This window comes from Neodiprion virginianus, chromosome 7 (genome assembly GCF_021901495.1).
Source record: "Neodiprion virginianus isolate iyNeoVirg1 chromosome 7, iyNeoVirg1.1, whole genome shotgun sequence".
Lineage (NCBI taxonomy): Eukaryota > Metazoa > Arthropoda > Insecta > Hymenoptera > Diprionidae > Neodiprion > Neodiprion virginianus.
The window spans coordinates 23,609,414-23,839,464 of record NC_060883.1 but is presented as its reverse complement, the minus strand read 5'-3'; the positions used below and the strand labels follow the sequence as shown (position 1 = coordinate 23,839,464).

Here is a 230,051-nt window from a genome sequence, read left to right as displayed (position 1 = left end):
TTTAAATAAAATTCACTAGTAAGTTTAAACTGAACGCACGACTTTACCACTTAGCAGTACAATTTAGACTGACGAAACACTTTTTTTAGGTTATAATATAACTGCACGTGACCTTCAAGTCTTTAGTATATCTGACTATTATACTCGTATTCTACAAGAAAACAATAGAATAAAGGGTCTCAGGTAGCGCGCCTCATGCATGCAGCTGCTCGTCCAGTTCTTACTGACCCTACTTTCTAACGCTCTGACGTGGCCTTACAAATTCAGGTAAATCTCCGAAAATATTTATCGGATTGACTTCAAATTTTCAGAGAATATACTCAAATATATGTACATTCCGAAAATGCAAAAAAAAAAAAAACGATTTTTTGAAAATTCTAACTGCGTATAACCCCTTAACGTAGGCGTTAAATTTCGACTCATGCTCCACCTTTCTTCCGTCGCTTGGAATCGCGGATCGTCGGATCTGCAAGCGAAACACGCGGTAGAAGCCGGCTGGCGTAATGCTGCCCGGTAATACCACGTTATTTTCCTTATAATACCACGCAATGGGGTAAAACGGGTTAATAGAATCGTGTCCGGCCGGAGCACAGCCTGAGGCGGCTCTGCGGCACTGGAAGGATCGCACCTGTCGCACATATCGTAACAGGGTCCATCTGTGATCGTCGGCCATAGTGTATTTCGTCGATGAGAATACGAACGCCTGGAATTAACGACGCTTCGGCTGTTGTTACGGCGACGGTACTTCTCAGTTCACACCGTTTTCAAGTTTTCACCTGCCTGGATTACCCACCCGTGTAATTATTGCGCACGGAGGCGTATTGCGAGAGAGGAGAGAACGCGAAACAATAAACAAGGAATTCGCGCATTTCACCCGCATACCTATTTACCCATCGTTAACGCCGGGGGTCCTCGAGCGACGCGGGAATTCTCTTCGCTGGTAAAAATGAAAGAAAGCACTCATCCCCCTCCCGGTTCTTCTCCTCCCCCTCATCATACGATCCTATGCCTCAATTAGACACGCCAGAGCGCGGCCACCGCTAGGGCACTACGCTAGTGAAAACTGATTAGGTTATACCTGCCTGCCTGCCTGCCTGCCTGCCTGCCAGTCTACCGTACCTTTCCAATTCCTGTGCGTACACGCTACGCGGAATTATTAATGATCCTGGATCGCGTGGCAAGGAGAGTTCCATCGGTGCAAAGGAGCCAACGCGGCGAAACGCACCTGGAACCATGGTGTGTATTTTCCACGAAAGGGATGGATTTCATCACTGAACAGCCTTGTCCGGCAGATTGCCAAGACTGGATTGTTCTTACGGCGTAACCCTGTAATTTCGTATAACGAGATTGGAGGTTGGAGGTGCTTTTTCAGGCCCGCAATGCAAAGAGAGCGGCAGAAAACTGGCGTTAGAACCCACGAGGTGAAGCATGAAGACGTTTTCAACGACTGGCCGAGCATTGACGATTAAAGCAAGTTCCCACAACTGGATCCGAGTCACACAAGACGATCTTGCCGCCTCGTTGCACCGGCGATACTTCCACCTCCTCTCGCGGCGTTCGTTGCTCATGACGTAGACCTGGGTACAAAATTACGCAAGTTGACTTGACTTCGTCATTAGAAGCTATTAGCCACTCTTCCACAGCGTCTCTGCACGCTTCGCGGAGTAGAAAATGAGCATGCAGCTGAAGGGTAAGCCTGGGGCAGAAGCAAACCTGTGAGTGACGATACTATTACGAAGAAAACTAAAACAAACCCGAGTCGAAATTTAACGCCTACATTTGACCCTACCAAGGTTCGTATAAATCTATGTTGAAGGAAACTGAATCTAGAAAATTCAAGTCCCGAGCCCTACTTTTTAATTCGATTTCATACGTTTCGATCGTATTTATTGTATTTCTATCGTAATCAACCGTAATCGATGGACCTTTATCAGCTGGTTAGGATTTCGAGCGTCAAAGGTGGTTCCGAACCAAAATTTCGACCCGGGAAGAATGGAAAAACGGTGAGTTTGCTGACAAAAACAATCAAGGAGCATACACAAGAGAACAAGGAAATGGTATCCAGGGATGTGAATTCCGCGGATACCTTCGATCGAATCAATCACCACCGAGCGCATGATGCATCGGGGGTGGGAGAAGATCGTCCGGCAATGATCCCGCCTGGGGGGGTCGAGTAAACACGCGGTTTTGGGTTCATGTCGGTCGTGTCACGGCCTAGGGGCGGCAGAGTGGGGTTGCTCGGGTGGGGGAAACCACGACACATCACGGTCTCTCTACGTTCCCCGTTGCGGACAGTCTGCGCTGGTCTGCGCACGGCATTGATCGAGGTCGCACGGGTTCCCTGCCGCTCGTTTTCTCCTTCACACACTCGCCTTTTCCTCCCGCTTCTACCTAAACTAATCGCGACATATACCCGCGTGCGCGAGCCTCAGTTTGTTGTGTGCCTTTAATCCCGTTAACGAGGAGACCAACCCCCGAGGGGTCAAAGTTCGCGCCGCGTGTGACGAGAACTACGTACGTCCCGCCGATCGAGCGCGGACAACTTTGTTTGCACCAAACGACCGGTTGGACGATTAGTCGTTGTACCGCGAGTGTAACAACAGAGGAAAACAAAGCCACCCGTCGTCATTGGTGATGGTGACGAACTAGGCAAGTATCGGTAAGTTGTAATCCCGCGTTCTCGCGTTCTTCGCATTGTTGTCGTCGTCGCTGCGTGTGTTGTCGGACGATCGAATGCCGGAACGTTGACTCGATTCGAATTCGAATGCGATTCTACTCTCTGCCGCGGTGTACGTCGGTGGTTACAGGGTACCGCGCGTGTGGAAGAGTTGCGAGGAGATGCGAAAAAGTTGCGGGAGGGGGGAAGAAAAACGGGAAAACAAAATAGTAGAGAGTAAAAAAAAAAGAAAAAAACGTAACGCGGAGAGAAATGAAAGAATTTAAAAAATAAACAGGTCCCGGCCGTAAATCATTCGCAAAGTACAATAATATGGAGAGGGCGAAGAGCGGGTGGGGGGGGGGGGGGGGAGGGGGAGGGAGAGGAGGTGTTCCTGGGTCATAAACCAAATCGCATTGGGTGACCCCGACTGACCCTGGCTTTTGTGCGATACTTTAACGTTCATTTCTCGCACACGTCCATCGGCACGGACTCTCGATGGCGAACCCCTACGGTGAATTTTTCGTATATTTTTTATGTTTTTTTTTTATTTATTTATTTAATTTTTTTTTGTCGAGCACAAGTACTAGACGCGAGTCCGTCGCGTATTTACCCTCGGCCTGCGAGGAGATCTCGAGGCGAGCGAGGAGAGCCCGAGGTTTGAAGAAGCATACCTAGAGGATGGCCTTGCATCGTACAAAATAATCAAGCGGCGTGTCTGACTGCATAGCTGCATATGATAATGCCATCTCTCGCCTCCGCGCGACGCACGGTGTACCAGCAGAAGCACCAGCGGCAGTTCTCCTCCTTCTTTCATTCGGAAATTAATAGGCAGGTAGCCGGATCGGACGGCTAATGGGTCGAGCATTCGTCGCTACAATTATTATGCCCGCTATACCTACCTTGGCTTATCTCTCTCTCTCTCTCTCTCTCTCTTTGAAGTCGAGGCTCCGTAGCAGGCGGAGAACCGTCCCGAGTCGAAATTTAGCGCCTACCGAGACTCGTGTAAACCTATTTTGAAGGAACGTGAACCCAGAAATCCTACGTCGAACCAAAGATTTTTAAAAATTAAAGTAACAAATCGTAATTTGACGCTCTCGGTAGACGATTCAACCCATTTTCACGCTATTCGATCTACGGCTCCTCCGTTGGACCTGTAACTCCTCATATACATATAGGTATATTATTACGGCGACATTCGAGTGTTCACGATTAATAATCCGAGGGCTATTTCGACATAATTTTGACGAGTTTCGATAACATTTGAAAATTAAGTATCGCGTTTCAACTGTATTCATTCAACGTTCTCGCGAATACAAAAACCCTTTCAACTGATCGAATATACAGAAAATACGATGAAACGCGTCTGTAATCCTAATTCTTATTTATTGGGATTTTAATTTGATCCCTCACGTTTTAATCGTATTTTTGGTGTTTCCACCATAATCAATCGGAATCGATGAACATTTAATCAGCTGGTTAGGATTTTGAGCGTTTGAAGGGGGGTTTCAAGCGAGCCTAAGCTTGGCATTTCGGTAAATTTCGAACATTTTTATCGTCAAATCAGGGTCTGATATCGCACTGAAGTCCAACGCAAAGATCGCTTCTTCCGAATCTCCGGAGGCTTGACAACTCCACCGATACTTCGCAGACGTATCTCGCTCTGCTATTCTCGCGACGAGTCTCAAACCCTGGCCGATGAAGCGAAGCGAAGGGATAAAAATCACGAGGGGCAGAAACGGGCTCGTCGCATCGCCGCGAATTCCTGCAGCTACAACGAAATAATTCGAGCAACCGTCGTTCAGAGCGTTTCTAATTAAAATTAATCGAAATCGCGACGGATGTGAAGGAGGCAGGTGCAACGCACAGGCCTCGCTTTAATCAAAATTACCGTCGCAGGTAGGCGTAAAATCCGTAAAACGCGGATGAGCCACCTTGAGTTCTTTTTCACTCTCCGAAAAACGTCGCCTCCGACTCTTTTTCCGTGGTATTAATTCCCCGCCGCCGCCTCTGCTTGCAGATCCTCTCTCGGAATTGTCATCGAGGCAAATTCCACGTCGTCGAAAGTATTTCGCGACGATTCCGTCGGACACGGGAGACCGAAATGGCACCTTATATCCTCCTCGCGGAGGCTGCAAGTATATTGTCGCAATTAAAATTCACTCGGACCGTGACCCGACGGGCGCCTCTCAGCGCTTCTCGAGCCTCCCAAGGTAGACGGCGAGCAGTCGTTACCCTGGAGGTAGGTACCGATAGTACCCCGCAGTTTTACACCGATACCGTCTAGTACTACAGGCGATCCGGTCCACCGAAGATTCAGCGTTCCATGGAGCGTGTCTTCAACCTATTAGGCTCGTCTATCCGGCCGCTCCGCAATCCTAAAACAATACGTTGTTTCGTGCCCGGCTCTGTAACGCCTCTCGCAGCAGGTGTAACGTGGCTCATTTTTTAACGGTGTTTTTTTATTTATTTCTTTTTTCAACGCACCAGTCGAAACATTTGTCACGAATACTGAAAAAAATTGTCGTCAAACCTGAAGAAGATAGGAAAATATCTAGAACCAATTACTGAAGTATTTTTATTTATTTTTATGTGTATACCTTACGGGCTTGTAATGTATTAGCTTATTTTTATTTTTTTTTTGAATCGTGGTTCAATTAATCGTTGACCAATCAACAGCAAAACTGCGCCCAACAATTCCGCAGTTGGCTGTCCTCGTCTTTTACCCGAAAGATTAATCATCTCGGAGCAATTTGGTTAACAGTTTTTATTGCCGAAATAGCAGTATCACAAAAGTAGAAACAAATAAACTAATACATATATATATAAGTCCGTAAGGTTTTTTTTTCAGTCTTTGTCACAAATTTTTCGAGTGGCACCTTAAAAAAAAAATAAAGTTAAAAAATCACCAACTCTAATCAGGTGTGTCAATCGCCTGCCTTTGTCCCGTTCCAATCCGATTCTTATTTCCGTTAAAAAATCGAAATTCTTTCTACGAGGAATCCAAGATCCGAAAAGCATTAGAGAAGAGCGTAAATTCGTTACTCAACGATCGTCTAGGATATTGAATTTTCTCGTGATTTCGTCCTGCGATCCGATGGTGCGACACATCGTCGGCTAAACAAGGCTCGGGCAGGAGGAAAAGGATGTCTGCCGAGCCGTGGCGAGGCGGGTATCCGAGAAGGAGGTGTAGGTATCGGATGTTGAGCGACAGAAGGGTACCGAGACTGGTCAACCGGGTCGAAGGACGCTGCAGGACTATGCTCAACGTGGGCTGACAGTCGTCGTGGTTCGAAAACTTGACCATCCTGACACGCAGACGGGGGTATTGCACACGGGCCGCGTGAACCGCAAGAGTCGGGCCCCGGACCCCGCGACCCCCCCGCCCCTCCGCTGGACTCGTAAAAGTTTATCATGCGACCGAGTCACGCGCGATCTCGAAACGAGTTTTTTTCAACGCTTCAGGATATCGAGGATCGACGTTTCCCCCTTTATTATCGCGGGGACCTAGCGGGGTCCGAACAGTACCGAGTCGTCCAGAAAAGGACGCGAAAGTTGGAAAAGGATCGGCAGTTCCGAAAAATGTTGACGACGGAACGAATTACCTTCGAAACGACGGGAATCGGTTCGGACATTTGTGATCTCCCTTTTCATCGGCTACAGGGTGAACAGACATTCGCCTCTCATCGTCGCCACGACATCGCGTAATAAAGAAAATAAGATCGCGTCGTGTCGAGGGAACGGGATGGGCGGCAACAGGGGGGAGGACGAGGATCCTGCGGTCGCCGTAGATGGTTCGATCCGAGCGTTTCTGTATTGCCCCGGTGGATTGACGGGAGTAAGTAGAAGCGGTAGCTGCAGCAGAGCTCGAGGGCTACCTGAGACTAGTCCGTCGAAGAAGCCAGCCAACGGCTAGACAAAAACTAGGATATGCCTAGATGGTAGCGAGCCACCTCTCCGGAGAACGGGAAAGGGGGGTAAGGTGGAGGAGGAGGTGCGGAGGGACTCGGAGTAACGCGGAGTCAGAAGCTGCGGAGGTCGTCGCATGTACGTGTGTGCGGGGACCTGAACACCGTGTCGATGCCGGAGTGCACTGAACTTGGCAAGAAACCCAAGGTTGCGTGGCTTAATGATCTAGTTTCTTCTTCTTCTCTTCTACTCCTCTCAAAAGATATGATTCACCATTATGCATTCACGGGATCCGCGGCCGGCTGACTGATCGCCTCTCTCGCTAACCGCGTCCCTTTCTTCGTCAACGAACCCGAGTCGAAATTTAGCTCCTACTTTAGAGGAGCTCCTACGTAGGGCTTCAAGATAGTAAACTCGGTTCTACTTCGATGCAACGTCAGGCCTTAATTTGACGGTAAAATTGTCAAAAATTTATCGATTTACCGAGTTAAGCCTACCGGCTTGAAACCCTCCGTCAACGCTCAAGATCCTAACCCGCTGATAAAGATTGAACGATTCCGATTGATCACACGCGTTTAATCATATTTTCTGTATATTCGATTAGTCAAAAGGTCATTGAAACTCGTCAAAATTATGTCGAAACAGCCCTCGGATTATTAATCGTGAACACTCGAATGTCGCTGTAATAATATACCTATATGTATATGAGGAGTCACAGGTCCAATGGAGGAGCCGTAGATCGAACAGCGATGAAAATAGGGTGAACGGTTTACCGAGAGCGTCAAAGTAGGGCTCGGTACTTTAATTTTCTAGGTTCGGTTTTCTTCATAGTAGATATATACGAACCTTGGTAGGGTGAAATGTAGGCTTTAAATTTCGACTCGTGAACCAGCCAGGGTCGTCGATTTCGGGAGGAGCACAAAGGGAGGAAAACAGGCACCGTCTCCCCTCATCCCGGCTTGTGGCACGACCATGTCCCAGTAATACCCGTAATACCTGCCCACCTCCTTGTATACCTCTGTAATACAACCACAACAGGCTTTCATCGCCACTATTGCCGTTGCATTCTCCTCGTCCTGAGGTGCGACCGAGTGCGTCGTACGCTCTGCGACATGACAACGGAATACTAATTCCGTCATGCGGTACTACGCTGCTAGTAACACGCGCTGACCGCGAGGCCACTGTGCTGTTCGATTTTCGACGTTGGAACAACGCAGGTCTAAGCGGAAAAGGTCTCGTTTTCGCTGGTCATCGAGCGCGTCTCTCCGTTTCGTGTGAAAATCTCGTCGAGCTTCGACCGACATCCAAACAACGTTTGAACCAGGACTCGGCAGTACTTACGGAGCACCGTTACAGGGTTCGAACGGCGTTTGGCCAGCACCGAAGGCTCTTTCGGTTCGAGACAGACGATTTCGTGAGTTCGAGTCCCAGAACGATAATACGACCGAGTACTGGGACGACACGTGCGTTTTCCTCCGAGTCTGAGACACTCAGTTTTCGAGGTATAAGTATAATAGTAGAGACGACGTCCGTCCGAAGGGTACTTGAACCTCGAATGACTCGGCGGCGCGACGACGGACGGTGATAATATTCATTCAACGAATGTCCCGCATCGTACAAATGGTAATTAAAATTTCCGATAGTCGGTTCTCGATGCAGGAGCGGGAGTCAGCGGGGGACAAGGCTGCCTGGAGGACGCGTGCAGGAAGCGGCGAACCCTTCGGAATGCAGTCGAGTAGTGCTAAGGTCTTTGGGTGTAGTTGATCGTGGGAGTCGGTGTGAGGGCAAAAGAACGAATTCTAAGGCAAGAGGCGTACAAAGGCCGCCCTGCGCCTCGTCTTCTTCGTCTCCTCTCGAAGGCTCCCTCGCCTTATCCTCTCCGAACGTGAGAGGCTTTCCGATGCAAATTCAGCCCAGCCGTGGCTCCTCGGCGTCCTCACTCCCGAATCGACGCCTAGCCTTCTCCTTTTTTCTCTTTCTCTCTCTCTCTCTCTCTATCTCTCTCTATCTCTCCATCTCTCCTTCTCCTTTCCTCTTCCTCCTTCATATTCCGCTCGAATTCGACCCGCCATCGCGGAGCGTCGCGACGCGTGCCGCCTGCCCTCTGACCCCGACTCGACTTATCCACACGTCGACTCCGCGACGCGACGTGCAACAGGTAGTCTCCACTTCGACGAGGACTAGGGCTTGTGAAAAGCGGAAATTCTCCTTCGTGTGAGTGCCCGAGGCCTCCACTCCGGCCTCTGTGTCGTATACCTAGCGAGCTATTCGTGAGCTCGGGGAGTGCAGGCTTGGCAGACACACGTGGGTATTATTAACTCTGAAACGGGTGTTGACAGAGGAACGTTAACCCCGTGACCTTCCCCGGTTAAACACGCCATCGTCCTCGCCGTCAATTATATTGTTATAAGGATCAACGATCGATTGACCGACGCTAATGGAGAGCTTCGCTAAGGTTCTCGACAATGGCTCTTCACTTACGTTCACTTTGCTAATTTCACCGAAACCCTGCCACTAATTATCGTTCGAGCGATCCTCCGAATCACGCTTGCATATTCACTCGAGGGTTCGAATTAGTTAAGCAGTTGCCTCGTTGGCGAATTAGCTCGAAAAATCACTAAAAGTTAGTCACCGCGTTTAGTACGTCGATTGGCGACGCAAGAGAGAAACAAAACGTCGACCTCGTCCGAGGTGACTCGCGATTGGTTACAATTACACCGTATTATCTGCATACGCTTCTCATTCTCGAGACGTGCAAGTACAAGCCGCGGTTACGATTCCAAGACGCATCATGGAACAAGGTCCGCTCTGTTTGTACGACGAGGTCCGCACTCCGCCTCTAATTCTCCTCCTCCTCCTCCTCCTCCTCCTCTTCTTCCCCTCCTTCTCCAGTTAGCAAAAAGTTAATCGACTACTTCCGTTAGCACACACTAGGATCGAGTCGATTCGAAACTGCAGGCAACGCTGTAAGTTATCATCTCCTGGTATCTCGAACACAGTAGTGTATCCCAGAAGCCGGTTGGTTGTCTCGTTTCTTGTTTCTCAATTTATTTGGGTTAAGGCGAGCCGCGTCGGCCGCCGGTCATCATCGTCGCTCTTCGCGGTTCTACAGGCGCGGTTGGTTAGAGAGACGCGTCTGGTTGCAGAGGGGGGGTGGGTGTCTTGGGGGCCCGTTTCGCATTCTGCAGAGCGCTAGTCAGCATCGGCCCGCAGAACTCGGCCATACAAGAGAGCGCGAGCTATCTATAACCAGGAGTCTTTACCCCCGGATCGCTATTTGCGGCTAGTCGAGAGTTCCTCCGGCGCGTTACCAAAAGGCACGCGACTTGTCGCCGTGCCAAGTCCCCCGAGTATACGAGAGAGCGATTCTCTCCGATATCTTCCTCGCCGAGCGTCATCGATCCTCCCCGATAATGACGCCCTTAGCCCGCCTTTAGGACCGACGCCCCGAAGGTCCCCCGCCGATCACCCGGTGAAAGTACGGAATTCTTTGCCGCCGGTCCGACTCCGGAGCGTTGCGCAATCGATTGGCAACAGGTGTATCGCCGCCGCATAATTGCACCGTGTATTATGCCGCTCAACAACGAGAGATCGAGTCTTGTTTCGTCCTTGCGGCGCACGCGTTCGTCGCGCTTTTCAAGCCTCTCCTTTGCCAGTCGCCCAGCTGGCCTTTACTCTTTGCAATTTACCTCCAATTTGTCACAACTTGGTGGAATCGCGTAAAGGTCACGCAGCTGCGCAGGGTGAAATTCACCCCAATTTCAAAAAAAAAAAAATGACGTCCTTCTGCAACGATGATTTTTAAAAATCTTTAAGAAAAATAAGATCCAGGTACTGTTTAAGGATCGCAGAAAAAGGTCTCTCAGTTTTCCCAACCAAAATTGACTGTCTAATTATTGTAAAACATCGGCAATTGAAGTTGAGGTAACAAAAAAATTCACTCAGAATGACCAATTGGGGGTTGACTCTACGGAGTATTAAATCGTGTAAAAAACTCGTTTTCCGCAGCCGCAGGAGAGAGAGATCGATTTCGCTCGAAGATGTCCATTTGCAACCGCGCCGCGCGAGAGTTACTCGAATTTCCGGACGTCATCGACCGTTAAAAAAACAAACCAACGAACAAACAAACGTTTTTCGATTCCAGGGTGCTGCGATGTTCAAGCGACTGGCCAAGTCTAAGCGGCACAGCGTCGAGGGGGTCGGTGGCGAACCCAGGCCGCCGAAGGAGTCCTCGTCCTTCTGTACGCCACCCCCGTCGCCGTCGGTCGGATCCCCGCCGTTCCCGGAGGAGACCCAGAGCGTCGGAGGTGGCGCGAGGGCGCCGAGAGCGAAACAGGCGAGAAGAAGCTGCGGCGACCAGCCTCTGAACCTCAACGTCCAACCGCTGGACAACTACCAGGATGGACAGGACGAGCCCGACCACCAATCGGGCCGCATCACCCGGGTCAGTACCGAGACCGACTATCAGATGGTCACCGCGGTCCCGGCCTACATCGTGGAACACGAGCCGGAAAAACAAAAAGGTACCGCAGATCGAGTATCTCTCGCATCAGCCGTGTGTAATATACCTGGTACCCGATCGTTGCGTGTGTGTTTTCCGTAAGGTTTTTTTTTTTTTTTTTTCTTTTTCATCAGCTACAACCGGTGTTTAATCGCCGTTTGACAGTCTCTTGATTACGGTGATCGTGACGACGACCAAGAACTTGCGGACTGTTATTTCACGTCCGTGTCTTCTTTCTCTTCCTGCTTCGTGTGTATCACTTTCGGAAAATATCCTGCTGGTATAGCTTGAGTACGAGGGGTTGATCACTCCTGGAATATGCCGCACACTTTTCCGGAAATGTTGTCAAATACCTTGAAACGTTTGAAATTTTCTGTAATCTCTTGTCATTTTTCAAATCTCATGAAATCTTCTGAAATTTCTCGAAGTTTTTCAAAGTCTTCTGAAAGAATTTAAATTCTCTTGATAAATCCTTTGGAATCTCTTGAAATCCCTGAAATCTTTGTAATATTGAAATCAGATGTGCATGAAATCGACGAGAAATGAACCCCTCGCTCGGGTATAGCCTGTTTCGTACGTGCTACAATTACCGCCTCGACTCTGTAACCTGCACACGTCACCCTAATTCTCGTCGTTTCGAAGCTAGGCGAGAGGTTGTGAAACCGGCGAAGCTGTTGTCAGGGAAGAAAGAATTATACCTGGTATAAGATAAAGCGACTCGTTGTAGTCCTATTTTTTTGAATCTTTTTATCAGGATTGAAATACCAGTTCACGTGTGACGGGCTGCAGGGATTTGGTACCGCGGACGTGTGTATATTCGGTGCAGTAAAAAAGAGCCAAGGTGACAAAATGATTTATACGCCACGAAGAGTCCCGAGTTCTATGTACATATAAAATACAGATAAGTCGCGAGGCGTGTGAGACCTCGAGGCGAGATTAGCTGTCGCTGCAGGTTGATTTTATAACCGAGTTTCGCCGCGTTTGATGGTTCCTGCAACTGGTTCCAGGGCTCGACGAGGCTCCGGAGCCGACGAGACCGAGTTGTTACGGATCGGATTGCGCAACGATCTCGAGTGATCTAGGAATAATCGAACGATCGAGGAATGCGCGGCCACGCGATGCGCGACGCACCTGTGGGAAATATTTAATTAAAATACTAAATAAGTTTTCTCGGCCGCGTATCCCTGTTTTCCTTTTTAATTGAGAAAGGCTAGCCGTAAATATTGGAATCGCGCCATTAGCGTCTAGCCGGCTCGGCAGCACTAAATTGACCGAGTGCTCGGACATCCCATTAGCCGACTGGGGACGGTCTATGGAAACTTCGAGGAGATTGGGGGGGGGGGGGGGGGGGGGCGCGCGAGTAAGACGAAAATAAAAGGGGCGACGAAACGGAAGAAAAAGACCCAATTACAGGTACCTATCTACCTTTCTACAATCCGGTCCATAACACCTGCCGTTAGGAGCTGTACACAAGAACGGAAGCTATTAACTTTCAAACGTTAGCTCAAGAAGGCCGTTCCAACAACGCGCGTGTCGCTTCCCCCTCCTAAGTCGCTGCAAGAAAAGATATCCTCGCGGTATAGAACGTGCCCCTTTAAACTGTACGGTCCGAGTACCGTGCGGAAAGGTGTTTGATTTTTACGGCTGATATTTATTTATTTATTTTTTTTGTCGCGCAAATGCAACCGAAGATAACATTTTCTTTTTCACGCCACACTACGCACGAAACGGTAAATAAATTGATACTTTCTTCGAAAAGAAGTTCAGTACCACAATTGGAAAGATTTCATTTTTATTGTAGAATCCGGTCTCCGCGGTAATATATATATAATACAAACAGGGAAACGGAAAATGGAAAGCGGAAACGTGATCGAAGAAGTACGAAAGAGAAGAAGAAAAGGTTTCATAGGCAAAAAGAACAAACGCGGAATGTCGAGTGCATTTCACGAAGAAATTGTTTTTTTAATTTTATAAGAAATATTGTTCAGTTCGTCATGATGAAATGGTAGTTTTTTCATCGTTGTCATGCCTTTTTTATACAAGTATCTTGTATTTTGCAAAAATACTGTCCGTCACGGATGAAAATGTAAGTAATTTTTGGATTCAGCAAACTCGAAAACCTAACATTCGCCAAAAACATCCCGTTCGGCTGAACGGTAAGCTGGTGTCAAAAAACCCCACCAAAAAATGAAGAAACCTTGTCGTACAATTTTTTCAACGACGCTCCGGTCCTCTCGAATACGCGGAATCCAGGCTCCGTTCAGAATGTAGTTGGAATACGAAATTCGCCTGCGATCGTGAAGCGCGTCGATTCCGCAGACTCCGCGCTGCTGCCGAGCACGATCCGTGATGTAGTTAGCCTCTCGCAATCCGAGGTAAGAATTGATAATGTCGCGTGGCGAGTCTAAGTGGACACGGTTGCGCGCTCTGACGACTTCCGTGTCCTCGGTACGGGGTCGAGGCAGCGGTGTTTTGCGCCGTTGTGCAGAATTGCATTCTTCGTCGTCCGTTTTAAAAATATCCCGCCCGGATCGCGGCTCGTTCGAACACCGGCGCTAATTCCGAAAGATCGCACCTTTTCCGTGGCTGGTTAGCGTCGGCGGGACCTCGAGGCTCGACGAGATCCTCTTCGTTCGGTCCGTTCCTGGGTCCTTTCTCGAAACCGAGGCGTTTCGGTCCCGGCTCATCCCCCTCCTTTCCGCGCTTCCGCCTTCCGCCCCTCGCCGCACGCACCGGGTGCCGTTAACTGGGCGTAGGTATGCCGGTCGGGTTGACATCTCTAAAAACTAGTCCCAAAATACGCGGAACCAGGTGCCGTCCGCTCGTCCGCTTCTTATTCGTCGACTCGGCGTCTTTCCTGGCTACCATATGTCGTCGCGTTCCGCAACCTTTTTAGCCTTTTTCGCCTCCGTGGTTTTCTGATCGACGAGGCCCGCTAATCGCGGTTCGTTTCGTTTCAGGACTCGGCGTCTGGGGCCGGAGGATGAGCAAGAAGATAGACTCCTTCCGGAGGGTCAGCTGCCGCGAGTCCCCCGTTGGGGTGCCGGAAGTCCCGGGTGAAAAAACGCGGCTCTTCAGCCCCCCGCAGCGGTCCGCATCGCCGTTCAAGTCGTTCTTCATCAGGATGGGGTCTACGGGGATGCTCAACTCCGCCAAGAGCAACCGCAGGTCGCTGCAAAGCGTCGCCGACGAGCAGACCCAGAGCAACCGGAAGTCGAACGGGATTCAGGCCCTGCGCTCGACTCGGTCCCCGGAGAAGGACCCCCAGGCACCGCTCTTCAGAAGCTGCAGTACCAGCCAGCTGAACACGACCCTGACCTACGTCAAGGGCGACGACCCCTCGGAGGGAATCGACCTCAGGATCGGCGGGAAGGAGGGCGGAAAGACCGTGTCCTGCGACAATCTGGCCGGTCAGCTGCTCGACGATGTTTTCGAACCGGGAGAACGCGTCCAGGAGAGTCCGAACCCCGGGACGACGTTCTACTCGTGCGACTATTACGCGGATGGAAACGCCGACGTTAATCTCGCGAGGAAATCGGTAAGCTGCGATTTCCGCGAGCCGAACTGCGGCAAGGAATCGAAGGAGCTGGGAAAGAAGAGCAGCTTTCCGTACGCCTTCCTCAGGTCCAAGCTCTCCGTTCTACCCGAGGAACGTCACGCCGTTCCTTCCGCCGTCTCTCATCGACCGGAATCGGATCGACTGTTCAAAACCGTGTCCGAGGAGCATTTTCCATCGCTTATCAGAACCGACGACGCCGTCGAGACGACGACGCTGGGTCGACGCCGATCACGCCCGGGAGGAACGGCGGCTTCCTACCTCAGAACGGGGGGGCGCAATTCCTACTCCGAGTACCGGAGCCCCGGCTACGATCAGCAGACGGAACACGTCGACCTCGCCGACCCGGAAACGGCGCCGACGCTCCGGTCTCAGCGTCGAAATTCGGCGCCCAGCGCCGAGCAGCGCCTCTCCTCGCACTACGTCAGCTCCAACGAGTCCGGATACGACAGCGACGGGCCCCGAGGTGAATCGGCCGCGGCATCGGAGGCCGAGGCGCTGAGCCTCAACCGCGCCGACAGCTCGGACACGAGCAGCGTCGTCGACTCGGAGATGGAGAAGCCGACGCGGAGTTCGACGCCGAGCGAGTACCCGGACCGCCCGGAGAGCGGACTCGACGGACTGCGCTGGCACCAAACGACCTCCGGCCGCATCCTACCCAGCATAAATCAGATCCCGGTTTCCGAGACGGAGGGCCTTGTCGTCGCGTCGCCGCACAGGGCGAGACTCCAGCGGGAGAAGACCAGGTTCCTCGCCGACATTGTTCAGGGTGGCAACGTCGTCGAGCGAGTCCGGCGTCAGCGTCGATGTCGGATGGTCGACCTGGTCAAGAACGATCCCAACAAGACTCTCGGCATCAGACTCGCTCGGCAGAGGTCCGACCGACTTCGTTACGTCGTCGTCGAACTCGAGGACAAAGGAATTGCCCACAGGTATATGGTTGCAACGTCTCAAGGGGAACGAGGGGGGTTACAGCTTGGACGGTCTAAAATTATACCTATTTTTATAAGCTTTTTTTTCAAGGAAACGAAAGCACTTGAAGCAATTTGAGTTTGACGGCTTTGTTATTTACAGTTTCAAGGACATTTTAGAATTCTTTCGTTCAAATTAGCCGCAAAATGGCGAAATGGCGCGTATAAGCAGCGAACGACTTCAAGCTCGAGGGCTCTTGCGGTAGCACATCGCTTTGACATTACTGTCCAACTTGTGAAAGGTGGAAAAAAATGTTCGAATTGAAAACATTTTTTCGAATTCGAGCTCGTAGCCAAAATGTTGAAAAAAAAATCTCTAATATATACAATTACGAGCAAAATATTTTATCATGAGACAAAAAATTGTTGAAAAAATTTGTACAAAATAATTTTAGAATTGAAATTCAACGAACCGATAAACAAGTTTTAATGATTTTGTCAAAATTTCGTGCCGATCGGATAAAAATTGGCCGAGGAATCTGCGCCACCGGATTGAAAACGTAGTCGTTAGCTACTTATATGCTCCATGCCGCCATTTTGCTATCAATTTCGATGAAAAAATCCTAAAATGTTGTTGAAACTATAAATAATAAAGCCCTGAAACTCAAATTATTCTACGTGCATAGGATTTCTTTAAAAAAAAAAAAAAATCCTAAAAATCGGTACGATAACAGACCGTCCAAGCTGTATCCCCCCTCCCTTAAATCACGGATCGTGGAGAGAGAAAGTGGGATGCAGCCGTCAACCCCCTGATTTGCTTACCGGCTCTCCGCATCGATCAGTGACTCTTCAGCCTCCCGTCAGCGTCACTTTCGTAGCTTTTTCAATTCCCTTCGTTCCTCCGTACCGTTTGTAAAGAGTCCCTGAAACTTCTCGGGGTCGTGTCAAGGTCGAGAACTGGATCTTCTCGTACCCTGTGAAACTGTGTTCCTCGTTAGAGACCGAACGACTGGATTAGATATTCAAGTTTACTCAAACGACAGTCGTCCCAGGTACCGAAGCCGCGAAGCTACGCGGTTTCCATTCGGAATTATACGTACGTACCTACACGCGGAGCGTTCAGCTTTCAGATCGCGTACGACACGTATTGAAGAGCGTGATAAAACCGGGGCTTGAACGGTGTAAAAGCTTTTCTTGGGAAAAGAACGGAGAGAAAGAAAGAGAGAGATAGATAGAGAGAGAGAGAGAAGAAGGAATGTGCTCGACGATCGGTCAGGTTGTGTGCTCTCTTCGCGGTAAACGCCTTCATTACTGCAACAGCTTCTGTTAAGTCGGTTAGCGGTTTTCGACGTATCGCTATATTAGGTGAAACTTCCATCTCGACACATCGTCCGAGCTTGACGACTGCTGTGCAATTTCGAGAAATGAAAAATTCTCCGAACTCTTGGCACTGTTCATGTACACTTAAGCACTCGCCTTCTTGAATCCTCGCAACGATAAGTGCCGCTTTCGCTCGTTAACATCGCGTACGGTTCTCGGAGAATAGACAATCGCTTAAAATCGCCAATTACACCGTGTTCAGGATTTCACCTGCACCGCTCGTCCAATCCAATTGTCACTTGTCAGGGTTTACTCGGATACAAAGTAGGATTTGGTACTTAGGTTTGCAGGAGTTTGGGGTTCGATGTAGGTTTTGTCCTTAAATTTTTATGACTTGAAAGGTTCAAATTTCTAGGTTCAGTTTCTTTCAAAGTAGGCTTACACGAACCTTGGCATGGTCAAATACAGGCTCCAAATTTCGCCTCAACAAATTCTCGACCATGAGCAATCCGTTTCTTCACAGAGACGGAAGACTGAGACTGGGAGACGAGATCGTCGAGGTGGAAGGTCGTGACCTGGGAACGATGGAGTCGCTGCAGGCGGTTCAAGACTTTTTGGCGTCGTTCACGGGCAGTAAGATACAGCTGCTGACGGCGTACGACGAGAACGTTCCTCAGGTCTGTTCCGTCCCGACGCTGCTTCCTGGGGAGACGGAGTACTTCGAGAACGCGAAGACGCTGTCGAACATCTCGCTCTGCGACGATCGGGATCGACGGGTGCCAGTGTCGGGTTCCGGAGTGGTAGACCATCGTCGACGGCCGGACTTCCTTCCCCTGGATTCCTCGGCCCCCGAGACGATCCTGGAAGCGCATCGGTACCCGACCAGACACGCGGCCCGTTTCGAGAAGGGCTTCGGCCGTCCGAGTCTCGGCTTCAGCGTCGTCGGGGGACGAGACAGCCCCCGAGGTGAAATGGGCATCTTCGTCAGGCGCGTGTTTCCCGGGGGCCAGGCCGACGCCTCCAAGTCTCTTCTTCAAGGTGAGGGGCCGCCATTCCGTATTCAGCCGGCGAGCTCGGCGAGGCCTGGAATTCTTAATCAGTTCTCCCGGTTCGGTTCGCCTCCTTTCACACGGACTCATTCTTGCCTTGCCTCTCGTTTCAGGCGACGAGATTCTCACCCTGAACGGCAAGGTTCTTCGCGGCTTCACCCATCGCGAGGTCATCGAACTCTTCAAGGCCGTCAGGGAAGGGCCCGTGGAATTGGAAATCGCGAGGAGACACAGGTCAGCATTTTTTCCAAATTCCTCGTCCAACTCCAAAACCACCGCATGCCTGCGATGACGTGAACTTTCGTTTTCCAGGTACCCCAAATCACTCCCGGATTCGTCGACTTACTGAGAATTATTGGTCGGTTATAATAACTTGACGTAGCAGCTTGTGTTAATTGTTATATAAAAATTCTTCGCGAACTAGATTCTAACTTTATCTATATACAATGTACATGCGATCTCTAGTCTCGTCTAACAACGGATCTTACAATTAGATTTACCAACTCGGCTCGCGTTTCTTATTTTATTCTCATAGATACGTTTGTGTATATTTAATTTATTGATTATTATTCCTATGATATATTATATATTTGTATAGATGAATTTTACGTCGGTCTACACGGAGTCTGAAATAATTAGGAGATTTCAACTTTCACCTGATTCACGTTTCTAATTTTATCCAGATGTTTTAATTTTAAATGTATTTTATAACGGATATATTATGTGTATATATATATATATATTGAGAAAAAAATGTTTTATATTCTGGTATTTACGAAACACTGCACTAAACACACACGCACGCACACCGGCAGGCACACAAACGCATAAACGCGATATTTACTGTTAATAAAAGAACATGCATTGTCATATTGACGCGTTACGTGTCGTTCGACGAATTGATAACGAGCGGATATTTCAATGACCACGGTATGTATATAAGTAGGAAACATTCGAGGAAAATATTATATTTATAGAAAAGTATCGAGCGGCTACTTTTATTTCTTGTCAACTTTTTACAAATATACAGTATTTCATTATGCACAACGTTGCGTCCAGCGGTACGAATTGCAGTTTTTACAATATTCGAAGTTTCCTTAAATTCCGAGCTACGCATCGGCGAGTAAAAGGTCTGCGCACGACTTGGCCTTCTGGGTTCTGAAACAGGAGAAGTACAAAATTTAAGCAAAATTCGTGCTGTACCGACTGAAAATAACAAAACGCACAAATTCCAGAGAGAAAAATGATTCGACGTGTTGGAAAGTTATTTAAAAAACCGAAACTCACTGCGGTTCCCGATGCTTCGCGCGTCTGCAGAGATGAAGAGCAACCGATCCGCGCTTGATGTTGCGAAATAACTGAACCGCCTCCCTGTGCGCCAAATGGTGACAGACCTGACCGTTGACTGCCAAAATTTCGTCCCCGGCTCGCAGTCGGCCATCTTCGGCAGCCTGGCCTCCAGGCAGTACTGACTTGACGAAAATACCTGCAGGAGAAAAAACGAGTTCTGACAAAAGGACCCTCCGAAATTACCGAAAGCCAAGGTAGGTAGGTAGGTACACCAGCACAGCGGTTTAGGGCACTGGCAAGGACATTACATTCTTTGACAAATCCAATTGGGCAAGATTTCTCATAACGAGAAATGAAAAACTCAATTTCTTCAATCCCTTTGACAGCAAGAAAAGTGCCCTATTTCGGAGGGTGGTTTCACCCCTTTAATTTGTCAAATGGCAGATACGGAAGAATACGTCTCGCTTAGTTTTTAGTCTACCGTAACATGTTGCAAAAGCAATCGAATCGGTGATATCGACCTGGGATACCTTCCTTGTCATCCTCGTCTTCCTATGAAAAAGCAACTCAGGTAGCGGCAAACTTACCGATGCTTCCTTTGGGGCTGTCCCTTCCACCGACGATGGTGAACCCGAGGGATTTCTTCCCGGAGCCTTTCTCAAAGACGACGGTGTGAAAGGTGGAAACTGTGCTTCGGGGTCGCCTGGGCAACGTGCAGAACGTCGATACGCTGTGCGACGATTGGGACGAGTGGGATGAAGAAGGGCTCGACTTCTCCGAGGAAATTGACACGCTGGAGTCGCTTCGAGGATCGCGATGAGCCCTGGAGTGATGCTTGCGAAAGTGCGACCTGGGCGAGGAGACGACGACCTCGGGGACGAGGCCCTGCCCGTTCTCTACGAGGACGTTCTCGTAGTCGACGCTGCTCTCTCTCAGCTTCCTGGGCCTACCGCGGTCCCTCGCTTCGTCCTGCTCCTCGTCGGAGACTCGGCGCATCCTAGAGACTACGATGTCGACTACCTCGAGCTGCGTTCCAGCCCCGGCCAGCAGCCGGCGAGCCTCGACCATCGTGCAGCCCCTCAACCGACGTCCGTTAACCACCAGGATCTCGTCCCCTATCGTCAGCGTTCCCTCCCTGTCGGCCAGTCCGTTCGGCACGACATGGGCCACCAGGTATCCCGGCCTGGCCTCGGACGTCTTGGCGATGAAGATCCCCAGCGACTGGTCCACCTCCTCTCGCGTCAGCCGGACGACCATCGTCTCCGGGGTGTAGGACCTGTCCCTGACAACGGACAACGGCTGCCCCCGTGGTGCCGAGGTTTCGTCGGCCTCCCGCCTCGTCAGAAGCTCGGAGTTCGTCGCTTGGTAGACGTTCGCATTGCTCAGAGGATCGCGTTCTATGCCAAGAGTAACGTTGCTGCAGGACAGTCCCATCACCGAGCATCCCCTCTTCCCGGGTAAGAGCGTCGGGACGGATGTCCTCCGGGGCGGAAGTCTCGGCGGAGGATCCGCGCCGTCGCAGCGATCGTCTAGTAAGGAACTGGTGGCGGAGTCGTTGTCGAGGATGCCCGAGTCGTTGTCGTCCTCGAGTTCGTTGTCGACGTAAAGGGGGTTGGTGCGGAGTTCGTCGAGTCCGGGAAGCGTGCCGTAGGAGAAGCTGCGGAGTCGACGTCGTTCCGAGGCCTCGGCGTCGGGCCGCGTCTCTCGTTTGTAGAACTTGGCGATCAGTCGGCTGGTCGAGCTTTTCAGGTACCGGTCCTGCATCGCCCTGAACTTTGCCGCGAGGCAGCTCGATGGTGTAACGCTGTCGAATCCCGCCTCCCCGCCGTTGTACCACCTCGACCTAGACGCCCGAGAGTTTTCCGCCCCGCAGACGTCGTCCGAGGACATCGTCGGGCCCAATATCGAGCCGGCAAAGGGCGTCGCGACGCCCTCTTCGCCCGGCGACGCGCTCGGCAGTCGGCTCTGCGACTTGGAGCGGCGTTTCCGCCCCCGCAGCGACCGCTCCTGGTGATCGATCCTCGACGAAAGCTCGATCTCGCTGCAGCAGAGGGAGCGCCGATCGTCGTTGATGCTCAGAGGCCGCCCTCTGAGTCGCACCATCTCGTTTAGCCGCGCGTCCGCGTTCAAACTCAGCTCTCGGTGTTCCTGATCGACCGGGGCTTCCTGCTCCCGGAAGAAGCTCAGCCGCGCGTTTCGCACCCGGTCCAAAAGCGGGTTCCGCTTCTCTCGAGCCCCGCGGCGACGATCCTCGTGCGAACGCTTCTGCTTCTCCTTCTTCGACGACCCGACTCGCTCCGTAGTCACCTCGGATGTCTGCACGTTGTAACAGTTACGCTCCGATTCCGAGCTCGACGACTTTCGTCTGACCCATCGCAGCGGTGACATGTCTGAAACATCGCGGTTCCTGGTTAACACTGGTCGATAAAATCTTGCAACAAGGAAGGTGTTTCATAATTTTTAATTACCTGTAATCTACCCTCGTTGGAAAACTATATTTATTTCGATTCGATCGGGTCTTATAGATTTTGCGTTGCAGCCACTGTGCCGGTGAGATTGAATGTTTATCGTTTTGGCTTAACTTTTTTGATTCAGAGCGCTTATTTATTTACTATAAATATCAGTTAATTAGTTAAAACAAATAACAAAATCAGCTGGAATAAAAAACGACAAGTCAAAGCGATAAACATTCAATTTTACCGGTACAGTAGCTGTAAAACAAAAACCAGACCTGATCGAATCGAAAGAAATATGGTTTTATAACGAGGGTAGATTATATCAATGTACTTTGGCAATATATATACATATAATATATATATAAAACCTAATTTTTGCTCACGAAAACGGTATTTTTCGGAAAAACCAAGTAATTCATATCACAATAAAGCAATTCGTATCCAAAATATTGTAGTAACAAGTCTATTTTACGAATAAGCCTTGTTCCTAACATAATCGGTTAAAAGTTTTCACGTTACAGGCAAAGAGTGAATTGTTGTCGACCGGTGTAATCGACCGCGAGAAACGAAATGCGGCTAGACAGGACGAAATTCGTTTTTGAACGGCGTTGGATTTCGGTCATAGTTATTTCGAAAATTGACCCCGGAGGGGAAAAGAGTCTTACGTGTCCTTGGAATTCTGTTTATAATCGATTACGAAATACATCGTGATATATTCGCGTTAACTAATCTTCTCTACCTTTCTCGGTGTGTTTTTATTTTATTTATTTATTTTTTTTACATCACTGTTCTGATCGCGTCGCGGCTCTTTTGCTCAATCTGGAACGAAAAATAAATCACGTTTTCGTATAGAATTCTTCTAGGATGTTGTAGGTATGTAATCGTGATTAAATCTGACCTCTCGTCACACGTGCCGTCCCCTTTAGCCACAGGCGGTCAAAGTAAAAGTGGTTATTTTCGCAACGCACGTACGCACCTCGAACCACGACTCGATTCAAGAACGAGTGTTAAAATTTCGTTTCAATATTTCTACCGCAAATAGTTCCGAAACACAATTTCTCGACAACCGTTTCCAAATCGTAATTAAAATTCCTATATCACGGGATCGATATAATCGATCTTCGATTCGATTCACCGGACTGACAAGAATAACTATACACGATCACGAAAATCAGTCGGCTCAATGAGTTCGGTTTACGCAATAAAAAAATAAAAAAAACACCAAAAAAGGTGTAAACTAAATTGCATAAGGCGTGAAAACCCGTCTTGATAATATAAATTCCATCGCAGATATCGTACTGCACGTATTATTAGGTGAAGCCATGTCCCTGACTAAAAGACCCGTCGGTGATCGACTCGAGTCGTAAAAACAAGCGGCTCACGCGTCACTGCCTCACACACACACACATACACACACACACACACAGAAACACGTCACGGATAAACAAGCGTTAAAAACCGGTAAATATTTACATCGAAATATCGTCGACGGTCTGCAGACGGAAGATTGGGGGGCGGTGAATTCGGCACATTTCGACCGTGGATCCCCGACTGGATCGGTGGCCGCGTCGTTGTAGAGAACAGCGACGATCGACATGCTGTCGTATAGAACGAGAGAAAGAAACTGAATGAGCTCGGGGATATCGCGCCGGGTTTTAATCGGAGAGACAGGATGGGCGGCAGCCGCAGGCATCCTGACTACGGATGAAAAGTCGCGTAACTCGGTCGAGAATCGTGAGCTGAGCTTACACCCGTATGTCGGCATTGTTCGATACGATTGTGTCACGGGTTCGCGGAAGATCCGATTCGCGAAAAACTTGCGCTTCTAGAAAGCTGACCCGACAATTTCAAAGTCGCAGGGCGAGGAGGTGACTCGGTTCGCTCGGTTTGTAACTTTTTTCAAAAAATTTTCTCAAGATTCGTAAGGTGAACGGAAGGTAGGAAAATATTCAGCGGTTGCTACCGATTATTGCAATTTTTTTGTCAAGTATTTGTCAGAAATTCGTCGAGTGACAACTGGAAAAAAAAAAGTTTTCACCCCAAAGGTTCAGCGAAGGTCGTACCTCTCAGTCGCGTCGAGCCCGTCACGTGCAGCCTGAGCATCGCGGCTTCCGGGTCTTCTTCAGGGCGAAGGGGACTCAGCCTCAGAAGTCTCGGCGCAGCCTCGGGTTGCGAACCGAACCACCGCATAATTCTGGAACAGACAAGGGATCGAGTTGATGTAAGGTTGCCTACGTACGGCGCATACTTGGGGATCGAATCCGACCGTCGGTTATTACAACCTCTTACGCAACCTCGCTAATGGGCCCGATATCCACGGGCCCACGGGCCCGGCTGCTTTCTCCCATGCAAATATGTGTGCCATGCGGCCTGCTCTCGCTCTCTGATCGTACGTGGAACCCGTAACGCGATTTTTTAGCGCCCTAAGAACCCGGTCAACGTCGTTCAACTTCCGTTACCGCATTTGCGGAAATTTTTTCGAACGTTCGGCAAATTCATGAATCTATGGAGTAAACCTTTTCCTTGAAAAAATTCCTTGAAATCGAGGAAAAATGGGATTTCCATAATGTGGTCAGATCTTCGAAAATTTACACTCGGAGATTTTTTTTCTCACCAAATGCGACCCCGAAAACCCGAGTAACAAACTTCAAGCGAATAGGATGAATTTTTATATTTTCAGTACGCCATATTGGATTAGCCATTTTGAATTATTGAAATTCTGACGTCAAATTCGTTTTAAGCGATCTCAAAAACCCAAGATTACCGAGTTCCACTTTGTCGGTCCCCAGAACCTTTCCACAATTACATTGATTCTGTAAAAACAGGCTTTGTCAACACTTTGTTTATTTATAACGCTCGCTATATTCGCGGAATTATTATAATCCCTCTTAAAACATCAACATCGACATCCTAGAAGTTCAATTACGCAATAAAACTGACACCGGTATCTCAAAAATTGAATGCAAAAACGGTGTCTCATACATCAGACGCTGTTCCGCAAAGGGTTCAGTGTTTGATGGAAACGATATGATATTTCTTTCCATAATAAGAATGAAAGATTCTACAATAATAATTTATTTAATTCACCAAGCAATTTACGACGAGAATAAAACTGGAAGATATTTATATAATATATCATGATCGGTGTTTCCTCATACTTGGAACTTTGACGTGTTCAGCGGTGAATGAAACAGTTCTAACGAGGAAGAGAGTGATCCCGTACATCCATTTCCTTTTTCTGAGTCACATAGGAAACGTGACTACTTCTGCCCTGAGGGAAATCTACGACAGGTACAAGTTCAGCTTTGAAATAACGAATTCAACCCAAGCTGCTAGCCGGAAGATCTGACGCGACGAAAAGATCGTTCGACTTTTACTCTCGGTGTGGAAAAAACGAGTCTCAACGTACATCGCCTAATATATGTATACCTGCTTGAAATTTTTATGGTCTGCATAAATCAGATCCCGTTGAATCAGGCTGCATACGTGTCTATATTCAGGGCGAACCTCGATTCTGGCTCGAAGAAATCACTTTCTACAAGCCGTGGTATATAAGGTACGTGAAAAAGAAACCGTAATATCAGCGGGGAAATTTTTATCGATTAAAAAAAAATAAATCTTCATCAGGTTTCTCCTTGCACGGATTCACCAAATGATTACGGAAACGGATGATGGTTAATCTTAATCCCCCCCCCCCCCCCCCCGAAATCAATACCGGTGAATAAAATTTAGTGGAACAAGTGAAAGAAATCACGCGAAACTGCTTCGTCGGGGTTCGGAGCTGTTCAATCGCGTCGTTGAATCTTGACATCATGAGATTTTTACTCACTAGCCGTAATGTCGAATGAGGCATGCCTGGAATAAATCTCGGCGCGTCTTGTGTCCCCGCTATTTTAATCGTCTCTCGGATAATGGTTCGGTCTTTCCATGGGAAGGTGGTCTTAACACCTGCAAGGGATCTCGCGAAATCGCGTCCGTGCATAACTACGCGATGGATAAAACAGGAAGAGGAGAGGAGTTAAGGATGAGAATGAGGGGAGAATCGGGGGAACGAGGCTGCATAGCTCGTTAATAATTGACGCTTACTAAATCAAGCGACGTTAGTCTAGCCGCGTTAAGACCTGAGTTACGATCTTGCGGATTGCTGCCCAGAGTTCACGAGACTCGTGGTTAATGAGAAGGAGAAGAATTAGAAGAGCAATATACGCCGGGAGTAAAATTATCACCCGCACAGCGGCGGGGGAAAAGTTATTGGAAACAATTTCATCGCAATTACGGATGAAAGTGCAGCGAGCGTCGAATTTGTCTTCGGGATCGGATCGTCGATCGGCGACTTTGATACGGAATTTTCACTTTTCACGAACGAAAAGACGAGAGAAGGAAAAAAGGAAACGCGATGTCGAACCGTTCGAGATCGTTCAACGCGTTTATTCCACTCCGCAAGAAATTATTCCTGCGGAGAAAAAAGCCTCGTCATTCTTACGTAAACGCCTCACTGGTTCGCGGTCAGAGAATTTGGAATTTAAAGACGCAGGGCGGAATTTTTTCGTCTCTTTATGCGGGTACGGACGGCGATCCGAGGATGGTTATCAGACCATGCGAAAAACGCCGCCGAGAAAAGGATCGAGATCACGACGCGACTTGTAAACTTTCCATCGGTAACTTCCACGGCCAATTGGACGCCGAGTAGAGCAGATTAGGTTCAATAATTCGTTGTAATATAAATATCGGTTAGCCGCAGCCTCCGGATCATCGATCAATTTTCACTCGGATAGACGTTCCGCGATGATGATCGATCCTCGCGATCGATCATTTTCCCCTCCTCCTCGCTCCGCAGTCGCGGCTCTCGATCGGCTGGCAAAAATACGATCACGCGTCAAAATCTGTGCACATTAACGCGTTTCGCTTCGGGGTAGGGTTGAAATTCCGAATTTGAAAAGCTCCAAGAGCGCCGAATTCCGACTTTTTTTGCCGGCGAAATTTGAAGTGAAGAAATCGAACGTTGACGAAATATCAAAGTTTCATGTGCTCCGAAAACCAACGCTCAAAGTACCAAAAGTCCGAAAGTTTTTAATTTTAATTTGTTAGAATTCCACTCCATCAGATTTTACATTTTTAGAACTTTGCTTTATCGTAACTTGGACTTCGGAACGTTGAGCCGTCGGCTTTCCGACCATTCTCGAAACTTTGTCGTTTCTTCAAAGCTCGATTTCTTTACTTCAAGTTTCGCCGCCGAATAATTCGGCATTCGGCGCTTTCGCAGCTTTTCAAATCCGAGCTTCGACAAGCGCGACGAGGTCTGCGGACTACTTAGAGTCGTAACTCGGTGGCTTCCGAAGGGCCGGGTTACGCGCCTTCTCTCCGGCTATCTCGGGCCTCACGGGAGCTGCTGGGACCGCCGCGCCGCAACCGCAGGCCGCACAGCGAACTGTATCGTAACCTCGAAGATCGGTAGTGCATGGTGCCTTACACGAAGCCTGCACTGTCTATGTACGTTGTACATACCTCGAGATACTCGGCAGCTGCCCTGCGGCGCAAGCTGCGGAACCCTCCGGAAAAAGATTATAGACACACGATCGAGGAACAGGTACCGAGCATTGATCCGATCGAGGACAAAGAGGCCCTTTAGACGTGTTGAATTTAATGCCGATGATTGTTCGCGTATTCCTGTACCTGTAGAATCTAGTAAAATATCACACTCTGGTGGTCGTTGTTTTCTCTCGAGTATTGAGAACGTATGAACGATTTTTAAGACTATGTAGATTCGAGAGAATTGACCCTAGAACGGTATCGTTATTTTTTTTTCACCTATTCCAGTGACGGAGGGGTGAAAAACCGTCTCAATCTTGTAAATTTCATCTCTCGGGTACAATAAAAATCGTTGAGAGTCTCATTTTCTTAGTTTTTTAATCAAGAATCACGTGGTTTAAAAAACTTTATGCGCGTTCACTAAATTTAGCGGTGGTGTGTTTTTCACCCCACCCCTCGTTGCCGTTCTAGGATTAATTATCGTCGACAATACCGAGCGATCTTCAGGATTTCCGATAATCCTCCTTGTTCAGCGTATTTATCAGGGAACCGACGTTGATCGTGATGCCCTGAATTGGCAGATCTATTAAAATCGAATTACAATTCGTGAGTTAAAAAAGTGAAACGCGCGATATTGCGGGATAGACGTACAAACGTCGGTGGTTCAGGGGGGTCAGACTATCGGTGGGGATCCCGGGTACGATGGCGTAGAAGCACGTCAAGGCCGTCGAGGTCCTTTTATTTGGTCCGAGGAGGGGTTGAGAGGAATGGAAACGGCGGGGGGGGGGGGGGGATGGGATGCCAGGAATTCCTCGGAGAGGAATAGCCGAGTGTCGGGCCCGGGGCCCGGGGCCCAACGCCGCGGCGGCCGCTTGCCGAGCGATCCGATCGTCATCGTATGCGGGCACGAGTACAAACGCAAACACAAACACGCTCCTGTCTACTCAGCGTCGCCCTCCGGGGCCCGGGGACACTCGCGAGGGTGAAGGGGGCCGGGGCCCAAGGTCCCAAGGTCGCCCCCGCTCGCCATGCCCGACCTCCGTGGTAACCCAGCCTAGATAACGCGCGAAAATCGCCTTCTCCGATCGTTCGTGAAAAGAGGGGGGGATTCGGACGCCCCCCGCCCTTTGGCCGCGGTGCAAGGTTTGAAAAAACGTGTATATGGGGCATTCCATGTCAATCGCAACCCGGATTGACTCTTTACATCTCCAATTTGTCCAACGACGTTTTTTATATGATTTTTTTGATTCTCGAAGGTAGTGAGTAATTTTTTCCTCTATTAAATGTATCTTAATTGGCCACGTTTCGTCACGATTGAAAATGTTCGAAATCGTGTAACAAATTTTCAACCTCAATACATTTAATCCAATTAGGTGAAATGTTATTTTCGAAATATCGGTCTTTTTCTAAAAAATTTATTTTTCACTTCCATTCCCTTCTCGTTCTTAGAAACCGAAGAGGGAAATTTCAGGGTAAAAATCTGTGCATGCGTGTAATAAAAATGTCGAAAACTGAGAAAATGAAATAAAAAAAGAAAAAAAAATGGGCCTTGCGCGAAACCGCTGGAACGAGCCTTATTGCGTAAGTCAAGAACGGGTCCCAAACTCTTCGCTCACGTCTGTTTTTCCGAGCTACACGCGTCTGGATATCTCGCGCAACGTCGGCTCGCTGGGTCAGCCGATATCCGGTGGTCTGTGGTCAAGCTGCACAGCGCTGGACGGGGTCCGGAGAGGCATCTAGGGCCTCATAGGCGCGAAGTTCAGTGCACCCCGGAGCTTGCGGGAGGCGTTGCATCACCCCGTGCTAGCCGCAAGTTCAGGCACCTCGGTGCATCGCCCTCGCTCTCTCTCTCTCTATTTTCTTTTACGCTTCGCTTTGTCTACCAAGTTTACATCATATTTTTTATTGATTTTGTTTCGCAGATACTCTCTGTTTTCCTGTTACTTATTTGTTTTATTTATTTTCAAGGATTCATTCTTTTTTCTTCTGTGCGTATTCCTTCCGTGTACTCGTCGCTTAGTCCTTAGGGGATCGTATTATAGTTATCCCAGGACTTATAACAAATCCGCATCTCGATCCGGGTTCCGTTTCTTCGCCCGTTTCCTTCCCACCTTACTCTCTTTCATCGCGATTCGCCTCTGTCGTTCCGCACTTTCGCCATACTTCGCTCGATATCCGTCAATCGGGGCTTCCCGTTTCTTTGCATTCTTTGCACGTATTATCGCATACCCATGCATAGGTGTACAAGTTGCACAGGCCTTGCCCGTTTCTTGCGGCCTGTGTCGTTGTATCCCAAAGGCATGTACGCATGCCTACCCGTGTTACTCGACTACTCGTCCACCATAGGCGTAGTTGACCACGCGACTCTGCGTGCGACTTTCCAATTTATTCGCGCTTGCGCGGCACGCGTTTCACGCACGTGCGCCACGGGTAATGGAATTTAGAAATAAACGGAGGGTCAATCCGGGCGCTACTTTCATAGTCCCGGTTTCCCTCGAAAACAGCTGTATAATAATTATACGCCCTCGATACGTGACGACGCCGCGACGCGCATTGTTATTCGCGAATTGACGAATTACTCCTCGGCGCTGCTTCACCGCGGTACCCAAAGATCTAAGTATTATCTCTTCTTTATTTTTCTCCCCGCGGGCTGCTTCTGGAGTCGTTTGGCAAACATTCTTAGAACAAATAATTTCCCCTCGGCTGTTAAGCGGAATATACGGTAAAGCGTAATTCAGGTGACGTGCTCGGCGTTCTTGGCCGACCCTTTTTCTTCAATTTTTTATTTCACTTATTTTTCCTCCGTTTACAACCGAGTCGAGATATTCCGTTTCATCCTTCTCCGCGTATCATTATACAGGTATTCCAATAAATCAGTGTATTACAACCATTCTCTCTGTGCAGCTCGGACTGACGTTCGTTCGTATATTATGTAGGTAGGTACCTGCAGTGACGCGTGTGTTCAACTGGTCAAAATTGCTTGGAAATAACGGAAATACTCGGATGTATGTAACGCATATACATGCACATACACACACACACACACACACAAATTATTTTTATACCCATATAACCGTTTCTGCAGTTATATACGTACCTACGTACGCTTGTCTAAAACCTACAACCTACATCCGCACACGCATACAATTGTTAAAGGAAAATGGCAAACAGCCTCGGGTTAGGCAATTCCGCAACATCTTCACCGCGATGTTATTATAATAACTTAGACAAGGCCCGTAAACGTACGTCTGTCGGATATCGTCTAGGATGTGAGGAAACAGAAAAGCGGCTGATGAACCCTACGGCTGTTGTATAGTTATACACTCCGTGAAACTCGATGTGATGTCACAAGCATACCGCACGAGTAAAAATTTCTGTATCGCACTTCCTACACTCTCTTCGAAGTTTTATTCGGATACGGAACAGTGAATTCAAATGCAATAAATCTGCTGCACAATTTAGTAAATTCAAATTCCTCTTTTTTTGGGGCTTTGTGCTACAAATTTTAATGAAATCGTATGAAAATCTATTTGCACCGTCGGACAGTTTTATTTTAAAATCGATTGGTTTAAAAAAAAAAAAAAAAAAAATCCATAACTTTTCCTCTACTTTTGCGCAGCCAGCTGCTCTGTGAATTTTATCAAACAGAAACTGTCGAATCTTCGAAAGCTGTTATTTAATTATATTACACTGTATTTGTAGGAATGTTTGTCAGCGAGTAAGATTTTGGGATCTTGATTGGGTGAAATTTGGTGTATCAGCGTTTCGGAAATATTTATTTCTAAGAAAACGGCATTATAATTCGCAGGGATCAAGAGAGAAGGATCTAGATCGATCGCTCAGCCGCACGGATCGCGTTATCTCGACTATTATCACTGCGACGAAGTGCAGTGCGTGCAGCAAGTCGGTATATTGCGATCTTAGAAATGTCGAAAGGTTGATTCTGAAAATCTGACAATGAGTAACGCTGCCGGTACGATGCGTGCATTGTCCGAAAATACTCGGCTATTCAGGAAAATCGTACGAATAAACACTTGAAAATGCTTGACGGTCCTACGGATTACTCACCGAGAGTATTTATGCCGCATAACTCGCGAGTAGTCGCGGTTTCTCGAATCGCTACGTTTGACTCTGCGATCGCGGGAATTAGTCAGGCCGGTGACGTCACACGTCGAGAGAGTAGCCTCGCTAACTCGGATCAGCTTCATCGGCGTGGACCACAAATCTGTCTGCCTACGCAGAAGCTGATAGTTTTTTTCTTTATTTTCACGGCATTCGCTTATTTTTAATGCAAGAAATGTGTTATGAATTTATTCCGACGTTTAAGGTGGTTCCTGGGCTTGAATCGGTACTCTTCTGATCAATTCCATACGAGATAATCGCACATTCGATATCAATAACATTTGACCAAACGTGAGGTGAGAGAACTTCCTTTGAATCTCTTGTGAAAAATATTCAAATTATAAGCAACAAATTTGAAATGAATATTTCATTTCAATGCGTTTTAAAGTTAAGGAAAATCAGATTCGATCGATTCCACTCTTCTGAGAATTTAATATTGAACAACAAAACTTTGCGAAAAAAGAAAACTCCGTCCCATTGAAGTTGTGGAAAATAGTTGACTAATCAAAAATGAGCCAAGGTCGAATGAAATCGATCGAATCCGATGAATATTTGTTAATTTTAAAACACTGAAATTAAAAAATTCATATCTCAACTGTTGCTTATAATTCTAAGATTATTTTTCTTTCAGGATATTCAACAGAAATGTTCTTAGCTCAATATATCCAATATGCGATGATCGCGTGTGAAGTTAATCAGAAAAGTACCGATTCGAATGTACGAACTGCTTGAAACTTATCGCAGAGACCTCAAAAATGTCTCGACCAGCTTGTTAAACATAAACTTGCGCATCCTTGCAATGGCGTTGTGTAAAAAGCAGATATAAAACGTGGCAAGGCTGAAGGTAATTACAGGTACGCAGGCAAAAAAAAACGAAGGCGTTGTCATTGCTACCGTTTCAGTTACAATTCTTATCGCGACCCAGACCAAGAGCGGATTTAAATGCGAGGACTCGGCAAAGCGGCGCGGCTTGTTCAAACACGATAGGAAGTCTATACGCGTATATTGTTACGTAGAGATAAGGATCGTATTGGTTATTGGACTAAACCGAGGCCTTTGAGCTCCGGGGCAAAAGTTCTTCTCCGGAAAGCCCGTGCCAGGAATGATTCCGAGAGGATAATCACGACGGCTCGCATCGTTAGCACGTCGGAAGGCTGCTAACTCTGTACCCGACTAACACACACGGGCGTATCTCGGGATGCGGTTGTGTGCGTGTGTGTGTGTGCGGTTGGTATAGGCGAGGTAAATAAGAACGATAATAAGGCGACGGGTGTAGTAATGAGACTCGTCTGGCGTAAAACTAAAAGTGAGTATAATCTCATAATTCGTGAAACATTATTGTGTACCTTCATTGTTGTTACACACTGTATTCGGAATCTGTGGCGGCAGGTATAATTAAACACACTGCGCACACATGCCAATGAGAATGTATGTTATGCTTTGCATTATTGTAATATGCAATGATAATAATGTGATTAACGAATATGATATAATTGTATTTTAGATCGCATAATATGAATATCGTACACGTTGTACGTGCAATGTTACGTTTAAATGCGAGCAGACACGGTGGAGGTAATTATTATAACCAACGATGGTTCCCATGTGCAAAATTTTCCCGCATTCACTCGCCGTATGCATTCGTATATGTATATTCATACACACGTTTATTGAATCGCAATATTCATCGAGTCGCACATTAATTATGAGGCAATCATCCGCAACTTCGTTGTTCGTGCGTTTTAATATAAATAATAATAACGCCGTCATCACACACGCGCACACAGGAACGAGATATTTCGTATCACACGTCCGTCCGATTCAAATTACACTCGCTGATTCACACGCGCTGTAGCGAGTAGAAACAGGAAAAAAAAAAAAAAATTTTAAACCGAAATAATACAAAAATCCGCGCGATCGTTGAACAGGCAAGAAAATTTTTTCACACCGCCAGCGAGCAGCGGCTGCAGGTACACGAGGCCTACCTTATACCTCCGCAGATCCCGATTAACCCTCAGCCGTTGGATCCTCGACGGTGTGATGACTTCCGTACATCGCGATTCCTCCGCGGCAGCCTCTCGTCACTCCCGGATGATGTCGTCGACGAAACAATTACGCACAGGGTAGAACCGGCAGCTCAACATGAGAGTGCACCGCGCATAACTGGACCTCGGCACTAGAATCGGAGGATCCGTGTTTTTTTTTTTTTTTTTTTATTTATATATTTTTTTTTTCTTCCCTCGTCTATCGTGCCCAATCGGCGATTAAATCGGCAGAGAAACGGTGGTCCAGACGGTCGAACGCGGGGACGGACGTTTGTCGACTGAATAAACGCGGCTCTCCGCAACCTCTCGAATGCGACTGTATGCTCGCGGAGAGTCCGCGGGGGCAACGCAGCTTTCGCTCCCACCACCTCGTGCACCTTCTACATAGGTGTATTCCTACCTGCCTGCCTGCCTGCCTGCCTGCGGAGCCGGTGCCCGGTTGTATTAAAATGGTTTTGTGGTGAAATACACGATGATCGTGTGTGTAAGGCTGCAGCCTGACCGTCCTCGTCGAAGGTAGATGTAGGAGCGCGTCTGTGTATCGACGAGTAACGCGTACGAACGCCGTTGACATTGAGGCGTACAGTTGTTACTTTTACCCGGGTCTGCAGGTGTTGGTGTCGCTGCACCGAGAGAGGAGTCTCGGTGATGCCACCGACCGCGACATGTCGAGTAGGTTGCCGTGGTACAAGGTATGCGGTTCCACCTCGATTAGCCCTCCGCTTTGACAACGGGAAACAGACCCGGTCGTTAAACTCCGCCGATTCTAACGCCGTTTGTTCAGCCGTTCTTCCCGATCTTGGGAGAGAACCCTTTCAATTATTCATTACTATACGCGTTACTCCTCACCTCGCCACGAGTCGACGTTTCGCGCCTACTTTGAAGGAGATCGTACCTGCATAGGGCTTCGTGATAGTTAAGTCGGTTCTACTGCGGTGCAATATCGGACCCTAATTTGACGGTGAAAATGTACGAAATTTAAAAAAAAATACGATGAATACGTGCGACATCAAATTGAAATCCCAATAAATAGGAATTGGTTTACTCAAGCGTTTAATCGTATTTTCTTTATATTCAATCAGTTGATAGGGTTTTTCTATTCGCGAGAACGATGAATGAGTACATTTGAAAAGCGATCCTTAAGTTGGGTTTCTTCTTAAATCTTCACGACCTGGAGGGTCAACGTAGGATTTCTGGGTTCAGTTTCCCTCAATCGGGTCAAATGTAGACTCTAAATTTCTACTCGAGCAACAGCGCGAATTTATCGTCATCGTTGTCGTCTAAGTGTAGGTACACTTTTCTACAGGTAGGCCGATTTTATCCAGGTACACGTACCTGTAATACGTACGGCGATAGTTGTTAGAGAACCCAGTGACGCGCGACTAAGCACAGTTAAGCCGTACTGCCAGGGCTATTACCGCATACCTGCACCATCTGCATGTGTCGATGCTGGACTCCGTTCGCTGCACCACCCGGCGAAAAATCGAAATCGCAAATTGTCCTAACTGTACGTAACGCTCTGCTCCGATTTTATACTCTCTGTCATTATTTCCTGGCACCAGGAGGAATTGTCTTCAGCCGTTGTTGCGCCTGCGGACCGTTCCGTGGACCGGCTGCCGTAGCTTTTCTCGTACAACGAGACCTCGTTGTTATCCACCACCGTACCTATTCTGTAATGCCCCCGTTACAATTTTCCTCCACCGCTCTTCGCGGAGCCCAGAGCCGCGGCGCATAAGGAAACGACTTGAGGATTTATGCTTCTCCGTGGAAACTATCGCGGCATGCAGGCTGTACTGGACCCGGTTAAACAGATCGCTAAATGAACGGTTATAATTGAGACCGTATAGTATTATAATATCTCCGCCTGCAGGCTCTGCGGATATCCTGCAGGCAGCCGCTTTATGGTCTCATTACTAATGTGCGCGTACCTATAAGACCTGACTATTCGCTACGGGGCACTTCCTTCTTGCAACGCGATAATAACGCCGAGGAACTTGGAATACCGGCAATTATCACCGCAAAGACTGGACGACTCGTCATTTTCCTATCCGCCCGAGTATGGACCGTATGAAACGCGAACTGATGTACACACGGTTTTAAAATAACCCATTCGTAAGAAATCCTGTCGCGTCGAGGATGGAAAAAAAAATATATATATATATATCACGGGAGATCGCATAGTTTGAGAATTGAAATCCATTCTATAGACTCGTTTTCAAAGAACGAACCAATCTTCAATTTACATACAAAAGTCTGACGGTCAATAAACGAAAACGAGTTTCGAACAGCCGTGAAAACTTCGACGCATTTTAATTTATAGCGACTATCAAAAAGCGTCAGCGGATGTGGCGAAAATAAAAGCACCGATGGTATTAAACCGCGCGATTACGCACGAGTAGAAATAAGACGTAATTCGATTGCATGAAGCGATATATTGATACACGCGGTATATTGATTATCGGTTGCGTGTCTAATCGTCGTCTCGTGCGGCGCGAAGCGTGGTGTAAAAGCGCTGGTGTCGTTCGATGGATAATCGCTCGTTACACGTGCGATACGGGACTAAACGGCGCGAGAACGCTTTTCTTGTTGTTTGAACAAAAGAATTTGTCACCGGTGAATAAGCGTGAACGTTGAATATTGCCATTTCATCATTTTCTAAAAATAAATTCTCGGTGTCGATCGACAAGGTGGTTTCAAACTGAAAACAGTCGAACAACGCGATCGTTATTCGAGATTCAAGGGTCGAGATCAGCGCTGCCAACCCCTCGAGAAAATTCTTTGGATCTAAAGAAATTAGAGTCCGTTCAAGGAAAACCGAAAAGTTGTTTTTTTATCAATAAATGTTGTCGCTTGGACCAAAATCTGAAGATAAACTCAAGACTTCAAACGAAATCTCAAGACTGACAGCGTAATCTCTAATATTGGACTGTGAAATCGAAACAAGAGACTAAAAGTAAACCACTCGTAAAGTTTCTGTCAAAATATAAAAATATACCGATTACCTTGATAGTGTCTGCAATTTGCAAGCGCATTTATTTGACAAGTTGTTGGTACTAAATATTAAAAATAATAACACATTATATAAATAAAAGTTCCTAATATCTTTATACTCACAATTCAGACTGTAGGATATAAATCTGTCTGTGTTACCTCGTTCGTTAATTATCATTACAGGTATATTTCTAGGGAAACTGTCCGTGTTATAAGGCGAAAAAATTAAATACATTATGTATTCCTGTTTATTATATATTGAGTTTCAATTGCGTTAAAAATCATTTGTGAAAATAAGAACTACGAAGAATTATTGTGGCACCATTAAGGCATCTAAAGCATTATTGTAGTGCCATCTGAAGAGAAATCGAAAGAACCGTCTTAGCGTTATTTAAAAAAATATTCGTCTCAGTAGGCTGGCAACGCTGTTCGAGATTCGAAGTTCCATATTCGATATTTGAAGTTTCAATAACGGCCGGCAGATGGCGCCACCGCTCGGTGAATTTCTTGACGGCTCGAGAATGCCGAAGGGGGGATGAAAGTGATTGCTGGGAGCGACTGGCACCGTGTAGGCCATCTTGGAAAGATATGTCGTGTCTATGTAAACGTCAACAGGAGATTGTTTATCCGACAACAGACGGTCCGGCCTTTTGCCCTTACTAAAATCGCGCATCGTTGCGAATCGTCGTCGCCGAGGAGGGTCGCGTCACCAGCGTCATTTCTGGAATAATCCGCCCGCTCGTATCTCAACAACACACGCATGATGAATCGGGGTGACGGTCTGGTGCAACGTCGCAGAATTGTAAACAGCGGCAGCGGGGGCAGCGGGGGAAACGGGCAGGATGGCTCCAACGAGCTAACCGGGAACTCGGACAAGTCCTCGGGGCACGGCGCCGACTCCGAGAGTTCATCCCAGAAGGACCTGAACTGCAATCCAGCCGTTGACTCTGACTCCGACAAGGAGACGAGGCTCACCCTCATGGAGGAGGTCCTGCTACTAGGACTCAAGGACAAGGAGGTAGGTCTGCGCTGTTCTTCTCCTAGAGCGACCTAGGGCTCAACTTCGAGGTTCCTTCTTTCAGGGATACACGTCCTTCTGGAATGACTGTATCAGCTCCGGCCTGCGCGGCTGCATCCTAGCCGAGCTCGGTCTCAGGGGACGAGTCGAACTTGAAAAGGCTGGTATGCGGAGGCGCGGTTTACTCGCCAGGAAACTCCTCCTCAAGAGCGACTCGCCTACGGGTGACGTCCTCCTCGACGAGGCTCTTAAACATCTCAAGGAAACCGATCCTCCTGAGACTGTTCAGAGCTGGATCGAGTATCTCAGCGGTAAGCCGTTTACGCATCTGTTCTCTCTGATTTTAGCATTCGAAGACAAAAGTCGAGGGATTGATTGTCGCGTTGTTTCAGGCGAGACTTGGAATCCGCTGAAGCTACGATATCAGCTCAAAAATGTGAGGGAACGATTGGCCAAAAATCTTGTCGAGAAGGGTGTTCTCACCACTGAGAAACAGAACTTTCTTCTGTTCGATATGACCACTCACCCGCTCACAGACAACCTCGCCAAAACTCGGCTGGTCAAAAAGGTTCGCTAGACGTAGAGGGAGTTCGGCATAAAATAGTTAACGCACTAAATTGTGGGTAGTGGTGATAGCGCTTATCTACCACATCGGAAACTGATTAGATAGAGAAAAATCATTGTTTGACACTCCAGAAGCTGTTCGCTTACGTCCGGTCATTAAAACAATCAAATATGTCTTAATCTTTAGAGGGCCAGCATTTTTCTCTTGAAATTCGACATTTTGTAGAGACATGATTTATCCATATAAATAGTAATCACGTCCCATGGAGTTTCGGAGTTATTTGCTGACTCCTAAATGAGCCAGGCCGGCTCTCTAAAGATTGAAACAACTCTTTGTCTGGTACAAATTTTGTTTTAGCACCAAAGTTTCCACAAGTACAATCAAGTCGAGTGTCCGTTTTAATTTTCCCTGCCTTGCCCACAGATTCAAGAAGCCGTATTGGGTCGTTGGGTAAACGATGCAGGCCGAATGGACCGCAGAACGCTGGCATTGGTGATTTTGGCACATGCAGCCGATGTCTTGGAAAATGCGTTTGCCCCGCTGTGCGACGATGACTATGAGGTTGCGATGAGGCGAGTACGAACTTTGCTAGACCTCGACTTTGAGGCAGAGGCCGCGAAACCAAACGCGAATCCCGTCCTTTGGGCTGTATTTGCAGCGTTTACGAAGTAGCGAAATTTCCCCAACTGCCTCAAAGTATAGGGATCAATGAATTAATTTGATATATATGTGTAAATAGAAGGATCGAGTGTACGCGCGTCGTTCAGAGTCGCGCGTCGGTGTACATATGCACACCCAGGGAAATTATACCACCCTTACTTTCGTTGATAAATATTTATAGTCTTAAGGGCGTCCGACATTCATTTTCGTTCCGAATATCTCAATGCTTGATAGATGAAATGTTCGTATTTTATCGTTCATGTAAACGTATCAAAATGAATGACAGGTTCCGGCCCGTATTTGTCCGTGATATACGTCGCCCCAACTTGGTTTCGACCCCTCAAATTGTCCAGCGAACCATTTTGGTGCGAGAGGTGATGTTTCCAAAAAAAATTCTAGACTTTTTTGAGCGAGAGACATTCGTTTTTATTTCCTGTATTTTTGAGCGTATTTATATTGGTATTCTTTTTTTTCTTCTTGTTTTGGTCACATTCAATAGCTGCTGCTTGAATTCACTTTTGCGCCAAGCGCAAGACCAACACTCATCTAATTCTTGATCATTGTAACAATGCCATTTATTAGGTATATAATTTCTAGGTTTTTTCCTCGTTTGGTTATTTCCTTTTGTTTTAGTAATTTTTAGAACGTGTGTCAATAGAGCTTATTTGAATTATTGGCGGGGTAGGTAAAACAATTTAGGACGGTCGTGTGAGTTATGATAACAGTACCTACATATTTCTTTTTAGAAGCGAACGTAAGTATTATTTGATATACGTTGCAACAAATTTGAAGAGTGGTACATTTTATAAAATTCCTCACGGTAAATGATCTTAGTGGTTTATTTAATCTATAAACCGGAAGTTTCTTTGTGTTTTATTCGCGATTACGAAGTATTCATGTCCCGGTGTAAATGAATTGTTTCTATTACATTTCTCATCGATTATTCCAAATAATAAATGTCGCTCTAATTGTGACTTTCAAGCAAGCTTATGCAGCTAATCACCTGCAAAAAGTAAAACGGATGAATGAAATAAACATAAATCAAGTTAATCGATTTTTTGTAAAAAGGCATGCAGAGAGAAGCGGTCATTTGACGAAAAGATAATTGTATACTAGAAATATTATAACGAATCGCGTAACTGATGCAATCACTTAAATTGCTACGTCGATTTATATCTTATCAGCTGGAAGGGAAGAAGGAGGATAAAATTTATTTAAGAAATTTTAACGTTATTTCCCAACATTTGATATCTAAGTTATAATATAATGATTGTACAAACGTTTATAGGACAGAAAGGATATTATGTATTTACGAATAATGGTTACTTATTACTCTTTATTATTATAAAATATTGTATTACTACTAAGTGTAATAAAATAAATATTCCAGGTAGTACAAGATAGTCGTCAGCAATATCACGTGAGGTGTAAATTGGTGAGGCAGAAAAGGCTGTGTTATGTGCACAGGTGCGAAGTTTCGTTGGCAGGTTTCATTGAAATCACTCGCTAAAATTTGTTTACTCCACTCACGATTAGGCGCACCTAATAAACTAAGCCACTTGCTCCTTTTATTTGGAACTGAATTTCTCAGCTGCAAGTACTAGTCTTCATAGCTGCTGTTATAAGTCCGTACTTTCCAGCTCTCATCCACTCAGAATCCGTTTTGCCGAGAGACTGCTTCGTTAGGCTTCAACCCTACACGGTCTTCCGACTTGACTGTCCTCAGACTGACAAAATTCAAATAATCAGGAGCTGACAATTCATGAGCTCATAGAAATGTGTGAGGAAGAGCAAGGCATTGAAGAACCTTATTCTTTGGACCCAGTTCAATTGGAAGATCGTGTAAAGGTTGGAAATTTCACAGAAGGCCTCAGTTCAATTGAAAAAAGGTTACAAATTTTGGATAAACCGTCGTAATGGTTGAGGTACGAACGGTTAGCAAGAACCGCACAGAATTTGAAAACTCTGAAGTTGATACCGCATTCGACGAATTTTTTGTTTTCTAACTTTACGAGATTTTCCAAATAATCGATAACTATTTTCCTATTTTTGATTTTATCTAAAAATTATTCCTCAAGTGTTGGTAACAGAACCCGTGCCAACAGCAACGTTGTCATTGTTGCGAGTAATGCCAAATTCTGCTTAGGGTATAATTCTCAATTACGTACGTATACTTCGGTACATAGCCAGCCAACTGATATGATTTTTAATTTCGAATAAATATATATTTCATAATGGGTGATTAAATTAAGGTCATTAGAAGTACGTGTAATACGTATTGATTACTATGGATGCGTTAGTACAGAATTCTATTATACTACATCGAATAAATTTCTCTTTTATTCGGACAAAAATGAAAATTCTGAGTTTTTTTGTCTACTTTGAGTGACGGCAGATTATCCTGCTCTGCTGCAAGTCTGATTATTTACAGCCGCTGTTATGACACCGTATTCTGCTGTTCCAAGCCATTTCGGATCTACTTTTGCGATAGACTCAGCTTGGTTGGGCTTCAACCCCACACAAACGTCCGACTTGAGTGTCCTTAGACTGACGAAATTCGTTGGCAAAAATCCTCGGATTGCTTGAAGAATGCTCGTGGTGTGTTCCCAGTTAATATCTCCGAATAATTTTCTGTAATTCAAGTCGCCCTTGAATATGACCAGACTTGCTTCTGAAAGTTTAGCGTACAAGGCGGGATCCTTTTGGGGCATTTCTGAGAAAACAAACGGGCTGGTCCAGAAAGGCTCATCCTGTAAATGAAGGCGAAAAAAAATGATGAATCTCGTCAACCGTTTCAAAGTTCGCGCAACTCTCGCCGATTCCTACCAAAATAGAAAATACACCGGTCTCTACGTGACCCTTCAGCAGCTCTCCAAACCGCGATAAGTCAGGATTCGAAGAATTCTTCATGTGTTGGATGATCCATTGAAAATCTCGCGTGGTAACGTCACTGACGAACCAGGGAATACGTTTCACGTAGAATCGTATCCTATCTGCAAGATTGCGAGCGATCAAAAAGGCGGAGAGACTGAGATCGGTGAATAATTCGTAGCCTGCATTGTCCAGCACTATATCGACCGTTATCGTGCCGTTGGGCTTCTTCGCTCTGCAATTAACCAAGGCATTCCAGGCCAAATCGGTGCCGTCTATGAGAATGTTTTTATCCAGGCCACTTAGTAGTTCGAGCGGATTTCCAGTTTGACCTACCGCAGCACCATGACTAAATGACAGATCGACCCTGCGCGATAAAATACGTAAATAATCATGAAACACAATCGATCCGTAAAAACTTTACACCCCGAGTTTACCTGTTGCCCCATAAGCCCAGTTTCAGGTGCTTAATAAATTGTTGTTTCTCATTCGCCGATGATACTTCCGGTATTCTGTCGATTTCTTGCAGAGTATGAGCAGCCACTGCAATGGCGCTTGCTGTTGAATCCTCGAAAGCCCGTCTTTTTTGTTTAGCGAACGGATCGTAAAATTTCAACGTTTCCCTGAATCACAACGAGTTCTTGTTAGCTTCATGAAAATTTTTCTCTCGAAAATTTGCCTATTGCAATTCCTTACGTGAAATGAAACGCCTCAGCGATCCTTCGATACACGTAGCATTCCAAGTAAACGTAGATAGTGCTATAAAACCTTGGAATAACTCCCTCTATTTTAGTACGTTCTACTAGATAATTGTTCCACACCCTGACCTCGTTAGACCAGGTGTCATTTTCATTAGGTGAAAAACGCAGAGGTTTCAACTCTGCGTTTGTTAGTATCTCATTCTTCAAATTGCGAATGGAGCTCAACGCTTGATCCAAATCTTTCCCAGTGGACTGTGAAATTAAAAGGAGAAATTAACAACGAGATCAAATATTATCGCCCAGGGTATTGTTTACGAAGTTTCGAACGAAGTTCACCTGACCGTAATTCTGAACAATTTCTTCCCTATCATTGACGAGGGAATCGATGAGTCGAGTTAGGATCCGAGGTAGTCCATATTTGACTCCATGATAGGCGAGACTTCTGCAGATTTATTAAAAACACGTGATAAACCTTGAACGTATGACACACTTACGTAGGTGTAACGTAATATATGATCTATATCACGTCGGTGTAACATTTTACAGTAAAAATGTATGTATCGTATCAACAATTGTTTTACTGTCAGTAAAATCACGGAACTTATGTAATACATTCCATGAAAAGAATTACCCAATTTCAAGAAATACAGAGCACGTCATATACTAGATAATCCGTGAATTTCGTAAAATCACGCGGGTCGTAAAACATCAGTTTCAAAAACTGGGAAAAGAAGTTGAGTGAGATTATGTATGAACACAGACACACACACATATATATATATATATGTATAAATATATATACATATATGAGTCGACGTATTACGCAATGCGTGTAATAGGGGTCATCTGCGGATCATTGATTATAAGTCGCTATCAGACATTTGGATGACGGACTCTAATGAAAGGTTCAGAGCTATTTTGTCGCCCAAAATATTAAGCACCTGACGTGTAGTACCACTCAGTATTGAAATTCTCTTTAAGCAAATTAAAAAAAAAAAATTCCTTCGCCGGACTTTCTATAATTATTCAAACATTCAAATAATCTAATTAAGTTTTCACGGTGAATGCCCTTTGTATTTTTCCTTTTCTTTTAATCATCTAAAAATAGTTTATTCGAACCCTGAAATTTCGAGTCATGGTTCGTCATGGTATAACCGTTTATTACATTTTGTATCATTGATTTCTCGAAATTTTTGTTATTCGTGTCATCATGACTTTATGATTACGTGAAAAATGAATTAAAAGTGCCTGCTGCAATATTAAATACTCTAAATCACTGCCCGATAAGGTATAGATTGTCGTTATTCTCTCAGTTAAAACAAAAACGATGTTTAATTTAGTAACTCTGTTTTATTACGGTTTACTGAATTTCAAACAATTCGAAAATCTAGAAGCAACACTTTTTCCTCGATATGAATCGTTACGATAACGTTGCTAACTTCAATACGATAAACAAAAACCGGTAGCAACGTGAAGTGAGAGTAAAAAAATTGACGATCACCTTTTGTACTTTGGAGACGACTGAACGCCGAACGGAATGACGGTGTCCAGCAACTCCGGTTCGTGTTCGAGTTTCAAATTTGGCGACGACAGAAAAACTTCCCCAGTTTCGTTCGACACATTTGCGATCAAACTCGGCGCCGCGACGCAGTTATTATCAATCAACAAGCCGTCGAAACACAGCAACAACAGGAACGTCAGGCCGCCGAGAATTGTCGGTGTGAGGCGTGAAGTCATCTTCGAACCGGCCTCAGTAGCGATTGAACCACGAATGTGAGTTGGCGGCGTGCTGTGGCTTTGCATAAATCTCTTCGTTCCCCCCTCACTAAACAGTTATCTCGAACGTTTTCAGTGTATCGTGTTGTGATTTTAAGCGCCCTTCCAAACTTTTTAGATGTCGGAGCAGTGCGTGAGGATAATTCGTCTTTACCCGGATGAAGAAGGTAAATCTGACTTGATATAATCATGTTGAAGTTAGTAACGTTACCGGAATGATTCGTGCTGATTAAAAATTGTTATTTTACGATTTTGTAAACTGTTTGAAATTCAGTAAACTGTGATAAAAAAAAAAAAGAAACTCATATTTTTCAGGCTTAGTTCCTTCAAAGTCATTGCAAAAATAACGTTACTAACTTACAACGTCGTTTGGTATGATAGAATTGGGTATTTGCATGATTTTTATATTTCTTGACTTTTGATGTTTTTCGATTCTATAAATTTTTTTAGAATTTTTGAAAAAAAAATATTTTGTTTTTGTTTATAAATATTTAAATAATTTAATAAATAAAAGTGGTCCTAAATCACATAAAAGTCACGTGACATAAAACGGAATGTGATTGGTTTGACGTCATTGTGCTGCTACTGGCGCGTTTATTTGAATCCACAAAGAGTAATGTACAATATTTTCTAGCGCTAAAAAAATTTTACATAAATTTTTTAAACTTTAAGTTTGATACATTGTATAATTAATGTCAGACTTCGGTGAAAATAATTGAAATAGAAATCAATTTTTGTGTGGTATTTTTTTTTTTGAACTCACACGGATAATTGTGTGGAGGTTATGATCACGTCAATGTATTATACTAAGAATGTTAAGCAAGCATTAGTTTGAGTATTTTTACAAGTTGGTACTATACACCAACAAAAATCGTTTTTTAATGACATATTAAATAATTTAATAACTTTAGTTTATAATAAACAGCACTATCAGACGTTCTTTTCATCAATCACAACACAGAGCAACAGCTGATTACACGCACGGCGTGCTTACAGGAGAACTTGGCGCTAAAAATTTCAAAAAAATTCAGCATTGTGACGTCACATACGCGAGATGGAGCTACTTATTCATTTAAATATTGCCTTTTTTTTATTTATTAAATTATTTAAATACTTATAAACAAAAACAAAATATTTTTTTTTCAAAAATTCTAAAAAAATTTATAGAATCGAAAAACATCAAAAGTTAAGAAATATAAAAATCATGCAAATACCCAATTGTTCGTTGCTCAGAGCAAAACAGAGGAGACACGAAACAGTGAGTTGTGAAATTTTTACTTTAATGCCGAATGTTTGTTGTGAATCAAGATAACGGGTAATTGTATAATAGCTTTATATGATTATCTTTTTACTTAACATCAAATGTTCCACTGATATCAAGTTTTACAATAAAATAAATATATTAAAATTGGGACGTGTAAGGTGCAATTTAGAAATTTGTGCTATTCGAGATGTGAAAAGTTTACACACACGCCAATGTACAACAATTGCCATAAATTTATACAGAGATGATTATTGTTTACAATCAGGGGTAGTCAACCTTTTTATACATACTTTTGTATCTCTGTTAGTAGTAAAGTTTTCTAACCACATACAGATTCCACGGCAATGGTGACTTATAAGGTAGGGAAATAGCTTTACTTTAAAAAATTTCCAATAACAATGTTTTTGAAAATTCAAGTTAATTGAAAAAGAAAAGGAAAGTGTTTCAGTGTCGGACAAAACCCTTACCGCGCACCATGAGAACTGGAACGTCCACTAGTGGGCGGTAGGGACCAGGTTGACTATCGCTGAATTTTACAATTTCAGTAATTGAATGTATAATTTGTAAAACAACCGTAAGTAGAGTGAGTTTTACGAGTAAATTATATGCGACAGCAAAATGTTTTATCCATAAACATCGATGGAAGTTTGATCGTATTTTGTGGAGCTGAGAAACCTTGACAACGCCGATGATGAGCTACAATTAAATTATTTTATTATTGAACTAAGGGTGGAGGGGATCAAGAACTTATTTTACTGCAAATGCAGGCGTCGATCGTTCCTTGAATGAGACCGTATTGCCCGCCGAGCATCCAGGAGGGGTCTATTCTGTCGAGATACTGGCCTTGTTCAGATTTCAATCCTGAACACGTGTTCGACTTGATGGAACGCAGGCTGACGAAATTTGTCGGTAAAAATTCGGTCGCTTCGAGGAAGCTTGTGCTGTATTCCCAGTTAACGTCCCCGACCAATTTTCTGTAGTTCAAATCGCCCTTGACAATGAGTAGATTTGCTTCCGATAGTTTGGCGTACAACGTCGGATCCCTTTGGGACATTTCCATAAAAGGAAATGGGGTTGTCCAGAACGCGTCCTCCTGTAGAGATAAAACAGACTTTAGGTTCTCGCACCTGAAATTCGGACATTTGATTTGTACTCCTAGTTTCTTACCTCAATAGACCATGCTCCGCTCTCGAGATAACCCTTGATCAATTTTGCAAGCTGGTTTAGATCCGGATTCGATAGCCCGTTCATGCGCTCGATCATCCAGTGAAAATCGTTGGTAGTTACGTCGCTGATGAACCAAGGCGAGTCTTTCACATATATACGTATTCTGTTTGCGATATTGTGAGCGGTTAAGAAGGTGGCTAAACACAAGTCTGTGAATAGTTCGTAGCCTGCGTTGTCCAGCACTATATCGACCAATACCTGGCCACCTTTTAGTGTTGGTAACAGAACCCGTGCCAACAGCAACGTTGTCATTGTTGCGAGTAATGCCAAATTCTGCTTAGGGTATAATTCTCAATTACGTACGTATACTTCGGTACATAGCCAGCCAACTGATACGATTTTTAATTTCGCATAAATATATATTTCATAATGGGTGATTAAATTAAGGTCATTAGAAGTACGTGTAATACGTATTGATTACTGTGGATGCGTTAGTACAGAATTCTATTATACTACATCGAATAAATTTCTCTTTTATTCGGACAAAAATGAAAATTCTGAGTTTTTTTTTGTCTACTTTGAGTGACGGCAGATTATCCTGCTCTGCTGCAAGTCTGATTATTTGCAGCCGCTGTTATGACACCGTATTTTGCTGTTCCAAGCCATTTCGGATCTACTCTTGCGATAGACTCAGCTTGGTTGGGCTTCAACCCCACACAAACGTCCGACTTGAGTGTCCTTAGACTGACGAAATTCGTTGGCAAAAATCCTCGGATTGCTTGAAGAATGCTCGTGGTGTGTTCCCAGTTAATATCTCCGAATAATTTCATGTAATTCAAGTCGCCCTTGAATATGACCAGACTTGCTTCTGAAAGTTTAGCGTACAAGGCGGGATCCTTTTGGGGCATTTCTGAGAAAACAAACGGGCTGGTCCAGAAAGGCTCATCCTGTAAATAAAGGCGGAAAAAAATGATGAATCTCGTCAACCGTTTCAAAGTTCGCGCAACTCTCGCCGATTCCTACCAAAATAGAAAATACACCGGTCTCTACGTGACCCTTCAGCAGCTCTCCAAACCGCGATAAGTCAGGATTGGAAGAATTCTTCATGTGTTGGATGATCCATTGAAAATCTCGCGTGGTAACGTCACTGACGAACCAGGGAATACGTTTCACGTAGAATCGTATCCTATCTGCAAGATTGCGAGCGATCAAAAAGGCGGAGAGACTGAGATCGGTGAATAATTCGTAGCCTGCATTGTCCAGCACTATATCGACCGTTATCGTGCCGTTGGGCTTCTTCGCTCTGCAATTAACCAAGGCATTCCAGGCCAAATCGGTGCCGTCTATGAGAATGTTTTTATCCAGGCCACTTAGTAGTTCGAGCGGATTTCCAGTTTGACCTACCGCAGCACCATGGCTGAATGACATGGCTTGATCGACCCTGCGCGATAAAATACGTAAATAATCATGAAACACAATCGATCCGTAAAAACTTTACACCCCGAGTTTACCTGTTGCCCCATAAGCCCAGTTTCAGGTGCTTAATAAATTGTTGTTTCTCATTCGCCGATGATACTTCCGGTATTCTGTCGATTTCTTGCAGAGTATGAGCAGCCACTGCAATGGCGCTTGCTGTTGAATCCTCGAAAGCCCGTCTTTTTTGTTTAGCGAACGGATCGTAAAATTTCAACCTTTCCCTGAATCACAACGAGTTCTTGTTAGCTTCATGAAAATTTTTCTCTCGAAAATTTGCCTATTGCAATTCCTTACGTGAAATGAAACGCCTCAGCGATCCTTCGAAACACGTAGCATTTCAAGTAAACGTAAATAGTGCTGTAAAACCTTGGAATAACTCCCTCTATTTTAGTACGTTCTACTAGATAATTGTTCCACACCCTGACCTCGTTAGACCAGGTGTCATTTTCATTAGGTGAAAAACGCAGAGGTTTCAACTCTGCGTTTGTTAGTATCTCATTCTTCAAATTGCGAATGGAGCTCAACGCTTGATCCAAATCTTTCCCAGCGGACTGTGAAATTAAAAGGAGAAATTAACAACGAGATCAAATATTATCGCCCAGGGTATTGTTTAAGAAGTTTCGAACGAAGTTCACCTGACCGTAATTCTGAACAATTTCTTCCCTATCATTGACGAGGGAATCGATGAGTCGAGTTAGGATCCGAGGTAGTCCATATCTGACTTCATGATAGGCGAGACTTCTGCAGATTTATTAAAAACATGTGATAAACCTTGAACGTATAACATAGTTACGTAGGTGTAACGTAATATATCTATATCACGTCGGTGTAACATTTTACAGTAAAGATGTATGTATCGTATCAACAATTGTTTTACTGTCAGTCAAATCACGGAACTTATGTAATACATTCCATGAAAAGAATTACCCAATTTCAAGAAATACAGAGCACGTCATATACTAGATAATCCGCGAATTTCGTAAAATCACGCGGGTCGTAAAACATCAGTTTTAAAGACTGGGAAAAGAGTTTGAGTGAGATTATGTATGAACATATGTATGAACTGATGTTTTACGACGACGATGTTTTATATATATATATATATATATATATATATATTAGGGTGCTTTTTTTTTGGACTATATTTTTTTTTTTCGGTCCCATCGTGAAATTTTGTTGAAAATACAACAAAAAAAATTCCCTGAAAGATTGAGCCCTTAATATTAATATTAAGTGCTCGCCCAAGGCATGTAAAGATTTCCCGCTTAAAATACACGTAAACTTCAATTTTTTTCTTTAAAACATCTACAGTTCAGAGGCATTCTATGGTGTAGTCTAGGACGTCAGTAGGTTTTCTTCGGAATGAAATGCTCTACAAAAGTGCTCATTGCGGTGAAGTCGTAACTCACACCGGCGAAGTCGTACGGGCCACCCAAACCCAATTTTTTCATGAAATTCTTGTCTTTTTGCCCGTATCTCGTAAATAACAAGAGCTACAAAAAAAAAATATTTAACAAATTTGTAGGAAATTTAATTTCCTACAAAAAAGTTCCAGAAAACCAAATTGCTAACATCGATATTTATTGAGATATTGGGCTTTTAAGGTGAGGAAGTATGGAATTTTCATGAATTATTGAGTTAAATTGTCGAATTATTGATTGTCGAATATTTTTTTGTTTTGTAGCTCTTGTTATTTACGAGATACGGGCAAAAAGACAAGAATTTCATGAAAAAATTGGGTTTGGGTGGCCCGTACGACTTCACCGCAATGAGCACTTTTGTAGAGCATTTCATTCCGAAGAAAACCTACTGACGTCCTAGACTACACCATAGAATGCCTCTGAACTGTGGATGTTTTAAAGAAAAAAATTGAAGTTTACGTGTATTTTAAGCGGGAAATCTTTACATGCCTTGGGCGAGCACTTAATATTAATATTAAGGGCTCAATCTTTCAGGGAATTTTTTTTGTTGTATTTCCAACAAAATTTCACGATGGGACCGAAAAAAAAAACATATAGTCCAAAAAAAAAGCACCCTAATATATATATCGAATGTCTGATAGCGACTTATAATCAATGATCCGTAGATGACCCCTATTACACGCATTGCGTAATACGTCGTAATAAAATATATATATATATATATTTAGAGCTATTTTGTCGCCCAAAATATTGACCACCTGACGTGTAGTACCACTCATTATTGAAATTCTCTTTAAGCAAATTAAAAAAAAAAAATTCCTTCGCCGGACTTTCTATAATTATTCAAACATTCAAATAATCTAATTAAGTTTTCACGGTGAATGCCCTTTGTATTTTTCCTTTTCTTTTAATCATCTAAAAATAGTTTATTCGAACCCTGAAATTTCGAGTCATGGTTCGTCATGGTATAACCGTTTATTACATTTTGTATCATTGATTTCTCGAAATTTTTGTTATTCGTGTCATCATGACTTTATGATTACGTGAAAAATGAATTAAAAGTGCCTGCTGCAATATTAAATACTCTAAGTCACTGCCCGATAAGGTATAGATTGTCGTTATTCTCTCAGTTAAAACAAAAACGATGTTTAATTTAGTAACTCTGTTTTATTACGGTTTACTGAATTTCAAACAATTCGAAAATCTAGAAGCAACACTTTTTCCTCGATATGAATCGTTACGATAACGTTGCTAACTTCAATACGATAAACAAAAACCGGTAGCAACGTGAAGTGAGAGTAAAAAAATTGACGATCACCTTTTGTACTTTGGAGACGACTGAACGCCGAACGGAATGACGGTGTCCAGCAACTCCGGTTCGTGTTCGAGTTTCAAATTTGGCGACGACAGAAAAACTTCCCCAGTTTCGTTCGACACATTTGCGATCAAACTCGGCGCCGCGACGCAGTTATTATCAATCAACAAGCCGTCGAAACACAGCAACAACAGGAACGTCAGGCCGCCGAGAATTGTCGGTGTGAGGCGTGAAGTCATCTTCGAACCGGCCTCAGTAGCGATTGAACCACGAATGTGAGTTGGCGGCGTGCTGTGGCTTTGCATAAATCTCTTCGTTCCCCCCTCACTAAACAGTTATCTCGAACGTTTTCAGTGTATCGTGTTGTGATTTTAAGCGCCCTTCCAAACTTTTTAGATGTCGGAGCAGTGCGTGAGGATAATTCGTCTTTACCCGGATGAAGAAGGTAAATCTGACTTGATATAATCATGTTGAAGTTAGTAACGTTACCGGAATGATTCGTGCTGATTAAAAATTGTTATTTTACGATTTTGTAAACTGTTTGAAATTCAGTAAACTGTGATAAAAAAAAAAAAGAAACTCATATTTTTCAGGCTTAGTTCCTTCAAAGTCATTGCAAAAATAACGTTACTAACTTACAACGTCGTTTGGTATGATAGAATTGTTCGTTGCTCAGAGCAAAACAGAGGAGACACGAAACAGTGAGTTGTGAAATTTTTACTTTAATGCCGAATGTTTGTTGTGAATCAAGATAACGGGTAATTGTATAATAGCTTTATATGATTATCTTTTTACTTAACATCAAATGTTCCACTGATATCAAGTTTTACAATAAAATAAATATATTAAAATTGGGACGTGTAAGGTGCAATTTAGAAATTTGTGCTATTCGAGATGTGAAAAGTTTACACACACGCCAATGTACAACAATTGCCATAAATTTATACAGAGATGATTATTGTTTACAATCAGGGGTAGTCAACCTTTTTATACATACTTTTGTATCTCTGTTAGTAGTAAAGTTTTCTAACCACATACAGATTCAACGGCAATGGTGACTTATAAGGTAGGGAAATAGCTTTACTTAAAAAATTCCCAATAACAATGTTTTTAAAAATTCAAGTAAATTGAAAAGGAAAAGGAAAGTGCTTCAGTGTCGGACAAAACCCTTACCGCGCACCATGAAAACTGGAACGTCCAGTAGTGGGCGGTAGGGACCAGGTTGACTACCGCTGAATTTTACAATTTCAGTAATTGAATGTATAATTTGTAAAACAACCGTAAGTAGAGTGAGTTTTACGAGTAAATTATATGCGACAGCAAAATGTTTTATCCATAAACATCGATGGAAGTTTGATCGTATTTTGTGGAGCTGAGAAACCTTGACAACGCCGATGATGAGCTACAATTAAATTATTTTATTATTGAACTAAGGGTGGAGGGGATCAAGAACTTGTTTTACTGCAAATGCAGGCGTCGATCGTTCCTTGAATGAGACCGTATTGCCCGCTGAGCATCCAGGAGGGGTCTATTTTGTCGAGATACTGGCCTTGTTCAGATTTCAATCCTGAACACGTGTTCGACTTGATGGAACGCAGGCTGACGAAATTTGTCGGTAAAAATCCTTCGGTCGCTTCGAGGAAGCTTGTGCTGTATTCCCAGTTAACGTCCCCGACCAATTTTCTGTAGTTCAAATCGCCCTTGACAATGAGTAGATTTGCTTCCGATAGTTTGGCGTACAACGTCGGACCCCTTTGGGACATTTCCATAAAAGGAAATGGGGTTGTCCAGAACGCGTCCTCCTGTAGAGATAAAACAGACTTTAGGTTCTCGCACCTGAAATTCGGACATTTGATTTGTACTCCTAGTTTCTTACCTCAATAGACCAGGCTCCGCTCTCGAGATAACCCTTGATCAATTTTGCAAGCTGGTTTAGATCCGGATTCGATAGCCCGTTCATGCGCTCGATCATCCAGTGAAAATCGTTGGTAGTTACGTCGCTGATGAACCAAGGCGAGTCTTTCACATATATACGTATTCTGTTTGCGATATTGTGAGCGGTTAAGAAGGTGGCTAAACACAAGTCTGTGAATAGTTCGTAGCCTGCGTTGTCCAGCACTATATCGACCAATACCTGGCCACCTTTCTTTTGAGCCTTGGTCAGCACGTCCCAGACGAAGTTCGAGTCGTCTACTAGCAAGTCTTTCTCAAGAGCATTTAAGAGCTCGAGAGGGTTTCCGATCTGGCCATTCTCAGCTCCACCGCTGAGCGACAGGTCACATCTGAAAAGTGATAAGATGGACGGAGCTTAGAAGTTTCATATTAACACTGTGTGGGTGGCCACAAATTTCTGGAATAAAAATTGGATGACTTTTCCAGATTTTCTGGGACCAATAAGCTAGCTTTCCCTGACAATTTCCCAGCTCTCGTAAGTTACTAAAACCTAAATCGTTAGCTTATTAATTCTATATTCGATTCAAATTCAATTCAAATTGAAGAAAAATATAATTTACAAAAAGAGTTAGTTTAAGCCAATTTATTTTCTCCACGACAAAAAGGTAGACTTGCTACCTCAAAAAATAATTTCTACTTCCCATGATAGAAAACTGATATTTTTAGTTTTTTTTGTAGCCAAATTGAAAATCCCCTGAGAATTCCAGGTGTGTGGCCACCCTGCTCTGTCGTCAACGAATAAAGAATCACTCCAGCTGTACCTGTTGCCCCATAGTGATAATCTCAGGAACTTAGCCAGCTCGTGTTTTAGCTCGGCCGAAGAGGCCTGCTGCGCTCTCTCGACCTGACCCAGAGTGTAATTTGCTACAGCAATGGCGCTAGCTGTAGAACCGTCAAAGGAGTCTTCTTTCAGTTTAGCGAAAGGATCGTAGGAGCGCAAGGTTTTCCTTAAAGAAAACTGGAGTTAGCGAAAAATGAACAACATTAAAAGTTCTGTGCAAAGAGGAGAAAAATTGATTCTTACGTAAGCTTGAAACCCTCTATGACTCTTCGGTACGAGTAGCATTCGGCGTAGAGCACCACCGTGTTATACCAAGTGGGTACTTTTCCCTCAATTCTTGTCCGCTCCTCTAGATAGTCGTTCCACATTTTTATGTTTTCCTTATCCTCAGGGCTTTCGTCGGGTACGCAAATCAATGGTATCAACGGCTTGTTGGTGACAATCTCGTTTTTCAGTTTACTGATGTACCCTATCACCTGCTTGACGTCTTCCGCCGACGACTGTGAATATTGAACAAGACATTAGAGGCCGTTCATCGCGCCGTTCAGTGGCCAGTTTCTCTGTACAAATAATCAGAAGTTCACCTTTCCGTACTTCTTAACGATTTCATCCTTGTCACGACTCAGCGAGTCTATCACACGTGTCAGAATCACTGGTACTCTATCATTGAACGTTGAGTAGGCGCCAGTCCTGCGAATCGGATCCAAAGGTCAATAATCAATCGACGTCGGTATTCCAGTGGGAGCAGGGTCGCGACCCGGACGTAGTCCAAGGTCGGTCGACGAAGGCAAAATGACTCGAATGATAAATTTTTGGTATTCATTTTATTCCCCAAGGGAAAGCCGGACGACTCGAGGCTGCACATTCACAGTGACTAATTCATAATATCAAAGAAAGTGAAAAAGGATCGCAGGTTAGATAAAAACGCCTCCTCACCTCTTGTATTTCGCTCTCAGCTGCACTCCAAACGGAGTGACAGTGTCCTGCAGATCCGTTATGCCCTCTAGCGAATTTTGCCTCTCCGTCATGACGGCACTGCTACTCCTTTATCACCGGGCAGCGGAACACTGACCGAATGAAATCCTTGAATCGAAATACAGCAGACAGCTAAAGCCACTTGCCACGTGATGCGCGACGATCAGCGCAGTGTGATCAGGAGTGTGGTAACGGTAGTAATAGTAGTAGTAGTAGTTTAGTGGTGGTCGTTGTTGGTAGATGAGGACGGACGTCAATGAATCGCGCGAGAGTTCTGATTAATAGGAGAATAAAGAGCCCGGATTCTCGAAACTGTGACGTTACGTCGTCGCGACCTGGTCGTAAATTTATTCTGACCCCAGAGTCGTCGTTTCTGATTAGAAATTATTATGGCACACGTTTCAACGTGTTCATTTATTTATTTTTTTTTTTTTTGCTTCCCTCTACGACTCACCTACGCGTTGCGAGATACCTAATATTATTTAACGACACTGTAATCAGACACTTTTATTATGCGCACTGTCATAGATCAGAAAAGCAAAGTGTTGATAAAAGAATTAAAAGCGGTATTTGAACGAAGTTCATAAAATCTTAAAGTCGTAGGAAAGATACAGTTTTATTACCAAACGCAATTTATTAATTTAGATCGTTGGCTTGGATTTTTTTAATTTTTTTTTACTCCCATTTTATCACACAACTCGTCATATTATTATCCCGTTGTAAAGATTATAAATGCAAACAACTGATCTGACTCGAATGGTTCAAAAATATTTATCACAATTATATTCTTATCTGCTTATCTCCAGTTTTCGACGATTTATTCGTATTCATTTGAAAAAATGTGTCACGTTGAAGAAAAAACATTTCTATCGATAAGTTAGATCAAAGATTCGTCACTCGTCGGTAAAAAAGCTTGGACAAAAGTTATCTTCAGTATGCCGAGAAATGGTCAAAAACGGTTAAAAGGTGGATTCCTGTCATTGTTTAATTTTAGTTCCTTAAACAATGTAAAGATGGCGACACGTCCCGATCCAGCAGATGCTGCCAACAGCGGTGATGCCAATGATACGAAAATGAGGCGGGATATTTGGTGCCTGCATAATTAAAAATTTTTTGAATAAATCGCTATCACGTTCCAATTTTATCAATAATCGAAAATTGTCTTGACGAATTTGAGACTACAGGAAAAATTGTATCAGTTCGTCCTGCATGAAATTTCTCGGACTTGATGGCGTAATAATCATTTATCGTCAATAAAGATTTTAATTCCATGTGCTTCAGGTGGTGTTACAAGTGAGTGAAACCAGTGAAATCCGTATATTATTTTTTACGGAAATCCACGTCAAGAGGACTTATTGATTTTTCCACGCGGACTTCCAACGCATGGATTGGACCACATTTGTAACGGCTCGACTACATCAAACGGTGAGTTAGTAAAATTTATTTATCCCGCCTCGCTCTGGTACGAAGACCCGAGTGGGCGAGTAATATTACTTTCACATGCACGCCACGGTTACTGTAACGATCTCGCCTCCCGAATTATATATGCGCATACATTCGGTAGATTTCGAAAGAGCCGTTTACTCGCCTCTCCTTCGCTTTACGGCCCAAGAGATACCCGTGTTGAAAAAAGGGTTAATGTTAAATAAGGGAAAGGATGAAAAATTTGTGGGAGAGATTCCGGATTATGAAACACGCGTGATATCGTATATATCCAAGTAATAATTTTTCTCGCTTGACGCGAATGTCAATCTTCGAAAAGTCAGCGAGATATTTTAAAGGTACTAGATCGGAGAAAGAAGATCCTGGAGAATTTAAGGGAGCGTGTGATAGCGCTGTTTGTATGTAACCGGATCTTACTCGTACCGCGGTGTTACAGCGAGGGTAATAAATAACTTTTTGCGGCTAAGAAGGGCGGAGGATGGCATAAGGAAAATAAGCCAAGTTGAGTGATAATTCAGGTACAGATGTCCGGAGACTTTAATAAACTTTGGCGAGAAGGCCGAAGTTTATCCACCCTCGCGTGTGTTTTGCTCCCTCCGCATCCCCCCTTATTTTCCTCCGCTGAATATTTGCAACAATTAACAATTTGATGCATGTACCCATTAGGATGGACCTTATTTGGGTGTTGACGAATCTTTTCCGCCCCGCACCCCTAATCGATTTCAAATAATTCAAAAACAATTGCCTAATTTTTTCAGATTTTTACTTCAACTCTGAGATAGTCCGCATAGCGATCGAAGTTTCTTATGGAAATAATATTAACCAATTGTTTTCGAATTGTTTGAAGTTGATCAAGGGTGTGGGGCGAAAAAAATTCTTTAACACCCCGAACAAGGACCGCCCCTAATATCCATGTATAACCGCGTGGTTTCATCTCATTCGCTTCATTCATTTCTTGCCTCCGAAGTCCGCAGTGATCCGCAGCTTTCAAGCTCTACTTCGCCGCTCCCTGTCTCGGTGAATTACGTTACGGGTACGTTGCAAGGGTTGCGGGGGTCGGCGCTCCTCCTCCTGTCCACGCGCTGCGAGCAATGTTGCTAATTACTACATACCACCGAATGCGGCATAACTCGCGACCCTCGCATTCCAAATCCCGGCTTACCCGTCCGGGTGGTGCAACAGACGACGACGACGACGATGATGGCAATGGCCCACCACCCCGAATGCTTCCATCCCCCTCCGCATCTATTACGGTACCCTTACAGAGGCACGGTGTGTCTCTAATTGTAGATCCTACGTGATACTGATCGTTGCAGCTGCCTAAGAATGACCAAAAGTAATTTCGATTATTTTTCCTCTAAATCGCTTTTTGCTTTTCACTCCCATGAACTACGCAATACGATATAAATTTATGTAATCAGAGTATGAATAATAATCGTTGTCTTACTTGCTAAGATACCTATTTGATATATAATAAGCGGCAGATAACTGAATATTTTCACCTGAAATTGAAAAATATTTTATCAATGAAACTATAAATTATCAAACAGACTAGAAACTGAAATTGAACTGAAAATGTGGTTTCATAAGCACCGTTTAAAAAAAAAATACGAAATAACGGATTGATCGATTCATTTTTACCGATTCCATCGAGTCGCGTTTGTTTGTTTTTTTGGACTTTATTAATCGATGCACAGATTATTCTAAGCTCTGGGAGCATCGCCGGCAAAGAGTTGCGACATTCCTGTCGAGTGTAGTTTTTTTCAGCATCGTAATAAAAGGAAAACCGACGACGAATCTCCGAGGGGATGTTTTTATTTTCTCTTTGTTTCTAGAACGAATGATAGAATAAACTTTTCTTTCTTTCTATTCAATTACCGTCAGACCGACGAAGCGAGAATATAATACGCCGCTGTGCATGGAGGCTAGTTTTTATACGGTACGTCTCAAACTCCTGTGCAGGGCTAATTGGTTAATGCAAATGACAAGAGAGGCTGTGCTCCTCTTGCTGGTTCTGCTCTCTTCTCTTCCTCTGCCTTCACCGCCACCGCCGCGAGCAATTCGTTACGGAAAAGTAGCGCGAACTCCGCGGGCAAGTTCCCGCTTGGGGCGGAGGGATGAAGAAGGTAGAAGCGGGTGGATAACTTTTCGAATAGTAGCTAATGGTAATTAATTTCATATTGTTAGAGAAATTTATCTCGACTTGCGGACTGCGGTTTTACCCGTGTATAGATATATCAGCGGCATTGTAGCTGAATCCGCTCCGAGCAGCATAAGCGGCTTCGAAGACAAGTTTTATCCTATATACATGTGATTCTAGTTAGTTAGTGCCGCTGATTTTTACTCGACTGTAGAAAGTATAAAATTTTATATCTTTTATAGACACGAGAAGAAGCAGCGAATCAGGAGCGTGCAGTTCTGTAACAAAACTAATATTTAACCCCGTGAGTCAGACATTATTGCGCCGAGTCAACTTTTATAACAAGATAGTATTGTATGGTTCTCGGGGTCTTTGATTACGAATTTCAAATCATGTTTCAAATATTCAAGATGGCGGATCTAATAAGGCGGACGAAAATTTCAAATTCGGTCGAATCCGGTCAGAAAATTTCGCCATACTGAATTTTCGACATCTGATTTCACATTCGTAATCAGTGACCCTGAAAACCCCTGGACAGCGGTTTTTTTCAGGATTCGTACGAATTTGAAATTTTCGTCCGCGATACTGGATCCGCCACCTTGAATTTTTGAAATTTGATTTCAGAAAGGTAATCAAGCGATCCTAAAAACTTATAATTAGGGGTAACTTTCTCGGAAATGTATTATTCTTTAAATTTTTATGTTTTTTCCAAATCATCCTGTTTCTGTCAATAATAATTTACATTATATCGCAAGAATTACTCTCGAGTATTGAAACCCTATCAGTAAAATATCAGAAATAGGAAAAACCGCAAAGAATACTTACCACTATGATTCAAACGTTTAATCCCGAAACTGTAATATGGATAAAAATTCTCGTCTCATCGCGTTTTCCTTCGAAATTTATTCGAAGATCGTATCTTTTGTCGAGTATGAAAATTGAATCTCACGCCAGTGAGTTAGAATTTATTAAAACCATGAACTTTTGATGTCAGATATCGTATCGAGCACACCTGCAACAACCGACAAGTTACGAAGCTTATACGTGATGAAAAGCAACAAAAACAACGTTCACTTTGAGGGTGAATTATTTACTCGGTACCTCAGCCGGTGTCTAATCGTCAAAATTATAATCATTACATCCCTACGAACAAGTTTAAAACTCCCGCAACTACCCGTCAAGCTCGTCCTCGAGGAATTACCGAGCTAGTTAGTTCGCGACGAGTAAGTAAGTCAGTCAGTCAACCGGCCGGTCGGTTCGTTCGGTGCTCGAGCAGGATGAGGAGGCCGGGGTTGAGGTCGCGGGGGTTGGACGAGGAGCGAGGTGATGTGTGCGGCCGGTGATAATGGGGTAATTGTTATGCCAGGACACGGTAGGCGCAGGTCGACCGGGGATCGGCACGATAAGACACGCCGCGAACGCACGCCTCTCTATATACCTCTGCCTACTTAACGGACTCGACTTACACCGGCGTGCAGATCGGGATTCCACCACCCCCGAAACAGTTTTCGCGGAAAGGCTCGTTTCGCACCCCTTCCGGTGGCCCGCGCATACACGCATACATATTCATATCCATGTGCAATATTCATACAGCCGACCATCTTTCTCCACACTCTGCTCGTTAAACATTTGGGATTCGTCTAATGGTCTTTAATGCTCCACGGTTTTATTCCCCCAGAGGACCGATGTGCGCCGCTCTTGAGGCACTCTTGATTTTCATACGGTTAAACCGTTACGAGTGTAAAGAAATAACCCTTTCCGTAAAATATGTATATTATTACAAAAGGGTGAAATCAACCCTTTCTGATCTAGTAGTCATTATAGATAAAACCGAATGGGTTCGAATCCCACTTCTGACACCAAATTCAACGCAATTGGAAGCTACGGAATAAATTAAACAGGTTCGCGAGCTTACCATGCGAATTAACAGATGAGAAAAATACTTTCATTGGAAAATGTATATGCTATCCATTTAAAGTCTGAAACGAGACTGTTTTTACAATGGTATCGGTCGACGCAGCAAACTTAGTCTTCTTTCAACACACGCAAGCTTTTATACGTGTTTTATCTATGATGACCACTGGATCAGAAACGGGGGAAAAAACGAACGATTTCACCCTTTGTAACATTATGTGTATTTTTTTAAATTCAATTTCAGAAGACTAGCTAATTATTTCGTAGTTTGACTCTTCTTGTACTATCCCACTACATTGATTCCTCATTTTATCTCCGTTTTTTGTAGGTATCTGATGGAGGTCTTGATATGTATATGCATAATAGTGGCACATATGACGTAGGTATATGTATACTAAAAACGACTCAAAAGGGCAGGAATTTTTCATTTACCGCAGGGAAACTGCGTGCACGCGAAATTTCCAATCTTGGTTACGTATCAACGTGTATATTTCCGATTCGTTTCGTCTTGCACACACGTACGCTGTACGTACTGATGGATATTAAATTTCCGTTTCACGAGAAGCACGGGCTTGTATATACATATGCGATGTATAACTGTATACATTCGCTATGCACGCGCTTATACGCGGCCTCCGGGCTTTTTAACGAAATAAATGAAAACTCTCCTACCCACACCGCTTGTGCCGCAAAATTTCTATATCTATACCTATTATATGTAGAGTATAAATATACGTATACGAGTAGAACGAATGAACGAATTGTTCACACCATGGTGAAGCTTTTCACCTGGATGTATTTTTTTTTCCAACTCGTTCTCTTTTCCCACTGCAATCAATGTGGGAAAACTACTGCGCTACGTATCTGTAAAATTTTAACTCTTGAAGTATTCTTGAATTATCGAAAAGTCGGAACAGGATGTGTTTCAGTTTATCCAGTGTTTCAGGATAATTGGTCACTCTGCAAAACTTTATAACGAGATAAATTTTTGTTCATCTATGTTTGTGAAAGAAAAAACATTTATCATCATCAGCTTGAAAATTTTTCCCACTATTTATACTCCGGTGGCTAATTGACCCTCTGCACAAAATTTCTTCAAACCTCACTATACATTTCGAGTATAATGCCTGGCCGGCCTCCGATTGTACTCGGGGTCCCTGCACGTTTAATAGTCCATGTTACAGCCTAAGGCGAAGTGAAATCGGGGGTTCCGGCGTGCAGGGAGTTCTGAAAGCCGAAAGGGTCTCGGGGGACGAAACCCCCGACCAGCCCCCAAGGGCCGGAGGACCGAGTTCCGCGAGACTTTATTATACGTACCAGGAGAGAGAGAGCGAGAGAGAGAAAGGAGAGGGGGTAGGAGGCTGCTTGCAGGATTTAATTCACAGCGGACAATGGCACGTGGTGACCTCTGCAGTCTCCCCGGATCCACTCGTCAAAAACGTAGGCCGTAACTTGCGACTGACGTATACCGGACTTCCGGTTTCTCCTGCGGTGTCTGCAGCTTCTTCGCGGAGCCCGCAGACCGTCAGAGACCCCCGGGAACTCTCGTTGGACGGAAAACTTCCTGGCGCCTCACGGCTGCGCTGCTCGCCGCTGTTGCAGGGGGATGTTTTCTTCCTGACCTCAAAAACGCGCTGACACGTCATCTCCGCCCTGTCTTCTCCGGAAACCACGAATCGCACAAGAATTTTGTACAATTGAATTGCCTAACGGCCATTGCGATCGCCTCGATGAACTCGAAACTTTTTCAATTCCAACCTGCACTGCGCGGGTATAAAATATAAGCTCGTAGACGTACGTTTATTTTGCTCCTGAAGATTCATTCGAGACCCTGGAGAGGGAGGGAAACGAGGGACAGGAAACACTGGTTCTGGTGATAAAGATGTTTTTCTCGCCTGGATAAAATCGATCTCTTCGGCATTTATTTATCGTCTTCTAAATTCACAACCTGCAGTTGGATAGAAATAATTGTACCTATATAAGTTGCGTAGGGAACACCGAAAGCTGCGGGGAATTAGCTGTCCGCTATCTAGGTATGTAGCCGCGGTAATCGAAGCCAGCCCGACCATCATCCGTGCACGGGTGAGTTTTAATCCCGGATCCGATCGCAGCCGACGAACGGCTCGCCGCACCCGGACAATGGCGGTGCAAAGTCGATGGACGCTACGATTTCTGGTGAAAAGTATTACCCGGATATTATGTAGACAGCCTCCGCCGACCGAAAACGACGGCTAAGCGGGCGGGGATCGCGAATTTATGTGTAGGTATACCGGACTAGGTGTGGAGTGGCGATGGAGAGGCAAACGGTGCCCAGGGTTTACACTTACCCAGATTTCAATCTCTTTCTCTCTCTCTCTCTCTCTCACCCTAAAAATAACAGCGGTATCGGGTCCGCATCGCCGCTCACGTTGCACAGTAACCTGCATCGCGTACAGTAGGTAGGAAACGAAATTTCTCGATACAGATTCCCTTATCGATCCTTTACCTATAATTACTCAAGACCCAAACCCTCTTCTAGAAAATTATCGATAAACATTGGACAACGAAATGATTCGATCATCGATAAAGTCAGTCAAAGTAGGGATATACTCCCACCCTCGTACATTTTGTAAAAGGGCTTGTGTCTTGACTAACAAGACGTGAAGTGTCGGTAACGGAATCTGTATCCAAAACTCTCCTTGCATATCAACTGCGCGCTTCATGGTAGACTTCTGGTTTCTCCTTCAACGAGATCTCTCTTCGTCCGTGACAATCGACGCGTTCCAGGATCGGCAACTGTCGATGAAATTTATCCTTGAGAGAAGGGAGGAACTATTATGTTTCCGTTATCTAATATCCGGCTAATAGATGCGGATACGCGGTAGCGGCACGACAGAGAGAGAGAGAGAGAGAGAGAGAGAGAGAGAGAGAGAGAGAGAGAGAGAGAGAGAGAGAGAGAGAGAGAGAGAGAGAGAGAGAGAGAGAGAGAGAGAGAGAGAGAGAGAGAGAGAGAGAGAGAGAGAGAGAGAGAGAGAGAGAGAGAGAGAGAGAGAGAGAGAGAGAGAGAGAGAGAGAGAGAGAGAGAGAGAGAGAGAGAGAGAGAGAGAGAGAGAGAGAGAGAGAGAGAGCGAGTTGAGTCGAGTTGGCTTGGCTTGGTTCGGTCTGGTTTGGTTTAGTTTGGGCGACTCGATTTGCTTGGGTTGGGTTAATCCCTGGTTAGTATGCGGCCGACGGCTCGCCTATTACAACATTAGTGGCAATGCGTCCTGCAAATATGCCATACAGTTGTCTGTTGGTATACAGCTTGTGGAGAACGCAAAGCGGAGACGTGCCGCAGACCGAGATTATCGCCTTAACGATTTTATTAGGTTATATACATGTTGTCCGTTGTCGTGGATTTTCACTGAGACTTCGAGTCTTGATTGTAGTTTCATTGGTAATACACTGCAGACGAAAGCGACGTGCAAGAGCATTGTTCTTTTTCGATTTTTTTTTAGGTACACATGGTACAACATACATACTTTGGATCTTTTCTTCTTCAAACAAATTTTTTTCATTGAATCAAAAAACTAAGGATTCGTGGTTTTTAAAAAAACAAGTATATGCCAATTGTTTATTATTATGACATTGTACCTATCTGTGCGGTGGTGTATAAATCGCATCGTGCGTACGCGGTATTATATATACTTAAAACACTGTGACGATTAATGCACGATACATAAATTAAAACATGTGCGGAATTCTCCTCTCATCATCATTTTATTATACATAGTTGAATGAGTGTTCAATTTTTTTTTCTTTTTTATTCATAAGAGTCTGTTTCCGGCTCTTGCAGTATAGTCAATTAACAACATTCAACTCAACGACGCAAAGCAATATATTTTTTTTTGTGTTTTTTTTATGGTTTTTTTTTTTTGTTTTTTTGTTTTTTTTTTTTTTCGTTTGTTTGTTTGTAATTTTTATATAACATACAATATAGTGATATCGTTATTCAATATTTGTTTTTGTTTTGTGGCTTTTTTTTCAATAGTTCATTCTTTTTTTTATTAATTTCCACTGCGCTTCGTTTTATATTACTTTTATTCTTCGCGATAGCTGCAATTTCCATTATGTACTCCTTGTTGATCTTCCAAACAACGTAGTATAATAATAACCAGGTTAATTATCAATACCATTAATATCATATAAATATTATTATTCGTTTAATCTAACAGCTTTTTACCCTCGTGTGTTTCTCTTCGTTTTTTTTTTCTCAATAATTCTTTATTACTTTTATACATATTTTTCGATGCAAAATGTTCGGTCAGATTATACCTATATGTATGCATATGCAGATGATGTATAACGTATGCATTTGTGTACAGCTTAGTTATTATGTACATACATCGGGATCCTCGTCGGTAAACTGCATACGAATATGCTTTTTAATTTTTTCGTGGTGTAATTTTTGGGGTGGGGTTGAAGTTCCGAATTTGAAAAGTTTCGAAAGCGCCTGATTCCTAATTATTTGGTGGCGAAACTTGAAGTGAAGAATTCAAACTTCGAAGAAACGACAAAGTTTCGAAAGGTCGGAAACCCAACGGCTCAAAGTTCCGAAATCCAAGATTCCGAAAATTCAAATTACGACAGAGCAAAGTTCCAAAAAAGTAAAATCTGATAGAGCAAAATTGCGAAAAATAAAGTTTTGATTGAGTAAAATTCCGAAAAGCAAAATATACTCGCACAGCGTAGTTTACTCGACGAGTGGGTGTAAAAAATAAGAAAAACCGAAAATCAGAATGACCAGGATGAAATTTCACTGAGCCAGAAATTCACAGAACTAAAAATCTTGGATCGTTCGGAATTTTGATGTTTCAGATTTTTTAATTTTCTCACTTTCTTTACGCCCTTTCAAAATTTTGGCCATTCAGAATTTTGTACTTTGGAACTGTGAGCGTCGGGTTCTGAATCGTTCGAAACTTTAATCTTCCGTTAAGGTTTCGTTTCATTACTCTAAGTTTCCCCGGCAAAAAATTTTGATTTTGGCACTTTCGGTACTCTTCAAATTCGAAATTTCAACCCCACCCCTAATTCTTCAAGGTTCTACAATCCTGGTGAAGTTACAACGCTAATGCAATGCGATTCGATACTTGAGTAGAAATACACCGTGTTAAATCAGACCCGAAACCTCATCGACGAGTGTACAACGTCGAACTGAAGACAACCTATTACTACCGCTACTACTACTACTACTACTACTACTAGTCCTCCTGATGGGTTTAATGGCTCAATGCTTTCGGTAGGATGACTATTATCACGAACCGTTGAAATCCTCTCGAGTACTCGGCTCTTCGACAGGTCTGATTTCACGCGGAGTGTTTCTACTGGCGTCGCAATTCCTAACATTTGCCCGGCATACCGAACTGAACGTTTGGTCTCGGAATGAAAATCGAGCCGCTAAATATATTTTTCTCAAGAAGGTTATCCAATAATAGAAAGAGATTTGGGAGCGGGTTTTCTTTTTTTTTTATTATTATTGCTGTTATTCTTTTCAGATGGTATAATTCTTACGGAATTAGTTAAACGTGTGAGTGGGTAGATTTTTTTCGGTATAACCAAGAGACAGAAGTTGGTAACGTCACGCAACGAAACGTCAGGAGTAAAATTATCACTGTGCAATTTCCGAATGACTTTGAAAGAGTTGGCTTTTCAAAATACATGCGAGTGTCTTTCGTACATCGTGGTTTACCAAATTTCATACGATTCTAAAGGTGCGAAGTAATAATCGTTGCATCGGTACATTAACGTTGCTAACTTTATTTTCATGCATAGCCGCACCTCCGAACTTGAGAGAGAGAGGGAGAGAGAGAATTTCCCGTCCCTGGTCACTTTTCGAACTTCTGCGCGGTCTTCAGATTCATTCTGCGCATATTTATGCCCTTGTACACGAAGGGACCACTGCAGCCATTTCGCGGTTGGCAAACAGTGGACGGTCCTTGCTTGCCTCTTCGCTGAGTCGAGGGACAACGTGGAATATTCATAAATCAAGTGTGTTCTGCATATGGACTTTGCAGTGAAATATATGTTGTGTGCTGCTGCTACAGCTGTCGACCCTCAGAATTTCTACACCTTCTTGGCATTGTTATTATTCAAAACGAAATATCTTATCAACTTTGCCTATAGCTGATTTTTTTTCAGATCTTCATCTCATCGCGACGTGTTTTATATTCTCAACGAGACTCGCTTTTGGTTGGGAATATACGTCTCATAATACCTAAAAATCATAAGGATAGGTATACCTGCGATTCATATCGCTTTTGATTTTCTCACTACGAGGTGGTAGGAAATATTAAAAAAATGTTTTTACGGTCGTTTTTTCGTTCTCGGAACGTAGAACCTTGATGAAATGATTCAGTTTCTTTTTCTTTTTTTTTTTGTTTGCTCACTCCTTTGTTGCATCAGTAATTTGCATTATATGTATGTATAATATAATTATATACCTGCAGCGCGTGATAATGGAAAGAAAAATAATTTATCCGCCGTATTATGTATATAATAATACCTATTATGTATAGTACAACGCATCGGAAAATATACAATATTATTCAGCGGAAGTGTGGTATTAAAGGTTAGGTACCTATTGTTTATACTTATGTATATATAATGTATGTATACTATATATGTATACGAAGAGATGCGGCTTAAATTTTTATATTTATACGCAATCTTTTTTTTTCTTCCTTTTTTTTTGCACACTGAAAGCGTTGGCCGTTGTTGCACTGCAGTTGCACAAATTTTGCATCTCGTTTTTCTTTATTTTTTTTTTTTTATGCATATTATTTTATTTATCTACTCGTTGTCCGCGAGTTATATTTTTTTTTCTCCCGTACAATCAGATTTTGTCCATTGCACGGGTGATTATTTGTTGTTTTTCTGTCCCACTTTTTCCCGTTCATTCATTCAGGTGGATAATTTTTTTTTTACCGTTATTACATATAATTTTGTTCATCAGATCTTCTTTTTCATCTCGCGGTTTTCAAATTTTTGTTTCGTCAAAGTACGGTTTTTGCGCGATTTTGGGTTCTTTTCTCTTTTTGGATTTATCTTGTATCTCGTTTTTAGTTTATTTGAATATTTTTTTTTTCTTTCCTTTTTTTTTCTTTTATCTAGTTTTGTCTTATAACTTTAAACGGCACTAGCTACTCAGTCAGTCTTCACAATTTTCTTTTTTTTTTTTTTGTTATATTTATATTATAATAATTTCGCGTTCTCTTTTATTATTCATTTTGTAATGTTTCAAATTGAGTTCGTGTAATATTACAATATTGGGCAGTAAACATGTTTTATTTTTAATATGTATTTTGTTATCTGTCAATATATATAATATTGCGTATGTGATTACGGATAATTCGTTAATTACGGCCGCGTTTATCGGACCGCTAGCAATCCTGCCGCACCCAAATACAGCAGAGCCAGACTGGACGCGAGCTCCGCTCCACTGCCACCTGAAAAATTAAACGAAAAATTAAGCATCTTGTCACGTTATTAGCAACTTTGGAAGAATTTATAATATATGTGTTTTCCCCCGAAATATAACGTCTGGTACAAATTGTTGATTGAGGTAATACAAGCTTCTCGTTATTCGTTGGGGAATAAATGCGATAAATACTGGACTGCATTCACTCGCGGTTAAATCGGATAGGCAAACATGGAAACAAAAAAGAGCAGAACTACGGCTGTATTATTTCGACTTGCCCCCTTTCTTCTCAACGAACCCTTTGACATCTATCATCTATTCCGAGAGAATCGAGCTTATTTTTCGCACCCTTATTCTTACTCATCTATAATTTTAAAAATCAGACACTGTACGCCGAGAGAGAAGACAGTCGTCGAATAAACTAAATGTGCGGTCACGGGTGGTGAAATGAATATTTATTTGTGTCGATTCAAGATCTGTTGGTGCAACCAAATGTTTAGTTGGACTATTTGTATGAAGCGTTTTGACTTTTAGAAAATTTGAAGTGCTTAATATTTTCTAAGTTGTTCATTTCTTGATCTCGTCAGGTGGGAAAAAAAGTCGGAGATATTTTTTTATGAGTTACGGATTCTTTTAGAGACGAAGCAAAATGGTGGTGGACTGGTTATACATTCCATCAATTCTCTACGCGAGCTGTTGCATAGATAGCAGGAATTATTGTCTGAATGAATTACCGTTGTCATCCGATGGCCACTTTGAGTTTCTCTTTCTGTCCGAGTCGCTTGATTTTTGCTCGGACTTGTCGATCTCGTTCAGATTTGATTGGAACTTGCTTCCTGAAATCATGCGAAACGTGCACGTTATAGGATATTCTACCGCTGAAGAACAAAAACGAATAAAAAAGTTGAACACATTTAAAGAAGTGAAAATACACGACTACAACTGGATCATTGGAATCGGGTCTGCCCGTTGGTAGTCGAACGTGTGTTACTCGCGTTACCGATGAACAAACAACGGGCGTCGAAACGTTGCTCTCGTGGGTGGGGTACGAGAATGGGAAAGACCAAAAAGTCGACGGGACGAAATCCCGAGAGTCGAATTACCGTTAGTTGACAACGTAGAAAAACCGTAAATACGAAAAGTTGTCTTGTAGAAGAATAAAAATTGAGAACATAAGAATGTATAAATAAATTTATGCCGACATTTTTTTTTTTTTTTTGAGATTAGGTAAGACATTAAATTGCGAAAATACCGAACAGTCAATAAGTTAACTTTTCAAATCTCAGACTCGTGCCCTTTTCGAAAATTTACGAAACCGAATTTATTAATAACGACTGACCAAAGACTCGAAAAAACGAAATCCCAAAACTTATTTAGACAGAATGGACCAAATACAGAAAGATTTCAAGACATCGGAAACACATTTATTCTTTCCAACGTAAGCAGCTGCAGCTAACAGATGGCGTTACGCTTTTGAAGTGACACGTGAATGTGGAACGCGATTTAATGTAACAATGTCTTGAATAAATTAAACGTACGGGAGAAAAGATGCTCCGTTTAAATGTTATTAAAAATATGTCGCCTATTCCTTTGCATTTTTTTTCTTCGATGACACGGACGATCGTCCGATACAATGAGATAATCTTGATAAAACTAACGTCGAATTGACGAATTCCATAAATTCGGAATTTCACTCTCAATTTTCAACTTCGTAACTTTCATTTTTCCGTATCTTCACATTCTCTGCTTTGTTCATTCGAAGTACCGACTGTGCTGAAAATAGTTTGTCGACTAATAGAACTTTCGCTTGAATGAACATTCGTGAAAACAATTATTCTCTGTGTGATTGATCGAGAATTCTTATTCCGGTGCACTGATCATTCGTTACTTTAAAATTCGTATATAAAAAATGTCGAGTCTCCGACCAGTCGACTTTTCGGTCTTTCGTGATTTTAGCCTCCATCCGCTGCCACTGGTGCATCTGCGCCGTTGTCTAGCGGGCAGGATAAGTATTAAATTAACGCAATAGTCGAGTAGGTACTACAAAGCTACACCTGCATTTAATTACGTAAAAAGGTTCCCGAGTCTAGAGGGTAAACCAACTCCCGTTGAAGTCGCGGGGAGGGGCGCGCCTTGTTCGACGGTTGGTCGATGGCGGCAGCGGTCGCCTCTGCGTAACTCAACGCCTTTGTTCCTCCGGCGCAATTTCCCCATAGCAGACGACGCCAGGGTCCAGCCTCCGCGTCATCCTGGCCACACAGTCTTGGCACAATGGGCTATTTTGGTAAGGTAATTGGCGATCAAGTTACTACATGCTGGCGCAAGGCACCGGTACAACACGCCGCGAGAAGATCCGCGCACGCCCCGCTGACCATCCGCTGGACAGACGTATGCAAATCTTGAGCAAACATTAGCACCACCACCGCCGCCGACCGGACCGTACCTTGGGTTTGGACCCTGGTACTGGTTGCGGGTCGCCGCCTCTCAACGACACGGATCAGAGGGGTGGGATGGACGAGGATGGGGTTTTGGACCTCGGGGAAGCTGCCTCGACGCACGTAGTTGCTTCCTGCTGCGTTGCACCAAGCCTTGTTTGATAATCCACCGATTACGGAGACGCTATGTGCGTTAGAGCGGTGCTCATATAGAGCAGATGGTGTGGGACGAGGACCAACCCTGCAACACCCCTTTCCACAGTGTGGATTCAAGCAGGAACCGGTATACTAAATCAAGAATTTAACCTACTAAACGCGATCGTCGATTAGTTGATGTCTGTTATGCCTGTCCTTTTACGTTTCTCAAAGTGTGTATCAAGTGTCAGCATCTCAAAAACAAACTCCAATTCTTGTAGCATCCCGAAAGGTTTATTCTACAGTTCTATACAGGTTTGAATGACAGTTCCGTTGAATTTGCCCAGAAAAAAATGTTTTCGAAAAATGAGATGCTGACTTCGCTCGCTGGACCTGCAAATTATTGATATCGTGAAGTTCTATGGTTTCAATCAAGATCTACAAAAGTTCTTGGTGTTTTTTATAGAAAAACAAATTCCAATTATACGATGTGCTAACTTCTCGTGACGTGCCGTAGCATATCAACAGATTATGACAATTTGACCTTACTACTTTGGTCTGTCCGTGGATACATAAATTATCCAGAAAGTACGTGACTTTGTGAAAAGAGGAGAGTTTCGAAGTTGCAACGTACGTCAGGGTCCCTGGACAATCTACTCGAGCTTGTTAAACCGAAATAACCATGATACCCAACAATAAACCAATTTCGATACAACTTCGGTATGGACGGATATTTCAACAATGCTTTTACGTTATAGTCATGTGTACGTGCAGAGAGCAACCGAGAACAGAAATGAAATCACCGAAGTATGGAGAGCACATCATATATACTATCCCTCCATGAGACAAGATCCAACGTTTTGCTCCGCCGACTCGAATTGCCATCAAACAAAGCTTCTACAGACGCACAAAGCTTGACTCGCTAGGGTTCCAAGATAATTTATGACCAACCAAACCACATTTGCACCTTCCGACTTTAATGCTGATCGGTATGAAGTACCGCGTGACGTCTGTGTGGAACGCAACAGATCGTCAGAGGTGAAACTACTCTAGGTCTAGCCTGCAAATCGTTCTCAAGATTGCTAATTGCAGCATCAACTCTGTACACGCTTTTCATCCAATTCGCGTACCTGTAATCTCCGCAGAGAACAATAAGCTACGGTACAAACGGTACCCAGAGGCAGAGAGAAGAAGTGAACGCTCTTCTTGAGATTCGCAGGGTATGACAGCGTACTTCTCGTTGGGTGTAATTTGCTCTGGTAGCTCGTCATTTACGCGTGTCTGTGCCCCGTATTTCTATGTGTGAAGGGTATAGCCCGGTATGATACGAAGTGGCGCGGATGCGGCTGGTTAGGTTGGAGACGCAAGAGGCAAACATTAATGCTCCGGCAGACCGCAGATGTTGCGCCAATTACAAACCTTATACCCTGTACCCTCGACGGCCTCGGCGTCAGGCGGCGAGCTACGTCGTCAAGGACGGAAAAGCGGAGGTTGGAATAGAGGAGAGGATAGGAGAGTAGAGGAGAGGAGAGATTTCGGAAAACACTTGCACTTGGGATTAAATTTAATATAAGGCATAAACTGCGCTCTTTTGGATAGGAGGAGGAGAAGGGCAGCAGCCCGATATTATTTCCCGAGCGTTGTTCTTCTTCTTATTCTTCTGCTTCTACGTTTTCTTTTTCTCCCATCGCTCTCGCCGCCGTGAGCGCGAGGAGGCGCATTATTAGTTCTGGCGTGTTAGCATACATGAAATATTGATGTTACATCCTCGTTCCGCGACGAGACGCGGCTGCAACCCCCTCCGCCCCTCTTCCTTACCCTACATTTGGGAAGGAGAGGACGCGCCAGTCGGCCCCCGATTGCCTTAAAGCCACTCTTAAAGCTGCGTATAATACCGCAAACCCTCATCCGTGGGAGCGCTACTTAACCCCCGGGGTTAAGGAGCCCCGAACCCAAAGAGGAGGAGGCACCGCCACCCCACCACGATGCCGAGAGCCACGACTTACCCACTTTCGCTCCCTTTTCGTTGTGGATTGTCAGAGAGCTCGGATTCCCGTAAACCGAGTTGTTCAGCTCCGCCGTCGAGTCCCAGTCTGGAAAAAGAGAGTGAAAGCGTTTGTAGTAATTGTTCGGGGAGCGAGCTTGATTATAAGTATTACGTTGAATCGCGCGAGAGAGAGAGAGAGTGAGAGAGAAATGTGGGAAAAACAAGCAACTCTCAAGCACTCGCGATGTTATGGAAGTGCTTTTTAGGAACGACGCATGGTATGTTACATATCGGACGCTCCATTCACTCGCGGTGTGGGAGATAAAGCGGCTTTCCCGACTGATGACCGCTAGACCGTGAGGTTGATATCTGAAAAAATCCATCTCACCTTTTCTGGACAACTCGGTCGTAACTGGGCTTGGGCTTGTGCTGGGTGGGTCCGAGACTGGAACAAACGAGACGACGGGTTGGTGATAAATAATTTATTTTTTTCATCAACGTTTCGCGGCCTCGGGATTAAGGGGGGATGACCAGAGAAAGAAGGCCGCGTTGAGAGAGAATATCTCGGAGCAGCAGCGGGACCTGGAGGAGGAGGAAGAAGAAGAAGGAGGAAGAGGAGGACGGTAGGATGGGGAAACACCGGAACAGGAGTTGTTATGGATCGCACCACCTGTTACTAACTTCACCCTCAAACATATTAGCCGGCACCACCCGGGTGGCCAAACTCCCCGGCCATATTTTATCCGCGCCTCCTTTTCTCTAGGACCACGTGGTTCTTCCGCTCACGCCAGTTATCTTGGACAACGTTTCGTCCTTAACCGTTGGTCTAACGTGTCACATGTGCGACCTTTGTACCTCTTGAGGGGTGACATGGCGATGAAAAGGGATATCAAGGTCTGTTCATACTCCTTTAACAAGAAAGGTATCCTAGGTCAACCGTCCGATTTGATTTCTTTTCTAACGCGTTATAGTAGACTACGAACTAAGCGATACGTATTTTTTTTCCTCTACCATTAAACACTATGAGGGGGTAGAACCACCCTCCAAAGTGTGGCATGTCGAAGGGTTTTATTTTATTTTTTTTTTTTTTAATTAAAAGAATTACATTTTTCATTTCTCATTGTGAGAAAACTTTTCCTGTTGGATTGGCAAAAAATATTATGTTCGTGTCGGTGAGACTACCAAATTGCCTCTTGACATGCCTTAATTTGGAGAGTGGTTTCACGCCCTTAAAGTGTTTAATGGCAGATAAAACAAAATACGCGTCACTCAGATCTTAGTCTACTATAATATGTTACGGAAGAAACCAAATCGGAGTGATCGACCTGAGATATCTTCCCTGTAAGATGATGAACGAAATAATGTACGACGTGGTTTTCAGGTCCAGTAGGTATCGAATTGACCCGAAAAATTTCACCCCAGTCTTCGAGCCTCGGGTACTCCATACCAATCCTCATCGGAGAGTAATAAAAAATGTAAATCTCGATCGTTCCAAATCTTGGAATGTCGACGGTGTGTATATATATGTATATATATAGGCGGAGACTGCAGATCGGTGTGTAATTTAAGCCGGATCCCCGACGGAATTATTGCGATAAATTTGCCAATTTAAAAAATCGAACTAGCAGTCGGGCGACGGTGGATGGAGATTGGAGTTCCCGTTTTTACGGGGGGATGAAGGAAACGGAGAAAAAGGAAAGGAAGAAAGAGGGTCAGGTAGGGGAAACTGGAGAATAATCGCGTTGCGCAAAGGACAAGGAATCGGGGTGGTTGGGCGATACACGGGGAGATTGTACGCGTCGTATAAGGAAAGGAACACCTATATGTATACAGGGAAGGGCAGAAATTCATTCATCACCTCGTGCAACGTTCGCCTCTCGTTTTGTGGAGGAGAGAAGGAGAGTGGCCGACAGGTTCGTCGTCGTCGAGAGTAGATGGAGTCGAGTCGAGTCTAGTCGAATCGAGTCGAGTCGAGTCGAGCCGAGTAGAATCGAGTCGAGTAGAGTCAAGTCGAGAGTGGAGTGGAGTGGAGTGGAGTGGAGTGGCTCTGAGCCAAGGTGGCGGTGAGCTGTCCAAGCGTCAGCGTCGTTGAGTTTGGCGGTGACTTTTCACTTTTGATTTATAGCGTCGGTAACTTTTATTTTCTTCGCGAGAGAGATATTAAAATCCGTTGTCCCTACCATTTAAGTTCTCGCTAACGTCCCGCCACCCTTTCCAACCTTGATTGATGATTCCGGAACGGATGCTCGGGACTTTTCACCGTACGTATCGACTTCCGTCACCCCTTAATACCAACGCAACGCGCCAATTTTTATTTCACCCCAAAATCTCAGCCTTCAGCTTTTCCGTATATTAGCAAGGTGTTGAATATCCCTTACAGACTTCGGTATTGATCCTCGGTTTCAAATCGGTGAATAATATTTTCACTTTTCGTATTCGTAGCGAGACAGCTTATCTCGATACTTGGAAATGTTATCTCTGACGACCTTGGACCGATCTCAGTGACTTTCGGAAAGTCTGAACTAGTCGGGCTCAACTATCGCTATAAATGAGGCTTTCGACTTCTAGTTGACTTTGAGAGATTTCCGCGCAGTCCTTGTAGTGATCCAAATCTACTTAGCCCGTCATACCGACGAGTTAACATTACTCGATCTATGCAAATCTCCAAAGGACTATACACGGAACGATAATGGCTTGTCGTAAATTGCAATGTGTACGTTGCCGTGCAGCGCACTCCCAAAGGTGAATGAATACGTCAGGTGATGTCAGGGAGGTTGGAGAAAGACCGTTGGACCCGTGAGCAAATAACAAGCTGCTTATTTACCAGTTTAAGTTTGACAACGCCGTGGGGCATTTACCTCGCCCATTTCGAATTCTGCGCTCTACAATCTAGAATCCACATTGAAGGCAGCTCTGCTCGACGACTATGGTTCGAGGATTGGCCAGCCAACCAGCAGCTGCGACTGTCGCGGTACGTGTTTCGTCTCTCTACGTGCACGTCGCACGCCTCCGCGTTTGTGTGTTTCCGTGTTAACGTTACACCACATAGAGAGCCATTTATTTGATCGAAAGTTTCAGCGCGCTCTCCGCACGGTGCAAACATCAGTTTGCCGAAGCGACGGGGAGTTTGTCCAAGCCGAAAGTCCCCGGGCGTGTATAAGGTACCGATCAAAGGGTTTATACGTTTGCTGAAAAGTTCCTGATTTCGGATGTCGCGAAAATTTTCCCTGACAATTGATCAGTTGGCGTTACACTCGGGCCGGAGGGGAGAAAAGGGCAAAAACGGATTTGCGTGAACGGCTACCTCGTGGACCCGGGACCGTTTGAAGTTTGGAGAAGTATACACAGCGGTGTCTTTCTCTCTTTCTCTTATCCGGTCTCCTCGCCCGACCTCGCGACTCGGGATCGAGAGGAACGAGGACGGAGAGACTTGTTAAAATCTTAAAGACGCCTTAATTAGCCTAATAGCATCAGCCCTGCCTTGGCGTCTTCGTTTTCTTCATCGCTCCCGCCTGTCTCCGACATCAATCCTCTCCCCCTTTTCTCCTTCTTAGTGGCACCGCTATTCGCGTCCATCCATCCAATTTCTTCCTTTTCGTTGCGGAGGGACTCCTTTGAAGGAAGCCGGGGAGGTCCTCGGAAGAAGCTATTCAGACGTTAGCAAGTACCAATTAGAATATTGCCCCCGACCTTAACCTCTCTCGGAGATCTAAGGTCCTGCAAGGTGCAAAGGCATGCCCCCAGGTGTTTTTCACGAGGAAAGGAAAGCAGCGTAACGAAAGACGATGTATTATGTATAATATACAATAACACGAGAATCTGAAAGCCCCGAGATGAGAGGCGAGTGAAAGTGTCGGAATTAGATGAAGGAGGGGCTCTCCCTGACGTCCGTTTCCGTTTGCGATGGGATCATGTGCTCCGGAAGAAAGATAAGAAGGAGAGCCAAGGGAGAAGAGGCGCAGGCCCTGCCTTTCTCTCTCTTTCTCCCTTTCTCTCTCTCTCACTCTCTTTCTCCACACCGGGGAGGATCGTTAGTTTCTCGGTCGTTACTCGGGCGTTTGCTGTGCAGATATTTGTAACTTTGGCACGTCTTCGAGAGCGACAATGTGGAGGTGAAGAAGAAGCAGAGGAACAAGAAGAAGAAAAAGAAGAAGAAAAGGAAGAGGACGAAGAGGAACAGAGAGTTTCCAGCGGGCCCTGCACCTTCGAATCGTCTTTAAACTTTCGGTGCTTCACCGAAGACGTATCCTGAACCATCGCCACTGAACCCCCTTTAGCCATGCATCCTTCACCCTCTCGCTAATAGCCATCTTACGAGGCAATTAACGACGATCAGAGAGGCATCGTCGCTCTTCTCTCTACAGTTCTACGATCCGGTAAATCCGGTATCGAGCTACTAGATGAAATCACGAACGTCTGTTTGTTGCTCCGGTATATCAAAATACACCAATTACACGGAATGCCGGGACGAATGCTCGCAGGCATTTCGAAGAGGATAAGGCACGATGTGCGAGCTTGGACGAGGAAACGTCGCTGCGTTCCCCGCCTTTCTGGCCCTCCTGCAAAGTTAACTGTGACAAAGGTTGGTCTTTCGGACACGCGAGGTTCCGGTTTGGTTACAAAGGTGGTCGCCTCTCCTCGTCGTTGGCATCGCCTCTATCTTCCTCGTCGTCCTCGTCGTCCTCGGGCGAACGGGATCCGGGGGTTGGTCGTGGGTGAAGGGTGGTGAGCGAGGGCTCGGAAGGAATTAGTATGCGGCGGCTGTCACACTTCCGCCCCCCCCCCCCTCTCCCTCAGACCCCCATCCCCTTCCTACGCCCCTGCAGCCCCGGACCACCTCGAGCTAGACCGTTAATTTTCCATCCCGTGACTCCAATCAATCTTACGGGGGCCGTCAGCGGCTCTCCTTTCTGCCCAAGGTGGAACGCTCTCTGTACCCAGAATTTAGAGTTCAGACCTTCTCTTCTCCGGTTACAGCTTCGCAGTTCGTTGGAAGAATTTGAATTACATAGATACATGAAAAAAGATATTACTGCGATAGTAATTTTTTTTTCTCTTTCATCTCTCTTTTCTTCTATTCTGGGTACTTTTGTCTTATTATTTTTATCGTTGTTAATTGGAGGAAAAAAATTACGCTGATATATTTTACTATGTAACGTATGTTTTTAATGGATTATTGATATGATGTAGCAAACGATTATTTTTATCTTTAGGTACATGAACGTGCACGCGCTGCAGAGGGCAGATGAGTGTCGCTGGTGGTTTAATGAAAAATCGAAAGTTAATATATGTGGGAGGCCGAGGATCGTGATCGAGGCGGGTGCCTGTGAAACCCGTGCGATGTATATATAGACGGGTTCGGCTAATCTGAATTCTGTGAATATTGCAGCCGCACGTCAATCTTTCGTTTAATAATTACGTCAGGATGGTCGCATCGTGTTTGTGCGCTTATCTTATGTACACCTGTGTACATACCTCTACATACATACATATAGGCGTACGCGAATAATATTGTATAATCCGTGCTCGTTGCTCGGGCGGGTGCTAAATGATGCCGGTGAGCTGTTATATGCAAATATTCATCGAAAATTTGTATGTGTATCTTATACCTCCTCCCCCGCCCTTCGCTACGAGCTGCGAATTCCAAGAAGCCCGAGATCTCGGGATCTTTGCGCACGTTGGACGGGGAAAGGAGGGCGGGAGGGGGAGAGTGAAAAATTCCGAATCTTTATTATTTCAGAGACCCGCTGTAACTCCACCTTCTCTTCTTCTTCTTCTCTTTCTTTTTTTTTCTCATTCCCTTTTTCTTAACGAGTCGAGATGCGCCGCGACGTCGAGCCGACGCGACGCTACGCGACGCGACGTGACGACGGAATTACCACTTTACCGAAACCCACTCATTGCCAAATCCCGTTCTCGATCTTCTCTTCCCCCGACTCCGACCACTTTTAACGTATTTTCCTGCGTGAGAACGAGTGAAAATGAAAGAGAAAACGAAAGAAAAAGAAAAAAGAAAAATACAATACAATAATGCGAGACTATAAAATCGCGACAAGGATACGCCTCGGTTATCCTTCGTACAGACTTGCGCTTTGTAATCTGTAAACATGTACATATATATACCCTCGTCTGTAAGAACAAAATTTTTCACGGACTTTTAACGCTCCACTCGAAAACGATTACGCGTCTTTTTTGTCAAGGCACTTTTTATTCTACGGCCAACGTTTGGTAGAAAAATCCCAGAACGGCACTTTGCGAGGGAAAATATTTGTAAATAAATAGAATAAGTTGGAATAATTCCAGCTACCCTCGTCTTCGTTCATCGTCCCCTTAATCAATCTTCATCACTCCTTTTGCCTTCTTCCATCGTTTTAATCTAATAGATTTTCTTGACAGTCCTGACACAAATTTATTCCATAGTTTCTTTTATTTCGGAACCTGCCATCAAGTTCCTTAAAACCTATTAAATAAACCCCGATTCTGTATAGTCTTTTTCTCAAGTGGTTATACCTAGTCTGGAGGCCGGAAACAGCGATTTTTCAACGATTCTTCATCAAGAGACATCTCAATTTATTGCTACAAAAATTTATATACATGCTGGGGCAACTTTGAACTTTATTCTAATATTTTTTATTTGTAAAAATAATGATTTTTAAAGTTGCTATATCTGATCTCCGAGAGGAGCTCTAAAAAAGATGTCTTGCGGTGAGCAAGATATCTCTGGACTGGATCATCCGAAATTAAAAAACAAAAAAGCTTTAGTCAATATAACGTATCATCTGGTCTTTAATCCAAGGAATGAGGAAAATATTAATTTTTAGCAAAACGGTGGTTTCTCAAAAAAAAAAATTTGATTTTCCATGAAAAATATTCGCCTTAATCTGTTTACAAAATGGAGAATGCTTATCGACGAGAAAAAACCTTCGACTAATGACTGAAAGATATATTCATGAAACTTGGGTAAAAAAATTTGAGACTGATCGGTTCAGCCGTTTTCGAGAAATCTTGCTCACCGACTTTGAAAACCTAGTTTTGAGAAAAACGCATTCAAAGTTTAAAAAGCACTTTCAAACGCTCCCGGGTGTCTTTGCAAATGGCGCGTGACTTCGATAATATTTATCGGATCGACATGAAATTTTCTGTGCATAGACTTGAATATATATACGTTCCGAAAACAAAATTGAAAAAAAAAAAAAAAAATAACGGACTTTAAAAAATCCTGACTAGGTATAACCCCTTAAACACAAATGACATGCGATTATATAATTTGAGGAGGCAGTGATTTTATTTAAAGCAGCTAAAGGCGGTTGTCATGTTTTCTTATTTTTCATTCAACATATTATTCTCATAATTTTCTTCTCGATTATTATTTGTCTCTAGCAGTGAAACGATTTCACAAGAAACGAGACACCCTAGTTACCTTATTATAAATTTTCTGACAGGTACGATGATTACTTTTCAGAAGTTCTCCGCTAACGCAACGAGCGAAAATACATACCCACCTGTAATATAATTCACGGATTCGCGTATTCGTTTATTTTCCCTGCAGGTGCCGCCTCTTGCATCGTTCAAATACCGTGTTATTTTATTAATTTTTTTTTTTTAATTTAAAATAAAACGTGATCAAACAATTTCTTTCCGTCAAGCATAAACCACGATGACGTTGCAACCGATATTCTTCGATAAAAACTTGTTATCCAAAAATATTAATCCGTATACCCAGAGAGAAATTGATTGCGACGGTAATTTTTAAACTGTTCATGCATAGCAGTGTATAAAAAAAAATGGGATAAACGAACGAATGGAAACTTTGGTGGCCATAATCCGAACCCTCGGTCTCGGCCCTTTAGTCTCCGCTGATATCGGACCTTCTCCGAGAGTGTCTCATCTCCTCCTCGCTCCTGTATAATTCATGGGATCACCGCAGCGCGGTGTGTACCAGAGACCCCCTCGACTGCAGAGGGGCGCCCCGGAATACGAGCGGCATCTCAATGCTGACCGACGCCAGATTAGTCCGAGGAAATTGCCAAACTTCTTCTACTTCTTCTTGTTCTCTTCTTTCCAACCCCCAACCCCCCCTCCCTTCCCTCTTTCCCCTCTACCCCCTCCCCTCAATTTTCTTTTCCCTTCTTTTTCTCGATCCTTTCGAGGAAAACCCCGCAGAGTATGAAAGTCAATTTCTGAAGCCGTGCGAGCTGACCGAATCGGACATCGACTACCGGGGGAGGAAAAAAAAAAAGAAAACTCCTGCTAAGGGTGTTCATATCCTGCCACTCGGCGGTGCGGGTCGTACAGATTCAGAGTGTTTTTTAATTAAAGTTTGTTTTTTTTTTCGTTCTCATGCTCTCGTGTTTGCCAATTTTTTTTTTTTTTTCTTTTAATAAAAATTTTCCCTCCCCAAACCCTCCCCCAGAGAAATGGAAGAATATTTTAAGGTGAAAACCCACCTCCTCGACAACTTCCGGCGAGAAAAGCGCGAGGTTTTACCGGCGGGTGGAAAGGGGGAGGTATACAGAGGATATCGAAAGCAGGCGCGAAAGGTACAGAGAGATCGTTATATTAATAACGCTAATTAGTATTTGCCAGACTCGTTCGTTCCTTCGTTCGTCGAATGAGTGAGTTGGTTGGTTGGTTGGTTGGTTGGTTGGTTCGCTACCGCGTTTTCATAACGGTATTTCACCCCGTCGTGCCTGGCGATATGCCCTTAAGGGCTTCTATTTATTAATGTCAAGAGTGAAGTCTCGAAATTAAAATGCTTTTCTTCGTTCAAAAGATTTTAGCGAAATTAAAAAAGCATTTTCTCCCGTGCCGGCCAAGGGGATGGGGATGAGGAGGGTTCAAAAGGGGGGAAGCTGGGGGGGGGACAAGGCTGTCGGTATAACCCGAAGCCCCGTGACGCGGAGATGGCTTCTTAAGCTTATTCTTCTCCACCTCCTCAGACTTTACCGCTAGGTACTTACTCAGTTTTATTTATTATCGTTATGCCACACTGCCAGGAGCTGCTTTCGCCGAACAGCAAACAACCAACCCTTCCCTCAAAACCTCGTTGCACTCGAGTCTAGCCGAGAGATTTTTTTTTTTTTTTTGTTTTTACCCCTCTTATTTCTTTCCTCCTTTGTCATTTACTGGTTTTCCCACCCCCTCCCCCTTCCCTCTTTCTTTTCATCCTTCGTTTCGTTAGTTATTCCGCGCGCCCCGAAAATATCATCATCAAATATGCATTGTATGAATACGAAGTAGATATCCGCTGATGGGGTGTCGTTGAGCACAGAGCACAGGTGAATAAACGTGAAAAAACATCGGGAAAACACAACCGTTGCCCGGGGAATGTCTAACCCAGTCTCGGTTTTGTACGTCCGTCCTGGTTATTCCTCCTCCAGATCCTCCTTATCTTTCTCTTTCTCTTTCTCTTTCTCAGGGATAGAAGTACGCAGGGTAATGGGGCGTGAATGTCAAACGGGAAGGGGATTGACAAAGCTGGTGCTCGAACCTCTTTTATTTTTCAGCTCTCACCCCGTCGCGACGCCGCGTGTGTACAGCTCGACTCGCATCTAAATGGTAATATCCTCTCCACTCTGACCGACGGAGTGGGTGTCTCAAAAAATCACCCCCTACCGCCCTTCCTCCCTCCCCCCCATCCGCTGTCGTCCCGTATTGTTGCCATCCGTCTACTGTTCGTACGTATTTAGTCTTGTGCACACGTACCATGTTCTACACGGTTCGAAACAAAAATGTCCCGGCAGGTTCGTTAAAATTTTTAGATTGATTTGAACAATTTTTTAGTGTATGACTGACAAGGAGACTTTGTCCATGACTTGAACTCAAAAATCCAAATGGACAGCCGTTTACGAGAAAAACAAGTTCAAGTCTAGCTGGGGATACTTTTATTTACTGTTTTTAATTTTTCGTTTTTCTTTTGCAATTTTTCAGTCCATTCTAAATTTCTATGTATTACTTACATCATAGATTTATGAAAATTGTATGGATACTTAAGCATTTAATTAACATTTTCTTACGAAAAAACACGCTTTTTATAATTTCTTTTTTTTTTACGATCTATCGTTTATAATACGTGCTTTTTATTCAATTTGTAGATATTCTATTTAACTGTCGTTCCTGTGACTTCAACTCGACTGTTTCTGACAGTAATGCTTCGGATGACTAAATTTTACTCTGTACTTTATTAAAAATTAACTAACAGATATTGAAGATAATTTTTGTTTAATTTCACGCGGAAGATCGATGAAAAAAAAAATGCAAAATTATAAAAAGCGTGTTTTTAGGAGGAAAATACTAATCAAGTGCCTAATTATTCATATAATTTTCATAAATTTATCATGTAAGTAACGTTGGAATTGTGAATGGACGGTGAAAATTGAAAACAAAAAAATAATAATAGCTCCTAGGTCTCCTTGTAGGTGAAAAAAAGAAACCAAGAATTACAAATTACACGCTCTTATGACGATTTAAACGTAAGAATTACAGAAATTTTGTGTATCAAATAACACGAATATAAAATCGATCTGCTGGAACATTATGTTTAGTTAAATTTTTCTAACCGCGTGTATGTATTGTGACACAAACGGTACTTTCGTACTCGGCTATCGCTTCGATGCCCGATTTCATCGGTGGTAAATTATACTCCGGACCCTGCTGCCCAGTTTCCACTTGACGTGAACGACCGTCAAACAAATGATTATACACACCTATATGCCCGCCATGTGAATACATACGTATAATGTATATACATACACCTAGATGTGTGTGCTCGTAATTTTTATACGGACATTTCGGTTACGCGTATAAATAAATTTCGTTGTTTGTCAACCGGAATGCAAAACAGCCGCCGACGTTTTTCCCCGCTCGGTATTATTTAGTCCTGTTTTTCTTTTATCAGTTTACGATTTGCAAAATTTTACAATTTGTCAAGTACCACGTTATTGTAACGTGAAGATCGTGTATAATTCACATAATATTATTCTTATATTGCATTCTTGTTACTATTTTTTCGTTCTCATCGATCATTGATGAGACTGATTTGTGTTTTCTGAAGATCAAAACCTGCAAGGATCTGTATTCTTTGAACGACGTGGACCATTTTTTTTTCTTTTTTTTTTTTTTACTTATTCAAAACTTTTTGGGTCTGTAAAAACGTTGATCGTTGACGAAACTGTCACGGTACGTACAATAGAAGTGAAAGTTGTTCATTCGTCGTTGAAGAATTAAAAAATTTATTTCACTTGAGACGAAGAGTAGGTAGATTATATAAAGTAGGAATTTTTTCCATCCACGAGCGAGGAACTGTATCATTAAACTGCCATCCTGTTAAATAATCCTGAAAACGCCGTTAGCCTCGGTAATAAAACATCCGAGATTTGTCCACCCCGCGAATCAAGGGGATGCAATCGTTGTAAGTAAGTGTTGAAGTTCGCGTCCCTTGCCAACGTTAAGTCCGAGGGTAATATCGCAGCTGTCTTATCAGCCCAGAGGAATTAGGGGGATGAGGATGAGGGTGAGGTTGAGGGGGCTGCGTGAGGCTTAATTGACAAGGTGAAAGCTTGCCCCGTCGTTAATGAGACGTAGCGCTACCTAATTATTAACGTACCTACCCTTCGCACTCGAGATGAGAGGAGCGGAGAAAAGAGGCGAGGAACGGAAAGGGATGAGTCGATTAAACGAAACAGTCAGAACGCACGCAACGATAGCGGAGAACTTGTCCGTGCGGAAGAGCGAGAAGGTGGAAAGGAGGACCCCTTTCAACGCCCAGCGTCAGCACATCCGGGGTCGGTTGATCAGCCGTGGCTCTCCAACTTCCGTTGTTCTCCCTAATTCCTCTTCCACCTTGGCTTCTTCCTCCTCCTCCTCCTCCTCCTCCTCCTCCTCTTCTGCTTCTTTTTCTTTTTCGTCTTCGTCTTCGTCTTCTTCTTACTCTCGGGAAGTGAGTCAGGGAAGCGTGATAGCCGGAGGCTGGATAAAAATCTAGCAATGCAGTAGACAATCCAGGAGTGTTCCGGGGGAAGGTGGGGGTGGGAATGGGGGCGGATATTCGTCGTTGGAATCCGGGATGGAAGCACCTTAGGCATTGCTAGATCCATAATTGATTGGCCTGCAGCTCTCCGCGGTACCGGTTTATACGTAGAGTAAAAGAGGAGAGGGAAGAGTGAGAAGAACTTTCAGGAATAAAGTTGAGCGCAGGGCGGAGGGAGGAGGGGAGGAGGGCCGAGCTTTTGCCACGGTGAAAAGTTTCCCTCGATGCCCTCAGGGCTTATAAACTGTACAATTTTTACACCTTATACACCGAGGGAGGATGGAGGTAGGAGGGAGGTACCCACCTAACTCGGATTCTCCACTTCTTGCAACCACCCTGCAACGGTGGTCGTGTGTAGTTACCTGAAAATCTTACAGGTATACGGCTACTCTAACCACCAACGTCGGGAGAATCGTTGCGGAATCGATAATATTCACCGGTACCTGCTGCAATTTCATCCCCCCTCCCCCTGCCTTTTTCAACCCCTCATACGCCACCCCTTGGGAATATTTTGCCAACTTTTTCACAACTATATGCTATACAACTATCGACAATTCGTTATTAAAAACCTTGATACTGCAAAAGACGAAACGTGTTACCACTTCGTCGAAACTTTCGTCCTCGGAGGAAAAAAAGAGAGTCAGTGAGAGAGAGAGAGAGAGAGAGAGAAAGAGAGAGAGAGAGACGTTTATTCGTCCGGGGACAAGTTCCCTTGGGCGATGTAACATACGTGTGACACGAAATGTGCAGTAAAACTCAAAATTGAAATTAAAATTAAAACTCGAGTTGTAGGAATAACGCATTGAAGGGAGAAAACAATAGATAAATATAAATAGAACCAAATTAACGAATAAGTAGAGAAAAAATTATTAAATAGGTAAATAAATAAATAAAGAAGGTAAAAATGACGAGTATAGTAAAAATAAAAGTAAAAATCATACAAGTTAGAACAGAAGAAAATTGATAGGACAATTTGCGAGAATGAGCATTAAAAATTAGAATTACAATTCATTCACATTGGTACAAGTCCTCTTAGACAACAAGAAAGTTAACGTAGTAAAACATGAAACGTAATATTACAAAAATAACGCGGCAATGAAATAACAAAGTATAATAAGTAAATAAAGAAAAGACGTAATAAATATGCAGCACAACTTTGGGCACACGTATATACATGTATATTTTGTAAGAAAAAAGAGAATTACTATCATCATGTTACAACGTGAAAGTTGTATGAAAAGTTTTGAAAATTTTTTTCAAATTGTCTGAGTTGATTCGCTTGAACTTGCAGTTCAGACAATTTATGATAATGGTAAATGTAAAATTCGCGGTGAATTTGTTCGCGAACAAAGTATTATGAGGCATACCTTTACAAAGAAGGTAAGGGAGGGGGATGGGGATGGAGATATGACGTTGCGACGTTTCTGGTAAATCAAGGTAACGAGGAAACGAGCCGTGGTTATTGTCGGATCTGGTGGAGCGCGTTGGCGAGTAGCGAGTTTCTCCTTATAATACAAATGGCATCTTCAAGCACTGCATACCTCGACTTTGCCGAATAAATTAGCGCTGCCCTTCCCTTATTTTGCCCGCTCTCCCTTGTTCCCAAAAGCTTGAGAAATCCCCGAGGCCAAGGGGAGGAGGAGGTGGGGAAAACCGCGACTGACTGCAGGATAGGAAGAAACGCGCGGTCTTTGCTCTCTCGCTTTGCCGCTGCGGCCCTTAGGCGGTCCTTAATAATAAATTCATATCTCTACGGCCTGCCTGCTTCCGCCTTCCCCTAGTCCCTCTTTTTTCCCTCTCTCCCCTTCTCCTTCTCCTTCTCTTTCTCTTTATCCAACTCCGTTTGCCGCCGCTGCCGCGTTCGGTCCGCGACTACAAATCTCCTTTTTATGCCGCTTAATAAAACTCGTCTGACATATCTCTGACTGCTACCACTTAATTTCGGGTGACTCTCCCCTAACTCGGCATTCGGCGCCGCTTATTTTCCTGCTCCTTCTTCTTCTACTTCTTTTTTTTTTTTTTTTTTTTATTCTTCTTTTTCTTTTCCCTCTCCCCTCACCTTCCCGACCTCTTACCTTCCTTTATTGCGGACTGTGACGGCAAACCGGAGAAATTTCAAAGCGAATGATGTTTGAAGAAGATTAAAAGAAAATAAAAAATAAATAATAACGAACGGAAAAACCTTTCAATTTTCAAACCGCAGGTAATTCTCCTAATTATCTCGGATCTTCCCGGATATTACAGAGCCCTGTATCCATCCGATATCGTCACGACGACTCGCGACAAATTCGTTCGTTCAACTCGGGCAGGATGGCAGATCGCTTATCCTATTCAAATTTAAATTCTTATCTCCAAGATATGGAAAAAGAAGGAACAAGGAGGAAGAAAAGAAAATTTTCCGTACAATTTCCCGTCTCATTGATAGTTGGAAATCGGTATTTTCTCGTACTCTTTTATCGCAATAATCGAGGACTTGTTTTTGCATATTAATTCCGAGAATAAAAACACAATTATTCATCAAGATGCAGAGAGAACTTTTCTCTCATCTGAGATAGGATCCTGAGTGTTTTCTTATTTTTTTTTTTTTATATATATATACCTCGTGATCTTTACGTTAGCAACGCGTCCAGTAACAATGAGAGCTGATCCTTTCCCTTAGCTATAATATCACCTCACCTTTGCGGTCCATACCCCAGGTTTCATTTGCCGCTGGCCGTTTCGGACTCGCGGATATTATTATTTTCGTTTTTTTTTTTTTTTTTCTTTCTTTCTTTTTTTCTCTTTTTGCGCGCGGACCAGGCCTTTTATGCTAAACGGTGAAAATAGGGTGCGGGGGAAGATGTGTGCCGAGGGTGGTGGGGGCAGGGGGAGGGGAGGCTTCATTTGAATGCCGCTAATGCGAAAAACCGATGCATGCTAATGGAGAGGGAGAAAGGCGGTGAGGTTGGGGGGGTGAGGCGAGGGAATTGCGCGCGTTTGCGCGCGTGTGTGTGTGTGTGTGTGTGTGCGTGCGAGAGAGTCAGCTCGCCTCGCCTCGCCTCGCCAGCACGTATGCCGTACAACCCTTTACGTCATATGCATACGTTACGAGCGGCACATTTACATATACGGCCACCTATGCTAATCTGTTATGTATGTATACGTCGTGTACCTGCTACAGAAGCAGTCTGGTTAGCTGCCGGAGGGGCGAGGAGAGAAGCGTTGCGCACGATTAGTGCGTACACCCTGTATAACCTGTGCATATATGTACAGTGTGTAATGTGCAACACAGGTGCCCGTATTTATGTATATTTATTGTACGTATCGTTGGCCGCGTTATGTGTCGTCCCGACTATGCAGATACTTACTGTACAAACGAATAGTCCCGTCCGTTTCACCTCGTGGATTTTTCGCCACGCATTTATAGGTGCCGAAATCATCTTTCTGTAAATAAGGCGATGCGAAGAAGATTTAGACGGATATTGTACACTGTGGTTGTGAAACATTTACACAGACTTTTAATTTTTTGACAGTTGGATGGGAAGGGTAGATTTGCAGTTTTTCGCTAAAAAAATTTTTACCGTTGCCTGAACGACGCGTTGAAATTTTGAAAAACGAACTTTTTCGGGGATTTCAAAATTGAGATATCCGCAAATCCTTTGGTACGTCGGAACAAAACTTCTTGTCAAATCAGAAATGTGTGTGGATTTCTTTTTTTTTTTTTGCGCACGAGATTCATTCTTCGGTAAAAATATTGAACAAAAAAAAGCCAATAAACGTCAGGTTATAAGGATTCTCCTAAAGTTTTGATAAAAAATTTACAAAAAATTAATAATAATAATTCGATGAGGCGGTATTTAATATTGGGTCACATTCCTCCGGTTTCGGGTTAGCGCTTGTCCGCTGTAAAGGAACAAGAGAAATAAAGACCAGTGAAATATTTTAATATTTGAAAGTTAAAGAAATTAGTTTCCTGCGAATTTCAACATAGATTTTACGGTAGTAAAAAAAATCGCACGCATCTTGGGCTTTACAAAAACTTTTGTTTCGTCGTAGAAAACATAGCCAACGAAGGATTTAAGGATATTTTAATTTGGAAATTCCCTAAAACAGCCATTTTTCGAAACTTCAACGTCCTTTGGTATAAAATTTTTTTCATCCCAAAAAAAGTGGAAAAAAAACGCTTTTCCGAACCACTCTAGGGTAATTTTCAAATTATAGGATTTACCTCAGAGACAGTTTTCAAAGCTGAGTAAGAAAATTCGGGCTAAACATTTTTCAAGTACTTACCGTTAAACTGTGAATGGTCAACTGCATGTGAGTTTTGTATGACGGTTTGTCGGGAAGAGTAACCGCCCTGTGTTTCTCGCTGTCGTGAATCATGTGTCCGTCCTCGCGGGTCCAGTAGTTTAGGGATGTCGGGTGTGCCTCGGAGTGACACTCGAGGGTCACCGAGTAGCCGAGGGGTGCTCCGACTAGCTGATGAGGTATCCACAGCATCGGCGGAACTGTAACACGATTGCGGAAAGTGCGGATATAATAACCTTGATCGCGCTGTCGCACAGGAGTTTCGGTATTTTTATAATCTGCCTCCCGTTTTCTGCTCTCTCTTTAACTTCCCGTTTTTCGTCTGTTTTCAGAGACTGAAGGAAGTTATTGCTGTAATCACCCGGACAACGAGAAGGTGAGTTATTAATAAATCTCTACATTTTAAAGTTTAGACAATCACCTCCGATCATTTTGAAGAAAACTCTAAAAATATTCCGATTTCGGTAGAAATTGGTAGACGGAGGTTTTTTTGGATCACCGATAACGCATCCAAGGTCAGACTTCCAAAATTTGTAACAGTGGATCCATTGTAATGGTTCGAAATAAAAAAGAAGTCGTCATATTTTCATGTAATGCGGTATTCGAGGGCCTTGAAATCGTTAATTACGAATTAGAATTTATAGTTCGAAATTTGAATCGGACATTATTCTTTTTCTTTTTCCATAAACTTGTAACCTGCAGTGTGAGAGCGGGAAGTTCGAGGGCTGGTTCACGTCCAGTCTAAAGCCGCTTGTTAAATTGCGTATACAAGTTATCAATTTCAACACCTGAATGTCGATTCGCGAACAACCGCCGTCGACTGTAAAACCGCGTCGACGTCGCGGGAATCGATTTCCGCAGAATTCAGGTGACTCGTCAGTCTCGCAAGAGGCGCACCTCGTCTCTCGTTTTTCGTTTCACGGGGCCCGCTGTTTCATCTCGGCTTAGCAATATCGGTTCGATGAAAGCTAATCTAATTTCGATCAACGGACAGAGATAATGCGATAATACATTTTGATCCACCGTTTTCATTCGCTCTGCATTAACAACGCATGCCGCGTGTCTCTCTATTAACCCAGCACTTTTTCACTACTTTTTTCATCCGGTTAGTACGGCACTGTGGTAGGCAATTTTTGTCTCGCTATTGACGTCCTGCGGGACGGACTGCAGCCGGTTCTTGGCCCGAGGGTGAAAGGTGAGACGGAGAGAAGAGGGAGAGGATCGCGAAACCGATAGGAAAGCACGTAGATGTAAATGACTCTGTAAATAAAAGCTCTGGTCGTTCGGCCTCGCTTGCCGTTGCTCTTCCTTTCCTCCTCCTCCTCCTTCTCCTTCTCTTCAGCAGACCAGGACCTCCTCCGCACGCTGCTTCTAGCCTCCAGGCTCTCCGAGGAATTCCTGTTTAGAGCCTCGCAGACCGTTGAGAGAAGGCGGAAAGCTCGGTTCCAGATCCTCGAAACTCCGTCCCTCCTCCTCTTCTTCCCCCCCTCGCTCTCACTCTCTCTCTCTCTACAGGTACCGACTATTGTACTCTTAAAGTAGATTCCGTTATCAACTCCGGGGAATCCGAACGAACGAATAAACGAACGAACGACGATACGATAATTCCGATCTAAAACGACCCTCTGCGTCCACGCTGTTGCAGTCGAGAGAGCGCGATAACCGACATCCTCCCTCTCCTCCCGCGTTTCCATCCCTCCCGCAGTCAGGATATTCATACCGATTACCCGCCCGAGCCGGCAACTGTATAACCATTCTATTTCCCCCATTATCGAACCTTATCTACTCAATTAATCGACGAATGAAGACCATACCTATATCGCTGTAGTTCAAACATACGTTCTCACCTCTCAATCTATACTTGAAATTAACCCGTTCACTTTAAAATGAAAATATTTACTCAAAATGATATTTATTGTACGGTGCGCAATATCAACAATCTCTCAATCATTGTTATGTTTTTTCGGCGTCGTAGGTCAATCGAGAACTAAAGTCTCATTTTACATTTCGGATTTTTGAAGGGGGTGCCCTCCTCAGAACTGTAATTAGCTTATTTACAATCACAAAAATTGGAGTCAACAATCATGATACAACCGTCCAAAGAAAAACCAACTAATCATCTTATACTTGCATTAAGCATACGTGAAAGAATAAACTTATCAGGGTCTTTCGGTAATATCGTGTCAACACACATGTACGTATCAACAAGATTTTCAGCAACATCGACAACCATTACCGGTAATTAAAAACGTGGCCTTAGAGAAAGAAAGGAACAAGGAGAATCACAATATTTTTAAACAAGAAGGACAAAACCTAATGTAGAGTAAAAACTTCATAGTTATTGTCGATAAAAAAACCGATTATTCGGATAAAATTTCTTAAAATTATCAAACTTAATCGTAACGTGGATATTATTCGATGCTACAGATCGGTCTGGAGTGTATTTCGATCACTTTGGAGAGAGCTGAGCGAGAGAGATGAGAGAAAACGGGGTGCGGAGGGAAAATTTTGGCAGCACTAGGTGTCTGCGGGCAAACAGTCGAGAATTATTTCGGATATCTTAAGCTCCGACTATTCGCGTGGAGTTGGTGAAACGAGGTATGGTGGAAAGGGGCGGGAGGGTGGAGGAGGAGATGGCTCTGGATGGCGCGTAGGGGATCTGACACCTTCTTAAAATGCAAAACATTTCGTCCGAGAGTGAGAAAGGGGAATATCCTTCGCGTCCTTATTGCTGGCACGAGTTTCGCGTGTACCGAGAATTCGGAATTCTCTCGCCCGCGGTGACGGGCGACATCACAGCGTGTCGGTGCGGAGTATGGCTCTACGGTGTGGTCCCACACCTTGACTGGAAGATGAGAGGAGAGACTGGCTCCCTCCCTTTCCCTGATTCTGGTTCCCATACCGCACGCCTTTTCTGATATAATACGTACGCCCTGAGCCGGGCGTCGCGATGCAGCGCATCTATGACTGTTGCACCGACGGAATACCAGATATCAAAACTCAGAATCAGCATTCACCGCGTGCCGAACCTCCGGTCCAGGCTCGGTACTCCCAATGAGATGATCACTCGAGCCATACGATAAAAGGCATGCCCGTATAAGTTCCGCAGACGCGAAGTGTACCTGCATATACGCTGGGGTGGTTGGTTTTTCAACTTTTTTTGTTTTAAGGTATCACTCGAGAAATTTGTGACAAATGTTGAAAAATAACTTTCGTAAGTACCTGGAGGAGGTGGGAAAATATTCAGAGGTCGCTACCGAGTACTGGAATTTTTTTTTTACTTATTTTTATGTTTATACACCTTACGGACTTGAATAGACATTATATTGTTTGTTTTGTATCGTGGTTCAATTAATCGTTCACCGATCAACAGCAAACTGCGCCCAACAATTCCGCAATTGGCTGTTCTCGTCTTTTATCCGAAAGATTAATCGTCTCGGAGAAATTTGGATAACAGTTTTTGTTATCGAAATAGAAGTATCGCATCACCTTGATGTCCCTGTTTCGTTTTCGATACTGATTCTTATGAACAATGATTAATCGGACCACTATACGAAAAAAATATACTAATATACATACAAGTCCGTAAGGTGCAGACATAAAAATAAATAAAAAACATAACAATAATTGCTGCTTATTTCTAAATATTTTCTTACTTCCTACAGATTGTACGACGGTATTTTTGCAGTATTTGTCACAAATTTTTCGAGTAGCACTTTAAAAGAAAAATGGAAAGAAAAAAAAAACGCTTCGAAAAATCGACCACCCTAATGCGTGCATATTTAGCACACCTTTCCTCGACGTTGCAGGGAGGAAAAAAATGTACGTACCTACATCGTGTCGAAATGAACGTACATAAGTACCTGCGCACACATGCATGTTATATATTTTTCCAACACCGCGGTGAATTGTCTGTACAACCCCGTGAGTGCCCACCCCACCCTTGAGCGATAGTTAAATAATTTGCCGTCTCGCGTTTCTCAACTCGTGGAATTGAATGTAACGAAACGGAGGAAGAGTAACAGGAAGAGGAAGAGGATGCGGAATTATTAACGAAATCCGCGTGCTTGGTGGGGCACCAGCTCTCTCCGACATCGCGTAACGGTGAGTGGGAGAGAAGAGAGAAAAGGGGCAAATGCACAGGCGTCGAACAATGCGGTGCGTTGGACGGTAGCTAATTCAGCTGGAAGTTAAACAATGTTAAAATGTAGCACGATCGGGAGGCTAGCGAATTCACGGCACGACCGCACCTCACCGGAGTTCCGGACGTCGCGGAGGATTGGTTATAGCCGCTGGCTAGAAAACCTCGCGTTTTCCTCTTTATACCTCCTTTCCTCCCTCTCACGTTCCCTTCCGCAGCGACGGCGACGACGTCCTCGGACGCGTTCGTTAACCGGGGGTTGGGACTCGACCTGCAGCTCACCTCCTATATCATCTCCTTTTTCATGCTCCTCATGCTTCTGCACCACCGCTGATTCGGACCGCAGACCAAGGCCGTCACCATCCCCCGTTCCGTGCCCCCATCCCCACCCACCCCTTGTCACTCCGCGTTTCAACATTTTCCGGGTTATTGGACTGACCCGGAATTTTAATCTCATTTAACGCCGAGATATCTAATCCCTACCCCTCCTGCCCCTCCCATCGCTCGCTTTTTCTACCACCCATAACCGACATTTTCGCGCTTATACTCGTCGGATGGGAATTTGATATAGTCGTTGAGGTGGTACGGAAGGTCGGAAAAATGAGAAGGAAACGCGAAAAGATTGGGGGGGCGGGGGATCTCTTTTTTTTCAAACACGGTTTAATCGATAATACCGAGAAGATTTTTTTAGATATTTATAAGCGATGGAATTTTTTTTTTTTTTTTGCACTCTTGTCAATCCCTCATTCGATAAAATCGTGACCCTCTGATCCGATGTTGGAGAGATAGAGAGTGAGAGAAAGCGAGAGAGAGAGGACGAAGAAGGGCAAGGGAGATGAGACGGGAGGTGGATGGGTATAACAGATTTAAGCCATTGAGCCGCGTCGAGGAATGCCAAACGGAAATAGCTGACTGAATTTTCGGTATCCATATATACGTACACACCGGTAAAGGAATCCGGGTGGGTAAATTCATCTCCGGCTGATTTTGATTTCTCATAGAGTAACGCGCGTGCCTCGGTTTCACCATGATGTCAGCAGATTTTCACATCTACGGTATTAGGATTAATAGTATACATTATGTAACAAGGAAATAAAGCCGAAGATTATTCCCGCCGGTAGATTTACTCCCCGAGCAAAGAGAGGGAATAATGCGCTTTATACTTTCGTCCCGATTCGTAGGGCAAAAAAGTTAACGTTACGAACGAGTCGGGAGTAAACAAAATAATAGGGTGAATCGGATGACTTTGCCAAGGTATAATCTAACCAAAGCAAACGTAAATTCCATTTTCACGGCGGTGTATAACGGACGTCTCGATATCGATATGCGTCAGTGGGCATCGAGTGCAAGCGCGAGCAAGCATCGGTGCACGCGCATCTTGCGGTATTGTGTGGATGGCTTTTGAGCTCGTCAATTCTGTACACAGTCTGGAGTAGCAATGGGATGATAGCTGGATGCCAACGTGGAGGATAGATTCCTTTGTCGCACTCGACATCCTTGAGACTGCTGGCTAGGTTGCAGTCGCAGTTGCTGCCTAGGGGCTGCAGGTGTGTATCCACCTACGACGAACTCCGACGGTACGGGAAGACATGCCGCACATGCATATACGCGCAACCAACTTCCTATGTCGCGTCTATACGTACACATAACGCGATATGGATGAATGTGTAATGCTTGTTGTGGATGTATGTTTCACCTTCGTTTGTACATACATTGCGGCGGAATTGGCCAACAAGGAGAAGAGATAACTAGCGCGAAGAAAACAGTCTCTAGTGAGTCTCTCTCTCTCTCTCTCTTTCTCTCTGTGCTACTGCCGTTTCTATACATCCGTGTCTGTACTGTACATGCGGTTACTTCTCAGAGCAGAGAACCGCGTGCAACAGCAGTCGTCGAGTTCCAATTTAATTGATGGCGGAGTCTCGAACTCTCGGCAAACATCAGCTGCGTCGAAGACCGACGTTTGTTCTGCCTGATTAAGGGCTGAGCAAACAAACGTTAAGAGTACAAAGCTCGGTCACGGGAAGGATCGGAAGAGGGAGGATACCCGGTCTACGTTTGGCCGTAGGGTTTGGAAAAAAGTGGATGATGAAAAACGGAAGGGAAAACGGGTAGTGGAAGAAGAAAACGAAAGTAAATAAACAAAATAAATGAGAGAGATGCTAATTAAGGGGTATCGAATAACGCTCCGAAAGAATATTGCAGGAAACAACAGCGTGCATAAAAGTAAACAAATATCCTCCTCCGATCTCACGATTCTTCTTCAACGTCACATCTTGGCTTCTTGGATTCTCACTGTCTCATGCCGGGTGCACGAAGGGAAACGAGGAGTCGAGTGACCCGCCACTTTTCCATTGGTATCGCTAACGTCTGAAGCGGTATCGATCAGGGATTTCGCCGTGCGCAAAAGATATCCGCAAAATACCTGGCCCTGCCTATCTTCCCGTCGTCGGTATTCCGTATAACCATGTAACGCAGATTCCGGGGTGCGAGAGGAAAGAACCGGAGGAAAGACAGCCGGCCGTCTGCCGAAGGTGAGTCAGAACGGAGGTATTGTCGCATTAACATTCCTTTCGTGTGAAGAGGGTGCCGAGCGAAGTGCCGCGAGGAGGGTAGGATTTGATTATGGAGGGTTGAACGGGGATGGGAAAAGGGTGAGGGAAAGGGAAAGGGAAAGGGAATCGGGGGGGCTTACCGCCGACGTCTACGTGTTCCTGTCTCTTTCCCTCTCTCGCTCCCTGCTCGTCGCTTCTCGTGCATCTGGAGCAGAGCTTTACTTTCACTATCTGATGCTTCTTCTCCAAGTCCTTTCGAGGGATTCTCGAATTAGACTCATCCTTGCTACCCAGACCGTGACTGGGACGAGCGCATCCTTGAACGTTGCTTACGTTTGTAAAATTCCTACTCTCGTTTTTTCATCCTATCGGTGAGGCCTGACTTCACAGGTATGCAAAAAACTGCACAGTTCTTTTTTTTTTTTTATAGATTTTTACTCACTGAAACCGAGAAAAATACTCAAACAATTCCATCACGTCAGGTTGTTTTCCTTAACTTGTGTTTGTAGTGTCATTTAGAAAAGAAGAAAAGGTTTCATAGGCAAATGCGAATGAACATTAAACATTGAGTACCCTTCATGAAGAAATTGTGCGTTTAATTTTATAAGAAATATAATTTATAGTTCATTGTAACGAAATGGTGGTCTTGTCATTACTTTAATGCTTTTTTTATGCAAACACCTTGTATTTTTAAAAAATACTGTACGTCATGGAGGGAAATGGAACTAATTTTTGGATTCACTTCAGTCCTATGACGCGAAAATGGGAATTTGTACAAATTACGGTGAACGACTGAAAGGTCATAGCTGAGGTGGGGGCGTTAATTATTATCGATCGATTGACAACCTTTTACCTCGCGTGAGTGGCTAGACTCTTACATTACATCCATGGAAGAGTTTCTTGGATAGTCTTGAGTTCGTTGAGAAGATGTGCCCGTGGTACTTCAGAAATACTTTCACCCCTGTCGCTGCAGCTATGGGAGGGTAATAAGGGAGGGAAGTCGTTGACTCAACCAATGTATAAGGGATGAAGATGATCCCCCGGCAAGTATAATTGTAAAATTAGGTTTCATAACGCTGGGTAAAATTATCGAAGAAGAAATTGAGTTCCGTTCGTTCGTTACGACGTTGACTTTACATTGGACAATTATATTATACCTAAGAACGCGTGTACTCTGAAATAGACATCAAGAAAGACGACAGCGGGTGGATTATTCGCTGATTAACCTACCGGGTCATTAGCGTTGTTGTAATAACGGAAGTAAGAAGAGAAGAAGTAGGAACAATGTTATTATTACCGACCTCTTTCAAAAGGAAACGATCGTCACGATTAATGGTCAATGCTTTCAACGTTTTTATCTTTGTATTTATTTTTCTGGAATATAACCGAGTAGAAATTAACTACCCTTGATCGCAGAGTTACTTTGTCACCGTACATATTGCAGCGAGAAAGATTTAATTGCCAGCGTAATTTGACAGTGTATAATAATATCAGATATACGTATCTAGATACACTTTGTTCGACAAATCATGATAATGAAGTTGGTAATTTTACTGTAACGATGCATGTTTAGAAAAAAACGTTACTTTCCAGCTATTGCAATATCCAAAGTTTAGCGAACCACGATGAACATGACATACTCTTATTTTGAAAAATCAACTCCTTCAAAACCATTTTAAAACTGCGTAATGTAATGATTTTTTCGCCTGATGTTTCGTTACGTTAACGTTACTAACTTCAGTCTGGTGATAAATTCGGGTTTTCATTCTCCCTTCCTCTTGGTCACGTTTATCCGAATCCTTTTACTCCTGACATGGCTGACGTGATATGGTTGGACTAGGACAACGTCGCGTCGGTTGGTACATACCTACTTGGCGGTTCTGCGGACGCTTAAAAGGGGTCCTTGGTCTTCCCTCCGGTGTTTCGAACCTTGCGGACCAGACCACGCGACTCAACGCGGAATCAACAGGCTGGCAAGAGAGAGGAAGAGAAAGAGAGAGAGAGAGAGAGGAGGGAAAGTTACACCGTAGTGCGTATAGCATCCCGTTGAGGAAAACTCTCAACGATCTCGGTCGCGGCGCTTTTCTCCTTCTTTGTCTTTATGTCAAGCTGCAGCCGCATTCTATTCCTCACTGTGCTTTCACTTCCGCAATTCCATTCACGTCACTCGGACAAAAAATCCGGTTTTTACGACACGATTTTTGATCGCGATTATCGTATGTTTTACGTCGATAAAACTAGGCATGTATTTAGCTCCTACTTTAAAGGAGCCTCTACGTAGGACTTAGAGATAGTCAAGTATGTTCTATTTCAATGCAATATCGGACCCTGATTTGACGCTAAAAGTGTCGTCAATTTACTGACTTACCAAATTTAGGCTCAAAGTAGGGTATGTTCGGAACCTCCTGCTCGCTTGAAACCTTCCTTCAACGCTCAAAATCCTCACCCGCTGATAAAGATTGAACGATTCTGATTGATTATGGTAGAAATACAAAAGATACGATTAAAACGTATGAAATCTAATTGAAATACCAATAAATGGGAATCGGCTTACACAAGCCTTTAATCGTATTTTCTGTATATTAAATCAGTTGAAAGTGATTTTGTATTCGTGAGAACGTTGAATGAATAGATTTGAAATGCGATACTTAATTTTGATACAAATTTTATCAAAACTCGTCAAAATTATGTCGAAATGGCCCTTGGATTATTCATTGTTAACACTCGAATGTCGCTGTAATAATTATATCTATATATGAGGAGTTACAGGTTCAATGGAGGATCTGTAAATTGAATAGTGTGAAAATGGTTTCAATCGTCTACCGAGAGCGTCAAAGTAGGATTTGATACTTTAATTTTCAGGAGTTGGAGGTTCGATGTAGGCTTTGTCCTTAAATTTTTGGACGTAGAGGGTCAATGTAGGATTTCTGGGTTCAGTTTCCTTCAAAGTAAGTTTATATGTATTTCGATTTGGGTCGAGTCGAGCTACAGTTCAAATAACGGGGAGAGGGTTGATAATTGATCAGACAGAAGGCGATATTGTGAGTTTGTGAAAAAAGTTTCAAAGATGCTACGTAGTTTGTCAGATTTCAACAAACCAACACGCGAGGGTTTTTTCCTATATCTTATTCTTCATAACTGTGCTCCGTATTCGCGTAGTTCAGTCTCTGACCCCACATTTTGGTGTTCGAAATTATTTAGTGACGAAAAATTGGTCGATCGATTAATAGCAGGACGCTGCACAGAGAAACCCGTTATGAATAAAAGGCGCGATCTCCACGCGGAGGAGTGAAACTTATTTATTCTTAAATGCGTTGGGCGAGGAGAAATAAAAATGAAACAGGGAGAGAGAAAGCAAGAAAGAAAGAAAGAAAGAAAGAAAGAAAGAAAGAAAGGAGTCTCTACACATCCCATTACGTCGACACTAGCTTTGAATACAAAAGTTAGATTTTATTCTCCTCGAGTCTCGCATGGCTCGTCGTTCGTTCCTCCTCGAGTTTCTCGCTCTTTCTATCGTCTTCTTCAATGAAACGACGACTCACGCAAGCCCCCGAGTATAGGTATCGCCGTCTATTCGACATACGACACGTCGCCCTGAATTTCAAGTCGACTCGTCTCGACGCCATTTCGCCATCGTCCCGGCCGCAGAGCGAGGGGAAGAAGAAATAGGCCACGACGAACCGACGCCGAGATTTCCAGAACCATCTATATTGTAATTTGGAAAACAGGTCCTGAGTTTTCGCCTGTCAACTCGGTCCGATTCTGGGATAGCCGTTCACTTCTTCTTATCCTCGAATTCGCAACGAAGCGTAATTTTATCCACCGGATCACTTGACACCGTACACGTCGATGAATCAACCGTGTGAATCGAAATTTGCGCAAACAAGCCAAGCGTCGATCATGCACCAATTCGCACACGTCGTATACTACCAATGTACGACACTTAAAGCGGCGCGCTTTTTCTCACCCTGGATACCAAATCCGTAAGGAAGATGGAGATAGAATGAGAGATTGGTGGAAGCAAGGCAGCCATCCGGTAACAGGGATGATTATTTTAGCCCCTAGTAATTACTTCCCCTCCGTTTTACCCTTCTTTCCATCGTTTCTCCTCGTCGCCTCGGCACAACGTCTGCCACAAAGAGCCCGGGCAACATCTTGCTGGGATTAGACTCGGAGGAGCCGATAATACGGAGGTGGTTGTAACGGTCCCGCAGTCAAAATCATGAAAGGGACTGAGAGGGAGGAAAAGGGGGAGGGAAAAGTTGTTACGGACCGGAGAGACACGCTCTTCTTTGCCCGGTCGAACGGTTCGATGAAGGTGTCGGCGGTTGGGGCTGGAGGTTCGTGGTTTGGGGCGCCGAAGGTAGCGAATGAAGAATCGGCGATAATAACAGTGGGTAGCAGCGCCGAACGAGGAGCCCGCTAAGTGATCGTAAGCCTCATTGTGGCTCCGGCACCCATTTCCCGGCCATTGTCACCCGCCCCGTGATCTCGTACTCCTCTCATCGAGGAATCTATTTAGCAATCTTGAATTGCCTCGCGCCGTGACGACGACGAGGCAACTAAAATGAACGAGTACCTACGCTTGTACCTATAACCGGGAGTGAAAAAGGAGGAACGCAATGTAACAGCTGGGAAGAAAGAGATAAGCTGGCTGGAGAAGAAAGTCGGTGAATGCGGTTGGATGTGTAAGGTAAGGGTACCGGTTATATCGACCCTGTCCTAATTATTGACTTTTTTTCGTTGTATCTGTTTGATCCTTAGAGGCCATTCGAGTATTAGTTAACGCTAAAACAGGGGTAGGATATTCAGAGAAACGTTGGCAAATGTTCGATTTGCCAATGAACTTTACAAAAAGTGTTAGCTAATACTTGAATAGCCCCATTACTTCTAAAATTACGAAAAATACAAAATATACAGTGTTTAATCATAATCTGATCTAGAAATTCACAATTTGTGCCGTAAATTTAGAATTTTGGAAAATAAGAGGTTCGATAAGTGAGTCGAAACGTGTCAATAACTTGTAGACTTGCCTTACTTGTATCGCAGGTACTAATATACGTATGCAAGCATGCGGAAAGAGAAATTAAGTTACATGTACGCGAGCGGGAAATTTTTATATTTTAATTGAGGAAAAGTTGCGGGAGATGATCGCGTGAGCAGTTGAGCGGCAGTTTGAAATTGGATAAAAATCGTTAGTTATGTACTTGATCGGGAGTTTCGAGGGGGGAGACTTCAACACACCAGCTGCTGAAAGAAATTGGATATTTAGTCGTTTTTAGGCCGCGGGGAGCGCGAAGAGGCGACACTTGCCAACTCGGCGCGTAAATCTCGCTCGAATTCCCGCCCCCACTCTTCCCCTCTCTCTCTCTCTCTCTCTCTCTCTCTCTCTCTCTCTCTCTCAACCCCTCGAGATAAAGCTACGTGGTTCACCCCCTCTAACCTCCTCCTCCTCCTCCTCCTCCTCCTCCTCGTTCCATGTCCCGCGAGAGGTTCTTTCGTGCCTTTCCCGAAGCCGGCTAAATTATCCCCCCGTCTTCCGCAGATTATTCTGTCAGTCAAAACGAAATTAACAAAAAGTATAAGGAAAAAAGACGGCCGGAGATGGAGCGAGCAAAAGAGAGTGAGCGAGCGAGTGAGAGTGCGAGTGAGAAAGAGAAAACGAAACGGCAAAGTTTGGAATCTCGACTCTGCATGGAAATTCCGTGTACTACATAACAGACACGTAACCTACGTTGTACAGAAGCGTTATGCAAACGGTCTGCTGACACTTGTGCGTTAAACGCGGGTACTCTAACGTCCGTTTCATCGTTGGCCAAAGTGTGAAAAAAGTAATTTAAAAAGAGGAGTAAAAAACAAAATATAAATAGAATAATGGAAAAAATTAAACCCAACAAAAATCAAAAAGAAACTGTACAAAATCCATCGGCTTTACTGCTGTGAAATTTCCTCGTTGTTAATCCTAATCCTAATCCTCGTGTCGTTTCTTATACATATAAACGTAAGCATGAAAGCATCGGTCGAGTATCGTCGGCTGGATGAGAATGCGGCAAGAAAGCTGAGGGAAATGGGGTGGTGGATTTTTAGTACACCTCTATCCGTTCGGTGATAATATCTATTCATCGCCAATCGGGAAATATCGTTTGAAAGATCTTTTACTTTATACCGATGATGGTGGCGGTAGAATCGAAGCGCTCTATTCAGAGGCGAGAGAGAGGGAGAGAGGAAGAGAGAGACGGAGAGTGTGGGAGGACGTGTTACAGAAAGAGAGGAGGAGTTAAAGGATGCATGGAACGGGAGGTTTACTTGAATTCAATTCAATATAAGAATTCACTTCATGACCTTCTCTCTCTCTCTTTCTCTCTCTCTCTCTCTCTCTTTCTCTCTCCTTCGTTCAACCTAACCAGCGCAAATCCGCTGATCGTTGAATTTAAACCCTCCGGGGGATTCTCCGGGAATTCCATGCACCCTCGTACCTACGCCAAATTTGCAACAGTCTTCGTTCGTTAGCAGTTTCAAACGGAATTTAAACCCTTGAATTCAACCCACCTGAGCTACTCCACTTCAGACCTCAACTTACTCGATGGAAGTCGAGGTGATCGGGATTTCTGAACGCGGTATACCGGAATTCAACCTCCCGACTTCAAAAACTTTCTTACTGATTTCTCATCTCCTTTCACCCACATTTTATTTCATTGTTTCAACGGAGAGCACAAATTCCTTTGATTAAAACGTTGCTATTAAATCCCTCAAGTTTTCAAACATTTCAAATCTTTACTGTAACAATTGTTCAGTGTTTGTTTGTTTTTAAAAATATGTTTTGATTACACGAGAGTGAAAATCAAAGGAACCAAAAAATACAGATTAATTACAAATTTTTAATTCTTTTATTCCTATACCCTGTGTGTATATGACAGCTATCTCCGCGCATTAGAATCATTCGTTTTATCTTCTTCCTCTTTTCGATTTGAAAACGAAAATGAGTAGGTACTTGCTAAAGTAAAAAATAAATAATTAAATACTCAGGCCAAGTACGAACTGTACTTTTTAACTTTATTTTGATGTTCGAAACGACAAATTGACGTAGATGAAACAAATGATCGGGAAATACATCGAGATGTTGTACAGAGGAAAACAACCATGTTGAACAAAAAAACTGTATCGAGGTTCCCTGATGAGAGGATTTACCGCATTCATGTTCTGAACACATCTGAAAATCATCCAAAAAAATGTTACTTTCCTCGAGAAAAAAAAGGCGTTTTGAGTTAATACTTCCATTTCAAAGCGAACGGATTTAACCATCACACCGACCCCTCTCAACGGATCGTGCTTTTTCAAGGGTGACGAGACGTCAGGACGTCGCGTGTAACGATAATCACTGTGACGCTCGGTGGGTAAGCACGCGGATTGCGTTACCGACATGATTATCGTCGTCCATAGGTTGGGGGTAGTAGTAAAGGAGGGCGAACTCAAGGGTCGGAACTCGCACGCTTCTCGGTTATGTTCGTCACTCGTCCGTCAGCCGCACGAGTTTCCGCCGCGCCTTGCGTCCTACTCCGAAACGCGTACCTATGCCGAAGGGTTGATCCCCCGGGTCTCGTTTCCGGTGAACAGCGGTACACGTGTCCAGTCACTTTTCCACCGATCGTCGCGCCGATGCGAGGAAGAATCCCGCCTCGTCTCTCCTCTCCTATTTTTCGCCAATTTCTTTCCCCTCTTTCTTCCGTCTTTCTCTTTTTGCGGAAAACCGCAAGATTATATTCACCGTCCTGGAAGTCTGTCGCGTCGAGATAGAGCCGAGACGAAGGGGGGCCTCCATGGGGCTTTATGGGGACGTCGGTCCGCCGACTGGAAGATATCGTCCGTTTCACAGGAGAAACTACTCTCCGGATCCTCGACCTGCCACCCTCTTCCGTGTAGCGACTTCCGCCTTCGCATTCCCGGAACCGCTCCTCCAGGTTCTACCATATCCTCTCGCCTATCTGCTCGACCGAGCCAATGATCGGCTCCTCTCGGGACGTCGTGTCGCGATCAGACAGCCTTTTCTCTCTCCCACGGTCTTGTGCTTTTGTTTCTGGTTTCGTAACACTTTTCTTCTCGCCGTGCGGAAGAGGCGAAATCCCGATTATTTAACCCTTTCAGTCACGGTAAAATGCTCAGCGTCACAACTCGAGTATTTCCATGTCGTAGCCGCCTTATCGTGGTTTATTATTAATTCTGACTTCAAATTTGTCATCAGCGACCCCGAAAACCCCCGAGTAATAAGTTTCTGCCAGAATCATCAAATTTTACGGTTTTTTTTTTTTTTTTTTAATTTTACATCCGCTACATTGGATTTTATAATTAATAAATTCTGACTTCAGATTCACCGAGTAAGAAAATTCAGGCCGAAATATTGAGTGCAAAAAGGTGTAACAGAAACGGTTAATTATTAACGAAGCGAAGTTAGTAACGTTAATGTGTCGAAACGTTGAAACAAAAATTACCATTTTGTACCTTTGCAATAACCCCAGAATTTGAATTCACCAAATTCAAGTTTTACGATGCTGTATTAACGGTTTGGTAAACTTTAAGTAATCCCGAAGTTGCAAAATATGGACTTTTTCTAAAGATGCATCATTACAATAAAGTTGAAAATTTAACCCTGGTAATTATCGCACAACGTAAAACTATCAGCGCGGATATTGAATCGATTTTCTGCCCCGTTTCTCCTCTAATTTTCTATCCAATAGATATTATACAACGGAGAAAATGCATCGAAAGGAGAGTTTGAGAAAATTCAATGCGGAATTGTAATTTTTAACCATCTCATAGATTTCAGCAGACGGTGAAGTAGCGCGTGTTAGATTTTCTACCCCTTATCCTCCTTGCTTCAATTTCCTCAATCCCGTGTCATAGATCATCGTGATATTGAGAATTCTCATTTCTCCGTTCTCTCAAAAGCTCGAGGTAGGTAATATACGTATCTCAGACTTGTTCTCCAGTTTCTTCTTCTCTTTCCTTTATTCCCCGTCTCTCGTTCTCGCGTTTCTCCGTAAGTCTGACGGTATGAAATGAAAAAATTGATCTACCCTTCCAGAGTCCTCTTCGTTCTGAGATTCGATTTCTTCTTTGTTTGTCACCCCTCTAAATTTTCACAACCCTTATCCGTGCACAATGGTTTATGGATTAATTTCTTTCACCCCCTAACTTCTTTTCTCTTGCTTCTGCCTTGGCTTTTAAGCCACGATCTGCAGCCGAAAGTCGGTCTAGGTATGTCCGTAACGGAATGGGAGGTGTGAAAAGCGGTAACGTAAGGAAACCTGTACAAAAAAATAATAAAAAAAAAACGAACAATAAGAAAACGAAAGAAATAACAGAAATGAACAAGTATGGGTAGGCAGGTACCCACGGGAAATAAATCACCGCCTGCTGAACGTCATTGGAATCGACTCTCGATGCTAGCCGGGTTGGAATGAGGGGATGTGCAGGAGAGGGATGCAGGGTAGGTGGAAGAGTTATTTATCGATTTGTTTAGTTATTTTTTGCCGTGAGTCGCGGAGAGTCCCTTATAAATCTCGCGACGACGCCGAAATCGGTTCGCACGATTGAGCATCCGTTTGAAAGCTCTCGCAAGCTCGTCGCCGACGATAAAACCGCGTTGCGCACTCCTCGCTGTTCGTTCGTTTTTTTCTTTATTCTCTCAGCGGTCTCGTTTTTGCAAACAAACAAATTGTGAATTACAACGTTATCACAACCTGATCCGGCCAAAGTTTCAATAGATACTTTGAAAATAAATAAATAAATAAATAAATAAACCTCGCGGAAAAATTTTAAATTGAATTTTTTCAACCGAGTTAACAACGCGTTTCATCAACGAGTTTGCAAATTTTAATTATCGCAGCGCATACACGATACACATTAATTATTGTATCTTCGGGGCGAGGTGGGAATAAAATAAAGATCGAGCATTTCCTTTTTTCGCACGACTCGTGCCGCAGGGCTAGTAGACGCGATTCTATATCCACGCGTGGTGTGGGAATTAGAGGGCGAGTAATAAAGCCCCGGGTATGGCTGTGAGAATGTTACGTATTATACCGAAGGCATAGCACGTATACATTGGTATGAATATATGGGGAATTCCATGCGAATCCAACCAACGTTTGACCCTCGCCATTTTTAATTTTGTTCAAAATTTATTCTGCAATTTTCCCAACTCTTTAAGAGTACCCTGAATTTTCGTCAGATTTATTATTCAACTGGTTAATATTATTGCATGTTTTTTTTTTTTTTTGCATTATTGCATTATTACTGTTAATAATTATTTACAAATATTGAAAGTCATTTCGAGAAGGACGTTTTTTCGAACTCTCCGAAATTGTGCTCGGTTTTCTATTCTGTTTTATCACTTTTGATTATTTTGTATCGACTGAAACATTTTTTAAACGGTTTGAATATTCCGAAAACATTGTCAAAACTTGTATTTTTCACTTACAATATTTCTTCATCGGTTTCATTATGAAATCGATTAAAGAGTTGAATGTGACAAAAAATTTACAAATATCGTTCCGTAATGGAACGTGTCTAGACATGTTCCAAGTGAAAAATACATGTTTTGAGAATGTTTTTGGAATTTTCCATGCGGTTCAGACAACGTTTTAGTTGACTAAAAAAATTTAAAGTGCCGAAAAAGAAACGGGATACGAAATCGGTCCGTCATGAGCCCGTCATTGAAATATCTTGAATAGAAAATACAGTTTCTGAGAATATTTTGAGAATTTAAAGAAACGATGCTTTTCAAAATCACTTTATATATTTATATACAATTGATCGGTCGAATAGAAAATTTGCAAAAATTCAAGATACTGTTTCAAAGTTGGTGTACAATTACTGAATTTTTTTTTTTTTAAACAAAATCACGAATTGCGAAAGTCAGACGACGTTGGTCGGCTTCGCATGGAATTCCCCATACGTAGATGTATGCGTATGTAAAAATCCATCGTCCCCAAAGTTGTAAAAGGCTTGCTAAAGCTGCTGCTACTCGCCGTTTCGTTCACCTTGTGTAGACAGACGCGGCGGCGGAAGCGAAAAGCTGCACGGGGTAAAGGAGGGTTGGCTAATTCGTAAATGCGCGAGCTAATGAAATTTAATCGAGTTTAAAAACGAAACTCGCCGGGCTTTTTTGCCCCCCTCCCCCCTCCCACCAACCCTATTTCCACTCCCCCTCCTCCCGTTATCACCCTCCGCAATCCCGGGGACATCGTGTTTCTGCGGCTTTAGGTATCCCAGATTCCCTGAATATTAAGCTTCGGCAAAGCTTTCCGACAGGTATCACACGTCATTATACCTATAGGCGCAGGCAACCCTCCGATAAACGGATATATCTAGTCAAATTTCATCGTTTTATTCGAGGGGCTGCTCACTCGCGGATTCGGTGACACGACGATTTCCGAAAGGAATCGATTTCTTGTGATTTAGACTCTGATTCCCGCGATTTCCGAATCAATGAGATTACCTATTCCAACGATTAAAAGTGATTTCTAGGTTTTGGAAATCATTGAGTTTTAGACTCTCGAGAAATGAATATTGATTGATTGTTATAGATTAACGATAATTAATTTACGATCGGAGATACGTGGATACTCGATCAATAACAGAGATCATTAAAGAAATTAGAATAATTCTTTTATTCTCTGGTAAACATTTAAAATTTTTTCATTTGTAACAGGGGATGACATCGAGAATGTATCTATGCCTATGAATGTATCTATACTTTGAGAAATCATGAGGAAATCAGGAATCATGCGATTCGAGTGATTTCCAGCGACCTTTAGCGATTGCCTGTCTGATTTTGGATGAAATGGTTCAATGATTTCTCAAGTGAGCAGCCCCTCGGTTTTGTTCGCACGATTTGTCGTCTTTTCAAACACATATCCGTTTATGTGGATAACGGATCATGTAAACACAATTTATATGTATATGTATACACAGCTTGTGATGTTAGTACAGGGTGATACTGTTTTTTTGGTTAACCCTTCGTTGACATTTAAAATAGAAAATGTACAATAATTTTCTATTTCAAACAATTTAACTTCATATTTTCCGAATTTCAATTCTGCAATCATACTTAGGAATGCTCAAAGCATGCCCCTGAATGCTTAAACTAATTTTCTTTTTCATTTCATTCTTCTTCGTTCTTTTTCTTTTTCATTATTCTAGTCAAATTTCTTTCGCTGTCTTTTTTTTTACAGCGAAGAAATATAGGGGTGGGGGGGGGGGAAGAGTATCATTATTTTTACATCCCGTACATGCAAGTAACAGTTTAATTTCACCTGATAAAAGTTTTTTGATTCGCTTGTATCGTAGACACAGCGGTGTTTCCAAATGAATTAATAATAAGTTAAGAAACGAAATTAGATCCCTAGCGGTTCTGTATCTGTTCTTTGTTCTTCTTCTTCTTTTTTTTTTCTTTCTATTTTCTTAACGGTGGGTATAAGGCAGCCTGGTGACCATGACCACCGCCATATTGTTGCTGCTACTTTACCTCACGCCTCACTTGATATTAGAAAAACCCGAGTCGGGGCGACGAGACGCTTCTTTCCGCACCCTTGATTCGAGATCTTTTTCTCTATTGTTTCATTTTGATTAATTTTTTTTTCTTCTTCCTTTTTATTTCATTTTTTATTGTTTTTTTTTTTTTGTTTTTTATTCGTTTTTCCACCATCGTTATCAGCGATGTCTTCGTAAAGCAGCAGAAGCTCAACTCTGTTGCCAAAAATTTTCGTGGAAAAGAGACTCGAGCTACTCGACTGTATTGTACAAGGCTATAAATATGTACATATCTATCGGTTTTTATACGCACGTATAAGAGGTTCCTTTAATATTACGTAATTTAATCTGTAACCGCTTCACACTCAAAAGTTTGAATAGATTGATCAATTTTTATCGGATGCGAAATGAATGAGAAAAAGTTTCGACTCCTTTGAACGAAATATTTTCCCTCTCTCTCTCTCTCTCTCTCTCTCTTTTCGAGGGAAGTTGAAAAGAATGTTTTTTTTTTTCTGCTACATGCGTGTCGAATGAAAAGGTACACGGGATTTGGAAAATATTGAACTTCCCTTTTTCTGCCTTTGCTTCCAATCGTACCTCCTCCCCCTGCATGCGCGCTTGGCGTTAATTCGAAGGTTGGTCGGTTGTTTGGTTGTTTGGTTGGAGATAGGTAAAAGTTTTCGCGAGGTGTGTATACGTGCGGAATACGCGAGGCGAGTCAGCTTATAGATTCTTGAGTGCACCGCTGGGGTTAAAGGGGTGTTTGGAGGGTGGGCCGTGGGGGGAGAAAGACGCGAGTAGAGTTTGGCGCGAAGTTACATCAGACACGTTAATGAGTTTTTCGGGGACGTGATAAGGAGCCGATCGGCGAAGCCTCGGAATTAGAAACCAGAGGCAGAGACTCGATTTTTGGCGATGATGATGAACGCGCGAATCCATCCTTCGTTTGTCACGTTCCGATTAAACTGTGAGAAATCGTCACACATCCGGGTGCCAACTTGTCGATTTTATAAAGGTTGTACTAAAATGTTAATTAATTTAAAGGAAATCTATTTCTCGAGGGCTGGTATAAAGTAGATCTCGATACGCAGGGTAAGGAGAGTGTGAGGATAAAATGCACACGTGGCAAACTCACCGATATCTAAGGATAAACGTATCGTGACGTGTATAATTAATAAACGTAATTCGGAATCGGGCGTTGACATCGCAATTAAGGACGTTTAATGTCGTTTCTTAATTACAGGCAGTTTATTTTTCTTTATTGCCTTGGTAAATGTGTCAATAATTATTAAGGAGGACGTAAATAACAATATGTAACCTTTGTTCCAGGAAAACCCAGCTATTATCTTATTACGTGAAGTCAATTTTTCTGTACGAATAACAAACTCATTGTATTTATATTGAAATTTAGTTGACTGACGTTTAAAACAAAGGGTATATTGTGCGGAATGTAGCAGAGGGAAAGTACGCGTTAAGTATATCGGTGTAGTATCGCGGCGGCAACGATTTGCGATGAAGTAAATAAAAAATTATCGACTTTCAATTAGACGTATTTTCTGCGCTGACATTGTATTCTTGTGATATTAGAGAGGGAAAACTAGATGGGTTGCGAAATGCGAAAGCACAAAAATTCGATGAGACGAAATCCCGAAATTCAAATTACCGTCAGTTGAAAACGTAGAATGAACATAGATTCGAAAACTAGTCTTGTAAAATTTCGGATTTTCAACCAGTCGACTTTTTGCTCTTCCGGGATTTTCACCCCCAACCGAAAAACCTCACAGGCTTGCAAAGTATAAGCCTACACACTAAACTACCCTAAATGTAATCTATGGCCGTGTATAATTGCGTATAACGGGGTAGTTTTATCCCCATGCGTTTGACTCGCGTTTGCAGCTGTCTTTCCTCATTACAACAAAATTGCGGTGTTGTAAGAGAAAAGACCGGAGAGGAACGAGGGGAGAAGAAACGCTTCCGTATACAAAAGGATATGGAAAAAAAACACAGGATAACAAGTACGACAAAATGAAGAAAAAGGGAAAAAGAACCGCGTATAATATAACGAATGAAAGCGATGAGCAAAGAAACGGTATCAAAAACAAAAACGAAAAAAGCAAACACAAAAACGAAAAAAAAAAAAAGAAAACAATATCTGGAAAAAAAACCCATACAATATAGGAAGGTAAAAATCGGGATACACAAAGGATAAACAAAGGGAACAAACAAACCAAGGTATACATCTATAACACGTAGGTATACGGAAAAAGAAGACGAGTATAAGGAGGGAGAGAATTATTGTGTATACGAGAATCGCGCCCATCCGACGTTAACTTCAGGGCCGTGTCTACAGGCATGCAAAGGGGGAAACGATTCTCTGCACAAGGATGCAAGGAGGGTTGGGTAAAAAGGAAGGGAAGTAGGTGGGACCCTTTATAAAGCCGCGCGGTAGTCGGAGTCACGTATAAGCAGTGACTCAAAACCTCCCCCCACCCCCGACCCCCCCCCTGTATACTCGTTCCTCGTTGTTCCTCCAACCCCTGAATCCCCGTCCGAGAATCCACCTCGAGTAGCAATCTGTTATTAAAATCAGCAACGAGAAAAATCCGTGCCGTATCTCCCCGCCTCCTCCTCCCCCTCACTTCGGCCTCGACGCCGTCTCCATTCCCGTATACGTTTGCATACATACATAAATACCTATAACGCATTCGTACATATTGTGTTGTACATAGGTGCGGAGGTATGTATATTTTACATTACATACACGCACACATATAATATATGTGATCGCTAAACACTTGGCGTGATGAGGCAAAAATTAACCCTCGTTCGAGCGCATATTTTTGATTGCGAGTATTGTTATCTATGCATATGAGATATGTAGGGTGGTTGTACGGGGCGGGATTGAAATTCCTAATTTGAAAAGTTCCGAAAGAGCAAGATTCAGTTTATGTAAGGAAATCAAACTTTGACGAAACATCAAAGTTTCGAAAGTTAGAAAATTAGAAAATATTGAAATGTGAAACATCGACGTTCCGAATGATCCAGGATTTTTAGTTATCTTTCTTTGTTTTGGATTTTAGATATGTTTACGTTCGGAATCCTGGTCGTTCCGATTTACGTTTTTTTTTTTTTTCCTATTTTTTACAACCACTCGTCGAGTAAACTACACCGTGTGTGTTACATATATTAATTTTTGGAATTTTATTCTATCGAAACTTGAATTTTCAGAATCATGCGTTTCGTAACTTTGAGCCGTCGGCTTTGCGAGCATTCGAAACTTTGTCGTTTCTTCAAAGTTTGATTTCCTTACTTCAAGTCTCGCCACCAACTAATTCGCCCCGGTTATACACGTACGTGTGTGTAATTATATTGAAATAACTCTACACGCATACATATTTGAGTATTGAAACGGGACAATGTTCAAAAAGAGTAGAAATTACGCCCGCCTATCTTGCAAACCACACACGGAGGGCCTTTCCTTTTCTCTTCCACGCAATTTTTTATTTTTTTTTTCTCTTCTTCTTCCCCTTCTTCTTTTTCTTTTTTTTTTGCTAATCCACGTCGCGACTCGACATTCTTTACGCAAACGCGGGAGAGAGCCGCGCTCCTCTCCTATCTTCGGGCTTCATCTGCAGTCTCATCTTCTCCTCGCCCTCCACCCCCACCCCCCTGGCACTTATGCCGCCGTGCCACCCCCGAAACAGCCCGCTCTGTCAGCCCGTAAAACCACCACCGCCCCCCCCCCCCCTATGCTACCTACGGAATATAACACACGTTCACCCTCGCGTTAAACTGTTCAACTGTAAAACTGTGCAAAAAGTGTAAAATAAAATAAACGTTTACTCCAAAGCGGCGTGTTGTTATTATGAAAAACCACCTAAACGCCGGAGCGCGTCGAGCTTATATTGCCGCGGTGTAATCTTGATGCGCGGATATGTGTAATATGTATGCATAAAAAATAATAATGTATGCGCCGATGCTGAAAAGAGAGAGAGAGAGAGAGAGAGAGAGAGAGAGAGAGAGAGAGAAAAAAGAAAAGAAAACGAAAAAACGTTCAACGTTCACGTTCCTGGAGACACGAATTGTAGATCGAGAGATTAAAAATTTTCGCAAATAATCACGATCCTTGGAAAATTGGAGCTTCGGTAGAAAACGAAATTATTAAAATCGTACCGCTGTATAAATTATACACTGATATTACAGATTGACTTTTTTTAATTTTCATTATACCGTGAATATGATTTATTATTCAAGCATTTGAAAGAAAAAAAAAAAAAAAAAAGAAAGTAGAGCAGGTACGTGGAATACCTGTATTATTTTTGCGTCAAAAATTTTCGGTTCGCGAAACTGCTCGTGCTTTCATATATATGTAATTCATGTGATATGAGAGAGAGAGAGAAAATCAACTCTAACAATGTAACGCACACGTGCAAAGGAAAAACAAGCACGGTTCGACCAAGGTAAAAAAAAAAAAGAAAAAAAAAAGAAAGTAAAATGCTGAAAAATAACAAAAAATGAAAAATTCGTTTCGCGCGGTGATTCGCCGGAGTTATTATACGCAGCGTTTGTGCAGCAGGCCGCAACGCGGAGACTTTGACGAGGGATTTATAATAATTGGTGGGACAATACGGTGGTGAGATCGGGGATGGAGGGATGGAGGGAGGATATTCGAGGCAACTCGAGATTTTTTCCTCTAATCTTTTTTTCTTCCCGTTTCCTCTAATTTTTTTCCCTCTGATCTCTCTCTCTCTCTCTCTCTCTCTCGCCCTCTCTCCGTTTCTACTCTTCTTTCAACCCTCGGCGTAAAGTTGTATCGTCATCGAGGTGGCGCGGCGAGGAGATTCGAGGGTCGGGGGTGAAACCCCTCGCAGCAAAAGCGGGGACTGCTGGGAGTAATCTGTCGTCGCGTTTAACTAATCTACGTCAACCTTGCACGTAAAGGCATAAAACACGGCTCGGGGGCTGCGTTTGGTCCTCTATAGACGCGTGAAGATGAGTAATTCTCATCATCTCGCTCTCGCCCTCTCCCTCTCTCTCTCTGTCTCTCTATCTTTCTCGTCGCGACTACCCAGCCCGAAACCTGCAGCACCCTCGACGTTTATAATAATTCGACTTAATTGCCTACTGCAGACGCGTTCGCGCTCTAACGCGACGTCGACGATTATAATTGCCGGGATTATCGACCAAATTTATTGTAATATTTATCCGTACGGAGAGGCGGAAGGAAAAGAAGAGGAAGACGAAGAAGTGAAAGGTAAAAACATCCGTCAAGAATATGTCTGAAAGTTAAGAATCATTATCAATTGACGACAGTTGCAGGGGTTTTTTCAAAAACTCGAGGCTTTGAACACTGCCACCAAAATTTCCTCCATTTCCGGTTGTTTTGTCTGCTTGTAGTGAGCAATTAACGCAACATATACGCATCAACGCGTACACGAGTAACATAAACACAACAGTGTATCAACCCTCCGAACCCACTGTGTACACTTTAGTGCTTAGCGGATATTGCAAAGCTCTCGTTGTAGCTGACTTTAAGAATTTTTTTCCGAGAATCAGCTGAAAATTTCGACCCAAACCCTGCTGGAGTATGAAATACACATATTTTTCTGCATTGGAGAATTTTTTTTTTTTTTTGAATTTTTCGATCGAGGTTTCCCTCTATTTTGCAATTTTCCAATTCTGATAACAGATTCATTATCAGTGACCTCGAAACCCCCGAGTAACAAGTTTCAAAAGACTTACTCTTCGCTTGTTGATTTTTTGCTAGAAGATTGTTGACGCCTAGTCGTAATGTAATTATCGGAATTTGAAACCACCATTTTCAATCCCTTGTATTGAATTTTTTAATTCTCCTTTCAAATTTGGATTCAGTGACTCACAAAATGGTAATGTAGCAATTTCCGTCGAAATCCGTCAAAGAATATCAGAGTTATTCAAAAATTTACATATGTGATTCGTTACGAGTTTTGGCACTTTTTTATCCTGTACATGTATGATCCATTAACAGTCAGCAAGTTGAGAGGAACATCGAGAATGAAGGTTGACGGAGTCTCATAAACGCGAATTAGTAATTTGCCTGTTTTAACCCTTTGAATCATAGTAGTACCTAAGTATTTTTACCACCCATTTTATATCGATTTTTTGTATATTTATAGAGAACTTTGAAAACTTATTACTTTGCAGTTTTTTCGCTATTTTTGATAGTATACTAATAGGTTTTTAATACTCGAGAGGAGTATTTATTACGATATAATGTAAATTATTATTATTGGAAACAAATTGATTGAAAAAAAATGTCAAAATAGAAGGAATAATTCATTTCCGAGACGTTTTACATAAATTATAAGTTTTTGGGCTTGCTAATTACGAATCTGAAATCGGATTTACAATATTTAAGATGGCGGATCAAATGTGGCGGACAAAAATTTCAAATTCGATCGAATCCGGAAAAAAAAATCTGTTCAGGGATTTTTGGGGTCGTTGATGACGAATTTGAAATCAGGTTTTGAAAATTCAGTACGGCAAATCCAATCAGTGATCCCTCAAACCCGTGCATAGAGTTTTTTCACCCTATTCGGTCAAATGTGAAATTTGCGTCCGCCATATTGGAATTTTTGAAATCTGACCCTGAAAATCATTGAATACTATCCTTCAATAAAATTTGACTCGGAACAATAACGTGTGACTCAAAGGGTTAATAACAAGAAAACAAGTCAAGACACCGGTCAAGGGGTATTTAGGGCGAATCGGGAAATCCAAGGAGGCGAAGCCGAGCGTTTCATCTTCAAGATCACGTATACGTCGCGGTCGTGACAGGACCACCCGAGTGGTTTCGGTTTTCTCGCAACGTCAGCGGAGATACCCAACCCCGTTACGTATATCCACGTCGAATAGAAGGAAAATATCGACGATCTAGGTACGCCGGACCTCATCCGGTACGTATCTACTGCGACAGCAAAAGAAAGAAGAGACGGAAACGTAAACGTAAGAAAATGAACAAGACGGACGGGGGCCGAGGAAACAGACTGATTTTATTCACGCAGTGGCAGACCAGCTGCGTGACTGGAAGCACAAAAAATCTCTCCGAATCAGTCCGCGTAATCAGTATTTTTGAAAATCCCTGTCGGGCTAGAAGTCGGTGTCCTTATCGCAACGAAACGTTGAATAAAAATTTAATCTTTTCAAAGTTCAGAACGATTTTGGAAATCATTTCCACCTTCTCCTCTGGTATAATCTGTATATGTAACTGGGGAAAAAAGAGCCCGAGACGAAGGGCTAAGCGAGGATCGAATTGAGATCCCGACGAGTTTTCATCAGCAATTTTCCGCCGCAATGCAATTGCCGTGGTTTTAGGAAAACCCGGGATGAGAAATGACGAGGAAAACACTTGTGCAAAGTGGTTGGCACAGTATTTAGGAGAGTTTCGCCGTGTGTAACAATAACAATGACAACAATAACAGCAAGAACTGGGCTCAGTGCACTGCGGTGGCACAGTGAAAACGGTAATGGTCTGTTGCGGCTATCCTGAGCTCACTTTTACGCTCCGCTTTGCCCCGACCGACCCTGACTCTCCTCTCCTCTCCTCTCTTTTTCGTTTGTTCTGCCGGTGCGTGAGCGAAACGAAAGAGAAAGAGAGAGAGAGGATGATAAAGGGGGAAAAAGCAACAGAGCAGCATGAAAAAAGCGGAATAAAAGAAAAAGCGAGCAGAAACTCGGAGACTCGACTCACAAAGCCAGCTTTGCTACCGGCCGCCGCCTTTCTCCATTATTAAATTGTGTGTGTATTCTCGGTGGTGGTTCCTCACTGTATAGACACCGACTTTACCCACCTGCACCACTAGTCGAATCTTATTTGTTATATCCAGGATGCAATGCACTTGGTACCTGTTTCATTGGCGTCAGGGGTTTTCTCGTCGCTGCTGGGAATACGCGTTCGAGATGAGAGAAAATGAAATGAAAAAGAACGACAGAAATTTCTGAGGAAATTTGAAAATCAGGTGACGACCTAGGCTTACGCGCACAATATGTGATGTTGCGTAAGAGATGTTCGTTTTCTTTACATTCAAAATGCGATCGGCCTTGAAGGGTTATACCTATATTATAGCCAGGAGGCCGTGAAAAAGCGATTTTTCAAGAATTTTTTATCGAGAGATATTTCAATTTGTTATTATAAAAATTAATATACATGGTGGGGTAACATTGAACTTCGTTCGGAGATTTTTTATTTGTAAAAAGAAACGAGTCTTTGCAAACGTGCGCGTAACTTGGAGAATATCTCGCGGATCAACGTGAAACTTTCCGTGCACGTACTTGAATAGATGTACATTACGAAAATGAAATAATAAAAACACAATTTCTGAAAAATCCCGACCAAGGACAACTCCTTAAGTGGTCCTTTCGCGACGAAATAATAAATACACCATTGGTTTTTAATTGCTTATTTTATTTATAACGCATTGGTATTTGTTCGAGATAATCGTTTGTTTGCCATATGGCCAAAGTGTTTCCTAGTTTTTTGTATTTTTGTTCTTGCCAAATGGATCATGTGTAACCCAAGTTACGTTCAACAAATATTGTAGCGCTACCGCCAAAGGGCTGAAACGTCAACATCTATGGATATTATTTATGATTGAACTCGAATGCCAAAAAAAAAAAAAAAAATCTCTCGAATCCAATAATCCTTTATCATTTTGCCACTCACAGTCTACTGATACTTTGATCCTCTTGCTCACTGTTGGTGGAACCCCGTTGCTCGCTATGCAGAGGTAGGCGCCCATGTCTAGCCTCGAGATTCTGGCCATTTCCAAGGTGTCTCCTTCCCATTCGGACACTGGAATCAAATTCCGAATACGAAATTAGCCTGATGCATCGATTATCTCGCGAAATGGACGAACGGGGTCCCGGATGGCAACCGCTAATTTTCGAACAAGCCCAATTATACGCTACGAATTATACATATTGCACGCGGAACAGTATAACAATTGGCAGGGTTGCGATAAGTGCTGGTAAGGTTAAAGAGATCGACCGAAAAACGACATTTTAACCCTTTCGGTCACGCGATCCAATTCTTTCTTGAAACAGAAGTGCAATTATACGTTTCTCGTGTAATATTTCGACGCTGAATGCGAGTCTACCGTAAAAAATTGAATAAAACTAAAAACAATCCCTAAATCGGGTGAAAACGTGGCTAATTATCAACTTGTTGTCAACAGTGTTCTTCAATGAGATTTATATGAATATTTATTTTTTGAGACAGTACGATCTTAGGCCGAGAATAAGTGCGACCCCTAATACTATCTATACGGACCTCTAAGGAAGATGAAAACTACCCCTAAGTATTAGATTTTATAAATCTAACGTTCGTTCTGAGATCTCTGTTTGTCAACCAAAGAATTCCAAGCGTTTTTAGTATACGTTTGTTATCAAACTTCTCCGCTAACGAATAAAATTCACGAAAATACCTCTTTTTTCCATGTGTTTATTTATAACAATTATGGATTCACAAAAAATACCAATTATTCCAAAGTTTGATTATTTTTCTCTATGGAATATAAAAGAAATGATAAAAAAAAAAAAAGTGAAAGTATGGGTTCCACTATAATAGCTTCTGTGATCGAAGGGGTTAATCGAGCGGCGAAGTGAATTTGAGAAGCACCTTCCTTACCGACGAGGTTTTTGCTTATCGATATCTTCGATCCGTCGTCCCGTTTCCAGCGTATGCTCGGCGGTGGACTTCCGGTCGCCTTGCAAGTCAGACTGACGTTGGCACCTTCTCTGACTATGGCGTCCGATGAACTCAAGGAGTCGTCGATGTTCGGTGGTACTGAAAACACACAACCATACGCGGTGATTAACAAGTTCGATACGTATGCGGCGATCGGACAGCGAAGATTCGTGCGAGAGGGGAAGAGAGTGCAGAGTGGAGGAAAGGCGAGGCAAGCAAGCACAAGGCTCGCCGATTCGCTGTTCCTCGTGCAAATCGATGTCACGCGGGGGAAGAAAGTCAGAGCCGAGACCCCGAGAGAGATAAAAAGGTGAAAAAGACAAGGGAGAGGAAAGGGAAATTTCCGTGAGAATCGAATAAAATTACAGAGGTAGAAAGAAAACGGAACGAGGGCCGGGGGAATCACCGATAAGGCGGTGGAAATCCCCGTTAAAAACTCGTAATCACTCGTGATAAGAGCGCCAGGCGTCCGGAAAAAATGTCTTCGATTCCTCCGCGCCCTCCGCGCCCTCGATTCTTCCACGGTGAAACACCGGAGGGTGAGAATGGTAGGGTGAAAATTGCCTTTACGGATGCAGCCGCCCCACTTAAGTCGCGGACAAGAATTCACCCTCCGGAGGGGAAATGTAACCGCTGTTCCGTAACAGCCCCCCGGCTCCTGGTTCCCATCCCTTAAGCCTGCGGGGTCCACTTCGTTATGACAATTACAACCGGGGGTTGGCGGTGCCTGGACTGAAATTGCGCGGTCGTCTTTCGCCTTTGTGGAGCTAATGTGTGAGTAGCCAAAGTATGACTGAAGCTTTTCGTCCTCGGACAAGGATCGCGCGTGTTCGTTCAGTCGGCCGTTCTTGACTTGCCGATTCTCTGTTTTCACAGAAAAAGGAAATGATGGTAATCATACCGAAAATTAAATGTTGACTTTTCACGAGATCTGTATATTTTCAAGTTTAGATAATCACCTCCGATCATTTTTAGATGTACGTCTGTGATACATTTTTTTGTCCAACGATATCTCGAGAACGAGTTAACGGATTTCAATGATTTTGGTTTCAATCGACGCGGCTTTTCCGAACTTAGAACTGATTAGACTTTGGATTTGATAGTTTCAGCGCTATTTCAATTATTTAAATAACAAAATTCCTACGATTCAGGATGGATGAATGGATTGAAATGAAAATTGATACAGTGAGGTTTTTTTTTGGGTCGCTAATCATGAACCCAAGGTCAGAGTCCAAAAATTTGTAATTCTGGATCCACTACAGTGGTTCAAAATAAAAAAAGTCGTCATATTCTCGTGTAATATGGTATCCGAGGGCTTTAAAATAAATTTGCAGTGCTGTGTGAGAACGGTAAGTTCGAGGGTTGGCTGATGGCCAGCCTAAAGCCGTTTGTCCGTTGTTGTTGATAGAGCGGAGAGAATCGCGGCAACTTTTTGGCTGCTTCGTCGTTGATCGCGACGTTTTCGTTTCACAGCTTCATCGCTCCCTGTATAATGCATGGTGTGCATGGCCGTGTAGCGTTCATGGTCTGAGCGTATCGACGCGGAGTACGTACTGCACAGCTGGTTCGAAATTGCACCGACGACTAAAAACCTTTTCCACGGGTCGTCGATGCGACTGTGTCGCGCACGAGCCTTTCATTTCCATAAACGGGGAAAATCGTGAAGAGCATTTGTTTGTTCGTTCGTTATTCCCGCATGCAACCTCCATTCTGCCTCGACGTTGTTGTGGACGTATAACGTTATATGCTAACACTCAGTGTGCTAACACTCTCTATTTTTTCGTCCTTTGGCGATTTTTTTTTACGTCAGTCGTATACTTGCTTCTTTTTTCCGAGGATATAACGCTTCGTCGAATTACGACAGCTTCAATTCCGTATCCACTGGCGTTTGTTCTTCTATTTTTATAAATTACTTTTATCCGTTCTGATACCTGTACCGATTGGTGGGTGGAAGATAATACGTGGAAGGATCAGTTTTTTGGAATGGCCGATATATCGAAATCTCAAACATACGAAAATAAAATAACGAAAGACGAATTGTTCGAAATAACGATTTTTAAAAGTGGCACCGATTAGTAGTTACTCTAATCGATCAATACCGGAAATTGAGATTTCAAATTTACTTCAGAATTTTTCATACCAAACTGCTGGTCGCAAAAAAAAGCGTCAATAAAAAATTTTTTTTTTAATTTGAATTATCACTGTCTGAAATATTATTTGATATGCTATTTGCGGGGCACCAAATTTTCCTAAAACCTGGTCAAATTCAGGGAAATCCAATCGAACGATTCAAAATTTTTTTACCTTTGTCAACAGTGGGGTTTTCATTACAGCAAAAAATGTGGCACCTCTAGTATTGATATGATATTATGGGCTTTTAACGTGTGGTACGTGCGTTGAACATAGGAAAAATGCATGAGAAATGCATGACAATTCGCAAGCGTTGGAAAGCAGACGGGTATTTTTATTGAATTTAAAATAGTCCATTATGTAACAAGGGAATAAAGTCGACGATTAATCCTCACGACCTCATATTTCCCGCAAATCCGTTAAGACGGAATAATATGCTGCTTTCGTCCCGCTTTTCAGGTTAAAAAAAAGTCAATATTACGGCTGAGTCGTGAGTAAAAAAATTATTTTAAGGTGTTTTGCCCCATGGGAGTATATACGAAATTCGATAATGACCCTGTACTAATGACCACCCTAACGTATACGTAATTTACGCATGTATTTGAATGCGTAGGCGTTACGCCTGCTACCGTAACGCTCACGAACCTCGTTGAGTCCTGGGTGCCAAAGGGCACCTTTGCCTTATCCGCATAGTCGCGATACGGAAGGATATGCGAGTCCTGCACGATGCCCATACGCACCTTTATACATGCGTTATTATACGCGGATAGCGTTCCACGGTCTCTACATATTCATACGTGTCGGCCCTCTTTAAAATTCAACCACCGACAGCGAAGCTGCCTGCGATACGTTGAACTGGGAGTGAACGAGCCGACCTCCTCCATCCCAAAACATCCCATCCCATCCCATCTCATCCCCCACTTGTTGTGTTTGCTCTCTAACTGAACGGTGCTTCCGTGTGTAATGTGTCTCTACTCTGTACCGTAGGTGTAGGCGTTGTCTACGTCCATCTGTGAGTGCATTATTATACGCGTATGGGTTGTAACCCGTATAATAATGTCGAACAAGCGAATATAGTGGATGAAAAAGACTGGCGTCGGAGCTTTGTTATTTCTAAAAGTTTTTTTTCTTTCTTTTCCCCCAAGCAGCAAGACGAGGCAAGAATAGAGTATTATTCAACTTTCTCAGGAATGCTATATTATAGCAATAAAAGTTTTGATTTAGGGAAAACATTGTACACGTAATATCGTAGATAGGACGTCAGCGAATCTAAACACCATACGGCAGATATGAGACAGTGATATATCATTTTTGAAACGGAAAACCGTGTCATGGTTGAAATAAAAATCTTTTCAACTGCCAAATCTCCGAGGGATTTGCGTGAATTTAGTGAAATTGAATCATACAGGAAACTGAGACGCGACGGGATCTATCATTCGGATAAAAGTTGCCGATCCCTCCAGCGAAACCGGAAAAGGAGAGCGGTTTATTATATATTCGTTAAGGAGGGGGAGGTATAGCTTATGCCTATTTTTAGGATTTTTTTTTTAAAGAAAATGAAAATGTAGAGCAATTTGATTTTGGAGACTTTATTATTTATAGTTTCAAGAACATTTTAGAATGTTTTCATTGAAATTGGGAACTCAAGGGCTTTTGCAATAGCCCATCTCCTGACGTCACTATCCAACTTGTAACAGTTAGGAACAATTTTTTGAGTTAAAAACATCTTTTCGGGTCAGAGTTTGCCAATATATACAATTAGGAACAAAAACTTTTTGAGCTCGAGTCGATAAACAAGTTTTAAATATTGCGTCATCGCGATATCAGACATGAGATCAGATTTCAGAAAATTCTGCTCAAAGTGCTTTCATTTTCTTTAAAAAAAAACATCTCCCAAAAATAGGGATGATATCAAACCTCCCTTAAATACGCATCCCTGTATCTAGCGTATATGGTATACATCGTGTATAAATGCATATTTACAACTGTTTCTATGTGGCGAATACATATACATACAACTCTATGTATACATGGATCGTTACGCTGCAGGCTGGTGCGGATGATGCATTATTCAGACATGGACGGCCACCGCGTGTTGTGGCGCGTTAACTTGTCCTAAACTCTGGTATACAAGCGAAAGGTGGCCTCTGGGTTCGGGATAGACGACGCGGGGGAGGATCGAGGATCGACGGGGTCGCGGATGAGATTTCGGACCGAAAGCTGAGTCGAATCCCGCCCCCCGCCGAGCTGGAGATAGACAAGTTATTGCGCCGCATACCATGCGGAGGGATTTCCGCAGCGTTTATTTTTTCTCTTTTTTCTATTTTCTTTTTCATTTTCATTCTCCGTCACTCTCTCTCGCTCCCGTGTTTTCTCTCTTCACTTTTCATCTACTTTATCCTATCCTTCGTTCGTTCGTTCGTTCCGTCGTTCCGCGTTTCGTACTTTCTTTTTTTTTTTTTTATTTTATTCCCCCCCTCCCCTCTTCTTATTCCGAATCACTCGTTGAATAGCATCTCTGAATCGTAATTGGCCACTTGACGTCGTGAATAGGGAAAAGAGGGTGAAAGGAAGGAAGGCAGGCAGAACTGGGATGGAAGACGGGACGCCGTCGGGGGGACGGGACAGAAGCCAGACCCCACTTTTCGTCACAACTAAGTTCCCTCTGCTACATCCACTCTCGTCTTTCTCTTCCTCTTACTCCCCTGCAACGATGCTTTTCGGTTTCGCTGCAGTGCATCATGAACTCGTTTGTTTGATGCACGGGGTGACAGGGATCCTATCGGTGAACTTGAAAACCACGACGTAAGTTTACCAGTTGTCGACACGTTTAGACCCAATTATTTTCCTTTTTATTTTCCAAACTTATAAATCGATTGCGCAAATTGTCAATTTTTCGATGACTGAAACCAGCTACTACAGGGTTAAACACTACAAGTTTTTTTTTTTCTGGTTATTTTAGAAGCAAGGTTCAAACTGATACAACTAACCAAAAGTAGTCTATAATTGGGACAGGGTCGATAACTGGTACACTTTACCTCGTTGCAGTTCGTCGGGCGAAGAAGACGCCGAAAGAGACTTGTATAATTTTATTCTCAAAGTGGAAAATGTGTACGCCCGTGTATCGGGCAGTGATTTAGAGAACGTGGTTTTGGTACAATCTCATATGGTTATTGTAACGAATAGAGTTGTAAATTTTAAAAGAAGCGATTTCACCCGCGCTCCCGTTTTATGGCGACACTTTACTTATACACCCCGTAGGGTAAATCTGCTTCTGCTGGGTATAAGAAGAGGAGGTGGAAATACTCGCCTCGCGAGTATATCTTCAAGATCGTCTTCATTCGAGTTATTTTTCTTATCCCTCCTCCTGACCTCGCAGACTCCCTCAAAACTCACGCAAGCACACGCCCACCCGCCCACATAAGGACAACGACGAAAAGTCTTGCTGTAATCATTCTTTGATTTCTTTTTTGCTTTACGCTTTGTTTGCCTTTTTGAATAATTCATAGTGTCACGCCCCGGCGCCGCACCGTGTTGCTACTGTACATACAACACAGGCGTCAGGGAAAAAGTGTGTCGATTCCTTCGGTGTTACAGGATACCCGTGTAGGTACCTTGTGTACCACAGTAATACATACAATGATGTGTACCGTTGATTTTTCTCTCACGACAGTCTTTACATCGTAAGCTGCAGTCTCACTTTAGACTAACAACAACGACAACACAGGTTCGCAAAATAATATTTTATTTCAGCCGTATGGGATTTTTTTTGGTAAATATTACGATTTCGAGCGTGCTGAATCCGAAAATGACTTCCATTTCCCTCCATCGCGTAAAGTATTTGTGCAAAATACAAGGTGTTGGTATAAAAAAAAAGCACAACGACAATGAAAAAATGACCATTTTATTACAATGTACTTAACAATATTTCTCATAAAATTAAACAAACAATTTCTATATGAATTTCAATTGCCATTCCGTTTTCATTCTTTCTGCCTATGAAACCTTTTCTTCTTCTCTTTGATAATTCTCCGAACACGCTTACGCTTTCAATTTTCTCTTTCCTTGTTTGTATTTATTCTCAAGTCTCACTCTAATACACATCAAATGATTTCATCCATATGAAACTTTTTGAGTATTTTGTGCAGGAAAGCCTGAACCACAATTTGCTAATTTCAACGTCAGCAAACGCCTCGCCGATCATCCGATGATGTCACGTCATGGTTCCTAGGCCCTACCTTGAATCCGACCATCACCTTTCCATCAGCTCTCTCACCTACGCCTAGACGTGAGTTATGACGGTTCGGTATTATGTGTCGAGTCCCCGGTGGATCCTCCGCGTCTACGTTATCGTCGCGTCGTGTTGTACAAGGTCGTTTATGTGTACGAAGGTCTGCCCGCGTATTTGTGCCTTTCGCGCTGGTGGGGTGGTGGAGGGAAACAGTCCCGCGGAAACAATTAATCTAGACCTCTGATTACTCCTCCTCCCCACCCGACCCCCTCCCCTCACCCCTACCACCTCTCACGGCTTCCCAACCCTGCAAACCACCCCCACCACCCCCGCCACCGTCGAGATGTCAAAACTCGAGATATTAATATGTTCTCCCGACTGGCAGGGGCACGTACCCTCTTCTGATTAAATTATTGTTGTCTCGTCTTTTGGCCGGCAGATGAGACGCCCGCGTCTTTTGTTCTCCCTCCTCCTCCTTCTCCACCTCCTCCGTTCTACTCCGCGAGTTCCTTCTTTCCCTGCCGATGCCTACCTACCTTTATCTCTCTTCCTCTTCCTCGTCACGTGGGTGTCTCGCTCTGTTTATTTAATGTTACATTTTCTTTTCTTCCTTTGTTTTCTTTCCCTTCGAAATCTGCTACATAGCCGCTGTCTTTCTCACTCTCGTTAAAATTGGATCGTTGCGATTCCATTTTTCTTTTACCGCCACGCGAAACCAAAGCACGCGGGGCGGAAGGGATCTTGATCGGAACGGCGATGAGGAACCATGTATAGGATGTAACTCATTCTTCACTTACCTACGACGTGGAGGTAGCCGAACTGCGTCTTCGCCGTGACCGTGTTTATCTGGCACATGTACCTTCCCATGTCCTCCTGGTGGACGTCGCTTATGTGCAAAAACCAGGTACGGTGTTTGTCGTGCGTTACCGAAATACGCGGGTTCCTCGTTATCACGTGATTGTGCACCGTCAGTATCGCGCTCTGTTCGAAGTGCATCCAAGCAACCTGGAATCATAAGAATACGTGGTGGTACACTTTATATGATCCATGTGAAGGGAACGTGGGATTATACAACATCCCTTTTTCTGATGGGGGGGGGGGGGGGGGGGGGGTGAGTGAAATGGTCGAAAAACCCCTTGAATTACAGCGAGGAAAAATATCTTTTCTCAAAAGACGAAATATCTTCTGAAGAAACTAATGGCGCCGAGAGTTGACTCGGGTTTGAAGAGATCACGGTTTCGAGATCACAGGCACGTGTAGCTTACCGCTGATATCCTATAAGACGGTATGATTGAGGTGCAAGTGAAAAAAGGAACGTGTTAGATGGAAGAAAGGACGGAGGAAGGGATGGAGGTGGATGGTCGTTCGAAGCGATTTCTCTATACCCCTAAGTAAGATTAAGAGATTGGCTGGCCGGATGAGGCGTTGCGTTCCGTTTCGCGGATAGACGGGGGGGTTAAACTTTTCGGACTCAGCAGGGGCGTCGGGATCACGGCAGAGGGATGGGAAATACTGCCGAGTATATATCGTGGCCAAAAAGTGTTTGGTAGAAGTTTGAGAATTCAGGACGACTGCAGGATACGGAATACTCGAGCTATGAAATATTTATGTTTTCCTGTTTCAAAGGAGAGTTCCTGATCTCGTTCGCCAAGCAACGCCAGCGGCGGCGGCGGCGGCAGCGGCAGCGGCGGCAAAAGTCCCCGGAGAAATACGGTTAGGGGGCGGAGGGGAGGGAGGGCTGCAAGAGAAACGGAGATATCGAGAACTGGATAGAGAAGAAGAAGAGAGAAGAAGCAGGGATGGAGAATCTCCGGCTCTTCGTTCGCGGTCACGACTGACTTCTGCGCTTTGTATATATGAACAAGTAAAGAGGGAACGAGAAAGGGATGAAAACTGGGTGCAAAACGTACCTATATACCAGATGTAAGGGGGATGAACTTAGATGCGGGAAAAGTGGCGTTGCAGGGTCGATGCACCCGGTTCAACGGGGGCATCAGAGTAAATTATCGGGCAAGATCTGTGCGGTGGTGCAGCCACGGCACCCTCCGAGGCTTAGGGGTTGTTTCCGCGTTCCTATGGGGGTGAGGGGGTGTATTTCTGCGCGTGCATCGCGCGGTAAGGTAAAGCAAGAGGTATAACGCTCTCTTCTATAATTCGGCTGCAGCAGTGCCCTGATGGAAGGGGGTTGCAAGGAGGGGCTAAACTGGGCCATAGACCACCCCCCGCGGCATTGATTCTTCGGCCCCGCGGAGAGTTACAGTTTTGTTTACTACGAAGACCGGGCGGCCGAACGAGAGAAGAACCTCGGGGAGAAACTCGGGGGTGGAGGAGGAACGTCGCCGGCCAGTCTAGCTCCGGGATGCGAGAAGGTTGCGGCTCGGTATCGCGTCGCCACGCGTTTCACCCCCGCCGCCCCCCCCCTCCCTCACATATGCCTGACGGGATAGGCGGGCGTGTTCCTCCACTACCGCACACGAATCCCCTTGGAGAGGAAACCGGGGGTGGGATTGCCGGGTTAAACGCGTTACACCACTTAGTCCTGTCGGGCTGTCGCGTTTCGCCCCCGTTGCTTGTTCCTCCCTCCCTGCACTTCCATCTTTCTCTGTCTATTTTCATCTCTCTCTCTCTCTCTCTCGCCCGGCAGTCGTTCGATTTTCTCGGTTAAGTTCCCGCTGCGTTACTGTCTTTCTTCTTTTCATTTTTGTTTTCCACTTTTTTTTGGCCCCCTTTTTCGTAAGATGTTTTCACGAAATATACAGTCCTTGTACGGTGTGACGGATAGATCGTTTTCCGAATTCAACCCTGTACGTGCAACGTTTCAAAATCGCGTCGAGTGACTGATGTATTTTTCAGTTCAAAGTATATGTTTCAGGTCAAAAAAAAGCAAACAAAAAACAAATCTACCTCATCAGCACCTACTCTGAAATTTCGAAAACACACCCCACCGCTCACAATCAGGCTACATTCAAAGCTCGTCTCCCTGATCGTAACGCATGTGTAATTAGGGGTAGTTTGGATCGCGACAAGACAGGATTAATTGATGTGGAGGGTTGAGGTTGTGTTATCGTTGTTCTTGCCCTTTTAGGCAGACCGTTTTCTTCGTGTTTCGCCGTCATCGGGATCCTGAAACCAGGTCCCGTGTAACACTGTCCTCGGTTCCTCTCCCACTAGTCAACATGTTTTTACACCCCGAGTGCCTAGCGACGATGTCGACGGGAAGGGGGGAGGGAGGGGGTAGACCTGCAAACAAGCTGATTTAATTTAAAAATCATTCGCTAAGTGCTTCGCCATCCCTGAAGTCTCATCCCCACCACCACCCCCTCTCCCTATCCTCTGGCCGCTTTCTCCTCGGGGAGAATTCACAAATACATCCTTACGGCGGAGTACGCTGACACATATGCGCGCGTGTGTGTGTGTATACGTATACGGACCTGAATTTATCTCTTTATCTTTCTCCCTGACGAGAACAAACACCGCCTAACTACCCTCCCGACTTTTTATACGACCGAAATACCTACCTGACAAACTTGTTACCGGGATTAATTATTTTTTATATCACCGTGTACGTATCTATATTGCGTATATTGTACATACGTATACGTACGAGTATACTATACATATCGTCTCTTTGTCGCAAATTGCGATGCAACGGATTTCACACGATTTATGCACGCGTAGGTACATACGATTCCTATATATAATGTCGTGTACATGTACGTTGACTTGATTTATATTCACTAATTCTTTGTTCCTTTTTTTATTTATTTATTTATTTTTTTTTTCTTATTACTCTTATTTTATTCAAGTTTTGCTTCAATTCGTCCCTCGCATTTTTCATTTCCTTCGGCGAATATATCTGCGTGTAGCCGCGTATCCCGATTCTCGTATTCAGCGGGACGCCGGGATCCTCCGGGCAGCGAAGGATTCAACTGAGAACAATCCCGCCATTAAACCCCGGCTCTCTATTATATCTCTGAGCATCAATTGACGCTGCGGGGGCGTTGAGCCACCACTGCTGTCAAAGGGCCGATTCGTTAACCAATTTACCGGCTATCCACCCTTTGACTTCCTTCAAGGAAGGATCCGCGCACGGCTTACAAAGGTCTCAAAGGCTGGAGCAGGGTCCAATTGCTCTCAAGAATTCGAAATCTATCGTTCATTCTTCGAGAAATTATATACAAACTGTACAATCTGGTATTAATTGCTTGATCGATTTCTACCAGTCTGTAATCGTTTTGGGAAAATATTTATTGCCCCAGGGTAAAGAAACCCCATCTCTCTCTCTCCCTCTCTCTCTGGTAACCCTGAAACGATATACGTTAAAGTCTCGGAAAGTCGTTTTCCCGTCGCTGCGCGACGACTCGTGTTGTCTTCTTGCTTGCTGGCGTCGTTTCTTGACGGCGGGTCACGTTCCCCGTTTCCGGGAGTGTATTAAATAATGAAACTTCTTTGGAACGCGTTTTATATAGAAGAGAAAAAATATAGCCGATACACAGTAGTTGCCTAGGGTTCGGAAAATGAAATAAGAGATAGAACCTGTGACCGCGTAGCTAACAATAAAACAAAAAAAAAAACAAACAGAAATTTATTATCGCAATTTGTATTCACAAAAATAGTCGGATAATTACAAATATACATTAACTTAAGTAAATCATCATCTAATTTAACTATTTGTTAAATGTTTATAAATTTATTATAATTTTTTGAGGATTGTTCATAAGCGAACTTGAATCTAAATCTTCATATTTTTACAGTAGTCGGTAAGTTGTTTTTCTATTTTCATTTCTTTGTTACTCCAATCCTACAAACTAGGTAACTTGTTTACCTCTGTTAGGGTTTGCTAATATTCATGACGTTAACGTAAACTTTTGAAATTCAATAAATAAATAAATATTATCGGTTTCATCCTTACTATACCTACAAAGCACATTTGTCTCTGTGACGAGGCAAAGAAGGGTTGACAATCGAGAGAACTTTCGCCATCGGTCCGTTTTTCTTTGTTACTTTCCGTTATTATTTTCTACAATGAGACAAGTTTAAAAAAGGGTTTCTCCCGGGGCGCACCTGATAAAGTCAATGAATTTAAATCGACAGTATATATACATCGAGGGTTAACCCGGTGACCAAACCAAGCTTCGGTTAACCCGACAGAGAAACGGGGACATCCCTGAACAGCTGTCGCCTTTCGGCTTGAGTCAGGTCGCGGGGTTCCGCAAGGCTGGCTGGTAAGCGGAGTATGAAAACCGCCTTGCAATTTTCTACAAAGTAATTTGCGGGAATTTTCGCGACGCGACTTTGGGTGATTTGAAAATTGAGTCAAAGGCCGGTGGCCACGGGTTTGAATATGCATAGATGCGGTTCTTTTTTTTTTTTTTTCGTTGTACCTAATTCGTTTCGCGCCCTGATGCGTGGGAGGCTTTTGCATTTTAATACAAATATTATAACACCAGCGGCCGGGTTTGGAAAATATCTCTGAAAAGCATCGCGTGTATAAAACCTTGGTATATAAACCGAGTACGCGCATTTGTAACATAAAGCGAACCATGAATCCGGACGAATCTGTCCGCGGATTACGACGAGAGCAGTCCACGAGCCTCGGCTTTGGATCCGGCAATAAAACATCGGCCGATATCTCCTTCTCTTTCTCTCTCTCTCGGCTCTCTTTCTCGCCGCCCGCTTTGCCAATCGGTCAGCAGCAGGGGTTGACTTTATCTCCCTTTTTGGAACTCGGCATCTGCTCCTGGTTCCGCTCCTCGTCCTCATTCTCCTCCTCCGAAGACGCGGCGGAACTTTGCTTTCCCAGTCGCGGCACGCGCTACGTAATTGCGAGGGTGGTGGGGCAGGGCCGGGGGTTGAGGCGCTCATTAAACCTCCCCGACTACCCACACGGCATACGGGATCGGCCAATAAAATCATCCCTTGATCGTCCGGGCTTTAGGTGATGGAACAAATAATGGTTGGACATATTGCGCGCGGGGTGCGGGAAGCTCGATTGAAACAAAACGCCATTGAACGCGACGAGACCGGGGAACGAGATAAACAATAGACGGCTGACGGACGACGGACGACACGCCCGGCTCTTTTTCCTCTCTCTCTCTCTCTCTCTCTCTCTCCCTCTTCATCCCCCTCCTCGCTAAACACCCGAATCCCGGTGACGTCCCTTGAGTAGGAAGTTGCTTTTATTAGTTCGACGCGTCGCGACTCGCAGCGCAGTAAGTCGCGTTCATGAGAAAAGTAGGGAAGGAGGCCGAGTTGGTCCAAGAAAGAGCAAGGAGGAGAGCTTCGAGTGTGTGGAACAAGGGGTAAAATTCCCAGTAGATCACTGTCACGCTGCGAGAAGCCAATATAAATACCTCGACGCCTTGTAGATATATAGTATATTTGGTACACCAATAGTGCAGTGTTCCTCTCTTTTCACTTCGATTTTATTGCCCTATCCTCATCCAGTCCCCACCGTCGTTCGTATTGAGAATCGGACTGCAGCAGCGGAGAGTTTTCACTCAGCCTCAATTAAAAGTCAAGTTCCAAGCTCCGGCGTCGAGCTCGCAATTTTTTACATCCCTCGACGCAGCACAATCCCGGACATTTCTCCAGCGAGTGCTGCACTACAGACGTGTCTGTACATCCTGGAATTCTCTTCTTCATTATTTGTCTCTGAGACACTCTGAGCCTTATATTCTGTAGATTGGCGCCTCTACTTTCACACCCGGAGACGGAATAAAGAGAATAAGCTGGGCAGAAATATTTATAGACCCTCCAGATGCCTTCGTCGATGGGTATACCAAAGTGGAATATATGTATATCTTCGTGTACGTGTACGCTTTGGCGAAAAGCTCAGCTTACAACTGCAACATTTCGCTCTCTCTCTTGCTTATTTCGATTTTATTCTCTCTTCGGATCTTCGTCAGCTTGAAATTCAAATTGTGGGTGGGAAGAATAAGAGACAAAAAATTGTCACTTCTTGTTTCTTTTCGTTTTTTTTTCGTCTCTTTTACTTATAAATAGACGCTACACGCGTATAGAGAGAGAGAGAGAGTTTCTTGGAACTCCCTGGGTCAGTTCAGCGGTCGAGACGGGCCACGAGGTCGAGTCCCGAAGTAGCCAGCGTCAGCTGGTCGGCAGGGTTAGCGGTGCAGGCTGTCGCTTACAACTTTACCAATATCCAGGAGTAACGGACACAGGGATGATGGCAGAAAGGACAGTGGCTGCGGAAGGCGAGGAACCAACAAGCCTCGTCGAAAATAAAACGTGGATATGATACTTACACGTGGCGCACGCGTCAACTTTGCAACTTTGACGCTCCAAGTTACTTACTAAATATCGACTTTAACATCCGAGAATTCGGTTCTTGAAATTCAATGGGATCCAGCCCGCGGTCGAACGCTGAGAAATCTTGTTTCGATACCACGAATTTATGAATGAAATTCCAAAGTTTTATAACCATGCTGTAGCCGATGCATAGACGCGCACGACGGATCCAAGATCGTCGATTTCGGATGGACCAATACCGAGATATCACAGTTTCAACGACAAGAATAGCGCGAGCTTGCGCGACTCAGCTGCTCGCTAAAATCGTAATACCTTGAGAAAGACGCGAGCAGAATCGAAAAGCCAGGACTCGTTGGACTCGCCTCGACGTCGACGATCACGTGTTCATTGGTGAAATGCTGCATTTATTTTGTCCGTTGCATATCAGGAAGCTCTGGTCTGGTTATATTCAACGAATAGCGTAGCTTGCGCGACTAACCAGCTAAAATCGTAACATCTTGGGAACGGCGTGAGCAAAATCGAAGAGCCAGGGCTCGTTGGATTGGCCTCGACATCGACGATCACGTGGCTGTTGGTAAAATGCTGCATTTTACCCGATGCATATCGGAAATATATGGTTTGGTTCCATTCAACTTTTCACGCCATTTCACCGAGATGTGCGCGATGATGCCACGGAATTATAACACCGTGACATGAGCAAGTACGCGCAGCGTGTGAATTACGTTCCATAACCTGCAAAAACAGCAGAGTGTAGGTAGGTGAATATGGGAGAAAGAAAACGGCGTTGCGAGTTCGCGTCGCGACGCGTCGTCGCGTCGCCAGCAGGATGGTGTATTTTTATATCCCGAGGTGGGGAATAAATTTCGTCCGGAATACCGCGCGCGACGAGAGAGCCGCGGTGTTGGCTGGCTCTGGTGCAGAACAGGAGAGCGCGGTGGGCAAAGTGAAAGCTAAAAGCGTTCGTAGGTATTTAGGATTGATAGCGGGTTGGTCACAGTAATTTATCGCCCCTCTTCCTCCCCTCGACTTGCGCCGCTGCCTCCCGGCCTCCCTTTCGCCTCCCAGGATTTCGATTACTTTGGAGTGCCTCGCGCGAATCGCCCGCTTTCTCATACTCCGTCCGATCATTCGCCCACCAAAACGAGATCGCGTCCAAAACACACACTCCAAGCTCCCGAGACGGGCCCCGCCCCTCCCTCTCCGCCCTCGTCTCATCCACGTGTCGTTCGCGACTCGATCAACACCGGCCAGCAACAATCAGGAACTCTGATTGATTCTGGTTCGCCGCTTCTTTCCGAATAGGTACGGAGTTGTGCACCGTGCTGCAGCAGCTGTGGTCACGGTGCGTTGATCCAACCAAAATCGATCAGAGAAGGAAATTCAATCGGCGTTGAGTTGTAGGTGAAGGACGACTCGACGTCGTTTTGACGAATCGCGCTTTCAGCGGGACGGGAAGATTTTTTTTCCTCCGATATTCGAGCATCTCAACAGAAGGTAATCTTTGAGGAACTGTAGAGTTGGAAGAATTGACATATTTCTTACAGCACATTTTCATCTTCACTCACGTCTTTGGTATACCGTACAATTTAGAGTGGTCCTTGAAAAAGTCATTTTTGAATTTCACGATTCAATTCCAAATAATTCAGCAACGATTCCCTTATTTTTTCACTTTTTTATTTCAATTCTAACCCGTGCCCGCAAGATGTTGGATTTCCTCATTTAACCCTTTCGGGGACACAATAAATCCACCGAACGAATTTTGGCTGAAATTCGATGTAGGGGGTATCTTGGATCGTTCATTACGAATCTGAACTCGAAATTTGTAAATTCAAAATGACGGATCCAATATGGTGGGCCAAAATTTAAAAAATTACTTGATTTCGATAAAATTCGGTACTCGGGATTCTGGAGGTCACTGACTTTGGTCCACTGTATTGAATCCGCGGTTTTGAATTTTGAAACTTCGAGTCCAGATCGTACTGAGCAACCCAGGAAACCCCCCCCGTTGACCGGATTTTATCGAAACCAGTTTGGTAGATTGAATGTGTCCCTAATATGGTTGAAAGGGGAAATCCACCCTCTTGCGAGCACAAGTTAGGGTTGATATAAAAAAAATTTTGAACTGATTTAACGAGTGAACTAATAGAAATTAAAAAATTACCTTTTAAGAACCACCCTGGTATACATACATAATATAACGTAAGATACAATCACGCAAACGAGTGTCAGAATTTCGACAAGGCGTCGTAAATGGATCCCCGTGTTTCGCGTAAAAAATATTTTCACATCGACGTACGACGAATGATTGTGTCGTGTGTCGTTTCAGGGGTGGAATGAGGGTTATATAGCGAACTCGCGCGGGTGAGTGAAAAGATTTAATTAAAAAGTTAACCCCTAATTAAGAGGCGGGTACTCCACCCGGTCGCGATGGGTTATCGACGAGAGAGAGGGAGAGAGAAAAAGTGAAAGAGAGGGAGAGATCGGCCGTATTTCGATTAGAGACGACCTAGGGAACTGGTCCGTCGAGCTCTTGGGGGGGTAAATGCCGGGCATTTAATGCTAGGCATCGGGCGAAGCGGCAGTGTCGCGGGAAGCGGCGGGGTTAACGCAATCAGCATTCCCGGTTTAATGAGCCCCTGTATCTGCAGCCGGCGTTCCTCCTCGCACTCTCGGCTTTCATCTTCCTCCTACCCTCGGCCACTCTCCTTGCTTTCTCCTCGCTTTCTCCTCGCTTTCTCCTCGCCCGGTAGCCACCGCAAGAGGGACATAAGCCTCGGGCCTGACAGCCGGGACGACGGGGTAATTGCTACCCTTTCAAAACAGACACCCTTCGCAACGCTCCGGCTGCACTGACGCTCTGTAGGTACAGGTATGCCCGCACCTACAAGAATGCTCTTTGCTCTTCGTGGATTCCCACGGTGCACTTTACACGTCGCTTGTTTCGCGAACAACTCGGATGTATGTCACTTGTTATTCTTTTTCGCCGATAATTAGCGTAATCGCAGATACACTGATGATTTTTTTTTTTTTGGCTGAAAGGTTCAGGGACGATCAGGATTACGGAGGGTACAGATTTCGAAAGATATTTAATAACCGTAAATTTTTATTCACGAGTTAAAATAAATCGAAGGTATATTTTATCCTCAAGACAAGGCTCCGACGCGAAACTGTGACCTTTGACCAGCTACGTGTTATATTTCCAAAAACGGAGGATCGATCTTGTCCTAATTTCTTGGCCGTAGCGATTACGCCGAAAGAGAGAAGATAACGCGGAAAAATTGTCGAATGGGAAAAGAAGAAAAGAGGAAAAGAGACGAACTCGATAACGAATGTTACCGTTTATACTCGATAGTGCGAGACACAATCTTCCTCGCAAGTATATGTATATACAGCGTTAACAACTCTGATAACGGTTGTTTTCGTCAGTCGGAGCTTTCGGCGTTTACGTTCGCGGTGAGTGATGATAAAAGTTGGAAAACGGGCAGAGGCTGACATCCGACCCGATTCGAAGGAGAGACGAGCGTTTTACTTAGCCAAATACGCAAGCTCTCAAGGTCTTTTTTAATTAAATTCAAATCCTCTCGCTTGATCAAAAGCTCGGAACTTCTTGCCGAGGAGGCTTGGCGGCGGTGCCTTCGTGGTTCTTCGGCGTACCTGCGGTTGCAACTTCTTAGAAATAACGCGATATTTCTCTCACGATCTTCCTCCTCGCCTATCAGGTTAATAACACAAAATTACTCGTGCATACAACTGTATCTACCAATCTACGGAGCGAAGTGTAGATCAAAGAAATACGACTGGAAGCAGATTCTGAACTACGAACTAGACGGCGATACTCGACAGCGGTAAACTCGACTACCTACGTAAGAACGTACCTACAGTGGATTCAGCGTAACGCGCTTTCACCGTGCGCAGCTCGACTATCCGATAAATAACACAACGTTGTACACACGCACCGGGAGGTATACTTCAAAGGAAGCCCGACGTCTCGGGACAACGAAGCAGCCACGCGAAGATACTGCACACTGCAGGCGAACTTGACGGCTGAAGTAATATTGCGCGGTGTGCACGATGGAGATGGAATTGTTGAAGAAACAGAATATATTTCATTGGCGCGCTCATTCGCTTCAATCTAGTATCCCTTGTTCCAAAGACGATGAATTTGATTCAACAATGTCGATTTAGGTAGTCTGTCAAAATGATTTAGTCGAGCGAATTCCTTGATTCGACGAAAGCCTTTCTTGTCGCGATCGAGTGAAGTATTGATTCGAGTGTACCTTTCAACCGTTGAAGTCTTGATTCGACGAAACATGAATTAAAACAAGCTCAATTCGTTTTGCTAGAACATTTCACATTCTTAAAACAAAACGACAGAGGTGCGTTCAATCAAATTTTTAGTCATCTCAATCACACATTTTCTTCATAAGAGATTCACATTTATACCAAGGAATTCACGCTGTGTTATCTTGAATAAATTCATAGTCAGCATGATCGAAGTCTTGATTCGATGCTACGTCAAGTTGTCACAAGTATTTCGACAGACAAAAGTGTTTTGTTGAATCAAGCACGTATCGTGTTCGCCGGATTTGACAACAGCATTCAATTGAGTCAAACGAATATCACTTGACTCAAACAATCCTTTCCCTCCGTGTAGGCAACGGCATGTAGCGCACAAGGGCGCATCCTAGGCTGGGTTCACGTATACCTATACGGTAGATATCGTGTACATGCAGGCCAAGAATGGAACGACGATGTTACATTCAGCGATCCGGGCGATCTGGGGAGCTTAAGCCCGTGGCAAAAAAAAAAAAACGGCAGAAAAGGTACAACAAACGGTGCGCGAAAGCGTTGATCACAATTTTCTCTCGAACATGTCTACCAGGAGGAATCCGATTCCCACTGAAAGTGCTGAAAAGTGTTTCGACGTGTCGCATGTCGGGTGGATATAATCGACTGGCTAAGCTTCCGCGGGACGAACGCAGCTGTCCGAAATCGGAACAAGCAAGAAGATTTACTGAAAGCTCAAAGGATCATGATCGGAAAGCCACGTTTCGTCCTCTTTATTTTTGGTGAAAATTTTATCCGGTACGGTGCGAGAGGAGTGGCAGGAGTCGAAACACCTTCCTCAGGATCTGCGTCGAGACCGCGGAAGGGAGAGCAGATGACATTCATTTTCCCGTCCATTGAACGCGGATGGCTGATGGGTGCTCGGCGAGAAGCGGAAGAGGGCGACAAGCGTCTTCTCTCCGCACCGGTGAACGACCTCCACGGTATGAGGTCTCGGGGTCCTTTTGACTCCAACTCACACCCTGAGGCTAGTCCTCGTGTCGCGGTGATCTCGCGGTGAAATTTCATCCTTGCATCGGGTACGTGACTCGGGAGAAAACACTCGTGTGGACCTGATGAATATCGAAGGGAAAAGAAAGGCAAGCGAGAGGGGAGGGAGGAGAAGGAGGAGGAGGAGGAGGAGCTTGACACCTGACACCTGTCGGTCCCACTCGCGGAACTTGCGTCTGAGGATCCGGTCGGTGAACGAAGTTTTCTTCGAAATTCTCGTGTAGCGGAGACGCCATCGATCAGAGGACAAATCTCGGGGGGAAGAGGGACTCGTGAGAAATCAGGGAGGCGTGCGTAATCATAGGGTGAAATATTAAACACGGACGGTGAACTTTTATTAAAAATCCCTTGCAGCTACACGAAGGAGGAAAGAAGAAAGAGGCGGGAGAGAGATAGAGAGGAAAGAGAAAATGATGGATATGTCTCTTTCGCGAGCGTCTCGCGAGACGAGAGAAAGAGAGAGAGAAAGCGAAAGCCGTCCGGGGCCGAAGGGGGGGGGGGGGGGGGTAGAAAAGAAACGAGACGGTCGACGAGAACTAAAAAGCAAAGAATCCTGGAGACAGAAGTCCGATTAATCCACTTTCTCTCTCTCGCTCTTTACTTCCAAGCTGCCCCGAAACCCTGGCTAACTAACTCGAATTGCTACATAGGATAATTTCAGGATCGGAGTGCCATGAGGGAAGAACCGCCGTCGATGCTGTTCAATTTGGCAAAATTTCAGGTACAGACACTCGTTACGAAGGACGATAGGCAGAGTGTTACAAGCGGTTTTCCGTCCATCCACTTCGTTGATTAAACAATAACCCGCGGTGGTTGGAAAAGATCGAAGGAATTGTTACAAAGGTTCGAAAACACGAGAAGGAAGAATTGGCGACAGCTCGTTGGACTTTGTCCCCCTACATCCGAGTTGGCAGTTAAATTCGGATGAGGGGAGAGCCTCGCCCCACCATTAAAATGATAAAACAATGTTTGCGGTGGTAAGTGGCACTAAAGCTGCCGCTTGCCTAACCCCCAAACCGCAGGACGTCGCGCCGCCTTCAACGGAAGGAAGGAAGGGGCGGTTCAACGCTGAGAAGACCGTCTTGCTTGTAACCTCTTGGCTTAGACTCTTAGGCGCTCGGCACTCGTTCGACGCTGTACTTGGAAACTCCATTTGTCCTAACGGAGCTGGGAGGCGATTCTGAAGAGACGACTTGGCCGTGCCGCCGAGCTGTAATCAAGAAATCGTTGACAGCTGAGGGTGGATCGCAGATCGAGGACGTCGACGAGATGCGCGCCGGTCCACCCTTCCAGTCTCGACTGGGAAAAGTTCAACGTCGGAAGTCCTAACGTGCAGCTCTCTTTGTCCCGTTTCCTCTCATTCTACGCTCCTCAAGTCCCTCTTTCACCTCGAGGAGGGAACCGTTCGAGGGGTCGCACGCCCTTCTGTATAACAACGTTTGTAAAACGGGAATCCCACGGGACCGCGGCCGCGGCGGAAGTGGAGGTGGAGGTGGAGGCTCGAAAGACTCCCGGGGAATCACCTCTCAAAGGAAATGGAAATGGAAATACTTAAGACTTCCTCCGCCTCCTCCTCCTCCTCCTCCTCTTTACTTCGCTCTTCTTTCAGATCCTCGACAAGGTCTCATCGAAACTACGCAAAGTCTTGTACTCGGATTGTCGGAAGGCCCGTCGTGTTTCCTCCGTGGTTTTAGCAGCGTCAAAAATCGGGGTGTTTGCGGCTTCGCCGGGGTCGCCGTTGCCGCAGCTTTGGCAAACACTCTTTCTCCTCGAGTTACTCCAGAAAGACAGACGGACTCGAGTTACACGCGATTCTCCGGACAAACGTCGCAATAATTTCGAGCCTCAAGGGTGGACCGAGCTTTTACTCCCTTTCGGAGTTGGATTTCCCACCCCTCGCGATATTCTGTCCTCCGATCGAAACGACTGGATGCTACCACTCGGCCGGGGGTGGCGGAGATGCGGTGGTTGCTCGCTCAGGGTGGTTGTTTCGATCCCTCGCTAGTAGCTTACGAAGAGAGGAGAAGAGAGGGATGTGCGTCTGCCGTGCACGCCGCCGCCGACTAACATCTTAATAATACAACCCGCTACAAACACCCTCTACTTCATTACCCATTCCTGTCTACGCGAAAGCGAATTCAAGGGTTAACGAACCTCCCGCCGTTGGTAGCGTCTTCCATACTTCTACTCACTCTCAAACAACTTTGATAGAGAGATTTTACATTTTCAACACAATATGTACACTGGCGTATTATGCGAGCATGACCGCAGCTGGTTTTTTGTTTGTTTTTTTATAATTTGAAATCGCGTATGCCAAATGACGCTTCGCGATCAGGGATATGACGATGCTTGTATAAGTATGTCAAGTTGGCAAACTTGATCAGGTATGTCTTACACGCTGATCAGCTTAAGTTACCTCCAGACTTAATACCGCGCCTCTCCACACCTACTTGGTTTCATCATCTTTCCTGTATCGCGTATTTTCTTTATCTTCCTTCTGTCGCCTCGTGCTCATAGGTACCAGAAACTTCATCAACTCACTGATCCGTACCAATCACTATATCCCATACGCTGAACTGCAGATTACTTTCAACTTTTTCTTCTTCCTCATCTGTGGGAAAGTGTACGGAAGAAAAAGACGAAGAAGAAGAAAGCTGGAAGAATATTTTTTTCATAGAAAGAAACTCTTTTACTTGTTGCAAAATAAAGTCCAACTCAAAAATTTGGGGGGGGGGGGGGGGGGGGATAGACAAAAAACTTAATAAAAACTGTTAACAAAAATTATTCAACCCTCGAACATCTCGCCCTTGGGCTTTTTTCATTCTCTCGTCCTACCGGGATGAGTGGGGCAAATTAAAAATAATACCAGCAGTAAAACGTCTCCTCGCCATCGTCGTCGTCCTCGTCATTTTCTCTCAGCACCCCGCGGAAATTAATAAAAATAAAAATTATCACAAGTTCTTATAGAAAATACACGTAACGAGGAGAAAGAAAAGGAGAGCGGCCGGCTTTTGCCTCAACGTTACATATAAATATATACATATATATATATATATATATATATATATATATATATATATATATATATATACATCTACATTTTTATAATGCGATCATTATACATTTCGCTCTCCTTTGATGCTGACTACTTGGCGGTCGACTGGTACAAGGGTTTACCGCCGTCGACTTTTATGAACCAAACGATTACACTCATTTAATACATACCCCCAAGTATACATTTCTCTGTGTATTATATATCTACATAATTATGTTATATATATATATATATATATATATATATATATATATATATATATGTATATATATCGTATGTGTGCGTGTGTATGTCTTCGTAGTCTTGTGTACCGTCATGTGTATTGTGGGTGCACTAAGCCGTCGAGACGGTAGCGCGGCCGCAGCTGGAGAGTGTTGAGGGTAATAAAGCTGATCGCCGAGAAGACGAGGGCGAGGAAACTGAGGGTCTAAGTATGTGTTTAGCGGTATAGCGGTCCCGAGGGAGACCCGGGGTGTGTACTGGAGAAGAGAGAGAGCGAGAGAGAGAGAGAGAGAGAGAGTCAAGGGTGACCGCAAAATCAGTTTCCCTTCCTCTCTCCCTTGCAGGATGGTCGTTTGTATTTTTTCCCTCTGCTTATTCTCCTCGAGAAAAATCTCCGGCATCAGCCTTTATGCAGCAGCGAGCGCGGTCCACCGCGTAAAAACATAACGTAGAAAAGGCACAGTATGGACATACGTACATATATATTTATACGTACGGAATAACGTATTATAACAAGAGTCTAAGTAAGAGCTCGAGTTTTCGCGTGCAAGCCTCGATGCATCGCACGCTTTCTCTGCACCCCCTCGTCTTTTTAATGAGACCCTTCACCACTTTTATTCTCGTCAAACAGCACAACCCCGTGCCATAGCTGGTGCTCCAATGGCTCCGTCTATTCTTTCAGCGTGGCTTACGCTGTGCAACATAACTTTCCGGCGGCCGAACGACGTTCAAACCCTCTTAAGCTTGTTCATTTACTTGAATCAGTACTTTTCTCATTAATTCCATGCGCGATTATCGCATACTGGATATATTTGTGAAATTTATCCGCTCGTGAGCTAAGAGAATTTCCGTTAAATCTCCCGATAAAAAAAATAATCTTAAAATTATAAACAATAGTTTAGGTATGAAATTTTTATTTCAAAGTGTTTTGAAATTGAGAAAAATTGATCGGTATTCAATCGATTTCATTCTACCTTGGCTCATTTTTATTCAGTCAACTGTTTTAGACAACTTCAACGGGACGCAGTTTTCTTTTTTCACAAAGTTTTATTGTTCAATATTCAATTTTCCAAGATTACGCGAACATCTGTTTGGATCAACAAATAGCAGCATTAAACTGAGTGTTGAAAAAAGATTGATCGTCACGGTGAAATTGTATAAAACAGTGTGACTAAACATAACAATCAAAGGAAGAATGGAATCGATCGAATCCGATGGATTTTTCTCAACTTTAAAACACTTTGAAATGGAAAATTCATATCCAAGCTGTTGCTTATAATTTGAATATTTTTTTTCGAGTGATTCAAAGGAAGTTCTCTCACCTCACGGGTGGACAAATATTATTGATATCCGATGTGCGGTTATCCTTGCTCACTTAATTTCTCACTTGTTTTGCTACCGCCAGTCGAGACAGGCGCTTCTTTTTTACCCCGAGATTAATCGGGGCAATCGTACTTATTGTACGTGCAACGACTTCCGTAACTAATTGATTTCGTCTTTTTTTAGTCAAGTTTTTTCCGAACCTTACAAAGAATTTTTCCCTCTTCTTTTCAACCTACCTTGTAAGAGCCTAAATTCTTCACGCTGCAGGCCAGCTTCACGTTTCTACCAGCCGGCACTGTTATGTTCTCGATCGAATCTGTGAATTCTGGATCGGAAGTCGGTGCTGGAACATAAAAGAAAATTGGCGATTTTAGTTCGGTGAATGCACGTATTAATATCGAGAATAATCGTTGTCCTTCGTCCTGTGTATCACCGATCTGTTTCATTTCATTTTTCTATGCCCTCCAGATTTTTCTCCCTTCTGTTTCATTTCACCCGTATTACCGCGTAACGTGGAAATATGTAGCCATTTTTCCAACACGTCTAACGCGAATTGTGGGTAAATTTTGAATCGGAACACATATGCCTGACTTATGGACAGGCATAAGTTAGACTGACAGGCTGGTTATTGAGGGCGAATAGCAATTCCTCAAATCTCACTTGATGTTTTATTTTCCGATGGATTTACGCTGACAGACAGTCGCATACGTTTGACGTGTTGTGATTTTTTTCCCCTCTCTCCGACGTTTCTTCTACGCTGCTGAGATTTTTTGATTTTGTTGTTGTTGTTGTTTTTTTTTTTTTTAATAATTCTTTCTTTAATTTGGTTGTAAATATTCTACAACGTTAGCCAAGTTATTCCTTTCGTCTGCTGACTTTGTAAATTCAATATCAAACACCGTACTTTTGCGTGTTTAAAATTGTTCAAGAAGACGAAGTTATTCGACGAGATAAATTTAGACGGTAAAATTCAACACCAGGGTTTTCTTATCAAAAAATTTAATTGCCTGTTTATTTATTTTCTCTTTAATCTCTTTATACCTATAATGTATACTGCATCTATACTTATATACAAGGTAAATTGATCCTGAGCTTTGACGCAAGAACCTGGAATGCGAAAAAGAGAAATAAACGAGAAATAATGCGAGGATATAGAAACCCCGCGAAATCGTTGGATAATTTTAATACATCAAATAACTCGCCAAATTTTTTCTTCACTCTTTAGCGTCGTATTTTTATTTATTTATTTATTTTTTTTTATTTTTACCACACGGCGCGATAAGTAACGCAATTTTCAGTATGGTTATGATACCTGCGATGAAATTATAACGGCTAGAATGAGAATAATAATAAAAATCTGAAATTACTATACGGTATATATTTTACACACTCTCTCTCTCTCTCTCTGTCTTTCTGTCTCTACCTGGCACTTTTTTTCCATCACTTTTCGTTATTATATATGACCTCACGTGGCTATTTTCAATTTTGGTACTTACGGCCTATCAGCCGCGTCCGAAGTTCAATTTTCCGGGTGATTGAATTTCACCGCGAATACCCCGGCGTGCAAATTTCGGTTGCACACCATGTAGTAAGTAAAATATTAGTAGACATGTATGGAAAAAGGTTTTCAGTCCTAGGAAAAAAAAAAATGGAGCTAAAATAGAATCCACGAAGCTGGTCAAATTCGGGACGGTGAAACTTGTATCAAAAATGTGGACATAATCGTTATAAAAAAAAACAAAAATTTAACGCCACTGTTATTGTTCCAATAATAAAGGTAATAAAAAGAAAGGTCATTAATTTTTCAAATTTAATCATCCTCTACATCCCAACTTCCTGAAGAATAACCGATACCACACTTTTCCGGAATCTCATTTCCGGACCGGAAGTCTGAGGGTGACATTCGGTGTAGGTACGTGCAAACATACGTGACACAAAGACGTATCAATTCGAGATCCGGCGAATCGCTGTAACGTATCGAACGAAATTAGTTTCGAAACTAACTAACCAAACATCAACCTCACCCTCCATCTCCGTGAGCAGCGGTGAGACAGAAACGCACAAACTTGCCTCCGCCTCCACCTCCACCCCCGCCTCCGCCTGCATGCCGCCTGTCCAAACCCTCTGTTTAGGGTAAACCGCAATCTTCGCTCTCAACAATACAGGGACAAATTTTCGCGGTTAGCTGGCGGAATTTCGATTACCGAGCAAACCGATCATCTATACCAGAGGTGAATTACCCGGCTGATTATTAACAAATTCCGAGCATATCACCTGGCGTATAACAAAATATGTTCGTACCTCTGTAGATTTTGAAGGTCCAGGTATGAATTCTCCGCCAACGTTACGGGGAATTCATTCCAACGTAAAATCTTCTCCGCGTACGGTTTCTGAGATTTTACAATTTTACAACGATAACAAATCGATTCGGATTCCAACAAGGCAAGAAAAGACAGAAGAAAGTTGACTTCTTTTCGTGAATAAATCGATCGGTGATATAAATTTTGTAAAACACAGCAGCTTGCACCGGTCCAGGAGTCGGGGCGTCACGGGTCCTCTTCAAAGGACGAGTTAAACCCCTCCCAGGAAGAGGATCCTTAAACCACTACACTATGCACAACGAACGCGGGAGCTGCGAGGCATGAAGTTTAAAGTTACGTCCGGTTTAGCGTCGTGTTGCCGCTGCAGTCTCCGGAAACAGGACGTGGAATTATCTAAGTGTGCTTGCTCTTTGGCTGCAGTCACTGCTGCAAAAGCTCGTCGACGCGATGCGACGCGACGCGAGGATCGGAGGACGACGGGATGCGCCGCAGCTACTAGTCGATTCTCCTTGGCATTTCCGTTACGAAGTGACGGGGAGAGAGAGAGAGAGAGAGAGAGAGAGAGAGAGAGAGTGAGAGAGGAAAAGGAGTCTGACGTACATCCCCGAGGTTCGGCTGCTGTTACACCGGAGGAAGAAGATTTCTCTCGGAAAAGTTGACGGTTACTTGGACGGGGTACAAAAATGCGAAAGATCGAAAAGTCGACGGGACGAATTCCCAAAACTCAAATTACCGTAGGTTAAAAACGTAGAAAAACGTCGTCTTGTACAAAAACGAAAATTGAGAACGCAAAAATGTATAAATTTTGTACTGACGTTTTTTTTTTTTATTTGAGAATGAGCTTGGTTGCGAAGGGCAAAATATTGAATCGAGATATACCGAAGAGTCGAAAAGTCGACTTTTCAAATATCAGGCTCGTGCCGTTTTTCAAAATTTACGAATCCGAATTTATCAATAACGACCGACCAAAGACTCGAAAGACCGAAATCTCAAAACTTATTAAGACACATAATGGACCAAATACCGAAAGGTTGCAAGACATCAAAAACACGTTTATTCTTTCCAACGTGACCAGTTGCAGCTAAGAGATGGAGTTGCGCTTTTGAAGTGACACGTGAATATGAAACGCGATTTGATGTAGCGATGTCTTGAATAAATTTAACGTACGGGAGAAAAGATGCTCCGTTTAAATGTTATTAAAAATATGTCGCCTTTGCGTTCATTTTTTCTTCGACGACACGGACGATGGTCCGACACAATGAGATAATCTTGATAAAACTAGCGTCGAGTTGACGAATTTCACAAGTTCCGAATTCTCAGGAGATTCGGTATCTCGTCCTTTTGGGATTCTGGTCCTTCCGCATTTTTTTCCTCCTTCCGAACTTTGATTTTCGACAGATAATTTTTATCGTTTCTTGGCTGTTCGAAGCATCGGGCTCTCTCAATTTTTCAACTTCCTAACTTTCGTTTTTCTATACGTTCACATCCCGTGAAGAGATTTTTTTTATTCGGAATGCCGATTGTTCTGGAAATACTTTTTGGTTAGCGTTAAATAAACTTTGGAGAAAACAGTTACTCCACCCACTGATTTATCGAGAATCCGAATTTCTATACCCCGATCCTTCGTTGTCTTAAATTTTCGCCTTTCCGGGTTTTTTCACCCCCACCCCTATCTTCACGGTCTTCGTTTACCGTATCCTGATTCTCCTTTCTCTCGACGCAGACGGGCGTCTGCGGCAGCCACGAGGATATTAGAATCCACGCCGAGCCGCAGGGGGATGATCATTCGGGCCGAGTGGCTGTTGGAATTGACCGGCGCCAACGGACAATGGGAAACCGGGAGAAAAGCGACCGCGGTACAACTTCCCTTTTCGCTCCGTTTCGCTAATAATTGTCCAGCCGCGCTGCCGTGCCGGCCCGCACACTCGAAGCCTCCTTGTTCACCTTTCGCTCGTTTAATTAATATCCCCGACTCATCCACGCCCGCTCCTTTTACACCGAGATGCATCGACGTTTTTATCGTACCGCACCGAGTATGAAATATGGCTGTTACCATTCACGGACAGGAGAGAAAAGGCGCGGCGTTACACTTATCAAGGACGTAGATTCGGAGAAAAATTCAATGAATCGAAACATTGACGAGTGCGTGCGAAATAGCGATTTTCAAGTGCAACCAAAGCTGTACTTGTCGTAGTTTTTGACAAGATAATAATTTGACAAGATAATAATTTTATTTAACACAATAATATATACAATGAAATGTTTGCTCATCAATAAATTCAATTCAATTTCTTTTTCAGAGTTTCCTTGCTAACATTTAGCACTTTAATCTAGAGCATTAAATAAATCGTTGCAGAATTTTATTCCGTAGTACGCGTAACTTCTTTGACAAATTGCGTTTTTTTTTTTTTTTTTTTAAGGCCTAATTTCAATTTCGAATTACGAATTTAACTCGATTAGTCTCAGTCGTACATCATTGATCCAACTGTATATTCCGTTCATTCTTGACTGCCATAAGCCACACTATTTTCCTCTCCTTTTTTCGTTGCCATTGTTTTTTCTCTCCTCAAAAATGAGTTATGTACAATAAACCCACGAGTATAAACCACAGCTAAGGGTAGTCCGCCGGACTGCATATGGGATGGGTTCCTTTATGTCACCGCACTTCATTTTCTCACCTTGAATATGCATTAAAATTTGGTATAGGGTATAATAAATACCCTGCAGGGCTCGCGTTATTACACCACGATGGCTTCTTTTGCCGACTCTACGGTATGAGACACTTTCGGAATTCTATGGAGAAACGAGATGAAGTGAATAACAAAACGCAAAAAAAAAAAAAATGAAGAATATGAAATACGATTAAACGATGCCGGACAGGGATGGCAATAATTTATACATATAAATAAGAAAAATAGAAAAAAATGGAAAAAAAAAATTTGACGATAGTTTCAACTTTTCTCCACGCATCGTGCAATACACACACACACACACACACTCACACACACATTTATATATATACATATACGGACCCGTGGATGAAATTCTTCGTTCGAATTAGCTTTTTTCCTACAGTATACGCATGGGATTATTATACTCATGTACCTACTTGGGAAAAATCCTTAATCTTGAAAATCGACCATCTCCTGTTACGTAGGCAAGCTCGAGTACCATCTCCTCTTCTTCGTTATGTCCTGGCATTACATGGAATGATGTATGTACCGTACACACAGACACACCCACACACACAGAGATGCATAAGCGAAAGGAAGGTTTTTTTCCTGCAGGATCGGGGGTGAAGATGGTAAAAATTGCTGACTAGGCTGACTGAGCCTCTCGGAAGGAGATTTATTATTTACGCTTAAGGGATGTTACCGGCCACCCCTGCACCAGAATTATAAAATCGAGCAGATTATACATGCGGCGATTTGCTTCTTCAGCGTCACATAGTGATAAAAATTTTCGAAGAATGTTCACGTGGACATATAAAGATAATAATAATCAATTTCATTTACCGCAATATCCAGTAGAATATGTCCCTGGAAGTCTATACACATATATATGTATATGCAATTTAGGGTGTTTCAGAAGAAGATAATTTGCAATTTGTTACCATGGCACCCGCTAAAACGTTTATTCAGATTGAAAGAAAGCTTCTGTCAAAAGACGAGAGTTCTACGTTATGTGGAAGATTTTTCACTTTTAAAAATATTTTTGAAATCGCGACTAATCGTGAATACATTTTTGTTTTTTTCCATCGATTACATCAATCGTAATATCAATTTACGTCACGAAAAAAACCCACGCTCGTAATATCAAGTATCCAATAAAGTTTTAATTTAAGAGAATAAGATTCCCGGTTGATATATCGTGTTGTGTTACAGATCGTGATCTTTGGGTTGAGTGTAAGTGTCAGGAAAGAAATAATAATTGAATTGCTACAACGTGTTTCTTCACAGATTAAAAAAAATGTGAAACGAAGTGAAAAATCAACTTGGCGCGATCTTCCACGTGACCGTGGAACGCTCTTATTTCGACGGAATCTTTCCTTTAACCTGAACAAACTTTTTACAGGGTACCACGGTGGAGAATCGTGAATCATTTTTTACAGAAACACCCTAATATATATATACGTATGTATAATATCGGGCGATATTGTATATGGGTAATCACGAAAATTGCCGGGCAGCTTTGCCCGCATCGAAGCAGAAAGATGAAAACAGATTTGTCAAGTTACGATCCCAGCCCTTACTTCGCCAGGTTCGCTCGCTCTTTCGACGTCAAACCGGAAACGGCTGCAGGATGAAGAAAGTTTTACGTCGTTGGTGTACACTTTTTGCTATTTCCCCGGTGTTTACCACGCTGCTAAAAGTATTGCTTTATCCGCCTCTTCCCCAAATATACTCCATATATACTCACTATACACACACACAGAAGCAGATATATAAAGCTAGCTTAGAGGGAAAAGGAGGGAGGCGGGCCGTTTCCTACACAATGTGGAAAAATGCCTGGTGTTGATCTGATCGCGGTGCTCGCGGTAACGAAAAAACGAAATCTTTTACCGTCTCGATATAAATCGAGGAACGTTCTTTATCTATTGAATCCGCGTGCGAAAACGTTTTACCCGAACGTAAGATTCCCTTTCCTCCTCCTGTCTCTTTCTTTCTCTCGATCTTCTATGCGGGTGCGTATAAAAAGACAAAAAAAAAAATCAATAAAAATCAAATAAATAATAACAATTTACGCCACGAAGGTTTCGTCAAAAATCTTATATTAACGAACAATAAATACAGCTTTTTCCCATCAACGAGACAAACGACACCCGTCGATCCGTCCGTCTATCCTCGGCCAATAAATCCCGGATAACTCTTATCGCCGTTCAACCCTTAGCCTTTCTCCTTCGTTTTTTGCCGCGCTCTGTCAACGCTTCCTTCCGCGTTTTTCGACCGGCGGAGAAAGAAGAATGAGGAAAAACTCATCGGCGATGCACAGGTACGGGCCACCCTTAGTTTTTTCGCTTTCTAGAGGTCGTACACCTTGGCCAAGATAACGTTTATCGCGAGGCTCGCTGCAGATGCGGTTGAAAGACACCGTCAAGAAAAATCACCGCAAGCTTCGCGAAGGCGCGAAATGTCTTTACTCTTTCGGAATAATTACAATAATTATTCAGAGGTACGGCTGATTTTGTTTTATTTTATTTTTTTCCGCATTTTTTTTCTGATATCCAACGATTTTCACCGTTGAAGAATAAATTTGCATTAATTTTTAACGACTCGATAAAATACGTCTGTGATACAATTGCAATCAAGTATGGATTGTTTGGTTATACTTGAATATTATTTCCCCACTATTTTCCGATATTCAATATACTTACCGAAATGAAAGGATGGCAGGTTTTTTTTCTTCCTTCTGTTTTTATACATACTCGTAAAAGTAACCTCACCTCGGTTAAACCTTGATGAATATTATGCTGTATAAAAAAATATTCTCATTTCGGCAATTTTCAGCAGAGAGAGAGAGAGAGAGAGAGTGAGAGACGTAGCGAGCTTAACAGAGGTTATGTTTAAAAAAGAAAAAAGTATCCATAATATATATCAAATCTTGTACGATAATAATTCTATCGATTGAAAGAATTTGAAAAGCTGTGCCAGATCTTGATTGTCTTAAGCCAAGAAATAATTTTTCCACTGTGCGGAGCATGCAGTCTTGTTATATTTTCGGCAAATTGGCGAAGGAAGAAACTAACATAAATCCACTCGCGTTGGGGCCGGGGTTGATATTCCAAATTTGAAAAGTTTCGAAAGCGCCAAATTCCGAACTTTTTTCTGGTTCGGTAAACTTTCATGACTTTGATCTTTCTTTATTTGTGATTTTTCACAACGACTCGTTGAATAACCTACGCTGTGTGAATATATTTTAATTTGTCGGAATTTTTTTCTATCGAAACTTTATTTTTGGCACTTTGTCCCGTCGGCTTTCCGACCATTCGAAACTTTGTCGTTTCTCCAAATTTTGATTTCTTTACTCCAAGTTTCGCCATCGAATAATTCGAAATTAGGCGCTTTCAGAATTCTTCAAATTCGGAACTCCAACCCCCCCCCTCGCCCTGAAAACAATCCCGACACCGAAGAACAAATGAAAAAAATCGTATATCAAGGAGCACTTCCGACGGAGAGAAGACGCGGTAGTAAATTAGGTTCCCGTGCAGTCTGCAGAGGTTTGCGGTATAAGGAAGAGGGTGCTCGCAGGGCGTGTGTGGGTCGGTGGTACAAAGAAGAGGGTTGCGGAAGCGCTTTTTTACCCACTACACCTAGCCCCCCTCCGTTTTTCCCGCCCCACGGAAGACTCTCGCCCTCTAGCTCTTATTTCCAACCTTATCGGCTAGGATCTCATAAATTTCTTGGAGAAAACGCGATTAAGCGTCCCCCGTCCTGTCCAATCTAAGTATTCAAATGAGCCCCCCTCCCCCCATGCAGCCTATACCTTTTTACAATCACCTCGCCGTTGTTATACCTATTTTATATCTGGCCCGAGCGCGCGGAGCCGCGAGTCTCTTCTTTCTCTTCTTCCTCTTTCCGCTCCTCCTCCTCCGATTTTCTTTCTCTTCTCTCTCACTCTCTCTCTCTCTCCTCTTATCCGCGTCACACCCCCTTCTTCTCCTTTTAACCGCGGGGGCGTCGGCCAAGGAAGTGCCAACGGCGATTTTGAGGTACCGGAGTTGACCGCAAGCCGTCCCTCTTCGGCCTATCTATTCGGTCTATGAAACGACGCTGGAGCGCTAAACTTTCTGGACGGCGGAATGGTGAGGAGAGGAGAAGAGAGTTGAGGGGCGGAGGGGGGGAAGGGATAGGAATATACGACTCTGACTTTTGTTTGCCGAGTGGGATGGAATCGAGATCTTGCTGGGCGCGGAGCCGCTCCTCGAGCTCGAAATCTCTGTCTGGACCCGCAAGCTTCTAGGACTCAGCGTCGATAGACGCTCGCAGATTTTATCTAAATGAACTCCGTAGACTTAGCAGTTTCCCTAGACCGCTTTTATACTCGCACAAAGAGGAAACGAGGAAACGAGGAAACGCCGTTCTATACGCATGTATACATATGTATGTATGCATGTATGTAGCCTGCATGCCCGGCAAACATCAGACACACGCACACACACACAGCGATTATATAATGTGATTTCCAGAGGTACGTAAGCCGTTTGCTTCGCCAGTAATATAGTGTATATAAGGGAAAAACGCAGACGGCGTGTAACTTACGTACAAAGTGTATTTGTCAGAGGTATACGTACATGTGGCATCGTCGAATCGATTTCATCAGAGATTTCATTTCGTCGATACGAATTATTCACGCTTTCGTCTAATCGGCCATGTGACTAATAATGGTGAATTGTAAATTATTATGGATGAGAATATAATCCTGTAATTAGAAAGTAATTTATAACTTTATATTACGTAAACTTTCGGTATTTTATCGCATAAATATGTGGAATTTGGTATTAAGGAAAAAGAAATTATTTCACCAAAATTCCCGAGATGCCGTCTGTAAGTAGAATTTCTTTTTACTTAATTTGTTAATCCGATTCCGCTTCCCATATTCTACGTAGAATTTTCCGCTCTGCGCGATTGTCACGTCATTTTTCACCTATCGATAGCGTCGCAAAAATGACTTCAGATTTGGGTTACCGAGGGTCGAAATTTGCTGTACGCTAAAACGCAGCAGTAATCCGATCATTTTTAATTGAGATCAATTTTGACCGGAGTAAAAAGAGACGCGTAGAAAATGAAATTTGAAATGATAGGGGGGAGATAAAGAGGAACAGGGGTGGGAATTGTGGAAACTAAGAGATCCAATCGGTCACAAGCGTGCCCGTCGTGCAGGTCGCCGTTCCTGCGGGAGTAAATCCGGGGTGATTCCTTCTCCGAATGTGAAGAGGAGGAGGAGGAGGAGGAGGAGGTGGACTAGCGGGCGATAAATTAGGGTGAAAAAATGGGGGAATTTTGATCCCTCGGAAATCTGTCATCGTGCCTGCCCTGACCGAAAGTCGAAAAACGAGGTAAAACGAGGGAAGGTGGAAGGGTAGGGCAGGGTAGGTGGTCCGGGTTTGTTTTCTGGTCACATATTTGTAAAGTACCCTAGTCCCTCGGTCTATTCATTTCTGTCCGTTCGCGTCGGACGCGCCGGAGCCGCAGGGACGGAATCCTATTGGCCGACTTCTCCGCTTCGTCGCGAATATATTCGCATAAATTCGACCCGTGGAAGCTTATGAAAAAATCCGAGAGGAAGGGGAGGGAGGCCGACAGCGGCCGCCGAAAGGTGGGGGTAAAAAATTGCGCATAAGCTATTTTAAAAGATTTCCCTCATCCCGAGCTCGGCCTCTCGGACAAGAGTTATCAGCCCTCGTATCCCTCATACGTGTCGGGAATTATTTTTTCTACCATTTTATTTATCTCTCCTTGTACCTTACCGTTGAAATTTAATTTCCAGGACACATCGGACGCCGGCTTGACGGCCCGGCAGGCAGCTCTTGTCCCATAAACAAACGGCCCGAAGGAGGTCGCCACTGTTCCCGTAGGACTGCCGGGTGATCGGGATGAATATTTCACGGTACATTCGCGGGATTTGCCGAGGCTGTTTTCTTCCTGTTTCCTGAGACGAGGTAAGCCTCGTTCACCGCGTCGATCGCGCTTCGCTTTAATGACATCCGGCTTCCATGCGAGGGGTGAAAAACGGGAATACGGGGTTCGTTCCGCCGTCACGCTAGCGATAAGTAGCCTCGTGGTTCGGCTGCACAGCTAGCCGGGTACGAACGACGGTGTAATAATTGATATAAGTTGTTAGCCGCTCAATTAACGTGAGGGAGGGAGGAGAGGGGATCACTCCCGTTTAATAATCCCCGAGGAATAAATCAGCGCTGTATTATACGTATATGTATAGATGTAGGTACGTATTATACGCAATTGCCTGCGGGAATTACGGTTAATTTTAAATACCTCGTACGTCCCTTTTTTCCGTGCCTCTTGGAGCTGATCACAGCACCGACATTTTTTTCAATTACACCGATATGCACGAGTCGACGTCAAACGTATGCATTTTAATCAACGAACGATCAATTTTAAATAAACGGTTCGTTACTCCCACCATCACTTTTATATCCGATTTGCCGTTCGATTTATCATCGGTGTACTTCGTGAAAAGAAATATTTTCTTCCTGCCCTTTTTTCATTTCGATCTTTTTATCATGCAAATTGCAGTTTCGATTCTGACAATGGAAAATGTGCCGATAATAGAGAGAGAAAGAGAGAGAGAGAGAAAAAAGAAAGAAAACACATATCGTAAGGACGGAAATAATTCTTTGGTGATATGAGAGTTAATTTATTTGGAGATGTATAGATAGAGAAAAAGTAATCGCACACCGACGACGAAACTGACACAACTAAATAATTGGTAAATAACTGCGCGAGTAAAAGCTTCGCGTGCTTACGGAAGTTACCTCTGTCGTTTCACGAAGTGAACCGTTTGTGGTGTTCAACCAGAGAAATGTCAATTTTCAAGCTCACGCGTTCGAACTTTGCAAATCCAAATATGATCACACAACTCGTAAACGTCAATATTTGTTCGAAATATATTTAAATATTTTGCGTCGGCAGTTTTATGCGTAGAGCCAAATCCAGTGAATATATAGAATACAATAATGTGGTGTCCCACAGACGTGTTTAAAATCTGGCTACCCTTCTTTCGGGATGATTAAGAGCTGGCCGGAACGCGAGGGCTGGACAAACTCCGAGGCGATTACTTATCCTCCCCATTTGGGCCTCGCCTGTAACGCGATTTGAGTACGATCCGTGCCTACACATGTAGACATAAAGGGCAACGTTCGCTCCGTCGCTTTGGTCAGTATGTGGCGATCGGCGATGCCAATTTGCAGCAACTAATCTAAATTCAAATTGCCTCCAACAAAACTAATCTCGTAGTGGCTGCACCGCCGCCCCTACGATGGGCTGCAGAGGCGGACTGATTCTGTTGACACTGTGACCAACTAACGAATCGAATCGTTAATCTTCGATCGGTCGATCCGTTGTTTCGTTTCGTTGCTCGCAGCTTTCAGCGCAGCCTGTAAAACGGGTCTGATCGAAAAAAAAAAATAAAAATAAAAAATAAGAAGCAGGCAGGAAAATCGCTCGACAGCCGATAGGATTACAGTATCAGAGTTTTTTTACAGTAAGTGAAATTTTCTTTTTTATCTAATTTTGAAAATTCGAGACCTCGAAACGTCGAGATTGAGTGTAAACTGTTGATTTTATCTCCGGCGTGGTTACAGTATTTTCCTCTTTATTCCAAAGACAGGAGTGTGGAAACTTTAAAATTTACGAACGATGTGATAAAGAGAAGACATTTTTCTAACCGAGCCACGACGAATTGATTTGGTTTGACTGAAATCTTATTCCACCGCGCAAAGCTTTTGGGAAGCATAAAATGTACAGAAAGAAAGAGAGAGAGATGGAGAGAGAGAGTCCGTATGATCGCAACATGTCGTAGTTATTCATTTATTTATTTATTCGTTTCATTTCGGTGGAGAAAAGTGGAGAAAAAGAGAAAATACAGTCCGGGTTTCCCGCGATTTAGACTCGAAAAAGCGATGCGTCAAATCCGGAGCCTTCGCTTGGGAATTTGGAAAATATGCGGAAAATGCCAGGGATGATAAGATTATAAAATGTTTCTGTTCAGCACGGAAAGGAACGAAGGACCACCCTCTCTTTCTCTCCATCGTCTTCCCTCCCTCCCTCCCTTTCTCTCTCGGAAGCTCGAATCTTCGGTTAAAGAACCCCAGTAAAAAAGGGGAAGGGGGTTAGGAAATACCGCCGCATCCCACATGCTTGTCTGTCACTTTTTCCCCACTTTTCGACGTTTCCTTCATTCCTTTATGATCCCGATCATATCTTCGACGTCGCTGCTGTTACTACGTATTAGAACCGATGCCGGAGAGGAAGAAAAAGAGGATTACGACAATACTTAGGCTCACTTGTCAGCAAGATATCGGATACACTATTGTCTCCTCCCCTCGCCTTTTGAAATGTATGAAAAAAAATAGGCCAGGGGTGGAATGTAACAGGGGATGGGGTGGCATTCGACGACACCGTAAAAATATCATCTGCTCTCAATTGACAACTACGCCACGCCCGGTACCGCATTTGCATATTTATTGGCTATTAACTTTTCGGTGACGAGATCAAAACCTTTTTCTCGTTTCTTCGGCCGATCCTCCATTCTCTCACCCTCTCTTTATTTTCGCTTTATACTCTTTCCCCTTGACGTGACTCAAACCGAGGCTAAAAATGTTGAAAAATCGCGGAGAACCGCCCCTCGATTCCCCTTTCTATGTATCTCCGAATTTTCCAATCCCCCGAAAGCAAAGGATGTTTATCATACGTACCAATATCGGAACGTAAGTGGGTGAAGTAATTGAATCGATACACCGGACGTCACGTGTAATCCGTTGAAAATTGGCTTCGAGTCGTCGGATGTCTCGATTATACCTCATCTCCCTTCTCATCTACTTACAATATTCTCCTGATATTTCCGTTTCCTTCCATTTCTTCCCAACTTCCTCGCTCAAATCGTTATTCGAATGTCAAACGAGGAATGCGACAGCATTGAGCAATAACAGCGGGAATCGTTTCCAGCGTTTACAGTCCAACAACGGGATCTGCCGGCTACACATCCGTTTCGACACGTACAACTGCAGGGGCAACGGTAGTTTAATTCGAACGAGCATATAAATAAATCGAAGTGTATATTTCGTGCGATGCGCGTATGCGGTGCATGTCCGCGTTTCCGTTTCCGGTGCGAGTGATTCGAGGATCGCGTCAAAACGCTACCATCATCGCCCCCTTTAACACCGACCATAAACGCCGCAAACACACGCAGCTTCTCTCTACCAGAAGCTTTCGTTCGCTTTCCGCACCGTGACTGCGGTCACGGACTTGTCCTCAGCTAGGGGTTCGAATCAAGCAATTCGACCCGTAACCGCTTTTGGCTCTCCGGGTTCTTTTCGTGATCCGCTTTTCGTCGGACACCCTGTGCACGGCGGTGTAAAGGATGATGTGTATCGCCCGCTGCTTCGAGGGAACTTGTAAACCTGAAGAAGCAATATTGCTTCCGTGGCGCGAGGCGGCTGTATACCTCTACAACCGTGCAAGCTTTCGGACGGCGTGGCGACTTGGGGAGAGAAGCACAATTCATTACGGAAATCGATTGGTCGCGGCAATAGAGGCTGATTGGAGCTGGTCATTCGGTCTCCGCGCCGCCCGACCCTCGTTTCCCAATAACTGCCTATAACCTACCCTGTGGCTTGACAACTTTGGCGAACATTTGAAAATCACCCTTTTTCTCCCCCCCCCCCCCCCCCGTCTCTCTCTCTCTTGACGTGTTTCGATCCTTAATTTTCCAAAATCACGTTCCCATACAGCCCCGAGGTCAAACTTTTACAGCGAGAAGTGACTGCGACTGTCAATTCACAAAACACATCTAACACTGTAATTACCTCAAGGTCGCTTATTCCCGAGCGGTAAGGAATCGACTGGTTCGGCTTCGCTTTGACGTTCTAGGACGACGGAGGTTAGGATGAAGGCTTAATAACCTTAGACATGTTTAGAATATCAATTACGTGCTTATTGCCAGGAATTTGACAGAACGGTAGAAAGGAAGTGCGCAGTTCATAGAGTAAGTGAACAGTGTCTTGGGACCAATGGAACGCAGCCTTGGCGAGTCCAGAGAGCAGAGTGCAAGGATCAGGGTTCTTGGAATGGAAGGCGATAGCCGGGTGAAACGGAGAGTCCGTTAGATATTAAAGACAGTAGTGAGTGATCACGTAAGAGAACACTAGCGAAAAAAAACACCGTCGAAGATCATTGGCGTGCAAGGCACACTTTCAAGAAGAAAAACAGTCCAATCCAAGAACTCCGTCATTGAAAGAAAAGCACTTTGGACGAGGATTTGGACATGCAGTCGTTACAGCGAGGCGAAGTGAGATTGGGGTTGGTCATCGAGTGAACCGGAACTGGACTCGGATGTTCGACAATACAGCTGCGGTGCGGCGTACAAGAACAACGACGTCAACAACTTCGCGGTGGATTTGTGGCCGAGGTATTTGTGATATTAAACAGTTTAATCACCCGACTCCGCAGCGTTGTACACGCGCCTATATAAAAAGTATAACACCGTATGTCCGTCGCTCTGGGAATACACGGTATATAAACGGACCTGCCGTTTTCCACCCCCTGCACAGCACCTGCAGTATGTAGCCGGGGTGCATTCGGCGAGCGTTTGTGTAATCTCGATGCGCTCGTGAACCGACGCGTGGCTCCCGGCGTCCTCCACCCTCCGTCCGCCCGGCGCATAGCTCGTAAATCTGAACCCCTGCCCCCCGCAACCCTCGACGAACCTCAGGCTGCTCCCTTGAATCACCCCACGCAGCCAACGCTCGCCCCGTGTCTGTGTATGCAAACGTTTATACACCGATACAGGAAAGTCGCGTCGTGCTGGAAGGAATACAACCCCCCGGTAACGTCGTACAATGATCCGGCGAATAGGGGCGGGGGTGGGGAATAAGGGGGGAGGAACGGCGGGCCGCGCGGGAAACCAGCTACACAATACGATTGTTTACAAAATCATACACACCGCGTTAAAGGTGATCGCGCCTTTTCACCACCCTCGATATCATACCACACCCTGTATCTACGGGTTGCCTCGTTCCTATTGTTGTTGCCCGGGTCAGGATCCGCACGCCACGCGTCCCTTGATACACGTTTGCCATGCCTCGCAATTTGGATTTTTTTTTGGGAGTTTTGGGGATATAAACACTTCGTGCTGAATTTATTCATCCGATATCGTTGTCGTCGGTTTCAATTTTTGTTCAACTTATGGACGTATGTATGTACGAAGCGAATGATCGTTTTACGTACCTGTGCGAGCAAAATTGTCGTGGTAATAATTTTGGCAAAAAAGAATGACGTAGCAAGGTAGGAATATTTGACACTGCATCAAGTGTAGGTTTTGTCTGAAAATTTATACGGTATTCTTATCGAAATTTTCTATCGTCAATCTGCAAAGGCTCGAAAATTCATACTTAACTAAAAATCGTACGTCTGACAGTCACATGTCGAAGCGTCAGTCACGTTGATCGAGTGAAAGGCCAATGAAACGGTAGAAACATTAAAAAAATATATATATAAAATAAAAAAAAAAAAAGAAAACAAACAAACACGACCACTCAATCGAATTGTCAATCTTGACATCACAACGCAATTTCTTTCAGCAAAAACGACAAATAAATCTCACCGTTCACGTCGTGAAAACGTGTAGAGAAATTATAAAACGATGAGGCTAATATCGCGAACCCAGCTCCGAAGAGACGGGTGAATAAGCCCCTCGAGTCGTGCAGAGGGTGTTAAATGTAAAATATACGATATCGTTTGACGAAAACAACCCTTGAATTTAGTCGGCGGGGGCTTAGGCGCGTCTTAGCGTAACGTAGTTTTTGCAAATTGACGTAAACTCTGAGCCGCGTACCGCCGGCGAGTGTTGAGAAGAGAGGGAGGGGGGATGAAGAGGAATAAAAATGAGGGCTGCTCCGTGCCGGGGGATGAAATCCCACGAGCAACAGCTACTTTACACCGATTTCCATATCATCCCTTTCGTTCCTACCGTAATTCCTTGGCCTCCTCGTCGTTACGTCGCTGTTTCTTTCCCAGCGTCAAGCAGAGCTCCTTCTACAGAATCCAACAAGGAAGGTATCCCAGATCGATTTCTCCGATTTCATTTCTTTTCTAATACGTTACACTAGACTGAAAATCAAGCGACAAGTGTTTTTTTTTTTTTCATCTGCCATTAAGCACCCCGTGGGGGTGAAACCACCCTCCAACGTAAGACACGTCAAGGCGCGACTCGACAGTTTCACCAGCAAGAACATAATACTTTTCAACCAATCCAACCGGAAAAGTTTACTCGTAACGAGAAACGAAAAACGTAATGTTCTCTTACATCGGAGGGTGGTTTAACCCCCGTTAAAGTGCTCAATGACAGATAAAAAAGAATACGTGTCGCTCAGTTTTCACTCTACTGTAACGTATCGCGAAAGGAATGAATTTGGAGAGACCGACCTGGGACACCTTCCTTGTTAGTTCGGGAGGGAGGTGATAAAAATACGGATAATCATCCGAGGGTGTCGGAGTGACGCCCCAGGGCGAGGCGGAAGGTCGGCGAGGCACTCGGGTTGAGGTCCGACGCGCTCCGGGGGTGGCGGCCCTTACACCACACCACCAGACATGAATATTCACGGCTAATTTGTAAGAAGCTCTTCAAACAGCGCTGGTTCCCCCGCGGCCCTTCCGGATACCAACCAACAATATATCAACTACGGGAGTTTACCTTTAATTATCGCAACAATGAATAAAAGATTGCCGGTCGGTCCCTCGTCCGCCGTTCCGGCGAGGCGTGGAGCAAAACTGTACACCTATAACCTTATATGGCCGGTTATGCCCACACGCGAGGACGACAAGGAGGGTGTATCGCCCCGTTCGCGTATTTCGCCCCATTGTTACCGGCGTCACTCTTGCGACAGGGTAATTTATTCTTGGCGTTCGGAGCCTGGAGGGCGGAAGGGGTGCGTTAAAAATAAAGGGATTCTTCAGCGGTCTACAGTTATAATTGCTCGAGCTATCCCCCAAACACCTCCAGGGAATCCGGCTTTTCTCCTGGGGTGAGGGAGGGTGAGGGGGTGGGGGGGCGCTTCGCGGTCGTACATCCGAAATTACGGAGGGTCGATGACTGCAACACCGGTCGGTACGTATTTTCTCTACCGCATCACGGTTTACGAGATAACGCCAAACGGCCGTTGTAAAGGGTATAAAGAATAAGGAAAGCTTCGTTTTTATTAAATTTTTTAGCCACGCTAAGACCGACCGGCGCCAGCTACCCCTCTCTTTATTTCTTCCTCTCTCTCTCTCTCTCTCTCCTCGATCTTTCACCGCTCCTCCCTCTGCTCCGAGTTTCAGCCCCAGTCGAGTCGTCGTCACTTTTCTTCCGTCGATCCTGACTTCCTGAGATTGCATCGGTCGGCCCCAAGCTGCCTTATTAACGGTCAGTTGATGTCTCACGGTGGAATTTATATTTTAACGTTACATGCAACGTCGCGCTCGACGCTTGGTTCAACTAAGATAAAGGTAGATTCATAAAATTATGGTAATTCGATCAATGGTATGGTGAAAACGATAAACTAACCCTTCTTAAACGTTCTCCCCTTTCCGGCACTCTTGCACCGTCTATCGTAATGTATAATATACAATAAATAATGTAATAGATAAAGAAAATTACATGTCAGAGCTGTCGCGATTCTTTCGCATCCCTTACACATCCCTAAACAATGTACGGGGCACCCTTAAAGACGCAACAATGCAAGGCGCTGCGCAACCCTCCATCCCTTTCGAGCCCCACGTCGCGGATTACAATCTTCCAACGCTGCAACGACCCTGCAGAAGCAAGATGCTCCCCGCGAATCGGACGTGCCTCGGATCCCGTTGCTTGCCCTCAGTTTCCCGCTGCAGCTTCTCCTCTCCCTCTAGCCTCCCGTCTTCCTTTTCAACTAGCCCCGTGTAAGTCTTGTGAAGGAAAAGCCAACTTGACGGGACGAACCAAGGACCGACGGAATTTCATTCGTTTCGCTCTGCCATGCGATGCAAACATTGTTTCTCTCATCTTCTTTTTTTGCTTTTTTTTTTTTTTTTTTTGCCGCCCGAGCTTTCACGGAATAAAAAATTAAAGAAGAGCAGCAAACTCAACTCGTGTGCGAAGAGTTTTCAATCGCTTCGAGTATCACTTGAAAAAATACCTCGATATCTATACTCTGTCCCATAACGGGCATTGTAAGAATCATTTTCACCTATCGCGTCTCAATCGCTTGCGTGTCATTGTCGGTGTGTATATTCAAAACCTGTACAACGTAATAACCCCCCACTCATGTACCTTCAACGCTCCCAGTCATGGCCATCCTCTCGATGATCAACCGCGTTCCTCAAACCAAAACTTAATCGTCATATTATGCCGGTTGGGTTGTGATTAGAAATTCCATTGCTCGGTTTGTCTTGTCACAGCGAGGCACGTTTAGTCGGTAAAACAGCGCTTACATTCGCCGATCAACGATTTTGGGGTTGTATAAATATGTCTTCCGGGATATCGAGGGTTGGAAATTCCAACGCACCCAAACCTTGGCCGAGGATCTATAAGCCTGTTCTCGATTATAATCGGCACACACCCCATGCACCCTCCCCGCCTGTTTGCGGAGAGAGCGTGGCCATATTATAGTACCTAGTTCCGCGTCTAGGGGTTGGGGGGTGGGTGACCACCATCGGGGTGATATTGCCTGCACCGACACCCTCGTCGTCACCCCGATCGCTGCTCGGTATGCATTGCGGCATCCCACCGCCTGAGACCGTCCAGATAATAAGGTTACGTGTTGGTCCACCTTGTAACCAACTATACGTGGAATGCACATGTGTGCCGTCGTGTCAGGGTGTTATCCCTACGCTTCGGACACCCTTAGGATATGTGTATTGTGCCGTACCAATCAGGCAGCTAATTATAAAAGGGTCTCGGAGCAAAACAAGAGGACCTACCGTATAAGCAGAGGATACTCGATAATCCGATTACCCTTTGCCGAACGAAACCCAGACCCGCACGAGGATCCACTCTGTCATTCAAACCTCTGGGACATTTGCGATTATTATCGGTACGGATTACACGTTCATAATTATAGGCTCGTTTCCGAAAAAGTTTGAATAAACGGAGGACAAGACGAGAAAATCGATTGCAACTGGCAGGGGATTTCTTTTTTTTTTTTTCTTCTTTTTTGGCCATTTACCTTTATTCTTTTATTCCATTCATTCGTACGCGGGCATTAATCGATGGCTTTTCATCAATATTCTCTTTTCTGTTTTAATATCGAATATGAGAAATTTTCTAAAAGCACCTCAATCAATTCATCAGATTTTTTTCCCTCTATTTATTTATTCATTCATTTATTAATTTTAAAATTGGTACCGCAAGGTTTTTTGGGTCGATAATCACGAATATAAGATTTGCAAAATTTAAATTTGGCGTATTCGATGAGCTGAAAAAAAAAAAATAAAAACATTTGGATTTTGATGAAAATTGGTAGTCATCGGTTGGTTGGGTGACTGATCACGAATCTGAAGTCCCTTTGCGAAATCCAAAATAGTGATCCAATATGTTGAGAAAGTTTTTTTTTTAATATTTCGATTCCAGTGGAAATTGGTAGGTGGAAATGTTTCGGGTCACCGATAACCAATCCAAGGTCAGACTTCCAAAATTATTAATTGTGGATTTATTGTAGCGGTTCAATATCAGAAAAACCGTCACATTTTCATGTGATACTGTATCCGATGGCTTTAAAATCGTTAGCCACGAATCCGAATTTGTAGTTCGAAATCTAAATTGAATATTGTTCTTTTTTTTTTTTTTTCCTCCGTGAACTTGGAACCTGCGCTGTAAGAACGGGAAGTTCGAAAAAGCCGCTTGTTTTCTTTCCGATCCCTGATCCGAACATGAATAACATTGACGAATCTTTTATCAAATCTCCGATATCCGATATCTACCAAATCAGCGTCGTCACGTCCGGTTATCACAGCGTCTCCATAAATTTCGGTACAAGGGTTGTCACGACGAACGATCGGGACACATACACAGGTCCGTATACCAATGCCGGGTATAATGCACGGGGCGTTAAATTCGATTTAATCCATTAATACGGTATTGTCTGCGTAATGACCGAGCGGCGGAAGAGGAATGGGGGAGGGGGGGGGGGGATGCTGGACAATCGACCCTCGTGCTGACGCCCTCTTAATTTCAATCGCGCGACCCGACGGAGCTTTTTCTCCCCCCTCCCCCCATCTTCCTTCGTCCCTCCCTCCCGCAGTCCCGAATGAAATTCGCGAATTCCCTCGCAAATTAGATTAACAGCGTTACAGGCTCTCTGCAGATGGAACGTCTTTCACGTGACGGTACGTCTGCTGCCGTGCAGGGTGGAATGAAAGCTTCGACAAAAAAAAAGTTACACACCGAACCCGCCAGGGGGCTGGACTACTATTGAGGGTGAATTAAAATCCGGATCCTTGTGCTCTAAGGGATGAAAAAAAGAAAATTGCAATTCGTCATGTACGTGATCAGGTTTCGCGAGGTGAAAATGTATCGCGAATGTGCCCAAATAACACACTTATTGATTTTTATTCACTGTAATCGGGAAAAATACACAAACAATACCATCGCGTCAGGTTTTTTTTTTCTTCAACTTGTGTCTGTGGTTTCATTTAGAGAAGAAGAAAATGTTTCATAGGCAAAAAGAATGAACACGGAACTTTGTGTACGTTCCACGAAGAGATTGTTTGTTTAATTTTATAAGAAATATTGTTTAGTTCATTGTAACGAAATGGTTGTTTCTTTCATTACTGTTACGCTTTTTTTTTTTTTAATGCAAACACCTTGTATTATGCAAAAATAATGTGCGTCACGGAGGGAAATGGAATTCATCGTTGAATTCGGCAAACTCGAAAACATCATACTTGCCAAAAAAAAAATCCCATGCGGCTGAAATGAACTATTTTTTTTTTTTTTTTTTTTTTTTTGCACACCTGTGTAATCAAGTGCTACGTTCATTCTCCCTCAGTTTTCACGCGATTTCGACTTGCATTCCATTTTATTATACATATACATTGCATTATTATATATATACATATATATATAAATATATTTGACGGTACAACTGACGCAACAAAGGTACGATTAATACAAAAGAGGGTAAAAAATGACGGTAGGAGGGAAACGGCTTTTTGAGCACCTACGCGGTAATCGCTCACTTTGTTACTACACCGCGTTGACGAGCTTCCGATACGATGCTCGGCACACGGTGAAATAAAAATTGCCTATGTTTAACAACGTCGGGATGATTCGTGCACCTTTGTGTCGGCTCGCGGAGTGGGTGCATGATAACGTTCAAGGGGCCGAGGGTGTCACGCGCCACGCGACGCGTTGTGTCAAAGTCTTGCGTCACGATCAATCATCCCCCGTGCACCCCGTAATCACGAACGAAGACTACCGCTCCCTCCCTCCGCCGTCCCTTCTCATCCCGTTTCCCCCCTGCAGGGTGTAATAATAAGGTTATACCAATTAGTTTCAGTATTTCGTGAACAGAATTCCGCGCCCCTTCGTCCCTCTGCGCATATCTTCATCCCGTCTCTTTGTACATAGTATCTGGGTGAGCTTAAAGCGAGAACCGAATTTCGTAAGACGTACGTGTGTGCGGATATTAACTGTGAGGTACTGGGAGAGAGGGAGAAAAGTATAGAAATGTTCAGAAATACGTGTCTAGGTAGGCACACGTGGGAGAAAGTTATTGTGCACGTCCAAATGCTAATGCCAAAAGGGCGTATTACTTGTTATTTATTTTTATTTTTTTTGCCTTGCCAATTGTCCCGTAGACGTATTTTCAAGCAAAATACTGAAGGAAAAGAAAAATTTTAAGGTCGAAAGGGCGTGTATACATTTTTTTCAATATTTAGCTAGAAAACAAGTTTACGGAACGATTGGCAATAAAAACAAATTATACTCTCTTTTGGCATTAACGCTGCGATGTAATCGTAAATGGTTTATACAATTCTCAGGGAAAATAGTGTCTGACAATTTTGTATTCTTTTTTTTTTTGTTTCTCTCTCTCCTTTCGTATCCTGTGCGATTGAACGAGATTTTGAAAAATCATCAGGTGAATTGATTCAGGTGAATTGAATATATTATACAGAACCGAACGAAATAGAACAAATTGAAATATTAATAACGTTATAATACGTATGTATATGAGAGGGAAATCGAATGGAACGAGGAAATTGGAACGAAATGGAATTTCGATTCGTTTCAATACGTACGATTCCAATTTTCGCTACACACACACACACACATATTAAATATAACATGTACTATACGCTATAAAAAAAAAAAAACGGTTAGTATCTTTCTATGATAACGAATTAAATTTCGTAACGTGTAAAATTGTCGTTAATTTCTATAAAATTTGTCGACATTAATTTTTATTTTTTTTTTGTCTTCCAATTCACTACAAAATCATTAATCTACACACGGCGGCCGCCATCGATGCTTGTAACACTACGCTAGGCTCAGGCTGGCGGTGTTATCTTCTCGGTAGACTGGTTTTAAGCAGCAGCGCTGATCACGAGAATGGAAACCGCCTGAAACCGAGCCGAGAGCTGCACTACATGCGCTATATGCGCTGTTCCTGCGCTGCTGCACCGGGAACGAGATGCCCTCTCTGCCTCTCGACCTCCGAGCATAGTCCTGGTCGAAATCGACCAGCGGCGATGATATCGCCGACCTTCGGGATAATTATTAATTGTCCCTCGTGGATGGTCAGCGTATCGGCGTAATCGAACCTGCCGATTTTACACCCTCGCGACGCCTATCGCTTACGATCAAGCCCCGTAACCAGACACTGTGGGATACATGGCTCACCTTATGGCCATCCAATTTTCTAACGCCTGATATGACCCTGATCGAGAAACGAGACTGTTAATTTGAGCACTCGAGGTCAGAATATGCGAATCGTTCGTCCTTATTAGCGACTTGACGAGTCGACCCTTTCTGTCACGCAATATCGCGCTGAGACAAGTTTTACGGCAAGATATAGTATTCTGTGGCTTTTCGGCTCGCTGATTACGAATCTGAAATCAGATTAAAAGAATTCGAGTACTGAATTTTCGAAATCTGATTTCAGAAATCCTGGGACAAAGTTTTTTTTCTCCGGGCTCGATCGAATTTGAAATTTTCGTACATCGTATTGGATTAAATATCCAAAAAATGGATGTAAAACAGGTGGTAAGAACGCTTACCGCTACGATTCAAAGCGTTACGAGTTCACAGCGTAAATTTTCGAGGACTGTATAATATAGTCGAGTGATCGTTGAGTCCAATTCAATTCGGGAGTTGAGGACTGCGGGTGATGATAACAGCGATAATTCATCACGTCTGAAATCAGCGAGTACGCCGCGCGTATAACCTAGTCATCCTATCGTTAGTGGTGTTAATTTGAAAAAAGAGTCACGTAGGTTGTACCCTGACAATGAGACCCGGGAGGTGATTCGTCCTGGACCCTCGTCGACCTCTTTGTATTAGAGACGAGGCGCAGGGCGCGTGATTATTAACGCGGGTGTTGGTTGCCCCGGTTATCTCACGGCGAACTTCCGTGAAGTTGTACGCGTACCTGCCAGGCTGTATGGCTTTTACCGGAAGTGATTTCGTTACCTCACAACCTACCCCCCGAAACTTAACTTCCTTTCCGACACCCATGGTCACCCATCCATACGCGTGTAACACCGCGAAAATACACGAGACCTGGATTGAGTTGGTATAATCGCATGTTTTTTCTCGATCCGTGCTCGATTTGCGAATCACCTTGGTCCGAAACATGCCCAAAATGTTTCAGTCATTTTTACCCAACAATTTCATCATTTTTCTTCACCTCAATTAAGCGTGAAAATTTCCGCACGATGTGGGAATGAGATTTGAGATAATTGAATTTGATTAATAATAATGATCAAAAGTTTTTTTGCCATGTGAAAAGAATTCTATGGTTCTTCTGAATACACGTGAAATTTTTTAAGAATATTCTGGTTATTTTGAAATTTCCGAGAATGAAGTAGAAATCGTGAAGTTTTTTTTACACATTTTCGTAAAATCGTTGTACATTACAATCGAGAAGCTTCCGAGGCACTGAACGAATAGTTTCGCAAATGCAGCCTTTACAAAGTAAATTTTCGAAAACGGTAATTTCAAAATAATGAGAAAATTAAAAAAAAATTCACGTCCAGTGAGAAAAATCAACATGCTCTAAAAATTTGTTGAGCAATGTTTTGTGCAAACAATTTATTGATAACTTATGGGCATTATTGTTTTTGAAATTTAATTTTCTCATCGTCTTTGTTGTGGCTGACTTTGTTGCCTGTAACTTATCATAAAATATTCAACATTGTCGACGGGACTGACTTTTGTTTGAGAACGTATAGCAACTAAATCCTTAATTCCTGGTGGAAAAAATTGATTTTCATTTTGGTATGCATGTATAATATGTTTGTACGCATGTATAATTGCATAAACACGAGGAAATAAAAAGACCGTTTGGTCGAATCACCTCATAAACGTGAAGAATCGTTTTCATTTCAATTTCAACTACGACGGTTAAGCCCTCTGCAGGAATGAGGATATAGGCGCGGTTTATTATACCTCGATATAGTTTTCTCGTCATAAACTCGTCTTGGCCTGTGCTAAAATCCTCCACGTATCGTGCGTCGCCTAGGATATAACCTATACATTCTCCTGGCAGGCGATCAGCCGCTACGCGGTAGCGACGTCACCGGAAGTGCTATACCTATAAGGTGCACTAAAACTCGATGCTCGGTGAGAGCGGCGAAATTCCGTCCTTCGATGCCATGCTGCATACCCTTTTCGAATCCCTCGTTTCGAACGGGGTCGAAGATCGCGATATTAATTTAACGATGTATGCATTAAAAAAAAAAAGAGATGGAAAACAATACTCATATTTCGAAAATTCTACGTCATTCTGAAATCAAGATACAGTTCTTAAATACACGCCGCGAGAACGTATTTTGAAAAACGTAAATCTTTTTCGTTGCCCTGATTTTTTTCGTAAATTTTGGTGTTTGAAAACAAAGAATTTACAAGTAAAATCATATATTAGATGTATATTAGGCTGGCTCTAGTTTTTATGTTATTGTAATTTTGTGATTCTAATATAATCATGATTTTATTCGTAAATGCTACGTTCTCAAACATAAAAATTCAAGAGAAAAATCCGGGACAGAGAATTTTTTTTTAATTTTAGCTCGGCTGTGCAGTATTTTTTTTTATAGGCTTCAGATATTAAAAAAAAATCATATTTCACATCTGAATATCCCTTCTTTGAGCAACGTATAAAAATGGTGGTAGAATAAATAACTAGGGCAAATTTCGAAAAACTACGGTTACTCCTACACTGAGAAAAATTTCATTTGTTAAAGTAACTAGAAAAATTCAGTAATGAAAGCTATCGTCAAAAAAACTGTTTGAATATTGTTGGAACTACGAAAAACGAGGTACGCCTAACCATTTTGCGCTATCGTCGATCCTTTTTTGGTAATTGCAACGAAAAATCAGTTTGTGAGGTTTACTCTACTTTTTTAGTTATATAAGGCTTTAACGTCAATTTATCGTTGCACAAGCATTAAATTTTCGCAACAGTTACAAGAAAATATAGTAACAGCGATCGTAGTGAGAAAGAATAGTAACGGATACTAGACTTTCCGGTAACAGGTAGAAAACTAATGTTCATTTTCTACCTAGAACTATATTTTTCGATTGTGATAAAAAATGAAAAATAGTTAAAGACTGAGCGGTAACCGGAACTAAAAATTTCTCTGAGTTTAAGGTAGTTGATACGAAATCTTTCCCAAGAGCACTCAATCATCGAGGTCAAGAAAACCACCGTTGACCAGTAAATCATTCGACAGGTAGGGAGAATCGCCTAGTGATTATATCCGAAATTGCGATGCTGCGGCAGTATCAGCGACACAGGCGTCGTCGGCACGGTGGCGTCAAGGGAACCAAAATCGATGAAACCCCCTTCTTTGGTGTGTCAGTCGTGTATCTATAATGTCCGGGTGCAGTGGGTATTAATTTTGATTTTATACCACGTGTGTCTGCGCGTGGGCGTATACATGTACATATACGGACCGCGTTTGTGTTTGCGCAGCGGTAGGATATGCGGAAATTATATCCAGACGACAGAGAGAGGTGCGTAGATGCGCGCAGCGAGGGTGAAAGGGAAGAGGGATGAAGGAAGGGCGGAGGGATGAAACCCTACGCGGTGCAACAAAGGCGGTGGCGGTGGCGGTGGTGGCATATTATCACCGGATTTCGAAGGGCTGAAGGCAAAGCTTCGACAATAGGTAGCTGCAGGGCGGATGACGGCGATGCTGATGCCGGTGCAGATCCTGCGGGATCGAAATCCGTCGACTGCTCCCGGCGCGTAATGCCGCAGTTGTGTACCTACCCTGCTGGCTAAGGGGTGAGCCTGATTATTGTAACAATTATAAAACGCCAAATTGTGTCCGTGAACCGTGAAAATATCGCCAGACGAAGTCAAGAAGGAAGGAAGTTTTCTTATGTTTCTTCCTTTTTTTCTTTTTTTTACCTGAATTTTGAATGACCATGAGAAGAGAGGAAAATAATGTGTAGATACGTAAATCCATTTCTTCGTCTCTCGAATTTCGGTAAAAAGAAATTCAAATATAACGAATTTCGGTAAAAAAAAAGTCAAATATAATTGCGAGATCCTTAAAGAGTACGCGAATTCGATGCTTTACGTGCCAAGGCGAGAGTTGACGGGAATATTTTCTCTCTCTGATTTACTTCAACAACGTCGGGTGAAAAGATTTTATACTCGCAATTCCGATTCGTGTTATACGCAGGAATAACGACTTGGTTCCTTCTCTCTCTGCTTTTCTGTACCTCTCTCTCTCCCCCTCTCTCTCTTTCTTTCTATCTATCTCTCTTTCTTTCTCTCTCTATTTGTTAAATTGACTAGTTTAATGAAATGTTTCGATAATTATGCGCACACGTTGGGAATGAAAAATATGTACACATCGAATCGTTGCAAACAGTTCGATTGAATTTGCGAGTTGGGTAGGTATATCAACACCGGTACACTGCAAGTTTGCACATAACGCGTGTGTGCTTTTCTCTGTGGCCGCAAGGACCGTGTCAACTGTTCCAAAATTCTCATACGCTGCACATTACAGTGGTTCGCTAAAAAATTTCATCTCTTTTTTCCATACAAAACAACCTTGCCTACGAAAAACGTCTGTTGATATTATTCATTTTCGTCTGTATTTTCAAGCGAAATCGACGGTGCGTTAAATTAGGCATTTTTTTTACATGTTATTTCAATGTAAAAACGAAAACTCTAGAGCCGGGATCTCTAAGTTTCATCTGATCGGGCTCGAATGAGCGAGAATTTTTTTTTTTTTTTGCATCATATAAACAACAGTCTTATGAGAAACTCGCAGTGAAAAAATTTTTTTTATACATTTTTTGACGAACCATTTTACTGCATATGTGGATTGGTAATGCGTGTGATAATTATGTATCAATTTCCATCATCGTAGGTACTTTTTCAGCTGATTTCATAACGCAGATGCAAAAATCGGCGTTTGTTTCACTAAAATGTTACATTACGTAACAAGGGAATAAAGTCGAAGATTATTCCCGTGGATATGATTTCATATTTCCCGCGAATTCGGGAGAAAAGTTCTACTCTTCGAATACTTTCTTCCCCGCAGATGAGGGTAAAAAGCTAAGAGGGAACAAAGTGCCAATTTCGTCCCGCTTTTTATGTCAAAAAAGTCAACGTTACAGTTCAGTCGGGAGTGAATGTACGTTAACCCGCATATACAGGGGGAAATTTATTTTTCGAACAACTTGACGTTCTATCCCGCGCGTCTAGTTTCCCCGAAACAAATGGCTATTGGGTAAACCGTTTGACGATTAATTTATGCAACGAAAACAAATAGCGTTTACTGCCACTTAATTGAATATCCGATCCTGTGCAGCACCGCGGCGGTGTAACTGCGTTAACTACCGACGTCGTAATGTGTACGATGAGTCGGTTACGTGTATTACATACGTCACACATGCGTACGCAGTGCGTTGAATAATGCCAATTTGAAAAATTGCCTCGTCGTCCCCTTTGTAATTGTACACGCATTTGAAAAAATTAATTCCGAACTCCATTTTTCTCTCCGAATATGACAAAGCAATAATGTACGGTATATATGTGTACAAGAATAAGCTTCGTCGGATAATCATTGGCGTTATTTTTTAACCTCGAGAATACAACGCAACCTTTGGATTTTGTTTTTTTTCTCTCTCTCTCCGTGGGCGGATATACAGTTTTTGAAGGAAAGAATTTATTATTATAATTTTTTCCTTCTCACAAAATCCACGTACCTGCAAACGCGCCGCTCCGAGGTTTTACACGCCGGAGGTTGATTAATTTGTAAATATAATAAAGCTTCCCCTGTGTTTGGTATGCAAATTACACGACCATTTCATTCCTGAAGCCAATATGCCGCGTATTAAGTGAGAATTTATTAGGTCAGACTTTTCATCCGTCCATTCGTGACTCTTTATCTCTCGCGTGCCTTTGATACGCTCCTTTTTTTCTCTTTCCCTCTCTCTCTCTCGATCCAATACCCATGCAGATAATATTTCAGGATATGCGAGTGTCGAAATTGCCAGAAAACTTGAAAAAACGACGGAAAAAAAATCTGACGAGATAAAAATAAAATGAAACAAATAATCAACCGAACAAACAGCGAAGGGGTAAAAGAAAAACGAAAATTTACGCTAGAGGGCGAATCGTGTGTGTGTGTGTTTTTTTTCTATCACTTTTAAATACTTTTTGGTTTTCGTATCTTTTTTAGTTTTTTCCTTTTACCCCGGCGCTAAACGCTCGACGGTGGGTATTTATTGTTTTAATTTACCATGTTACTACGTACAGACGTATACGTTTAATTATAGAAGGTTAATTTTACGCGACAGTGGCTATCACTATAGATATGCATAGGTACTGATTTATATTGTACACGCACGAACGTGTGTAATACAGAATATTCTTCCTCGGCCTAAACGAATACGCACCCCGATCGTATGAAATGCCGATGTTCTTTAAATTTGTCATTTTTTTGGTTAAAAGTTCCTTCGCTCCATATCGCGCAGGTGGCAAAAACCCGCCTCTCAGTATTAACCAAAATATACAGTCAACGAAGCGTAGTTGGATAGAATCGGCGTCAAATATACATATAGCGATATGCAGATCGGGCTGCGTGTGAAATGGAAATCGAATGAAAATATTCCGTGAAAAAAAGGAGAATATCCGGAAACAATAACAAGCAAAGCAAAACCTTTGTTATTATATTAACGGAGTTACTCGGAGAGTGGAAAAAAAAACATATTCGCTTCATATTCCGTCGGGGTAATAATTAATGAAAGCAAATCTTCCTCCTTTTTACCTATAATCTATATGCATATATCTGTATGTACAAGTGTAAACTGAAAATAGCCCCGCGACGTCGGGGAGGTCGGTGTTCGGCCGGCAAATTTGAGCGAATGAAAATAGAATGAAAATAGTCGCTGCAGCTGTTCGTTTCTAACGCCGTCACGGGACACTGACGAAGAATCGACGCCCCGAGGGGATAATTTACCAAAAATAAGCCGGCTGCACGTATAAACGTCGGGCGAGAGAGCCGCGTTCCGTACTTATGAAAATTAACTACTTAATTAAGATGACAGCCGGGTGACGGGTGAAAGAGAAATTTTAATGCATCGATTCGTTCGCTAAAAACGGGAAGAAAAATTTGAGGATTCGTCGAGTTTCGCGAAGAGTCGCGAAACGAAAACTAAATGAGCGCGCGGAAATCAAAGGATTTACGCAAAGAAAGATTGCTCGTCGACAACCTTTCAGACTTTGTAATGTTTTGCCCTTTTCGATGGAGAAAAGAAATAATTTTTTAAGATAAAAAAAATTTTAGCAGTGTGAATAAGTCGTCGTTACTCGTTTTGTTCGTCAATCGATCGTTCGTAAGTGACAATGAGATTCGAATTTTCATTGATCTTGTCAATTGACCGAAGCATCAATTTACGCGAAATTAATACTGGTCGTAAGTAATGACCCGATACTGTATTTCAAGATACGTTTATGTTATCTAAAATACATGTCAAGTCATTGGTGTAAAATTAATTTTGCGAAACAAACGAGCTACCGCTCGTTGAAATTGAACAAACTTTGCACAAAATATGTATTCGACAGTATAACCCGTCAGAAATTATTCATTACTGAACTATTGACCGCTTCTAATAAAAGAGCGAGTTTCGTTTTTTTTTAATTTTCTACCGATCGCTGCCATTTATTCGATGTTTTTCACTACCCTATAAGACTCATTTTCCATTAAAAAACTCGTCAACTATCTGGTAGGAAAAGAAATTCTCTTCACAAAAGAACAATCTAATATTCCAAATTTGGCGCGCAAGTTAGAACAGCTCGTTATCCTGTTGAAAAAAAAAAAAACCACTTTGAAAAGAACAAACAATTGTCTCAATAACGAGACCTCGAGGAACGCTTTTGCATAAAAAAATTAGAAGAGCCAAAACTTTCGGGTTAGCCCGCGTTCAAACAACCACACGACGTGAAGTCATCAAGTCGAGTGAACTTTATTCGGTTACTGGTTCTAAGTCTCTGGAACGTTCATTTTCCCGATTCGAGTCTTTCTCGAATCCACATTACGCCTGTCGCACCCTGAAATATTCGTCTCTCGTTTCCCGATTCTGTTTCGAGCTTTCGTGCAGGGAAATAAGAATCTGAATTTATTCAATTCCGCTCGTTAACGGCACCCCGCGATTCTCAGTACAGAGAGAGAGAGAGAGAGAGAGAGAGAGAGAAATGGGTGGGTGGAGATGTGTGGCGACGTCCTCTCGCCGACTCCCAACAACAATGCCGAGCATCCGCGCCCTGGACGTTTCCGTTCCGCGAGTACTTCCGGTCAATTGTAAATTACTCCCGCGGTGAACAAATACAAAGCTTTACATACATCTCGGTTAGTGAGCAGCGGCAGCAGCAGCAACACCACCGGCAGGACTAAAGTGCACGCGCCCTCCACGAGGGGTGAGAAAAAAAGGAGCGATGGACCGAATCGTGGCTAGTTATTGTCGTTATTTCGGAGGTAGAATCGCAAGTTACGCGCTGCATCTCTGCGGGATATTATTTTCTCCGAAAATTCTTTGATGTGGCGATCAATTCGGAATAATACCCGACTGGGTTTGAATGGCTCAAAGAGCCGCAGCGCAAAGGGTGAACGGCTCGTGTGCATTCCGGAAATATACACACACATATATATATATTACATACACATATATATATATATATATATATATATATATATATATATATATGTATATCTACGTAGCGAATACGCGCAGCGAGCAGCGCAGGGATAATTAAAACGCAATCCAGCGAGCAGAGGAACTGATACAATGGTTAAATCCACCCTTGAAGGTAGCCTCAGGGTCTTCGAGTTGACGTGTAAGCCCGGCATTCGAATTCGACTGTATTCGTATTATGCTTCGTAAATTTTAAGACTGTGCGCATGTAGGGAAGCGTTAATCACCCTAATGGTTGATATAATTAACACCTTGGTTAACTCCCGAATCCCGTATTACAGTCGAGACCTTGCCGAGCCTGAGCGGTGTGATTTTCTGGAAAGAGACACGGAAGTCAAGCTTTTACGAAACGACAAACTTTCCAAGATTCCGAAAATTTGAGTTTCGATACAGTAAAAATTCGAAAGTTAAAATATACTCCCGCAGCGTAGCTTACTCGACTATTGGGTGTAAAGAATGAGAAGAACCGAAAATCTGAATGACCAGGATTCCGAACGTAACAAAGACAGATCATTAAATTTCACGGAAAACAGAAAATCTTGGATCATTCGGAATTTCGATGTTTCAGATTTGATAATTTTCTCATCTTCGCACTTTCGAAACTTTGATGTTTCGTCAAAATTCGACTTCTTCGCTTCAAGTTTCGGCGTAAAAAAATTTTCGAAATTTGAACCCCGCTCCTCCACGTTCCTGAAGTATAGGGGGAAAAAGAAAAAGAAGGAGAAAAAAAAAATAGAACCAAGGTACGATCGTAACGCTCCTTACCGAATAGTTCGGTGTTTGGTGAAAGGAAACGGGGGTTCGGATTCAACCCCCTTTCGATTTCCTGAACGACGACGAAAGGAGCATGGAACGAATCACCAGAAGGAGCGCGTTATTCGGGAAACCATCCCGAGTCTCACCCGCATACCCTGTTTACATAGATTTTTCCGCCCCGCTATTTCCCCGCAACGGGGGAAGTCCTGCCCACCAAGCACAGCCGACGTTCGTTCCTCGTCCCCGCCACTTTAATTCGCATTCTCGGATTTCCAATATCAAGTTGAACCTGGCGCCGCCCCTTGCCGCCCCCGCATTATCATATTTATAAGTCGGTCGTGTCGTCCATCGCGGGGGTCGTCGACCCCCATCCGGCCCCGCCGAATCCGCGGTCCAGAATGCAACTTAATAACTTGTAACGGGGCATGACAAACCGCCCTAATGCGTCCGTCCAACGACGACGTTTCGGATCCCTCATCCCCCCCCCAAAAAAAAAAAAAAAAATTCCCCCCGCGTTATTCTTCCCGCGTCTCTAAATATTTCTGCTTATACGCCGGTCCGCCGCCTCTCGCTTCCGGGGCTTCCGAGATTAATCAAAAGATAATTTCTGCTAATAATAAAAGGGCGGACGTGACGTCACGTGCGAGTTATTACGACTCCTACCCGCTTGCGTTTCTACTCTTCATCCACAATCCGACGACGAGGCTTCAACGTGTACGCAGATTAATTGCGTCTCTGTTATACCTGCCTGCCTGCCCCCCCCCCCTACCCCCTCGCCACCTATCCTCTTTTCTCCCCTTACATCCCTTACGCTGTTGCTCGGGGTTCGTGGAACTGGGACGTGACGGCACCCTTGCCTTAGTTTCTGTTGCTCCGGCTGCTGCCGCTGGTATATTATAAGCGTTGGCCGAACGTCGAGGACGAGAAAAACGTCCGATATGAAAGAAATATTAGCGAGGACGACACGGAGTCACCTAACCCGTGTTATTCCGCTTTTTATCCATCCCATATCTCTTCCGCTTCCACAGAGGCAAGATTTCATTTCATTTGCTTCATTTTCTAATAATTACATTGCGGCTGCAATGTTCGGATGTTGTTGGATTAATGCACAGCTGTGCATATTGCTTCGAAGCATTTCTTACATGCGGTTTCTGCTTTTACTTGGCCAAACAGTATAGTTTTTAGCAATGGTGATGGTGAATATTGCAGAGGTCTTCGAAACGTCGTGTTCATAAATTCTTGTCAATTAATTCAAAAAATTAAGAATATTTACAAATTTTTCCTTCAATTAAATTTACAATTAAGAAAAAGACGTAGGTATACTCGTTTAGAACGGTTAAAATCGAGTTGCACGTGCTACAAACATTTTTTGCAAGTACAGAATATAAGACATCCGCTTTCCATTATAGGAATTACAAATCATTTTTTGAGGTAACAACTTCACGGTTTTCCGTCGAGAAAATAAATCGGCTCAAACTAAATTTTTTGTACATAATATTTTTCTTCAATTCGAATTGAATTTCAACGGAACACAGAGTAAATAATCTGAACGATTCGGGTCTTAGTAACTTACTGGAACTGGTAAAATGTCAGGGAAAACTAGGTTTCAGATCCTGGAAAACCTAGAAATGTGATGGAATCTTTTTCCCAAAAACTTGTGGCTAACCGAATTTGAAGATCCTCGAATTATCGAGCATTCGCAAGAAGAGCACCTGAAAAGATTTCACTCATCGTCCCCGTGACATCGAGATCGATAAAAAAAAGGGCGTTAATTATCGGTCGAGCCGGAACGAGGATAGGAATAAAAAGTGTGCTCAGCATCAAAAATACGAAAAACGGCACGCAATTTGAATTATAACTTACGTCGTTAAATCCCTAGGTCTGACACAGAAGCGGCTGGCATAATTTATCGAACCCTACATCGGTCCGCGTAGCATTTGATCACCGCGATAAGTGTCTCCGGATGGGTTGTACTTTATTTTTCCATTTCTATACAGTGTACAAGTACGTGCGGAGCCCCGTACCGCGTCGCTTTGCCGAAGCAAGGAGGGTAAAAGAGTCGGGGATGAGGCAGGTAACTTCCTAACCGAATTGTCAAGTTGGCGAGAGAGGTTGCAGGGGTGTACATCAGGGCCGGGGAAAATGCCGGGGCAAAGGCGAAGAGACGACGACGACGACTCGCAGAGGCCGTCAACTTCCACGCGGGGAACGAGAAGCCGAAGAGGAAATGAGAGAGATGGAGGGATATAAAAAAAAAAAAAAAAAAAAAATCAAGAAGTCTCCTGATTCGGTAAACATCATCTGAATATCTGATTGCCCTCTTTAAATTCGCGAACTGGCCCCTCGACTGGATTATATATATATATTATATATAAGGTACAATCGTTAGGCAGTATTTTGTTCGTTTTTCCTCCTCCCCCCTCCCCGCCCCCCCTTTCGTTTTTTATCGTGTTTATCTTTTCACTTTTCCTCATCCTACTTTTCGTTTTTTTTTTTTTTCGCAACGAGCGAGGTAGAGAAGTTGAAATTATTTAGATTCTCTAACACAATAGCCAAGTTTACGAGGTCGGTCGACTCCCGGCAGGCTGGTCGGAGGTTCGCGCGCATTTCCATAAGAATTTAATAACACCGCAACACAGGGCGCAATTAATATACTTTTTTGCCCTGTTACCTCTCTCGGAAAAAGTACGAAGACGAAGAAGGAGAAGAAGCCGCTGAAGACGCGGCCCTTCGTAGAAATCTCGCTGGATATCAAAAAAGAAGAAGGGGAGAGGAAAGTTGTACCAGCAGAATAAGAAGCATAGGAAGAAATCACGTAACATTCGTGTACGATTTAACATTTGTAGAGTACAGGAAATGAGGATGATTGATTTTTCGCGGTCGATCGATTCGACGATCCGATCTCGATTTTGAAGATTTCGTCCGGATCGACGCTCGCCAATCACGGCTCTCCCTTCTTATTCCCAGCTATTACCTCGGTACCAGCTACTTTCGACGGTTTTCCCGACGGACGTGAAACTTGGCAAATTGTTAAACAACGTTAGCTGGCGGGAACGTCAAACTGTCTCTTGCCGCGCGGGCTACCGGGAAGGCCGGGGTTTGAAAATGACGTGGAGACGAGCTGTGAGAGAGAGAGAGATTGGGAGAAAGAGAAGATAAGAGGGAATAAGATCGACGGAGGATTGAGAGGAGAGACTTATACGGAGTAAAAGTGCCGGCTTGGATACATAGTCGGAAGTGTACGAATGTACGCTCACACACGCATGATGAGCAGCGGAAGGAGGGCTAAGAAGATTTTGCGACTGCGGAGAGAGAGAGAGAGAGAGAGAGAAAGAGGAGAAAGAGAAGCCGAGGGTGTGTGTAGAGCCAACAAAATTCCGTCCGTCCTTTGAAAGCCAAATTTGTAATCCTTTCGCGAGGGGCTAAACCCACCCCCGCCCGTCCCTGCCTCCACCTTCACATCCTCATCCTTCTTTATCGGCTCACCTTCTTCTTCCTTTGCCGCGGTCGCGCGGCGGATCTAGCCGTTGAGATCTGCACCTACAGCCTCGATCCCCGTGTCGTCTTCTCCGCACTGGTATGGTATATACGACGGAAATCCCAGGGTTGAGAGATAAAATATTAATGCTTCACGTAGAACCGACTCACCGGCATCAACCCCCACGGCTAACACGTACTCAACTAACCCGAAACCTCGGGCAGTCGGTTGGGGCGAAGAGGAGTGGGAGAGAGAAAAAGGTGGAAGAAAACAAGAACTGGAAGCAGGAGAAAAAGAAGAAGAAGACGAAGAATAAGAATAAGAATAAAAATAAGAATAAGAAGAAGAAAGTAGAGGGGGAATCGCGGTGCGTGGTCGAGAGAAAGAGAGTTGTTGGTGGTATACCTAAAGGTATTTCCTCGGCAAGTTGGTAAGCCAACTTTCGAAATCGCGGGGATTTTACCGAATAAGACTTTTCCACGACGAGGGGCGCGAAAACCGCAGCGGCGACCGAATCTTTTTCTTCTTCTTGGCGTCGAACAGATTAGGCTCCGTTCCGGAGGTCCGATATCATCGGGCCCAACGTCGTCGTTCCGCGGCTGCAGGCTGCGTGGCGGTATCAAAGACTAATCCTCCGCGTCTATGACTTTTCCAACCCCCAATCAAAGCGGAAACTCTCTTTAATTTCGCAACTAGGTATCGCCCCGCCGATTCCCGCAAATCCTTTCCCCGCCCCCTCGTGCATCTCGCGCGTCATAAGTCGTCACGATATTACGGTAATAGCGGTGATGGCCGTGGTATTATATTAGTGGTGATGGTGGCGGTGGTGGAAGGTATGCCCAATGTAACAGCCGGCGACGATGATCAAAGATAATTCCTCGCCAAAAGATTAAAGATTGATGCCACGGGAGAAGACGAAGTAGCTACGGTGGTGACGAGGAGGTTGAGGGTCGATCCGCAGAGCTGCTTCTGCCCCCCGCATGGGGCGAGATGAGACGATAGGGGGGTCGTGGGGGAGGGGACGGCTAAGAATCAAAGTCTGTCGAAATATAAAATGCATGAAGCGTGAATCTCCAGGGGCTTCCCCCGCCCTCCGCCGCCCCGCGGGCACGGAACGAACTAAAGAGAGAGAAAGAGAGAGTTGGAGGGGTGGGGGAGGGAAAGGGACCGCTGAAACATATGTACCCTGGAGGCATTTACTTATACAGAGGCAAGGAAGGGCTGGGCGTGAAGAACGAGTGTGGTTTCGACTGATATCGTAACACGTAGCGCATGTACATACATATTATCCTTCGCGAAAAAAATGGGGTAACATGCGAAAATGGTGTTTTTTTTTTGTGCTTTTTTCTTGGAAAACAGAATTACACTATTCTCCGCAGGTTTCTCCTTTTCGGCCGAAGACAAGGAGAGGTGGAAGAAAGAACGCAAAATTTGATGTATCATTGTAGTTTGGGGGGGGGGGGGTGGGAAAGATGCGCACGTATTGCCGGGTGTCCCGCTTCCCGTAATTCACCTATCTTCTCCGAGCCCTCTCCTTGGTCCTTGCGCCTGATATTAAGGGACTTACTTCTATGACTGAAACAGATGGCACCCCTCCGGCTACGAGATAATGCCCCTCCACGTTGCTGTTGGGGGGTGAAACAGGCGGCGGTTTTCCCCCTCTCCCCACCCCTACGGCCGGTTATCGTACCGCCTTTAATAACTCATCCGTCGATTAGATAACCGCGCACGTATAGGTAGGCTCGATTATATCGAAATGAAGGGGGTCGGATTAGAAGTTATAATGTTAATGCCTCCGTCGTATAGCTTCTAGTCGTTTCTCCTCCCTCCCCGACTCCTCCGTGGTTGCGGCATATTATTCTTCATCATTGCTGGGAGGGAGAGAGATACCGAGGAAACGTGAGGGTGAACGGGAAACAAAATTGTATAAGCCACATTTCTCCGAGTACTCGGACTTTCTAGGGATATTAAAAGACAAACAATTTCCGTACAGTCAATAATATTGTATTAATATTTCGTAATCTTTGTTCAACGTTGCTGTGCAGAGAATTTTTTTTTTTCCCTACATTTACACAAACACACGTGTGATCTGGTGTTGCGCATTTCTTATACCAACAGTCATCTGTCTTTCTTTTTATTTGCACAAGGCAATCTGCGATTCTTGCTGGATTGCTTCACATTCAGGGTAACAGTCGTCTTCGCCAACTACCGTGAGAATTTCAAAGCAATTTATTCGAGGGGTATGAAAATATTGCGACTAGAATGTGGCGGTGATAAAATAGCTTTGACGTCTTATCGAACGTTGCTGTTCTCTTCGTAAACGCGTAATTGATTGTTATTTGTGTTAAGAAAAAAAAAACTCTAATATTTACACCTGTATATATAGCAGAGAGGTGCAAAAATGCAACAAAAAAAATTTCAGATATGATTGTCATTCTTGGAATTGAATTTCACTTAATTCTTGACACATCGATGTACCTTAGCATGGCTGATGTCATATTATTCTAGTTTCAATCTACTCTGATTGCTTCGATATTTGTTCAATCAAAAATCAAATAACATGATCTGGTTATTTTTAAATTCTCTGCTTATTATTCCCATACATTTTTTTAATTTCATTTTCTTCGTGAAGAGGCTAAATTGTTTTCTTCCCTCTATCCCTGACAACAAACTTTGTTTGAATTGAAAAGGCGGACCAATAATCGGTTTTTAATCATTCACCGTGTTCGGATGATTAATGTAATCGAATGTCATCTTTTCACAGGACGAAAATCAATCGATTTCGGTTCTTATCTCTCCACGGCGACTGCGATCTACACTCTATAAGTGTATTTAAGTGTACATTTGGATGAAGGAAAAACAAATTCTGACCTACGCTTAACGTGACTCGCGGTAAACGTTCCCCAATCCAAACACATCGTCTTCGTAAAATGAGTTTTCCGCGTTGCGAAATGAAATTGTATCGAATCGAACGGCGAGATTTAAATTACCAGTGGTAGCTGCAGCGGCCAATTGTCCGATCCTCAGGATCTGCAGGATGAGACTAACGACGAAGCAGATCTGCGCCATCTTCGGTACCCTGATAACAAGTCCCAGACGGAATTCGGGACGCCGGGTCCTGTCTGATCGGCTACCACAGTCCTTGAATCCTGGCTCCGGCATCGCGTCAGTTGGATCTCGGCACTGCACTCGGATCAAGAAGAACCGGCACCCTCGACGCTGTTTCCTCCCTCCGACCGTTGAGCATCGATGCCGAAGAACACCACCGAACGTTTAACTTTATTCGACGGTATTGTTCGAGTAGTTTTTTCAAATTACAAGTCCCGGCGCGTGTTTTTCCCCGCAGCAAATTCCAGTCCCACTTTTTATTACTTTCGCTTACACGTTACAGGGTCAAAATTTTGTAAAAAATCAAGTCCGTCCTGAACATCGTTCGCGTCTAGAAACGGGGCGGAAACGCGGCTGCCTCCAGGAGCGCGCTCGCTCTTGCAACCCTGAGAATCGATAAAGTATATCGTCCGTTGCGGCCGTAGAAATCTCTCCGGAGAGGCTCGCAGACACGCGGCGAGAACGCGAGGACGCGGTTCGCTAAGACTAGCTCCGGATGCTCGGCGGGCCGCTCTGTCGGGACGCCCGGCGTCGACTGGCGTCGAGCCGCATCGTCCCCCGGAGCGTCGGACGCGACGCCGCGCATCTCTGCCACCCCCGTTCCTGTTTCACCCTGTTTCACCCCTCCCGAAACCCGCCGCGAGAGCCAATCGCTTGGTAGGAGAGGCCGCACCCGCGACCGCGGAGGCGGGACTCTCAAATTAAGATTTTCGACTTTCTTAGCGTCCGCGCGGGACTCGTCGTCGGCACGTGACCTGCCTCGTCCCCCACCCCCCGTCCCGCGCACCTGACATTGTTTAACTTTCGATGATTTTTAAATCTTCGCCGGAGGCATGAATCACATATTTCGTGCCTCTTATCCGTAGCGAGGATCTTCCGTTACAGTCCTGCATTTACACCCGCGAGATTTTCTTCTCGTTTCGATGTTTGGTCGGTTTTTCAACCACGTTTTTTCCCCCGGCGTTCACCGTCGTGATCAATTTTCAAACACCGTAGAACTACGCGTGTTCGGTGAGCGAAAAGCGAGAGATTCGAAACGTCTCGTCGGATTTATCAAAAGACCTGTCAGCTTGGTTGAGACAGTTTTTTCACGATCGCGACGGATCTCGCATTTCATTCATTTTTCTCCGTTAATATTGTTTCAGATTTTTTTCAACCCGTATCACATCGAGCCATCAGAAATTTTCGACAGTCCTCCGTGCGGTATGGAGTCCGAAACACTGGTCTGAGTGACAGAAGATGGTGGTTGAATTATTCAAGATTTCCAGTCACCGAACCTGACGATACCATCTCCTTGGAGAACATCTTGCTGAACGGTCTCGTAACTTCTAAGGTAATAATAACACGACCAATATTAATTATGACTCTTTCGAACCCTGACTCGATGTTCTTACACGACATTTGACGTCGTGGTCCCTTGATTATCATACCGGCAGCTCAAACTATTTTCGCAAAAACCCGATCGGTATGGATCTTGGAAACGTGGAAAAGCCGCGTGACCCACGAGAACGAAGAAATTGAAGGGAGAAACGTGGATGATAAAATGCCGCGGGTTATAATACCTACCTTGACTTTTAAATAAGACCGAAAAATCCATTACGCGGTGTCTCGTCCTGCAGGATGCGGTCCGTCGATGTCACGCGTCCCTACCCGGTAATCGAATCCTGGGTAGAAAGACACGCGCATATACATACGTACGTATAATACCGTCGAGTCGGCCGCGTCTGTCTCATCTCGGGGCCAGTTCCATGATTTCTTTTTAGACGACTATGCGCCCGGAGTATCAGGAGGTTTGACAGGCGTCACATCTCGACTCGTCCGCGAACGCCTTCGGGCGGAACGTTGCCGAGCGGTTTCTCTCCTCCCCTCTCCTCTCCTCTCTTCCGAACCGGTATACCTATACTCGGAGGTATTAGTTTCCCGGGGAGGAAGTTATCCACCACCTGGAGGCAAGATTGACATCTGCTTATCGTTCCAAGAATTTTCCCTCCGAACAATTAAGTCTCTATCGGAAGGTGGATGGGGGGCGAGAGAGACTCTCTCAACTTTGGTACTCCGCTCGTTAACTAAAACTTGAGCTATTACAAGAATTAGATGGTTGATTGATATCTCCGCGGCCTTCCTTGATCACCACCCCGCCCCCTCCCCAACCCCCTGCAATCCGCTTCCCGGCAATCAACGATTATACCCTGGAACGTCGAATGGATACACCGCGGGGACAGCCTTCAACGGATAAGAAAATCACCGAGCGTTCAAGGGGAACGACGTCTTTGATGAAAATTGAGGAAAACTCTGAAGAAATCTTTCGGCATTTCACCCTTGCGCGTCCTAAGCTGCGGCACAATACCGTCTGCATGCGTTATACGGTGAGACGCGGGCGCGGTGTAAGAGATTAGAAGTCAGGACGAGAAAGGGGAACCGTGGGGCAAACGGGCAGTTGCCAAATGGTGAAAATGATGGATGCGGACGGGGAATAGAGTGTGTTTAATAATTTCCGGTGCGGCAGCAGCGGCGCGAACAGCTTTGGCAGCGCCCCGGTAAGCTGGAGTGAGAGATAGAGGTCGGGGTTCGCAGGGTTCGAGAAACGACGATGTGACAATCGGCAGAAGAGTTTTTGCTCGGTCGCAGCTGGACTCTTATATTCATTTTCGCCGCTGAATCATTTCTCGGAGCTCCCCTTCCTCCTCCCTCATCCCGAGGGTTACATACAGACCGAGTACGATAACGCTCGCCGTCTTCCTCTCTTCTCTTCCCGCGCGCTTCGCGTTATACGTACGTGTACCGCGTCGGGGCCTGAATTCGTTCGCTCGGAGCCCTTTCAGATTTTCACCACCTCCTCCACCCCCGCCCCAGTCGAAGGACGTACGGCAACGGTCAATTACCGGGCGGTCGTTTCTTTCACCGACGCGATTTCGCCTCGGGAGTTTCTTCTTTCGCATCCATGCAGAAGCTCCGAGACGACGGGGATGCAAAGAAACTCTCCGACGTGAAGCTCGGGGCTGAAGAGACAAAGGGCCAACCGAAGAAATTGTACCGCGCGTGCAGGCACCTCGCTTTCTTCGATCGCTCGCTCGCTCGCTCGCGGCCTTTTTCAATCGCTAATAGGATTATCTACACTTCGACAGGCGGGTGAGCCAGGTTCGACACCCGCCAATCCCCCCCCCCCCCCCCCTCGAACCTCCCCCCGCTTCGATACAAAACTCTTTCGAGACAATCGAACGAAGGAGGAACGAACTACGTTCGTTCGAACGGAAGGCTCGAAACTTGCGGAGTCTCTCGAGCCAATTAACCAGCCAATACATCCGAGCCAATGAGAAACTCACTATTCAAATCTCCCTTTCTCTCTTTATCCCTCTTCTTCTCGAGGGACAATCGGATTGTAATTATTGAGAGCTGCCTCGTCGTTGTCTCACGATTTCATTCTACGCGTTTTACCGAGCTTAGATTCCAGAGGTATATCCGTTCATCCTGATTTCACGAGCCCTCTTCCTCTCATGGCTTGTGAATAAATCTCCGCAGAACCGTCAACGTTAACGCGAGCAACCGTCTCACTAAAGTCTCGTCTTTTATTCGTTTTCCGTTTCCGTTTTTCTTTTTCTTATTATTATTCTTCTTCTGCTGCTTCTACACCTCTTTTTTCCCCCTCTCGCTCCCCTGGGTCTTCCGTTAAACTGCAGCAGCCGCGTATTCCTTACGGAGTAGGTAATTACGGAATTTTTATTTCAGAAATACTTCTCGCGTATGATTAACGAGCGAGCGTTTTAACTGTCCCCGATTTTTCCCTCCCTCGGGATCGGAAAGAACCGAAGGAGATAAGAAGAGGAAAAAAAAATGCAAAAACGGGGATACAGTTTAAAAAATGTATAAAGAAGTACGCGAGCGACGGATAAATTACCGAACTACACCCGGGGCTTCTTCTATTCCCATTTCGCTCGGGAATTTTTCTTCGCCGTAGGATTCTTCGTCCGTCATCCCAATTGTCACCTTTGAAGGAACTTTCAATTAGCCCTCATTCATTATTTTCACCTAGATTCCTCGCGTTCCTGTCTCGTATCGCCCCACTTGCGGCGGATAATCGAAACGGAATTCCGAATGACGCTCGAAATTTCACCGAAACCTGCAATTCCCTGCAACGAAACGGGACAACCCGTTACTCATCGTGTTTTCTAGCTCCAGGTTCCACAAATTTCCGACAATAACAACGCGCAACAGCGCAATTTTCCATACCTACCCGCCCCGAATAACTCTCCACTCTACGATGCATTCAATTTCCGTGTCAAGTGTAAACTACTTTGAACTCGTGGTTAGTTTCTCACTGTGAAGTTTTAACTATGGCAACGGAACTCGAGTCAAGCTTATTTCTCGAACGAAGTAAAAAGTTCGCACCATTTTTAATTACGGGTAAATTCAGAACGTTTTATAATTTTGTTCGCTATATCGAGCATTGGAAGAAAAAGTGACAGTTGAAACGATAAAAGAGTTCAAAGAAATCTAGAAAGATGTGAGAAACAAAAAAAAAAAAAAAATGAAAAAGAAGCTGCCACGTCTTGTGCAGAAATGAGATCAACCCTTTGGCACCACACTGCATGTAATTGCGTTATTGGTAAAATGTATTGAGTCCCGCCTAACCGAGACATGAAGGGGAGGGGGGGGAGGTGCTTCAGAACGTACGCGCCCGGATTGATACATAACGTAGGACTTCAATGCCCATAATCTCGTCGGCTAATATCGGCCGACCGTTCTCGAGCACGGACCGTATCGGTTAAAAAGAGTTCGCGTCACGGAGCGAAAGGTAAGGGATGGCCGCGAAGGAACAGCGGCATACCGAGGTAGGGTGGAAACGGCGTGGCAGCAGCCCTGCCGTTGACAGTCCTGTCTTCGAAAGCAAATTTCACTTTTTGTCAACGGGCGGTCGTTTGAAAGGAACGAATATTGGATTCGGTTATTACTTCTTCAACCTTCAACCTCATGCCCCGTCTTCCCTCCCTCCGTCCCTCCCTACTCCCTTCTCCACTCCCCTCCGCCCTTCTCACCAATGACAGGTGTAATCTGTCCTCTGCGGAGAGAGCCTGTAAGGTGCAACGACGACGTGACTTTCACCAATCTTCCCTTCTCGTCGGCGGCCTTTGAAGGCGGGCCCTTCGACGTCTTGAGTGCCCTGTACCAACCTAATTCTTATGTAATTGTATCGTTTATTTCCTTCCCTTTATTCCTCGCCTCGATACCCCGCGGCTGCTTCTGTCGGATCCAGACCAAGCTGAGACACGAAGAAGAAGAAGATGATGATGATGATGATGATGAAGAAGAAGTCGAATCCTAGCCCCGAGGGATAGAATCAAAATTTGGCAAAATCTCTGTACATCCGAAATCCCTCGAGCTGATCGCCTGATGGAGTTTGCTCCTTTAACGTAACGTTCGGTCCCGATCGCGCAGTTTCGACCGCTTGGCGCATCGAAGTTCTCGTCGTCGACGAGGTGCAGGGTTGAGGGATGGTGTTAGTTTCCTGCCCGGATATTAGCTGTCACGTGGCTCAGTGGACAGAACCGACGCGTGTTAGAGCTTCTTCTCCTATGTGTGCCGCGGCGGCCTCGCCCGTCTTCTTACCGCGGTTATCCGAGTCACTCTCCTTCCCCGTCGCGGCTTTTCGAAATCTCCTAACCCTCGTTTTTTCGCTAGACGAAAAATTCACCCCCTAACCCCGCGCGACGCTCGCCGTCGTACGTGACGTCATGCCACCCGAGTCGCCGGCTGAATACGAAAACGTTGAAGGGACGGTTACGCCACCCACTCTTTTCCACTCTCTCCTCTCTCCCTCTCTCTCTCTCTCTCTTTCTCTCTCTCTCAGGGTCTACACGGGGTCCGATTCACCGTACGTATGGGAAGGATTCAACCCGATCGCGACACCTCCGCCGGAAAAAGAGAGAGAAAGAGGGAGGGTAAAAAGTAGATGAAAATGAACATAAACATATTCGTTCGGTTTTCTGGGCTGCGGTGATGCCGTGTACTCGACTGTCTATACGGGGAAAATCTCGGCGGAGGGAAAGGCTTGCCTGATCCAGGGGGATTCTCTCAGCTCCCGGTGTGAATAATTAGCGGCCTATCCGTACCCGGCCTAAGTCTATGTATCATCAACCTCACTTGATACAATGGTATAACTACACAAGGGCGTGTTAACGCCTGGAGAGAAAGAGAGAGGACCGAGAGAAGAACCCACAGTCGTGATATGAATTTATCCGCGAGTCAACTACTCGACGGAAGGGATATATGGAAAGTCAGACGTGCCTCTGCGCTTCTTACTGGCAAATGATTATATTACACGCTCCGTGATACATCGAGCAGCGATATTACACTTATTTTTTAACCTTCTAGCAGCCCTCGAGGCGTCCCAGATGTTTACCGGGAAATTTGGTCACATGATTTTTCACTTAAGGGTAACGGTAATACGAATCGGATTTGACAAACGACTGGAATACGGGTTGGCACTTGTCTAACCCTTATGATATATCTAATCATCTACAACATCTGAAACCTTGCACTTTCCAAAGCTAGCCTCATCCCACTTTTAATAAGGGTGGAGGAGGGGACGGTCTAAAATCATACCCATTTTTAGGATTTTGTTTTAAAGCAGTTGCTGATGGAAACAAGAAAGTCGATGTTGCGTCGCAAAAATCTCGACAAGTTCAAAATATAATTTACAACCACACATCTAGTTCCCAAGATGTCCAAGTACCTGATTACATTTTTTTCCTACCACGCTCGTATCCTGTAAATTCCTGACCCTTGTTCCAACTTCTCTCTACCTTCTCCCAAAACTTTGTCCCTTCCATACTTCCCTTAAATTTCAAATAAGTTAGTTGTCGACACAGCCTTCAACAAAACAGACGTGCTCACTCGGCGAGTCATTCTCAACCATTTTTCAATCCACTCGTGTAACAATTACAGCCTAGTTGATCCTTGCCGTTGAAGGAAAATATTTAACAACTCCGGACGTCTAGTCGCAAGCGCATCTTTTCGACAGTTGAAACCGAGGTTCAGAGCGCAGCAGAGTTCTGCTTCCAATCCGTTTGAATTTCCGACTCTGAGAGGTGACACGTCCTACGCGAATCCCGCCTCTTATACGATTACAGTGGTAAAAGCTTGCGTGGGAAAACGGTGTGAAAAAACCGAGTTGTCGCTTATACATATACCTCTCGAGACGTACTCGAAATACGTCCCCAGCTGCACGGGGAGAAAAAAAAACTACCTCTTACGCATCCCATTTTCTTGTTTTTATTTCATTTTTCACACCATCTTATCAGACAGGGTATCGCACACCGCTTGGAGAGATGTCTTTAAGGGAATATCGCAGCCGCGTTGTCACACGGAAAAAGGGACGTTTCCGGACGGACGCCGCGAACACCTCGACGAAGTATCGATGACGTAAGCCCGGAATCAGAGATATCCGTCCGTTGGTGAAGTCTGTACTCGGCATCGTCGTCCAATGGCTTGCGATACCACGTGGAAAACAAAGTGTCGCCTTTCATCTGCCCTCGCAGAGACAATATTGAAAAAAGAAGATTCCTCCCCCTTTTTCCCCTGCACTCTAACAGGGTTTTATCCTCCCCCCCCCCCCCCCCCCCGTCTTTCGTCGTTTGGTGTAAACATCAGATCGAGTAGGTATAAGAAGGCTGATGGCGGCGGTTATTTCAACGTCGACGAGAAGGGGGGTCGAGAGCTCGGCAACCGCCACCAACGGGGGCCTGCCAGATATTAGCATAAGATTTTCGTCGGGGCTTAAAGCGCAGCCGAGAACAGCGACGGAGTTTAGCGGTCGTGTCGCCGTGCGAATTGGTAGGCCTAGGAGGGCCTAGCGGCGGCCTTAGCGAGGCCTTAGAAACGGTCTAATGCGTTAACGCCACCTAACCCTGCATTTGGCGGTACAATTTCGGGGCCACGACGTCTCGGAGAAAATCAGCAGTCGTTGTCTGAGGTAAACACCGTATCCAGTCGCGGCTTGACGGAGAAGCAAAGCTAAGACCCGGCCTTGTCGAACCTGCACGACTTTCCAAATATGCGGTGTTCAACTTTTTTTCCTTTTTTTTTTTTGTTTCTTGCTTTTCAGGGGAATAATCACTCGGCTGGTTTCGTTTCGTTCATACTTTGCGCCGGCTCGATACAGCCCAGGTATTTTTCCCAGCTTTCGTGGTGTGGTGTACCACGCAACTTCCATCGCCCCCGATCTTGATTTCATCAACGGTGTTTCCTTTTATTGTTGCCAGTTTAGCCGGGGCCTTAAATGTTTTGTCCCACCCGACATGCGGCTCCTGACCCCCCGTGTTGACAATATATTCTCACCCTACCTCCGGCCAATCAAGCAGCGATGAAAGATCACGTCCACCCCCGACCAGGCAGCCCCTCTCCTCCGACGAGAGGGTGGCTTCTGCTCCTGCTTCTGCTTCTGCTTCTGCTTTGGCTTCGGCATCTCTGCCGGCCGTTATCTATATCTGCAGTTCCTGCAGCTCTCCACACCGCGGAAATGTACTCTACCACCACACACCCTCTACCACCACCACCACCACCACCACCACCACCACCCTCGCCTCGCCGCTCCTTCTTCTTATTCGGTAGTTTCTTGGGAAGGGAAGCGTGGCCAAAATCTATCTCGACATAAAATCATACGAGAGCTTGCGACCTTACGTGCCGAGGGCTTTTTCTTTTTTCTTCTTCTTCTTCTTCTTCTTCTTCTGCTTCTTCGTTTTCGCCTTTTTTCCTCGTTTCTCTATTTACCACCGGGGTGGCATCGTCACGTTGTAAGGTACAAGATCGCCAAACGAGAGAGACGATTTTCAACTTGTGTCGCTGGGCGGGAAGACAGGGGCGAGGGAGGGTGGGGAAGGGGGAGGGGGAAAATATATCGAATCCTGAAATGAGGGAGTACGTGACTTTGGCCCGAACTCAAAATTACCCGTTGAGACATCCACGCGGATGACCGCATGTGTGTTGGATTTGTACGAGCTGCTACGCTCGGCAACTCGTATACCTACCTCGATAAAAAACCTTCTTGAAAGATCCCTACGATTTCTCCCCTCAGCCTCTTGAGTCTTTCAGAAAAATTATAACCTTCGAGGATCACCTTAGAAACGACGATTCCGGACGAATCTATAAGATGGCCGAATACGCTGCACGGCTGGGGTCGTACGGTGAAGTTGTCGAGAAACCGGCTCGATGCGATGCGCGTATCTCAAACATTTGTTGTCGCTAATTAGTAGTTAGTATTCGGCTAGCGATATCTCAAAGCCCTCGCAATTCCCTGGATGCAGACCAGCGGCGGAGTTAGACGATGCCGGAGTTCGTATAGGTATGAGAGGGTGGCCGGTGTGCGAGCAGATCCGAAGAATGAGATAAAACGAGGAGGAAGAACGGGAGAGAGAGAGAGAGAGAGAGAGAGAGAGAGAAAGAAAGAGAGGAAAAATATAGGAATGAAAATAAAAACAAAAATAAGTATCGCAAGAACGAGATATAGGAGATAAATAAGACGACGAGGACGACGACTTCCTGAGAAATGGCTAGAGTCGTGGCTTTGCTCGTAAATACTCGCATCCCGTTGATTGGGGTGTGAATCTTCGCAAAGGGGACGAGGGGGGCGGGTCCTGGAACGAAACTGTAGGGACGTCGGTGACTCCAACGAGACCCCGACGCGCCCCGTTCAACCAACGAGACGATGTGCAGGGCTGATACGTCGATTACAGAACCCGGCTCGCTTAATTGATCCTCGAGCAATTCAGACCCAAAATCTCGGACCACCGACCGGACGCTATTCGACCCCGAAATATTCCCGATAGTAGCGAAATCAACCCGGGACCGAATAAATCGAGGACGACAAGCGTAAGTGCACGTCATCGAGCACGAAGCTGACTCCAAGGTCGAAAAGAAGACGACCGACAAGGAAGGTATACCAGGTCGATCTCTCCGATTTTATTTCTTTTCTAATATGTTACAGTAGACTAAAACGTAAGGGGGTGAAACCACCCTTCAAAACAAGGCATGTCAAGGCGCAATTCGGCAGTTTCACCAACAAGAACGTAATACCTTGTAACCAATTCAACTGGAAAAGTTTACTATTACCGAGAAACGAAAAACCTAATGTTTCTTTACTTTGGAGGGTGGTTTCACGCCCTTGAAGTGTTTAATGACAGATAACAAAAACACATGTATCGCTTAGTTTTCAGTCTACTGTAATATACGTTACCTTCCTTGTTTGATCAATCCTCTTCAAGTTCAACGTGACGTTCTTCGGACACGACTCTGAGGATTTCTAGTAATTGTTCAAGCGAACTTATCCGAAAGCCCAGAGATGGCGTTGTATTTCTTAGGAACGAGGGGGGCGCACACCTGTTCGCCGTGTTGAACCATGCCTCTAACAGACGAACAAGCGGACCCGTGGGTGGGCGGATGTATACATATGTATGTACTCCAGGAACCCTCCTCGGTGGTCGTAACATCTGTTACCCAACCCTCCGCCGGCTGAGCGCTCTAAAGATCGGGCGCAGATTTCAGGGAAGAAAGTAATTATATGGAATACATCAAATCCTCGGGGTGTAGCTAGTGTGTGGCAGGCTCAGCCAACGAATTCGACTACTTCTTGATATAAGGCACGGCGAGCAGACCCGACCCCGGTAAAACTTTATGATTTATTATGTTCAGCCCCCTCTTTGTCTGTTTCTCCCCACCGCGAATCACTCCCTCTGCACGGCGGTGGTTCAAACCCGCGGACCGCTTTGTGCCGCGGTTGCCTTTGTCGATTTGTAATTCAAGTCGTACCGTATTATGGAACTATCAGGTATAGGTACCCGGTTTCGGGTGAAATTCTCACCCCGAACGGGGCAAGAACCAACCTCCGAATTATACGAGGTGCAACTTGGCGCGGCTCGAGCTTCCTTTCATTTGGATCAATTGGACAAAAGATGATTAGCCCGGTGGTAAGGGTACATGGACCAGGTACTCCTCGTTCTATGTTTAATTTACAGCCCAAGCGTAATAACAGAGGGAAAGAAGAAGACGAAGACGAAGAAGAGGAAGAAGAAAGAAGCGAGCTGAGAGGGGGAATCGCCTCGCGCAAGAGGAGATACAAAACAGATAAATTAGGACACGGCAATCTGGAAGATTGGGGCCGAACGAGCCAGCCAGCGTGGTCCGGACTCTCTGGCTCTCGCCCCTTCGGGAGCGGCACCGCCCTCCACTCCTCTCCTCGCCCCGAATTCTTTATTACGATAGTTCGAACAGGATCAGAATTCAGACTACTTTTGCCACTCCGTTTAACTTCTCTTATCGGGCAATCGAGGAAAAAAGTTTACTCGTCTGCTCAACGGCCCGGGACGCGGCGCTTCTGCCTATCGAAGTCGTGGGGGTGAAAACGCGTTCTGCGTTCGTCATTCGAATCCTAATCGCGCGCCAGTGTGTCCGTCGGCCGGATTCATTAACCGTGAATACGCCAGTCGCGAAGTGCTTCACTTTCTCCGTCCCCGAAACCAGAAGGAAGCGCCGATCAATCCGTTGGAAACGTCTCGCGTCCCTCTAACACCGAGCACCGACAGGTACACACTCGTTCCAGCTGCGAAGGAATTCCTCAGGGAGAATTAAAACCCCCTTTCCGTGCGCAAGTACCGAGAGTTTCGCGAGTTCGTTAGCGAATCTTTGAGCGAGGTGGTCGCGGGGATGAAATCTAGCCGAGTAGGTACCAACCTACCCTGCAGCCACGTACCTAGTCGTTACTCTGTCTTTGCATAATTGCATTGCTGGTGACTCGAGATGGAAACTCGGTCCGATTCCGCCGCATTCTCGAGGACTCGTCAATCGACCTGGGGAATAACGGCCGGGTCGGGTATTCGAAAGTCGCGAAAAAGCTCCTAGCACGGCATCCTTGACCGGCGTCGCGAATTCCGGCGGAAACGTGTGGCGGGTCGTCAAGTACCTACCTAAACGGCTAGCCGGAGGGTGCGCGGCTGGTTTCGTGCTTCCTCGGCAAAACGCTAAATGCCATATCGTACACACGTAAGCGCGGGTGTTGCGGGACGTGTAACACGTGCCTCTCCGCCCTGCTGTTATAATTGTAACGCCTGCCTGTAGATTCAGAAGCTGTAGTTCTGCTATGCAATATTCATGGATGCCCTGAATGGTTATCGAATCGAGAAGTGAAAGCAGAGAGACACGGAGAATGGAATAGAATAGAGTAGAACGTATCTTTTTTGCGACCAGGGACAACAAAATGACGGTCTTGAAAGATAAAATAACTTAAAACTAGTGAAGAAGAGATCTCTCAGCGTAGTATTGTATTGCGGATAGAATAACAAGGAGGAAAAAAAAAATAACTGCGATAAGGAGAGAAATTTAAGAGTGATACGCTGTTGATCAGGGTAGAACGAAACGATGGTATCTAATTACAATACATGGGCAATAGAGTGCAGTACATAACCACAAGCACATACCAACTGAACGGAGGTTAAACTTTCAAGTATAGTCAACCACATCAATGTAACAATGTATTTACAATTTCATCTCATTGTCGGATAACTCATACCAGCACTAATAGCAATTGGTACATTCAGATTGTAATGTTGTCAGATTCTAGACACTAACCTTAAAAATATCCTAAATTTTAAAAATGCCGTAAATGTTGACAAACGATTGTCAGAATGTATATACATATATATAGAGAGAGAAAGAGAGTTAGAGAATTTTGGTATCGACATGCTGAAATGCAGCATTCGAAGAGACAAGTTTCCTTCCGTTGGACAATAATTACTCTCAAACAATGCCAAGTTCAATATCTGCAAGCTCTGCGGTAGGAAGAAGGAAGTTAGTTAGAAAGTTTGACAAAAATATTTCCGACAAGAATTATTTTCGTCGCTGATTTGCGATCCTCCTTTGTACTGAAGGAATAAATGAATTCGAGGCGAGGAAGCTGGAAGAGGAATACTGCAAGCACGCCCAGCTCTTTTTCAAGTAAAAACGTACCTGTACAACATGTAACCGTATATATACGTATACCTATATACATACATACATATAAGAGCGAAATGTTTGTCCGAGTAATATAATTGATTGTATTAGGCGAGTTTGGTATTCCGTTCGCGGAATTAGGAATTGCGGCTGCAGAACTCTGCGGCGAAACTCCTGCGGAGAGAGCGGCGAATGTTTGCTCGCGAATTACTGGAAGGCATGGCGGCCTGGAAACGGTCCGTGATGTTGGTTCATCCCAATTGCCACCTCCACGTCTTTACCCCATCCGACAATTACACGCGAAGGTCCGGGCGTCAGGATTTTTCCTTATAAATCTGTCCAATCGAAACGATAATACCTTTTAGGAAGTTCGTATTTCGGAAGTGACGCCGACGTACCGCCGGACACAAGTTCTATGCCGGTCCCCACCGCGTGGCTGAACCGCCCGGCTACATCGAGCCGAAGTAAGTTATAAGCCCGCGAACCCAAGGCTCTGAGTGGCATGTTTCCTCATCGGAGGAGTCACCGGAAATGATGCCGCGTCGCCGACGGGAAAGTTATTGGCCTACCTCGCGAGCCAGACTGCGAACCACGACGGAGGCGGAATCGGCCTTACTTTTAACGCAACGAAAATATACTTTAAATATGAAACAGTCAGATACAGAGAGGTGATCCCCATTGAGACGAGTCGCGACAGCGACAAGCCAGGAAAGATCGTTCCCTTTTCTACCTACTCCTCGTCCTTATACCCCTGTTGCAAATTCACTTAGAAAGGGGGAAGGGAAGTGCATCTTTTTTTTTTTTGTCGTTATCGTTCTTCATCCATTTTCATTTTACGGTAATGTAGAGAGATATGAGTAGACAGGGAGAAACCACTGGTGTGCGCGGGCCTGAGTTCCTCTCGACACGCGCCACCGGGCCAGCGAATAAACGGGTGTCGACAGTTCGGCTAGAGACACACCACCTGACACATGTGCCTCATTTCATTATACCCTACCTAGATCATAACATGGCGCAGTCGGTAGGACGGGCCAATACATCGCGGAAAAATTGAAGAATAAAATTAGCAAAAAAAAAGTGAAGACAACGTGTTAAAATAACGTCTTAGTGCATCCAGGGATTATAAGAGACGAATAAACAGCAAAACGATGGCAAACGAATACAGAGGAGTTCCGCCGATGTCGATGACGGACAACGTGGGCGAAAACTGGCGAACATGGCGGGCCAGATTTGAAAACTACCTCGTCGCCTCGGAAGCGAACAAAAAATCAGAGGCCACACAATGTGCTCAGTTGCTCCACTACATCGGTGAGGACGGCTTTAAAATATTTACAACATTCACGATCCCGGACGAAGAAAAGGACAAACTCCAACCCCTTATAAAGAAATTCGAGGAACATTTTTTGCCAAAAGAAAATTTGGCGTACGAAAGGTACCAGTTCTTCTCGTATCGCCAACGTGACGGGGAAACGTTGGAACAATTCATAACGGAACTAAAGAAAAAGGCGAAGAAATGCAAGCTGGGCAGTCTGAACGACGAATTAATCAAGACGATGATTACCTGCGGAGTAGCCGACGGGTCTATAAGGGAGAAACTGCTCCAAAACGATGAGCAAACTCTCCAAGAAGCTATAGACCGCTGTCTCATCATCGAGAAATCCAAAGAGAGATCACAGGAGATGGAGCACGCTCTGACGACGACAGCATCGGTTGACGCAATCAAGGGCCGGAGTCAACGCACCGACGCAGCGCAACACACTTATACAGCTAAGTCTATAACTTCGTGTACGAAATGCGGATATACTCACGCGATAAACAGATGCCCGGCGTACAATAAAATCTGTAATAACTGTAGAAGGAAAAATCACTTTGCTGAAATGTGTTTCAAAAAACAAGACGGAAACAAGCGCGATCAGAAAATAAACGAAATCAATGAAGATTCAGATCACAGCGAATACCTGTTTATAGCTCAAGTCGAAACCTCAAATGTAAAAGAACGGTGGTACGCGGAGTTAGTAATAAACAATCATAGCATAGAATTTAAAATCGATACGGGCGCTGACGTGAATATTCTGCCCATGCCAATATTTAAAAAGATCAACGTAGCGAAAAAAGAAATTCAAAGAACGAACACGAAATTGAATTGTTATTCGGGCGAAACTCTTAACGTGGTAGGCAAATGTAACGTCATGTGCCACAGGAAAGGCCAAAAACACGAAATTGAGTTTTTTGTAATCGACTCTAACGGAACACCTCTGTTGGGTCGAAAAACCTCGGAGGAAATAAATCTCGTTAAAAGAATTTATTCAGTCGAACAGAACAGCTACAATGAATTACGAAAACAATATGAAGACGTATTTTCTGGAATAGGTTGTCTAAGTAAACCGTATCAAATTAAGCTAAAAAAAAACGCCACGCCTGTAATACATCCTACGAGGCGAGTTCCTTTGCCGCTGCGAGACACTCTCAAACAAGCATTGGATAAACTTGAAAAAGACAAAATAATCGAAAAGAAAGAGGGTCCGTCAGAATGGGTAAACGCACTCGTGCTCGTGAGGAAACCAAACGGATCGATTCGTATTTGTATTGACCCGAAAGAGATAAATAAACAAATCGAAGTCGAGCCGCGACAAATTCCGACCTTCGAAGAAATTATAAGCAGAGCTAACGGAGCGACCGTATTTAGCAAACTTGACGCGCAAGCAGGGTTCTATCACGTCCCGTTGGACGAAAAAAGCTCGGAAATTTGCACATTCGGCACGCCTTTCGGGAGATATAAATTCAGAAGGATGCCTTTCGGCATTAAAACTGCACCGGAGGTGTTTCAGGATAGATTCAAACAAATTTTCGATTTGGAAGGCGTCGAAGTGTACATTGATGATATTTTTGTATACGGCAAAACGAAAAAAGAACACGACATTAGACTTAAGGAAGTCCTAGATGCGGCCAGGCAAAGCGGCGTTCGGTTTAACATAGATAAATGCGAATTGGGGAAAAAACAAATTAAATACATTGGTCATATAATCTCCGAGAATGGTATTGCTCCAGACAGTACAAAGATAGAAGCCATCAAAAAACTACCGGCGCCGCAGAATAAAAAAGAGTTACAAAGAATCCTCGGGATGCTAACGTACGTCAGTAAATTCGTAGTCAATTTCGCGGAGAAAACGGCTCCCCTAAGAAATGTTCTGAAAAAAGATGGGGTTTTTGAATGGAACGCGGAGCAACAGAGAGCATTCGACCAGCTAAAAGCATGCCTATCGAGCGCTCCAGTATTACAGTTCTTCGATGTAAATAAAGAGACGACACTTTCAGTCGATGCTTCGCAGGCAGGGCTAGGAGCCGTATTACTCCAAAATAGACTTCCTTGTGCGTACGCGGCGAAAGCGATGACCGATACACAAACGCGTTATGCGCAAATAGAGAAAGAGCTGTTGGCAGTTTGTTTCGGTTTAGAGCGATTCCACGATTATATTTACGGAAAAAAAATAGTCGTCGAAACGGATCATAAGCCGCTAATACCAATATTTCAAAAGCCCCTGAACAAATGTCCAGGAAGACTTCAAAGAATGTTGGTGCAAATTCAGAAATACGACATAGAGATCGTTTATCGCCCAGGCAAAGAACTCTATATAGCAGATGCTTTGTCGCGGGCTTACGATAAAAACGATAAGTTCCTAGGATGGTCACAAGAAATTGAATCACAAGTATGCTCAGTAAATTATGTAAACGCAACTCCCGAAAAGATAAAACAGCTAATTGAAAGTACCGAGAAAGACAGCGAGTTAAAAGCGTTAAAAGAAATAATCCAAAACGGTTGGCCGAACAACTCAAACAAACTGCCAGCAACGGTAAGACCGTATGCTCAATATAAAAGCGAACTTGTTATTGTAGACGGTTTAGTTTTTAAAAACGATTGTTTAGTGATCCCGCGTGAAATGCGAAATGAAATAATCGACAGAATACACTATTCCCACCAAGGAATTACTAAATGTCAGAAAATCGCACGCGAATCGGTATTTTGGCCAGGTATCTCGAATCAAGTCAAACAAAAAATCGGCAGTTGTCCAATCTGTTTAAAATACTCGAACTCACAAAACAGGGAACTTCTACAACCCCATGAAATTCCAGAACTACCATGGAACAAAATTGCGTGTGACATATACGAGATAAATGGCCAGAAATACCTTCTCGTTGTAGACTACTATTCAAAGTATCTTGAAATAGCCGAGCTACGGCGAAACGCGACAAGCGAAAACGTGATTAGACACCTCAAAACAATGTTTGCGTCTCACGGCGTACCGGTGACCATAGTATCTGACGGAGGTACTCAATTTACATCGCAAGAATTTAAGAAATTCGCGAAAGAATGGGAGTTTGATCATGTAACATCATCTCCAACGTATGCGCAGTCCAACGGCATGGCTGAAAGACACATTCAAACGTTCAAGAAAATAGCGAAAAAAATAATAGAAGAGAGAAAAGATGTACAAATGGCGTTGTTACAGTATCGCAACACTCCTGTAATCGGGAATCGATCGCCCGCCGAACTATTAATGTCGCGCAAACTCCGAGACAATTTGCCGAACTGTAGTGAAAAATTCCTACCTAAAGTGGTACCAAACAACATAAAAAAAATGATTGTCGAAGAACAGAACAAACAAACAGAATATTATAATAGAAGGGGAGCGAAAAACCTTCCTGAAATTCCCGACAACACAGACGTCTACGCACAACTCCAACCTAACAGCCTTTGGCAACCGGCAAAAGTCATATCTCAAACAGGCAACAGACGCTACAGCATACAGACGAAAACGGGGAACATCCTCACGAGAAACAGACGATTCCTGAAACCCTTTAAAAAAACAATGGCAAAAAATAAACCTCCCTCGTCTCCTCTCGTCGCTAACAGCGACAATAAGACCTACTACATTCCTTTGGATGACGAAACAAATTCCCAAACAGATGACACCGAGACAAACTCAGATAGCGAGGGTCCTGAAACCGCACAGGCGGTCGAGCTTAACGATACGAGCATTGCGGAATCTCAAAACGGTACCGAATCAGATCAAAGCGTAATTATAGTAGATACTTCGACCGAGGCTGACGAGACGTGGTCAGAAGCCGAGGCAATGCCTACCGCAACGATCACACAAAGCGGTAGAGAAAGTAAACCACCAAGTAGACTACAGATAGAATAAGCTAGTATGTAAGAACATATAGGATAAGCTTGTAAAAAAAAAAAAAAAAAAAAAAAAAAAAAAAAAAAAAAAAAAAAAAAAAAAAAAAAAAAAAAAAATTTAATGTAAAAAAAAAAAAAACAAAAAAAAAAAACTTTTATATACATATATATATAGCAACACATAGAATAATTACATAGTAATTAAACTAGAAAAAGAAGGATGTAGAGAGATATGAGTAGACAGGGAGAAACCACTGGTGTGCGCGGGCCTGAGTTCCTCTCGACACGCGCCACCGGGCCAGCGAATAAACGGGTGTCGACAGTTCGGCTAGAGACACACCACCTGACACATGTGCCTCATTTCATTATACCCTACCTAGATCATAACAGGTAAGAGCGGAATCATCGACATTATGAAACGAGTACCAATTATAATGCGGTAGACGTTTATTTTTCGGAAAATCTTCTCGTCGCAGAACTCGCGGGACAAGAGGAGAAGGACCTGGGAGATGCAGACTGAGCCGAGTCCAATTTGCGGCGAAACTTTCGAGGAGTTTCGAGTTCCCTGGATCGGGAACCACGACTACAAGCCCCGTTTCGCGGGCGGGGAGAAACGTGCTGTAGTGGCGGACTCGCCGCTGCGTCTCGGCCGCCTCTAACGAGGAACCTCGAATGCAGCGAGTCTTAGATTCCCGTGCAGAAATCAAGACACTGCTTGATGCGAGGGTATAGATGTACCTACAAGGGTTCATTCGCCATTGTGTGCGTATAAATAATGCGGTCTTGAACTCCAGCGCTGGTCAGATAGCAGGAAAATACACCTGTCTAGTTCGGGAGAGAGGGATAGAAATCGATGAAGCGAATCTGCTTTGAAACTCCTGTTGTAGGTATTGATGCGCAGAGGAAATCCGCAGCTGCTCTCGTCGATTTTATGTTCATTCTGGTGTAAACTAAATCCTCGGAAATTAGGATTCTTGATATAAGGCCGTCTCTGCATACAGATCTCGATACCGACATCTTACCGACATTTTTGGCCACTTCAGAGTTCAGACACAAACCCCTTTTTCGGGCCTAAACACAAACCCCAGGGTTTGCATCTGAGCTGCGAAGCGGCTGAAGATGTCGGTATCGGGATCTGTACGCAGAGACGGCCTTATACGCCTAATTCGGATGATGCGGATAAAGTCGCAGACATATCTGATTCCGGCTAGTCTTTATCACGCGTCACTGATGTGTGACTTTCACGATGAGCTTGTGAACAAAAGATTGATTATTATTTATACCGTCGATGTCGGCGTTTTAAAACCGCTTGTTCGTTGGACGGGTTTTACTCTCCTTCGTCGATCGTTTTCGATAACGTGCAATTTCACCAGCCGCGGTTCATTCATTTGTTTCATTTCGGCTCGTTTTACCTCACTCGCAGTTTCGAACATTCGTTCGTTCGTTCGCTCGTTACAAATCCAATAGAACAGGGCTCGTCAACGGTATCCAGCGTAACTCGCTTGTCGCGCTGAGCTTTTGAAACGACTGAAAAATAGAAGAAATACAAACGCCTAGGAAAAAGAGAAAAAAAAACGAATATCGTGCATACAGTGAAAAAACTTGTTCAACGACTTGAAATCCTGCGCAATTTTTATACTCATTTCCGTGTCAGTCATTTGCCAAAGCGTTGAAAAACAGCAGTGACGGATGATTCGTAATTTCTTTTTTACCTCTATTTCTGACATACCTGATGAAGCAAAGTCAGGCCATGTCAACGTCTGAATATAATGCGCAGGTGTAGATTACGATTATTCTTTTCTACTTCACTCCTGTGATGTTCGGAATGAAAAAATTTTCCTTTAATGTTTGACTTTCGATCTCAGAAGCTTCGAACTGCACTTACAGCGCTGCGTGAAAGTTATAATATTATCGTCGAAAGTTTTCGTCTCAGAACTCGTAACTCGTAGGCTATTAAAGTACGAAATATGTAAGTAGAAGTGCAAGTCGCTCGGAGAACGCCGAAAGTGGTGAAGCTACTTTGACGTCAGCTTCTTTGGATCTTCATAAACATCTGTGAAAGTATACCTGCCTTCCAAGTAAGCGATATATACACAAGATGCAGCAAATGATTTCGTTGGTGTAGGTGTGTGTATGTGTATACGTATACACGTATTCTTTGTGTCCAGAAGGTCTTGAAAAGCCTTTTCGCGGAAAAGTTATTAACGACGTTTTGTGTAGGCACAAGGCATCGGATAGGTATACACCTGAAAGGAACGCGCAATTATGTCGATAATTATTATCCTCCTATACAGGGGACCTGATATAAGCGAAAAGACGAAAAGGCGAAGAGGTGCGAGGGTGGTGCACCCTTGCAGAAAAAGGGAATTACAGGCAAAAGGAGGTAAAGAGGATTTTCGATTGTCGCAAAAGCTTTTGGGCGAAGAATTTTAAACGGAAACAGAGTTTGATGGTATTTATTTTCAATGAGACGACGAAAAATGGATAGAAAGTGAAGTCCGTCTCTTCGGCTTTACGGAAAAATCCTCTCAAAACCCACGCGGCACATACGCGACGTACCTCCTACAAAACTTCTCCTTACAAAACTATTACAATTTCCGGTTTCGAAATTGATTTACCTGCATGTGAAGGTAGACTTCTTCTACCAGGCGTCTTCCTCTCTAGAATTTTCGTATGATTAACATTCATATTTATTTCAACATATAAGAGCAAAGGTTTCCAATACGTTCAGCAAAATCGATCAAAGATTTATGAAGTAGGTAACGAACCGCGAAATTCCATAGATATATTGAGAGAATTGGTGTGATTAGAAAAAAACTATAACGTTTCTAAAATTTTAACAAAAAATATCATAGTCCAAAAACTTTTTGAGAATCCACGGGATTGAGAGAAGGGGTGGTTCTTCGTTCTAAGACTTCGTAAATCGTCGAGCTTGAGTAAGAAATGTTCATAGGTCAGACACTCGTGTCCCCTCTGCAAATATGCGATGTATGTATCGCATAAACGTAAAACAAGCCGAACACGCCGTCGCCGTGAACAAAACCCCGACTGGCTTCCATTGCAACTTCAAGCACGTCCCTACGATCGTCGCTTTGATACGAATACATACAACAATTGGATCCTCTCGTAAGTCCATCCGCAAGCTTACAGCGCTTCGAACCGCATTTCGAAGCGGGTTAACACGTCGTGATAATTTTTTGATTTTGCTCGCGAGTGAATTGTCGAAACGATTGTTAAAAATTTGAATTCTTGTGACTATGCTGGTTCGCGGGGGATGATCAAGTTTTTCGAGGATTCGTCTGACGTCTGTCCATATTCGTCGCATACATACTTCGCTGGTTCGCTGTGTCGAACCTTGCAGGTATGCCTGACGTATATTCGAGCTGGATCGGGTGAAAATAGATTTTCGAAACGCAATTTCCCAGCGAGGAAATGAAGCACGTGCACACGGACGTGCAGGACGCGATGCATTACGCCGGCGATTAACACCCCGCCGTGAATAATCTAATCCCCGTAGCCGTGCACCTGCGGTTTTAAAACTCGCCAAGGAGATCCGCGGATTGTTGAAAAGCGCGTTAGTGCCGCGACCGGCATCGCGAGGCTGTGAAAAACTCGGCAAGAACCGCCCGCGAGACTCGAAAGTCTTGTAAAAAGCCCCGAGGCTTTACATCGCCGATACATTTTTCAATCCGGTTTCTCGAGAGGCGGGAATCGAATCCCGTCGAATCAACGCACCACGAAATTCGATCCGCACGCGCAGCGGCAGAGTCTCGAAATGAAATTTTCCCAAATTCCGAAATCGAGGCCATTCTTGTTTCACCCCTCTTTTTTTTCCAAAGCCCTCGTACTTCCGAAGCGAAAAGTACGGGGATTACCTCGGTAACGAGAAAACTACACTCACCGCGCCGCCTGGCGGCGGCCACGCGAGATAATCGACAGGTGTTTTCGCTACGTGCACGCTACGCAGTTATCATTCGTTTCTCGTCGATCACTGGGTAAGCTAACGAGTTCCAAAGCGTAAATAAATTAATTCAGTGTCCATCAGCCGCAGTCCTTCTATTTCGCGAACGGAGCGACGCGGTCTGCATCAGGCAGACCATCAGCGGGTTTGGCGTCGCTGTTTAATTGACGCGAGTAATTGATAAATTGAAACAAAACCCAATTTACCCTTGAACGTAGGTAGGTGGGTGCAGGATAAGAGGAGGAGGGAGGGAGCCGGAGGATGAGGATGAAAAATAAAACCTTGTCTATATCCGGGAAGATTGCTGGTTGATCGACGATGAGATGAGTTTTAGCCAATTATCCTCGCGGTCGTTCCGATCCCGTACCACCACCCCCAATACTTATCTCGATTGATCCGGAACCGTAGGGATTTACCTACATAGATTGGTATAAGTCGGTACCATACATACGTATGGTTATGGATTCGGAAATCGCGTGCCCGCCGAAGAATTGGAACAAAATCAATTCCAACGGCCCTCTGTAAGCAGTTTCATTATACCTACACACGTACGCAAGATCCGTGTGTGGCAAATTAAAGGCTGAATCAACAGCCAAATATCCCATTTCATGACCGACGTTCACCAGCTTCGGTCATCGATTTAACCAACATGGCGTCACGTTCCAGCACCATGTAGACGACTTACGATTAGTCTCATATCTAAGGAAACGTAAACGTCAGCGCTGAACTAGACTCGTGATAAATTATTGAGAGACGAATTTATTTCGAAAGGATTTCGTCGGCTTGAGTTTTCGCGATATTGCCCGTTTTCACGCGTGAAACATATAACGTAGTTCGCACGTGGTGAGAATGCGGGAACGCGTTTCACGGTGCCGGGACTTTTTCGCGTGTGTCAATTTTTTCCTCGATTCGAAAATTGGCTTATAACTTTTTAATATTTCAACCTTGCAGGCCTGACTGCAGGCGGTTTAAAGTTTATTTTGAATCTTTTTTTTTCTTTCATTCGCCCCTCTTGCGACATCTCCTTTCTGTAGAGGTTTCCGGCCACGTTGAACCCTCGGGACTGACTTTCGGCGACGGGGGAATCAGGGATTCGCTAATCGAATAGACGAATAGGCGAATTCTTACTCCTGAAAGCCTGTGAAATACCAAACAGGGGATAACGACTTGACCCACGCTACGGTCTTTAACTTACTTTTTGTTTTCAGGGAGTCCCTCTTTCTCTCCAAGATAAGACCATCTTCGCAGTTGAACAAAAAATACGTCGCCAGAACGGATCGTTGAAATCATTCATTCGACAAATCTAATCACTCAGGGAATCTTGGGATAAACTGTACTTGTAATGACGATTAATGCAGCTAATTTGATCAATCGAAAATATTTATAACCTATACTGCTACATTTTTTTTATTCTTTTTTTTTTTAACTGAAAATTTACCGATTGAATGAAACCCGCGATGCCGACCGCAATATGTGAAAATTAATGCTGCGTGGTATTATGCACAGGCGCACGACAAGTTTACACGTGATATTGTGATAGGGCGCACATCACGTTTCACGTAGAAAATTTTACATTTAACGTTGCGTCTATACCCGAACACGTACCCGCAGGGCACATTGCGAAATATTTGCACAACCGTTGTATTTATAATAAACGCGTGCGCAGCTATATGTGTGCAGGTCAATTATAAAATCATGCAACGACAGGAGTAAATGAGAAAAGCGTGGGAAAAAAAGAAAAATAAACAAAAAGTAAATTAATTACTAATTTCGCGATGGTAATCACAGGTGAAAGTAGAGAGTCAATAATTATTATATTATTGATCGAGTGTGGGGAAAAATAATTTGAAATTGCGTTCGAAGAGTGAAAAATTGAATCAAACATGCGCAGGTATATCATACATACGTGTATATCATGACGTATACTATGACGTATAATATGACGTAGAATGAATAACGATTACATATTTTTTTTTTAATTTTCTTTACTTTATTTTCTTCTTGTTTTCCCCGCTCTAATTTTTTATTTCTCTTGTTACACGGCTCTCCATAATTATATTTCATCCCCGGCGCCAAACGGTGAACTCATTATTTTCTCAAAGAATTAGTCAGTCGCGTATAGCTGCAGTATGTACATACCGCGTACCTACAGCTACAACGTATAAAAGAGGGTGGCGAGAAAGAGAAAGAGAAAGAGAAAGAGGGAGAGTCGGGGGATGGCGAGCCACCCCTGCAGGTCTCTCCCTCTTCGTTTAATATTTCCCCTCGCCGCTTCTCCGCCGTTCTCGAAACTCTCGCCGCGGGTAACGAACCAAATTTATTCGAATTTAGAAAAAAAATTTATCATTTTTTGCTCCTCCCTCCCTACCTCGCGGGTTTTCTTTTCACGTTAAAACCCTCGCCTCTCCCACCGCATCTTCAAAACTCCACCGGCTGCACACAGGCATACGTCGTCGTACCGACTACGTTGAAAAAAAACAAAATAACTGTGATCAATTATGTGTAAAGGTGTATGTATATACGCCTATAGACATGGCAGAGAGTGTGTTGCGCAGATGTAGTAGGTAAGTAAGTGTAACATACAACAAAGACTCTGGTTTTTTTTTTCCTTCTACGCAAGCGGCCGCGAATCCGGTGTACAAAACTCCCGAAGGCCGTGAAACTTCCCCCCTCCCCCCCGCCCCGCCCCTCCACCTGCGCACGTTTTGCCAACGAGAAATATAACGATAATCGTATTATCATTATCCTCGTTATGCCGGGGGCGATTAGATTTGCGTAATATAAGGTACCCACCCACCCTTAATTTCGAAAATTCAAAAATCGAAGGAAAAAAAGAAGACCCGACCATAGATTTCACCCCGAGGCGATCAAGTCCGGTAAAGCTCAAAGCGAGCACGCGGCGTGCTTTCGTCAAGCTGCGGAGGTAAGGGCAGTTATATTGTTACCCTATTTTTATCTCGCCGCTGGGGGAAGGGGGGAGAGAAGCTTCGGAGACAATTCCAGAGGCGGTGGTTAGCCAGCGACAGGGTGGCCGGCGCCGCGGCTAAATCGGGTTTCGAAGGGGGGGCGAGAAGGGGTGGGAAGGGGTGGGACGAAAGTGGTCCAGGACTCTCGAGAAGCCGCCGCGCCGCTCTCGTCGAGGGTAGGAGATATTAAAAGTAAGGCATGATGGGCCAAGTTATCTCATTAGAACAGCTTGTACAACCAGACCTCCAGCACCACCCCTCACCCCTCACCCCTCATCATCCTCCTCATCCTCCTCCCACGTCCCGGGTGCGGGAATCGAGCGCTAGCCTTGACTCGAACGGCGCCCGGCGTCGCCCGGAGGGCCGCCCTTAACCCGACCGTCGCGTCGCCGCTCGACCTAAGTGGTTCACCGTTTTCCTCGAGCGGGGTAACGGCGCTGAATAAAACGAGGGGGGAAGGGGATGGGAGGACGATGGAATGTAACGCAAATCGCCGAGTTCCTCAAAGTACGAATTATCCTACCTATCGCCACCGTTCTAAGGCCCAAAACGTTGGCTTGCAATGTACACCTCTTTATACTGTAAGAATATCGCAACGCCGCCGCCTGGCTCGGGAATCGAGGAGAAGAAACGATTGATAGATTAATCGACAAAAACATCGGACAAGTGTGAGTAGGATTTGCGCCCTGAGGCTTGCGTACTAAATTAATTGTTTTTTATGCGATATAACTACAAATCAACTGTTTTCGGATTTGTTTCTTTACTTCTGCTGTGATACCTCATATTTAAATGAAATTTGATCAAAATATGTGACGTAAATGGCAGCATCTTTTCATTGCGATGACTTAGAAGATTGAATTTTTTACACCTCGTAGACCTTAGTATTTTGTATTAATTTCAACTTGATGCCTCTACCCGTTCCTGAACAAAAAAATCTTGACAGTCGGATAGAGTGACGAACAACAAAGTGATCCTGTAAGGATTCCGTTTTTTTCTTTTGAGGTAAGGAGCCCTAAAAAATGATTAGTCAAAATCGTTGCATTGTTCGATCCAATATGTATATATTTGAACGTGAGTCGAAAAATTGAACGACAACCTACACACGTCAGACGTGTGCTGCAGACGAGAATCCCGCTGTCTCTACTTTCCGGACTACCGAACGTGGAAATATACGGCACGGTTGGGTGCTAAATCAAACCTAGAAAATTTGAAAATATGCTAAGAGAATCTGCATCGGCACCACGGCTTTCGTAATGTGACTGAAGACGTGTGTGTGCGTGTGTGTGTGTGTGTGGAAGAGAGGAGGGGGGTATTCTAATATCAGTTCCGATTCATAATGCATTAGGGTTGCCTGCATCGCTTACCGGTCGTGATCGAGAAGCGAAGCTCGAAGGATCTATTCACCCTCTTTGGTTGAGACGAAACTAACCGCACGGATATATTTCTGCATTTTGAAGAATTATGGCTGAATTAGTATCGTTATTATGAGACTCGTGTATCGACTGTTGACTGTATTAAAAAAGAATAGCAACCCTCATCCTAAATTTTTCATCCGCGGTAGCTAAACTCACTTTCATTTTCTACCTGGAGTAATACTTTTTTCTTACAGTTAGAAAAGAAACTAGTCGACGATCGTTCGCAAGTTACGACCGAAAATTCACCCCGGCGGGGGGTTGGATTAGTCGCTAAAACTCTACTTCGGACGAAACGACTGCAGGCCCCTTAATTTTTGGCAGATGTGCAGCGGGGACTGGGATTCGTCAGGGCGAAGGGCGAGACAAAAAGGCGTGAAATTTCGAGGGGGTTCGGAGCGGCCGGGAGCGAAAGGGGGCGGTTATATTGCCAAGGCGCAAAACGGATACGCGGCTAATGCGAATAAATGGGTTTCGCTGCCCGCAGCCCCGCGGCGATGGGCGCATCTGTGTATGGATATCAGGATGGTGGTTAGATATGCGCGTAACGCGTATTATGGTCGGTCATACCTGCAGCGGCAGGTTATAAATTAACCATTGTTCAATTGTTGCCTCGACGCCGTCAGGATGTGGCTAACTGACGTGGGCTAATTTATACCCCGACTAAGAAGCCCAAATTTCCACTCTATTCCCATCTCGCCGTTGTCTTCCCTCCGCTTCACTTCCCTTCCAGCTTCCCTAAGTGACGCGGTTGGCCCAAACGATCATTCGGCATCCGGACGCTGCCGCAACCCCCGATACTTGCAAGGGATGATATCGTACGTCCGGCGTTTTAACGCATGGTTTAATCACTCGCGGCACCGTCGAGCGTCTTAGAAATTCGACGATTGGCCAATTCTTATCGAAGAAATTAATCCACCGCGAAAAACCTATCGAAATGTATTAATACTCTGTAAAGCAGTAAATCCTTTTTTTGCCAATCGATGCGAGATTTATAATTGGTTGTATCAAATTATTTCATACGCTGGTGTCAATAATGTCATTTCTTTGACACTTTGTATTAGGATGGTTCAGAAAAAAAAATGTGATTTGAAAAAAATCAAATTTTTTTTCCATGGCAATCAGTCGTAAGTTTGTTTGGGTTAAAAGAAAGTATCTGTCGAAAGATGAGCTTTGTACGTTATGCGAAAGATCGCGCTCAGCTGATTTTTCATTATTTTAGACTTTTTTTTATTTGTAAAGCATCACTAATGAAAATTTTTCTTTTATTGCCAACATCAATCATAATATCAATTTACGTCACAAAGGAGACCGACACTTGTAATATTAAGTCTTCGATTGACGTTTGAGAAGTCGATCTGACGACTTTTTCATTAATTATTAAATCTCATAAAATAATTATAATTTACTATGAACTTCTAATTTAGGAGAATAAGATTTCCGCTTCGTATATTGTTGTATTATTGATCGTGATCTTTGGATTAGTATAAATGTTAGGAAAGAAATAATAATTAAAGTGCTAGAACGTGTTTTTTGACAAATTAAAAAAAAAATGTAAATCAAAGTGGAAAATCAAATGAGCGCGATTTTTCACATAACGTGGATTGCTCATCTTTTTACAAAATCCTTCTTTCGACCCAAACAAACTTTTCATAGGCGTACGATTTTGTACGACGCGACGGTAGAAAATCGCAAATCATTCTTTCTTTAAACACCGTACCCGACATATTATGTTTATGAAATAATTTTTTGAAATCAGTAAAGTACCTGCAGTTCGATGAAATTATTTGCTGCAATACGTTCCGTACAAACGATCAAAAATTCTTTCAGGCGAATAACCTTTTTCCAGTAAAAGTATAATGGAATTATTTCCTGTAGAATCGGAGTAACAAATTTTCACGGCTCTGTGAAACGAGAAAGTAATCGCAGCGTAACCGCGAGTCCGTGTTTTTCCCATTCGTCAAATTTCGCGTCCTAAAATCGACGGTGATTGTTTGCCACATTTGAAAACTCTGCAGACAAATGACAATCGGAAGTTTAATATTTCAAGTCTTGTAAATCCCATCTGTTCTTCGGTTCTATCTATTTCCCGCTCTTCCGATTTACAAAATGCAATCAAACATGGCATAATTCCCACCTCCGCTGGGGTTTTGAGTCGCTGGATAGGGCGGTAGCAAAATTTTGCACAATTGAATCACGCGTAATCTCGCAGTACAGTCTACGCGAATAAGCTGAGGACCACGATATTTCTCTGCACCGTTCTCACAATCAGCCCATCCTTCTCTCTCTCTCTCTCTCTCTCTCTCTCTCTCTCTACCCCCCAGCCCTCCTCTCTCATCGTCGACTTGATTAGCTCCCCGCGCATGACGCACGCCACACCATCTCATCAACTGACGAGCGAGACGCGAGAATTTTCGTTGGATTTTCGTTTCCCCCCCGGGGGTCTTGGGAAGACTCGGAAATAAAGTGCCCATTTTTGACGTTACATACCGTTTAACGACCTCGAATTATTCAAACTTGCGCAAGCAATCACCCTGATTTCTGAATTTTTAACGTAAAACAATTTCTCCGTATACTATACAGCTGTTGTCTCAATTCTTAACGGATTGTGATTAGACCCGCATAATAATTCCCGTGAGGATTCAGAAGGGGGAAGAAAAAAAATCTCCAAAACTTACAAAACAAACTTCCGACTGTTTCCTGCATCGGACGACCAAACAGTCAGCAAGCAAATACTGATCGACACCGAATCGGTGAGTGGTTTGTACTGCATTCTGCGGGGCATTGATTGTCGCAAATTGAAAAACAATTAGCACGGTGTTATATCCTCCACACCGAACCCCGCGGGATCACGTTCACAATAAATGCGCATCACGTTCTCTCAGGGTCTGGTTCGACCTTGCCTTCGTTTGCCCCGTGCCAATTCATCCTGCAAAAGGGTATTTATTTATGGCGAAAGACGGTCCCACGCATTTAGTTTGTGATCTAGAACCATTGCTCGCCGTGCTCGAATCCTTCGGTGATAAGACGAAGCAGCGCCGAATTCCCTGCAGCCCCGCGAACGATCTAATAACGAGAGTCAAGCGTGTACAAATAGTGACACAAGGAGATTTCGGAGTACAGATCCCGATACCGATATTTTACCGACATTCTTAGTCACTTCACAGCTCAGACGCAAACCCTTTTTTTGGGTGAGGGTAATCCCCACTCCGGACGACTTTATCGATCATGGGACAAAAGGGTTTACATCTGAGCTTTGAAGCGGCTAAAAATGTCGGTAAAATGTCGGTATCGGAATCTGTACCCAGAACTCTCCTCATATCACTACTTGTACATATCGATGTAGGAATGCAGGCGTTGCCGGCAGCGAGAGAGCGAGATACTCCAGGGAGAGGAAAATCGGGAAAATAAGGGGACGGGAGGGTGAGATAAATTGGTGCGAATTGAGGGAGCGTGTGCACGCCGTGCCTAAAAGAAGAGAAAAGGAAAAGAAGAAGAAGAAGCGGTGCGACGCTCGAATCGCTGGAGCGAGTGTTGGTGGTAGTGCCGGAGGATCTCCTCCTTCGGCTAACCCAATCCGTCAGGATAAGTCGGGCGGACGCAAGGATAATTCGGTTACCTCAACACCCTCTTCGCGCTACCTTGCCGTGCCCCCCTCCATCTTTCCAGCCTCGACGGGGCGCCCGATCCTTTCTCTCCGGCTGATTGTGAGCCTCGTCGCGGATTCCGCATCGTCCGGATACGTCACGTAATGCGTTCGCCATCTGTATAAGGCACACGCAACGGAGACCGACCCGCAACTGATCATTCTCAATTTCAAAATTTCGATATGAACGTGGAAACATATCGAAATCTGACGAGGTTTCAGGTCCACGGAACACGCGGTCTTTCTTCCGATGTAATTGGTCTTGATGTACACCTAATCAAGTACCTACTTCGTATGCATAATATGGACATTGCGGAAACGTGCAGGCGCGTTGATGAAATTCGTCGTCCTCGAAATCCGTCACCTGGAATATTGTAATCAACATCCCCCGGTTGTTAATTCGACTTGAAAGTCTTGAGGAGTGACAGCTCGTGTAAGGAAATTCATCGTTACGAATATCGTCGGTGCTGTTTCCCTTCTTCTTTCCATCTAGCAACGACTTGAATGACTCTTAATTATACACTCGGGAGAGAAGGAGGATAGAAGAAGCAGGTGGCGGACACCTAGCCCCAAGTATACGCGACTCTGAACCGGAATACACGCATGAATTTTTACACCGCCAGTGTGAAACGCTTCTAAGAGGGGGCGGATACATGAGAGTGTGTCGATACATCATTAGCGTTTCGATAATTAAAGGAAGGGTTAAAGAACCCCCGGGCTCGGAACGATGTGAACGCTAGATGTGTGGCTGATTGTGAAACTCCGAGGTTCCCTCAAGAGCGAAGAATCACGAGTACCTTCCGACCGCCTCGGCGACTCTTCATCACCGCGCGTTACCTTCCCTGATTATTATGTCGTTACTATTATTATTATTATCATCGTCATTTTTATTATTATCTTCATTCTCGCACGGCGCGTCGTTGGTAACTTCGCTCGGCAAAACTCAAGCCTTGCTTTCCAATAACTGCAAGATTTCAAAGGCACTCAGAAATGCTTCATTCCATGATTTTATAGAATTATAGCCGTACGTGGAGCATTTCATAACGAGACTGAGAAACTTGACCCCGAAAATTACAGTATTTCATACGATATGAAAAAATATCAGCGCGTTGATCGGTACGTCTATCAATTGCCTGATAACAATTTCAAAAAGTTATACCATTCGTATATTTTACACCATAATCTCACCACAACTCCCACAGAAAATTGAAATACAATCCGACATTTTCGTTAAAAACAATCGTTCCGAATCGCTCATAAAAAAAAAAAAAAACAACTACCGGATCCATCAGGGCAACACACAAGCTGAGCTTAAACCGGCATTCCACGGGACGAGAAACTCGGCGACGGATCGAGCTTTTTGCAAGCCTATGCACATATGCGTTTTAAGCCGGGAAACATAATAGACTAGCGTACCGCGAATTGTGCCGGCTTGATACATTGGCGTCGACGGGCTCACACAGAGGGGATGCTGAACGGCGGTGAGAGCTGAGGGGGCTCATGTGTGTGGATGGGTGGACGGGGGTGCGGAGCAGCCCGGGAGTTAACAACTCATTTTAATGGCGTTTACTAATTTGAATTTATCCCCCGGCGAACCCCGCCAACCCCCGGCCTTCCCACTCTGTGTTCCTGTCAACGACGAGGTCATAGTTGTTGTGTACAGGTGTGCACTGCTCGGACTGCTCGATGCAGGATTATTGTTGGTACACCTCGACCCCCGACAAACTGCACCGGCATCAAACTTCGTTCGAGGTCGCGGAATGGCAATTTCGAAAGAACCGAAAAAAAAATCTGTCGGAAAAAAGAAAATTCAAACTCCAGAGGCAGCGTGGAGCACAACTGATATCGGGAGAGATTCTAAGAATGTCGATGTTTGTGTAATTTTAATACTTTACTTTCTTGCATTTATGGGAAAATCGTGGGAGCTCACGAACGTGACAATTTGGTGCTGCGACTAACTCGTAATGAAATGAACGGAATATTATTGACTGAAAAAATAAACTAGGAACTAAAACCACCGGGAAACGAAAGGACCCAGATTTTTTAAATGGCATTTTTTGTGAAAAAAAAATAACCTATATTTGCTAACAAACACTGGAAAAACCACCTCTCATATTCATATTTGCGGATCGTCGCGCGTCTGGCTTTAATCAAAAGAGAAGTACTTGTACCCGAAGTTGACTCGATAAATCGAGTCTCTTCTCTCTGCGATCTGCGTGAGTAAATATTACCCGTTTTGTTTATTTGTAAGATTTAATTTTACCACTCGCTTTTCGTTGTTCGTTGAATTTCTGCCTTTGCGAACGATAAAATTTAAGGCAGACGCGCCAGGTCCTACGATGAGAACGACTCGGCGCCACGCAGCTGATTCCTACGTTTTACTACTTTTACGAGGTTTCCCTTTATTTTACGATACACGAGTGCCCAGTCCGTATAAATATCGGTGCTGACCTCGAGACACGCGTGTAGCCTCCTCCCTCTCCCATTTTGACCAGGAAAAAGAACGTTTAGATCGTATGATTGGACATGGGCCGGTTCTTCCGCACAATCTACACCCTTATATTCGTCCCTTTGTGCAGGTCAAGTACTCGTCCGTACTTTAATAACAATTTTACCGCGTTCAGAGATCTCGTTCTGTAAGTTATTATGTCGCAAGAACGAGTGTAACCACTTCAATGCTTCTGCTACGATAGGCGATCTCTTGTGATCGTTCTCTATATTAGTGATCAAATGTGATCATAATTATTCCGAATGAAACCGATCGAAAAATATGCACGGAATGGAAACGACTCGATTATCAATGCTTCGGCAAGCAAACTACCGAAATACGTGTAGGTACACCGCATTTCCCTGCAGCAGGATGGCAGTCGGAAATCGAACGTTCCTCCATATCTAATTGTAACTACGCTTTGTAATTATTGCAATTGTAATCTGAGCTGCAATCGGTTTCGAATTAAAAACACCTACGGTGCAGGTATGAATCGAATAAGAAACTTTATCGAAACTATCACAATACTCAACATTCCTTTGAGATCAGTGGAAGGTTTTGGGAATAATGACATAGTCAATCAGTCGCATCTCTCTAGGGTGGATTTTGGGTTGGTTCATTTTAGTTCGTTTTCCTCGGGAGAAACTCTTCGTGAAAATTCTCCCACCCTGAGCATATCAAAATAAAAAGGGAAGGAAAAAATAACGCTCGCCTCGAGCTTGCGACAACTGCAGGGGTGTAAAAGCTAGAAACGGAGCTGTGACGTTGCGATGAACCGCTGGAGCCGAACCTCCAACTCCTTCGTCTTCTTCGTTAGCGGTTTTCGGGGTTAACCGGGAGTCGGCTAATTGGTTGAACGCCTCGGGCAGCCACTTTACGATATCTGCTCCTGGTTCCTCCGCCTCCTTATCTGCAGTCTCATCCCCTGGTTGGATACAGAGAACTTGCCACAGATATCGATGACAGAGGAAAATTATTCTCTCATTTTCTTAGTGGCTTTTACTTTTTCCTCAAGAAATTCGCGTCGAGTTACCGTGTATCTAATCCAATATACAATATCCGTATGGTTAGCGGGAAACAGTTGTTTAATGAATCATTCTTCCAACTTTTATGTCTTAACGAGACTCACACTGCACGCGCCGGCTAGCCACAATGGAAGGCAACAAAACTGAACGGATGTACAACATTGAAGAAAAGTTCTTTCAGCATTTCTCACTGTAATTTGTACAAAGCAATATTAATTCTCATTTCTGCTCTCCAGATGGGGAAGTTTGGCTGTTTGCGAGGAAAAAAAATTTAACCTCACGGCACCGAGTCTGTGCCTGTTTGTACAATATGAGTGATTATCCCTGTGGCTTGGTGGAAACATTTTCGCTAGAAAAAACAGGCACAAGTTGTTTTTCCCGGTTTAATTTGAAAATCATGATCGTGATGATTGCACAAGGCAATTATCCATGGAATAGCATGGCCATGTATGGTTTTTATCGATCGTATCAGTGTGTACCTACGGTTCGCCCCTTCCAACAATTATGCTGCTGCTGCAGCTACAGATAAATGAATACGCATATAACTTGCGATGTTATTGCGTGCGGTAATAATAATTGCCGAATGAGCTTATTACAATATTCCACGTTATATTTGTGAAAGACAAACTCTATTTCCCTTTGATGATATTCCACAAACGGCTCTCATCAGCAATCTGTTCATACCTCCAAATATCATTCATATACGAATATACCAAATGATTACCGAAATATGTCTGCATTGTTTCAGGCCACGATTATACGGGATGGATTTGAGGACCTTTGTGATGTTTGGCAAAGGACAAATCATTTCTTGCGGATAACTGCATACACAATCATCACTGAGGCAAGAAGAACCAAAAATGTTTGGACTCGAAAAAACCAGTCAACTACGGCGAGAGCTTTCGTGGGTCATTTTTACTCTCAGGGTAACGGAATAAGTGCCTTTCACAGGTCTCGCAACGCGTCCATGTGCAAACATGAAAATTACGTAAATCGAATTCAAACCATAGTGTTGTTCCACCCTATAAGACACCATGTTTTGAATATTGGGCTATGTATTACCTGTAAAATAAAATACCAGACTGCGATACTTCCTTGATATTAAATATCACATTGCTATATTGACTGTACCCTAAGTTTTCACTACTGTACAAATACATAAAAAGCTGACGGTGATGGGCGGGAAATGATCAACTTGATTGAAGTTGATGGTTCACTGAGTACTTGAACGGAGTCATGATTTTTCGACAATTTCAAATATCAGAGCTAGCTCCTGATAGAGGATAAGCTCAAGCACGTTTCGAAAGGGTGCTGAATCTGGTACTAGTGGCACCATCCATAGGGAAGCCTGAGAGACACCATCCTGGCATTCTGTCCTTAAAGTAGACACATCGATAACTGACCAGCATTCACCACCAAGAGAGCACGAGATGATCCAAAGCATACTTGTCATGGTAAATTGCTATTGTTGGGGTTTACAACGAAGAAATTGCCTACTTTGGCTAACATGAAGTACGGTACCGCAAGCGGTACACCCAAATAATGTTACCTTTATCCATAGATAACATCAAGACCAAGTTAATAGATACAGGGTGCTGCTAACATTGCTTGCAGTCTCGACTACCACGTAAGAGATTCGAACGCTGCTTAACATTGTCAACAGTCAATTTAAATTTGTTTCAGTTCAATAATTTGAGCAGAATATTTCGAAATTTAATTAAAACCACAGACGTAAGGGTTTAATCAGATTAATTGATCAGTCTGGTCTTCAGATTTATGTCTGTATCGATCAAGGTTCTGGTGAGGAAACCCGGTGTGTACCCCAGGCGATAATCTAAACCAAAATACGTGACACCTTCTTTTTTGTGATGTTTGCAGTGGGAAGCTTTCTGTAAGAAAATCGATTCGGTCAACCCTTAGCAGACTGATTGGACATCAGAGATTGCAAGAAACGCAGTCATAGTATTGAAGAAACGACCGCTGGTATAATACAAATTGGATAAATTGTAATTAAGTGGTTTAGTACTTAAAATCCAGGTTACACTGAGTAGTGAGAATACAATATCATCCACATCGTTTTCAGCAGAAGTTTATTGCGCCTGTGCACGCTCGCAAGCGCGAACTTGAACGATACTTACAAACTAAGATCCTTATGTAAGATTTTTCATACTCAGCTTAAGATAATGTGTGTTGCACTTCCATGCTATCATATGATGGTCAAATATTTTATCTATTGTTCGAACAGATTCGTAGCATTTGTTTTGTGTCTTGGACTTGTGTAGTCTTTCATAACATGGAAAAAATTGTACACTGACACCAAAATACTTGTACTGAAATCGAAAAATATGTAATAAATTCATACTATAACGTTATGCTGGAGAGTTAATCATTTATCTTCCCGACCCCTTCAAACACCCAGTGCACAGAGAGATTTTCACATGTGACATTCGACTCGTTTCCTTGCGGTGAATCCATTCTCCGTGCAACCAATTCCTCTCATTAAATGACGTCGCGTGGGTAAGACTAAGGATTCGTTCCGGCTGTTCAAAAAATTGCGAAAATTTCGCAAAAAATGTAAAGGGGTTAGCCTTGCTTTTTCTTCATTTTTCGACCAAAAATTTTGGGTCTCCGATTCGATCTGTATGACCTTCTCCCGACTAATTGGACCCTCGGGAACTCAGAAAACGCAGCGAAAAGAGCGTGGGATCAACAGGAGAGAAATGGCGAAGGAAAAAGCACCTGCTGAAAAATGTCGAAAACACAGGTTTCCGTTTTTTGGCTGTAACTTTTTATACAATAATCGCAGCGTATTAGGACTGCGCCCAATCGATTTCTCTCGCTAAATCACGTCGGAATAGTGCCACAATGAATTTTTTCCGGCACTTTTGAAAATCGCGAAAATTTTCGCAAAAAATGCAAAGGGGTTAGCCTTGCTTTTTTTTTGGCCGAAAAATTTTAGGTCTTAGATTTGATTCAATCGACCGTTTTCTGATCAATCGGACGCCCACGAACTCAGAAAACGCAGCGAAAAGAGCGTGGGATCAACAGGAGAGAAATGGAGAAGGAAAAAGCACCTGCTGAAAAATGTCGAAAACACAGGTTTCCGTTTTTTGGCTGTAACTTTTTATACAATAATCGCAGCGTATTGGGACTGCGCCCAATCGATTTCTCTCGCTAAATCACGTCGGAATAGTGCCACAATCAATTTATTCCGGCACTTTTGAAAATCGCGAGAATTTTCACAAAAAATGCAAAGGGGTTAGCCTTGCTTTTTTTTTGGCCGAAAAATTTTTGGTCTTAGATTTGATTCAAACGACCGTTTTCTGATCAATCGGACTCCCAGGAACTCAGAAAACGCAGCGAAAAGAGCGTGGGATCAACAGGAGAGAAATGGCGAAGGAAAAAGCACCTGCTGAAAAATGTCGAAAACACAGGTTTCCGTTTTTTGGCTGTAACTTTTTATACAATAATCGCAGCGTATTGGGACTGCGCCCAATCGATTTCTCTCGCTTAATCACGTCGGAATAGTGCCACAATGAATTTTTTCCGGCACTTTTGAAAATCGCGAAAATTTTCGCAAAAAATGCAAAGGGGTTAGCCTTGCTTTTTTTTTGGCCGAAAAATTTTAGGTCTTAGATTTGATTCAAACGACCGTTTTCTGATCAATCGGACACCCAGGAACTCAGAAAACGCAGCGAAAAGAGCGTGGGATCAACAGGAGAGAAATGGCGAAGGAAAAAGCACCTGCTGAAAAATGTCGAAAACACAGGTTTCCGTTTTTTGGCTGTAACTTTTTATACAATAATCGCAGCGTATTGGGACTGCGCCCAATCGATTTCTCTCGCTGAATCACGTCGGAATAGTGCCACAATCAATTTATTCCGGCACTTTTGAAAATCGCGAAAATTTTCACAAAAAATGCAAAGGGGTTAGCCTTGCTTTTTTTTTGGCCGAAAAATTTTTGGTCTTAGATTTGATTCAAACGACCGTTTTCTGATCAATCGGACACCCAGGAACTCAGAAAACGCAGCGAAAAGAGCGTGGGATCAACAGGAGAGAAATGGCGAAGGAAAAAGCACCTGCTGAAAAATGTCGAAAACACAGGTTTCCGTTTTTTGGCTGTAACTTTTTATACAATAATCGCAGCGTATTGGGACTGCGCCCAATCGATTTCTCTCGCTAAATCACGTCGGAATAGTGCCACAATCAATTTATTCCGGCACTTTTGAAAATCGCGAGAATTTTCACAAAAAATGCAAAGGGGTTAGCCTTGCTTTTTTTTTGGCCGAAAAATTTTTGGTCTTAGATTTGATTCAAACGACCGTTTTCTGATCAATCGGACACCCAGGAACTCAGAAAACGCAGCGAAAAGAGCGTGGGATCAACAGGAGAGAAATGGCGAAGGAAAAAGCACCTGCTGAAAAATGTCGAAAACACAGGTTTCCGTTTTTTGGCTGTAACTTTTTATACAATAATCGCAGCGTATTGGGACTGCGCCCAATCGATTTCTCTCGCTTAATCACGTCGGAATAGTGCCACAATGAATTTTTTCCGGCACTTTTGAAAATCGCGAAAATTTTCGCAAAAAATGCGAAGGGGTTAGCCTTGCTTTTTTTTTGGCCGAAAAATTTTTGGTCTTAGATTTGATTCAAACGACCGTTTTCTGATCAATCGGACGCCCAGGAACTCAGGAAACGCAGCGAAAAGAGCGTGGGATCAACAGGAGAGAAATGGCGAAGGAAAAAGCACCTGCTGAAAAATGTCGAAAACACAGGTTTCCGTTTTTTGGCTGTAACTTTTTATACAATAATCGCAGCGTATTGGGACTGCGCCCAATCGATTTCTCTCGCTGAATCACGTCGGAATAGTGCCACAATCAATTTATTCCGGCACTTTTGAAAATCGCGAAAATTTTCACAAAAAATGCAAAGGGGTTAGCCTTGCTTTTTTTTTGGCCGAAAAATTTTTGGTCTTAGATTTGATTCAAACGACCGTTTTCTGATCAATTGGACACCCAGGAACTCAGAAGACGCAGCGAAATGAGCGTGGGATCAACAGGAGAGAAATGGCGAAGGAAAAAGCACCTGCTGAAAAATGTCGAAAGCACAGGTTTCCGTTTTTTGGCTGTAACTTTTTATACAATAATCGCAGCGTATTGGGACTGCGCCCAATCGATTTCTCTCGCTTAATCACGTCGGAATAGTGCCACAATGAATTTTTTCCGGCACTTTTGAAAATCGCGAAAATTTTCGCAAAAAATGCAAAGGGGTTAGCCTTGCTTTTTTTTTGGCCGAAAAATTTTAGGTCTTAGATTTGATTCAAACGACCGTTTTCTGATCAATCGGACACCCAGGAACTCAGAAAACGCGGCGAAAAGAGCGTGGGATCAACAGGAGAGAAATGGCGAAGGAAAAAGCACCTGCTGAAAAATGTCGAAAACACAGGTTTCCGTTTTTTGGCTGTAACTTTTTATACAATAATCGCAGCGTATTGGAACTGCGCCCAATCGATTTCTCTCGCTAAATCACGTCGGAATAGTGCCACAATCAATTTATTCCGGCACTTTTGAAAATCGCGAAAATTTTCACAAAAAATGCAAAGGGGTTAGCATTGCTTTTTTTTTGGCCGAAAAATTTTTGGTCTTAGATTTGATTCAAACGACCGTTTTCTGATCAATTGGACACCCAGGAACTCAGAAAACGCAGCGAAAAGAGCGTGGGATCAACAGGAGAGAAATGGCGAAGGAAAAAGCACCTGCTGAAAAATGTCGAAAACACAGGTTTCCGTTTTTTGGCTGTAACTTTTTATACAATAATCGCAGCGTATTGGGACTGCGCCCAATCGATTTCTCTCGCTAAATCACGTCGACATAGTGCCACAATCAATTTATTCCGGCACTTTTGAAAATCGCGAAAATTTTCGCAAAAAATGCACAGGGGTTAGCCTTGCTTTTTTTTTGGCCGAAAATTTTAGGTCTTAGATTTGATTCAAACGACCGTTTTCTGATCAATCGGACACCCAGGAACTCAGAAAACGCAGCGAAAAGAGCGTGGGATCAACAGGAGAGAAATGGCGAAGGAAAAAGCACCTGCTGAAAAATGTCGAAAACACAGGTTTCCGTTTTTTGGCTGTAACTTTTTATACAATGATCGCAGCGTATTGGGACTGCGCCCAATCGATTTCTCTCGCTTAATCACGTCGGAATAGTGCCACAATGAATTTTTTCCGGCACTTTTGGAAATCGCGAAAATTTTCGCAAAAAATGCAAAGGGGTTAGCCTTGCGTTTTTTTTGGCCGAAAAATTTTAGGTCTTAGATTTGATTCAAACGACCGTTTTCTGATCAATCGGACACCCAGGAACTCAGAAAACGCAGCGAAAAGAGCGTGGGATCAACAGGAGAGAAATGGCGAAGGAAAAAGCACCTGCTGAAAAATGTCGAAAACACAGGTTTCCGTTTTTTGGCTGTAACTTTTTATACAATAATCGCAGCGTATTGGGACTGCGCCAAATCGATTTCTCTCGCTAAATCACGTCGGAATAGTGCCACAATCAATTTATTCCGGCACTTTTGAAAATCGCGAAAATTTTCACAAAAAATGCAAAAGGGTTAGCCTTGCTTTTTTTTTGGCCGAAAAATTTTAGGGCTTAGATTTGATTCAAACGACCGTTTTCTGATCAATTGGACACCCAGGAACTCAGAAAACGCAGCGAAAAGAGCGTGGGATCAACAGGAGAGAAATGGCGAAGGAAAAAGCACCTGCTGAAAAATGTCGAAAACACAGGTTTCCGTTTTTTGGCTGTAACTTTTTATACAATAATCGCAGCGTATTGGGACTGCGCCCAATCGATTTCTCTTGCTAAATCACGTCGGAATAGTGCCACAATCAATTCATTCCGGCACTTTTGAAAATCGCGAAAATTTTCGCAAAAAATGCACAGGGGTTAGCCTTGCTTTTTTTTTGGCCGAAAAATTTTAGGTCTTAGATTTGATTCAAACGACCGTTTTCTGATCAATTGGACACCCAGGAACTCAGAAAACGCAGCGAAAAGAGCGTGGGATCAACAGGAGAGAAATGGCGAAGGAAAAAGCACCTGCTGAAAAATGTCGAAAACACAGGTTTCCGTTTTTTGGCTGTAACTTTTTATACAATAATCGCAGCGTATTGGGACTGCGCCCAATCGATTTCTCTTGCTAAATCACGTCGGAATAGTGCCACAATCAATTCATTCCGGCACTTTTGAAAATCGCGAAAATTTTCGCAAAAAATGCACAGGGGTTAGCCTTGCTTTTTTTTTGGCCGAAAAATTTTAGGTCTTAGATTTGATTCAAACGACCGTTTTCTGATCAATTGGACACCCAGGAACTCAGAAAACGCAGCGAAAAGAGCGTGGGATCAACAGGAGAGAAATGGCGAAGGAAAAAGCACCTGCTGAAAAATGTCGAAAACACAGGTTTCCGTTTTTTGGCTGTAACTTTTTATACAATAATCGCAGCGTATTGGGACTGCGCCCAATCGATTTCTCTCGCTAAATCACGTCGGAATAGTGCCACAATCAATTTATTCCGGCACTTTTGAAAATCGCGAAAATTTTCGCAAAAAATGCACAGGGGTTAGCCTTGCTTTTTTTTTGGCCGAAAATTTTAGGTCTTAGATTTGATTCAAACGACCGTTTTCTGATCAATTGGACACCCAGGAACTCAGAAAACGCAGCGAAAAGAGCGTGGGATCAACAGGAGAGAAATGGCGAAGGAAAAAGCACCTGCTGAAAAATGTCGAAAACACAGGTTTCCGTTTTTTGGCTGTAACTTTTTATACAATAATCGCAGCGTATTGGGACTGCGCCCAATCGATTTCTCTCGCTTAATCACGTCGGAATAGTGCCACAATGAATTTTTTCCGGCACTTTTGAAAATCGCGAAAATTTTCGCAAAAAATGCAAAGGGGTTAGCCTTGCTTTTTTTTTGGCCGAAAAATTTTAGGTCTTAGATTTGATTCAAACGACCGTTTTCTGATCAATCGGACACCCAGGAACTCAGAAAACGCAGCGAAAAGAGCGTGGGATCATCAGGAGAGAAATGGCGAAGGAAAAAGCACCTGCTGAAAAATGTCGAAAACACAGGTTTCCGTTTTTTGGCTGTAACTTTTTATACAATAATCGCAGCGTATTGGGACTGCGCCCAATCGATTTCTCTCGCTGAATCACGTCGGAATAGTGCCACAATCAATTTATTCCGGCACTTTTGAAAATCGCGAAAATTTTCACAAAAAATGCAAAGGGGTTAGCCTTGCTTTTTTTTTGGCCGAAAAATTTTTGGTCTTAGATTTGATTCAAACGACCGTTTTCTGATCAATTGGACACCCAGGAACTCAGAAAACGCAGCGAAAAGAGCGTGGGATCAACAGGAGAGAAATGGCGAAGGAAAAAGCACCTGCTGAAAAATGTCGAAAACACAGGTTTCCGTTTTTTGGCTGTAACTTTTTATACAATAATCGCAGCGTATTGGGACTGCGCCCAATCGATTTCTCTCGCTAAATCACGTCGGAATAGTGCCACAATCAATTTATTCCGGCACTTTTGAAAATCGCGAAAATTTTCACAAAAAATGCAAAGGGGTTAGCCTTGCTTTTTTTTTGGCCGAAAAATTTTTGGTCTTAGATTTGATTCAAACGACCGTTTTCTGATCAATTGGACACCCAGGAACTCAGAAAACGCAGCGAAAAGAGCGTGGGATCAACAGGAGTGAAATGGCGAAGGAAAAAGCACCTGCTGAAAAATGTCGAAAACACAGGTTTCCGTTTTTTGGCTGTAACTTTTTATACAATAATCGCAGCGTATTGGGACTGCGCCCAATCGATTTCTCTTGCTAAATCACGTCGGAATAGTGCCACAATCAATTCATTCCGGCACTTTTGAAAATCGCGAAAATTTTCGCAAAAAATGCACAGGGGTTAGCCTTGCTTTTTTTTTGGCCGAAAAATTTTAGGTCTTAGATTTGATTCAAACGACCGTTTTCTGATCAATTGGACACCCAGGAACTCAGAAAACGCAGCGAAAAGAGCGTGGGATCAACAGGAGAGAAATGGCGAAGGAAAAAGCACCTGCTGAAAAATGTCGAAAACACAGGTTTCCGTTTTTTGGCTGTAACTTTTTATACAATAATCGCAGCGTATTGGGACTGCGCCCAATCGATTTCTCTTGCTAAATCACGTCGGAATAGTGCCACAATCAATTCATTCCGGCACTTTTGAAAATCGCGAAAATTTTCGCAAAAAATGCACAGGGGTTAGCCTTGCTTTTTTTTTGGCCGAAAAATTTTAGGTCTTAGATTTGATTCAAACGACCGTTTTCTGATCAATTGGACACCCAGGAACTCAGAAAACGCAGCGAAAAGAGCGTGGGATCAACAGGAGAGAAATGGCGAAGGAAAAAGCACCTGCTGAAAAATGTCGAAAACACAGGTTTCCGTTTTTTGGCTGTAACTTTTTATACAATAATCGCAGCGTATTGGGACTGCGCCCAATCGATTTCTCTCGCTAAATCACGTCGGAATAGTGCCACAATCAATTTATTCCGGCACTTTTGAAAATCGCGAAAATTTTCGCAAAAAATGCACAGGGGTTAGCCTTGCTTTTTTTTTGGCCGAAAATTTTAGGTCTTAGATTTGATTCAAACGACCGTTTTCTGATCAATTGGACACCCAGGAACTCAGAAAACGCAGCGAAAAGAGCGTGGGATCAACAGGAGAGAAATGGCGAAGGAAAAAGCACCTGCTGAAAAATGTCGAAAACACAGGTTTCCGTTTTTTGGCTGTAACTTTTTATACAATAATCGCAGCGTATTGGGACTGCGCCCAATCGATTTCTCTCGCTTAATCACGTCGGAATAGTGCCACAATGAATTTTTTCCGGCACTTTTGAAAATCGCGAAAATTTTCGCAAAAAATGCAAAGGGGTTAGCCTTGCTTTTTTTTTGGCCGAAAAATTTTAGGTCTTAGATTTGATTCAAACGACCGTTTTCTGATCAATCGGACACCCAGGAACTCAGAAAACGCAGCGAAAAGAGCGTGGGATCATCAGGAGAGAAATGGCGAAGGAAAAAGCACCTGCTGAAAAATGTCGAAAACACAGGTTTCCGTTTTTTGGCTGTAACTTTTTATACAATAATCGCAGCGTATTGGGACTGCGCCCAATCGATTTCTCTCGCTGAATCACGTCGGAATAGTGCCACAATCAATTTATTCCGGCACTTTTGAAAATCGCGAAAATTTTCACAAAAAATGCAAAGGGGTTAGCCTTGCTTTTTTTTTGGCCGAAAAATTTTTGGTCTTAGATTTGATTCAAACGACCGTTTTCTGATCAATTGGACACCCAGGAACTCAGAAAACGCAGCGAAAAGAGCGTGGGATCAACAGGAGAGAAATGGCGAAGGAAAAAGCACCTGCTGAAAAATGTCGAAAACACAGGTTTCCGTTTTTTGGCTGTAACTTTTTATACAATAATCGCAGCGTATTGGGACTGCGCCCAATCGATTTCTCTCGCTAAATCACGTCGGAATAGTGCCACAATCAATTTATTCCGGCACTTTTGAAAATCGCGAAAATTTTCACAAAAAATGCAAAGGGGTTAGCCTTGCTTTTTTTTTGGCCGAAAAATTTTTGGTCTTAGATTTGATTCAAACGACCGTTTTCTGATCAATTGGACACCCAGGAACTCAGAAAACGCAGCGAAAAGAGCGTGGGATCAACAGGAGTGAAATGGCGAAGGAAAAAGCACCTGCTGAAAAATGTCGAAAACACAGGTTTCCGTTTTTTGGCTGTAACTTTTTATACAATAATCGCAGCGTATTGGGACTGCGCCCAATCGATTTCTCTCGCTTAATCACGTCGGAATAGTGCCACAATGAATTTTTTCCGGCACTTTTGAAAATCGCGAAAATTTTCGCAAAAAATGCAAAGGGGTTAGCCTTGCTTTTTTTTTGGCCGAAAAATTTTAGGTCTGAGATTTGATTCAAACGACCGTTTTCTGATCCATTGGACACCCAGGAACTCGGAAAACGCAGCGAAAAGAGCGTGGGATCAACAGGAGAGAAATGGCGAAGGAAAAAGCACCTGCTGAAAAATGTCGAAAACACAGGTTTCCGTTTTTTGGCTGTAACTTTTTATACAATAATCGCAGCGTATTGGGACTGCGCCCAAACGATTTCTCTCGCTAAATCACGTCGGAATAGTGCCACAATCAATTTATTCCGGCACTTTTGAAAATCGCGAAAATTTTCACAAAAAACGCAAAGGGGTTAGCCTTGCTTTTTTTTTGGCCGAAATATTTTTGGTCTTAGATTTGATTCAAACGACCGTTTTCTGATCAATTGGACACCCAGGAACTCAGAAATCGCAGCGAAAAGAGCGTGGGATCAACAGGAGAGAAATGGCGAAGGAAAAAGCACCTGCTGAAAAATGTCGAAAACACAGGTTTACGTTTTTTGGCTGTAACTTTTTATACAATAATCGCAGCGTATTGGGTCTGCGCCCAATCGATTTCTCTCGCTTAATCACGTCGGAATAGTGCCACAATGAATTTTTTCCGGCACTTTTGAAAATCGCGAAAATTTTCGCAAAAAATGCAAAGGGGTTAGCCTTGCTTTTTTTTTGGCCGAAAAATTTTAGGTCTTAGATTTGATTCAAACGACCGTTTTCTGATCAATCGGACACCCAGGAACTCAGAAAACGCAGCGAAAAGAGCGTGGGATCAACAGGAGAGAAATGGCGAAGGAAAAAGCACCTGCTGAAAAATGTCGAAAACACAGGTTTCCGTTTTTTGGCTGTAACTTTTTATACAATAATCGCAGCGTATTGGGACTGCGCCCAATCGATTTCTCTCGCTTAATCACGTCGGAATAGTGCCACAATGAATTTTTTCCGGCACTTTTGAAAATCGCGAAAATTTTCGCAAAAAATGCAAAGGGGTTAGCCTTGCTTTTTTTTTGGCCGAAAAATTTTAGGTCTGAGATTTGATTCAAACGACCGTTTTCTGATCCATTGGACACCCAGGAACTCAGAAAACGCAGCGAAAAGAGCGTGGGATCAACAGGAGAGAAATGGCGAAGGAAAAAGCACCTGCTGAAAAATGTCGAAAACACAGGTTTCCGTTTTTTGGCTGTAACTTTTTATACAATAATCGCAGCGTATTGGGACTGCGCCCAATCGATTTCTCTCGCTAAATCACGTCGGAATAGTGCCACAATCAATTTATTCCGGCACTTTTGAAAATCGCGAAAATTTTCACAAAAAACGCAAAGGGGTTAGCCTTGCTTTTTTTTGGCCGAAAAATTTTTGGTCTTAGATTTGATTCAAACGACCGTTTTCTGATCAATTGGACACCCAGGAACTCAGAAATCGCAGCGAAAAGAGCGTGGGATCAACAGGAGAGAAATGGCGAAGGAAAAAGCACCTGCTGAAAAATGTCGAAAACACAGGTTTACGTTTTTTGGCTGTAACTTTTTATACAATAATCGCAGCGTATTGGGACTGCGCCCAATCGATTTCTCTCGCTTAATCACGTCGGAATAGTGCCACAATGAATTTTTTCCGGCACTTTTGAAAATCGCGAAAATTTTCGCAAAAAATGCAAAGGGGTTAGCCTTGCTTTTTTTTTGGCCGAAAAATTTTAGGTCTGAGATTTGATTCAAACGACCGTTTTCTGATCCATTGGACACCCAGGAACTCAGAAAACGCAGCGAAAAGAGCGTGGGATCAACAGGAGAGAAATGGCGAAGGAAAAAGCACCTGCTGAAAAATGTCGAAAACACAGGTTTCCGTTTTTTGGCTGTAACTTTTTATACAATAATCGCAGCGTATTGGGACTGCGCCCAATCGATTTCTCTCGCTTAATCACGTCGGAATAGTGCCACAATGAATTTTTTCCGGCACTTTTGAAAATCGCGAAAATTTCCGCAAAAAATGCAAAGGGGTTAGCCTTGCTTTTTTTTTGGCCGAAAAATTTTAGGTCTGAGATTTGATTCAAACGACCGTTTTCTGATCCATTGGACACCCAGGAACTCAGAAAACGCAGCGAAAAGAGCGTGGGATCAACAGGAGAGAAATGGCGAAGGAAAAAGCACCTGCTGAAAAATGTCGAAAACACAGGTTTCCGTTTTTTGGCTGTAACTTTTTATACAATAATCGCAGCGTATTGGGACTGCGCCCAATCGATTTCTCTCGCTAAATCACGTCGGAATAGTGCCACAATCAATTTATTCCGGCACTTTTGAAAATCGCGAAAATTTTCACAAAAAATGCAAAGGGGTTAGCCTTGCTTTTTTTTTGGCCGAAAAATTTTAGGGCTTAGATTTGATTCAAACGACCGTTTTCTGATCAATTGGACACCCAGGAACTCAGAAAACGCAGCGAAAAGAGCGTGGGATCAACAGGAGAGAAATGGCGAAGGAAAAAGCACCTGCTGAAAAATGTCGAAAACACAGGTTTCCGTTTTTTGGCTGTAACTTTTTATACAATAATCGCAGCGTATTGGGACTGCGCCCAATCGATTTCTCTCGCTTAATCACGTCGGAATAGTGCCACAATGAATTTTTTCCGGCACTTTTGAAAATCGCGAAAATTTTCGCAAAAAATGCAAAGGGGTTAGCCTTGCTTTTTTTTTGGCCGAAAAATTTTTGGTCTTAGATTTGATTCAAACGACCGTTTTCTGATCAATTGGACACCCAGGAACTCAGAAAACGCAGCGAAAAGAGCGTGGGATCAACAGGAGAGAAATGGCGAAGGAAAAAGCACCTGCTGAAAAATGTCGAAAACACAGGTTTCCGTTTTTTGGCTGTAACTTTTTATACAATAATCGCAGCGTATTGGGACTGCGCCCAATCGATTTCTCTCGCTAAATCACGTCGGAATAGTGCCACAATCAATTTATTCCGGCACTTTTGAAAATCGCGAAAATTTTCACAAAAAACGCAAAGGGGTTAGCCTTGCTTTTTTTTTGGCCGAAAAATTTTTGGTCTTAGATTTGATTCAAACGACCGTTTTCTGATCAATTGGACACCCAGGAACTCAGAAATCGCAGCGAAAAGAGCGTGGGATCAACAGGAGAGAAATGGCGAAGGAAAAAGCACCTGCTGAAAAATGTCGAAAACACAGGTTTACGTTTTTTGGCTGTAACTTTTTATACAATAATCGCAGCGTATTGGGACTGCGCCCAATCGATTTCTCTCGCTTAATCACGTCGGAATAGTGCCACAATGAATTTTTTCCGGCACTTTTGAAAATCGCGAAAATTTTCGCAAAAAATGCAAAGGGGTTAGCCTTGCTTTTTTTTTGGCCGAAAAATTTTAGGTCTGAGATTTGATTCAAACGACCGTTTTCTGATCCATTGGACACCCAGGAACTCAGAAAACGCAGCGAAAAGAGCGTGGGATCAACAGGAGAGAAATGGCGAAGGAAAAAGCACCTGCTGAAAAATGTCGAAAACACAGGTTTACGTTTTTTGGCTGTAACTTTTTATACAATAATCGCAGCGTATTGGGACTGCGCCCAATCGATTTCTCTCGCTTAATCACGTCGGAATAGTGCCACAATGAATTTTTTCCGGCACTTTTGAAAATCGCGAAAATTTTCGCAAAAAATGCAAAGGGGTTAGCCTTGCTTTTTTTTTGGCCGAAAAATTTTAGGTCTGAGATTTGATTCAAACGACCGTTTTCTGATCAATTGGACACCCAGGAACTCAGAAAACGCAGCGAAAAGAGCGTGGGATCAACAGGAGAGAAATGGCGAAGGAAAAAGCACCTGCTGAAAAATGTCGAAAACACAGGTTTCCGTTTTTTGGCTGTAACTTTTTATACAATAATCGCAGCGTATTGGGACTGCGCCCAATCGATTTCTCTTGCTAAATCACGTCGGAATAGTGCCACGATCAATTCATTCCGGCACTTTTGAAAATCGCGAAAATTTTCGCAAAAAATGCACAGGGGTTAGCCTTGCTTTTTTTTTGGCCGAAAAATTTTAGGTCTTAGATTTGATTCAAACGACCGTTTTCTGATCAATTGGACACCCAGGAACTCAGAAAACGCAGCGAAAAGAGCGTGGGATCAACAGGAGAGAAATGGCGAAGGAAAAAGCACCTGCTGAAAAATGTCGAAAACACAGGTTTCCGTTTTTTGGCTGTAACTTTTTATACAATAATCGCAGCGTATTGGGACTGCGCCCAATCGATTTCTCTCGCTTAATCACGTCGGAATAGTGCCACAATGAATTTTTTCCGGCACTTTTGAAAATCGCGAAAATTTTCGCAAAAAATGCAAAGGGGTTAGCCTTGCTTTTTTTTTGGCCGAAAAATTTTTGGTCTTAGATTTGATTCAAACGACCGTTTTCTGATCAATCGGACACCCAGGAACTCAGAAAACGCAGCGAAAAGAGCGTGGGATCAACAGGAGAGAAATGGCGAAGGAAAAAGCACCTGCTGAAAAATGTCGAAAACACAGGTTTCCGTTTTTTGGCTGTAACTTTTTATACAATAATCGCAGCGTATTGGGACTGCGCCCAATCGATTTCTCTCGCTGAATCACGTCGGAATAGTGCCACAATCAATTTATTCCGGCACTTTTGAAAATCGCGAAAATTTTCACAAAAAATGCAAAGGGGTTAGCCTTGCTTTTTTTTTGGCCGAAAAATTTTTGGTCTTAGATTTGATTCAAACGACCGTTTTCTGATCAATTGGACACCCAGGAACTCAGAAAACGCAGCGAAAAGAGCGTGGGATCAACAGGAGAGAAATGGCGAAGGAAAAAGCACCTGCTGAAAAATGTCGAAAACACAGGTTTCCGTTTTTTGGCTGTAACTTTTTATACAATAATCGCAGCGTATTGGGACTGCGCCCAATCGATTTCTCTCGCTAAATCACGTCGGAATAGTGCCACAATCAATTCATTCCGGCACTTTTGAAAATCGCGAAAATTTTCACAAAAAATGCAAAGGGGTTAGCCTTGCTTTTTTTTTGGCCGA

At 43.9% G+C, this 230,051-nt stretch overlaps 10 protein-coding genes and 1 long non-coding RNA gene across 17 annotated transcripts; 5 read left to right on the top strand and 6 right to left on the bottom strand.

Moving 5' to 3' along the window:
* The first annotated feature begins 2,298 nt into the window (after nt 1-2,298).
* LOC124309092 (uncharacterized) lies at nt 2,299-18,772 on the top strand. 2 transcript variants are annotated; one of them, XM_046772350.1, is made up of 6 exons: nt 2,299-2,649; nt 10,710-11,088; nt 14,027-15,554; nt 17,377-17,891; nt 18,016-18,136; nt 18,215-18,772. In XM_046772350.1, exons 2-6 carry the CDS (start codon nt 10,719-10,721, stop codon nt 18,249-18,251), a joined length of 2,571 nt encoding a protein of 856 aa, XP_046628306.1. In that variant the 5' UTR covers nt 2,299-2,649; nt 10,710-10,718; the 3' UTR covers nt 18,252-18,772. The 2 variants fall into 2 exon arrangements, with proteins under 2 accessions (XP_046628306.1, XP_046628305.1); XM_046772349.1 differs by having other exon boundaries at nt 2,299-2,659.
* Nucleotides 18,773-18,872: 100 nt separating this feature from the next.
* LOC124309093 (uncharacterized) lies at nt 18,873-33,654 on the bottom strand. Of its 3 annotated transcripts, XM_046772352.1 has the most exons (5): nt 33,285-33,654; nt 23,712-23,842; nt 19,780-21,582; nt 19,190-19,388; nt 18,873-19,060 (listed from the first exon to the last, which is right to left on the bottom strand). In XM_046772352.1, the coding sequence occupies exons 2-5, from the start codon at nt 23,836-23,838 to the stop codon at nt 19,012-19,014; spliced, it is 2,178 nt and encodes a 725-aa protein (XP_046628308.1). In that variant the 5' UTR covers nt 23,839-23,842; nt 33,285-33,654; the 3' UTR covers nt 18,873-19,011. The 3 variants fall into 3 exon arrangements, with proteins under 3 accessions (XP_046628308.1, XP_046628310.1, XP_046628307.1); XM_046772354.1 differs by lacking the exon at nt 23,712-23,842; XM_046772351.1 differs by lacking the exons at nt 23,712-23,842; nt 33,285-33,654 and adding an exon at nt 23,122-23,274.
* A 3,209-nt stretch (nt 33,655-36,863) lies between these two features.
* On the top strand, nt 36,864-45,606 carry LOC124309522 (Golgi phosphoprotein 3 homolog sauron). 2 transcript variants are annotated; one of them, XR_006909243.1, is made up of 5 exons: nt 36,864-37,353; nt 37,418-37,664; nt 37,746-37,921; nt 38,342-40,420; nt 45,550-45,606. XR_006909243.1 is itself a non-coding variant. In XM_046773197.1 (4 exons), the coding sequence occupies exons 1-4, from the start codon at nt 37,096-37,098 to the stop codon at nt 38,588-38,590; spliced, it is 930 nt and encodes a 309-aa protein (XP_046629153.1). In that variant the 5' UTR covers nt 36,864-37,095; the 3' UTR covers nt 38,591-40,451. The 2 variants fall into 2 exon arrangements, 1 of the variants encoding a protein (XP_046629153.1); XM_046773197.1 differs by lacking the exon at nt 45,550-45,606 and having other exon boundaries at nt 38,342-40,451.
* On the bottom strand, nt 39,648-44,261 carry LOC124309519 (damage-control phosphatase ARMT1-like). Its single transcript, XM_046773191.1, has 6 exons — nt 43,652-44,261; nt 42,487-42,592; nt 42,146-42,402; nt 41,887-42,072; nt 41,405-41,816; nt 39,648-41,328 (listed from the first exon to the last, which is right to left on the bottom strand). The coding sequence occupies exons 1-6, from the start codon at nt 43,951-43,953 to the stop codon at nt 40,975-40,977; spliced, it is 1,617 nt and encodes a 538-aa protein (XP_046629147.1). The 5' UTR covers nt 43,954-44,261; the 3' UTR covers nt 39,648-40,974.
* Nucleotides 45,607-45,929: 323 nt separating the features above from the next.
* On the bottom strand, nt 45,930-46,669 carry LOC124309504 (damage-control phosphatase ARMT1-like). The gene is made up of 2 exons (XM_046773174.1): nt 46,358-46,669; nt 45,930-46,283 (listed from the first exon to the last, which is right to left on the bottom strand). The coding sequence occupies exons 1-2, from the start codon at nt 46,667-46,669 to the stop codon at nt 45,930-45,932; spliced, it is 666 nt and encodes a 221-aa protein (XP_046629130.1).
* A 154-nt stretch (nt 46,670-46,823) lies between these two features.
* LOC124309517 (damage-control phosphatase ARMT1-like) lies at nt 46,824-50,874 on the bottom strand. The gene is made up of 6 exons (XM_046773190.1): nt 50,573-50,874; nt 48,469-48,574; nt 48,128-48,384; nt 47,869-48,054; nt 47,381-47,798; nt 46,824-47,304 (listed from the first exon to the last, which is right to left on the bottom strand). Exons 1-6 carry the CDS (start codon nt 50,872-50,874, stop codon nt 46,951-46,953), a joined length of 1,623 nt encoding a protein of 540 aa, XP_046629146.1. The 3' UTR covers nt 46,824-46,950.
* A 4-nt stretch (nt 50,875-50,878) lies between these two features.
* On the top strand, nt 50,879-151,677 carry LOC124309523 (uncharacterized). The gene is made up of 4 exons (XR_006909244.1): nt 50,879-51,014; nt 55,560-55,703; nt 88,415-88,458; nt 151,403-151,677. It is a non-coding gene; the product is annotated as an uncharacterized LOC124309523 (long non-coding RNA).
* On the bottom strand, nt 51,272-54,812 carry LOC124309520 (damage-control phosphatase ARMT1-like). Its single transcript, XM_046773192.1, has 6 exons — nt 54,240-54,812; nt 53,888-53,993; nt 53,547-53,803; nt 53,284-53,469; nt 52,446-52,851; nt 51,272-52,371 (listed from the first exon to the last, which is right to left on the bottom strand). The coding sequence occupies exons 1-6, from the start codon at nt 54,329-54,331 to the stop codon at nt 52,015-52,017; spliced, it is 1,404 nt and encodes a 467-aa protein (XP_046629148.1). The 5' UTR covers nt 54,332-54,812; the 3' UTR covers nt 51,272-52,014.
* On the bottom strand, nt 66,808-180,925 carry LOC124309521 (neurotrimin-like). 3 transcript variants are annotated; one of them, XM_046773193.1, is made up of 11 exons: nt 180,266-180,925; nt 140,831-140,937; nt 124,186-124,393; nt 116,959-117,126; nt 116,005-116,133; nt 88,065-88,282; nt 87,143-87,218; nt 72,156-72,212; nt 71,787-71,873; nt 67,945-68,046; nt 66,808-67,238 (listed from the first exon to the last, which is right to left on the bottom strand). In XM_046773193.1, exons 1-11 carry the CDS (start codon nt 180,435-180,437, stop codon nt 67,162-67,164), a joined length of 1,401 nt encoding a protein of 466 aa, XP_046629149.1. In that variant the 5' UTR covers nt 180,438-180,925; the 3' UTR covers nt 66,808-67,161. The 3 variants fall into 3 exon arrangements, with proteins under 3 accessions (XP_046629149.1, XP_046629151.1, XP_046629152.1); XM_046773195.1 differs by having other exon boundaries at nt 116,968-117,126; XM_046773196.1 differs by lacking the exon at nt 72,156-72,212.
* A 13,584-nt stretch (nt 180,926-194,509) lies between these two features.
* LOC124309503 (uncharacterized protein K02A2.6-like) lies at nt 194,510-196,700 on the top strand. The gene is made up of 2 exons (XM_046773173.1): nt 194,510-196,491; nt 196,691-196,700. Exons 1-2 carry the CDS (start codon nt 194,510-194,512, stop codon nt 196,698-196,700), a joined length of 1,992 nt encoding a protein of 663 aa, XP_046629129.1.
* LOC124309516 (uncharacterized protein K02A2.6-like) lies at nt 196,516-198,618 on the top strand. Its single transcript, XM_046773189.1, has one exon. The coding sequence runs from the start codon at nt 196,751-196,753 to the stop codon at nt 198,560-198,562; it is 1,812 nt and encodes a 603-aa protein (XP_046629145.1). The 5' UTR covers nt 196,516-196,750; the 3' UTR covers nt 198,563-198,618.
* Nucleotides 198,619-230,051: the final 31,433 nt, after the last annotated feature.

Coding starts and splice junctions, on each gene's coding strand:
- LOC124309516 (XM_046773189.1), top strand. CDS start 196,751: ATGACCGATACACAAACGCGTTATGCGCAAATAGAGAAAGAGCTGTTG.
- LOC124309522 (XM_046773197.1), top strand. CDS start 37,096: ATGATGAATCGGGGTGACGGTCTGGTGCAACGTCGCAGAATTGTAAAC. Junction 37,354..37,417: donor TAGGACTCAAGGACAAGGAG/GTAGGTCTGCGC, acceptor TCCTTCTTTCAG/GGATACACGTCCTTCTGGAA. Junction 37,665..37,745: donor CTGGATCGAGTATCTCAGCG/GTAAGCCGTTTA, acceptor GCGTTGTTTCAG/GCGAGACTTGGAATCCGCTG.
- LOC124309093 (XM_046772352.1), bottom strand. CDS start 23,838: ATGCGGTGGTTCGGTTCGCAACCCGAGGCTGCGCCGAGACTTCTGAGG. Junction 19,389..19,779: donor CAGCCCCAAAGGAAGCATCG/GTAAGTTTGCCG, acceptor TTTCTCCTGCAG/GTATTTTCGTCAAGTCAGTA. Junction 19,061..19,189: donor GCGAAGCATCGGGAACCGCA/GTGAGTTTCGGT, acceptor CTCCTGTTTCAG/AACCCAGAAGGCCAAGTCGT.
- LOC124309521 (XM_046773193.1), bottom strand. CDS start 180,437: ATGCCGGAGCCAGGATTCAAGGACTGTGGTAGCCGATCAGACAGGACC. Junction 87,219..88,064: donor TGACCATTCACAGTTTAACG/GTAAGTACTTGA, acceptor CCTTATTTACAG/AAAGATGATTTCGGCACCTA. Junction 71,874..72,155: donor GACCGAGTTGTCCAGAAAAG/GTGAGATGGATT, acceptor CTCTTTTTCCAG/ACTGGGACTCGACGGCGGAG.
- LOC124309519 (XM_046773191.1), bottom strand. CDS start 43,953: ATGCAAAGCCACAGCACGCCGCCAACTCACATTCGTGGTTCAATCGCT. Junction 42,403..42,486: donor TTGTTCAGAATTACGGTCAG/GTGAACTTCGTT, acceptor TTAATTTCACAG/TCCACTGGGAAAGATTTGGA. Junction 42,073..42,145: donor GCTGAGGCGTTTCATTTCAC/GTAAGGAATTGC, acceptor GTTGTGATTCAG/GGAAACGTTGAAATTTTACG.
- LOC124309092 (XM_046772350.1), top strand. CDS start 10,719: ATGTTCAAGCGACTGGCCAAGTCTAAGCGGCACAGCGTCGAGGGGGTC. Junction 15,555..17,376: donor GACAAAGGAATTGCCCACAG/GTATATGGTTGC, acceptor GTTTCTTCACAG/AGACGGAAGACTGAGACTGG. Junction 18,137..18,214: donor GAAATCGCGAGGAGACACAG/GTCAGCATTTTT, acceptor TTCGTTTTCCAG/GTACCCCAAATCACTCCCGG.
- LOC124309520 (XM_046773192.1), bottom strand. CDS start 54,331: ATGACGGAGAGGCAAAATTCGCTAGAGGGCATAACGGATCTGCAGGAC. Junction 53,994..54,239: donor CTGAGAGCGAAATACAAGAG/GTGAGGAGGCGT, acceptor TCCGATTCGCAG/GACTGGCGCCTACTCAACGT. Junction 53,470..53,546: donor ATAGAGGGTTTCAAGCTTAC/GTAAGAATCAAT, acceptor GTTTTCTTTAAG/GAAAACCTTGCGCTCCTACG.
- LOC124309503 (XM_046773173.1), top strand. CDS start 194,510: ATGGCAAACGAATACAGAGGAGTTCCGCCGATGTCGATGACGGACAAC.
- LOC124309517 (XM_046773190.1), bottom strand. CDS start 50,874: ATGCAAAGCCACAGCACGCCGCCAACTCACATTCGTGGTTCAATCGCT. Junction 48,575..50,572: donor TCGTCTCCAAAGTACAAAAG/GTGATCGTCAAT, acceptor ATAAATCTGCAG/AAGTCTCGCCTATCATGAAG. Junction 47,799..47,868: donor CTGGGCTTATGGGGCAACAG/GTAAACTCGGGG, acceptor TTTATCGCGCAG/GGTCGATCAAGCCATGTCAT.
- LOC124309504 (XM_046773174.1), bottom strand. CDS start 46,669: ATGACAACGTTGCTGTTGGCACGGGTTCTGTTACCAACACTAAAAGGT. Junction 46,284..46,357: donor GCGGAGCATGGTCTATTGAG/GTAAGAAACTAG, acceptor TTATCTCTACAG/GAGGACGCGTTCTGGACAAC.